At 38.7% G+C, this 227369-nt stretch overlaps 3 protein-coding genes, 1 long non-coding RNA gene and 1 pseudogene across 8 annotated transcripts; 2 read left to right on the plus strand and 3 right to left on the minus strand.

The window, feature by feature from the left end:
- Positions 1 to 50696: 50696 nt before the first annotated feature.
- pitpnc1a (phosphatidylinositol transfer protein cytoplasmic 1a) lies at positions 50697 to 161764 on the plus strand. The gene is made up of 9 exons (XM_028455423.1): positions 50697 to 51294; positions 102040 to 102188; positions 120805 to 120893; positions 122048 to 122055; positions 131058 to 131129; positions 143668 to 143763; positions 152782 to 152937; positions 155359 to 155422; positions 160144 to 161764. Exons 1-9 carry the CDS (start codon positions 51247 to 51249, stop codon positions 160452 to 160454), a joined length of 993 nt encoding a protein of 330 aa, XP_028311224.1. The 5' UTR covers positions 50697 to 51246; the 3' UTR covers positions 160455 to 161764.
- Positions 161765 to 166769: 5005 nt separating this feature from the next.
- rln3a (relaxin 3a) lies at positions 166770 to 168110 on the minus strand. The gene is made up of 2 exons (XM_028455731.1): positions 167861 to 168110; positions 166770 to 167157 (listed from the first exon to the last, which is right to left on the minus strand). Exons 1-2 carry the CDS (start codon positions 168018 to 168020, stop codon positions 166874 to 166876), a joined length of 444 nt encoding a protein of 147 aa, XP_028311532.1. The 5' UTR covers positions 168021 to 168110; the 3' UTR covers positions 166770 to 166873.
- Positions 168111 to 174983: 6873 nt separating this feature from the next.
- On the plus strand, positions 174984 to 210854 carry rfx1a (regulatory factor X, 1a (influences HLA class II expression)). Of its 5 annotated transcripts, none has more exons than XM_028455842.1 (18): positions 174984 to 175155; positions 180210 to 180587; positions 182162 to 182271; positions 184302 to 184397; positions 184900 to 184997; positions 189253 to 189691; positions 191607 to 191788; positions 193836 to 193955; positions 194106 to 194239; positions 194466 to 194584; positions 196373 to 196479; positions 196551 to 196702; positions 196925 to 197022; positions 199133 to 199282; positions 201221 to 201429; positions 209717 to 209870; positions 209957 to 210002; positions 210083 to 210854. In XM_028455842.1, the coding sequence occupies exons 2-18, from the start codon at positions 180230 to 180232 to the stop codon at positions 210241 to 210243; spliced, it is 2733 nt and encodes a 910-aa protein (XP_028311643.1). In that variant the 5' UTR covers positions 174984 to 175155; positions 180210 to 180229; the 3' UTR covers positions 210244 to 210854. The 5 variants fall into 5 exon arrangements, with proteins under 5 accessions (XP_028311643.1, XP_028311644.1, XP_028311645.1 ...); XM_028455843.1 differs by having other exon boundaries at positions 210086 to 210854; XM_028455844.1 differs by having other exon boundaries at positions 191613 to 191788.
- An 11476-nt stretch (positions 210855 to 222330) lies between these two features.
- Positions 222331 to 225745, minus strand: LOC114468220 (putative nuclease HARBI1; annotated as a pseudogene).
- A 536-nt stretch (positions 225746 to 226281) lies between these two features.
- Positions 226282 to 227069, minus strand: LOC114468904 (uncharacterized). Its single transcript, XR_003674689.1, has 3 exons — positions 226649 to 227069; positions 226515 to 226556; positions 226282 to 226448 (listed from the first exon to the last, which is right to left on the minus strand). It is a non-coding gene; the product is annotated as an uncharacterized LOC114468904 (long non-coding RNA).
- Between the last annotated feature and the right edge of the window lie 300 nt (positions 227070 to 227369).

Consider the following 227369-nt stretch of genomic DNA (forward strand, 5'->3'; position numbering starts at 1 on the left):
ACATAACCATTTTTTTTGCAGTTTTCAGTAAAATGTTTAATTAGATAAATAGATTTTTGTTGGGATTTTCTTTTTTTTTGCCAGATGAGGACAGTGATTTGCTTGACAACATTTTTGTTTTAGTTTATTTCTGGTATTCCCAATGATATCAGAAGAAAAAAACACTTCTATCCACACGTCTCCACGATTTCATATCCCACAATGCAATGTGCATTACATTGTCAGGGGTACTGGAGAGGAGGGTCCGCCAGATAGTTAAACCTCAGATTCAGGAGGAGCAATGTGGTTTTCGTCCTGGCCGTGGAACTGTGGACCAGCTCTACACCCTCAGCAGGGTCATACAGGGTCGTTCCCTGTATGACCGGAGTCAGAGTCTGGTCCGCATTGCCGGCAGTAAATCGAAATTGTTTCCGGTGAGGGTTGGACTCCGTCAGGGCTGCCCTTTGTCACCGATTCTGTTCATAACTTTTATGGACAGAATTTCTAGGCGCAGTCAGGGCGTTGAGGGGGTCCGGTTCGGGGGCCTCAGTATTGCATCACTGCTTTTTGCAGATGATTTGGTCCTGTTGGCTCCAACATACCGTGACCTTCAACTCTCACTGGATCGCAGCCGAGTGTGAAGCGGCCGGAATGAGAATCAGCACCTCCAAATCCAAGTCCATGGTTCTCGACCGGAAAAAGGTGGAGTGCCTTCTCCGGGTTGGAGATGAGGTTCTGCCCCAGGTGGAGGAGTTCAAGTACCTCGGGGTCTTGTTCACGAGTGAGGGAAGGATGGAGCGAGAGATCGACAGGCGGATTGGTGCGGCTTCTGCAGTGATGCAGAGTCTGCACCAGTCCGTCATTGTAAAGAGGGAGCTGAGCCAAAAAGCAAAGCTCTCGATTTACAGGTCGGTCTACGTTCCAACCCTCACCTATGGTCATGAACTTTGGGTCATGACCGAAAGAACAAGATCACGGGTACAAGCGGCCGAAATGAGTTTCCTCCGTAGGGTGGCTGGGCTCTCCCTTAGAGATAGGGTGAGAAGCTCAGTCATTCGGGAGGGGCTCAAAGTAGAGTCGCTGCTCCTCCGCATCGAGAAGAGCCAGATGAGGTGGCTCGGGCACCTAATTAGGATGCACCCTGAACGCCTCCCTAGTGAGGCGTTCAGGGCACGTCCCTCCGGAAGGAGGCCCCTGGGGAAGACCCAGGACACCCTGGAGAGACTATGTTTCTCGGCTGGCCTGGGAACGTCTCGGGGTCCCCCCGTAAGAGCTGTAGGAAGTGGTCGGGGAGAGGGAAGTCTGCCCCTCCCCTGCCTGCTGCCCCCGCGACCCGGAAATGGCTAAGCGTGAGAAGATGGATGGATGGATGGGTGCAGATGAAAACAAACTTTCAAGCTGCAATTACAACCTTTTTTCTTTCTTTTTGGTGTAAATCATGTGAAATTAATTGATCTATGAGGCATACACTATAGTTTTATCTAATAAAATGATCAGGTGAAGCAGCGTTAACATTGGGTGTAAACATGTTCTTCTTTCTAACCATTTCCTGGCTACACTGATGCTGCATTTGAAGCTGTAATGTTTAAAGTTAAAGTAACACATTACAAGTACTGATGAGTGATAAGCTGCCTCATGCTTCCACCCAGGTGTGGCCCATTCCCAATCAAGTCTCCCTCACTATTTAGCTGAGTGTTTGGACACAGAATGATGGCTGGATCATTGTCAATGTTACCCTCCTCGTGTCCTGCTGCGTTTTGCATCCTGCTCCTTGGTTTCCTTATCCCTCCTTTCGATGTTTTTGTTATTAAAATGGACTCAAATTTTAAACGTTATGCCTGCCTGATTCTCTCTCTGTGCTTGGGTCCTCATACTCGATTCTGACCTGTGACAGAATGAACCTGCAATCATTCTGTGTCCAAACACTCAAGTAAATAGTGAGGGATGCCAGATTGGAAACAAGACACACCTGGGTGGAAACATGAGGCAACTAATCACTCACAATCCAAACACACCAGCAAGAATACCTGGGAACACAAAGACTGCGTCTGAATAGTCCCTCCTATCTCCTTTCCTATCCACTGTTCCTTCACCCCCAGAAGTGTTTAAGTGGCGGCCATGATAAAGAACATCCGAGTTCTCTTTAAGCTCAGGAAAAGAGGCTCAATGCTTCCTTTTTTACTGACCCACAATTCCTTGCGGCAACGACATTTAAAGGGACACGCACCCCCAAGCACTGACAAGTAATGGCGATCATGTAAGTTACCAATGCAATAATATGTCTTGAACAACTTTAAATAAATAATGAAACTAAACAGAACCAACAAAGACTTAGGGTGTACTCACAATGGCAACCAGGGCCGTTCCTAACCAGTTCTGTGCATGTGTGAAACCATGGGGGACCATTTTCTGGCCTGCGTAGGTGTGAGCTGCACTGCAGGGGGGGGTAACGGTAAGCCAAACAGCATGCCAGACTGGCACGAAGGGCCGCGCAGGTGCACACACCCAACTCAACTCTACCCGCACACAAAACGTGATGACATTGGTACCGCACGAGGCTTTACGGGACAAACATCCACATTCACAATAATAGTGGTGTCAGAAGAGGACAACGTGACTGTCAGGACTTCTCTTTGCTCAGCCGACAGCGAGACAGTAACAGAGTGTAGCAGCTCATCATCAGGGGACCTTTTACTGCTGCAAATGTATATAAAATGTATATAATTTCCATATTTTTTGGTTTATATGGGTTAATATACCAGTAATGTGTTTATGCATGTTTATACCCTCAAAAGTACCTTGGAATTTGAACAAACCCCTCATCATCACGTTTCTGCAGAAGGAGACCCTCCGCTGCACCTCAGCACTTTATCAACTCACTAATTTCACAATTTAAATACACTATTTCTACCTTTGTTTTTCTGTTTGCATGTCATTTGCTTTGTATTTAATAAAATGGTTTCTCCAACAGTTGGTTAAATCTACACATTTATACTGTATATAATGCACATGCAGGATGATGTGTAACAATAATCAGTAAAATAAGCTGTAAACATTTTTTAGAACTAAATATAAGGTTATGCTGTGAACAGAAAGAAAGAAAGACGAGCCAGATAATTCTAAACTTTAGAATATAATACAATCATAACTTTTAATCATAAATATGATTCCTCAAAATAACAACCTTTGATATCTTTGTCACAATTTCTATACTTCCAGTAAATAATTTGCAAATTTAAAAAAAGTTAACTGATGATGACATCAAGATCTCAATGTCACCATCAGTTAACTTTTTTATGAGTTGGAAATTATTCACTGGAAGCTTCTCTGGTTGCGTGTGCAGTGGTTGTTGTTGTTGTTATTATTATTGTATGAAGCCAACATTACTGCAGCCCTGCACATCATTGTTGTCCTGTTAAAGTCTCTTTATACAAAGACATAAAAACAATCAGAAATTAGTGATGACTCAAGTAAATCACCTTTATTATGCATTATAACAATATGTCCTTGAAACATATCATATAAACCTTCGTTAAGTCTCAAAATTATTGAAACAATTAAAAACATCTCCTAGAAAATTAAATTACAGAACATTAAATAATCATTTAGTATACATTTCAATAAATAAGTGCATCCCATGGTCCCATGTTGACTCTGAGCTTTATTCTGTCTGTTGTCTGTAGAAGTGATGGGTCTAGACCAGATGATGGAAACTAGGGTCAGCTCATGGTTTTAATGTCCAGGGAGGGGCGTGTCCACTCTGCATGGACTTAAAGAAGAAGAAATAAAAGAGTTAGATATTGTCATGTTCATCAAAAGGAAAACTGAAAGTGATGGAGATAAATATGCTCAGATGAACTTTCTACGCTGCCTTTGGACGTAAACGCGCTATGCTAAATGCTATTCGTAAGTTCACAGTGCATTAGTGAATTGATCCCATGTGACCGCTGCTGCAACGTTCTTTAGCTAGTGGGTGGGATAACACTACAGTCAGAATGACAGCGCTAGAGACGATAGAGAAATTTTTTTTTGAGGAAAAACAACAGTTTTTAAAAGATGGGAGACCAACACCTGAGTTACCAGAGCTTCAGCAAAGGTAAGGTCAGAACATGTTTCATACTTTCCACAGTGAATGGAACAAAAGGAAGGATTGACTTTGTGGATGCTCCTCACTGAGGCTGGTCCGAGTTGTTGTTTGCTTTTTCTCCATGTTTCTGTGTTTCCAACACAAACAACGGATGTGCTGCCGTGTCATGAGATATATCTTGTTGGGAGAGTATGGGGTCTATATAAAATAATTGTTCATGTTTCTTTAATGGTGTTTTATGATGTTGATTTTGTTAGATGGCTAAATGCTTGTTCATGTGGATCTTGTTGGGTTTTTTCTTTCTTATTATTAATTCTATATTTGATAAGCGCATTGAGATGACTTTGTTGTAAATTGCTTTATACAAATAAAGTTGATTTGAATTGAATTAACACTTGACAGCAGAAACATGAAATTGTCATTGGTGGCCTCGATTTGGAACGTGCCTACCCAACCCTAGTGGTCATGGCACATTACTGGTAAAGTGCAACTTCTTATCTTCCATAAACTGGTGGAATTTCTCAGATAGAGCAAATATGAGCAGAGTTAGTCATTTAAATTAACATGTTGCGTTCAGGGGACCTGGGAAACCCAGTCTGTTCCTACAATCCAGCCGTGTAAAGAGCATGTGTCTGGGTAAATCTTGACGTATAGTTACCCTACGCAACAGAAGATATGAAATTAACAGCATTGAGCAAGCACTGTCAACAACAAACCCAGTCGCTTAATGGTGACGTAATACCATATGTATGTCATATGTAGAGCTGGTGATCGCGTTCGTTCTACTGTGCCAGAAAAGGGACAGGGAGGAGGGGATTCCCGCTGTGAGCTTGGAACGGCCCGAGCTGGCAGAATGAGTACACCCTTAGAGAACAGAAAGACAACCACAAGGGCTACAGACAAGTAAAATTAAACAGAACCTGACAGTAGCTATGCTTAGGGCCTGATAATATTTTTTATTTTGAATCCAAAATAAATGAAGTTGCATTTGTGCAAGATTTGGTCTCTTCCTTTTTAAGTTTATAAATGAGATGTTTACTGTATGCAAGGGAACTGTGGCAAGATTTATTACCAGAAATAATTATGGGGGATGAAAGTAACTGATAACTTTTACTTTGAGTACTATTTAATTGAGCTACTTTTTACTTGTACTTGAGTTTATGCATGACTTACTTGATTGAAATTGTACTATAATAGTACAAGTACAAGTAACAGTACTTCTACTTGAGTAGAATATATCACTTTACACCTCTGGGCTTAACAATTGGGATTGTTTACTCTCTCATTTATATTATAATTTAAAAAATAGCTTATTGTTGGAAAAAAAAATGTACATTAATTCTCTGTTACTATGGTAACCACTAATTCTAATTGAAATCACATGCAGTGACTTTAATTACATTATAGACAATATTTTAAAAATGGGGGGGTAAAAACCTAAAGCATATAAATAAATTGGGTAATTGAAAATAGCAAGAGCAAATCTGTAGGTTTTTTTTTTTGACAGAGGAAAAACTGAAATGCCTATAATTATTCATCAAGTTAAAAAAAAACCCTCAATCATTTGTAGAGTGAGGAGGAAGAAAAGGTCAGACAATTGTTGCACAAAACACACACGCACAGGCAAAGGAAATGTTGTTGTGAATGATAAGCATGGGGGCGTAGAACAGCTCAGCCCTTGTGCAAAAAAGAGAATGAGCCCTGTGGATAGGTTTTACTTTTCTGTTGTGTAAGAGAATAAAAATGGCAGGGAGAGAAAAGTCAGTATGTGACAATGCCTGCTCTGGGTAATCACACAGATGACAATAAATTTGGAAGTGTTGTCAGGAGAAATAACAGTATGAGAAGATCTTTTTTTCTGGTTCTGTGTTGGGTTGTTAGCTGGAGGATGTGAACATTGTTCGTAGGAGTGAATATGGCTGGAATTGTTTGTCTGACTGTGAACCTGCCAGGGGTGAACACTGCCTTATCTACCTCATTATAATCCAGTAGAGGCACCTACTGTTTCCTATCCTACAACTCCAAACTTGTTTCTTTAGTTCAGTCAAGCACATTAACGTTTCAGAAAGACAAAGACATGTACTAAAACAAATGACAAAGTATAGGTGTTAGAGCCCTCAAGTACTTCATCACTTTTAAGCAATTTGGACAATCTTTTGCATAAACTTTGTACAGCTTCTAACCAGTAGGCATGCACTGTAGCTGTTCCCACTCAACGTACTTGAAGCCAAAATACAGCGCTTAGGGGCGCTTCCATTTTGCAAATTTGATGTCATTTGGTGCCAGAGTCTGCACAATAGGGTCCAGCGGGAGAGTTGTCAATTATGGCCAAATCAGTATGTGTTTGAAGGTTGGATGTAAAAGAGGTGTACATACTCTGTACTCTGTCATGTTATATTTGCCGGTGCAAAATGTGGGTGCAATTTTCCTGGTTCAATTCTATGGAACATGTGCATGGTAAATGTGTTTGTATTTTTCTGTAATGTATGTTTTTTGGAGTCATGTGTATTGGTGTATCTTTCTGTTGTGTTTTTGTGCATTTTTTTTTGTATAATATTGTTTTTTGTTGCCTTTGTAGTGTGATTCTGGAGTCATTTTGTGTATTTTTTGTGTAAATATTTAGTTTTGTGTATTTTGAGCCATTTTCATATTTTTGTTATATTTTTCTGTAATGTATGGTTTTTGGAGTCATCATTGTGTGTATTTTTTTGTTTTAGTTGTTTTTGGTTGCCTTTGTAGTGTGACTCTGGAGTCATTTCGTGTACTTTTTTATAAATATTGTTTAGTTTTTAGTTACTTAATTTTACTCATTTAGTATATATTTTTTTATTATAAATAAATACCATGTGTGTGTGTTTTTTTTTTTTTAGAGGAAGTGGACTCCGTGACTTAAAGAAAGTTGGGATCACGAGATAATTTTAAATAACCATGAAATATTAACTTGTAAAATAAATAACGAAATAATAACTTTTATTAGTACAAAAACGTTTAATATTGACTTTTCTTTTAACCCAAACAAACAGTGACGTCATGAACCCGGAACCGGAAGTAGAGCGCTCAATATCGCGCTCATTATTGAGAGGGCCGTAATCTTAAAATTAACGTTTTGAACGTTTTGCTACACCAATTACTGTAAAATAACACTTGGGGTATTTGGAACCCGTTGACTAAGTTTCAGGTCGAACTTGTACCGCGTCAGGGAGAAATTTGCTCCACACACACACAGACCTTTTTTGATTTTAAGGATAGATACAGCCTGTGACCTGGTTGACAGATACCACAGCACACCACTTTAAGAGAAAGTTTCCAAAACCTGTAACCTGACTCTTGCCTTCTCCCTTCACAAAACTCCTCTTCCTTCTACATAACAATAGAAACTTTTAGACAGTTGGCCATATTTACATGGGGGCTTTAATTCCTCTTTAATTCAGAATAAAAGTTCAATTATCTTTAAACTGACCTCGTAAACACTTAATTCTTAATACAAGTGTCATTCCAAATTAAACTTAAATCCGTATTACGTGGCTGTTTTACTCCAATTTCGATTCCAAGTTAAATAATGAATCTTCCTTGTAAACACTTAAATCCACTTTAAGTTAGTTCCGGTTGTTCTGCGCATGCTCATTCTCTTGTCCTGTCGCGATGAATGAAGTGTGCATTAACTTGGGTTCGGGAGCAGAACCACACCCTCAATCACCTGATTCATCTACTTATACGCAGTTGTCCTCCCCAACTTCGTTTGGGTTGAACACTTCAAGAAAGACAACCTAACAACACGCTTAGCACACCATCTACAAGAAGGCCAAAAACGCTAAAGCAACTTACCATGGAAGCAGAGCTCAGTTTCCACGACTGATGGCAGGAATATTCCAAACCGGGGATAATCCAGTCTTTATCCTTCAGTTAGAGTCCAGTCCAGCAGCATTGTAAAGAAGCATACGATCAGTGGTGAAAATCCTAGGCCCGCGCCACATCCTTGTTGCCTCTCCGAATGAGATCTCCCCGACTCCAGGGACATCTCGGGTTTCATCTCCACCACGGCAAACTTCAGCCAACAGCAGCTCCTGCATCCAGCTTTATCCAGTCCATGGTCGCACACGCAATGCAGTTCAAAGCTTCAATACATGGAGCCATGTCTCTAATGACATGTCCAGCTATCAGTCACAGCATCAGAAGTCAGACCGTCGCACGCCTCCGTCGAGCGCTCCAATCCAAGGGCAGCCCATTCCACCATAAAGACAGCAAGGCAACGTCGTTTCATCTCTTCATTTCCAGCAGCGCCTCCGCCGCGGTCGAGAGCCCAGCATTTTATGGTTCCCCGCCAGAGCCGATCGAAGCAAGCAACATCACACGCAGCACCGTAGAAGCTCCACCCCCATCTGTCACAGCGGCTCCCTTTAAAGGTCGCATTACCCCCAGTGCAAATTTCTCCCAAGCTATCACAGCTTGCTTCTTCCCTGTGTTCACAAACTGCATAAAATCCCCATGCACGTGTCCCTTCTTCCCATCACTCATTGCTCTACCTTTCCTTCAGCCACTCGCAGCAACACGGTTCCTGCTCCCTCCTCTTCTCAAATAGCCAACACTGCTCCTACCCCCAACCAGGGGGCTTTAACGCAAATTGTCTACCCTCAACCTACTTCCTAATTTCCTCCAGACCTATCACTACTCTACCCTTCTCTCCCCACCCCTTCCCTTCCCCAACACGCAAACACGATTTCTCAATGTGTCGTATCACAGCTTGCTTCTTTCCATCATCCATCCCTCTACCCTTCCTTCAGCCACTCACGACAAAACAGCTCCCGTTCCTACCCTCAACCTATTCCCTCACTTCCTGCAGACTTATCCTGATAACCCCCCCAATCCCCATCCCCACTCCGTCCCCAACATTTTACTAAAGTGCCAATTACATGCTTGCCACAGCAGCACCACCATCCAGCCTGCATCATCCATCCTCCGCTCTTCTCCTGTCTCCCCCGCTTTACGCAAACAAATCCTACGTAGGCTCAGCACAATTACTTCACCCTTTATTCATCGACATTACTCAGCCCACAGAAATGCAGTTCAAATTTGGTCCTTTGCAACTCTGCCAACCTCTCCCCTTCAAAACTAAAGAATTAACATTACCTGAATTTGCACCTTCATTCTCACTCTACCGCGATATAATCTGTTCAGTCTATACCAATTGCAGGTCAGAATTAGACAACTACCTGTCCATCCTTCATGACACGGCTTTACGTTCAGCACCTCCACCTCCATTAATCCCAAGACCTCTAGCACAGCACCTCAGAACACCTATCAAGGTAAAGGCCCTTGACACAGCTTTAAAAAATAATCCAGACTTGTTCACTTCCTACTCAATGGCTTCACTCAGGGTTTTCATTCAGGCATTGACTTTCTTCCAGAATTCCCTCACATTTGCCAAAATCTCCAGTCCGCCTCACAACAGACGCCACCATAGACAAACTCTTAGCTAAAGAGGTTAAAGATGGGTTCATGATATGCCCGTTTAACAATCCTTTTTCATTATTTCGCATTAGCCCCATAGGCGTGGCCACATGAAAATATTCCGGTAAAAAGAGGCTAACCATAGACCTTTTTCCCCCCACATGGCTCATACATATCCAGCATCAACAGCACCATTCCCCATCCTGATTTCTCAATGCATTACACAACCATAGATCATGCCATCACTCTCACCCGATTAGCAGGTCAAGGAGCTTGGCTCTCCAAAGCAGACAGTACAAGTGCTTTCGAAGTCCTACCCATCCATCCAGACTTCTGGCCTTTTTTCTGGGTTCAGTGGAAAGGAGCGTTTTAACTCTGTGCGTCTCATTTTTGGTTGCAGAAGCAGTCCAAAATCTTCAATTCACTCTCAGAAGCCCTTTGCTGGATTCTAATGAACAATTACAAACTCCCAAGTATAGTCCATCTGCTGGACAAATCCTCGTCATTCCACCACTCTCCCCTCCAAAATTTTGCCTTACCATGCTCGTAAATCTCGACTCCAAATCCCACGCTGTTTTCACCATTGCAGCCTTTCTTTGGGGGCACGAATGGTCAAGGAAGTCCATCCTCATACACTCCTATAACAGCAGTGGTAGGAATCATTCAGAAAGGTAGATCTCATTTCCCAGCTATCACGCAGTTCATGCAACGACGCTTGCCGGTCCTGCTCAGACCCAGTTCATTCTCAAAGCAGCTCACATTCCCGGTCATCACAACATTCTTGACCCCAGAACCAGATCATCATCCTATTCCAGTCCCACCATTTTCAGACACAATATTTAACTAACTCCTCAGCTAGCCAGCCTCACCATCACTTCGCAAAAGCAATCCTCAATATGCTTCAAGGCCTATGACACCACATATCAGATACTTCTTCCCTCCTTGGAGGTCATGTTCATTTGCAATTTTATCACCCACGCCAGCTTCTTCAGCTTCCTCAGGTGTTGTGAATTCGCCCCCACTTCACCTGCTTCAATGCTTACCACCATTCAAAGCCATCGGTATCACCATCCATACTCCCAACGCTCTAATATAAATGCTTCATGGCAGTAGAACAGACCAGCTCGGATGCTTCCTCCCACATTTACGTCTTCCACCTCAACTCATACCTCATTTGCTACAAACCTGTGGTTAATTACATTGACTGCAGATACTCAGAACATGCACTACCTAACCAGTCACTTTTCCACAACGAAATGGGAAAAATTGGCCCACGAGTGTCAAAAACACCTACAACTTCATCGCATCTCAGGCTTTACCTCAGATCATTACTTAACCAACTCATGTTGTATCCCAGACTGAACCATACAGGTACCAGGATGTTTACAGGCCTATTGCTCCTACATCTGTAATAACCTCCAGGACAAGCGCATCTTCATCAGTTTAATATTCCTTATTCTTTGGGGGCTGATGTGCAGCTTGGACGGAGAATGCCCGAGACGGAACCCCAACTCCCACCAACTCCCAAATTCTTTAAATTGCACTGAATAATTCATATACCATTTTGTGGTGATGTGGTTCTTGCCGGTGAATGTGCATATTCCGCGCTGACAAACACATTACAGGGTGGCAAGATGTAGCAAGCGTTGGACTTGAGCGGAGACAATTTACTTAATAAGTGCCTTAGTATTTCTATCCACTCTTTTCATTATCTCTACATTTAAGTGTTAAAGCTAATAGAAGGAGGTTTCTCAAATAGAGACACCACTTTGGCTAAAACAGTAGTACAACAAAAATAAAGCTCACAATAACAAAAGCTCCACCTTTGAGTTTTATGAGGAGGTGGACGAAGTCCTCAGTGGACGTCCATTGTTGAATGTTGACTACAATGAAATTGTGATGGGATTTGAGGAGTCCCGCACAACGATAATGTGCGACAACGTACTGTGACAACCTGCAAAATGCCTTTGCAGCATCAGTCACTTATTTTTCTCGTTTTTTTTCCCACACCACCGGTTCACTCCCCTGTTCAGCCTCTTACTCTGACCTCACACTAACGCCCATCTCTGTCTCCTCGCCTATTCGCTTATCCCCGGTTCCTCCGCTGGGCAAGCCTCCTGCCTGCGGTAGTTAAATGGCATACCTCAGAGAGCCGTGGAGGAGCAGCATCGGTTTCTGGGTCGGAGCGGAGCGTGTCCGTGGAGACTGCATACCGGATTGTTCGAGGCCCTCACCAGTTGCGTCCTTACTGGAGGAAGTCCATCCACTCACGGTGCCAGTCATTGCCGCAAATAGTTTTTAGAGCTGGAAACAGTCAGCCGCAGACCCAGACATTACCGCTTCCTGGTAGCTGCAAAGCGTCGGTGACGTCAGACGCACACCGCACGTACACGTCTGACCAGACACTGGACTGTCCGTGAGTTTCTTTTGTTTTGTGTTTCCTTTATTTCATATATTATTATTTACTGCTGTTATGATATTGAAGGAAGTATGTTAAAATAATATTGAATATGTTTATTCTAGCCTGCTTTGTGCAGTCAACTCACACTTCCGCCTGCCGTCTGTGTGACGTCATTGACTTTTTTTGCAGTACGTAAAAATGTTATGTTTAATATTTTTATATCTCATGTTGAAAGAAAGAATATGATTTCAAACACAGTTCTGTTTATTTAGATACGCTGTGGAGCAAGGAAATTGGGGGAGTGAGAACTTCTGACTCCTCTGGACCTTTGTGGATGTATTTGAGTTGTAGCTGTATGATGTGTTTTGGAGAGCAAAGGACTCACTCACATGTCTGTGTGTATATTTATTTGGTGTGAACAACTTCAATATACTTGTAAAGAATTACATTTCCTGAGTGTGTTGTTTTTTTTCAGTCTATATGTCATATGTAACAGGGTGTATGTCTAGGAGCATATGTCCTAGTGAGGTTTGACATTTTAAAGGAAACTCATCGACTGTACAGACAAAACAAAATTCATACTAATACAAATATCCTATACGTCAGGAGGGAAACCTGGCTGGCACCCATAAAAACAGAACCTAACATTCATAGCAACAATAACCATTCACAAACTGCCAAACCGTCACAGTACCAGGTAAGCTAACACCTCTTTTTTGTTCAAACTGTGCTTTTAACTTTACTATACCTACTCTCACTACTACATCTAGTACAACTGTCACTACAACTACCATTCTATTACTGTTATTAGCCCAGTGTTTGTGGGTGATACTAAACCCCGGAAAAATACCAAAGACATACTGGAGACAGTAATGGTGGCCCTGTACCGCGTGTGTACGTACGTGCATTAATCAATGTAGCTAAGATGAATGTTGATGAACATGTCCATTATTCCCTGTTTTTCAGATGAAAGGGGCTCTACGCTGGAGGGTTCATCTCATCGAGCAGCTAGGATGATGATTGGAGGGATAAACTATTCACCCAGGGCTTCATCCACCCTTCTCACTAGCCAGGATGGTGGTGATAAAAGATTTGATCATAAAACAGGTCTATTTATGCTTACTGCATCATCATGAAACACCTTACAGACTTCTTTGCTCCCTGACCAGGTTGTTGGTGACAGATATGGTCTTATTTATGACAGACCTGGTACATCTCTGGTTGGTGATCAGCTTATGGGATCAATGGATGCTGCAGCTGTTGAGCCCATGGGAATTTACAAACAGTTAGTGTTATTCTCATTTGTGTAAACTAATGTTTTGTATCAGAAAGAAGATGCCCAAACCCAAATCAGGGTATGAACCGGCTCTGTGATTGTGTTCGAAGGAGCAGATGGCAATGCTCCATCATATCCTGGAAAGGCAGAATTGGTGGAGTGAGGAAACAGATGCTCCAACAGCAATATGAGAATCTGATGAGTAGGCTCCTCAAGCAAAATGCCAAATCTATCGAGAGACTTGTTGGGTTCATGTTTGAAGGCCTCAGGTTTCATTGCCTACCTCACAGGCAGGTCCACTGCCCCCTCAATGCAATGCATTCTCCCAAGCAAACTATCCAGACCCACTCCATCACCAACAACCCCAGTCTTTGTCTCTTTTCACAAGAAATGACTCATCAGAAAGGCACTCAGATCCCACTCTATACACAACAGTAGTGCTACCAAGTATGCACAAGGACTTGAACTTTCTTATTTTTGTGTTTCGTAATTTGACAATTACTTTTGTTTTTTGTGATATTTACTTTCACAAGTGCCTGTATGTGCTCATCCTCAATATTGCACTTAATAAAAAAGGTGCAAACTCTAATTTAATTTTTTTATTAGAACTTTGTGCGATTTGTAATGGTTTTTCTAATCAATCATACTTTTTTTGCTGAAGGTTTATATCACAACTAACATGCACAATCAATGCCACGTTTACCTAAGAGTTTTAATTCAGAATAAAAAAGACCCCTGCTGGGGAAAGCACAAAGGAAAGTCTCCTGTGGACTCAGACATGAGTGTGGTTTCTTACAAGTTAACAAACATCCTTTAAAACTGGGAATACAGATTTTCAATGCAAAGTTGAAATGTGTCCCTCCTGCATGTTTTAATTCAGTTTCATTCGCAGGCATCAATCTAGAAAAACAGAATTACATGATTAATAAGGTTTATTTAGGTAGTTCAAAGGTGGTCATAATTCAGTATCAGTCGGTAATGTTTGAAGTACCTATTATGTTTAATGTCAAACTGACCAGAAAAATCTTGATTTGACTGGAGAATTAAGAAGATGTTGAAATATAACTCAAAGAAGTTCCTTCACACACCCACACGAATCATTGACCAGAGCAAGACCACCCAAATCTATCTGATTGGCCGCTGTAAAAATGTACAACCAATGGCAACGTTTAAACCTGCATAAATCATGACATCCCCCCCGAGTAAAAAAGGCAGCGCAAAGCCTAATCTTTGGATTTTGTTTGGGTGCGGGTTGCCTGATACCCCATTGCAATGCTTTCACTAATTTTCTTTATATATTCTTTGTAACATCACAGTGTTTTGTTTATTAGACTTTAACTTACATCTTGCGCGCTCCAGAGAAAAGCCTACCAATGCTGGTAAAAGACCAGTCCAAAACCAGTTTTAAAACTCAGCTGTGAAGCATGACGGTCCGAAACAGCTGTGACACCTGTGGTGAAGCCCACTGGCCCAGAACCTGCCACATAGTACCCACTCTGCAGTACCGGAGCAGCGCATCCACTAAAAAGATGAGCACAAGCCCTCATTTACATCAGAACACGAGCTACTCTGGAACTCCAAATTCTAATCTGTATATAAAGTAAATACAGTCACATAACTTTAAATGCTTAATTGCTTACACATACTCTGTCAGGTTCTGTTAGTTTTGTTGTTATATAGATATATATAGATTAGCTCCCTCATGTTTCCATGCAGGTGTGGCCCGTTTCCAATCAGACCTCCACTATTTAGCTGAGTGCTTGAACACTGAATGTTTGCCGGATCATTGTCAATGTTACACTCCTCGTGTGCTGCTGTGTGTTTTGTTTCCTGCTCCCTGCTTTCTTTGTGCTGCCCTTTTGGTTTTTTGAGTTTGGAATAAACATGAACTCGTTCCAAGAACGCTACTCCTGCATTCTTCCACCATCTCTCTCTGCATTTGGTCCACACCGTGACACTCACATCCTCATGTAGGGGAGACAAGGAGTCATTCAGCATGTGAGTTCTTATCAAACTGTCTACTTTCCGATAACGTACCATATTATATTGCATGAATCACAGATAAATAGTAAAAGTATGAACATTTACTAAACAAGTTAAACCTACTTACGCAAAGTGCTACGCTCACTAAGCTAAGGATAAATGCTTGAGTCTATAGAAATTCAAAAGAGAAACTTAGAAGAAAGAAATTAAACTCCACAGAGCATATTATCATGATGTGTGAGGGATAACTGAGATCAGTGTGGAGCTGAGAACTATGTGACTGTAAGTACTTTAGGCATAATTGGAATTTGAGATGCAGAGTGTACCTCGAGTTTTGATGAAGGAGTCTGTGGTCCGTCTCTTTGGAATGTGCGGTTGTGGACCATGGAGTGCATCCGAAGTGTCCAGTTCTAGACTTGGTTGACCTTTAGCTGGTTTCACGGCTGGTTGCGCTGCTCGTGCTGAGCGAGCAGGTTTCAACTGGTTCTGGCTCATGAGAGGTATGATGGGCCTGGTCAGCATATGCATGCTTTGTTCTTGTGTTGGCTCCAGTTGCTCGGCTCAGCAGCAGTGGGAACCGGAGGTTTTTCTCTGGAGCGCGCAAAGTTTCGTCTAACAAAACAAAACACTGATGTTACAAAAAAATATAAAAGTTAGGAAGACATCAATACATCGTGATGGGGTGACTCAGCAACCCACGCCTATCAAAATCTAAAGATTTGAATTTTGCGCTCGGTCTTATAGTGGTGACGACATACTGTATTCGGGTTTAAGCAGTTATCATTGGATAACGTTTTTGTGGCAGCCAATCAGATTGCTTTGGGTGATTTGTGGGTGGGTGTGTTCTATAAGTGGATGAAAAAACTATAATAAATTTTAATATAACTCAGAACACAGCTAGATTATAACCTTCAAAGAAAGATGAGAGCAGAGATCATATTTTTCTGGTCAGTTTGACACTGCACGATATACTGCTTGCAATGTTACTGGGAGATAATCATTAAGAACACTTAAACTAACTTTACTGTATGTAACTTTATTTTAAGAATGTCCTGGTTTCCTGTGAATTAAAGAGTTAATGACACAGCGTAGGACAAATACATTTCAATTTGTATCGAAAATCTGTCCACTTTTAAAATGTGTTCATTGTTAATTCTGGAGAAAAGCAGGGTGTCTGCCTTAGTTATTGAAAAATCGGAGCACCTGTAGTCAAACAGGTGCTGCGATATCTGACAAGTCAGTCTCCTTCACTCATACTGACCGCATGATAGAAGCTCACAAACAGTATTATGTACTCAAGCATTATACTTAGTGAGCGTAGTGCTCTGTAGTGTAGTTTGTGTAAATATTCACTTGTCGATAAATGAATGTTTGAACTTAACTATTTGTCTGTGGTTCAGGTATCAATGTTTTGCTATATGTTTTGCTATAGAAAAGTAGACAAGAATTCACACCCTGAGATATGAATTATTAATAAGTTCTAAACAGCGTTATTCTTCTTCTGCAGATGTGGCACCCTAATACACATCTTAACGCATAGTAAAACGTACTAAACCCTCTACAATCCTCATACTCATTGTAAAATTTTCAATAAAGTTAACACAATAATATATACAGACCTAATTTTAGCCATACTGCAAATGTGTGTTGTTTTTGCACACTGGTGAGCAATGTTTTGTTGTGAGGCTTTTATTATTGACAGCACATCTAGTCACTGCATACATAGACTAAATGATACAGGGCAATATATTTATTCACTTGTTTGGTAAAAGCTCCATCAATCAGTCCAGTGACTCACTCTTGAACAACGTGGGAAGAGAATACAGAAGGGCAGTCAAAGCTGCTTTTTTTTTAACCATATATCTTAATTTCTCTGAATTACTGTAAGAACTTGGATATTGCTATTGCCAAGATTTGTCATCACCATGGTGACATTTAGGCGAGAGATAGGATTGTTGTGAGACAAATTGCACTACAGAGCTGGATAAACAAAAGATCGCAGTGACCAGTAAGAACAGACAGGTGATTTCTGGACTCCACTGAAGGATGTTGTTGGTTTATATGCAGCAGATATTGGTCATTTACTGTTTTTTTACTGTTGCAGGTAATGTAGAATCACACTTCTCTTGTTCATGTACAGAGGTGTACAGAGTACTGGTATAGCCTACTCAAGTAGAAGTACTGTTATTTGATTGAAATTGTACAAGTAAGTCATACATAAAAGATTCAAGTACAAGTAAAAAGTAGCAAAATTAAATAGTTATATTATACCAGTACAAGATGGCGGCGCAGATGGTTGCCTCGGTACTGCGCCCTCTCGTAGTAGTTGCGTTTTTCTTTTTTTTGTAGTTTCTTGCTCCCCTTCTCTGGTCTCTTTCACCAGAGAAGAACTAATGAACGTAGGACAGTCCTCTGCTGATCTTTTTTCACCGGTTCTCATTGAACCCGAAAATTATGCAGAGTTTCTCACTGGAGGAGCAGCAGCTCTCTATGGAATTTGCAGGAGACGCCGCAGACGCAGACGGGGTAAACGAGCAGGCGCACTCGTCAAACTGAGGCAGCGGGGATTAGGCACTGTGCTTCCATCTATTCACCTGGCGAATGTCCGCTCTCTGGCAAATAAAATGGATGAACTGCTGCTCCTAAACACTAGAAACTCAGACTTTTGCAGATCCGCCGCCCTGTGTTTTACTGAAACCTGGCTCAGTGAACTCATCCCGGACAGCTCTCTACATCTACCGGACTCTCAGCTCCTCAGAGCGGACCGCGTGAAAGAGCTCTCTGGGAAGACGAGGGGAGGCGGAATATGCTTTTACATTAACCAAGGTTGGTGTACAGATGTCACAGTGTTGAAGCAGACGTGTAGCCCTAATCTGGAGAGTTTTTTCGTAAACTGTAACTGTTTTATTCTCCGCGGGAGTTCTCCTCGTTTGTCATGGTCGGTGTTTACATCCCACCTCAGGCTTGCGTAACAGAGGCGTTACAGCACCTGGCAGACCAGATAGCAGACGTGGAGAAAAAACATCCTGACTCTTTGCTTATCATGCTCAGGGATTTTAACAGGGCAAATCTAACCCACGAACTCCCTAAATACAGACAGCATATAAAGTGCCCCACCAGGGAGGCTAGCACACTGGACCACTGCTACACTGCAATAAAGGATTAATATCACTCTGTTCCCCATGCAGCTTTGGAGCTCTCTGATCACTATCTGATTCACCTCATCCCGACCTACAGGCATAAGTTTAAATCTGCTAAACCTGTAGTAAGGACTGTAAAGAGGTGGACAGAGTCAAAGCAGGAGTTACAGGACTGCTTTGACTGCACTGATTGGAGTGTTTTTGAAGCTGCAACAGACAACCTAGATGAACTGACCGACACTGTGACATCTTACATCAGCTTCTGTGAGAACATGTGTGTGCAGACCAAGACTTTCTGCACATACAACAACAACAAACCCTGGTTCACACCTCAACTTAGGATGCTGCGTCAGGCTAAGGTGGAAGCCTACACGAGTGGGGACTGGGTCCTGTTTAAGCAGGCTAAGTACACACTAACCAAGGAGATCAGAGTAGCCAAGAGGTGCTACACAAAGCTTCTCAGACAAAGACCCTTCAGAAGTGTGGAAAGGCGTGCGTGAGGTTACCAACTACAGGAAACCCTCCCCCCACCCTGCAGGTAACAAAAGACTGGCTGAAGACCCGAATAGCTTTTACTGCAGGTTTTCACACCCACCCCCCAGCTCATTAGCATCAGCCCATCACCTGGACTCTCCCCTTCCTGCTCCCCCCACTTCCCCCCCCACCTCACCCTCTAACCCCCCACCTGCCCTGAAGATCAATAAAAGAGATGTGTGCCAGCTATTCAAGAAACAAAAGATCAAAAAGGCTCCAGGACCAGACGGAGTGTCTCCCTCCTGCCTGAAAGCCTGTGCTGAGCAGCTGGCCCCCATCTTCACACGGATCTTCAATACATCACTGGCGCTGTGTGTAGTACCATCCTGCTTCAAAAGCTCCAGCATCATCCCAGTCCCAAAGAAACCTGCCATCACAGGACTCAATGACTATCGACCCATTGCCCTGACGTCCGTAGTCATGAAGTCCTTTGAGAGGCTGGTATTGAGCCACCTGAAGGACATCACAAGACCCCTGCTGGACCCCCTGCAGTTTGCCTATCGGGCAAACAGGTCTGTCGAGGATGCAGTCAACATGGGACTGAACTACATCCTGCATCACCTCGACTCCCCAGGGACCAACGCTAGGATCCTGTTTGTGGATTTCAGCTCTGCATTCAACACCATCATCCCGGACATCCTTCACCAGAAACTCACCCAGCTCACAGTGCCGGCCTCCACCTGTCAGTGGATCACCAACTTCCTGTCTGACAGGAAGCAGCAAGTAAGGCTGGGAAGCATCACATCCAGCACCTGGTCACTCAGCACTGGCGCCACCCAGGGGTGTGTTCTCTCCCCTCTTCTATTCTCCCTCTACACCAATGACTGCACCTCAGGGGACCCCTCTGTGAAACTCCTGAAGTTTGCAGACGACACCACCGTCATCGGTCTCATCAGGGATGGGGACGAGTCTGCCTTCAGACGGGAGGTGGAACAGCTGGCTCTCTGGTGCAGTCAGAACCATCTGGAACTGAACCCGCTCAAGACTGTGGAGATGACAGTGGACTTCAGGAGAGATCCCCCCCCACTCACCCCCCTTACCATTCTGAATAGCAAAGTGGCTACCGTGGACTCCTTCAGGTTCCTGGGATCCACAATCTCACAGGACCTGAAGTGGACCTCCCACATAGACACAACCAGGAAAAAGGCACAGCAGAGGATGTACTTCCTGCGTCAGCTGAGGAAGTTCAACCTGCCCCAGGAGCTGCTGATCATGTTCTACACCTCCATCATTCAGTCTGTTCTGTTCTGTGCACCTCCATCACACCCTGCACACAATCTGTTTAAACTCCTCCCCTCCGGCAGACGCTACAGATCACTGTACGCCAAAACTACCCACCATAAAAACAGTTTCTTCCCCCAGGCTGTCACTCTGATCAACTCTAAACAGTCAGAGTGTCAGACCTGTTTCTGTTACTGTGAAATAACCATGGAACTAAACATAACAACCCTGGCTCAACCTGTCACTGAGAATGTTGATGGACATAATATTTTCATTTAAATGTTCACCTGCACTACTCATCAATGCACTACTGCACTATTATCTTATTATTATTGTATTTTTATTTTATTTCATTATTATTATTATTATTATTATTATTATTAATATCTTGTTATTTTATTTAGTTTGCACATATTAGTCTAACTACTCTTTATATTTATGTTTATACTTCTTTTTTATTTATTTTTATTTATTCTAGTTGATTGTTATTATTTAGTGTTTACACTATCAGAGAGAGCACAGTTCACCAAGACAAATTCCTCGTGTGTATTCAATACATTACTTGGTCAATAAAGTTGATTCTGATACTATATACATATATACATATATATACACATATACATATATACACACACATATATACATATATACACACACATATATATATATATATATATAGTAAGTAATAACCACGGTTCCCTTGCATACAGTAAACATCTCATGTATAAACTTGAGACTAAATCTTACACAATTAGACTTTATTTTTTATTGACTTTGTTTTACACAGACATCTGTATAAAATAAAGGGTTTGTCAAAATGTACAACAAAAGAAAATCCACACACACCAATTATTTCAATTAAAAATTTAAAAAAATGATCAGGCTCTAAGTATTGCTACATTTATAAACTAAAACTGAGAAAACAATCATTCAGTGCTGTTTTGGGGCAGTGCATTGCTTTGAACTAAAACATCAGGTCCATACGTAGTGCTATAAGTTAGCACATCAAAAACAGTAAGAACACTTTTTTGAGCAATACGATTATTGAACACCGAACTTGTTGAATTTTCTCTCCTTCAGATGATATTTATCTAGTGGCTTTGTTCATTTGTCAATCATTAACTTACTCATTTTTTCTCGTCTGAACCCTGTCATCTTGTCCAGTGTGGATTGGAGACAGTAGTCACAGCATGTTGCAGCTAGCTCTACGCTGAACCTTTTTCAGACATGAAAAAAAAAAATCCAATCATTATGTATAATTTTCAGTGTTGGGAACGTTACTTTAAAAAAGTAATTAGTTATGGTTACTCACTACTAAAAGTAACTGCGTTAGTAAATAAATTACTCTAGAATAAAAGTAACTCATTACCAAGGAAAGTAACTATTTGCGTTACTGTTAAAAAAAAAAAAAAAAGTTGCTCCATGTCAAATAATTCACATTTTTTAGATGCGCTTATCGGTGCTTCATTAAATTTGAGTTGCTTACAACGGATGTCGACAAAGTCTTCTCTCTTGGATATAATGAACACTTCACATGTACGTTCTTGCCTTTGACCACAATTAATTTAAAGTAGTGTTTGTATCGTCACCTTAAAAATGACAACTTTTTATCAGACTGCTCCACGTTCACCATCTCTGCTAATTCGTCCAATCTGTTGTGTGTGTCGCGTGTGCTGGCACGTCACCTTAGCCAATCATAATCGCTCACCTTGTTTTTAACCCGCCTCCTCTTGCTGGCACATGTGTAAAAACACTGGCTCTGATTGGCTACCATGAAACATGACGTCGCCTTAGCCAATCATAATCGCTCACCTTGTTTTTAACCCACCTCCTCATTACAGCTGATTCAGAAGCCGGGGATGTTTTTGGATAACATTTTATTCAATCAATATATGTAACGCACCGCATTTAACGTTCAGTAACGATAACGGCGTTGTAACGACGTAAAAAGTAATTAGTTAAATTACCCCGTTACTGATAAACAAACGCCGTTACATAACGCGGTTACTTTAAACGCCGTTATTCCAAACACTGATAATTTTTTGATTCATCTGAAATTTCCAACCCGCTTCCTTCTCAGGGTGGCGGGGGTCTGCTGGTGCCCATCTCCAGCTGATCTTTGGCTGCACAATGCAAGACAACACACACAGACCCATTCACTCCTGTGGACAATTTAGGGACTCCAATCAACCCAAGTCTTTCATGTCCAAAGTAAACTCTATAACTAATGGTAGCTTCCCTCCAAATTACTTGCAAGTTCTATTTTCCAGAGTAAAAAAGAGCTTTTATTTTTACAATGAAAGCTGCAGTATGTAGAATCATGCAACATACTGTTTATAGAACCAACCATGCTCCCCCCTCCCCTCCCTGTTTCGAAACCTATCGTCCCTTACCGGTATCCTAATGAACACGCACAAATGTAGAGCGTTTAGTGACTTTTTCCTTAAGAGAGACTAGTGGGAAATGTAGGGACTTTATATTGTGTTATTGGAAAGTTTTCTGATGTTTTAGAGACATGAAAGCACGTATAACTTGCTTCTTGATCCCAGCTGCAGAGCAGACAAACAGACACTCCATGTCCAGACTGTAAATGAATTGCGCAATGTGCATGTTCTCTCCACCTTTTAATATTATTGTCTTAGTTTTGTGGGTATACTGTACCAGGGACTCTTGAAATAAAAAACTATCTGCGCTGTTTTATTTGCAAAAAAAAGGTGCTTTCTTTTTTTCCTGTATTAATCACAACACTCTAAAGTGGCAGCCTTATTTTTGGATTCTCTCGGGAAACAGTTTTTGACAAAGTTCTGGTGTTGTGTTAATTTATCTTCCTCTAGGCCTGCAACTTGAATTTGTTTCTCTTTTCCTACAACAATCCACAACCATGCCTCCTGTTCTGTGTTAGATTCAACATCCTGAAACACTTGTGGCCATTTGATGTCTTTTTCTGCTCAGGCCGTTATTACATGCTTGAACCCCTAACAATATTTAACAAGATGAGTTTACAAACTGAAACAGACAAACACATATGGCATGAAAGAGGGTTATTGCACATCTTTTGAAGCTATGCATGTGTGACTAACACGTATCTGATTTCCACACATTTTTACCAAATTGCATTGAAGGCAAACGATGTGCAACAAATCAGACCTTTTCCGTTCTGTCATGCCGTGTTATTGCGTTAATGCATGAAGGTGTGAAGAAAAGAAGTGTTCTGTCGATATACAGGCGTATTTCCAACAGATCCATGAGAAGACAAGCGTGACTCTCGGAGAGACAGTGATATTTGCTCAGGTCTGGAAAGCTCTTTGAATTTTCATTTCCATCCATTACATCTTTATTTGGTTACAAGTCCTGACAGGCATATTTGACCCTGTGTGCAATGCCCAGGCTGATTTCCATTCAATTCCAAGAGTTCCTCCAGGCAACGAGACGCCTACATTATTAATCTGCCTGCATTTGTGGCTGATTCAGGTGAGTGAGCCTGGCTATCAAAGACAACAAACCCAATGATGGGTTGCTTTAGCACACCCCTCCACCATCACCACCACCACAGCTGCACACCAAGCAAACATTACCGCAGAGACGATGCAGAGGGAGCTTACTGAGGCTTATCACAGAATTTCCTGATCTGTGATTGACAAGGATTTAGAATATATCACTTCCTAAGGACTAAAATGTAATTGTAAAGTGATTACACTAGAAGGTTTAGCCTGACGGGAAAATAAAACACAATGCAATTAAGCAGCACCAAAAACCACAATGCAAGTATAATACCAAGATCAACATTATGATACGATTTGCATACATACAACCGCAATATATGTCAAATCATGGGCCGAGGCCTAAATTAGGTATGTGGACCCATTTTTCAGTGTGAGTCACAATCAAGAGTAAGACTTATTTTTAAAGGCATGCATTTATATAGCATGAAATCTTTTGTTTCCTTATTAAACTATACATTTTGATATTGTTTTTTTCAGTGATATTCTATATCACTACACATTTAAAAAAAAATTGTCAATTTATATATTAGCCTGTGCAGCCTAATATTTTCCTCATTTTAGGTTTTTGTCTTCAGCTTTTACAGACACAAGGCAGGGTACAGCCTGGACAGGACACACACACACACACACAGGACACACACACACAGGACACACACACACACACACAGTAAAGCTAAACCCATATCATTTCAACATAAAATGTGAAATGATAATATACATACATTTTAAAAGTAAATATTGTAATGGAGAAAAAATGTCTGAAAACCTTAGATTTTACGGCATTATTTAGGCAAAACTACATCTTATGGGGTTGTGCACATTAGAATTTACAGTATAAATCTGTTGATTGCTAAGCAAACAAAAACCTTCATTTTTACAGAAGCAAAATGTTAAAAATAGGGTCCACTGTAAAAATACAACCAGTAAATACTATTTAAAAAAGGCAAATATCAGCAGCTTAAGACAATAACATTTATGTTTTTTTTATTCAGATACTGATATGCACATTCATAGTTTGTTCTGCAGTATATCTTTGTTAACCTTTTCATAAAGAAAAATCAACAGCAAAAGTATGTTTAAAATAAAGTTTAAGGTTTCTGAATAAAATTGATTTAAAACATCGTTTTTTAATTATTATTTAAAAACAACTTTATGTTCTGTTATTTCTCACGCTATATTATCAGACCACCTTAAAGGGGACATATCATGCTAAATCCACTTGTTTAGCCCTTAAATGCATTTTGATGTATATTTAGAGTGTTTAGAAGTACAGAAAAGTTCAAATTAGTCTCTTCAGGTGCTCCGTTGATATCTTTAAATTCTGTTTTGCTCATATTTTTCAATCTGTTTCGATTTTTCTATTCTCTATTACATTTTTTGAACAATAACGTATTTGCAGCGGAACTGCTAAATTAGGACATCGACTCCAGGTCCAACACTTCGAGCAATCCGCCATTTTTATTTCTCGCTTTTATTTTGTAGTCCAAGCTCAAGGATGCCGAAGTTACGAGAGGATAAGTCAAAATGTTTGGTTGTTGGATGTAGTAACCCACACGCTTCATTATAACGTCTCCCAGCATCAGAACCTTTTCAAAGTGCCTGGTTGAGTTTTATTTTTCACAGAAATGTACCCACATCTGTGGGTAAGGTCATTTTTGTGTGCGTGAAGCACTTCAAGGATGACTGCTTCAGCAACCTCCACCAGTATAAAGAAGGATTTGCCGAAAGACTTTGTCTGATTGAGGGTTCAATTCCTTCTAGCTTTGGAGACGACGAACAGAGCACTTCGGTAAGCTGTAAATAACGCTAAAAGGTGTGATGATAAGACGTCCCTGTCATTGTTTTGTTAGCATTAGCACCGTCTTCATATGTTAGCGCTGTGTGCTCGCTTCATTTTCATCTTTCTCCGCCCGGGTCCGACTCTGTGTGAATAAACATTTTCTGCACCGCTAGATAATAGTATCACTTCTATCAAACTACAAAAATGGCCGAACAGGGTGGAGTTAAACCAAGTGTCACCTCTGCAACCTGGAGAGGGGGCGGGGTATGAAGTGTCTCATTTGCATTTAAAGAGACCGCACCAAAACAAGTTGCTCTCAGAAGCACATCAGAAAAGGGGTAGAAAAGGGGTGGAGCTATAATAATGAGGAATTCAGACCCAAGCATTGCAGTTCTGCTTTATATAGACCACAACTGTATGATTTATATGTAAAAAGGATTTAAAGGCATGATATGTCTCCTTTAAAGTGTTTTAATTTCAAGTTAGATGGGTCCTCTCAGTTTAAGGTACACTCCAATACAGTAGGTGGCGGTAGTGCACCTGAAGAACACGTCATCTGACAAAGACCAATAGCGTGGCTCGCTGCTGAGACGTGTACAGACCGCTTTTTTTACCTGGACACCTGTTGACCTCGCTAACGGATGCAGTTTTAGATTCGTAACAGTGCCATTTTAGCTGCTTGGACCACAGCATCTTTGGACTTTTTAGACATCTCGGCAGCTTTAAATTAACTTGTGAGGTGAGTACATGTGACTTCAAATGATCTCTGTTATGAAAACCCACCAGCATAGGGTTTTCATAACAGTTGAGTTAGCATTACTGTGGCGAGGAAAGCATTGCCCGTGATTAACTTCTGTGTTTGATGTGCTTAATTTGTTAGGGATGAATTACCAAAGTTGAAGACATGTTGACCTGTAATTTATGTGGTAAATTAGTTCAGTCATCAAGGGCCTACGTGCTTCATGGCAAACTGCATCGGAATGAAGCCCGTTTATTTAGGTGTAATGAAGCTGACTGCAAGCAGACATGTACCAAGTATGGCACGTTTAAGGCATTTCTTTGTCTGTGACCGCAGGGGGCGACAGTTCCAACCACTGTGGTTTTCAGCGGACTTATAGTAGAGAAGAAGAGCGCTACGTCAACTGCGTAAACGTCTCTGTAGCAATTAAAGAGCCATTATTCCTATGTTTACTCCCCGCTCCGGTGGGTGACTTCAATGCAGACTGAATAAATATTACAAACGGTTGAAAATCAATGGACCCTGTCCTTCTTACAGTTAATTGTTGTCTCTCTTAAAAGGGGTATACATATATATATACATATATATAAATATATTTTAAATAACCGCTTTACGTCATAATTTCATTAAGGACAAAATAAAAATGTAGCATTAGTTTGGTCACATGGGGGAGCGTTTGTCATAAGTATTCGGCCCCTTGGAGGATTTTCTCTTTTACTGCTTTAATAAATACATGAAGGTATAATAGTTTTTTTTGTTTTGTTTTTTACACTAATAAATATTTGAAATGACTGTTTAATATCAAGACAAAAACAGGTTTCTACAGTGATGTCAATTAAACAAAATAGTTTGTATCAATCAGTCTTGCATATGTGCACACTTGAATATTTCACCATTCACCATCTTAAAATTCAGCCACTACAGAACATTTACCTGGTTGTTTTTTAGCCATCCTGTGGATGTTGCAGTATGCTTGGGACCATTGTCCTGCTGAAAAAAAAAATAATTGATGGTCTGCTAAAAACTAGTTTTCTTGCAGACTGAATAATAGCAAGCTGCTTATTTGTGACTTTATTGTAATAAAAAAAAAAAAAAAAAAAAAATCCTATGTTTTTGTTTTGTTTTGTTTTTTACAAACGTCTATTACTCCATTATACAGACATTGAAAATACCAGAGCTATAAGCTTAAAATCCTTTCTGAGAAAATGACAGGTCACACATTTTTTTTAGCCTGAAAAAAAAGTGACCTCACAATAACTAAATATAGGAAGATGCAAATAATAAAACTTGTTTTTGGATGCGTCTAACCCTAAGCTTTTGTTAAGTTCAAATTGTGGTCATACTTTAGTTTTTTAATAAAAACACTCAAAGAAGTAAACAAATTACACTTATGATTATCATGAGCAGAACTTCAACAGTAAATAAAATCACATATTGATGATTTTTTTTGTACATTTTAACTAAAAACAATGCTTTCAAACGAACAAAGAACAATGCTTTCAAGAAAATAAATAAAACTATGAATGGACATGAGCTTTTGATACATTCTTATGCCTTTTTACTAACAAACAATGCTTTCAAACAAAAAAAAACAATGCTTTCAAGAAAATAAACGTATAAACATAATTTGCATAATGACAAAATAGAGTAAAGATACTGTTAATGTAAAGTATTCATAATGACAGCAATAGAAAAAAATTAACTATTTACATTAAATATAACATTAAATATTTACATTCTGCACTTGACAACACCTCACGCCAGCAGCTTAGTCCAAGTGTGTACAAGCTTTACACTTGAAAGTCTGTGTACCTCCTCTCACACTGAATCTGTAACACAGGAAAAGTTTGGTAGGCCATAATTCAAAGTAGCTGAACAACAGCTTTACTGCATCTTAGCCTGCAAGCTAGTTTGGTTTGAATTTTACAATGGCCACGTTTACACGAGAGCTTTAATTCTCTTTAAACTTACCTTGTAAACACCTAGTTGTGAATAAAAATGACCACCCAAAATCATAATAAAGCAATCCAAGATGGCCGTCCAAAGCAAGCAGGACTTGAGCTGAGAGTATTTATGAAGTTGAATTGAATATCAATCAATCAATCTTTATTTGTATAGCGCCAAATCATAACCAATGGTATCTTAAGGCACTTTACAGTAGAGCAGTCTTAAGGACGGACTCTTCATTTTATGGATACACACATATGCATATATACGTATATACACATACATATGTATCCCACACCCAACATGAATTCAGGCAAATAAACATGTTTCCATGTAAACTTAAATTTGTAAATTTTATTTCCATGTAAACACGAACTTAAATCCCGAAATAAGAAACATCTAAATGAGGCCAATGTTGCAGAGTATATTGGCTGATCTTAAAGTGCATGGATGTCTAACCCTTTCTTTCCAAAGCCAGTCGTGCTTTTCAAGCAAAGCAGGACTTTGCCCCCCGCCACCCCTGTTGCAGTTAACACAACACAAGTTAACACAAAACCAAACAATCGGCCCCCTAAGGTGTCACACTTGCACAGTAGGAGCTCAAAGGAGCTGGTAGCTCCTTTCAGTATTATATCACTTTCATCATATGTATCAAAGAAAATAACATAATTAGAATTTTCTTCATATTACTGAAATCCTTATGTTATGATGTTTGTTGAGGATAAAAACTCATAATTTCGAGAGATTCAATTTATAGTTTGATTGACATTTACTGTACCTTCCGGAGATGTCGAGCAAACATGTACAAAACCTTTTTCACAAACAATAATGAATTCCCATTTTTGTAAACTTCAGTTTTTAATGTGGTTGCAGTTTTCTAACTTCATTATAATCATAACTTTGGTGGATGAGTTTGAGTGAAAGAATAATTTCAAATCTATTTCATCAAGGCAATGTTGCAATTACAAGAACTTACCCAATCAATTACTTTTGTTAGTGTATTTGTTTCAGTCTCAGACTCTCCACAACTGTGGCACAGCCTGCTGAGGTCATTTGATCGAGACAAAATATGAATTTTCAGATACAAAAATAAACATTGTTGCGATAAAAACAGCAAAACAGAAACACAATTAATATTAGGAAGAAGAAAACAAATTTGTGATCATTTGGTTTCTAAGAAGGGTTGAAAGGGACTGAAGGGTAAAAATAAAATAAAAATGTTTTCAATATTCTTTTGATATTTATTTGAAAATATTTTTGAAATTATTATTCAACAGTGCCCTTTTCAATGCAGGTATGTCAAACACCAAAATTACATATATTAACAGATAAGACCAGTTTATAAGGCGCCCCCATGTGACCAAACTAACTTTCATTCTGTCAATGAAATCATGACGTAAAACGGTTATTTAAAAAAAAATGTTTATATACAAATAATATACACACCCCTTTTAAGAGAAACAACAATTAACTGTAAAAAGGACAGGGTCCATTGATTTTCAACCGTTTGTAATATTTATTCAGTCTGCATTGAAGTCACCCACCGGTGCGGGGAGTAAACATAGAAGTAATGGCTCTTTTATTGCTACGGAGACGTTTATGCGGTTGACGTAGCGCTCTTCTTCTCTACTATAAGTCCGCGAAAAAACCACAGTGGTTGGAACTGTCGCCCCCTGCGGTCACAGATTTTGTCACTACAGCGGTAGTTACTGCGTTTACATTTGCAATGGTGGTGTGTGAACGTCAGTGTCAAGACTAAAGAGTTAATAGCTCATCTGAAGAGCCATATTATGGAAGGACATGTGGTCACTTGTCCAGTAAAAAGATGCACAATTACCTTTAGAGTTAAATCATCTTTTACCGCCCATATGTCACATAAACAGATCATTTTCAGACTGCAGCCTTGGGGATTTATAAAGTCTGCAAATTTCAGGTCATAAGTAAAAGAAAAAATGAAATTAATTTTCCTCTTTGTTTACAACAGTACTGTTTTTTTTTTTGTGTGAACAGCATCAGAAGAGAGTGACAGGTGAAACAGTGTCAGGACAATGGCAGGAAAAACATGCTGAAGATGGAATAAAATCTTGGCTGGAAATATTTGGTATGTGCAATATTTTACCATTTTGACTATTTGGAAGGCCGAACTCTTAATGTGATTGTGTATTTAGTCATTTGATTGTAATATGCAGTCTGTGCATTATAGGCTCTGGTTACATCCATGAATTCATCCATGAATTCATCCATGAATTCTGGAGAATTCATGGATGAGTTTGCTGAACTGCTGTCAGTTGTATGCACTGAATACAACTTTTTAATAATAACAGGTGACTTAAATATTCATGTAGACAATAACATGGACAATACTGCCAAAGAACTGTATGCTTTAATGGACACTTTTGGTCTTACACAACATGTGACTGGTCCGACACACACTCAAGGTCACACTTTGGATCTGGTTATCTCTAAAGGTGTTGATATCTCTGCTGTTGATGTAAGAGACTTAGCTCTATCTGATCATTTCTGTGTCTTTTTTGACCTAGAGACTGTAACATCTGTCCCCCCTAGTTATGTGTGTTTAAAGAAAAGGTACATAAATGAGAACACAAGTGCACAGTTTATGGAAGCCATAGCAATGACACCAACATTGAGTGCTGAGACAGTTGATGATCTTCTGGATGAGTATAATAGAAACGTCTGTAATGTCATAGATGTGGTGGCTCCAATCAAAACTAAGAGAAAACCAAACACACAGAAAACACCTTGGAGGAGGACTGAGATAATGCAGAATTTGAAATCTGACTGTAGAAGAGCTGAGCGTAAATGGAGATCAACAAAACTCCAAATTCATCTAGAACTATACAAAAGTCTGCGAAAATTCAACGATGGCTTGTTCAAAGCAAGGCAGCAATACTTTTCTGAAATTATTGCCAAAAATGTCAACAACTCTCGCACGTTGTTTTCTGTAATTGAAAAGCTCACAACCCCCCCAGATCAGATAGCCCCTGAATTACTGTCAGCTGGAAAATGCAATGAATTTGCTGTATATTTCAATGAAAAAATACAATCAATAAGGTCAAACATCAAAACAAACCAGCAAAATCACAAAAAGCTTGAACAGCTTCAACCACTGAGGGATGAGTCAACTACAATGTTAGAGTTTATTACAGTGAACCCAAAAACAATAGAGGAGACTGTTCAGCAGCTGAATCCATCAACGTGTTGCCTTGACACAATACCCTCAAACTTCTTTAAAACTGTTGTAAAGTCAATTGTCACTGATTTGTGTCAGATAATTAACTGCTCATTCCAATCAGGCACCGTACCAAAATCCCTGAAAGTAGCTGCTGTGAAACCGCTGTTAAAAAAGAGAACACTGGATGCCTCTATACTGGCTAACTATAGACCAATCAGCAACCTTCCATTCATGGCCAAGATCATTGAGAAGGTGGTCTTCAACCAACTGAGTCAATTCTTAACATTCAACAAAATATTTGATAAATTTCAGTCAGGTTTTCGTTCTCATCACAGCACTGAAACTGCTCTGATCAAAGTGATCAATGACATAAGGTTGAACACTGATTCTGGAAAAGTATCTGTTCTCATTCTATTGGATGAGAGTGCTGCATTTGACACTGTAGATCATACAATTTTGTTGCACAGATTGCAAACATGGGTTGGACTAAATGGAAAAGTAATGCAATGGTTTAAGTCATACTTGGAGGAGCGAAGCTATTTTGTAAGCATTGGAAACTTTGAATCTGACAGATTACCAATGTCCTGTGGGGTTCCTCAGGGATCTGTTCTTGGACCCCTTCTGTTTAACCTTTACATGCTTCCTTTAGGACAAATTTTACAGAACTGTAAGGTTGATTATCAGAGCTATGCAGATGACACACAACTATATCTATCACTGAACCCAGATGACCATGGTCCCATTGAGGTGTTGTGTGACTGTTTAGAAAAAGTAAACTGCTGGATGAGTGAAAACTTCCTTCAACTAAACCATGACAAGACGGAGGTGATTGTCTTTGGTAACAAGGAAAAGAGGACAGCTGTCAGCAATTATCTTGAGTCTCGATCTTTAAAAGCTAAAGACCAAGTCAAAAACCTTGGTGTTCTGATTGCTGAATGTAAGATCTGAGTCAGTCAGATCAAATCTATCACAAAAACAGCCTTCTACCACCTAAAGAACATCTCCAGAGTGAAAGGTTTAATGGCTCAGAAAGATCAGGAGAAACTGGTCCATGCTTTTATCTCCAGCAGACTGGACTATTGTAATGGTCTTCTGAGAGGAATCCCCCAAAAGAGCATCAAACAGCTACAGCTGGTTCAGAACGCTGCAGCTCGGGTCTTAACCAGAACAAAGAGGTCAGAGCACATTATTCCGGTTTTAAAGTCTTTACACTGGCTCCCAGTCAGCCTCAGAATAGACTTTAAAGTTCTGCTGCTGGTGTATAAATCTGTGAATGGGTTTGGTCCAGAATACATCAGTGACATGTTAGTCAGGTATGAACCCAGCAGGTCTCTCAGATCAATGGACACAGATCAGATAGTGGAGCCCAGAGTTCACAGTAAACATGGTGATGCTGCTTTTAGTTGTTATGCTGCAAAGAAGTGGAACAAACTGCCAGCGGAGCTGAAGTCAGCATCCAATGTGAACATTTTTAAATCAAAGTTAAAGGCACTTTTTTTCTCTACTGCATATGATTGAGAGAGAGATTTTTTGTCATGTTGTTGATGTAATGATGATTTTACTGATGATTTTAATTGATTTTACTGATGATTTTAAATGTTCTTATTGATTTAAATGTTCTTATTGATTTTAAACAATTGAATCAGAATCAGAATCAGAAATGTTTTATTTGCCATGTACAGTTTTGAGGACAGTACAAGGAATTTGACTTGGTGGTTGGTGCACAAAAACAAGCAACAAAAAGAAATAAAAGAAATAAAAACAAAACAACAAAGAACAATGAACAACCCAGCAACAATAATAATAATAATAATGATAAATATAAAGGATGAGGGATAAATAAAGAATAGATAGAGAATAAAGGATAAATAGGATAAATATAAATATATATATACAGTGCAGCAGATATCAAGCTGGTGGAGGTGGTGATCGGGTGGGGAGGGGGGGGGGGGGGGGGGGGGTGTCAGTGGGTGACTTGGGGTGTGTTCATGTGGATGGTGGCAGAGGGAAAGAAGCTGTTTTTGTGTCTGGAGGTTCTGGTCCTGATGGACCGAAACCTCCTACCAGAAGGGAGAGATTGATTGAAACAGTTTATGACCGGGGTGGGAGGGGTCGGCCACAATCTTTCCTGCACGCCTCAAAATCCTGGAGGCGTACAGGTCCTGGAGGGAGGGCAGATTGCAGCCGATGACCTTCTCTGCAGAGTGGATGATACGCTGCAGTCTGGCCTTGTCCTTGGCCGTAGCTGCAGCGTACCAAATGGTGATGGAGGAGCAGAGGATGGACTGGATGATGGAGCTGTAGAAGTTCACCATCATCTTTGTTGGCAGACTGAACTTCTTCAGCTGCCGCAGAAAGTACATCCTCTGCTGAGCTTTTTTGATAAGGGAGCTGATGTTCAGCTCCCACTTGAGGTCCTGAGTGATGATGGTCCCCAGGAAGCAGAAGTACTCTACAGAGCTCACTGTAGAGTCTCCCAGGGTGAGGGGGGTGAGGGGGGCTGGGTTCTTCCTGAAGTCTGCTATCATCTCCACTGTCTTTAAAGCATTGAGCTCCAGGTTGTTCTGGCTGCACCAGGACACCAGCCGGTCTGTCTCCCACCTGTAGACAGACTCGTCTCCATCAGCGATGAGACCGATGATGGTCGTGTCGTCTGCAAACAAATGTTTTATCATGTAAAGCACATTGCGTTGCCTTGAGTATGAAATGCGCTATATAAATAAATTTGCCTTGCCTTGCCTTAAACTGCTGTATTTTTCAATAAATTCACAGGCTGCAAAGATTTTTGCTCATTTATCTAAAATCAAAATTATGTATACATTAGAAATCTATTCTTAGCAACCTTGTCTTCACCATTTTCTAGCTTGGTTGTGTGCCCCCAAAAATCTAGAATTTGGTCACTGCCAAAGTAAAATAAAGAAAAACATTTGAACTATTCATTTTATACATTCAAGGTTATTTTATTTGTAGCAGTAGGTAGATTTTTGTTTTACCCTAAATCAAATTGTTGAAAAACATTCAGCTAGAATTACCACAACCAACTAATGTATCTTTGGTGAAATGTTTTATTATAATACATTTAAGGCATGCACATTATTTAAATGAACTTATAGGAAGGAAAAAACAAAAAAAAAAAACATTTAAGTAGTTTGGATAAACCTCAGCCCAAAGCAAGCAACTACTTATGTCATTGTATAAAGCTTAACGTCTAAATAATGATACTTGAGAAGTATCTTGTTTACTTGGTGTCGTTCTGACCCCAAGTTACTTCACTGATAATGTGTGTTATTGCATCTGCAAGATGTATCTTTCACCAACTTTACTAAGCATGCTTGAAAATGAAAAAAAAAAAATTACATAAGCTGCTTTCAAAGTAAAAACTTTTATTGCCATTACTCTGTAGTGACCCTCGGTTCATCATGTTTTTAGCTAAATTCAAATAAAGAATAGAAAAATGCATTGAAAAGTAGCTCCTCATGGGCATATGATGATATCACATCAAGAATCTTCCTAGGATATAAATCTGGTGCCCATGCACTACACCAGGGATTAACCACCCACAGAGTACCTCCCTGAATCCCCCCCATCCCCTCGATTTTTTTTGCCAACCATTCACCCATCACAAGGGTAAACATCATACATTTACAAAGGAGGAAATTATTCTAAGTCTCTTTAATACGGATGCGGTTTCCACAGAATTTCATCACAAAGTCCAAATTATTCCCAGCTATATGTAGTATATACTTGTAATCAATAGTCACCCCTTTCATCCTTAAAAAAGCTTTGAAACTAAGATTTTTGAAAATCCTGCAATTACTTTGAATTGCCCTTAGGTCACTGGTACCTGCTCACCTTCCACACATGACATTTATTTCATTTCTATTTTACATCAGAAGGTCTCAGGAGATCACTCTTTCAAAGGGGAAGTGGCCACGCAGAAGTACTTAAAGGGTTTGGACAAAATGTTAACCAAAGATTGACCTCGTCCCATCGAAAATTCAATGTAATTTTGGAAACGATCCAGATCAATATACAGAGTCTTACAGTTTGAGAAATCATTATCTTCAGTCTTATCAAAAATATTATGTCGGGTTGGTTCCTCAGTTAATCCACTGCATTTTAATCAGATCAGGATTGCGTGTTTCATCACAATATTTTACAATGTACCATAATCGGGTAATGATCCAGATAACTGCCAATATCTGACAAAGAGGAGATTTGACGATTGGCAAAGGTTTACACTCTGAGTGGTCATGTTGTTTCAAATAATAGACAAATAATTAATATAGATAGACCCGAGAAATATTGTGTGGGGATAAAGTGGATTAAATATTCACACATTTATAGACTTAACAAACCCATCCAGACTAAGAATACCCCAAGAACAGGACTACAGAAAACCAACTGAAGGTGTTGACTCTGGTAGCACTAAACAAGCCTGCACTATAGTGCAAGGCCCTCCTTATAGACTCATCTAGTTACTGGCAGGTGGAGGTGATGAACCCAGGTGCATTCAATGGCTCCTGATTACTGAGTATTTGTGTGTGACGGTCTATGGCTTAAGATTTCCTCCAGGCCGTAACAACCATTACACAGTGAAAACAGAGTGAGTCGACCTAGAGAAAACACTGTTTTATCCTCCAAGAGAACATGTAAGGTGATACTGCTGACATACAAACTTCTTTAGCAAGCTTTAAGCTGAAAACATCAACAGAAACATATTGTTGTTAAAGTTTCTCACCTATACCTTAACCCAGTGGTTAAAACAACTATAGAGCATAATGATGGAATAAACGAGTGATAACACACATTTTAAAGAATCTCATTCTGTAAATAGGTGGAAAGAAACAGTATTTAGTACAGTGGTTAGCAACCTTTTTTGGACCCCATTTTGATATCAAGAATTTCTGGTGACCCCAAAAAACCTTTTTTTTTTCTTCTAGAATTAGTTTTTGATCATGTTTGAACTCAGATATAATTATTCTACTGCATTTTAGTTTAAAGCTCTAGTTTGTAGAATCCTCTCTCTGCTACATTCTGAAACAGAGACTTAGTAGTAAGTAAATAAGTAATGTTTATTTCTATAGAACCTTTCACACACAGAGATCACAAAGTGCTTTACTTATCAGCTCATTCACACTCACATTCGCACACCAATGGGACAGAGCTGCCATGCAAGGCACCAGTCAACCACTGTGAGCGACTTGGGGTTCAGTGCCTTGCCCAAGGACACTTCAACACATAGACTGGTATAGACCTCTCAATCAGAGGACGACCCCTCTACCACCTGAGCCACGGTCGCTCCACTTAGCCTCCCTTACTGGTATACTTTTTTCTCCATAGAGATTAGTAACAAATGTATGAACTTTATATTGTGTTATTGGTGATTTTTTTATGTTTTAGAGACTCTGACAAGAATGCCTGTATCATTCTGTAGTTACTGTCCTGTCAGCTCCTCTCCCCCACAAGTGCACACACAGTTGTCTGTGAGCTCAGGGCAGAGTGACAACCATCACTCCACATCCAGAATGTAAAATGAATTCACCTTAGATAAGCTTCTGTTAGGTTTACACGCGATTTATCCCGTCTGTTCTCAATCTCCCTCTGAAATCAGTGTGTGGGGCAGAAATTAAATAGTCACGGAGATCCGCTGGGATGCAAATTGGTCCGTTCCTCCTCAGTGTTTGTGACTTTAAACTGTTACTTCTCCACCTTGGTCTGCCTTTTTCTGCGTCATTTGCTGTGTAACCGTTGTGCCTAACGCCGCGACGAAGACTTCTGCTGGAACGTCCACCATTGCATGTGGTACCCGAATGTCCCTGACTTCAATCGAGCAGCCAAAACAGCCCATGGAGCACACGTGTTTGTAGAAAGATCTCTGATTGGTTGACATCCAACATCACACTCCTAGATTTATAAACTTAATTTACAGGCCCAGGAGAAGGAGAATAGATTCACTCTCCACTCAGAACACTTTGGATTACAATATGCTCAAAGATAATTTTGGATTTTTGACCAAATGACGGCAAAAAAACCTTACATACTGCAGCATTAATGCATACATTTATATTTCACAAAGTGAAAGTATAAAATTACAGTTGTTTAAGATTGTGCTATTTTTTAAAAAAAGAAAAATGTTTGAAAAATTTCAAAAATCTATTTTACTTTTTCAGAAATTTTTGGCAACCCCAATTAAACTCCAGGTAATCCCACACAGGGTCCCAGCCCCAAGGTTGAAAAACACTGATTTAGGGGCTCCTGAATAGATTTATTTCTATAGTTTTTTTTTTTTTTTTTTTTTTTTAATAATTTCCGATCATCTCACGCCTGGTGTGGAACAAAGACATATTTATTAATTTCCCACTCTCTCTCTCTAGTACCCCCTGTAGAGCCATTGTGTACCCCTCGGGGTACGCGTACCACCATTTGAGAAACCTGCCTTAACCCTTGTGCTAAGTTTAAAAAAAGGGACATTTGCCATCCACCAATATTGCACAAAGTATAATACAAATTAAAACCAGGTTAGGATTAGTAAATATTTTAGTTTATTTTAGCAGTGGGCAAATGTCTTAGAATCTGGAATTACAGGTGAAACATTTTGAAGAGAAACCTGTGAATTTTTTAATCTCCACTCTTTTTGTTCTTTATTATTATAAATAAGAGGAAAACCTCAAAAAGCTAACAAACAAAAAGCTGCAATGTATCATTCACGTGAAAACTTTTTTTGCACCTCCTTCCTAACATGGATTGGCTGATGTGTAGCGAACAGTGTCTCCATAGTGACATGAGAGCAGCAGTTTGGCTCTGAGAAAGGAGATAATCAGCAGCTGCAACACAATGCACAGGCACACACACATGCTTGAGAACTTGGTGTGCACCAGAAAGAAAATTAAAACCCTCACATGCGCTTACTATGCGCACACAGCTTCAACCGTTCAGCATTTTTCAAGTATCTCACCTTTTTGACTGTAAGGGAGCAGTTTGTCATTAAGAAATACAACCTGAGCCCCAAAATGAAAAAAAAAAAAAGATGCCACTGCAATATCACTCCCACTGGCAATAAGTTCAGATTTCCTTATACATAATGCAAGAAGCAATCTTCTCTGAATGAAACGTGCATGACTTCTTGATGGGTGTCTGTCCCACTTCAATTCTACTTTCTTGATGGTGTTTCTTTGATTGATTGAATTAATTTTATTTCAAACATAAACACACAGGGTATCTACCACAATAAAAAAAATATATAATAATAATGAAATAAATGAAATAAAATTAACAAAGCAAAGAGTGAACAAATGGTTACAAAATCCTGCTCGTGAAGCATGTACTTGTCCGAAAAGGAGTAGGAGGAAGTATAAACTCATATGATCCTACCTCTTGTAATATCTAGTACTATATTATTTCCACTATAAATATATATATATATACATAATTCATTGATATATATCTATATAGTTATACAATTAATGTAATCCAAGACCATTATACATTCATCTGTCCACACATACACAAGTATATACACACCTATTTACAATTTTATGCATCGAAAAGATAAACTTTATGTATTTATGTTTAAATTGGTTTAAATTCAGACATTTTTTAAAATTTTATTTCAACACACGTACTGCTTACTGACACACAAAAGCTTTTTGTTTTTTGTTGTCCGTGCGGACAGTGATCAAAAGTTAATTTTGTCTCTTACGTTATTAGTCTCAGCTTTTTCAATAAATAGTTTCTGAATATTTTTAGGGAGAAGTTTTTCCTGACTTCTAGTCACGAAGCCATACCAATTCTTACATGTTTGGTTTATGACCAACTCCGAAAGCTCAGAATAAAATGTCTGCGTATCCATGGAAACAGTGTTGACATTGAGTCATTAACCGTAAAGGTTGCATCTGCAAGATTGATAAGATGAGCGAGAATGTGTCGACAGGAGTACATTTGTTAGAAATGATTTTAAGTAAATGATTTTAAAACAAATCCCTGATATAGTTCTGTTGTAACTTGGAACCACAGTACAACTTGGTTTGGGTAAACTACTGTGAACCTTTGACAATGCAGAGCTATGGAAAATACTTACCAGGCGGAGCTGCTTTAAGGGGCCAGTTTAACTCTAAAAGCACATCTATAGACACATGAAGACTACTCAAAGGGCCATCAGCATCATCAGGAGCCATTTTCACTACGTGTGAATCTCTGAGGTGTAAAAAAAAACAGAGCTGAGTACATCACCCTCTGAGATATCCAAAGTTCATGGCATAATTATTTCACACCCTTTAAAGGGGACATATCATGGTTTAAAATCCTTCCTTTTTACATATAAATCATACAGTTGTGGTCTATATAAAGCGGAACTGCAATGCTTGGGTCTGAATTCCTCATTATTATAGCTCCACCCCTTTTCTGCCCCTTTTCTGATGTGCTTCTAAGAGCAACTCGTTTTGGTGCGGTCTCTTTAAATGCAAATGAGACACTCCATACCCCGCCCCCTCTAGAAGAGATACGGCTATGTAGCGGCGCATAAACTTTTTATTCAGAGGTTATTTACAAAATGTCAACAACGGAAGACTTGTCCATCCAGCCTTACGTGTTCGAGCCAGAGTTGGACCCAGCGGAGCGAGATGAAAATGAAGATGATGAACCTGCAGAACCCTAACAAGTCTTTTCAAAGACAAAAACGGCAAAATGAAATGACTAATGAAAACTTTAGACTTAAATTAAATCACGTAGGCCATATCATCAAGGATCTAAAACGAGCACACAGCGCTAACATATGAAGACGGTGAAACTGCTAATACTAACAAAACAATGACAGGGACGTCTTATCATCACACTTTTTAGCGTTATTTACAGCTTACCGAAGTGCTCTGTTCATCGTCTCCAAAGATAGAAGGAATTGAACCCTCAATCAGACAAAGTCTTTCGGCAAATCCTTCTTTATACTGGTGGAGGTTGCTGAAGCAGTCATCCTGGAAGTGCTTCACACACACAAAAATGACCTTACCCACAGATGTGGGTACACTTCTGTGAAAAATAAAACTCAACCAGGCACTTTGAAAAGGTTCTGATGCTGGGAGACGTTGTAATGAAGCGTGTGGGTTACTACATCCAACAACCAAACATTTTGACTTGTCCTCTCGTAACTTCGGCATCCTTGAGCTTGGACTACAAAATAAAAGCGAGAAATAAAAATGGCGGATTGCTCTAAGTGTTGGATCTAGAGTTGATGTACTAATTTGGCAGTTCCGCTGCAAATGCTGTGATGTCATTGTTCAAAAAACGTAATAGAGAATAGAAAAATTGAAACAGATTGAAAAATATGAGCAAAACAGAATATAAAGATATCTACGGAGCACCTGAAGAGACTAATTTGATTTTTTCTGTACTTCTATGCACTCTAAATATACAACAAAATGCATTGAAGGGCTAAAAAAGTGGAATTAGCATGATATGTCCCCTTTAACTGCTTCATCACCCAGCCCCTCATTCACTCTGCAGGGGTCAATGGAGAAACTCTAGTATCCAGAATATTCCTTAACCCCTAAGGTTGATCTGTCATCTCATCTATTGTTGTGTTCCCATGGAAACAGTCAATAGAAATCATATAAATAAATAAAGCATGTGCAAAAAAAAATTAAATATACGAGAAAATGTTTCTACCGTGCCACGCTGACAGGTAATCCTGCACCCTGACTGGACATAGAAAAAGAAGGAAAGACTTTTGACTTATACAATAACTTTGTTTATGAAACACGTTCATACATTTTCACAGACTGGCTTCAAATACATGTTACATAATGTATAATTTACACAGACACACGATGCACTTATAAACTCACAAATTGATCTAAAGATTTAGCACCAAGGAGCTATGCTCGTCCAATGAACACAGCACACCTCTGACAGCCCACACATTTACGAAACCAGCCAAATTACAAGTCAAGTTAAAAAAATCAGTGTTCCACCCGTAGAACGTACAGCCACCAAACCCTTTGTTTGTTTGTTTTTATTTCATTCAATATATATATATATATATATATAGAAAAACCAGAATATTAGAAACAGCTGGCAGAATAGAAACACCCTGTGATGTATAATCATGTTGATTTCATGGACGATTTAATTTTCTTCAATTTCCTTTTGTCTCTTAAAACTTTTTTCGCAGAAGTTACATGTTTTCGTAGACGTTAACGCTTTTTTTCATCTACTATATCTGTTCCCAAATCCTAATGAAGTGCAGCCATCGTTCGCACAAACTTATTAACATCAGGGAAATATTTACTAATGCCAAAAGAACCATCCAAAAAGTCATTAACTTCATTCAAAGAATAAAGATCTAAATTCTGAGAGCATGTCAGCAATAGACACACAGTCAGAGTCAACTTCCTCCTCTGTGTCCATTTCAGCCCCCTGACTAAAATCAGGAGCAGGCAACTGTTTTTTCACCATATGTGCTTCTTCAGTATCAACCTGTCTTACAGCTTCCCCCGCTCTGTTCTATTTGTCCCTACCACAATCACATCATCATAATAAAGCGTATGAGACATAATGTCAGAAATATTTCAGTATTTTGTGATTTCAAAACATAACCTAAATGTATATCATCATTTATTAAAAGAAGGTGTTGCTTTTTATGTTAGTAACATGTATGAGACTTAACTCAGAGATAAATACATATTAACTTGTTCCCATTCCCAAACAGCTCTACAGCCTTCACCTCTGAATACAAAGCCAACTGAGAAGCCCATGGAAAACCAGTGTTTGTCTCCCAGGACCAATGCTCCCACTGCTCCCACAGCTCACACTCTATAGCACTGGACTGTGCTAGATTGTCTCTGCTGAACAAGCTCAGAAAGCCACTACATCTTTCTACAGCAACAGTACATGGACGAGGCTGAGTGGTTGGAATAGTGACAGCAAAGGCCACTTAATAATGCTGAACAGCAAGAAGCAAGAATGCTGAGTCTCCTAGCAACAGTGTGCCAACGCCATATTTTTCAGCTGGAGTTGTGTGTGTGTGTGTGTGTGTGTGTGTGTGTGTGTGTGTGTGTGTGTGTGTGTGTGTGTGTGTGTGTGTGTGTGTGTGTGTGTGTGTGTGCGTGTGTCCCAGTGTGCCCAGTACAAGACAAAGTCTTGTCAGTAGTGTTAGCATTTCAAACCATGGCAGACGCCGCAAGACATTTGACGTTAACCTAACCACTAAAAACAAAGCCCAAAACCATGTGGGCAGACCTGCTAATAGTGTATCATGTTTTCCTGCAGTCTGTGCCTTCTCCTTGCACTTCTCTCTCTTTTCTGTTTCAGGTGTTTTGATGCTGGAGCTGACAGTTCCTGATCAATGGTTCACGTCTCAACTAATCTGGGACACTCGGATGGTCTATCCTTCTATCCTATTCTGTTGGTCCTTCTGTCCACTAACCCAACCAGTCCAAGCAGATGGATGCCACCTCTGAACCTGGTTCTAACGGAGAATTCTTCCGATAAAGAAAAAAAAAAGTTTTTTCTTCCCACTGTCAATAAATGCTTGTTCATGTGGATCTTGTTGGGTTCTTTCTTTCTTACTATGGACTATATTTTGTTCAGCGCACTGAGACGACTTTGTTGTAATGTGTGTTGTATAAATAAAGTTGAAGTCTGTGTGTGTGTGTGTGTGCACGCGCTTCTCTACCCAATTGTTTAGGATGTCATCAGTTGGACAAACAAAGCAGCTTCACATATTGTCATATTATTTTATTTTAGATCCAATTAGAGATGATAGATAGTGTGTGTTCATTCAGTCGATGGAGTCTACAGTGCACGTGACATTAGTTTATTTTGTGTGAGAGCCAGTGTGCACGTCAAAAAGGAAACACACGTGCACTCTCCAACAGCCACATCCAGTTAGAGGAAATTAAAAGACTAACACTCCAGTTCAGACCTTCCATCATCTTTCCATCTATCCATCCATCATCTATCATCCATTCTTTACAACATCCATCATCTATCCACCCTTTCTTTACAACATCCATCCATCATCTATCCATTCATTATTTACATCATCCACCCATCATTTATCCATCCATCATTCATCCATCATCTATCCTTTATATCATCCATCCATCACCTATCCATTCATTCTTTACAACATCCATCCATCATCTTTCCATCCATTCTTTTCATCATCCACCCATCATCTATCTATCCATTCTTTACAACATCCATCCATCTATCCTTTTTATCATCCATCCATCAACTATCATCTATTCTTTATAACATCCATCCATCATCTATCCATCCATCTTTTATATCATCAATCCATCATCTACCATCCATTCTTTACATCATCCATCCATCCTTTAGATCATCCATCCATCATCTATCATCCATCCTTTATATCATCCATCCATCATCTACCATCCATTCTTTGTCATTCATCCAACCATCCATCCATCTCTATCATATCCACCATCCATCATCTATCTATCTGTCCTTCATATCATACATCCATCCAACCATACATCCATCTCTATTATATCATCCAGATGTTCTGCCCAGATGACATGGCACTAACAGGTCTTTAAGATACACAGGAGCTTGATCATGTAGAACCTTGTATGCTAACAGGAGGATTTTAAACTCTATTCTCGATTTTACAGGAAGCCAATGAAGGGAAGCCAATACTGGAGAAATATGCTCTCTCCTGTTAGTACCTGTTAGTATTCTACCTGCAGCATTCTGAATTAACTGGATACTTTTTAGTTAGTTACTGGGACATGCTGACAGTAGGGAGTTACAATAATCTAGTCTCGATGTAACAAATGGATGGATTAGTTTTTCAACATCACTCTGGGCCAAGATATTCCTGATTTTAGAGATATTACGGAGTTGGTAGAAGGCTGTCCTTGAAATTTTCTTAATATGAGAGTTAAAAGATAAGTAAGTATCAAAGATAATGCTTATTTCTCTCCGAGGTGTTTTTTAGGACGAAATAAAATCACTTCGGTTTTTAATTCTGGTTAAGAAGGAGAAAGTTATGACTCATCCAAGATGTGATGTCTTTAAGACAAGCCTGGAGTTTTAATAAATGATGAGTTTCAGCTGATTTCATTGGCAAATAAAGCTGTGTATCATCGGCATAGCAATGGATATTTATGTTATGTTCTCTGATAATGTTACCTAGTGGAAGCATATATAATGTAAAGAGTATTGGTCTTAAAACTGCACCTTGTGGAACTCCATGATTAAGTCTGGCGTGTGCTGAGGAGAGATTATTAACATGAACAAAGAGGGTTCTGTCTAATAAGTTCAATTTAAACCAACCAGCGCTGTTTCTTTTATCTCAAAAACACTTTCCAGTCTCTGCAGCAATAAATGATGATCCACTGTTTTTAAGGCTGCACTGAGATCTAAGAGCACTAGAAATGAGACCAACCCTCTGTCGGAGGCTAAAAGGAGATCATTGGTTACTTTTACTAAGGCAGTCTCTGTGCTGTGATGGGCTCTAAAGCCAGACTGAAAGCTCTCATATGAATTATTCCTATATAGATGATCACATAGTTGACCTGAAATTAGTTTGTCAAGAATTTTGGAAACAAAAGGGAGATTGGATATTGATCTATAATTGAACAAGTCACTTGGATCAATGGTAGGTTTTTTAAGGAGAGGTTTGATTACAATGGTTTTAAAGGTATAACCTGTTACTAGAGATGTGTTAATCCAGTTCACCATATTAGTGCTAATTAGTGGAAACACATCTTTAAATAGTGGAGTTGGGATCCAAAAGACAGGTTGTTGGTTTAGAAGCACTAACTATTGAGGTCAGTTCTGATAGTAAAACTTTGTGAATAAAATCTACATGTTGGAGATATTTCAGGAGCTGCTTTGTTTAAGAAATTATTGAGCACTCTTGCGGGGGTGACAATAGCTTTGTTTCTAATTGTTAGAATTCAAAGGTTAACAAAAAATGATCTAAAACAATAGGATTTTGAGGATATATTTAATGTCAGGTGGTGAATATCTAATGCATATGTTAGAACAAGGTCCAGGGCATGATTATGGTTTGTTTACTATTTGTGTAAAGCCGACTGAATCTAATAGTGAGGTAAATAATTTATTTAGGTTGTTGTTTTCATCATCAACATGAATGTTAAAGTCACCTACTATGATAGCTTTATCAGTGCTCAACGACAGATCAGTGAGAAAATCAGAGAATTCAGAAAGAAACTCTAAAAATGGACCAGGAGGACGATAAACTATAACCATTAAGATGGGATTATAAATCAATTTATTTTATTGCAATAACAAAACATACATTGCTGTTTCATAATGATTGCACTTGTAGTGTTTACCTTTGACAGCATGTGCAGACAAGTTAAAAAAAAAAGATGGGTTTTTGTATTTTATATTTTAGATTACACATTTCAAGAGAAAGGCTTTCGAATGAATAATGGTTAAGTTTGGTTTTTGGGGTGACTGATAAGCTAGAGTGAAAAACTGCTTCCACTCCCGCTCCCCAACCGCCCTCATGGGGAATATGGTGGTTATCATAGCTGGGAGGGCTGGCTTCATTAAGAGCAACAAAATCTTCATTTTTGAGCCAGGTCTCCGTGAAGCATAATAAACCTAATTGATGGTCAGTTATAAAATCATTCACTAAGAGAGATTTAGATTAAATGAATCGTGAATCGTGTCCGTATACATGGTGAGTAGTTCATCTTCCTTTTTAAGCTTGTTAGAGAGGGGACGAATCTCTTCTCGTAGTTTGGTCATTTCTTTGTTGGCGTTTAATTGACCCACTTCATACCAGCTGTAATGGAATCCAATACCCAGAGTTTCCCATCGCGGGGTATGTTGACCCAGAGTTTATGGATAGACTCTGAGTTTGTTAACCCTCCTTTATGGAATACCCCTCTGGTAGGTCAATCAACCCTGAGTATGTAAACCTTAGGTTATTTACGTGCACACTCGCGATAAAAAGCCATCATCAATGGATTGAAGATTACTCGAGCTGCCATGGCAACCACCCAGAAAATAGTGATTTATTCACCGTAATGGGTGAAATATGCCGGTGTTTGAGGAATATGAGCCTGTTCTAAAGGTGTGTTCAGTCTTCAGTGACTATAGTGGCTTAAATCACCCATAATTAGTCACACTTTTTGGTCGCTTCATCACTTTATTGCTTCAGTAACGTGACGAGCGTTGAATAATATGAATAAAATGTGGCAGCAGCATAAGATGGCTGCATGAAGAGCCCTCCTGTTACACTGGATATAAAGACAGTAGGGATGTAACGATTAATCGTGAGGCAGTTAAAAATCGATTCATAGGTATCACGATTGACATCGATACTTTGAAAATTAAATCGCAGTACTTTTTTTAAACAGCAGAGGGCGCTCTATATTTATCCCTTCTCTTGTCCGGCAGTGTACCGGCGGGCGGAATCTGCTACTATTTTCTTTTTGGCCGCCTTCTACTCTTACATGTTGATGTTACATGTTAATAAATTATTCCTTGCCCCTTTAGCACCGAAAGAATATCTGTAATATTACGTGAATATCTGTAAAAGTCACGTTTTTCTATTAGCTCTGTCCGCTAGCATAGCATCTCTTCTTCACTGCTACATTAGCTGCATGCCAACCGACCACTGGGTTACCAGCGCCCTCTGCTGGTCCAAACAAATATCTGACGTAAATCAGTGCAATGACGGTTTTTTTTCTTTTAAAGTCCAATTGTTAAGGCACAAAATACATTTTCAGTTGCACTTAAAAGAAAAAAGAACTATTATGCAGTTTTGTATTGTTTACTATCGAACCAGAATTGAAATTAATAAGCTTCTTCTTCATTTGTATTATTCCTTTATTTATTTCATTCAAGATTTATTTTTAGTTAAATTGCATTGTTTTGAATTGTTTATCAAGGGACTCTTTTGACAATTAAAAATAAAAGGAAAATAATACAGTATTTTCTATTTTTTTCCCCAAAAAAAGAAAGGAATATTTTTCAGTCATCATTTGTCTACAGTCCCATTTTGTAAAATAAATCATGAGAGAATCGTATCGTGAACCCAGTATCGTGAATCGAATCGTATCGGGAGTTGAGTGAATCGTTACATCCCTAAAAGACAGTGACTGCCGCTTGATATCGAATCAATTATATTGATTTTTAAAGGGGACATATCATGCTAAATCCACTTTTTTAGCCCTTAAATGCATTTTGATGTATATTTAGATTGTTTAGAAGCACAAAAAAGTTCAAATTAATCTCTTCAGGTGCTCCGTTAATATCTTTATATTCTGTTTTGGTCATATTTTTCAATCTGTTTCGATTTTTCGATTCTCTATTACGTTTTTTGAACGATAACGTCAGCGGAACTGCCAAATTAGTACATGGACTCCAGGCCCAACACTTCGAGCAAGCCGCCATTTTTATTTCTCGCTTTTATTTTGTAGTCCAAGCTCCAGGATGCAGAAGTTACGAGAGGAGAAATCAAAATGTTTGGTTGTTGGATGTAGTAACCCACACGCTTCATTACACCGTCTCCCAGCATCAGAACCTTTTCAAAGTGCCTGGTTGAGTTTTTTTTTTTTTATGGAAATGTACCCACATCTGTGGGTAAGGTCATTTTTGTGTGCACGAAGCACTTCAAGGATGACTGCTTCAGCAACCTCCGCCAGTTTAAAGAAGGATTTGCCGAAAGACTTTGTCTGATTGAGGGTTCAATTCCTTCTATCTTTGGAGACGACAAACAGAGCACTTTGGTAAGCTGTAAATAACGCTAAAAAGTGTGATGATAAGACGTCCCTGTCATTGTTTTGTTAGCATTAGCAGTTGCACCGTCTTCATATGTTAGCGCTGTGTGCTCGTTTTAGATCCTTGATGATATGGCCTACGTGATTTAATTTAAGTCTAAAGTTTTCATTAGTCATTTCATTTTGCCGTTTTTGTCTCAGAAAAGACTGTATTAAAATGCATTTCGTGACGTTAGCTTGGCGCTAGCGTTAGCTCGGTGCTTGTGTTTGTTCACTTGTTAGGGTTCTGCAGGTTCATCATCTTCATTTTCATCTCGCTCCGCTGGGTCCGACTCTGGCTCAAACATGTAAGGCTGGATGGACAAGTCTTCTGTTGTTGACATTTTGTAAATAACATGTGAATAAACTTTTTCTGCGCCGCTACATAGCCGTATCTCTTCTATCAAACTACAAAAATGGCCGAGCAGGGTGGGGTTGAACCTGGAGAGGGGGCGGGGTATGAAGTGTCTCATTTGCATTTAAAGAGGCCACACCAAAACGAGTTGCTCTCAGAAGCACATCAGAAAAGGGGTAGAAAAGGGGCCTGTGGAGCTACAATAATGAGGAATTCAGACCCAAGCATTGCAGTTCCGCTTTATATAGACCACAACTGTATGATTTATATCTAAAAAGGAAGGATTTAAAACCATGATTTGTCCCCTTTAATGTAATTTTGTCGCCAGAGTCATCTCGACGTCCTAAAAAATGTCCTAAAAAAAAAACATTGAAGCAGGACGCAAACCCACGACCCATCGTTCCCAAGAGCAGCGTCACAATTCACTGCACCATTGATGTGAACACGTCTGTGGTGTGTGATGTTACTAATGTGTTTCAGAGAAGAGTGTTAAGGTTCATTAAAGTGTTCAGAAACGAAGAAGAAAAAAAGAAGAAACACGTTCATGAGTAAACGACTTCATAAAAATCACTTAATAGTTGCTGAGGTGTAAAATAATTAGTTAGTTATCTGGGACTGAACTACATGATGCTTGATTTAATTAATAATGTTTTCCGACATGTTTGTTTGTTGTTTTACTGGGATTAAAATCAATCCACCCACACAATTAAACATTTAATGGGTTTTAACGTTGTAAAATGCATTTTATGTTGGGATGTACAAATTGAAAGAAAACGCTCTAGTGACATCTTCTGGAATAATGTGGTATTACATCTCTGTTTTTTTGCATTATGTTTCACAACCACAGTTTTGATTCTTTTAGATAGATAGACAGATAGACAGACAGATAGATGGATAGATGGATGGATGGATGGATGGACGGACGGACGGATGGACGGACGGATGGACGGACGGACGGATGGATAGACGGATGGACAGATGGATAGATGGATGGACAGATGGATAGACAGATGGATAGACAGATAGATAGATAGATGACAGATAGATAGATAGATAGATAGATAGATAGATGACAGATAGATAGATAGATAGATAGATGATAGATAGATAGATAGATAGATAGATAGATAGATAGATAGATAGATAGATAGATAGATAGATAGATAGATAGATGGATCTAGACTCATTATATCAGTTATGAAATATTGGCAAATAAGTAAATCATCTGGGGTCAGTTGTTCAAAGGGTTAAATATTGAAGATGGTTTGTTCAAAACTAAAATTGGATTCTGAAATCAGATTAGATCACATAATCCAATCTTGGTCTAAATCCAGATCAAACCCTCGATTTGTGTTGTTCAAAACTTTTTAGTAGGATTTGGATTATTAAAGACATTTATAAATCTGGATTATTCTGATCCCAGTAGTGTTCTGAGTTGATTTCAGGAACACAATGTGATTTAAATTAAACAAATAGATTGCATTTATCATGCAGTAGATATACATTTATTTATTGATATTTTTCAACTCATTATCTGAGCATACAGTTGAATTTTCAAACTAGTTCACACTACACGCCAGTGAAGTAGAATTCTTTTTTTAAAGCCTCTTCAAAGCTGTCAAAATCAAACAATATTCAATTCCAACTTTCATTTGAAACTTGATGTTTACAGAAACAGCCAAAAATCATTATTCTAACATACTTTCTGATAATAGCGTCCACTCTCCCAGTGAGAGAAAGTCAGATGTATGTCTTCATTCCTATGAAGAAAAAGACTGAATGTGATTATTTTATTTTATTTATTTATTTATTTATTTATTTATTTATTTATTTATTTATTTATTTATTTATTTAATGCGTTTCAAAGTTGAAATTTTTGGTTTGAATTTGAAGCAAATGTATATAGTATATTTGCTTTTTTCCCCCACTTCTTTTTTATGGGGAAGATTTGGTCTGAAGATATTATGTTATTTAAGGTATTTCTATTTATTCATTTTCGTTTCTTCTAATAATCACCATTTCTACCACACACATTTTTTAGACACACAGTAGCATTCAGTGTAATATATAGTCTAATTTAGAGCACTCGTCCAAATTAAAAGGTTCTCTTAAAAGGTTTGGATCTGGATCAGACTGAACCAATCCATTTTTATTTTGAAAAACTGGGACACAATTAAGACAAATTACGTGATCCTGGATAATGAAAAAAAAAAAAAGAATTAAAAAAGGATTAGACAATCCAGTTTTGAACAGCTGAGCCCAATAGCTAAATCTGGTATTTTACTGTGAAGGTGCAATCCTGCAGCTTCCGACTGGTCCTCAGTGTGTCCTGCGTTCTGGTAGCTTTACGCAGCTGATCCGCACGTCCGCGCATCTCCACGCGCTGCAGACTGCAGGAGGACAGACAGCTGAGCCACAGACATACAGACACATGTGAAGGACAGAACCACAGACTGACCACGGGCTGTTTGTTACCCACAGGGTCTCCTTAGACCATCCAACTAGTGACTGGACTCTGTGTTCTGAGCTCGCGTTCAGCTGCGGGTTCTGTTGGAACCTACTTGTTCTGGACTTTGTGTGTTCTCCTCACACTTTTTTTAAACTCCTCTCAGGTGATTGTGATGCACATGTGTAAGTGTGGGATAAGTTTAATGAAGTGATTTTTTGGATGCGCTGCAGGGACCGTCTGTTCCCTTGTTCTTGGATCCACGTACGCATAGAACAGCAGGACATATAGGACTCAGTAATGGAGGAGTGAAGCAGTATCTGCACATTGTGGACCTTCCTGATCCTGATCCTGATCCAGTGACACAGAGACACTCGTTTCAACATCATCGTCCCCAGGATTGAAGATTAACACCACACACACCATCCTCCACCATTACGCACGGACTATGTTGATAAAGGAGTACCGCATCTGTATGCCTCTGACCGTGGAGGAGGTGAGTGAAGTTGATGATACACTTTGTGTCTAAGGAGAAGCAAGTCCTCGGGTTTAATGGAGGTTTCACATTAGAAGACAATCTTTTGAAGTTGCAAAGATGAGCTTTGACTGGTGGATGCTTTAATGCAGCAGAGCTGCAGCAGATGATTCTGCAGATGTATTAACCACCAGGTGGAGCTGTTGTTTCCTCGTTATCTGATGCCAATTGTGAAGTTGCGCATGCGAAAATAAACCGCAACTTTTCGCAACATTTAGCAACAAACCATGTTTAAAAAAACGTGTGATTTTTTTTTGTTTTGTTTTTGTTTACTTTACTTTTGACCAGATTTACAGCAATATTTGTGATATTTACATTTTTTGTAGAAATATAATGTCATCGTTAAATCTAAATGCTAAATCTACATTTTCAATGTAAATTTAAATGTAAATGTTAAAATATTAATGTAAAATCTAAATGTCACAGGTGAAACTAAATATTTAGCTAATATGCAATTTCATATTGATGCAAATGAGCGCTATGCAGTCTATTCAGACGAAGTGATTGCGCTCCACATTTAGATTTAACATTTAACATTTAATATTTAAATTTAACATTTAGATTTAGATTTAATATTTACTTTTAGATTGAATATTTAACATTTACATTTAAATTGACATTATATTTTTTACGAGGAAGGTACTGGGAAATATCACAAATTTCTCAAACATCATTGTAAATCTGGTCAAAAGTAACACAAAATAAATTCACATACATTTTTTAAACGTGGTTCGTTGCTAAATGTTGTGAAAAGTTGTGGTTTATTTTAGCAACTTTACAGTCGGCGCCCCATAGCCTTCAGCTCAATGGAAATGTGACTGGTTTAGGAGAGCAAGGACAAACTCTTTGCATTGTTTGTTTTGATGCTAAACTTAGTACCAAGCTTTGTGTGTGTGTGTGTGTGTGTGTGTGTGTGTGTGTGTGTGTGTGTGTGTGTGTGTGAAATGTCAGCCATAGAATGCTGATAAATGAGAGGCAGGTTTCATCCTCATTGTACCGCCATAACGTTTTTTTTAATTAATTTTTGAAATTTCAACAGTAGGTGACACTGTGTCTACAGTCAGTTATTTTTATTGGTATGTGTTAATTGTCGTAAATTGTTAATTTGTGTGAAGTTTCAGATCATTAAGACTATGGACAGCAAAGATATTGCTGTACATCAGTGTTTCTCAAATGGGTGTACGTGTAACCCGAGGGGTACGTGATGGCACTACAGGGGATACCTGAGAGAGAGAGAAATTAGAAAATTAACAAACAAAAGCATTAGAAATATGGGGTTAAGCTTATTTTTATTTAAAAATGATAATCATAATCTATCTCTAAAAGCAAGGAACGTCTGTGTGTGTGTGTGTGTGTGTGTGTGTGTGTGTGTGTGTGTGTGTGTGTGTGTGTGTGTGTGTGTGTGTGTGTGTGTGGAGCTAATGTCTCCCCAACGCCGTGCCTGTTCGACCTGAAACTTAGCCGACGGCTTCCAAATACCCTGAGTGTGTGTACCTGTTATTTTGGAGTAATTTGGTCATTTCCAAATGTTTATTTTAATTTTATTTCACTTCTGGACGGCCCCGAAAGGACACATATTCAGCTTTTGACCTCAGGGTGTGAGGGGGCGCTAGCGCACCATCTTTATCTATTTCACTGCACCCGAGCAAGAGTCACGTGTGCGGCCAGAGCCAATCGCTGCACACACAGCCAAGCAGACATAGACTGTAAACACACGAGTGAGAGAGAGGGAGACAGTTTATACGGAGAGGGGGGAGGAGCGTCTGAGCAGCACTGACATACTAGCAAAGCTCTTAAGTCTCACTTATTAGGCCTGATGTTAGTCACTGATGTTCATGTGTGTGAGCCACGGCAGACTCCACTTCCTCCTGTGCCATGCTATCGTTAGCGTCTCAGACACGGGAGCTCTCTGAATAAATGATTTGAAACCGTCAGCCACTGGTGAGTCTTTTGCAGACACGTTTCCCATTGTTTAAACCATATAACTGTCCGTATAATCAATAACGCGCTATTTCACTCGAGTCAGTATTGACCTCAACCTGTTCAATACTCCATCTGGAAAACTGCAGATTCTCTGTGGTGCCGTGCATGGAAGCTAAGCTCTGACCACTCGGTTCGAAGGTAAACAATGATTTTTGTTTTAAAAAAAGGCAGCCGAATAGTAGATAATAATTTAATTTACTTACTCACTCATGTAGTTTGGAGCTTTACGTTTAGTTTTGCGCAGTTTGGTTGTTTTTCTGATTGGCGCTACAATCACTATGGAGTTTGGTTATCAGCGTCTCAAACATTTCACGGAACACACACACACGGTATTTAATTATGTATAATAAAAAATATACTAAATGAGTAAAATAAAACACAAAAAATGCACAAAAAGACAATTGAAAGATAAAAAAAATACACATGATTCCAATATAAAAATTACTCAAATACACAAAACTAATTATTTATACAAAAAGATAACACAAAAGATAACAGAAATGCAAACAACTACACTAAAAAAGATACAAAATGATTCCAGAATCACACTACTTAAGGCAACAAAAAACAAGAATTATACAAAAAATGCACAAATGACATAAAACAAAAAACTAAACAATATTTTTACAGGAAGTACACAACGACAACAGAAATGCACAAAAATATACAAAAAGGCTCCAAAAACACACAAAATGATTCCAAAATCATATTACAGAAAAATACACCAAACGACAACAACAACATGAAAATGACTCAAAATACACTAAACTAAATATTTATACAAAAAATACACTAAAATGACAACAGAAATGCATGAAAATACAACGAGACGAAAATACACAAATTTATTCCAGAATCACTACAATGACATTTTAGAAATGATGACATCATCACTGTGGATTGAGCCTTTGTCACGCGGCTCAGTTGGCCGGGTTCGAGGCAGCCTGTGGTCGCACCAGAGCCTATCAATCTGTGGGCAGAGGGTGGACAGTGTCAGCCGGGGGCAGCCTGTCCCAGGTGGAGGCACTGCGGCAGCCCGGGGTGCCATCCGCATGTGTGCATGTGTTTTATTCAGAAGTAAATGTGCCCTGAAGCATACAAATCTAAAAGGACGCAGTAAACCCACTATCCAAACCTCCCAGGGACGCACCTCATTTTTCCCATGAAAAATGACACATTGTGAAACACAGCTTATGTTTAAAATCACAGTAACGAGCAAAAGAAACCTAGCCGTCAGCGGACCCCTTTACGCATTAACTCAGCAAAGACATGATCCCCTTGTGTACATGCTAGTTTAGCCGCTACAACAACAACTAGCCAGTTAACTAGCTGCATAATACTCCACAAACATATCTGTATCATTTTATTTTTCTCAACAGACTTTGCACTGTGTTAATTAAGTTACATTTTTGTGCTTTATGTTTCATAGTGATTGACTTCATTTGATTTAGTTGATGTTCAGACAAGAAGATTCTGGTCTTATTTTGGTGACAGTTTATTTTTTGACTCTGTCATGGTGATAAAATTTGTGTTAAAATCAGCACTTTTATTGATCATTTATTTTTGTACAACAGACACCATTTTGTTTTCATTTGAATTTTAGTCATTTATTTTGGTGCTCTTTTATGTTGCTACAAAAGTGCAATATAACCTGCCACTGTGACAGTTGTGCAATAAACTTTTCAGATTTAGAATTCTATTTGTTTAATTTCAGATACATTTTGAACATACATGAATATATCTGCTAATTATAGACATATCATACCACCATTAAGAGAGTTTAACACTACAATTTAAGAAATAGAAGAATATAAGAAATACATTTTTTTATTGGGGACCCATTGAATTTCCCATGGACCCACTCAAATCACCACCTGTGGGTCCCGGGACTCACTACATTGAAAACCTATCAACATCACTGAGTGTTTATAAGGTCAGTTTAAAGAGAATTTAACTTTAATTATGAATTAAAGAAAAAATAAAGCTCCAATGTAAACCATCCATACTTAACCTCCCACCTTTCTATAGCAAGACAGTTCCTACGGGCACTGCACTAGTAATGATGAGGTAAATGATCTTGATTAGAATTTGAACTGAAAATACAAAGGTCAGTCTTGATCCCACACCAGGCAGGAAATGACCGGAAATGATAAACTGTAGAAATATATTCTATTTTATTCAAAAGGCACGAAGTACACTTTTAATGGTAAGATACTTATTGTGGTATTGTAGGAAAGCTTTTACAGGAAGGCTCACAGTTAGCAACATTGCTAACAATAACAAGAATGATGAGCATTGAAAAAATGTCTGTTCACCATTTTGACAGTATTTATTGTCATACTTTTACATTCATGACATTATAAACTAAATATTGCCTACTAACACAAACAGATTCTTTAGCTAAAGTGCAAAAATTGCAGTTACAGTAATTAAATATTTTAAATCTCTATTTTCTTCCAGAATAGTCTTTTTGTTGGTTTAGTTATCTTACCACGGATTTAAAACGTAAGCTTAACCACAGGTGTAAGGAAAGGTTATGGTTGATGATAGTTATTGCACAATGTGATTTATTTTTAGGGTGACATATTATCATGATTTTATTTGGCGTCAATGTGTTTTATCATTAATACCCTCTGTAAGAAAGAACAATTCAATATTTTAACATTTTCTTATAGCTATAGAGAGCCATTGCAAAAGAGTCAAAGAGCCACGTGAGGCTCCAGAGCCACAGGTTGCGACCCCTGTCCTAGAGAAAGATGAACAAGTCAACATTTGAGGTTAGGACGAGAAGTAACCTTGTTGTCAACATGTATTTATTTATTTAACATAGACAATGCAATTTAACGTAGATCAAAATAAGTGTGCAGCTGATGTGATGCACATAAATGTTTAAAGCTAGTGCTAGTTTTCAGTTTCTGTCCCTGGTTGGGCCTTTCTATACTGCAGTGGAGTACAGTCAATACAATAAAACTCACTCACCCGCAATACAAAGATTTGAAAACATTCTGTATCACACACACACACACACACACACACACACACACACACACACACACACACACACACACACACACAAGCTGTTTAAAATGTATTTTAGGTTTTGTTTAAAGGGGACATATCATGGTTTTAAATCCGTCCTTTTTACATATAAATCATACAGTTGTGGTCTATATAAAGCGGAACTGCAATGCTTGGGTCTGAATTCCTCATTATTATAGCTCCACCCCTTTTCTGCCCCTTTTCTGATGTGCTTCTAAGAGCAACTCGTTTTGGTGCGGTCTCTTTAAATGCAAATGAGACACTCCATACCCCGCCCCCTCTTCAGGTGACACTCGGTTCAACTCCACCCTGCTCGGCCATTTTTGTAGTTTGATAGAAGAGATACGGCTATGTAGCGGTGCATAAACTTTTTTTTCAGAGGTTATTTACAAAATGTCAACAACGGAATACTTGTCCATCCAGCTTTACATGTTCGAGCCAGAGTCGGACCCGGCGGAGCGAGATGAAGATGATGACCCTGCAGAACCCTAACAAGTGAGCTAACACAAGCACCGAGCTAACGCTAGCGCCAAGCTAACTTCACGAAATGCATTTTAATACAGTCTTTTCAAAGACAAAAACGGCAAAATGAAATGACTAATGAAAACTTTAGACTTAAATTAAATCACGTAGGCCATATCATCAAGGATCTAAAACGAGCACACAGCGCTAACATATGAAGACGGTGCAACTGCTAATACTAACAAAACAATGACAGGGACGTCTTATCATCACACTTTTTAGCGTTATTTACAGCTTACTGAAGTGCTCTGTTCATCATCTCCAAAGATAGAAGGAATTGAACCCTCAATCAGACAAAGTCTTTCGGCAAATCCTTCTTTATACTGGCAGAGGTTGCTGAAGCAGTCATCCTTGAAGTGCTTCGCGCACACAATAATGACCTTACCCACAGATGTGGGTACATTTCCGTGAAAAATAAAACTCAACCAGGCACTTTGAAAAGGTTCTGATGCTGGGAGACGTTGTAATGAAGCGTGTGGGTTACTACATCCAACAACCAAACATTTTGACTTATCCTCTCGTAACTTCTGCATTCTTGAGCTTGGACTAAAATAAAAGCGAGAAATAAAAATGGCGGATTGCTCGAAGTGTTGGACCTGGAGTCGATGTCCTAATTTGGCAGTTCCGCTGCAAATACTGTGATGTAATAGTTCAAAAAACATAATAGAGAATAGAAAAATCGAAACAGATTGAAAAATATGAGTAAAATAGAATATAAAGATATCTACGGAGCCCCTGAAGAGATTAATTTGATTTTTTCTGTACTTCTAAGCACTCTAAATATACAACAAAATGCATTTAAGGTCTAAAAAAGTGGATTTAGCATGATAAGTCCCCTTTAAGCCAAAACTATTGCAACCACACATCCTCAGTAAAGTAAAACTAACCTGCCTGACGACGGCCAAATCCCACAACAACAACAACAGATATACGGGTGTAACTACGCAGCGTCTCTTGTTAGTTCTTGAGCTGTTTTGAGGAAGCTTGGTTGTAAATGTTTCTTTTAGAATTTTTTGACCAGACTGAATTGTTTGTTTGACCCAATCCTTGAACTTTTCGGGGATGTCGGGTTGTTTCGTGCCTTCTCATGTTGCTCGTATTTCCAGATGAGTAGCGCACGGTACACTAGCAGTGTTTACAAATTGTCCACCTTTTCCCCTTTATGGTTTGTTAATGAAGTGAAACCAAAATGTTTCCACTCCACTGACTTGTAGGTGCTGCATAATGCACAAGTTCTTCAAACTCCTTCGTTTCTACGTTGCTTTGCTGCTGCCTCCATCCACCATGTTTCCTTCCCCTCTGACCTCGCACTGTCACACGCCATTGGATTAACTACATGTAACCTATGACGCCGCCGCAGTGCATTACGGTACTTGTAGTTTACTCTGAAAATGTCTGCTACAGTCAACCAAAAAACATAATTATAAGCGCAACAGCTCATTATTTTATACCGTGACATAACCACGACGATATCGAGGCACTTTTAATACCGCGGTATTGCGATGTTGTCAATACATAACATTCCTAGTGTTATCACTTATTCATTCTATTATTATGCTCTATAGTTGTTTTTTCCTAGTATTTTGAGCAAAATGTTGTAGTCAGACAGAGGGTACTTGGATTCAGAAATAAGAGAAAAAAAACCCCAAAAGTTTGAAAACCACTGCTGCACATGGTTTATATTTACTGTTTCAGGGGCTAAAATAGCAATGTTGACCAGAGTTGAAGGCTTGCCACGCCCACACTGTGTGAGATATATAAATAATTTCAAGACTTATTGACTTCTCATCAGTCCTTTAGTGATGTGCACACGTTTCAGGCCTCTGTGATGATTCCTCTTGGAGCTAGAGGCTTAAGTGTGAGGCCCTTAAATTGAATTAAAAATTAATTTTAATAAAAATTAGCAAACTTTCTGTTGGTTTTAGAATATGGCTTCAGTAGACTTTTTTTGTGTATCTTAATGGATTTTATAAGCCTGTAAATTTTGGGATGTCTACTGCAAATGTGCATGAGTGACTGCTTATTTAAAAAGTTTAAGGGGGCGCTACAGATCCAAATTTGGAAAAAATAATTATAAAAATTTGATACTTTAATATACATGGTGGCATGTTTTGTCACTTGCAAAAATGTCAAACAATTGAGACATTCTGTTTTTTGGCTAATGGCGCTCTGCCACAGGACAAAAGGACAACAAAAATACACTTTGACAAACATGTACAGAATGACAGAAAATTATACAAAATAACTCAAAAGACATAAAATGACAACAAAGATACTCCAAATAACACAGAATAATAGCAAAATGTACAAAATAACTCAAAGAATTTACAAAAGGACAAAATAAAAACCACAAAACCCATTGTTTATTAATGCTCGGATTGAACATTATTCTAAACGCTGCCATGAATGTTAATAATGTGGCCCTTGAATCAGAGAATCACAATTTTGTGGCCCCTCCTGTAATAGAAGTTGCCCATGTCTGAACTATACATTCTCACAAATACACACACAACCTAACACATTTATTTATTTAGTACATTCATGCATGCAGGAGATTTCGAGGAACACCCAGGACACGCTGGAGGGACTTTGTCTCTCGGCTGGCCTGGGAACACCGAGGGATCCCCTCGGAGGAGCTGGAAGAAGTGGCTGGGGAGAGGGAAGTCTGGGCTTCCCTGCTAGGAATGCTGCCCCCGCGACCTGGCAACGGATAAGCGGAGAAGGATGGATGGATGCATTAACCAAATATTGCTCTTTAAATTAGATCCTAATAAGTTTATGATGATATTAAATAACCATTTTGTCAAGCCAAACCTGATGGATAGAAAACATGTCAATATTTATTATTTTCAAGAGTGTTTCATTGGGTATTTTTTATTACTGTAAATATCAGATAGAAAAAAATCCTACATGTGATATATTTTGTACTGAGGTCTGTCTTCCAAACATTCCACCTATAGTTTCTCTTGATCTCACACAACAGATGTTCCACCTAAAGGGTTTTATTGAGCCTGGCTGTAATGTGTATGATGTGACCTGTGCTGCCAAGTGAGTCTCTACTACACTTCTGAATGATTGTGTCTCCATAGTGCTGACATGTCTACATGGTGATTCAATCAGCCATGAAGAAATCACACTCTGAGGTTGAGTGAAAGAAAATACCTGGAGTTGTCTGCGCTTTGGTCTATTATTATAGCTCTATATCACCCACACTGGGGTCTATTGGTCCTCACTCAGAGCCTTATGTAGTTTTTGTTGGTTTTGTGTTTGTGGTTACCAGGGCAATTTTTAAACACGTCCAGTCAAGAAAGTAATTGGTTTTTCTGCATTACATCACTTCTTTTGATGTTGAGCAACCTGTGGTTGTCATGGCAATGAAGTGGACCAGCCTCATGTGATGATCGCTCACTGATTATTTTACATTTTCCTGACAGCTCCAGAAGGTTAAAACATCCTTGTTCAAAGTTGAGGACCGGACATCATTAGGTCTTTGTAAACTTAGTTGCTCTTCTGGTAATTGCAATTTAAGTTTAGTCTACCACAGAGGTCGGCAACTTCAGACACACATTTAAAATGAAGATAAAACTGCATATACATATTTTTTTTTACCTTTATGCTGTATATAAACAAACTATAGTGTGTTGCGTTTATGAAATCAATAAACTGCTACAGAGCAAACAAACTTGCATTTGTGCATTTAACAAAAATAATTTGAACTCTGAAAAAAAGACACTGGGTTGAAGATTATCTTTAAATAAAATACTAAATGTCCATTTGAGTCCTCCTTGTATTTAAAGGGTCCATGTTAAGCTAAATCAACTTGTTTGTGTTTTAAACATGATAAAAGTACTATTAGGGCTTCATACACAAAAAGTGTTTTTTCATTGATTCCCTCAATCGTTAGTTAGAGGGTGATTTGCTCCTTTCTTACTGCAGGGTGAGCCCAAACACCCCAAACATGACACGCATTCCCACTTTGATGATGAATTTGCACTGAGCAGGAGAAGCCGCGCCTCCAGGAAGCTCTCTGCCATGATTGACATGTAAACAGACACGCCCATGAAGGTGAGCATTTCAGCATCCTTCACGCAGTGCTATGTATGTATTTTTTACAGTCTGTGTATGTACCGGCGAACGCCCTGCCCCCACGCTCTGTCTCGTGTTTATAACGCAACAAGAGCTCGGCTACGGAGTAGGTGGGAGGAGGACCAGGAAGTGAGTGTTACGTCTATAGACACGCCCACTCATGAATATGCATAACTAGGACACAAAACAGCCTGTTTGTGTAGTTGCTCAGAAAGTGACTTTGGAAAACAGGCAAGTTTGGGAAAATAAACCTCAAATACTTTGTTTTTGGAGTTCTTTGAACAAATGGAGATGGGTGAAAAATAGCATGACATGGGACCTTTAAGATCAAAAAGCCGAATTTCATTTTCATAGTTCTGCTTTCGGCACTCTTTGCAGAGAGGGGCAAAGTCTGTGAATAGATGTTCTGAAATCTTAATGAATGATTTTTTTTATATATTCTCCAATTGTGATCGGCTTTCCGTGCCTTCTTATTTACTGAGTGGCTACAAAACTAGCACTAGTTAAGTTTGCAGACTTCATCCATATCTTGAAATGATTTTTGCTCAGATCAACCCTCCGCATCAGTTCTGAAACGGCTTTGTTTCTCTCATCTCCAGGACAATTTTTGAGCAAAGGCTGCATGTTTATTCTGGAAATGTACTTGCCACATTTGACTTCTTGTTGTTTGCTAATTTCTCATTATATATTAAGCACACTGTACTGGTAAAGCAGTCTCACCAGCAGTGAAAGCCAATTCATCTGCCCATGTAACAATAAACATTCTGTTCATACCTGTCAAGTTTTTGATTTGAAAATAAGGGACATTTTTTGGTGCCTGCTCCAAGTCGTCCCACCCCCCCAACCAGCTCCAGTATCCCTTATATTTTAAGACACGTGTACAATAAATCTAACATACCCACTTGTCAACCACTTACTAAAAACAATTATGTGATTAGAATCTGGTAGGTCGACCTTTGTTGAGTTTGAAATGCTGTGAACATTCCTACTAGAGCTGGGCAATATGAACCAAAACTCATATCTCAATATATTTTCTCAAAATACTGATATATGATATAAATCTAGATAATTTTATCAAATAAAGTCTGACTAGAAAGATAATTCTGGGTTAAATTTGCTGATACAAAATGATACACAGGGACATTTATTAACAAACAGCTGATCAATATGTGACACTTTTGGCTTTTTCACCTGTAAGGGACAGCACGTGTGAGTGAGTTCTGTAGTGTAGCTTGTTATGAGGAAGAGCTGGATTAAGTCGCACTCATTAATTCATCTAACTGAGCCTGAGCTTTACGAGTATTTTAATACAAAATAAGCTATACATAAATATCGCGCATTTTGATATATATATATATATATATAAAAAAAAAAATATATATATATATATATATACATATATATATCGATATGCGCGATATTGTAGTTTTCTATATCGCCAAAATAGAAAACTCAATATTATAAAACAGCCTAAATTAAAACATAAATGTGTATATGAAGCACATGTGTTTATTTGATATACTTGCAGTTTATATACAAGTCAACACATTGGAATTTCACGTTGCTTGTCTTTAAGTTAGACATTTACATTTTATTTTACTACATATTTTCTTATAATTTCTGATGCTCACTCATGTGGTTCTCTGCTATTCACTAATGACTTATTAGACACATTTGTTGCAGACTTTACATTTTTTTAACACTTTTTGTAAGGAGTATATTTGTGGCGTTTGTGATTGGCTGATTTTTCATGGTGACTGACATGATTCCTTCCACTGTGGGAGAGACGCTAAAATCTCAGTTTCTAATTTTACAGAACGTGTAACGCGTGTCACAGATTGGAGATTGTGATGCATATTTTATTTATTTAGATTTGATCTGATACTGAATAAAATGAAATAAAATACATTTAATTATTGACTTATTTACTGTATTTTCCAAAACCAGGGTGTCATAGCTCAGTGGTTCAACCCTGTGCTCCTTAAATCGCTTAGTGTAAATTTGTGGGTTCAAACAACCTAAGGGGACTTTTCTTAAAGGAGTCAAAGCTCCTTCATGAGTGTGGCCAGGGTATTCCCCAAAAGGTGATTTAATGAGGTTTAGGTTATATGGAAAGTGTTCAAGTCCTACCCTATATAGATTCCTCTTCAAGTTAAAGTCTAAATCGCCTTTAATGAATAAATGCACACACATAATCTTTTTTTTGTCCATAAAGCCACACAGCAGAGGGATGAAAGAGCCACACGTGACTCCAGAGCCATGGGTTGTAAACTGCTGGTCTACCATTACAATGACACGCTGCTATTATAATGGTCATCAATACACTCCTCTATGCTGTTTCTGTGCCTCACATGCACATACGTTGGCTTTCTTTCATCCTCTGCAGTAACTTTACAGACAAGCAGGAATAACCATTATCATATCAGTCCATTCAATGTGTGTGTATATGCTCATAACAGTTTATTTTTATTAAAGGACTGCCTTTAGAAGGTCAAGGTTCTTAGCGCTAGCTACTGCTCATCAAAGAGATTATGCTAAGTCTACATAAGAGGCTAAATATGATTCATGTGTAGAGGATGTGGTATTTATTGCCGGTGATTCAGTCACTTAACCTTTACAATGCAACCCATCACATGAATGCACTCTAGATAATAGGTAACTACTACTTCGTGTAAGAAATGTCTTTGGAGTCATTTATAACAACTTGTAGCCTTCAAACACACTTAATATCCCTAAATATGTGGGCATCACCATTTTGGAGATTTCAACCATCTACGTCAGGCTAACTCTTCGTGTTTCTGCTCACATAGAATGTTTATGTCTATATCTCCTCCTTACCAAGAATACACCACGTATGGCTGCTTGGGTGTTGGTAGAGATGTGAATCTTTGGGTGTCTCACTATTCGATTCGATTACGATTCTTAGGGTCAAGATTCGATTCAAAATCGATTCTCGTTTAAACCGATTCTCGATTCAAAAATTGATAAAATGCATAGTGTGTTAGGCAAATATGGCATCAAAACAGTTTGTATAAGATAATTTTAAATGAAAGGATTATGATGTTATCACACAAAGGCAAAATTAAGACAAAAGGTAACATTTATTTATGCTAAACAAATAAAAAAAAACACACACACTCCCTGTGCTGTCTATGTAATACATTGTAAGTTGGGGTCGCAGTTGTTTCCTGTTGGGATTGTGTGATAGATTGTAAAGGTCTGGGTGAGTTTGTGTGTTTTGACCTACCACTATTGCCGTAGTTGTCGGAAGTTGCCATCTTGAAAGCCAATGGCCTACTGGTCTCTACTAACTAAGTTCTTGTATTTTCGGCTTGAAAAAAACATATCCTTGTGAATATGTTTACGTGTACTGTTTGATAACACTGCTAAGACTGTGTTTGTGAAAGTTAAGCATAAACGGTGTGTTATATAAATCAGCGCAGATCACGGTAAATGTTAGCATGAGCATATACATGGGTTTTCTCATAGATGTTAGCACGAAGCTAGCTGACTTTTTGTATAGTGGTATTTTCTATTTATGAGAACACTAATATGTATTTGTATGTTGAGTTTACAGTGTTACCTGAGTAAAGACTCTAAGCGGATCTTCTGATTCAGAGTTGTTCTTGAGGAAAATTAACAAAAACAAAACGATTTTTGAGGTTCATGAATCTATTAAGAATTGTGGATGTTTAGAATCGCGTTTCTTATGTGAATCGATTTTTTTCCCCACCCTAATGTGTTGGTGCACATTATTTTGTCTTTTTTTTCGCACCATCCACCAAGTCACATTCCCCGTATTGTTTTTAAAAACTGTACTTGGCCAATAAAACTTTTCTGATTCTGATTCTATGGTGAAGTAGACATTTAATACAACAGTTTAGGCTTAGCTATTACGTGTACTCCAGTTGCTTAATATGTTGGACAGATTTAGTCATTGCGCTTTCCAGGAAACGAGAAACAGACTCTCAAAAATGGTGCTGGGCACGCGCGTTGGATGACAGCATCTTGTATGTATCCAGCTGAACAAAGAAGACACCATTAACGCAACCATGGGAACCATTGGATGCCTTTAACGTTATACAACCAATTGTACTGTTCCTTGTACAATCACTAGTCATTGAGTTCAAGTACTAAATTACCATCATTATTAATATTAACTTTTTGATGCTTTACCAACACTGATTGCCTCCTCCAATTATTTGTGATTGGATTGCAGATATTATAGCAAATTACTAGCACTTTCCCTGTAGGATAATTAGCAAACACCTATTATAATAGAATTTGAAGGAAGTTTGTTTAATGTATATGGCCTCCAGTTTTCCATTTCAGGGTATACCCATTTCCATTTAATCTGCTTTCCATAATTTGATGTAGTTACTGTAATATTAAACATTACAAAATCATGACAAAAATGCTTAATCTTGCAAGATTTCGTAGCCTAGAATTTCACGCAATTGTCCACCATTTAATCTATTCTAAACACTTGCAACTAATTTATCACCCTTTTAATGGGGTAAAATATAGTGAAAATGCATGATATTATGGTAAAACATGTAGATGGGGGATAACGTTCCATGTAATATACTGTAGCTGTGTCCGTTTTAGAATTTTTGTATGTGAATTTGGCTCTTCCTTTTTTTTTTGCAATTTACAACATACAAATAACTTACAACTGTAACAGAATAAAAAACAAAAATAAACCGAAAACAATAATTAAACAAAGGTTTTTTTTTTTTTTACCAAATATGATAAATTGTTGTGATTACAATATTATAAATAAAACCTTTTGTGGGGTGGTTAGATTTCCATTGTCTCTAGCACTGAGGGTAGCCACAGGTCCTCAGATTCTTTCATTTTGTTCTGTACCTTGCTGTTACTTTGTCCATATTCAACACATCTTTCTTTCAGTCCCACCATTGCTTTGCACAGGTGGGTTGTGGTTCAAGCCAGCAAACTGTAAACTTTTTTTTTTGCTATTGTTAGTAGCATTTTAATAATTTTCTTTCTCTTTATTGGGACATTTTTTGGGATAATACCCAGTAAAAACAATTGTACATCTAAATCAATTTTTACATTAGTAATTTTTTCTATCTGTTTTTTAATGTTTTTCTAGTATTCTGTAAGTTTAGGGCAGTCCCAGAATATATGTATATAGTTTCCTACATGGCCACAACTCCTCCAGCACTTGTCAGACGTTTTACTATATTTTGAAATATGCAACGGTACCAGAAAATATTGCATTTTTGCTTTCCATTCAAACTCTTTCCATATAATACGACTAAACATTTTATGTCCTTCATCTGAAATTATATTTATTTTTGTTTCCCATTTATACTTAATACTCATATAGGGCTGGGCAAAAAAAAAAAATCGATTTTTATTTTGCAAATTTGAGTTTTTTTTTTTTTTTTTTTTGCGTTCCAATGTGAGCTAGCCCCCTCTTTGTTTACATGTGTTTACCCTATGAGTAGGCTATATGTATGCCACAGGCATGTTCATTTTTTTATTTGCACTATGAGATGCTGAGTTAAGAGTTTATTATTTTTTTAATTGTAATGTTATGTTATAAAATATGTAGTTGTCTGATTTCTTAATCAGAAAATATGAGCTACTGTAAAGTAGCTGTTGCACTTTTGCATAAACCTGGGTTAAAACTTGAAATTGTTGAATGACAGAACCTTTTACTTTTTAATTTGGGATTGTTCTATCTATTTTACCTCTTGAGGACAATCACAGTAGTAAAGTTGCACTTTTGACAATATATCTGATGTCTGCAGTCATCGTGAATCGAATCGTATCGGGAGTTGAGTGAATCGTTACATCCCTATTTATGATTCTTAAATGTGCTGCCCAATAACATATTTTCATATTAAGCAAATTCAGACCTCCTTTTTTTGGAGCACTGTAATAGTGTATATTTTACTCTTGGCTTTTCATTTCCCCAAATAAGTTTTAAGATCATTTTGTCAATTCTTTTAAATGTTGTTTTTGCGAGCTGGATGGATAGGGATTGGAACAAAATTAACAACCTTGGCAAAACATTAATCTGTATTATGTCTATACTTTTACTACTTCTCTTCTGATCACAGTGGGTTAAAGAAAAACTATTAACCAAGCCATTTGCTGAACCATACAGTAAAAAATAATTTAAAGTATGAAAATGGATTTATGTCCATTGAAACCATCAACAACACCATTTCATATGCCTACGCTTTGCATCTAGTAAGAGTATTGTTACACGTCAAACCTAAAAAAATTGAAGACTTGTGATGTGATACCAAAGTCAGAGATCGAAGGTAGTTTTTGATAGTTTTATTTATATTTTATGCATGGCTTTGGCATTATTCTTCAATGAATAACACCACGCCTTCTGCAACACACCTGCCAGTTTCAAAGTAAGCCAACAGTGTTTATGTTTGTAGGACCAGGAAAGTTTTTATCACCCAACCTTCCTTCTCCCACCCCGCCCAGTTTTCCCCTATTGTCCTGAACCTTGCTTACTGTCAACGTCGTATCTAAACAGGCGTGAACAATAGTGTCTGAGAATAGAACATTGTAAATGTGAAGGCAGAATTATGGGACGGGTGCCTTGTGAAAACGCAGCATGGGAGGGGAGCAGCTGGACATATCGGGGGTATAATGTGACAATAGATCAGTAGACATTGTGCACAGTGTTGATGGGCTGCACGTTTGATCAGGCTGTTTGGATGCTAATGAGAAATGATAAGCATCCGTTATTTACAAATCATGCTGACTTGCACACGGAGGAAGCTTAGAATAAGACAATATACATGCAATAAATGAATCTATTTTGTACAGTCAACATGAAAGACATGAGGGGATGGTGTAACAAAGGAAGAGAGGGTTTTACTAAGTATTCTATATTTAAGTATTTATGGTGTCCTTTTACTTGACAGCTTGACTTCAAGTCAAGGCCAGAAGGGATACCATTTCAGGTTGTGTGTCGTACATTGTTTCTTGAGGCATCGTTGAAACTCTTTGATACATTATACACATTAGTTTTATATCTACACATAGGTGGAGTTTGAGATTCTAGCCAGGGGGGGCAAAAGAAAAATAGAATTAAATATATAGACCGTCTCGAGATTTGCGCCAACCACAATGTGTGTAACATATACAATAATACAAAAGTTATTGGTAACATAATTAACTAGAAGAGCACTCGGAGAGCGCAGACCTCCGCCATGCAGCTCAAGTTCAGTTAACACATTCCAGTCATGGTGACATGGTAAATACTTGTCAACATTAAGTTGTGTTACCATGACTACCTGTCAACATGAGCTGTTGACTCTTAGAACCTATGACATCATCAACAAGAAGTTCAGTCCAGTAGTGCAATTTGTATTTACATATATGGCAATATAATATATATATAAAGTATAATATATATTCTATATTAAACCACAATGTTTGTTTTAGTTGTGAGCTGGTTGGAGAGGGAGGAGCTCACATTCTAGGAGGCGTGTTAGGTGACGTCACCTACCAACGTGGGCAAAATCCATCAGTCCTGTTTAAAGCTGACTTTATACAAAATGTGGAATAACAAGGGGAGAGGAAACCATTATAAAGTGATTTTATTCATCATACCTCCCCTTTAATGCTCTTTAGTTTTTTTTTTTTTTTGTAATGCATGTTTTGTTTTATTTTAAGGGCTATTATGAATGAAAAACTTTGTTGTGCTTTTTATGAAAAGCAAAGACTACTGGAATATTAAAAAATGTCAGAATATTCAATAAACATTCTAAAAATGTATTCTAGGCTATTTATGCACTATTAAAAAAAATAGTGAAAAACTTAACTAAACTTGGTATTTGGCCAAGCGTGTATATTTTTTTTTTCTTTTGGTAGCCAGAAGATCACCAAAATTTCATCACCTGTTCCTTGTACAATTTTTTGAATTGCCTGAAAATTTCATCCAAATTTGTTCATAACTTTTAGACTTACCTTGCTAAAACACTGACAGACAGAGAGACAAATGTTTCTGCACTTTGCGCTTGGTGGAGTTAATAATTTGCATTGACACATAGTCCACCATCCCGAATACGGGTCAAATGCATGTTCTCACTCATTCAGATTCATAATACTTTATTTGTCCCTGAGTGTCAATTCAGTGCGCATTCTAAATGCTTCTCAAATACAGCAGCATATCACAAGTAACATATACCGTTTAAAAGCTTAGAATCTAATGTTTTTAACCATATAAACCATTCTAAGGCACAATTATCACAGCAAACACAGTCAATTATTTTGTCAAACTTGGGGAAAAAAACTGCAACATAAACAAGCCAGCACTTCTCACCTCTAAAGCGATGCCATGTCTTACTGAATACACAGACAATGAAAAAATCCAATGAATCCCAGCATTTAGTCCTAAACACAGTAAAACTCCTGAAAAAAAAAAAAAAAAAAAAATATATATATATATATATATATATATATATATATATATAAAACGTCCTATTTACAAGAAAAAAGCTGATTCTTCTTAATTTTTAATCTCTGTGAGGCTGACCGTGTCATTAAAAATCCTCTTTTTTAGATTAAGGTTGTAAATTCATGATCAAATCAGGCTGGTGGTCGCTTTTGGCTTTTTTTTTTTTTGCTGCAGTACCATACATGAACTGCTGGGTGCAGTGTCGCTTCACCATTTACATTGTGAGGAAGAATTGCGTTAAAGAAGAAGAAACAAGTCGCATGACTCGAGCGCATATGTCGCAAAGAACAACAAATTAATTAATATATATTTTGTACAGTCATTGTGTTTTATGGCACTTAAAATATTTGTCTATTATGTACATTGTATTAAGAATTGTATTTTTTTAAATTAATTTGGGAAAACTGTAATGAAAACATTTCACCGTGCATATGTATCTACGTCATTATTGTAAAATCAAATGATCCATACTTTTATTGAACTTGTTTCACTTTGATTTAGCCCAATGTATTACTAGAATTTCCTGTAAATTTAGTCCGATGTCCACACTGGTCCGTACAGCGTTTTGGTAACAAATGCACGTTCAACTAATCCAAACATTATCCTGACCATATGAAATCCAGCCAATTGGCTGATTTGACCGACGAGCTGCATAATTATCCAGTGACCCTTTGAAGGGCCCTTAAATGGTAGCTAGGAGACGTTAGTGTCCCCTCTCATTGGGACAAACCAAATCAGGCTCCTCAAGTTGGCCATCAACACAATGCAATTAAAGTCCCTTCATTATAGCTCTGCATGTGCCATTAACCTATACACAGACGCTCTGTGGGTACTAAATCAGTGAAGCAGAACATCAAAGCGTATCTTAAACCCAAAGAGGCCCCATTCTGCGTAAACTATGAAGTGTACCAATTTAAAGAGGGACTAGTGTTTTGATCATAAAATTTACACATGCAAGTGTGTCGTCTATGCTCATTTGCATTAAGTGTTTGTGCACACAGATAGACACAATGCCTAATGCTCACAGGTACAAGTGTCCCTGGTTGCTATAGAAACCCTAGCAGCTCCAAACTGGTTATAAATCTCTATGATGTGTAAGTGGCTTTCTGGGTGTATACAGTAAATGTATGTCATTCAAGGTTAAACATGTAAATATTAACTTTTGTTACTTGTATGCAGGGTTGGGGTCAATTACATGTTTTAATTACAATTATGTTTTCAATTATCTATGTTCAATTACAACTCAATTATAGTTACGGTGACCAACATTTTTTCCCTATTACTAAATGTTTTAGCAAACCCACCCAGACGTCAACACATCACCCCAGCATGCCTGTCATGAACCAAATCTTATATCTCAATATATTTTCTCAAAATGGGAATATATGATGTAAATCTTGATAATATTATTTCAAATAAAGTCTGACTAGAAAGACAATTCTGGGTTAAATTTGCTGATACAAAATGCTACACAGGCTAATTTATTACCAAACAGCTGCACAATATGTGCCACTTTTGGCTTTTTCTCCTGTAAGGGACAGCACGTGTGAGTGAGTTCTGTAGTGTAGCTTGTTATGGGGAAGGTCTTGGTTAGAACGCACTCAGAAATCCATCTAACTGAGTTTTACATTCTGTTCTGAGAAGTAAAAGCAGCGACTCCTATAACTAGTATTTTGATACAAAATAAGCTATAATATACATATATATACTCTATATATATATATATATACTGTATATATATATATATATATATATTGATATATGCAATATTGTAATTTGCTTTATTGCCAAAATAGAAAACTCGATACATCTTGAATCTCGATATATTGCATAGCTCTAATTCCTAAATGATAAAACAGCCTAAATAAAAACATAAATGTGTATATGAAGCACGTGTTTATTTAATATACTTACAGTTTATATACAAGTCAACACGTTGCATATTTACTGTTAATTTCACGTTGCTTGTCTTTAAATTAGACATTTACTGTTATTTTCATTATATATTTTCTTATAATTTCTCATGCTCACTCATGTGGTTCTCTGGTATTCACTAATGACTTATTAGACACGTTTGTTGCAGAATTTACATCCTTTAATTTGTGGCGCTTGTGATTGGCTGATTTTTCATGCTGACTTACGTGGTTCTTTCCGCTGTAGACGCTTACTAATCTAACAGAACGTGCTGATCTTTAGGAAGGTAAACTCTTTGTCCCATTTTCCAATATTTCATTGTTGTTTACATAATTGTTTATGTAAATGTTCTTTTATTCTCATTTTGTCTGATTTTACTGTAAAGCACTTTGGTCACCTTGAGTGTTGTAAAGGGCTCTATAAATAAATGTTGATTGACTGATTGATTGATTGATTGATTGATTGACTGATTGATTGACTGATTGATTGATTGATTGATTGATTGATTGATTGATTGATTGATTGATTGATTATTAAAATTACAATTCTTATTTTACCCTAAACCTAAAGTTCAAATTCAATTAATCACAGTTACTTGGCCTTTGTTAAATAACCCTAGAAAATGTAGCGTTCCTCTTGTGTTAGCTTTCTGTTAGCATCTCTTATGATAACAGGTCAGTTTTGACCCATGTCTTAAATCTGCTGTAAAACACACGTAAAAATTATTATCATCTATTTTTTTTATTTTTTTTTTATTTCTTGTTTACCTTGTTAGGCTTCTTAATCAATTAAAATATTGGTTTTAATGTTTTTGGTGTGTCTGAGCCATTTTTTCTGTCAGTATATCCCTCAATTTTGATTTCTTTAAAAATTATAAAATGATCCGTAAAAGAACTACGTATGTGTAAGCCATAGAACAGTAATATGGTTCCACAGGTTTGATTTCAATTAAATTATAATTGACAGTTGTATTTTTAAGTTCCACGCAAATTACAATTACAAAGTAAATTACCTGAGCTCAATTAAAATTCAGTTATGATTACAACAGCAACATATCTTTTTTAATTATGGTTACAATTATAATTATGCCGTTATTGTAATCAATTATGCAATTGCAATTATATTTGACCCCAACTCTGCTTGCATGCACTACCAAATGGGTTTAAACTGGGAAATTACATAGAAATACATGTTCTAAAGTGTTTTTGACCCTGTTAGGATTATATATTGAAATGTGTTGGTACAACCTGGCAAACAGATGTTCAAAGTGGACCACCCACCTTGTGGTTTAAAGTTTGGAGCCAGTGCACCAGAAGGTGTGAAAGTGTCTGTGTGAGTGTGGTTGTCCTTAGTGTATACCTTTGTTCAATGACCATGATGAAATGAGTCAAGCTTTAAATGTGGCTGGTTTTTCTGAAAAGACAGTTCTGATGCTACCAGTGGGCTAACATATGCCACCCAGTAATTATATTGGCCCCCTGAGGTGCCACCTGACACTGTTGGCTGTGCAGTTTTATAATAGCCATGTATTAGTGCAATGAACTAAACGTAATGTACAAAAATGAGGAAAGTTTTAAAGGAAGCGGTTGGGCAACTGCCATACCAACACATCTGGACACACCTCCTGGCAAGAAAGTAGGTCGTCTGATTTTCCACGATTACGAAAAATATTACGTAGATTATGGAATTAGCTTCCTAAAGCAAACCTTACTATAAGACACGTTTTGGCAGAATATTAGGCATTTTCACCAAATATTTCCCCATAAACAAGTAATGATAAGTATAGAATCCTCCGGAGCTAATGCATCATATACACTTTTAAATGCACCTCATACATTCACTAAACACACACATTCACACAGGGGTTAGGGAAGTACCTCTCCATGAAAGGGGGGGGTATTATATAAAATCGACTTTTTCTAGATTTGTATTATGTTACTATGTCATTCCCTCATTACAAACATGCCTGGAGTGTTGCCTTGACTCATTCATGTATGTTTGAGCTGCATCCATTTTAAGTGTAGCTACACCTGAGTCCTCCTAGGAACGCCCCCACCTCCTAGAGACACCTCGCACCTTTCGCCACCAGCCGAGTTACTGCCCACCGCTCCACAGCAGAGCCCCTCCCCCTCCTATGTTCTCTTCCTTAGTTCAACCCACAGCACCTGCCTCTGCAGATTTAGCTTTTCATTTACTTATTTTAAATACTTTTGTAAGAAACCCATGGCTTATGTTGTTTGTACTCATTAACATAAAAAAAATGTAAAACAGCTGCTGTCACAGCAAACAGCTGAGAGATAACTGCGTGTCGATCGGTCTACTCTGCTCACCATAGTAGCTGTCTGCACTCCTGAGCTGATTAAGCAGAGGTTCAATAACCAGCACATTGAGCATCCCAGACAGAGGGCAGCCTTGCCTGATGCCCCTCCACACTTGCACAGATTGAATCAGCCCTCCCCCCACTTTGAGAAGCACTGTAGCCCCTGCATACAGAGTTCCAATCAATGAACAAAATGAACAAATGAAAGCACAAATACATTGGGACTGTGCAGTCGGGCGTGGGCAATGGGCCTTTGGGGGGCGTCAGGGGGTGTTGCTGGGTGCTCGCTTCAAGGGGTCTCTCTGGGTTGTGTCGTCCTTGAGGGGTGTCTTTCCTCTTCTGGGTGCTGGCCTAGTCTCCTGGCGGTCTTGGGTGCGGTCTCCGTTGTGATTGAGTTCATGACATTTTACGCAATTTGAGGGTACTGTTCTGTTCTGCACTTCTAAGGATTAACTTTAAAAAATCCCTTTTTAGCATATTTGGGATGATTCAGGGATATTAATTCATCAGTAATTATATCCAAAGAATGACACCTTTAAATCTGGACTTCAGACTTTTCATTGTCGTCTAAACACACATGCATTAGAATGATTGTAGATTCTACAGGTAAGAATCTGTGTGTACATGTGGTTGTGAGATTTCGGCCAAAGAGTGTCAAACTCCTATCCGCCACTCAATTATAAGAGAAAGCCTGTTGTTACTTCAAACTCTGCCATCTATACTATAATTCAAGCGAGGTCTGTGTGGATGTGTGTGTGTGGAGCAAATATCTCCCCGACGCGGTGCCAGTTCGACCTGAAACTCGGTCAACGGGTTCAAAATACCCCGAGTGTGTGTATCTGTTATTTTGGAGTAATTTTGGAGTAATTTGGTCATTTCAAAATGTTTATTTTAAGTTTATTTCACTTCTGGACGGCAGCTTTTGACCGCAGAGTGTGAGGGGGCGCTAGCGCACCATATGTTGAGAGACGACTTCCAGCATTCATCTTGATCACAGTTGAGTCGACTTCCGGTATCCTTTTTGATGGCGAAACAGATGAACGGTGATGAACTGCGACACATTTTTTTAAAAAAAATCTAATAGTAATTTGGTGTAGCAAAACGGTCAAAACGTTAATTTTATAATTATGGCTCCCTCGGTAAGAGCGCAGTGTTGAGCGCGCTAATTCCGGTTCCATGACGTCACCGTGTCGCAGTTTGGGTTAAAAAAAAAAAAGTCAATATTAAAAACTTTTTTGTACCGCTAAAAGTCATTTAAGTTAATATTTCATGGTTATTTAATATTATTCCCGTGATTCCAAACTTCCTTTAAATCTCTGGTCACGAACTCACTTCCTCCTTCGTCTCCACGACTGTGGACGGAGGCTGTGCTGACAAACATTCAGCGGATGTAACGTTTTTGTGAGCGGATGGGTCCACAACACGGCTCCACTATGGTTATTGTTTGTGGACGTACTATTCTGGTAAGTAAACAGGCATGTTTATCCGTGAACACAGCATTATAAACGCTCATATTTTCACCACATAAGCAAAACAAAAGCCCGTGAGGCTTTTACTTCGGAGCAGAGCATCACACGCTGGAGAAGTCAAGTCTGTTTTAGCAGAAAAACATACAAAGTCCGTGTTAACATGCACATAGTTCTTCTGTCGGCAGTTAAGAAAGCTAAGCTAAGCTAAAGCTTATCACATGGTACTCGAGGTAATACACCTCGACTCTGCTGCATCCAAAGAAGGAGAGATGAATGATGTGACTACATATTCGTCTTTCTTATTATTGTTTTATCTTATAGTTACTGGTATTCTCATTGTATTATTGCTATTACCTCATTTATTTATATTGTTTATTTTTATTATTGTATTATAGTTACTGGATTCTCATTATAGTATTTTGTTAGTGCTATTATTATTATTTTATAATTGTACTGCTACTCTTATTATTGTTCTTGCTATTTTATATTCCTTATTAATGTTTTATCTTATAGTTATTGGTATTATCATGTAATGATATCATTGCTATTACCTAATTTAATATTTATTATTTTATTGTAGCTATTTCTACTATTAATATTATATCTCTATCTAATTGTACTACTACTTTATTATTGTTATTGCTATTCTTATATTCTTATTATTTTATAAACATTACTATTACTAATTTCACTATTAATATTATATCTCTATCTAATTGTACTACTACTTTATTATTGATATTGCTATTCTTATATTCTCATTTATTATTTTTTACAACCATTACTATTACTACTTTCACTATTAATATTATATCTCTATCTAATTGTACTTTTACTGTATTGTTGTTATTGTTATTCTTAAATTATTCTTTTTGTATTATTTTATCTTATAGTTACTGGTATTCTCATTGTATTATTATTAATATTGCTATTTCCTTATTATTTTATGTTTATTATTGTTTTTATTATTGTATTACAGTTACTGGATTCTCTTTGTTATTTTGTTATTGCCATTATTATTATTATCTAATTGTACTACTACTGTATTAACGTTATTGGCATTATTATAATGACCATTATATTTTTGAACTCCTTTTTATTATTAATATTTTACATTATAGTTACTGGTATTCTTATTGTATTATTAGCATTGCTATATTATCATCATATTACCACATCATTATTTAATATTTTTTATTATTGTTTTTTATCGTATTATTGTTACTAGATTCTTATTATATTACTTTGTTATTGCTATTATTATTATTATTATTATTATTATTATTATTGTTACTATTTTCGCTAATGCTATTTTTCGTATATTATCATCAGGGCTCTACACAAACTTATCCAGTGGTGGCACTGGTGTGATCAACTTTCTCTGTACAGCATAGCCATGCGTGCTGTGAATAGTTGACTTAACTGGCGTACTGTAGTTTTGTATGAAGTAAAGATTGACCGTGACTCAAGATATATTTTCAAAATGTTTTAGCGTCAATGTTAAGTATTTCTGTCACAAGCAGTGGCTGAAGTAATAATAATAATAATAATAATAATAATGGGTCCACAACACGGCTCCACTATGATTGTTTGTTCTGCGCAAGGTTGAGTTTTTCTTGTATTACTCTATGTGCTAAGAAAGATGCTAGCAGCTACAATGTAAACACACACACACACACTGAAGGACGCTCGTGCACTACACTGGGATGAAAATACTGAACTCACACAGAGCAGTTTAGAGAGTTGGTGTTGCAAAACGTTTTTTTTTGTGGTACTTCTGTGTAAATGGACTGAATGGTAAATGGACTTGATTTATATAGCGCTTTATCACCACACTGAAGCAGTCTCAAAGCGCTTTACATATCAGCTCATTCACCCAATCACTCTCACATTCACACACCAGTGGGACAGGACTGCCATGCAAGGCGCTAGTCGACCACTGGGAGCAACTTAGGGTTCAGTGTCTTGCCCAAGGACACTTCGACACATAGTCAGGTACTGGGATCGAACCCCCAACCTCTCAATCAGAAGACGACCCACTACCACCTGAGCCACGGTGTGTCTCTTAACAACCTGCGACGGATTATGTGCAAGACGCATGTGAGAGATAACACACAGAGGAGATGGATGGAGAGACACACACACACACACACACAGTATTTATAATAAAACTATACTAAATGAGTAAAATAAAACAAAAAAAAAAACAATATTTATACAAAAACACCAAATGACTCCAGAATCACACTAGAATGGCAACAAAAAACAATAACTATACACAAAAAGGCAACTGAAAAATTAAAAAAAACGCGATGGTGACATTAAACCAGGAAAATTGCACCCACATTTTGCACCTGCAAATATACCCCTTATGCTCCCACATGAATGCATACTTTTGACGGGCACTGTACTAGTTTAAGTAAACAAGCATTCAGTGTTTGTCGAATATCTGCTGTGTTTCATCCTAAACCTGAAGTGAACTCAATTCTCTAGAGTTATGACACAAAGAGTGGATGTCCTGTTTGTCTGAATCAGTTAGTAAATGTCACCTATTCATAGCTGGTGCTGCAGATAAAAGAGCATGGCTCAGATAAAAGAGCATTGCTCTGTCTGCTTGTGAGTAACAAATCAAAGAGAGCAGCACATTGTTTAAGGACAGCAGCATTATGTGAGTCATTGTTGTTTTAAAAAGAATACAAAAATTTTGACATTTGTTGTAACAAGGCTTTCCATCACCCAGGACTTTGACATTGGTCACGTTTACGTGTGAGCTTTAATTCTTCTTTAAAGCAGAATATAAGTTAATTCCTCTTTAAGCTGACCTTGTAAACACTTAATCCCTAATGCTAATTTAATTCCAAATTAAATTTAAATTCAAAGTAGGTGGCTGGTTTATTCTGATTTTAATTTCAAATTAAATAATTCCTCTTTCTTGTAAACACTTAACTTGCTTAATTCCGCTTTAAGTTAATTACGGTCGTTCTGCGATTGCGCGACTGTGACGACATAATCCAAGATGGCGGAGGCCCGGACCAGAGCCTACACTATTTATTAAGATTTATTTATGAAAAAAGGGGATGGACGGAGGCTTAAACATGCACACATTCACTCAGACATAGGGATGGGAATCAAAAACCGGTTCTTTCTGAGAACCAGTTCCCAGTAATCCAATTCCTAGGAATCGTTTGTTTGCTTGTATTTCAATTCCACTTATCGGTTCCTCTTAGTCACAAATACGTAACAATAATCTCCTTAAGGCCCTCTATATTGTGTTGATACTAGCACCAAGTGAAGCTCCTTCCACCATATACTGTAGTTGTTTGCTGTCCACTGCGGAGAATCCACCTCCTCCACCCTCAGCTGTGCTGTCCTCCATGCTGTGTTTGTAACGTCTCTGTTACTCACTTCGGGGTTCTGTACACTCACGCTAAAGTTGCTTTTTACACTGACTTTTCTTTCGAAAACAACAAACTTCCACAAATACACACACCTCGTCGCCAGTTTATGTCTCATAACAAGTAATCAGACACGGGAGACGGACTGGTACTGATTATTGTCTTTTGCGTATATTATTATCCAGTGAAAACAATCTATACCTTGTGGATTAAAAGAGAGCTGATATCCCTGCAGATAATAAAGAGTTAAAGCAAACAAATCCATTTGTATTATTTAATTCCCTCACCCAATGAGAATCGATAAGAGAATCGGTAAATCGATAAGCAGTATCAATATTGGAATCGGAATCGCTAAATTCTTATCAATTCCCATCCCTGCACGAACACGTGGACTGATTAATCACGGAGATCAGCAAACAGAACAGCTTCATCGGACGGGTGATACTAAGACCCGGAGACGGAGTAAATGCGTCCCCGTATTGCTGCACAGCATGCAATTCGGAATAACAAATTCCGAATTAAAAAACATCATGTAACCGTGGCCATTGTTTGGAATCTACTTATGTTCGAACATTTAAACAAACATTTAGGCAATTTTGTGGTAAAGAAAACATCATAAATGAGCAGACATGAAGCAGTGAGGAGGGGCAGGCGTGTGCGGATGTTTGTAGAACCTCACATGAAAGACCAGGTTTTAACATGAAAGTTATGGCTTTACCAGCTCAGGGAACACATACATGTACATAAGGCTCTGTGACTCACTGAGGAGAAGTGAGTCAGGGAGTCACTGACTCACTTCACCTTCACTTGTTCACTCTGCTGCTTTTTACTGTTGGAATACATATCCACACAGTACGGTTTGAGTTATAGCCAGTGTTGGTCAAGTTACGTGGAAATAGTAATTAGTTTGTGATTAGTGATTACCCCTCCAAGGAGATAATCCAGTTACTTTACTGATTACTTATTTCCCAAAGTAATGAGGTACTTTAATTACTTTACTTTATATAATTATGGTAATTAAAAAAAAAGTGATGCACAAAATATTAAACAGTAGACCTTTCAACCTAATTCTATTCTTTTTGCATGTTCCACATTAAAAAATGAATCAAATGAAACAGTCTTTTTTTAAATCTCGTTTTATTTAAAAAAAAAAAATTGAACACTATGGACATTACATCAAGCAAAAATGAAATTAAATGCAACAGTTTCTGACTTGAAGAAAGTTGTTGAACATTTAAACTTGTTCAGTGCACATTCCACCAAATTTTAATAAAACAAAACAACTCTTTATTCTATTAACTTATATTTCTGACATTCTCTGTGGCAGCTTTTTAACAAACAATATGTGAACAGTTTAGAGAGAAAAATAAAAGCTTTAAACAAGAATAAAGATAAATACTAACCAACATTTTTTTATATCTTGTTTTTAAAATGGGACTACTTTACTGTTTTAGAGCCTGTCTTTCTCCATCTTGAAATCACATGATTGATGATGTCACACGGCCCCACTGCCTGTAAGCATCCCATTGTTCTCTATTGGAGTGAAGCATTCAGCTTGCTTTATAGATCATTTAATAGCTTTTTAGATCATTCAGTAGATTTTTAGATCAAAATGCCAATTTATGCTGCTTTTGGTTGCTCTAAATAATCAGGAAAAGTTAAAGATACCGATGTAAACCACTTTTGTTTACCGAAAGAGGATAAAAACAGATGCGACCCATACATTAACTCATGACCGCATGGGGCAATAGTTAACTTAAAACTTTGCTGTTTGGTCGTAGACAGTGAGAAGAAGAGCTCTCCTAAGGGATTTTTACTCTAAATCATGGACTGCTGAAAAACTCCCACCCATAAGGATTTCTATTCAGGATTTGTGCGTCTTCAGAAGTTAATGAAACGAATATGGTGCAAAATATAGTGTTTTGTTAGGCATAGATCTTCTCATAAGGACATTTCAAAGATTTTAAGTCACATTTGTAAAAATAGTGGAGGATCCCTTTAATGAAGCCTTAATCATGTGTTCGCCCCCTAGTGGTTGGCTGACTACTGGGGTTGAGAAAGTGCCTGATGAGATATGCAGTAAAGACTGAATTTTAAATGTAAAAATCAGGTTAATTTAATGGTGGCAACCAAAATCGTGATCGCGATTAAAATGTGAATATTGTGCAATCCTAGCTTAACATAATAAAACACTTAGCACTTCTACTTACTAGCCAAATGAATGATAATTGTTTATGGTAAACAAGTCAATCATACACAGTATTAGTGTGCTATTGGAAACTCTCATGTCCACAAAGCATGCTGACGAATCAGCGACTGAGAAAAATAAATTGTGGCCTGTGGAAAAATGTGTTTGTAATGGTTATTATTATTAAATATTGTCAGCGTACTTTATGGCTTTGGAAAATGCCTCTGGGTAATTTTCTGTGACGGACATTTTTCAGTTGTTCAGGGCTTTTGATCTAATGGGATATTTTTGAATTAGCCACAGGCTGCCCCGTTTGTATTTCTTCCAAAGAAATCTGTCATGTTGTAAAGTAGCACACATTTATTCTCTCTTTCATAAGTGGGGAACAGTGAATAAAAGAAATTATTAGTTTTAAACATTGTTAATTTTGTTTGAATATTATTGTGTCTTTCTCACAATAACCCATTGTGCCGTTGGGGCTTCGTCAGATACTATAGGAACTTAGAAGACAAACTCACATGTTATATGCTTTTATTTACAAGTTCAATGTCTTCTACCTTGTCAAACAAATGCATGCATACACACACTTCGTACACACTGCATGAGTCACAGCCTTTTGCTGGGACACACATACTGAAGGAAAGAGTACATCATATATTATACATATACTGTGTGTGTATTGTTGTGGCGGTTTTTGAATAGAATGAGACAGAGTCAAGTTGTAGGGTTACTGGTCAGATGCGGACACAGGGTTTATTTGGTCAGAGGGTTTTTGAGGCAGACCGGTCTTGGATTCAGAGGGTTGTGTGTCCCAATAAATCTGCAGTTGTTCTGTGCTCTCAGGGTTTTGTATGCTGCTGATAGTGCTAAGCATAACAATGACAGAGTCTCCAAGAAGAGACCTTGGCAAATGTACAATGGTATTTGGACTGCTTAGGGCAGTGGGACCAGAACCAGGCGAGATTCTGTAGTCACATATTATGTATCTTCTCTGTGTTTTATTATTAATATTATTATTGATCTGTGGCTCTCTTGTTTGAAGAGTGCTGACTTTAATGATGCTAAATGTTACAGACACCCGAACTAGTGCATCCAAAAGGAAGTGCAGACTGTTGAACATCTTTAAAATACTTTGCCTACATACTCCTCATTACTTTACACAGACCTGACTTTTAGCACAGCCAGAATATTGAAGAAGATTAATAAGTATAGCCACACTTTTTGTCAGTGTAAACTGTTTTAATGCGCATAAAGTGGTAACAGTGTGCATCTAACACAAAAGCTTATTCACTAAAAATAATTAAAGACTTCTAAACAAAACTTAAATGAGCAAAATAAATCCCACAAAAAATTTACCATTTTGCTGTGCACAATTGAAGCAGCTTTAAAAATCTACAATATCAGCTCTCATAACACTTGTGGAATTAGGGATTTTAAATAAAAGGTGGATGGATAAAAAAGAACACAATGAATTATTAAATCATGCCACGGACTGTAAGAGCAGAAGCAAATGTGCAGCTACTGATCATCATTGCTGTGTTCACTTTCAAGTTATTGTGTAAGAAAATTAGCTGGTCAATATGCTTCCACTTCAGTGGGCTCTGCTGTGCAGTTACACAGCAGTTTGTGTTTCAAGACAGGTCGGGTGGGAGGCCGAAATTGCCGCTGACCCCTTGCACCAACTTGTTGGCCGTCCCTGCGTAGGGGTGCACTGAGGACAGTCCGTGCCAAAGGCGAGGGGGCTCCGTGCCCGCTGTAGAGCGGAGAGGGCGCAGAGAGGTAAACAGGTCAACATCCCCCGGAAGCGGGGGGGTTGAAAGCAAGGTGGTGCCTTCACCGCCGGGCCCTTCCAGGCCACGGGGTCGGTCGCAGTGCTTCGCCGTGGAGGACATGCGCCCAACGAGGACGCATGTCTCATTAATCTCCTGCTCAGTAACTGTAGCTAAAGAGTTAGCTTCTCCTGGTCCATTCCTTCAGTTGTCTGGGCAGAATGCACGACCTTCACTTATGTTTCGTGAGCAGCGGCCGTCTTCCTGTCATTTATTTATTATGAAAGATAGTCGAATTTAAACATTTATGAATTGTTATCGAATGGTCATATGTTGAATCGCAATTAAGCTAATTATCGTTGTATTGGCACACTTCATCCACGGTTTGAGAAAGTCACAGGAGTGACGTCAGAGAGACTGCTGATGGCTTCCAAGCCTGTACGGGGCTACGCCTCCTGGTGAGTCTGTTCAAGGCATTAAGGAGAAATGTGTGAGAAATTGTTTATTTATTCACAAATCCTGCCCTATGCTCCTTTAAGCATATCTATATTATAAGGAAGTAGGTACTTATAAAATAAAAGGTAGGGTATGCAACGGAAAAAAATAAAACCCTACTACCCAATAATAAGCCTTTAACCAGTACTTGAGGATCTCTGCTTTAGATTGTAGTGTGAGGGGTAATTCTCACACCACTTTCACAATGACAAAGGGGTAAAATCATACAAATAATGTGTTTTCAGTCTCCAAACTTTGGTTTGTACCTGATCAAAACCGAGATCGCGCTTCTTCAAAATAACTCCCTTTCCTAGTTGTTGCCACACTTCACCACAATTTCAGTTCATCCCACATGCTGTTTATCCATGAAGTGCAAAGATATCCTCTCCATTGAAGTTTCAACATATATTTTACACCATGGGGGCTAGTGCAGGATTGCACTGAGAAAATCACAGCACATTTAATGGAGTTGCTCTTTGATTTCACGCAAGGCCAAACTACGATCATTCAAACTCATACTTTATAACTTATAATTTCATTGTGCAGCGTGTGCTTTCAAATCTCAGCAGGGCTGTAAGTGGCACACTGTGCTTTTTCTATCTATGCATAATGAATGCAATCGGAATTTCAAGTCGAACCAAAACACTCCAGACTGTAGCAGAGGGGACAAAAGGCTTATATAACAGGCAGGGAGGGCTGTTTATCAAACTACTGAATGATCTCTGCTAGAGAACAGACTGGTAGTTGCTTGAGGCACTTGGTTGCACAACACTGGAGATTCAGATTGACTGCGAATGTGTTGATCTTGGAAATGATTTTCATTATGTCACAGCCTGCAGTGCATTAGTGCAGGAGCTCCACAGTTTAATCAATCAAATATCGGTGGTACTGCTGATCACCCAGCATGCACCTGTGGAGCCTCCATCCTCTGCATTCATCTTCCTGTCATTCTGCTTCCTCTCGTTTATATTTCATGTTGAAAAACAGTCATGTTTAACGCTTGCTAGTGAGACGGTGTTATATCAGTTGGCTTCCACATTCCTCACTGTGTCTCAATAGTAAAAGGCAAAAGAGATAAACACACTCATTCATATTTTCAGGAGAGGTTGAAATATCAATTTCCCAATTTAATTACAGGCCTTCTCATTTTCAGTTGAATATGCATGTCCCTGAGTTAATTGGTCCTGATTACCAGTTTCCTTGCAAAACTATTTAATTTTATTAGACACCATTAGACACATTAGTCACCCAGAGCTGGATTCAACTCCACTGCATTCTATATAATATCTCATTTATGTAAATTCTCTGAAGCATGAAAAATGTAACATTTGATTTTATTAACCCTATTTAGCATGTTTGGTGTGATTTCAGGAAGTTTAATAGCCAGTAAAGTCATCTAAACAGGAAAAGATGATGAAACGAAAACCAAACAAGTTTAACATTAAAAGTTTAACATGACACAGACATGCCGAGGGATTTCACTGTAGAAATAGGCTGTGTGTTTGAAAATACCACGTTGAAGATCTGTCAAGCTGGTTAACAGTTAACCTGGTTAACAGTCTCTCGGTTGCACCGAAATTCCGGCCCCAAAAGTACATTTAGCTTTTTCATCGAAACAGGATGTTGTGAAAATGCGAGCATCGCTGTCTTAAAAAGATTGCACTTCTTGTAGTGTTGACCTTTGACAGCACGTGCAGACAAAGTAGAGAGAAAAGAAAGGTAAAAATGCGAGCAAACACCGAGGTCAGCACCTGCGCTCGGCTGTGACTTTAATGCACTTTGTGTTTCAATGAGAGAACATATTTAATTTGACTCTCAGCAGCCCAGTCAATTACAGGCCTGCTCAATATTATTTAATGTATACGTGGGGTCAAGCTAAACATTTTATTTTTTAAATTGTATTATTTAGTTGTTGGAATGTGCTAAATACATATTTTCTTATTTTTAATTGATTTATTCTTTGAAGCATTAATATTAATTTATACAAATGCAATGTTATAATTTTAGTGAGGTTAGTACACATTCAGTAAGCACTTGGTTTAAAAAATGCATCCCTAGTTAAGATCCAGTCGCTGTTGCACTGATTGATTGGCTTGAACCACTTTGGCTGTGCCACCGTGCACTGGGACACTGTTTCCTAACTCCTAGCTATAGCTACTCGGGGTGTAAATCACCAGCTTCATCACGATACGATATGATAAGATGACGATATGTTTGGATGACAATATGATGTTTGGCGATATCACTACGTCTGTCTCGATATGATTTCGATTCGATTTGATTCACAAGCCTGCGATCGATATGATGTGATATCATATGCCCATCTCACACATCCAATTACATGTATATCAAAAACCCAAAAACCACTGAAATATGATTTGACCATTTTAGATAGCAGGCATTAAATAAACAGTATAAACACCATTCTGTAACATTTGACAAAGTGTTAGACTTTGAATTGTGAGAGTGATAAAAAGTATCTAGTAGTTTTATTTAAATTACTACGGTGCAATACATTTTTAATAATACAAAAATATGGCTTTAAAAACAGTTGATTTCACTGTAACAAACTATAACCAGATGGGGAAAAAAGTGTCACAGGCATGTTATCATTAATAATATTAATATTATTTTAACATTGACATGTTAATGATGCCACACTGGTATTTAACTTAGTATAAAAACATATTTTAAGGGGCGTATGATGAATTTGTGTAAAACGGAATAACCAAAGAACGAAGGGTACACGAATAATAATGCCACATATATGATTTTGATACATTTTTTTTCTTCTTTAATATTAAATAAATATCTTAAGTGGACTTCCAGACACTTGCTATTCAGTAGTCCTGTTTATTTACATGAACAGACGCCGTTTGTTGTGGGGAGTTAGTATAAATCAACCCATTTAAGAGCACTGACTGAATACTGAAAGTATCAGATCTCAGTTTGTGTGTCTGTGCACTCACGTGCATGCTAAACTCCTAGCAAAACAACCTCTTTCAACCCAATTCTTATCGTCTTAAAATCAGCATCACTACTATAGCGCTGCGCTTTCGTTATTATTTAATTTCCTGATATATAGTTCGTCATTTTTACGTCTTTCCTCGCTTGGCTTTTTCTCCTTGACTCCTCACTTTGCCGAGCAACAATGTAAACAACGCCGTTGTTCCGTGCCGCTCTCAGGTTACTTCCGCGGTCTTCTTCATTGGTGTTTAATAGCGGTTGGCTCCATATTAAGGAATAGTGCATAGTGCCGTGTACAAATTGGAATTTTTTCACCAATCCAAGTTGTTTGGCGCCACCATGACAGCCTGTTTAATCCAGAGTAATTAAACTTCCCACAAGTTTCCATGTGTGTGAAAATAAATAAGACTGCATCAAAGCTACACATCAAAAACACAGCGGCAGTAACACAACATAAAGCAACCGAATTACAGTACTTCATTAAAAAAGTCAAGTGTAGAGAACTACGGTAGTTACTGACAATAGTAATGGCTTTACAGTAGTGTGTTACTTTGCTTTACTTTACTTTTTATCAATAACCAACAAACATATCAACAGTTTAGTTTTTATTGAACTTTGAGATTTTTCAGTGATTATACAATATTCTACTGAGTTATGAAAGTTATGGTAAGATATTCCAACAAACTTTTGCAAACTATCACTGCGAGGTTTTTGGAGCATATGATCGTCACATATTGGTTCCATCAAACTGCATTCCTTATGGTCATTACCCATAGTAAGAATAAAAATAAGAATACAGGTGAAAGGAGAAAGAAGAGATATTCATGAATGAATATTGGCTTTTAAATGTTGAATAAGGAAGTGCATAAAAGACAGTAAGTGATGGTTGAAACAAGTTAGCTATGAGTCCTGTCATCTTTCAACTCATCTTCTGTCTGTCTTTATACTGAGGCTCTTATTCCTCTTCATTATCTCAACCTTTTTTGACACCGTACCTGTAAACCACTTCTTTCAGTTCTTCACTCTCCTCTTTCCCTCCTGCATATAAAACGTTCCTCCGGTTGGCCGCGCAATGTTCTTTCAAGCAGGGGGTGAAGATGATGCAGGGCAGAGTGAGCAGAAGTGAGTGATCCCGATGTTACGCAACCTGTGGTCCCGTGAACTTAGACACTACAGAGATGCAGGAGGAGTCAAATGCAGGAGAGAAAACCAGCAAGAAAATACCGATAATAGTAGGAGAGTGCTCTCCCACCTGGTGATTTAGTTGCTCCTGAATAGATTGATTTCTATAGTTTTCATCGTTTAGACTGACACTTTATTTGTATATTTTCCATGCTTTATAACTTGTGTAAGTGCCATTGTGTACCCCTAGGGGTACATGTATCCCCATTTGAAAAACACTGCTTTAGGGCGTTCTGAACATTAAATCAAATGTTAACTTTGCATAAGTTGGGATGAACTTGTTGTTTGGGCATAAAGTTTAGGGGTACCTTTGAATCATATTTGGAATCGATACGTTTCCCAATCCATTTTCACGTTTAACATTTTAGTCATATGCAGCATCTGTGTACCAATTAAACATACAAATGAGTAACCAAATTAAAACTGGGCTTCTGCTCATTCCAATGAATACAATACATTCATCACATGTTAATGAGCTATTTATGATAATGTCAATTAAAAACATATAATGTTAAACATATCCGATGATCCAAATGTATACAATGGGTCTGGTCATAATTTAGCTAATAAGTCTTGTGAGGCATTTTTTAATCAAAGAATATTGTTTGCAAGAGATTCAGAGGAAGCACATATTTCACTTGAAACAATGTTTTCTATATGTTACATCTATAGCAATCCAACAATGTTCAAGATACCAAATTAAAGCTGGGCTTCTGCTCGTTCCAATGACTGCAATAAAAATATGATTTGATTTTTTTATTATATGTTAATAAGCTATTTATAATGATACATCTTGTATTATCGCTGCCAAATATAAAAAAATATTTTTAATTTTCTATTTCTGTGAAGTCCATATTTCAGGTTACTATATATTACCAGAAACTGTGTGTAATCACGAAGTTGTAACAGATTAAGTAATGTTTTACAAAATATGACCAGAATTGACACTTATTATATTTGTTTTCATCTGTCTGTCTGTCTGTCTGTCTGTCTGTTTTTGCGTGTGCTCGTGTGCGTGCGTGTGTGTGTGTTCCTCAAATATCTCAGCCTCAGACTGCTATGACACTTTCAACATGGCTGCTGCTTGGTTCAAAGGTGTGCAATGTCGGATTTTTTCGACTGCAATGATACTGTTAATAAATTATTTCATATATTTGTCCACCAGAGGCACCACAGTCACGTGCGCACTAGAGCCAATCACAGCACACCGTAACCACGTGCGCATCAGAGCCAATCGCTGGAGAGCCCACCCCCACGCTCCGCATAAACGCACGTGAGAATTCACCTCATAGAGGGACCACAAGCGCATGCCCGCTCGCTACGGGTTTTATGCACCCGGTTGTTGTTTTCACACGTGTGCCAAGCTGTATGTTCTTGCATGATGCGACATGCATGATGATTGCATTACTCCCATTTTATGAATATTACATATCGTTAATCATTTACCGTCCTTGCTAAAAGCCAAAATATATGAAAACACAATAATTATCACTCTACACGTTTCATAACAAACCTAAATTTCCCTGACGCCCCACCTTCAAACACAACCTCGATTAACCAACAATGAAAAAGCTACTTAACCTCCCACTTTTCTTTAGCAATAAATACTTCCTACAAGTACTGCACTAGTATATAGAAAACATAGTATCAATCTATGTTTCCTTTGAATCTCTTGCAAACAATGTTCTTTGATTAAAAAATACCTCACAAGACTTATTAGTATGCACCCATTGTACACATTTGGATCATCAGAAATGTTTAACATTCTGTTTTTTTAATTTACATGATCATAAATATCTCATTAACATGTAATAAAAATGTATTGTATTCATTGGAATGAGCAGAAGCGCAACTTTAATTTGGTTTCCCATTTGTGTGTTTTATTGTTACACAGGTGCTGCATATGACTAAAATGTTAAACGTGAAAATGGATCTGGAAACGTATCGATTCCAAATATGTTTCAAAGGTACCCCTAAACTCTATGCCAAAACAACAAGTTCATCCCAACTTATACAAAGTTAACATTTGATTTCATGTTTAGAACACCCTAAAGAAGAGATGGGCAACTTCTATCAGACCTTTTTGTCTTTTTGAATTTATTTTGTCTATTTTCTTGTCAATTGGTGACTTTTTCTTGCCTTTTTTGTGTTGTTGTTACATTTTTGGTGTTATTATTGTTGTCTTTTTGTGCATCTTTCTATCATTTTGAGCAATTTTGTTGGCATTTTATGTGTCTTTGAAGTCCTTTTATATGTGTTGTTGTTTTTGTAGTCATTTTATGTTTAAGTGGTTGTTAAGTGTGGCTTTGTTATTATTTTGTTGACATTCTGTGCATTTTACTGTTGTTTTCTGTTTTTCTGGAGTTTGTGTGTTATGTTGGACTTTGTTTAACTTCCAACTTCCTGAATTACAATCTTATTTTGAGGGCCACTCGGAATTAGACCCCCATGTGGCCCCCAGACCGCCAGTTGCCTATGTCGTCCTTAAAATATCAGAAAAATGTGGTGTTGGAGGTTTGTGGTGTAGGAGCATGGATAGCTATTGTGGCCCATGGCCTATTACTCCTAAAGGTCCAACTCTTGAGGGTCAAATAAGTAATTTTGTGTAATGATCACTGAACACATTTGTATGTAGGGCTGGGCGATATATCGAATATACTCGATATATCGCAGCTTCTAGTCTGTGCGGTGTTGAAAATGACCATACTGTTAAACTCGCGGACTTTTTTTTTTTTTTTTTTTTTTTTTTTTTTTTTTTTTTTTTTTTTTTTTTTTGAAATGTCATCTTAATGACAACATGCACAAAAGGGCACTATTTGTTTTAAAATATTGTAGTGGCATTATGTACAAAAAGTGCACTTTAATTTTGTGTTTTGAAATGCCATGTGAGTTGCATCCTGCACTAATGTCTTGTTTTGAAATGTCTCTGTGACAATTTTGCACAGAACGTGCACTTTCTGTTGACAATTTTATGTTTGAGCCACTCACTGTTTAATAAATACAGTTATGTCAACTTTGACTTAGTTGTGATATCCCCTTTTTTGCATGAAAGTTTAAAATTGGCATATATTAATGCAGTATGATCAAGAATGTTTTAATGTAGACATATAGAATCATCATACTGGTGTGATTTTGTGCATCAAAGTGTTAATTCAAGGGTAATGCAAAATATCGAGATATATATCGTGTATCGTGACATGGCCTAAAAATATCGCGGTATTTATAAAAGGCCATATCGCCCAGCCCTATTTGTATGCAGAACAACTTCTTTGGTAATTTGAAGCCGTTTTTCCTGAAAATGACTGAGATTATCTCCGTTTGCCTCTCTTTCTTACGTGGCGGCTGCAGGATTAGGATAGGGAGCTGACGGAGCTGTTCAGAACTTAATGCATTCAGTAGTTCTTGCATTGCTTCCATGCACTGAGTGCTATCCAAGGAGCCAATGTCATCACTTCTGTGAGTGAATTTATCAAACCTCTTACAGAGAGGTTTACGTTCACCTTCAAACTGAGCTGAATCAGCACCATTACATGTCCTCACTTTTCACAGCAGCACCGAGAGTCTGCAGAGGCAGCGCAATAACTCAAGTATGATAGATTGTGAAGAAAAATACAGTCAATGTTAATGAAATTGAGCTGAGAAATAATAGAATATTTAAGTTCAATCGTTGTGCCCTTTCAAATACATTGTGTTCACTTATTCACACCTGACAATATCAATAAATAAAATAAGCAGTGTTTGCTTGTCTGACCAAAGGGAACCACATTCACTTTTTATGTGCAAAATGATGGAAATGTTCTGGTTTCCCACTGATCCTGAACATGTTACATTGCCGCAGTGCTTCTCAAAGTGTGTGGCGCACCCCCCAAATCCCCCCTCCCCCCTGGCGGGGAATGCAGATATGACAGGTGGGGCGCGACAAACAGGAGGACATTTTTAATTTCATGCCAATTTTGTTTAAAACCTTTCTTCAATGATAATAAAGATCATTAACACTAAACAAAACGCCTACACACAAAGAAAGTAATGACTAAAGTGCAAAAATAATGATTGAAGTTGGCATGTGAAAGGAACTTTTATCAGCTGACTATTTAATTTCCTTTTGGGTTTTCTTGAGCTTTTTGGCACAGATTGAAAACAATGCCCCATTATTTCCTGTATTTTTGACTGCTGCACTTTTACTTTTATTTTCCCTCTCCCTTCCTGCCGCAGAGAAGCTCGTCCACGCCTTTGTCTCCTCCAGGCTGGACTATTGTAACGCACTCCTCATCGGGATCCCTGCCAGGAGCCTCCAAAAGCTCCAGTATGTGCAGAACAGTGCTGCCAGGGTCCTGATGAGGGTGCGGAAACACGAGCACATCACCCCCATCCTCCGTACACTGCACTGGCTCCCCATTCAGTCCCGCATAGAATATAAGATCCTCCTGCACACCCATCACTGTCTGCCCGGTGCAGCCCCCACTTACAATGGGCGACAGGGCCTTTGAAGCCGCTGCCCCCCGCCTGTGGAATGCCCCTCCCAGGCCACCTCAGGGCCCCGCAAACGGTGGACATTTTTAAGAAAAAACTTAAATATCACCTTTTACAGAAACTTATTTTAACAGTTAATGCCTCTTTTAGTCCTGTCTTTTAATATATGTTGTGTTTTATTTATTTATTTATTTTAATCCTTTAGCACTTTGAGATTTGGTATTAAAGTGCATTACAAATAAAATTTCTTATTATTATTATTATTGCATGTTTTTGATGCAGGTGATTAGTTGAAATATGATGTCACTTGTTCCCTATTTGTTCATTAAATTTGATAATGTGTTATTTGTCAGGTTTATTTGGGGGGCAGTGGGCATAGGTGGGGCTTGCAAGTTTACCTTTGTTCAAGGTTCAAAAAAGTTTGACAACCACTGCATTACCGTAACTTTGCCAATATTTGCCCTATCAAAAAAAAAATTCAGAAAGCTAAGATGTTGCCCTTTACAGCCAATATGGTGTCATTATGATCATTTTATTCACTCAGAATTCCACTGAAGAAGCCACTTTGTTTGATGAGAGCTTTGTACATGTGTTAGTGAGAAAAGACAGCATGAAGGACTGAATCAGAGCCAATTACAATTGATTTTAATGTAAAGTGACAGTATAGGAAGACCCTCCCAGATAATAAATATATATATACCAATCTGGCTGTATTCTGTCTACTATATTGTATATTTCTGTTTCAAGGTATATTCTTTTTTTGAACGAAAGTGTTTATTCATATTTTAAGCTTTACAAATTATCATCACTCATGTCACAGCATTTATAAAGCTGTAGTGCTGTATCATTTTAGCAAATAAACAAAACAAACTATTGCCTAAATAATGTGGTAATATAAAAAAATATTAATAATCTTCTTAATTGTGGTGATGAAGTATGGTCAATGCACTTGTACAAAAATCAAGCATTGGTATGATGGGTCCAAAATATTTATGTCAGGCCAAAAAAGGTAATAGTTGGGTTCCACCTTTTCTTGAATAAGTCCATAGTCAAATTGAGGCTTGCTGTTATGTTTTCCATAGTGTACACTTTTATGAGTCTCTCTTACCATTGACCCACTGTAGGGGGCAACGGTTTCCACCAAGACACTGTAATCATCTCCTTATTTAAATAAGCCAGCGGGTCACTTTCAATGTAAGCGTGCAAAATATTTGAACTTTCATTCAAGGCATATTTAAGTAAATGTCAAGTATTTTTTGAGTATGGCCAGATCAGGCAAAGTGCCTTTGTTTCTGGAAATCAAAATATGGTCACGTAGTTTAGCTTAGCATTTAGCCTAGTGTACAGCTTAGTTTGTCACTACAATCATGCTCCACTTCCATTAAAGGCACACCGCAGACTTTTTGTGACCTAAAGAGTTGACCCATATGAGTTATTTTTAATGATTCCTCAGGCCAATATACAACACTTGACAGTATCTCTGAGCGGGGCTTCCCTCTTGAAATACGACTATGTAAGTTTGGAGAGATGGACCATCTTTGGCCAGGTCATGTGACCTGGAGAATGCATCACTTTACGGCAGTCACGTGACCACAGGCTCGGATAAACTCATTGGGCTAAAAGGCTTTTGCTTGTCATGGCCGAGGCAAGCAAAAAGTTTAAAACTGCTTCTGAGGAGGCTAAAGACCCGGCTGCCTTCCGCCCAGTGCCGGACCCCGCCCGTCCCCCGTCCGCCCCCACTGCTGTGCCAACCCCCGGCAAAGGGGGCAGACGATGGTGACTAGTCCAGGGAGTAGGGGGGGAGTGCCACCGATGTGGCGAGGAGGGCCGAGTGCTGAGCGGTGGCTGCTCCTCCAGTCGCAGCACGAGCCCAGCTCTGCTTTGCACACTAGCACGACCGACCCAGCCCTTAGAGCCAATCCTTATCCCCCAGTTACATTTCAACTACTGTCTGCATACACAATCAAAAGACAAGGGAGGCTGGCGCCCGACTGACTGACTGTTGATTTTTGCGAAAGTGTTGCGGCGCTTGTGGCCACGAGGGGGCGCTTGATGTGAAAGTTACAGGTCTAGCACCCCTAGTGGCCAAAAGTTACACAGTGTGCCTTTAAAGTACTCATCTTTAACGTTGTGTCTGGAACACTGATTCAGTCCCGCATAAAGTACAAGATCCTCCTGCACACCCATCATTGTCTGCATGGTGCGGCCCCCACTTACCTCACTGAACTGCTCATATCACACACCTCAAACAGGACCCGATCAGGCCAACAGCACCGTCTGGTCACGCCTAGGACACGGCTCAAAACAATGGGCGACAGGGCCTTTGATGCCCCTGCTCCCCGCCTGTGGAACTCCCTCCCAGACCATCTCAGGGCCCCGCAGATAGATGGTGGACACATTTAAAAAAAGACTTAAAACCCACCTTTTTACACAAGCTTATTTTAACAGCTAATGCATTACAAATTAAATGTATTTTTTTTAAAAAGATCTTAGCCTTTAGCTTAGTTTAGCTTAATGGAATGAGAATGACAGCACTATTGAATTAAGCAAGTGTTTCTATGGTTACTTTAACTGTAGCTTTACTCGTACGGCACATGAATGCATGTCATTTACTGAATGTATTTATGATTTTTATTTTTTTGAAGTAAACAGTATTTGTTCAATCGCTCGCATCTTCTTTTTAAGGCTGGAAAAATCCATAAGCAGATATTAGATAAAACTAGATACATATGTTTTAAAAAGATATCCAACATTGCACTGAAACTGCAAAGCTAACTTTCAATCGATTCGGCATATATATATGATCTGAAATATTTGAGACATTTTTGAATGAAAATAATTATATATATGTTCTTTTTATTGGTTTTGCACTTCTGTAAACATAATAATGTTTTTAATACAAAGAGGGATATTTAGACACGTTTAGACATTTCTGCATATATGGCACAAGTTACCAACTCCTCACTATCAGTAACATGCACACAAGCACAGACACGATCTTAGATGGACATAGAGAGAAACACAGAGGCTATTTATTTCAATAGGAACAGCCATTAATCCAAGAATACTGAACGCCCACAGAAGTAATTACAACGTCTCTGGTTGAATTTTAATTACATCTTACCACTCTGTCTCCTTGTGCGTATGTGTGTGTGTGTGTGTGTGTGTGTGTGTGTGTGTGTGTGTGTGTGTGTGTGTGTGTGTGTGTGTGTGTGTGTGTGTGTGTGTGTGTGTGTCGGTAACACACTCCCTGCCAGTAGAGCAGTGACCACAGTTCTCTGCCACCTGCTGTTGTACCGAAACAGAAAATCAGAGAAACAGAAAGAGACTCAAACAGCAGATTTTCAAATCAAGCAACAACGTTTTTTGAACTATAAGTTTTGCAAATTTAAATACTTCTCCGAATGGTTAGTATGTATTTTATGATTTCTCCGGTGGGCTTGTCACACTTTGTAACTTTGTACTGGTCCAAGTTTTGTTTAATGAGCAATTTGTATTAAATTAATAGTAATTTTCTAAAATATATTTGTTGTAGGATGAGTTATCTTCAGGCTACCCTTTTTTTATGCATCTTACATCTGTCGATAACCAGAATGTGTCCTAGCCTTGTACCTTATCTATCTTTATTGATGTAGTTTGGTCCTAAGGTGCATCAGCTCTCTACTTATATCAAAGTATGCTATTTTCTCATCCATAAGGACCCTCGGCAAAGGTGGACATGTCGTCTTTAATACATATATATATATATATATATATATATTTATTAACTCATTCAGTGCCAGCCATTTTCAGATTTTCTACCCCCCTCAGTGGCAGCCGTTTTTGAGCATTTTGACTGATTTTAAAGACCCACAGAATATTTTCTACTTTGACTGTCTGAAATCTGAAAGATTGAAGCCTCTTATTTCATCAAAAAAAAAAAAAAATTGTTTCTGACTCGTTTCGTTCTTTTGTAATCAGCCGTTGAATAGACCAAGTTTTACACATATCTTCAGTTTCAGAGCAAAAAGAGAAAAAAGCCTTTTTCTAAAAAAAAAAACCCTGTCAGTGACTTTAAAGCTATTTTTTTGCTTTAGTGACAACGCTAACATTTTAACATTGTTTACTTTTATAAAACAAAAAAAAAAAAAAACTGAGACCGGGCTTTTGATTGCAAAATTATTATTTATCTACCTTGGTCAGAGTTGAATGGATTTCTTACTGTATTTTGCCGTTCCTCCAAGTTTCTCTCCCGTCAGTCTGCACACACGCAACTTCCTCTTCCTCCCAGACATACAGAGTGTCACTGTGTTCCCCGTTTTTTTTATATTGTTTTATCTCACCATCATAGCTCTGCTGAGCATGGATGAACTCTCATCCAAAGGTGCGCTGCTACCTCCTCTGTGTCACCTATTATTTTGCTATCTGGCTCACAGGCTGGGGGTATTTTGTACCCTCCTCCCCCCTCCTCCTGACACGCAGAGATGACCCTATTAGTTGATGGTTTTATCTCACGATTGCAACATTATCAATAATCCACTCAGGTCCACACATGTTCTGTGTTAGTATGTGGAGCTGTGAGCTGCTGGATACGTCACAATATCACTCTGTAGTGCCATAATGTCACTCGTTCCTGCTTCTTCCTCCTTTGCTGGGTAGCATCAGTGGCTGATCTCTCATTTAAAGATGGTAGTAATCCCCGTGAACAAACGCAAATGACGAGTTATCTCGTCAATGGCACTGAGTGAGTTAAGGGTGTGTATTGCCTGGCATCTGGTGATACGATTCGTATCCCGATACATAGGTCACGATACGATACAATATATCCCGATATTAAAGTACAAGGTGATTATTGCAATTTTTTTTTTTAAGAAACAACTAATCTGTAAATGTATGAAATATATTTTATTGGCATATTTAACACTCAAAACATTGGCTTTAACAAGCCATGCGTCAACAACTTAAAATAAAAAAATAACATACAATCTGCCTGTGGCTTTTAAACCAACTTTGACTTTAGTGCAACTTAACTGAGGTATATGCCTAGAACAACAAATAAATTTATTTTTTGATTTTATTGAAAAAACACAAGCTGGTCAACATGCTCAGGCTCACTTCTTTGTGCTGTTACAATGTTTCCTGCAGTGGAAAATACTTTCCTTGTTAAATAAAGGTAAAAAAAAATAATAATAATTCATATGGATGCATTTTGAATCGATCCGAGAATTAATTAATTAATTAATTAAGAACAACAAACATTGAATAAAATGGAGGTAAGACATAAAAATTATCGAATGTGGGGAAACAATTTTTTTTAAAAGAGTGCAGTTCTAAAAAGTAGATCAATTATGATAAACACCCTAAAATGGAGATAACCCGTTCACACAAATACTGTTCAAAGACACAAGCTTGCTTGTAAGATAATATCTCATTATTTAGTTTTTTAATCTATCAAAATTGTTTTATCAAATTTAAGCTGCTGTTCACTTACATTTGCTGGCTTTTGAAACCACGGCCAAAATCCCAGCAAAACAAACACTAAGTCAACTTCATCATTAATCCCTGTTGTTATATGCTATTTAATATTATCATTTTAAAGAAATTAATGTAATGGGTAAAAATAGGTTATGACAGGATTTTTATGACCCTTTCAGTTAAAATGACAGACAACGCAAACGTTTCATGCAACTTATGCCTCACATGCTTGTGGCTGAACAGGAATTAACAAAATCTAATAATGTGAGTTAAATGTTTAATGTACTTGACTTATATAATAAATTCTAAGTATTATGAATGGTGTAACAATTTGTTTTAGCAACGATTTGATTAGCATCATGATTCGTTTTTGCCGATTCGATTAAAGGGCGATATTGGTTATTTTTGATTCAATTTCAATCCAAAATGATTCAGGGACTTGTAATCGATTTACTAATAATTCCTGGATATTGTACAGTACAGTTGAAGTTTCATAGATTCCTGATGTTTCTTGTAAGGGAATAGTCTATAAATTATATCAAAAATAATGTGCAACCAAGATCTGTTCAGGTTAAATGAACAGTCGTTAAACCTGATACTTTTTGTTTTAACATAATGTTATCATAAGGCTTTCTGCAGAGCTAATGCTGACGAGCTAACGCTACATGTGCTACATCTGCTGCAGTGAACGCTGTCAGGAGGACCTGGTGGTGAACGGTGGACACAGTGAGCGACTCCTTTAGAATATCTATTAGGGATGTCCCGATCCAATATTGATATCAGATATTGGTCCGATATCAGCCAGAAAACGAATACCGGATTTTATCGGACTGCATCTAAAATATCCGATATAAGCACTCTGATAAGTTTTTGTTGTTTTTGTTCCCGCCCTCAGTTGTTCCCACCATACACTGACAGCAAAAAATCACTGAAATGAACTTGAATTGTTGATTATTGTTCTCTGTTTGAGTAACATCACTTGATCAAGCCTTTTATAACATTCCACACTACAAAATAAGTCATAAAAGTAGGTATGATCATATCAGATCGACATTGGTGTCGGCCAATAGCAAGGCTGCAATATCGGTATCAGAAGTGAAAAAGTTGTCCTCCCTAATATCTCTGTCTGTGTTAAAGCCAAAGTGTTTCCACACTGGACCCAAAGATGCTCCAATCCATTTCTCCATTGCCGACTTCTCCATTTGTTTCCTGCTGGTGTGCGCCGCATGGCGTCACAGTAACGTCTTTAAAATTAAAAGTGCCTTTAAAACACATCCATATAAAGTCTGCTGTTTTAATCCAATGTGTTATTTTCTTATATCGATACAATCTATTGCTTACGTTTTAAAACTGTTTTAGATCAATTATTGTCATCAGGAAGGCCAACTGGCCGAGCACAGATTGATGATTCATTGATCTAATGGAATGAATCGTGATACCCTAAATGTTTTATGTTCCTGGGATGAGGAAAAAACTTGCTGTGTAGGCAGCGTTAAGAGAAAATTTGGACCATTTTGTAAATTGAGCATTTGATTGATGTCCTGATGTTGTTAGAATATTAGTAGACTATTGTGTTTGTGTGTAACTACAGGTGTCTGTCACACCTTGTCTGTGACTTGTGGAAAAACAAAGGCAGGCTCAGACAGCTGTGTTTTCACACTGTCATCAACGTTACCGCTAGGAATACTCTGCTACAGCTTGTTGCTCTCATTCCATGGTCAGAGGATTGAAAAATGTTGCTTTGTGATTTAATAATATTTACTCTGTTTGTTATTATATTGTCCACTCCTCAGGATGTTTTTTCCTACCTTTTTTTCCACAGTTTTGTTTTGTTATCTTATACCTTGGGTCATCACAAGTTAAAAACGACCAACCCCAACTCGGCCGATGTAATTGTGAATACTAAGGTACTGCAGCTATATAAATGCTCATGTAACCCTAACATTTTGTATAGTGTATCATGACATATAGGGGAAACTGGCATAATAAAGATTATGGGGATTATTGCCTTTTTGCTGAAAAAAATATCACCCTCATTATATCCCAAAAGACAAAAATATGTCCTGACAAATTGCCAACAAAAGTGATAATTTTTAGGCATTTTATTATACATATTACTGCCTCAAATATACATGAAAAACTTCCCAAGTTTATAAGCTTTTATTTAAAGCTGCTATCCGGAGTTTCTGAGAGGACGTCTCGATGTCCCGCCCTAAACAGCCTCACTTCCTCCCACTGCCTCTCCCAATCCAGAAGCCACGCCTCTACTTTTATGTACGTGCATCGTGGAACATAACAAGGTCACATTAATAAAGATCTATGGGTTGTGTAAGAGAAAAAAATCATGTTTACCTGTTTGCTGTTGTGATGTCGGCCTTGTTTCCGTGAACAGTTACACATTCACTTTGATTAACAGTCTCAAAAACAGGAAGTCGAAGCCTATTGGCTGGGCACACTCGGCGATCGTTTCCATTTGTATGGGGGTCTATTGGACAAAGGAGGGACTTATATACATTAATGTATATGAATGACAACCGGCAGTAGACCATAGTAAAAGACTAGATAGGTATTCATTTAACATAGATTTCTCAGAAACTCCAGATATCAGCTTTAAGTCCAGACCTTTACTTCTAGAGGATGACAGCTGCTGTGACCAAAGATCTCCATTGTACCTCAAATCGGAGAAAACTGAACTTTCAAGCATTACCATTCCATGTGGGATCAAACATACATTTTTACATATGAACAAAATCTTAATCAATTTGAGACTTGACTTATGTACTGCTATACTGCAGTATATGAAGTGAATTAAATTAAAAGTGAGTAATGTTATGCCTCTGGGTGGACTGGAGTCCCAGCCTGAGGAGGGGACCTGCCTCCCAGCCTACATTGTTACTAGTGACTTGATGCGTCACCAGTCAGCTTCCCCTTTTCCATTAGCTTAACACAGCTATCCTTAGAGGACCAAGTGTGCCTCTGTGTGTGTTTGTTGGCGTGTGTGTGTGTGTGTACTGACCCCCTGGCATTCCAGCTGAGCTCCATAAGTCATCATCAAGGCCGTATCGGTTTTCCCGGGTCAGAAATAGACAACTAGCAGTCAGAAGTGTCTGTCCTGGAGCATTCCCTCTCCAACCCTTGTCATTTTACTAATGTGTGGAAAATATTTGCCGAGTGACAGCCCAGTCATGTCTGTTAAGGCGAACCAAGAGTGACACTGTGACTGGGCCAAGTGGGTCAAACAAGAATAGTAAAAGATTTGGTCTGCTGACTGACATGTCACAAGGGACTGATGGACATGGTCCCCGAGCTGTGTGTGCTATTGGTTACTATTGTTGCACTGCTTGGTCGTACCAGTGTCGCTATGCTGAGTTTGTCTACTAGTTTTACACAAGCATTACTGCCCTCAATCATTTATTTATTCACTCACTCTTCCATAATTGTGTAGAGAAGTGGTTCCCAAACTTTTCACAGACCCCTACCCCAGACATTTAACCTGAAGCCATGTACCCCCTACTCCTGCACACTTAAAAAACATCATGTAATGTCATGTACAATGTAGCCCTACAGTGAAGTTTGTCTCTGGATTTGGTGCTTGAAGTTTTATACAAAAGGCTGAGAGTATGCTGTCATTAGGCTCAGGTGGTAGAGGGTTGTCTTCTGATCGAGAGGTTGGGGGTTCGATCCCAGTACCTGACTATGTGTCGAAGTGTCCTTGGGCAAGACACTGAACCCTAAGTTGCTCCCAATGGTCGACTAGCGCCTTGCATGGCAGTCCTGTCCCACTGGTGTGTGAATGTGAGAGTGATCGGGTGAATGAGCTGATATGTAAAGCGCTTTGGGACTGCTTCAGTGTGGTGATAAAGCATGAATAAGGTGTCATTAAATCATTTTTCTACATTGCCCCCCCCCCGGCCCCCCGTACCCCACTTCCTCCCATGTAGTGGCAGCAGGAGGGGCAAGCGAGGTGCCTCTAAAAGGCAGACCCCCTAGTGGCTGGCTGCAATAACCATCCCCTCCCCCGCCCGCTTCCCACGTGCGATGTCCTTGAATTTTGTTGTGATTGTGTTTTTGGTGCCTGTATGTCCTGAGAAGTTTTTTCCTAGTTCTACACCGTGACCCCTCTTAAGGAACATAGTTTGGATCCTGCCTTTTTTCCCTCTCCTTTCCTCCTGTTTTCCACTTTTTATTTAAGATACAGGGCGCTGCCTTAGCGGCAACCCACAGTACTCCTGCTCCTGTACTCCCATGTTATTTGTGATTATTTTTTCATGTTTCTTGGACGGGATGTAACTGGAACTGAATTGCCCCTCGGAAATAAATAAAGTGATGTGAATCTGAAGGCTGAAGGTCATTAAGTGTTGTTCGCTAAATTATGACACCTTTGGGGCACTGTTGGCATTTTTTGCATTAGGTGAAGGGATCCAGTGGGGTTAGAGGTTAGTGTGCTGAAAAACACTTAATGACAGCCTTCATGACACCTTATTGATGCTATTGACAGATGTCTAGTCATAATAAAGACAGCGTAATATCAGCCTTATGTATAAAACTTCAAGTAAAGTGTTGCCCTGAATTTTACTTATCCTGTTGAGGAATAATATATAATAAAAAGAACAACAATATCTAAGCACACAATAAAACATATTCAGAATTATAACTTTTATTTAATTCATTAGTCTACTGCCATTTTCAGTGATAAACCAATCAAACATTTGCTGAAAATCCACTTTCACACAAGTACGTGATAGCAAAGGGCATCAAGCACGTTTGGCTTGTGCAAAGCAATGCAAATCCATATTTTAATTTTTTTGATGAGATTGGTTGTCTTTACCCACTAGAAGGCAGTCTGACAGAGGCCAATGTTTCATTTGTGGCAATGCATGGAGGCGCCTGACTGCTGCTCTATTTATATCCTTGTTTCCATTGTTGTCAATGGTGTAAAGAAATGTATACAAATCTCTCCAATGTTCATCTGTGTTTTTGTCTCCTGTGTTTTAGTATCAGATAGGTCAGCTGTACATGATCAGCAAACACAGTCATGAACAGAGTGAACGTGGCGAAGGTGTGGAAGTGGTGCAGAACGAGCCTTACGACGACCCGGAGCATGGATCAGGCCAGTTAACAGAGAAACGAATCTACCTCAACAAGTGAGTTTCTTTGGTTTGGTTGGTCTTTCTCTATTTTTCAATGTTCTCCGGGCGGCCTTGACACTCTACATGCTTGGTTTGAACACAACTGTGCACTGTTTTCACATGACCTCAAGGTCCGATCTGGTTAGATCTCAGAAGATAAGCAGGTCTGGGTCTGGTCAGTAGGTGGAATGGAGACCACTTAGAATTCCAGGTGCCACAGTGGGGGACAGTCACTCCAGTGGTATCTGTCATTGTGTCCTTGGGCAAGACACTTCACCCACATTGCCTAGTATGAATATAGTGTGTGAATGAGTGTTGGCGGTGGTCGGAGGGGCCGATGGCGCACTATGGCAGCCTCGCTTCCATCAGTCTGCCCCAGGACAGCTGTGGCTACATCGTAGCATACCACCACTAAGTGTGGGGTGAAAAAATAATGCCTTAATTCTGTAAAGCGCTTTGGTTGTCTAAAGCACTATATAAAATCCAATGCATTATTATTATTATAGTTGGTCTGCGCTGTGATATATGGCTAAATCACGTTTGTACCAGCCTTGTCTTTGTATGAAGGAGGACCCAGCCCACTGCTTATTTTTTTAGATACACATGTAATGCTATGGTAATTGAGATGTGTTACACTGTAGTTGTGTGGTTAATGCTACCCAATGAGATGGCGCAGGGGGCTCTGTGTCCAATGAAGGAGGATCCGGCGGGAGGTGTTAAAAGGCAGCAGGTAATTGGACTGGGAGAAAGAAAAAGAGACTGTCACCTGTTGATCAGGGTGGAGACGCACACTGTTGATCGTCTGCTCCGACACTGACGGGAAAGAAAACGTCACCTGTTGCTCCGTGTGGGGATGCACACCGTGGGTTGTCTGCATCCATGCTGACGCGGCGGGCCGCGGCTGTTGAGCTGTGTCGGGACGCGCACGGCAGGGCGCCTGATGATCGTCTGACGTGCTGATCCGAGGCTGGACGCACGCCGCAGCTCTCCAGGTCACCCACTGACGTTGCTGAACCAGCACCAGGACACACGTCACTGAACCAGCACCAGTATGCACACCATGGAGCCAACACCAGGACGCCAACCAGCCTCAGGAGAGGAGCTCACCTTGCCTTTACTCACCTATGACCATGAGGTGTTTGTGAGTAATCAAAGTGCACCACCGTATGGGCCCCAACCAATAATACAGAGAAGAAAAAAAAACCTTTAATACCCAAGCGCTTGGTGGGGATTGATTTATTTTCTTGATTATATGAACAGTTGAAAAAAACCCTGAATGATATTGTTACCTCGTAAAAAGGACACTTTGAGGTTCCCCCAGAGAAAAAATAAATGTTTTATTTGTTCTGAGCTATAATTCTGTCTCGGGCCTGGTTTATGAGGTAAACAGAGAACGAGCTAATTCACCACACTAAGCTAATACTCAAACTACTGGTTATTTGTGTAACTTATATTTAAACTAAGGATTACACACAGAAATGAAGAGACACACAGACATAGAGAGACATAGGTTGTGTTCACAATCACATACTAATGTACTTATCATACTAAGTCTTGTTTTGTGTTTCTCTAAACAAATGGAGTAAGTCTGAAAGAAGGCACTGGGAGGGACTGTTTCTTCTTGGATGACGCTGTTACCTGTTGGTCACCCTGCTTCACACAATGATATCACTGGGTGATGGAGCCACAGGTGTGAAGTCATGTTGGAAGTGTTTCCATTTAAATAGGCGAGATGAGTGAAACTATGTTTACAGACACTCATTTTTTATTCCTCGTTTTCTCTTCCTTTTCATTAGACTGGACTATGAAATAAAATGTTTCCACACTGCTGACTTTAAAGACTGTGATGTTCCCTCAAGCCATAGTTGCTCCTCGCAGCTAATCATGCTAAAAGCTAACAATATTGTTGTCAGCGTCACCAAACTTTAGCGCATTGTGATTGGTTTATTACTCACGTAGCGGGGTTTCTTAGTCCCTGCGCGCTGACTCACAGGCAAACAGGCAAAGCCATTTGAGATAAAAACAATGCACGGCGCCTACACGCCAAATTGTAAAAACTGTGGTTTACAAGTCAGTATTGAATCGTGGATGCCGTACCAAACGGTTCAATATATTATTGAGAATTGTTGCATGGCTAGTATGTAGTGCATTCAAATTAGATAGTATGGAAAGAGTGAGTACGCGAGAAATACCCTGATGAATCCGTGTACCCTTCACTCTTTGTTTATTTCGTTTCAAAACCAAATTAAAAAATAGAAAAAACTGGGTTTTTTTGTTTTGTTTTATTCATTCAAAACCAGAAACAGGAAATGGAAAAATCAAAAACCAAACAAGCAACATTTTTTTTGTTTTAAAATTAAATCTTGTTCTGTTTGTGTGATATTTGGATATTTACGGGGAAACTAAGACGAGAGCCTCATGTTTTAATCTCACCACACAGAGGGGACTGACAGACGGACTTTTACTTTGCTACGTTTGATGAAAAATGATCTTGTACCATGTTGTCCACCTCACACTGATGTCAGAGGTGTAATTGATGCTGGAAGTACAAATCTGTGAATATCTGCCAACTTTACCAAACAGTGTTAAGATCCAAATAGTATCCAGATAATCTGGTGACTGGGCAGACTTTAGCTTCCGGTCCAGACATAAAAAGAAGCAACGCATAAGTCACGTTACTGGTGAATTCAAATGTTATTAGTACATAAATAAATCAAAACCAAAAAAATGGATGTTACGTAAAACATGCTCACGATATGTGGAACCAGAGGTAGTGTAATGAATCTACTGGTGTTCCTTGTTTTTTGTGATCAACTTTCGTGTGTGTTGACGGCTGCTGTTAGTGGTATTTATAGCGTTCAAATTAAACATTTTACTGCCCTCAAAAAAGCTGTAATTGTTTTTGCAAAAGTATCAAATGGTAGAAGTTGTAACATCTATTGTTCCTCACACCAGCCTCACAGTCCCTAGTCAGTCACCAGGATATTTGGATACTATTTGGACAGTAACACCGTGAAACAAAACATAAACAGCTTTTTACGAACTAAAACATCCACAGACTGAATGAAAACAGGACCAGACAACTGCTGAAATAAATCCTTAACAGTCCTATTGTGTGTGGAGACCTGATCCAGGACCTGTGGAGGGAAACCAGGTGCAGTTCTTGCTCTAATTCCCGTCACACAAACAGAACAAGTATTATTTTGACTACTACTCAACCTCCCCATGAGCGAAACGTATAATGATCATGGGACCAGTGTTTGGAATAACGGCATTTAAAATATCGGCGTTAAGTAACGGCGTTTTTTTTTTCAGTAACTTGGGTAATCTAACTAATTGCTTTTTACGTCGTCACAACACCGTTATCGTTACTGAACGTTAAATGTGGTGCGTTACATGCATTGATTGAATAAACTGTTATCTGAAAGCTTCCCCGGCTTCTTACTCAGCTGTAGTGAGGAGGTGGGTTAAAAACAAGGTGAGCGATTATGATTGGCTAAGACGGCGTGCCAGCACGCACACACACACACATGCGCGACACACACATGCGCGACACACACATGCGCGACACACACACACAGCAGATTTGATGAAGCAGCAGAGATGGTGAGCGTGGAGCAGTCTGATGAAAAGTTGTTATTTTTAAGGTGAAGATAACAAACACTACTTTAAAATAATTGTGGTCAAAGGCAAGAACGTACATGTGAAGTGTTCATTATATCCAGGAGTGAAGACTTTGTCCACATTCGTTGTAAGCAACTGGAATTTAATGAAGCACCTCACGACACATGCATCTAAAAAATCTGAATTCTTTAACATACAGCAACTTTTTTTTTTTTTTTTTTTTTAACAGTAACGCAAATAGTTACTTATCTTGGTAATGAGTTACTTTTATTATAGAGTAATTCAGTTACTAACTCAGTTACTTTTTGGAACAAGTAGTGAGTAACTATAACTAATTACTTTTTTAAAGTAACGTTCCCAACACTGCCTGGAACTGACTTCAAGCTAAAAGTCAAACATCCCCTTTTCAAAACAAAATAATCTCTTCTTGTCTTCCATTAGTTTTTTAAAAATAGGACTCTTGTTTTGAAGTTAGCCGAAAGATTTTTCAGTAGCACAATGACGGGTCTCCGAAAATCTCTGAAATGTGTTTCCAAGAGTTTTATGGATTAAATGAGCACATGTTGATATTTTACTTGGTCACTTTCTCAATGTATGTTTTTTGGAGTCATTATGTATATTTTTGTTTATTTCTGTTGTGTTTTGTACATTTTAATAATTATTGTTTTTTGTTGCCATTGTAGTGTGATTTTGTATCTTTTTTTAATGTAGTTTTGTGCATTTCTGTTGTCATTTTGTGTAATTTTTGTGTATATATTTAGTTTTGTGTATTTTGAGTCATTTTCATATTTTAGTTGTTGTTTGGTGTATTTTTCTGTAATATATGTTATGTGTGTTTTGGCGCCTGTTTGTATATTATTGTGCATTTCTGTTGTCGTTTTTTGTGTGCTTTTTGTATAAATATTGTTTGTTTTTTTGTTTTATTCTACTCATTTAGTATATTTTCATTATAAATGCATTATGTGTAACATAGTTAATAATTTATCTCCAACCGTTCCCAGTTTTTTAGCAGAAAGCTTGTTTTTGCCATTGCAGAAACTACTTGATCCAGACAGCTGGGATGCAGCTCGTCGTGATACGATCGCCTTTTGTGGTGCTTGCATAAATCAGTTTATTAAGCTCTCTAAAGAGACGTGATGAAGAGGAGACAATGTGTCTCAGCGCACACTGACAGCTTTCTCTGAAATCTTTGTGTTCACATTTATTAGTCACTGTGAGATGTCTGCGCATCTGTAAGCTCTAACGCTGAAATACTGTACAAACAGTCACTCTTAAGAAAGGATGACTTTATGTCATTTTAGGACTTTAAGTAACTGATAGAGCTGGATGATATATCAAGATTAATCCAGTTATATATATATATAAAGTACAAATGAAGAAGAAGCCTATTAATTTGGGGCTCTATTCTACCGTCTGTACTTAAGCGCTTTTTTGCTCGCCTGCAGTTACGCGCTTCTCTCCTATGCGTATTCTCCGGTCCAGGCTGCTGACACGCCCATCACGTGTAAGGTAGACCAAAAGATTATTGCAGTGTGACTGAATCTCTTTCCTTGATTATCATCATCATCATCATCATCGCTGTAAAGCGTAACCGAGTTAGATGCGCTGGAGATATGAGGAAATAACACGCATCCTGCTTTAATACAGAGGGATGTTTGCAGTGAAACAGAACTATTGGCTTCCATAATACGCAGTTTTAAATATAAATTGTTTAAAGCGACCTGAGCTGAGCCTCATTAAAATATGTGTGGGAACAGTTTGTGGTTCATCCTCATTTGCATAAGGCAGCTTGTTTCACTCTGTAGTGGATCAAACTGTGACTTTACGTTGGACATAGTGTGAAAATAGTTGAATCACTGTGACCAACGTAGACAGAAGTCTGCGTCTGTCAGAGTTTTAATTAATCCCGCAGCAGCAGCAGCTGAGTGATGCACGAGTCCGTGTGGCTTCAAATGTAACTAAGTCCATATTTCTAGTGTAATATAATGTTTCACCTTATCGAGGCGCTGCACTTATTCCAGGGTTAGAAATGCGTAAGAGGAAAAGGACTTACAGACACCGGAGAATGCGCGTAAAGCCAGATTTGAATGGGAACACCCACATTTCAGGACTTCTCCACCCACAGTGTGTAACTGGGATGAAGACACGCAGCGATTGACTTAAGTACAGGGGGAGAATAGCACGCAGCCAAAAACAGCACTGCTGCGTGGGTTTTTGGACTTGCGCACATGGGAGAATAGAGCCCTTAAATTCTGGCTCTACGGTAAACAATGAAAAACTGCATAATAGTTTGTTTTCTTTTTAAAAGTGCAACTGAAAATGTATTTTGTGCCATAACAAATCCCATATCAAAGAAATAATATGAATAAACAAACTATGGCTTTCATTCTCTCTCCCTTTCCTCTCTGTGCCTCTCTTACCTTGGATTTAACATGTTCTTTCTTTTTCACTTCTTTCATTTTGTCTTGGGGAAGCCAAAATGCTTCCACACTTCTGATTTAAAACACGGTGGTGTGTCCTGATTTTCAAATTTTAAATAGATGGTGCCCTTTGCTGTTAAAAAAATATTTATATATATATATATATATATATATATATATATATATATATATATATATATAATTGCCTCACAAATTGAGCTTTACATCCCTAATATATATTATATCTTGTTATGTTTTAAAATACTTGTTTTAGGAGTTTCTGCTTTCATTACTTCTCAGAACAACATAAAAATCATAGTTTGATTGATCAATGAGTGCATCCTAACCCAGACCTTCCCCTGAACAAGCCACACTACAGAACTCACTCACACGTGCTGTCCCTTAGAGAAGAAAAAGCCAAAAGTGGCACCTATAATGCAGCATTGTTAATAAATGTGCCTGTGTGACATTTGGAACATCAAATTTAACCCAGAATTGTGTTTCTTTTAAGACTTAATTTGAAATAAAATGATCAAGATTTATATCGTATATTGCTATTTTTAGAAAAAAAATATTGATTTATGAGTTTTGGGCCATATTGCCTAGCCCTAGTTATAGATTTGCAATTTCACTGCTGTTATGCTGTTATGAATGGTGCTCTTTCCAATTTTCTCTCTTCTCTATGTGCTGTATCTTCTTATGACTGATAAGCTTGAAATTGAGTGCTTAATTTTCCTCTTTGTTAATTGAAACTGTGTATTTATAATTTGCTTGTTGCGCGACCCCCCGTCTCACCTTATGTAAATGTTTTTTTTTTTTGTTCCTGCTCCTGTAAAAAAAAAATAATAGTACATAGCAAAAGCAAATGAATCATCATAACTGAGTGCATTCATAAAGTGTATCTAGTTGACAGCATGGCAGAGGTTTTCATTGACCCTTGATATTGACCCAGTAATGAAAGATGAGATAAATGACTTCAGTGTGTCAGTGGAGTAAACTGGTGCTTAAATCTAATAGAGGGACGGATTCATTAGGCTCAGTTGGTGATTTTAATTCATTCCACTATTCTGCATGGTCAGTTAGGTCCACAATATACAAATCAGTCAAACCATTGTCAATAGCACTCATTTGCACATTCAGTCAACGTTTGTTAAAGTAATGCGGGAGGTAGAAATCCTTCACTGACATACATAAATGAAACAAATGTGAACATAAATGACAATTAATCCCAGTGGTGTTCAAACAGGGTGACATCATCCAATCTGCCTGAGTATGAGGATGCTGGAAGAAGCTTTATTCACTGTCAAGAAGCATCATTTATTACTAACTGAAAATGAAAAATAATAAAGAATGTGTGTGTTTGTATGTCATGTTTGGAGTTTTTCAAACTGCATGTAAGTGTTTTATGTATGAAATGAAATTAACTATTTTGTGAATTATATATACTTGTGCAGTGCCCGTAGGAAGTATGTATTACTGTAGAAAAATGGGAGGTTCAGTAGTTTTTTCATGGATGGCCAAATGAGGTTATTGTGTTTGAAAGTGGGACGTGCCTTTTGCTTTTTTAGCCATTGGGAAAAAGAAAAAACAGTAATGCAACAGCATGATTTTTGAAGGTCTTTTGAAGGATGAATCTGGTTAGATTTCTGTTTTAATGATAATTAAAGGGTATGTATGGTCGAATATTTTAAAAAGTATGAATTTGTTATCCATCATGGTTATGCATTGGTGTTAAACACAAACCTTTACTATGTTTAAACAAACATGTTAAGTTTTGAATTATTTGTTTTAAGACAGAAATTGGTAAGATAGATAGAGAATGACATCTGTTATTGCGTAAAAGCGTGAGATTATTTAATTATAATCCATGGGATTATAAACAGACAGCGCTCTGATCAGTTTCACTTTATTACATCACAGACTTGTTCCCGTTCAGGTAGTCCTCCTCAATTTATCACACACACACTGGATGAAAGCTCATTGTTTCACTGTAGTATGTTCCTGCTGATGGTGACAGTGTCACTATCGAGTATTTATGAATGAATGAATGACTTCATCCGTCCATGATACATAGAGCTAACAGTAGATCAGTCCATCAGATATAAATCTATATCTTTCCGAAAGGATGATATCAGTAAATAAAATGATTGCATTTATCCATTAATAATCTTTCACCAACCAGGATCTAATAACAATGGGCAGCTCATTTTACAAGAGAACTGATTGGTCAGGAGGTGGGGCTTTAGTACTTGTTCAAATCTAATAAAATAAACTAGTAGGGAATTAAATTATTAGGTTTGGAGACGGATGTTGCACTCATGGTGCAAAAACAAACTGACGTTTTTTTCAGCATTAAAATAACTTTTAAAAAGAAGAGAAAACATCTAAAATAAGATTAATCAGAGGCTTTGGCTCTGTATTAATAATAATAACAATCAAACTTGTGCTGTTTCCCTGTTTTTGGTCCCACATGAGCACACAACCATTGAGGGTTTGCAAAGATGAACTGATCTGCCATCAGGGCCACTTTAAGCTGAGGGAGAGAGAGAGAGGTTAATATTAAATATTAATATTTTTACCTTAAAGGTCCCATATCATGCATTTATTCTAAGAACTCCAACACACAGTATTTGAGGTTTATTTTCCCAAACTCACCTGTTTTCCAGAGGTTTAGCCTCTGAAAAGTCACTTTCTGACCAACAGGCTGTTTGCTGCCTGCTTATGCATATTCATGAGTGGGCGTGTCTATACACTGACTTGCCTGCGAAGCTCCTGCATGACTCACTCTGAGGCAGATCAGTGATCACCAAAGCGATTTTCTCTTGCTATCCACACACTGTTATTATTTTCAGCCAAAAATCTGCACATTACAGTAAAACACATGGATATTTAAGCGGCTTATGTGTGAGTCCGTCTCCACTCTGTGTGTTTATCCAGCAGCAGCAGCTTCAAACACTCACCAGAGTGTTAAGCTGTTAATTCACTTTCTTCTCCTCCGCATTATTATTAAATACAGGAATAGTGCCTTTAAGGTGATAATCATTTGTTATCGTCACATTGGGTCACAAACACGTCAGATCAAGTCAAAAGAGATACAAATTCTATTCCTTGGGAGCCTACGCTGCATTGTTCACCGTGGAGGTGCTGCACCAGCAGCAGGCACTTTCTGGAGGGGATAGTTTATAATGCTAGTGACGTCACTAGCATTATGAACCGCTCGTTTTTTCAGAAGAGGGCAGAGAAGCAGCTCAGAGAGCAGGATTATTGAGGATTTCTCAGAGATGCAGGAAGGAAGCCCAATAATACTAGAAGGCATCACTCAGGATGCAAAGAGATGTACTTGGAGAAAAACTTAAACTACAGGAAATAAGGACAAAATAATCCATTTACAGTAGATCCTAAATTAGTGTTTGTCAGTGGATTAGATCCAGGGTTTTCAACCTTGGGGTCAGGACCCCATTTATAATTGTGAGACACTGGGAGCATGTCTTTAGGAAACTACAAATGTTTTTTTAACAACTTCAGCCCATTTTTGCTTATTTTTACCTTTTTTCTCCAACTACAGAAAACTTGCCATGTTTCAACCTATTTTTTTTTTTTTTCACTTTTTCTTGCCACATTTTTGCTACTCCCATTTCAATGCCTTTCCTGCACATTTTTTCCACTTTCAATAATTTTCAGCACTTATAAACCCTTTTCACCACTTTTCCAACCTAATATTGCATATGTTATTGTCACTTTTAACCTTTTTTTCACCATATTTAATGATTATTAATTTTTGGCAATTTAACCACATTCATGATTTGTCATGCCCATTATTTGCTAGTTTAAACTATTTTTACCTACTAATATTTCCAATATTGACACTTTGAACCCTTTTTACCATTTTTTTTGTCCGTTTTTGGTCACTCTAATTTGCATTTGGTTTTTAAAAACCCCTTTCACCACCATTTCCACCATTTTTTGTCACTTTTAACCCATTTTATGTCCGATTAAAATGAGGATGTACATCTTTAAGATGACTATATATACTATGGGCCAAATAATAATAAACCTCCTGGATAACAGTGGATATTATTCAGATGAATAAACAAATGTGTTTACCACAGATTCATAGAACAATGGACCATCATTTTGCTGACTTTATGGATGGGCCCAAAAATGACTTCTTCACTGTTCATGCCTGTGTTCAACCACCTTCAGCTACAGTGGGGGTCCCCGCTCTCTGGAACCTTTATTTTGAGTGTCGTGGGCTGGAAAGGTTGAGAACCATTGGATTAGATAACAAACTGCTCCCAGGCAATCAGATGTCCATCGTTCATTCTAAAAATGGCACAATGAGCTCAGACAGAAGTGGAGCTCATGGAGAAGAATACTACAAGCAGGGAGTGAAAGCTCTATGGTCAGAAGTGACAGCCAAGAGACCCTTTGGGAAATGTGAAGTGTCTTTGAATAACTCAGAAGAGTAAGGTGTTGAGCTCTGAGCCGTGTGTGTGTGTGTGTGTGTGCTGACAAAGATGAGGTCAGACTAAGTGATGGGTAATTTAAGCAGTCTCAGTTCTACACTGAGGCTGCCTCTGTCCTCCCACGAACCACCTGTTACCACGTTGGAGCTACAGTGTATTCGTGCAGTGCTGCGTTCGTTTACCTTACTTTATAGGAACCCAAGCTCGCTACCGTGTGTGTGTCTGTGTGTGTGTGTGTGTGCTTCTTCCTGTCTGTTTAAACGTGTTTGCATACGTTCCCAAGAGTTTCTTGGTTGGCTTCAGGGTTGGGGTCAATTGTAATTGGCAATTATGATGTAATTATGATTGTAATTGAAAATATGTAATTGACTTTCAGGTGAACAATAATAATTGTGTAATTTTAATTGTAAATGGAAATGACTTTGGTCACCATATTCATAATTGAGTTGTAATTGAACATTGAAGTCGGAATTGTAACACAAAAAATGTAATTGACCCCACCTTAACCCTGGTTGGCTTTCTTTGTTGTAATCCATCTTCTGTATTTACCAGGATAAGCAGGTTTTAAGGTTAAAATGTGTCAGCACTGGATAAATATAAGGAACAAACATAGCATCATTCATGATGGTTAAGGTCGGGATTTGTTAGTAAATCGTTCCCACTAATACCACTGCACATGTATGTGCATGTGTGCATGTGAGCAGGCTGATGTGTCTGGACGCTGAGCTCGTTTTTTGACAGTTCATTGGAGAAGGACCCCAGGGACTCCTGTAACTCATCCACTATGCACACTGATTTACACATTCATTCACATCTCAAGTGAAAAGATGGTCAACTATTGGCGTTAGGATCAAGTCAGTAACTGGCCACAGGAGAATTACTCTGACCGAAGTAATTAGGTGGAATTTATTCACAGCTATCTCAAATATATCAGAAAAAAAAGCTTCAAAAGTAAATCGTGCACTTTTCACCTGCAAATTTACACAACTTTGATATCAGCAGCTTAACATTTACCAAGTGTCTGACCTCAACCAATGATTGGATGTCTAAAAGGACGCTCTGTTATGTGGGTGCAGCTGTCAGCATTAACTCATTCAGTGCCAGCCATTTTCAGATTTTCTACCCCCCTCAGTGCCAGCCGTTTTTTAGCATTTTGACTGATTTTTAAAGACCCACAGAATATTTTCTACTATGACTATGTGAAATCTGACATCGGATTCTGAAAGATACTTTCATCAAAAAAAAAAAAAAAAAATTGTTTCTGGCTCGTTTCGTTCTTTTGTAATCAGCCGTTGAATAAAGCAAGTTTTACACAAATCTTCAGTTTCAGAGCAAAAAGCTTAGAAAAAAGCCTTTTTGTAAAAAAAAAAAAAAAAAAAAAAAACCTTTCATTGACTTTAAAGCTATTTTTTTTTTTTTTGCTTTAGTAACAACTCTAGTATCTAAACATTGTTTCCTTATATAAAACAAAAAAAAAAATTGTTAGTTGTTATTGTTATTTATCTATTTATGTCGGAGTTGAATGGATTTCTTACTGTATTTTGGCGTTCCACCAACTTTCTCTCCCGTCAGTCTGCACACACACAACTTCCTCTTCCTCCTGGACATGCAGTGTCACTGCGTTCCCTGTTTTTTTTAATGGTTTTTTCTCACCATTTCCACACTATCCATGAGTTCCACACCTGCTCTGGTGGAGTGTGCTGCTGGGTACGTCAACTCTGTACGTTGCGCCATTTCCCCCCCCCCACCCCCACCACCTCCTCCCGACACGCAGCGATGACCTGTTTGGCCCGGTTAGTTGATGGTTTCATCTCACGATCGCAACATTATCAATAATCCACTCAGGTCCACACATGTTCTGTGTTAGTATGTGGTGCTGTGAGCTGCTGGATACGTCACAATATCAGTCTCACTGAGTGAGTTCAAGGAACCAGAAGCACTAAGCATGGGAGTTTGCCCTTGGGTCCTTCTTCTTTTGAAGGGGACCCAAAGTGCAGAGATCAAGCAGACGTTGCACAAGGATGAGGTTCCTGATGATTGCCCAAATTTAATGATGTTACAAATAAAAGTACAACCAAGGGACTGATTAAACTAACACTCACACCGTGGTGAGAATAATAAGCAGCATTTACGCAAGGCAAAGCTTTCAGGATAGGGACGAGTTACCCAAAAAACACATTCATTCCATTAGCAGTACTAGACTAACACACACAAAATACAATATTTTAGCGCGAGTTGGGCCGATTATTGCGTCTCATTTCATCTTCTATACCTGCTTATCCTCAGTGTACACACTGTGGCAGGAGATTCTGGAGCCTATCCCAGCAGAAATAGGGCGTAAGGCAGTATAACTTAATCTAATTAAAGTTTCTTATTTTAGTTTATTAGTGTTCTGCTCCTTTGACTTGAATCATCTTTTTGGTAATACAACAATGTGCGTTCATGTACATTATATATCCAGGGTTGTATACATTTCATATATCGCCCAATATATTGGCTTTTTAAGCAATTAATTTTGGCATCGGCGTTGGACCCAATGATCCCATATTAAAGGGTACATATCATGCTAAATCCACTTTTTTAGCCCTTAAATGCATTTTGTTGTATATTTAGAGTGCTTAGAAGTACAGAAAAAATCAAATTAATCTCTTCAGGTGCTCCGTAGATATCTTTATATTCTGTTTTGCTCATATTTTTCATTCTGTTTCGATTTTTCTATTCTCTATTACGTTTTTTGAACTATTACATCACAGTATTTGCAGCGGAACTGCCAAATTAGTACATCTACTCCAGGTCCAACACTTCGAGCAATCCGCCATTTTTATTTCTCGCTTTTATTTTGTAGTCCAAGCTCAAGGATGCAGAAGTTACAAGAGGATAAGTCAAAATGTTTGGTTGTTGGATGGAGTAACCCACACGCTTCATTACACCGTCTCCCAGCATCAGAACCTTTTCAAAGTGCCTGGTTGAGTTTTATTTTTTATGGAAATGTACCCACATCTGTGGGTAAGGTCATTTTTGTGTGCTCGAAGCACTTCAAGGATGACTGCTTCAGCAACCTCCACCAGTATAAAGAAGGATTTGCCGAAAGACTTTGTCTGATTGAGGGTTCAATTCCTTCTATCTTTGGAGACGACGAACAGAGCACTTCGGTAAGCTGTAAATAACACTAAAAAGTGTGATGATAAGACGTCCCTGTCATTGTTTTGTTAGCATTAGCAGTTGCACCGTCTTCATATGTTAGCGCTGTGTGCTCCTTTTAGATCCTTGATGATATGGCCTACGTGATTTAATTTAAGTCTAAAGTTTTCATTAGTCATTTCATTTTGCCGTTTTTGTCTTTGAAAAGACTGTATTAAAATGCATTTCGTGACGTTAGCTTGGCGCTAGCGTTAGCTCGGTGCTTGTGTTAGCTCACTTGTTAGGGTTCTGCAGGTTCATCATCTTCATTTTCATCTCGCTCCGCCGGGTCCGACTCTGGCTCGAACATGTAAGGATGGATGGACAAGTCTTCTGTTGTTGACATTTTGTAAATAACCTCTGAATAAAAAGTTTATGCGCCGCTACATAGCCGTATCTCTTCTATCAAACTACAAAAATGGCCGAGCAGGGTGGAGTTGAACCGAGTGTCACCTGAAGAGGGGGCGGGATATGGAGTGTCTCATTTGCATTTAAAGAGACCGCACCAAAACGAGTTGTTCTCAGAAGCTCATCAGAAAAGGGGTAGAAAAGGGGTCTGTGGAGCTATAATAATGAGGAATTCAGACACAAGCATTGCAGTTCCGCTTTATATAGACCACAACTGTATGATTTATATGTAAAAAGGAAGGATTTAAAACCATGATATGTCCCCTTTAAGGCTTTAATAGTCGACTAGTCATCGATTATTGAAAAGATGAATCGACTAATTGGATGACAATCGTACAATTATTTGCTCTATGTTGCTACAATCTTTTAAATTTGGCTTGGGGCAAATTACAATGAATAAAAACAATAAATAAAACAATTCCCAACTTAAAGTGTAAACAGGTTCCTTACAAACACAAAATAAATTGAATACATCATCACTAGAATGTGCTTCAGTAATAGCATTTACACATTAAAAAGGCTACAATAGCTGCTGACTCACGGAGCTATTCTTCATGGGCTGGTATTTTATACCACATATTAGCACATATGGGTCACTCTGTTAGTTTTATTGAATGCAATTAATTTATTTTTTAAAAAGCGATGCAGACCAAGCACTTGCAAAACACAGATATAAATGTGAGCTTGAAAACCATTTAATTTAGTCCCTGAACAGCAGCTGTGTCGCCTACAAGAGAGCTGGAGATCAGGTTGCTGAAGCAGGCAACCCTGGAACTACATGAAGCCTCCATCAGCAGAGCAACGAGATATTACCCGGTTCTGTGGTGTCGGAAAACCCGCTGTGGCTTACAGTCCGTATTCACAGGTGCACAGGGGAGGTGTTGCACGTGCGTTGCACATACACACCCTTCTGTGTCTGTCCCTGAAATGGCCACATACACACGTACACACACACAGACGCTAACAGCAGACGCTGCCCCCGCTTTCAGAGCCTGACGACTCCGGGAAAAGGCCAGTTCTCAGCCGCTGCAACCGAGCGACATTATTACTTCAAAACACCTACACACAAAGAAAGTGATACTGACAACCTACAAATGTAGCAGAAATGAAAAGAGCATGAAATTATTAGACTGCATTAGATTTGTACCGTTAACAAAAGTGCAAAAATAATGATTTATGTCTGCATGTATTTCACATGGAGTGAAACAACAAACAGACCCATCCGCCCACAGACCATATGTCTTTTTTTTGGTTTGGTCTGGTGTGAAGCAAATGAAGAAGTGTCTAAAAAATAAAATAAGTTAATAAATAAAATCTGTTCTGTCACATTCTGTGTGTTTGCTTTGTGTTTTGAACGTGTTTGTGCATATTGTATATGTGAGAGTGTGTGCATAGTGAGGATGTGTTTGTATGTACTGTATGTGTGTAAGACATTTAAAGAGGAGGGCAGGTCAGAGTGGAGAAATAAATATATAAACTATTAAGTAAATAAGGGTTAAATGTTAACTGTGTATCCTTTGCATTGCGTTTCTGGATTTGTACATGATTTATGACTGGAACTGAATTATTTTATTTTGTATTTTTATTGTGTTTATCTTGTTTCCTGCTGTTTCTCAGTTGAAACCCTTTGTAATCTGTTTCAGCATTTTGCATGCTGTTTTGTTTCTGTGTATTTTGGAATTGTGTGCATGGGGTAAGGCATCAAAAGGTTAGTCATTATTTATAGATATTCATTTTGCTTTTTTTTTTTTGTGATGTAAAGCCTTGGTTTTATTGACTCAATGAAAACAAAAACAGATTGTAGAATTTTTCACTGCTGTACTGTTTCATTTGTTTTTTTATGCAGGCGATTAGTTTAATTTCGTTTTTCATTTTTAATGAAATTTAACTTTTTACCTGTTAATTCAATAAATTAGAAAAAGTGTTATTTGTCAGGTTTATTTGGGGGGCGATGGGCGCAGGTGGGGCTTTAAAGTTCACCTTCGTTCAGAGTGGGGAATGGGCTATATGTATGCACGCTTCACTTCCGCGTTTGAGTGAAGACCGTGAAAGAACTTCCGGCTCTAAACCCTACCGTATTATGACAAATTACTATAGTTTTCATATTAATCTCACACAACCTAACAACAGCATTAAATAGCAGAGGACATCTTATACATTTGCATAAGCTAATAACTGTTTTTCCCATTTATTCAGAGTTGCGCCTCTTGTTTTATGTTTAGCTAGGCGCTAATGTTACTTTAATAGCTACAGCTATGTTTTGATAGCATTTCTTACCTTGTATTAATCCTAATGTCCTCATCTGAAGCAGAAAACTGTTCCAAACCAAACTTGTTCCTGATCCATCTCCTTAGCAACCGTAGCAGTGGAGGCTCCACCAGCACAGTGCACTTCAATCTCCACTCAACTCTCTACTGAACAGAATGAAGGTCCCTATATACAAGTGCACCACTAATTGGCACGTACCAAGCATGGGGTGACATTTAATTTCCATATCGAAAGTACAACATAAACATTTACACAAACAATTCTTAACAGACATCATCACAAACAATAACCGTGTATTAATATCATTAACCTTATTCACATCCCCTAAATGATTAAAATACATATTTACATTGATGTACAAACATCAAGCTCCCCTGTTCCTAGTCTCTTCTTGGTCTCTCCCACCTGGAACTATAAAAAGATGTCCAAAGCCCCTGGGGAATTAAATCTACTTAAGTAAAAGTACTGTTACTTTGATTCAATTTTACTTAAAAGTAAAGTTACTGGTGTAAAAATCTACTCGAGTAAAAGTAAAACATCGCTCACTTAAAATGTACTCAGAGTAAACATTACTTTGTGACGTTTACTCTGAGTACTCTCCCATGCAATAAAAAAATAAAAAGATTGGAGCAGCCGTAAACTCCAGAAAACATGGGCATTTTGATTATTGCAGATTCTCAAGTTTCCTGCTCTCATCAGAATTTAGCGCTCTAGCTTTGTCGCGATGCAGCAATGTTAGTGACGTCACATGAATCAACAGAGCAGGTCATAGACATATACACACTGATCGTAATAACAGCTCTAGGGTACGGTAAATAGGACAAATGGAGCAAACTCCCGTCCGCGTTCGGGATTTATTTCACTCTGTAACTTAATCTATTTCCAATGTAACAAAGTATTGTTACTTGAAACAAAATTTACTGAAGTAACAGTAAAATTACAGATTTTAAAAAGTACTCAAAAAAGTAGAAGTACACTAAAAAGCTACTCAATTACAGTAACGAGAGTAAATGTAAGTTACTTTCCACCCCTGCACAACAGGAAAGAGGAAGAGAGCATGCACAGGTGAGCTTTGTTGAAGTTCACACCTTAATCACACCCAGAAATACAGAAAATATTTAATTGTTTTATCTTTCATGTCACTGCTAATTTATTAATTATACTAAAATGTATTTTCTGTTTGTATCACTATGAATCCTGAAATCCTGTGGCCTAAACTATGTGCTTCACCACCTGTCTTCAGGATTAAATGACAACTTAAACAAATTAAATAAATCAATACAACAAAATGTTTTCTTAATTTAAGTAAGCACTGCCAATCTGTTATCAAAATTTACCCTTTTTAAATTATAACAGTCCATAAGTAACGTCACCTCGTCGTTACATCCGCCCGGACCTTCTCTATATCAGTCCAATGTCCAATGCACCCGGCTCAGCAGACGAGCAGTAGTCATGGTCAGGACATGGTACATCCATTTCATCCTCAGGGTCTTCAGAGGGAAAGTCTAGTCACTCTCTTCGCCCCCAAACACCAGGACAAGGTGCATGAAGGGAATAATTATTCCATTGAAAGAACAGAGGACAGCTCCACCGACGCCCTAGTGCATTTGATCGCTCCTTCATGTCAGGGTTAGGGTTTTTCTCTCCGGATGTTAATGATCCACTTTTTTGCAGCTCATCCTCTTGTGGGAAAGTAAAAAAACTCAAAGTAGAACTACATCTTGCTGAAGCTGTACACCTAGGAACGCAACAGTGGTATCTTGATGTGCTATCTCCTCTTGTTTGGAAGGTAAACTTCCTGCTTTTGGATGTTATTGTGTAGAAACACAACCACACAAACAAGGACAATGAAATAAAACTGTGAAAAACACGTTTCAAAAGTGTGACGGCTCACTTCTCCACTGTTTTGACTGTCCGACAGCGTTAACAGGTAATACTTCATCGGTCTTATTTTCAACCAGAAATACGTCACATCTCACTGTGCATATAGCCCATAACCAAAAACGTTTGAGAACCACTGCTCTAGTATATACTTAACAGATCCCCAGACTGTTAATCTACATGTTTGCCTTGTTTCTACAATGAGCTGGTGAAGTCACATTCTTTAAGGCTTTAATAAAGGCTGTAAAGGGCATTAAGCATCTATGTAAGGTATTATTGAAGCACTAAAAAAGAAGTTTACTTTCAGTCACCATGTTGTTGTGGGGCTTTTATTCTCTATAGAGTTGTACTGATGATTCTGTTCTTTGTTTTTCATCGTTTCAGCAAGTTGCCCAGCTGGGCGAGAGCTGTAGTTCCTCGAATCTTCTATGTAACCGAAAAGGCTTGGAACTATTACCCCTACACAATCACAGGTAAAGTTGTAACTCTATGTGCTTATCCACACTAAGAGTAGTTGTTTTATACAATAATTTACTGATTCAAAATAATAAACCATCTTTTCAAGCTATTGTAAATACAGTACTTCCATTATATTTGTAATTTCTACATAAGCAACCGACTATTTATATATCAACACTGACCTGTTCACCAGTGCTGACAGTTAATAATTTAAATAACATTGGGGTAAAATACAAAAACATAAGAAACCAACTCTATTATCATCTTCACAAAAAGCAAAACACAGGCTAAATATGCAACATGAAAACACCTTTTCTGCACCCTGTGAAAAAGAAAAGGAGGCATTAACTCACTGCACCAGACAATGATAATGGACAGAATCTTGAACAATAAAATGATGGGTCATCATTTGCATTTAAATGCACTATTTATGTCTTGTACCAGTGTCTGAGGTTTGTATGATAAAAAAAATACACACAAATGGTGCCCATCATCAGCAGCTGTGTGCTGCTGGGATTTCACCCTGTAGGCTATTTTGTGTACCTGACTGTTTAATTTGCTTTTTTTTTTTTTTTAAATCATCATTGTGTAAGGAATGATCCTTCTCAGCAATAGTCTACACTGGGATTTTGGATTTATTTCAGTGTTTCTGTAGGTTTTTTTCCCACCTTCTGTGTGTTTTCTAGTTATTTTCTCTTTATTTAATCTATTTTTGTTGTTTTATTTGTGTATATATATATATATATATATATATATATATATACAGTTTTTTCTCTATTTTTTATTTATTTTTGTTATGATGTATGTTTGTCTCTTTTGTCATACAGTTCATAGAAAATTACCATTGCTTATTTTATTTTACTTTTTACTTTCCTCTGTTCCTTCCTTCCAGCCTCTCACACACACACAAACACACACACACACACAGTGTGTAGATTTTATCATGAGTGTTTTATCGATGCAATGTAATATGTTGTCTTGCATGTTGCAAAATTGCACAAAGAGGATTTTAATGTGTAAAAGTAAAGGTCATATTTCTTCATTTTGAGTTCATAATTTTCTTTTTCTAACCTTTTGCTTCTCCATTCTCTCCTATCCCTCATCATCGTCCCTTTATTCACCACTTACGGACTCCCGTTCATTACAACTTGGCTAATGGTTCGCTCAGAATACACGGTAAGTACTTGTTGCTTTAAAGCAATTATTTGATCCAACAGCAGGCTTACAAATCATTTCTTGTATTGTTCAAAGTCTAGACTGTAAAAAGAATAGACGGGACAATCTCCCCGGTACAGCTGACTGGCTGCAGTATAGGTCATAAACCCCGCCTCCTCAATGTTAACAGATGGGATGTGGGTCAAACTGTAAAGTTAAAATACTTGTCACATAATTTATTTCCAAACCTAAACTCTGCTGTGATCATTAGTTATTATCACCCTACATTGTGTTAAAATGCTCATTTTTCTGTGAAGTTTGTTTTAAATAAGTTATTTGAGGTTGAAAAACAGGATTTTACGTCATATTTCATGATGATTGGCAGCCACGGATCTTGTGTAGCTCTCTTAGGGCTCTATTCTCCCATCTGGACACACCCACCGCGCATAAGGAGCCAAAAACCGTGTAGTCTATGAATGAAGGCGGGCTGAAGGGAAGGAGGAGGTGATGTCATTTTTTTTGGGCTGTCTAGAAATCACGGAACGTGGAGTTTTCCCAACGCTTGTAAATATCATTGAAATCCATGAAAATGATAAAGTTCACTTTTAATTTGTAACGTCTTTGTTGATAAACAGTGTAACAGGTTGATTTGATGAGATTATTGATCAGATTATTGTAGTGTGACTGAGGATCGGCCACATTCTGTCCGAGTCACAGGTAAAATCTCTCTCCTTGATCATCATCATCATCATCTGTCATTAATGTTTCACTTGTTTTTAACTTTACTCTTGTAGTGGATCAAACTGTGGCTTTACATTGTACACAGTGTTAAAATAGTTTAATCAGTCTGACGTTTGTCAGAGTCTGTAACGAGCTGCAGCACACATACACACACACGCACACACGCACACACGCACACACACACACACACACACACACACACACACACACAGCTGATAGCCTCTGCGACGCACGGGTAAAGTAAAATGAAATGTAACACATTTTGTCCCATCTAGAACTGGTAAATGTGAACATATTAGTAACGCTAATGGTCAATCCTTTGGCGTGCTTGTGTGACTCCTCCCACCCTGGATAGATTCTTTCCTGGACTATCTTCTGCAATATTATGAGTTCGTATTATGAGTCCATATTTCTAGTGCAATATAATGTTTCACCTTATGGGGGCGCTGTACTTATTCCAGGTCCAGAAGCGCGTGACTTACGCATACCAGAGAATGCGCGTGAAGACCCACATTTCAGGGCTGCTCCACCCACAGTGTATAACTGGCATGAAGGCCCGCTGTGCAGCTTTTTGGACTTACGCGGATGGGAGAATAGAGCACTTTTTGAATAGCAGTTACGTCAGGAAGGAAAGCCAAGACGCCATTTAACTAGATATTTGAGTTGAAATATATGGTGGTTTTGTACTAACCTTTATGATCTGAACAAGAATTTCCAGATGGGAAAGATACTTATGTTCGTGGCGTAGCTGGGCTGCATAAGTCATCAGGGCACTACGCTAAATGGGTGGGGCGTATTACCAGGGCACCTCCCACCAGACCCTACTGTGCAGACTCTGGCGCCAAATGAGGTCAAATTTGCAAGATGGAAGCGCCTTCAAGAACGTTGAGTGGAAACAGCTACAGTGCATACTCACTGGTTTAAAGTAGATGTCAGATAAGGACAGAAGACCCACGTTCTTTCAAACAAATCCACTTTATATTCTGCTGTAGTCTGCTGTGGGACTGTGTGGAAATACTGTATCACCAAATGCACCAACACCTGACGCAGAATCCTGGTCTGCTTTAGTCAAAGGTAGATTTGAGTTTTCCAAGTAAATCCGTAATTGTTATTAAATAAGCCTTTAAGGAAACCTTTCTTGTGGTGTAACCTTATCTATTATGAATGTCCTTTAAAGATATTTAGCTACACTCACTTGTAATTTTTACAAGAAGCTCAGGCTTGTGTTTTTATCTCGTTTTTTAAACAATAAACCTACAGCCAGACACATTTACTGACACCAGGGTCATTTCATGTCATACACTAAGTCTCAAAAAATTCTGAACTTGTTACCAATTGTTCTGTATTTATTCAATAGGTACACTGTCAATGCTTATCTTGATTGGATGAATAATTTTTGAGATATGGCCAATTTAGTGAGTTTAATACAGCTCCAGCTACTCTCTCAGAATATACAAAATTATCTGCTATACATCCTATCTGGTGGACATGCCAGCTCATCATTTTTGGAAAAAAGTTTTTGGGGTTTGGGGCTAGAACATGTTTGGACCTGTCTAAGCTCCCTGTAATTTGATCATCGTAGAGCTATGTACATAGACTGTTCACATATCTAATGATTAGTCACATATACAGCATTGGTTCTTGGGGGACAGTCTCTTGAAATATGAAAAAACGGCTTTTTTTTTTTACTACTTTCAATGAAAATAGTAAAAAAAAAAAAAAAAAAAAAAAAGGTTTTGTACATCACATAGAAAATTGAAATTTGTTTCCTATGTGATGTAGTTCCTGAGATATTGGAAGCTGAAAATGGAAGAAAAATAAGGACCTACTAAAATCGACACGTACCCCCCTCACTACATCTCAAAAGGTATTCATCCAGTCACACTAAAATTTACAATGTGTCTATTGAATAATGAGGGAACAAATGGTTAAAATTTTCTTTTGAGACCGAAGTGCATGGGATGTCCTGAAAATTGTTGAAATGACATGGATTGACCCACCTGCAGTAATAAGTAATAAAGTAATAAAATTTGACTTTTTTTAATCTTTATACAAGGTATTGTTGGGAAACAGGTTCAGGTCTCCGATTTTATTATTAAATCTCAGGTTACAAAACAGAATTGGAAAACTATCCAAGCTCTTGTCTTAGTTTTTCAAGTTTTCATACAGTACATAGGTTTTTTTCATACTATAAAGGTGTAAAATTGTAATTTTGATCTCCTGCAATGGCGTCAACCTCCGCTCCGTTTTCAGTAACACTGGGGGGATTTTCTGTTGTTTTTTTCCATTTTTAATCAGTACCGTTGTAATAATTGTTGCACACTTGGACACAAAAGGGACTTCCAAGCATGCAAGGGTTGTTTTTGCTCTCTTTTTAATCTGAATAACCCAGAAACACATACTGTACATAAGCCTCACAGTCTATTTAATACAGGCAATCTGCTCAGATAACCCTGTCTTTACCTGAGGATCCAAAGGACCCCTGCTTCCACATGCTGCCTGTCCAATATAAACAGTGCTTCAACCAGACGTAGTGTGTAGCGCACCTGAAGCTGCTCGTGATGTCTACAACTTCCTTTTTTTTTTTTTATAACTTACAACGGATCATTCTACATACACTCGCATCGTGTTCGGGCTTAAAGAGACATCAGGTTTGGGCCGTGTTCTCTTGGGTCTTCTTTTTTTGCCAGATTAAAGCTCTACTGTGTGCATTCTTTGCGTGTGTGTATGCGCACGCGTGTCCTCCGTGCCGGTGTATGTGTGTGCACGCGCATCCTCTACATGCGTGTTTGTTCCAATATTGTTGCAGATCCCACATAATACCTCATTTAAATTTGAAAAGCACGTCTTGGAACCAGTCTTTTAAATAAAACTAGTGCAGTGTCCGTAGGAAGATAGAAAAGTGGGAGGTTCAGTAGCTTTTTCAAGAATGACCAAATGAGGTTGTGTTTGAAGGTGGGACATCAGGGACATTTAGGTTTGTTGTGAAATGTGTAGAGTGAAAACTATTGTGTTTCCATATATTTAAATGAATAAATTGGGAAAAAGCAATGCACCAGCATGAAGTTATGCCTGGAGAAACACTTTGAGACACTCACGTTTAAAAATGGGAGTTTTAACTCCTCTTTAATTCAGAATAAAAGTGGAAGTGGGGGTGGGCTCTCCAGTGATTGGCTCTGCAGCGCACGTGGCTACGGCGTGCAGCGATGGGCTCTGGCACACACGTGACTTGCTCCAGTGGACAATTTGATGAAATAATTCATTAACGTACTATTGCAGTCCAAACAAATCCGGCGTTGCACACGTTTGAACCAAAAGGCAGCCATAATGAAAGTTTCAGCTCTGTCTGTCCCTAAACTGCAGATATATTTGAGTCACACAGACACACATACACACACACACACATACACACACACACACACAGACAGGCAGACAGAGATTCTTTGCTTTATAGATAGATGTTATTTCTTGTCTATAGTGTGTGTGTGTGTGTGTGTGTGTGTGTGTTTATTAGTGGAGGACCTATACCAAGCATTATTAACTCTATAACCACATTCATCATCACTTTGACCAACTGAACAAATTACTTTTAGCTTTAAAGTAAGGCTGGAACAAAGATTAAAAAAAATAACAATAAAAACCCCCAACTTTAGCTTTACTAAATTTGACCCTCGGAGAGTTATACATTTCCAAATTGTCCACGTCAGTGGCACTCGCACGCCATGCGATCCCCCTATGCTATGAAAAATTCCTGGTGAGAGCCCTGACAAACAGAGATATTTCAAAATTTGAAAACTACGATATCTTTAAAAACCTCCGCTTACATCTGTCTCTTAAGTAATGGTTTCACATCATTGAAGTGGACTGAGTGAATTTTCTTCAAATTCTTACAAGCATCGTATTGTCAAGCAAAGCTGTGGGAAGAAAAGCCTCTAAGGAGAAGCCCAAGACCTCTTATAGTGCACGTAATCTGAAATCCAATTCTTTACCTTCAGGTCAGATCTCTGATTCAGCAAATACCTGCATCCACACTGCCCTCGGCTTCTTGTCGATAGCAGCAAATCATTATTGCTGTCCTCTGGGACATTAGCTGGACAAGCTCAATGACACGCCCCCCACCTACAGAAACATACACATTGTACTTACATACAATTGTAAGTAGATTTGTATCTGGCTGGTGCGTGTGTTGCTTGCTGCTCCTGTGCTGCATTGACTGCGCTCTGCGCCATCAGCTGGGGAAAGATAGGCAACTGCATGCACCAAGGGAATTGGTGAATTTTCAAAATAAGATACCTATATCACACTTCTTCTTTCTTTGCTGACTGGCAACAAAATCGGCTGTGTTGTAACTTGTAAATGTCACACTAACGTACTACTCATACTAATTATGACGTTAAAATGAGTATATAGTGCATTTACATTAGATAGTATGGAAAGATTGAGTACGCAAGAAATTCCCATATGTATACTACAGTATATTGGTACATTTTTGAGGTAAGCACGGTGGGCACACTAGTCATACATACTCAACCACCCCATGATGCATTACGAGCGGAACCTAAAATCAAGCTATTCCCTTTTTAAAATAAAAGCATCATCTTCCATTAGTCTTTAGCACTTTTGTAATTAGGGCTTCAATTCAACTTTATTTATATAGCGCAAATTACAACAAAGTCATCTCAGCGCACTTAACAAAATATAAAGTTCATAGTAAGAAAGAAAGAACCTAACAAGATCCACATGAGCAAGCATTTAGTGACAGTTCATAGGAGGAAATATTCAGCTGAACCAGGTTCAGAGGTGGCATCCTTCCGCTTTGACTGGTTGGGTTAGTGGACAGAAAGGAGAACAGAATAGGTAAGAAGGATAGACCATCCGAGTGTTCCAGACTAGTTGAGCCGTGAACCATTGATCAGGAACTGTCAGCTCCAGCATCAAGACACCTGAAACAGAAAAGAGAGCCCTCGGAAGGTGAGGAATAGGCACAGACTGCAGTACCAATGTGGCACCGGTTTCGACGTAAATAGTAGTAACCAGACTGAATAAGAACGAACATTTCGGTGCCACATTTTGGTTCCCCCGCCACCCCCTCGGTTGTTGATCGTGACATCAGTGCCGCTACTCAGCAGATTCAGCACACCCGTTGCTTATAACTGATAGCGAAAGGATAAAAGAACACATGGAGTTCACTTAAAAGCCTAACAGTGCACCTGGAACTAAGCACATCAACAACAGCAGCAGCCAGTGTCAGCCCCCCCGGACAAATTGAAGTGAGTCCCACTCCCAGCGCTGTTAGTGTGGCGCACAACATCACAGATGATGACAGCAGCCTTTCCTCTTAGCAAACACCGTTGCTGTTCAACGTGTGACAACAACGTCCGCTGACTTTCTGTTTAATGTTAAACTCATAACAAGTCCTGTTTGTAGACAAAATGTTGAACTTGAGCTTTAACACCAGATTTAAAAGGTCCAGTTTTGCATTTACACAGGAATGCAACAGATTGGTTAGCTCAGGGGTTTATTGAAACCTGCGGCTCAGGAGCCACATGTGGCTCTTTGACTCTTTTGCAATGGCTCCCTATAGCTTTGAAAAATATATTGACATAAAGCGTTACTTTTTTTTTTTTACAAAGGCTATTAATGATTATTGACAAATAAAATCATGATAGTGATATTCATCTCCAGTATTATATAGTTTATATATTATTTTATTGGATTTTTTGTTTATTTATTATTTCCATATGTTGCTTGTATATATATTATTTAAGGTAATACTGTATTCAATTTGGCCCTGAAAATAAAAGGGTATTGTATTTTGACAAACTGTATGCGGTTTAATGTTTTTTAAAAGTACCAGTTTAAGCACCGGAACGATTTAAAAAATACTGAGTCGGCACCGGTATCGGATAAAACCCAATCGATACCCAACCCCAGTGTTGACCATTATGTGTAATGGTCAGTGATTGTCACCATTACAAATGGGACCATGTCCACTTCAGGTTACTGCTATTATACGGTATATGCTTTAGCATATAAGTAGGTTTTCGAGTCTAGCCTTAAAGGTGGAGAAAGTAGCAGCCTCCCGTACTGAGACTGGGAGTCGGTTACAAAGGGGAGGAGCCTGGTAGCTGAATGCTCTGCCTCCTGTTCTACTTCTAGACACTTTAGGAACTTCCAGAAGACCAACAAACTGAGAACAGAGTGTTCTGCCCAGACGATAGAGCACTAACAGACATGAGCTTTGTTAGCCTACAAAGCTCATGTATAGCTTTGTAGGCTAACAGGAGGATTTTAAACTTGATTCTAGATTTTACAGGAGGCCAATGAAGGGAAGCCAATACTGGAGAAATATGCTCTCTCCTGTTAGTACCTTTTAATATTCTGGCTGCAGCATTCTGAATTAACTGGATACTTTTTAGTGAGTTACTGGGACATCCTGACAATATGGAGTTACAATAATCTAGTCTAGATGTAACAAATGCATTGATTAGTTTTTCAGCATCACTTTGGGTCAAGATATTCCTGATTTTAGAGATATTACAGAGGTGGAAGAAGGCTGTCCTTGTGATTTGCTTGATATGAGAGTTAAAGGATAAGTCAGTATCAAAGATAACACCTAAGTTTTTTGCTGTGGTTCTGGTTGACAGAGTAATGCCATCCAGAGATATTATTTGCTCTGATAATTTATCTCTGAGGTGTTTTGGACCAAACAAATAAAAATACATTATATATAAATCACTTTGGTTTAATTCTGGTTAAGAAAAAGAAGGTTACGGCTCATCCAGGATGTGATGTCTTTAAGACAAGCCTGGAGTTTTAATAACTGATGAGTTTCATCTGATTTTAGTGACAAATAAAGCTGTGTATCATCTGCATATTCCGCATGGCAATGGAAAAGGTATATTATGTTCTCTGATAATGTTACCTAGTGGAAGCATATATATAATGTTAAGAGTATTGGTCCCAAAATTGAACCTTGTGGAACTCCATGATTAACTCTGGCGTGACTTGAGGAGAGATTATTAACATGAACAAAGCGGGGTCTGTCTAATAAGTAGGATTTCAACCAACCCAGCGCAGTTTCTTTAATCCCAAAAACGCTTTTCAGGCTCTGCAGTAGTAGATGATGATCCACTGTATCAAAGGCTGCACCTTCTGTCTGAGGTTAAGAGGAGATCATTGGTTACTTTTACTAAGGCAGTCTCTGTGCTGTGATGGGCTCTAAAGCGTATAAACTGTTCCTATGTAGGTGATCACATAGTTGACCTGCAATGACTTTTTCAAGAATTTTGGAAACAAAAGGGAGATTGGATATTGGCCTATAATTGGACAAGTCACTTGGATCAAGGGTAGGTTTTTTTAAGGATAGGTTTGATTACAACGGTTTTAAAGGGATTGAATCTAAAATTGTAATTGGAGAAAAATGTATTTGTAATTGAACATCGATAATTGAAGACGTAATTGTAATTTTAAAATGTAATTGACCCCAACCCAGGTAGACTGAAATGCTTTTGAGTTCGTCATGAAACCAGACTAAAACAGGGAATTTAACAACCTCCTCTATTAGCTAGTATCAGGCTAGTGAAGCCGCACTCAATAAGATGAAAGAGCATGAAATCCACTTTGGCAGATAGTTTTGAAATTTTCAAACAGGCATTGATGGACTGCAGAGTTTTTCGGTCCATCTATTTTTGATGTTTTCATACTCTCTTTCTGTCACTTATAACGTCCTCCATCACATCTGTTGAACACCTGTCACCGGTCAGACTTCAAAGCTTGCTCACACCATCCATGAACACACTTCCTGTGCTCTGCTTTTAAGACACAAAATCTGTGTGCGACAGGTTTGCATAATAATTCATCATTTTCACACCAAAAACAGTAATGGGCATTGATCCAATCTGCTCTACCCTGCTGCGGCACACACACACACACACATACACACACACACACACACACACACACACACACACACACAAACACGCACACACACCTTATGTAACCAGGAGTTTGTAAGGCGTTTGGTTGTGTAATAATTCAAAGTGTTGTGTTTTGATCCAATCAAAGGAGTCAGCGGGGCGTGTGGTTGTAAAGGCTTTATGATGCGCTCGTAAATCCACAGAGTCGGAGAGAAGCCATCACGACTCGTCTGTTTTAACATCTTAGTACTCAGTTAGTGGAACACACAGTTAGACACATGTCGTCTGCTTTGATGTGATCTGGTTCCAATGACATAATGTTGTGTTTATGTCTGACTGTCTGCTCTTATCTGTGTCCTCCAGTGCTCCTTTCTGCCCAAGTTCTCCATCCATATAGAGACCAAATACGAGGACAACAACGGTTGCAATGATAACGTGAGTAAAACATAATGGATTTATTTGTTTTTCTCTTTATCTGTTTGATGCCTCAGCTTCTTACCTGTCAATAAATATTTGAAATGTTCTGGCATCACCACCCCAACCAAGCTCCAGAATCCCTTATATTTTAAGACAGGTGCACAAGAAATCTAAAATGTTAACTTGTCAACCTCTTACTAAATGCAATTAGGTGATTAGAGTATGGTAGGCATACCTTTGTTGACATTGAAATGCTGTGAATATTCTTACATTATAATAAAACAGCCTAAATGAAAACATAAATGGGTATATGAAGCACAATTTTTTATTTAACTAGTACAGTGCCCGTCGGAAGTATGCATTCATGTGGGAGCTTAAGAGTTCATTATGGCCAAATGAGAATGTGTTTGAAGGTTAGATGTACAAAGAGGTGCACATACTTTGTAGTGTTATGAAGGTGTATATTTGTGGGTGCAAAATAAAATATCGTGTGATTTCCCTGTTTTAATTCTATGAGACATGAACATGATATATAGATAAAGGTTGCACCAATGTTTGCTGGACTTAGGGAAATGAATAATAAATGTACCAGAGCATCCCATCTTTAGACCCTACCTCAGCAATGAAAAACACAAAATCCAGTGTGAAAATTAATTACACACAAACATGTCATGTACATCCAACATACGACCACAGAGAAGAGACACAGAAAATTGGTGGGTTTTACAGTAAAGGTGCGCCTCTCCATTTATCCAGGCTTGGGACTGGTACACAGGATCACACTGAGTGAGTCCTTTTGTGGCTGGATTCCCACCACCACACCATGTTAGAGGTTAGTTTGTTAGTTGTTTGTGTGTTAGTTCTAAGCAGTAATAGTACGTAGTATCAGTGTGCGTGCCGCTCAGACGCTCCTCCCCCTCATGTCTTGTTTGGTCTAATTTGTGTTTATTTCAAAATCAAAAATGTTTTTAAGCGTAATTACTAAAGAAGTTAAAAATATTGGAAGCACACTCTCAGATTCTGTGTAGTATGAGGGTTAAGAGAACTGTAAGCCGGGTCAGAAATGGGAGCCTGTTTGGGCTTCACCACAACTGGGTTTGTATGGACCTCCAACTGCTTCCAGCCTCCCCCAACTACTGAGTGAGCATGAGAGAGTGGTTTACTGAGTCAGTACTTCAGTATATACAACATTGCTTAGAAAGTGTCACTTTTTCTTAGTTTCTTCGTCTAGACCAAGTATACGAAGTTTGTTTGATCTTCTAACTCTGCTGGCGGCAACATAAAATTGTCCATGGCTGAAGAAATCTCTTGTGCTGAAAACACCAACACGCTGCAAAGATTGACCCTGTGACTTATTCACAGTCATGGCAAAGCATGGTCTCACTGGAAATTGTTTGCGTCTTAAGGTGAATGGGAAGATATTGTCAGATGGTATGAGTGAGCGTCCAGCATTTACACCAATTACAGATTTTGTAACTAAGAGGTGTGGCAGGATTTCTTCAATAATGTATCTTGAGCCATTACAATGTCCATTTTGTTGGTCAAAGTTTCGCAGTAGCATGATCACCATTCCAACTTTTAAAGAAATGCGATGAGGCATTCCAGAAGGGCAGAGTGTGTTTAAAAACTCAGTTGGGTACATATGATTACCCTCAGAATCTGCTGTATCAACGCTGTTGCAAACGTGTTCTTCTCCTGAAAAGATCTTGGTCATGTACTCATTTACTGTGTCGACCTCAGAGTTAGTTGGGCATAATATGACACGTTCACATAGCCACGTTGGACAGGAAATGTTGGCCAGCATGTCTTTATACGCCCAATTTACAATGTCTTTTAGCTTGTCACCAGAAATTGTCAGTGTGTCGTTGAGTTTAATTGTGAATTCACCTTCCTCTGGAACTATTGGAATTTTTGCCTCGCCAAGGTTTAAAAGGAATTTGGCAATGTTTTCTTCAGCTTGTTGATGTTCTGTAGCTTGAGAGATTCTCATCTTTATTGTTAGACTGAGAGTTTCAACATTTTTCCATAGGTATGAGCTCTTGCAACACCGTCCTATGATCTTGGTTCGGCTATCGTGTGGTACAACGGTCAGTATATGCCTCCAGTCTCCACCAAAGACCATTGTGATGCCACCAAACGGTTTGTCGGATCTACGAAGCCACCGAAATGTACGGTCTGCTGCTTCTAATGCATGGCGATCCATTATCGTTACTTCATCCACAACCATGAGATGTGCCATCCTAATGAGTGTGGCAGTGTTGTCATGTTCGCTGACAGCGCAAGCGGATTTATCAGTGAGAATGAGAGGACATTTTGTTCTACTGTGAAAGGTTGTGCCTTTTGGCAGTAAGGTTGCTGCGATGCCACTCGCGGCTGTTGCAAGAGCCACTTTGCCTTTTGCACAGACTTTGTTCAGGATGTGGCACAATACAAAGGTTTTTCCTGTCCCACCACTTGCATCAAGCGTGATCATCTTTCCAAGTCCCTGTTCCACGCTCTCTATCACAGTTTTGACAACACTTTGCTGCTCGAGATTAAGTGTGTTTTCTGTTTGAGTAATTTGAGCGTGAAGTTCCTCCATGTTGTGCTCTGTCTCGTGCTGGATGATGTGGGGAGTCTGATTTTGATCATGAAGTGGATTAGGCTCAGGGAGTCCAAAGTTTCCACTCAGTGTGAAACCATGTCTTTCAATATGGTCCTTGAGGTCGAGTAGGACTTGATTCAGAATGAGCATGGTGGCAAATGCTTCACGTAGTGCTGGGCCAAAGGTCACATTTGCTGCTTCCTCCATAACAGAATCCACTTCCTGGTCATTGTCAACAATGCCATGTGCAATGCAGGCAGCCAGATAGGTGTCCATGACCACATCTCCAACTTTACGGAGGTCTCTGAAGGAAGTAGGTCCTCGGATACGGTATAAAAGGATGCGGAGATAGAACAGTTCAGCAGTGTGTGGGTTGAAGGCAATCATTGGAATGCGTCCAACGGTGTCGGCCATGCGATAATCGTGGGAACTTAGTCTTTTTTTTTCACAATTGAAATGTCTTACCTGTGTATGTGAAGTGTTGAAATACATCTGGGTACACAATGTGTCGCATGTGTGGATGTAGAAACATTGCTTTAAAATCTTCTTTCCGTTCTCCAAAATGTAGCTTCCACAGCCCATTTGTTGTTGGGGAGCAAGGCTGGATCTTCAGTCCATGGATATTTGTGGATATGATGCAGGCTCATCCTCCTTGACATACAGTAGGTTAGGCCTTCTTTTATTATTTCCAACTCTCGTTCCTCTGCCAAAGTCATCTCCTTTCCTCCTGGTTGACAATTGCCACAGCGACATCCTCCACATTTGGGTTCACAGCCTGCCTCGATGCTATCCCACTTCCACCAATGTAGGAACTCACGACCAGTAGCAGATGTAGTTGTCACTGCAGCAGTATTTTTGTCCAGGTCTGATCCCATGGTCAGGGGCACCGGTTCACAAACTACTTCACTGTACTTTATTGCTGCCGTTCTCATTGACTTTGCAAAGTGCGTTTTGGATCCACTGGCTGTAACCTCTATGTCCTCAAACAGGTCTGGATGTGCTCCACCTACTGTTTTTCTAAGTGGGCTTTCCCACAACACCCTATCTCCAATGACTTTAAGTCTTTGAGAGGCAAGCCTTCCCTCCCTGTGGCTTATGAGAAGCTCTACTTTTTCAGGCCTCTTTAGTTCTTCCAGTTCGTCCTCTGGGAAAAACAGCCTCAGCTTTTCTGGAGTAATGTTTCTATGCACCCGGGCAATTTCATTAAGACCGTAACAAATGAGATCATGGGCACGCTCTGTTCCCCTGGGAGTCTTAACACGGACTTTGAGGTGGTAGCGTTTGGTATTGACATTCATGGCCATGCCTCCCACACCTTGCACGATCAGGGTTACTATCTAACCTCGTAGCTTCAGTCTACTTGCAGCCTTGTGAGTAATGTAATTCGTGTCGGAAGCAAGATCAATTAGTGTTCCAATTTTCTGGCCAGCATTTGCAGTTACGTCAAGTAACATCATGATGACAGATAGCTCCTTTGGGCTGTTTAGCAACTTTGAACTGTCCCTGATGATTATTTTTGTAGCTCTAGCTTTGTTGCTGTTTGTAAATGCTCTTTTGCACTTTTCTGCAAGCTCTGGCATCAGCTGGGACAAAAACTTCTCCTGTTCTTCAGTAAACTTGCCTTTTTCGCTCCTGATTTTTGTTTCTTTAGGTGCTCCTCCAAGCTCTCCCCTTGGGCAGAGTAAGTAATGATGATCTCTTTTGCAGTCTTCTTTTCTGCAAAGGTAATTGGTTGTGCAGTAATCATCATCCCTATGACACTCAAGGCATATTTTACAGGCTTTAAGGTTTCTTAAAACTGTTCTCTTCTCGTGCAGGTCTGTCCTTTTAAATTTCCTGCAGAAGAAGATTTTTCCCGGGTGTCGTTCATCACCACACACAATACAAGAAGCTGTTGTACTTTCACTTTTTGTGGCTTTTGAGAAGGCATGTTTGTTTTCAAAATTCCACTCTTGCCAGTTTGGCTTGTCTGTAACTTTTAGCTGTTCAAGCCTTTCCAAGATGTCCTCCTGATTTCTCAGGTGTGCAAGAAGCTTGTCAAAATGATTCTCTGCCGTAACGTTGTTACTCTGGTCTACCATGCACATCAACCAGTGTCTTTTTACAAAGTCTGGTAATTTGCTCTCTATCGATTTTATGACGAGTGGGTTGTTCCTTTCACCAGAGTTTCCCAGGTCTGGTAAATCTGTCAGAGCTTTTTTCACAACCTGGATTGGTTCAATCACCTTGCGTGGATGGCTCCCTCTTACAGGTAGGAGTCTATTGAGCTCTTCAAGGATTTCAATGACAATGCTTGATTTGTTCCCGTATCTGCTCTCGAAGACTCTGAAAACATCTTCTGCAGTGTTGTAGGATGACAGTCTGAGCCCCTTTGAGATGTTTCTGTCTATGCTCTCTAAAAGTTGTATCTTTTTTACTTCTACAGATCCAGAAGGCTCACCCTGTCTCTGTAGGTTTTCCCAGTTTCTTTTCCACCTGTGGAACTCTCTTTTGCAGCCACTGAAGATGGGGAAACTCGTCACTTTAATCCTTACGGGTTGAGATACTGGTGATGGGGCCCCTCTTAGAAAGCCCTCTGCTGAAGCTTCTCCAGCGAGTGTTTCTTCTGCAATCCAGCGTGCTGTTACAAACTCTGCTTTTCTGAGTTGAAGTCTGTTATTATTTGCTTTGAGGGCGGTTATTCTGTCATCGAGGTCCTTCTTCATCTCAATGGGTGTCCACCTTTCCCACGCTTGCATTGTATTTGCAATTTCGTCCATATATCCCGCGAGGAGCTTCAAATGCACTTCGTAGCCCTCTAAATTTGTTCCGACAACACTTACATCCCCAGTCTCGTTACAACTTCTCTCCGCATTCAAGATTGCCAACATCAGCTCGCCTTCCCCATATCTTGACCACAGGTTTAAACGGACAATTTCTTGTACTTCTCTAAACTTTGCCTCACTTTCATTTGAGGTCTTTTCAATGTCTCTAGGTGCTCACTGAGTTTTATTTCTTCATCTTCTTCAGACTCTTGAAACTCAAGCAATAGCCCGTCTCTATAATCATCATTTGCTTCAAGAATCTTGTTAAAACAGTCTTTGAGTTTGATAAACTCCTCTTTCAGCTCTGCTTCAACCATGTGGTCTGCCCCTTTACAGATACGGTTGGCCTGCCTGGTAAAGCTGCTCTTCAGAAGGGTTCTTTCTGTCTTTAGCTGTTTTACAGTCTTCTCCATCTTTACGTCAGCAGTTCTTTGGTCTTTAGAGGTACTTGATCATCGCCTCCCCAAGCTGCTGCCGTCGGTTAACAACTGTCAAGTTTGTATGTGTTTGTAACACCACTGCCCAACTTGAAGGGCCAGAAGGAAGACAGAGGACGCTGAGAACAACTCTGTGCTTGGTTGACAGTTTATTTTAACTGTTCCTTGGTTAAGCAGGTTAAGCAGGTTGTTAACCTGGACAAAGGAAGAAGAGGGAAAGTTAAAATCAAAGCATAATTAACAATTTTCTCATGCTGGGATTTTATATCTGCATTTAAATTAAAGAATCTAAATTTACCAGACTGTTATTTTTAGTTAACTTGATCCATTTTCCTGATTTAAACTAAATGCTTTTGTAATATTAAACAGTATGCTCAAATTATACTCACCTAATAAACAAATACACAACTAAAAATCAAACCTAAAATGTACGTAATTTATAAATAGTTATTATAAATCCTGAGTTTGAAATTTATTTAAACTTGGAAATACTTGTATTCTCAATTACATTTTCCTCAAATTGCATTGCATTTATTTATTTAATGTATTTAGTTAAATTAATTAAATTGTAAACACACATTTTACTAAGTGTTAAGTATTAATATCCATCACTTTAAACCAACTATTATAATTTTCAACTTATGACATCACCTGGAACTTTTTCTTTATCTTTAACTAAAGACTTACTTTTAATAATTTTTACTTTAGTTATTTAACCAAATAGTCCTTTTATTACCTTAAACACTACTCAAATCAAATTTTTCTAATAAGAAAGGATGACGTCTCACTGATTAGACCATCCCATCTGCTGCGCAGTTAGTGCATTGCACACGCCTGCCTGTCTAACACGCGCTGACCGTCTGTCAAACTCATGCCTTCCCCGAGCATTTTATCCTTAACTCACATTAACCAATGATTAACATACCGGTGGCGTCTCTGCTCCTCTCTCATACACTGCACTCTCGTGTCAGCTGGATGGCTCTGCTCGCGCTGTGCGCCCTGCTGCTCTGAGGTGATGTCCTCTGCTCATTACGCAGTGTCTCCAACTGATCCAACCCGACCTGATGGTGCACCGCCCTTTTAAGGCCGTGCCCCATGCAACTAGACAGCCCACCAAGAGAAAATTATTTACTTAAAAGAAAGAAGATGGGAAGGAAATTTTTTATTCTTTTTTGGATGGTTTGGACTTCACAAGTAATACGGAAGAGAGTGTGGAAATGTGTGTGATGTGTTTGTTTGTGTGCTGACAAATGGATGGATGGATGGATGGATGGATAGATAGATATTTGTGTGTGCTGCCTGATGGAGCGCTGGGTTTTGAGTGTGTGTGCATGCCTGTTGCCCTGACGACAGGCAGTGTGTGTAATTGCTGTGTGTTGGTGCTGAGCTGTCACTGCATGGATTTGCTTCGTTCCTCAGACAAAGGTCTTCTCTGCCTTTTTTTGCTGGCTCCGTCATGATATAAGTCTGAGCAGTATGTCTTGCCGGAGGCAGGGAAAGTTGCAAGTGTTGTTTTCTGGCCAGAGAGAGCAGGGGGGGTGAAAGACCCCTCAATCACCCCATTAACACTTGTATTACCCTCACAGGGACTATGAGAAGGATTTATTAGGGTGAAAAAGTTACTTAGTTCTACTTTAAATGCAAATAACACATTGCGTGTGTAGCTTTACATATATGACAATAAAGTATAAAGTATATTCTATATTAAACTGCCGTGTTTGTTTTACCTGAGCTCACAGAGGGTGGAAACACATTTTTTTCAACTTTGGCCGTCTGCATGAGGCTAAAGGAATGTATATCACTGTAGCAAAACCATTATAAAGTAAATTTTTCATAATGCTGCTGGTATATCAGTAGCATGGTGCCTCGCGTGGCTAGGGGAGAGGGGGTGCACATGCACTGCAGCTCTGCCCAAAAGGTGTTGTAATGACGTGACTCGAGCCGTTATCACAGTTTTACAGGCTTTAATGCAGGTCGTAGTAACACGCCAAAAATAAGCAAACACACAAACAACGGTCTTACACCATCATACACTCACCACTTAAACCCGCCCATTCCCCAGCCTCCCAGCCAATCAACACTCAGAACGCATGTAAACAAAGACACACATTGGCAGAGAAAGCTGTACGTATCCATGATGCTTTCTCGGCCATGGGAAATCTCAGCATCAGTTAACCAGTAAATACACACAAGTAGAACATATCCAGAACATAGAACCCAGTCCGTTACAGTATGCAGACCAGACCGGGAGGCCCGTGCGTGGAGCACAGACCTGACTGAAGCACCAATCATATTTGTTCCCTGAGCTCCAGCAGTAAGTGAGGAATGAGCAAAATCAGCAAATAATATTCAGTGAATGTGAACGCTGAAAAGCTAAACACAACACAACGCTGTCAATATCCTGTCCCACTTCTAGCAGAAATCACTTTAGAAATGATACCACAACAATATAAAAGTGTTTTTGTGTTTGTTAAAAGATAATATTAATGTAATAGAGATTAAAAAAAAAAAAATCTTGAAGCCCAACCTGACCCTAACCTGACTCTCGGTTTAGGTATAATCTGATAAAAGACAAAAAAGTGTACAAATTAAACTATTTATTTAGCATTTAACATTTCTTAGTGCAGGGGTGATTATAGTGTGTGTGTGTGTGTGTGTCCCTTTAACTGCGAATGAATTGTCGCTCCACCAGTGATAGAGTGTGTGTGACCGGAGCAGATCGATTATAAGCTGTATGCCGGGAGTGCATCGCTCCACTGTATATCACTCCACTGTATATCACTCCACTGTATATCACTCCACTGTATATCGCTTCACTGTATGTTTCGCACATAAGTTTTCACGTTTGTGCACAGATGCAAGTGAAATAAATCCATGTCACATAAAGCACGTCTGGTGCATGCTCACGTAGCTACTCAATCTCTTCAGCGATTAGCTCTGGCCGCACATGTGACTCTAGCTCGCCACTGTGATTGGCTCTGGCACACACCGGAGTAGAGCTGTGTAGTGATTGGCTCTGGGCGCACACGTGACTTTAGTGGCTCTGCTTTGCTCGAGGTAGACAATTTTATGAAATTATTCATTAAATGGACTATTACAGTCAAAACGAATCTGATGTTGCACTGCTTTGAACCAAGTTGCAGGCATGTTTAAAATATGAGCAATGTCTGTCCCTGAACACCAGAGATATTTGAGCCACAGACACACACACACAGACAGACAGAGATTCCTTGTTTTTATAGAGAGATGACAATACAGTATAATGTACATTCTATAATAAACCGCAGTGTTTGTTGTACCTGTGAGGTCGTTTAAGAGGGAGGAGCCAGAATTGTCAGGAGGAGTTTCCGCGATGTGACGTCACATGGCGACAGAAATCCAACTCGCCGGTTTAAAGCTGAGTTTTTACAAAATGTGGATTAACAAAGGAGTGAGGAAACAGAACTTTTTCAACTTTGACCGTATCACCGTAGCAAAACCATTATAAAGTGACTTTTTTCATAATACTGTCCCTTTAAAACTTTTTTTACTTGATTTTATTTTGTGAACTTTTTAATTTTATATCACCGTTTTTATCATTTCCTAGTCACTGTGTTTTTGGTACTAAAAATATTTGTATATTATGTACATTATAGTAAGAAATTTAATTTTTTTGATTGATTTTGGGAAAACTTTTTATCACTGGGGGGGCATATTGTGCTTATTGTGTTGTGTAATCAGTTCAGCCAGTCTGGTGACAAGTGTGGAAAAATTGAAGCGGGTGACACAGCACTAAGCTTAGGTATGATGGTGGTGCCTATGAACAGAGGGGAGGAGTGAGTGGTTATACCTAAAACTGGTATTTGTGATCAACGTGTCTAAGGTTAATCCAAGTATGAGCTTGTCACACATGACTATGACCAATGTTTGTGCAAAAACCACTTCTGCAAACCAAGGCGCCGCCCCAGGCTCGAAGGTGCAGCCAGGCCGGCAGCAACAACAGGAGCTAAGGAGCCCCAGGGCACCACCCCACAACCAAGCAGGCCCCTAGACACTCTAGAGACCCCAGGGCCAACACAGCCAGGAGAGACCCCGCGAATCAAGCACCCAGCAACACCCCCCCAACGCCCTCCAAAGGCCGACTGCCCCGCCACGTCCGAACGCATCACCCAAGCCATCAACAGAGGTCCCCACCCGTCAGGTCTAAATGTGTGAACCCACCCACCACCCTGTTATGGTACCTCTCCATCCCCCAATGGAGAAGCCCTTGCCCGGCCCCTGTGTGAATGTGTGTGTTTAGTGAATGTATGAGGTGTAATTAAAAGAAAGGGAATGGGGGAGCAGCTCCCCACCCAACCTTCGTGTATATACAGTACAAAACAAGTCATTTAAAACTGGAGTTCTCAACTGGTCGCACCCTGGGACCCACATTTTTCCAAAGATCATTGAATTGTGACCCCACTTTTTTAGAATTCAACCAACCAATTTTTGTTTTTTAAAAAATAGCTTTTGGGAACACACATTATCATCTTTTTTAAAACATAAATGTATACATTTTCCTGTGCAACATGCATTTCACAGCATGCCTCTCAAAATAAGTTTCTTTCAAAAGAAAAAAACAAGTCCAACGTGAAGCACACATATTATTTATCTTTTATCAGCTTTCTGCGACCCACCCAGTACAGGTCTGTGACCCACTTTTGGGTCCGAACCCCCCAGTTGAGAATATCTTATTTAAAACATTCACTTAGATCAAAGTCAAATTTACAAATAATGTAATTTTAAAATATATATATATATATATATATAATTACAAATAAAATGCATATATTTTCATTGAATTATAATAATCAATAATAATAATAATAATAATAATAAAACATATAATAATTAAGCAAATTAATGTTATAAGGTCTATTTAGTATTAAATATCCAAGCCCCTGTGCTTTTTTTAATAAATTAATTTACTCACTGTTCTTTGTGAGCTTTCTTGCTGGCACAGGATTTCTACATTTTTGTTTGTTTTTTTTTTTTTGGTTGAACGATGATAGAACTGAAATAACAAACCTGTATGGGCATGAGATGTAAACAAAACGACAACAAAATGAACCATCCCCAGCATCAGTAATGATTCATTCTTATAAAAAGAATGCAGAGGAGGGCTTGGCAGAACCAAGGCTCGAAGTGTGGAACTTGTTGTTTCTGCTCGGTTTGTTCATATTCCTTTGTTGTTGTTGTTTTGTTAGAAAATAGCTCTTTTGTACACCGAAGACATGGCAAAGCTTTAGAGTTATGTAAGCAGTGTTGGGGCTGGTTTTTTTTTTAGCAAAAAAGAGAAGACACAAATGATTGGATTGGACTGAATTAACAATGTTACTATTTTATGATGGTGTCAAAACAAGGAGAACAACGACAGTAGAAGGAATGTTTGTCCTTTTCATGTCTCCCACCTGTTACATCTCATCATTATGAAATGATGAAAAGAATTTTTCAGTCTGACTTTAAAGGGGCAGCAATACGTTCAATAAAATAATTTACGTCGGATTTGCTTCGGGCTCGAGCCTACAATTTAAGTTAATGGGTCGGGTTGGGTTGGGCCTTACGCTTGTGGGTTCCGGGTCAGGTCGTGCTGGATTTTTTGGGCCCGATCTAGCCTTTAGTACTGAGTATGTACACCTCTTTGTACATCCAACCTTAAAACACAATCATTTGGCTATGTTGTTAGAACAAATGGAGATGGGTGAAAAATAGCATAATACAGGACCTTTAAAAGACCGCACCAGCCGATGACATTTAACATCCCCCCCCCCCAGAATAACAAAAACAAGATTCCTCAAATCCTATCTTCTACTGAAGTGTTTGCTTCCTGTTCCACACTCAATAAAAACCACTAAGGACTGTTGTTCAAATCTCTTAACACATATAATAGCTCCATGCAGCGTAAATCCACTGTTCAAGCACAGTATACAAATGTGCACCATTAAATATACTATATACAAGTAGGTAGAAGCACATGAACATTGGTATAAGAGAAGTCAAAGGTTTCCTGTCATCTGCAGCAACATGAAAAGGTACCTCTAGTTTTTCCATATGATTTCACCACAGTTTGAAGCCCTTTTGAAAGCTCTTTCAGAACCACTTAACACTTTTGGCAGTAAGGGCATGTCTGATAGTTATGCAAGACACTGCTTTAATCCATGGTGCTGAAAGCAAAAGGCGACAGCATCACCTAGTGGCCATGGTGGAGAGTTGCAAACATCTTTTGATGGGTTTTTTTAACAAACGTTTTGAATAAATTGTACATGAGAGTTAAAGTGCACATTACATTTTTTTCATTTCTAATTGTGTTCAATTACTCTGCAGTTACTTAAAACCATGTACACCTGACAGAAAAGAAAAATGTATTTAATGTTATCTTCATTTTACAGTGTAGTTGGTAGATGGCTCACTATACTATATTTGTATTTATCTAAATTATATTTGTATATTAATACATTTGTGTAATATTTTCCTTGAGGTGTGCACTTACATTTAATCAGTATTTAATTAACAGTCTTTTATTTAATTATGTAGATTTTATTTTCTTTATTCTTTTTTTTCTATTTTTTCTATCTTATTTTCATTCGAAATATTTGTAGACCTTCTCTCTAAAAAAAAGAAAGAAAGAAAATTCCCTTTGGATGAATAAAGTATATCTGATTCTTATTCTGATAATTATGAATACATATTTGAATGTATTGTCTGTCTGTCAGATCTTTGGCAGCGAGCCCAGAGATGAAGAAACAGAGGTGTGTCTGGTAGACATCGCCTACGATGAAATTCCTGAGCGCCACTACAAGGAGGCAGAGGTAAGCAGAGGATGCTGGGTAGATTAGAGTCCAAACATGTCACAGAGACTTTAAATCTGTGCTGTTTGTTTATTGACCACAAAAAAAAATGTATGAATATTTTATTCATGTTCAAATGTGAAAAAAAACACAAAACGGTTTATAATGGTTTCTAAAACCTAATATAACGTAAAGCACTGAAAAGGTATGATTTGCATCATTTTGAATTTAAATTATCTGTTTGGTTTTTTTTTTATCTTTTTCTACTTAATTGTACATATACAATATACAGTCATGGATTAAGGTATTGGCACCCCTGGATTTTTTTGAGGAAACACACAATTTATCCCAGAAATAGTTGCAATTACAAATGTGTTTGGTACACACGTTTTTTTTTTTTTTTAATGTTTTTTTATGTGCATTGAAATATAATGTTCATCCACCAGGGTTGGAGTCAATTATAATTGTAATCGATAATTAATTACAATTATGACATTATTCGAACAGTTATTGTATATTATAGTATCTACCTATAAAAGCAAGGGAGGTCTAGGTCTGTGTGTGTGTGTGTGTGTATGTGGAGCAAATATCTCCCCGACACGGTGCGAGTTCGACCTGAAACTCGGTCAACGGGTTCCAAATACCCCGAGTGTGTGCATCTGTTATTTTAGAGTAATTTGGTCATTTCGAAATGTTTATTTTAATTTTATTTCACTTCTGGACGGCCCCGAAATGAAACCTATTCAACTTTTGACCTCAGGGTGTGAGGGGGCGCTAGCACACCATCTATATCTATTTCACTGCACAGCTCACTTCCGGTGCGTGCATGAGCTCCCGTGGACTTCTCTTTTCTCTTTTGAGGAAAAATACTTTTTTACTGTTCTTTATTTGGTGATGACATTTCGAAACGTTTATATTCATGTTAGTTTGACCGTTCGCTATTTAGACCAGACAGACTTCACCCGGAAGTTACTGACGGCAATGGCTGCTGTGTTGAAAGCTGCACATTTCTCAGCAACGCGCGTGTCTGAGAGAGAACCAACGGAGGAGATTTGTGTCCAAGGTAGAGACTCTCACACACACACACATACACTGATCAGGTGCGCTTCACTGTCGATCACCGTCTACGTTTGTAACGTACCACAATTTAGTCCGGTTACAGTCTGTGTCACTACACCCGTCCATTGGGTGGTATTGACTGTAGTGTTGAGTCAGATCAGTAAACGGTGCTACATAGTGAAGAGCGCCTGATGATTACTGCAGCTTTACTCACGACACACCTGCCACTACACCTAACTACTGAAAATAGATACGTTTAGTGAAAGTTAGGCAGGCGCACACACACTAAACGACAACAAAAAATATGAAAATGGCTCAAAATACACAAAACTAAATATTTATACAAAAATTACACAAAAGACAACACAGAAAAATACACCAAACGACAACAAAAACATGAAAATGACTCATACACTATACACTAAACTAAATACTTATAATCCCATATGAATGCATACTTCTGACGGGCACTGTACATTACAGGGGGAAAAAAACACCAAACGAATAAAAATGAGTTTTTAAAAAAAAAAGCACATTTATCATGGGCATGTCTCATAGAATTAAACCAGGGAAATTGCACATGCTATTTTACTTTGCACCTGCAAATATACCCCTTTATAATGCTACAGAGTATGTTGTTATTACAGTATGCCCATAATTGACAACTCTTTTTAAGCTCCCACTATATGAATACATACTTCTGACGGGCACTGTACTCGACTTAAAAAAAACATGCATTTACAGAAAAATACAACAAAAATATGAAAATGGCTCAAAATACACAAAACTAAATATTTATACAAAAAATACACAAAATTACTCCTAAATCACACTACAATAGCAACAAAAACAATAATTATACAAAAATACACATGGCTCCTAAAAAACATACATTACAAAAAATTTAAATAAAAAACAGCAAACATTTATGCACAAAAAGACAACAGAAAGATACACAAATACATGTGACTCCAAAAAACATACGTTACAGAAAAATACACCATACAAAAAAATATAACAGTGATGAAGTTATGCACATGTCCCATAGAATTAAACCAGGAAAATTGCACCCACATTTTGCACCCGCAAATATACCCCTTATGCTCCCACATGAATACATACATCCGACGGGCACTGTACTAGTTATTTAAATGAAAACATGGGGAACCATGTTATAGTTCGATGGCTCACACATGTGTACTTATTAAAATGAAAGAAAACGGCTCAGACGCCCACACCTGAAATAACATTACCAATATTTTAAAGGTGCGGTCTGTAACTCTTATAAAAGTGACTTTTTGTCATATTTGCTAAAGTTGCCACTATGTAAGGACAGCGTTACATTAAACTTGTAGTTTGTGTGGAAAAAACAGACTAATTGAGTCCCCCCTGCTGCTCTTGCTGCCTTTGGCAGAATGCACCATGACCAAGTAAAAAGAATCAATCAGAGCCAGGATTGTGTTTGATGGGCTGTCTGACAGCTGTTGCTTAAAGTCCCCACCCCTTTCCCGGTGCTAGAGCGCCATCTTTTTTACAGTGTATGGTCTGGAGTAGTAGAACATGGAATTGGTGACTTTTGTGCTTGAAAGGTATTTACTTCTGCTTGATTTACATTATGTTTGATTTGTAATTGTTACACTAGAAATCTGTAGTGCATGTGTTGTTTGTGTGTGTGCAGCAGCCTCCGTGTGGGCTGCTGTAAGTGACAGAGTTGTTGCTGCTGCTGCTGCTGAGGTGTGTGTACATTGAGAGAGAAGCGCTGCACTAGTATGCTTTTAACAGTGCATCTTATTTTACTGTGATGTTGCTGTCAGACTAACGTTAGCTTGTTAGCTCCTCTGAGGGAGGGACTTTGGAAAGTTTGGAGGCAGGGCAAGAGAGCAGCAGGTAGGGAGGGGGACAGAGGGATCTGAGAGTTGTGGACTGCACCTTTAATGGATAAGGAAGCCTAACAAGGTAACCAAGAGATGAGAAACAAATTGGATGATGGCTAATATTATTTATGGTATTTTACAATCGTTATCATAATAGATGTTAACACAAGAGAAAGGTGACGATTTACACGAATACACCTTTTTGTGTGATGTCAGCACTTGACCGAGCAACGTGAGCCGCCATTTTAAGAGGGGTATGCTTTTGCTTGACAACCGCCATTGACTGCTGACAACACGGTGGAGATTTTGCAGTCTGGCAGATTTTTACCGTAGAATGCCAAAATCCTGCGTAGTATTTGGCTGGCATAACCATGCCTGGCTGAACGAAAAGATGTCATTTTACAGAATACCTACAGAAAAAGGTCAGAAACGGAAATTATGGATCCAAGCACTGAGGCAAACGAATGACGACGGAACTACATGGAGCCCAAAATCAAAGGGGTCGTATGTTTGCAGTAGACATTTCATTAATGTCTGGTGGGCCGGGTGGGCCGAGAAAAAGAAAGGGGGAATAATTTACATACCTGTCAAGTATCCCGTTTTGGCTGGGAAACTCCCGTATTTGACCCCTTCTTTCCCTCTATCATCCCGTATTAGTATTTTCCCATAAATATCCCACATTTTAATGTTATAATAATTAAAAGATAAATAAATAAAAACATTCCTCTGCCTTACTAAGCTGAACGCTGTCACTAGCCTCGCGAGAACAGCCACCTGAAATGGCCTGAGTGGCAGTTCTCGCAAGATTAGTGCCGACAGCAGCAACAAATCAGGAAACAACTCAGAAGAGAGGCAAAAAAAACAAAGAAGTCTTGGAAACCAACCAATCTTCATATCGGTGCTTGGCCTTTGGCTCTAATCTGCTGAAATATTTGTAAGACATTGAGTAAAACCTTTGTGTTGACTGCGGTAAATAGTGTAAATAGTGGTTGTCAAGCAAAAGTTTACCCCTCTTAAAATGGCGACGCGTGTTGCTTGGTCAAATGTTCGTGAAAAGGTGCATTGAGTTGTAATTTAAGACGTGATGGTAATTGTAAAAATAAAACCATTCTAACTATCCTGCATTGCATTCTTTCCTCAATTGTTTTCTTCCGTCAACGTCCAGGGAGATTAGCCCTAGTTCTATGATATATAAACTTCTTGATGATATTATACACAGTGGACAAAGGAACTTGAACATCTCTGGTGATGGTCTGTTAACCTTGAGATTGTTCATATTTTTCCACAGTTATGCTTCTGAAATCCTCAGACACTTCTCAGCTCATCTTTCTCTTTTTCACACACAGCCACACACAACACAGAGGTTGAGTCAACTTTTACACATTAACGTTAACTAGCTGCAGTGTGATTTCGACATTGCCAGCACCTGTTACTAGATAAGTTTAAATGAGCATCACATGCACATGCTTGAAATAAAATGATTCGCCCACAGTTTTAAAAAGGGTGAATTAAAATTATTAAAATTTTAGCTTTTTTCTTCTGCCTTCTGCATATAAGGGAAATAAACATGGGTGTACCAAAAACATTTGTAATTCCCACTCTTTCTGGGAGAAATGGTGTAAATTCTGGAAAAGTTTCACGGGTGCCAATCAGGGTTGTGGTCAATTACATTTTTTAATTGCAATTACATCTTCAGTTACCATGTTCAATTAACTCGGTTACAAATATGGTGACGCGTGTATTTTCTAATTAGAATTCAAATTACAGCTATTTGCCCCCTAAAAGTCAATTACAATTACATTCTCAATTACAATTAATCACAATTACTAAGCCTTTAATGAATAAGCCCATAAAACGTAACCGTCCTCTTGTCTTTCTGTTAGCGTCTGTTATGATAACGGGTCGGTTTGATGCATCTCTTGAACCAGTGGGCGTGCACTGTAGCTGTTCCCACTCAACGTTCTCGAAGCCAAAATACGGTGCTTAGAGGCGCTTCCATCTTGCAAATTTGACGTCATTTGGAGCCAGAGTTTGCACAGTAGGGTCCAGCGAGAGGAGCCCTGGTAACATGCCCCGCCCATTTAACGTACTGCCCTGATGAGTTACAAAAGCACAGCTACGCCAAGAATATAAGTATCTTTTTTGTCTGGAAATTCTACCAATGTCTTGTTCAGATGATAGAGGTTAGTACAAAACCATCTAGTTAAATGACATCTCGGCTTTCCTTCACGATGTAACTGCTATTCACAAAGAGAGCTACGCAAGATCCATGGCAGTCAATCATCATCATATATGACGTAACATCCCGTTTTTCAACCTCAAATAACTTATTTAAAACAAACTTCACAGAAATATGAGTATTTGAACACAATGTAGGATCACTAATGATCACTGCAGAGTTTAGTATTTTAACTTTACAGTTTGACCTAAATCCCATCTGTTATCATTGAGGAGGTGGGGCTTATGACTTATACTGCAGCCAGTCAGCAGGGGGAGCTCTAACAATGAAAGCTTCACTCCATCGGGGAGCTTGTCCTGTCTGTTTTTTTTATAGTCTTAAAAAAGCTGTAAAATACACAAAAAATATTATCTGTCATCTTATTTGTTTTTATCTCTTGGTTACCTTGTTAGGCTTCCTAATCAATGAAAATATTGGTATTAATAATATTGGTTTGGGCCTCTGAGCCTTTTTTCTGTCACTATACCCCTAGATTTATGTTATTTTAAAAATAGTAAAATGATCTTGAAGAGAAGTGACAGGTAGTGGGAAAAGTTGATCTGAAACATATTTTAATAATTGTTGACTACACTATGTATCTTTAAGGCATACAACTGTACATGGTTCCACAGTTTTGTGTTCAATTGAAGTGTAATTGACCATTTTTAAATCTAATTTCCATGAGAATTGCAATTACAAAGTCAATTATCTCAACTCAATTACAAATCAGTTATGATTACAACCGCGCAACAGTATTTTTTCAATCACAATTACAATTATAATTATGTCATATGACATGGTTACAATGATAATTGACCCCAACGCTGGTGCCAATACTTTTCTCCATGACTGTATATATTCCTTTTCATTTTTAACCAACTCCATTCCTGGAGATATGAATAGAAATGGAAGGTAAAAGCAGTACATAGAGATGTGTGTGTGTGATTTTTAAAAAAAAAAGAAAATATGAACAAGAAGAGGCGATAGAGTGAGGTCAGCACTTGAGAAAAAAAGAGAAGACCACCAGATGTCGCCTGTCGCCTTAGAATGACTGACAATAGTGTTTCATTATTTACACACACACACACACACACATCCATCCTAATAATAGTTCAGCATAGCGCAGCCTTTCTCAAAGACTGGTCTGCGGACCACTGAACGGTCATCTAGCAACCCCTAGTGGTCCCTCAGTTTATATAATTTTTAAACTAGTATCAGATTTGTAAATGTTTTAAATGTTTAAAGTTGTTCCACCAAAGACAACTGATTCCAAGTGATTATGAAAATATAAAATAAATAATAACATATTAATTTGTTATATACTGTTGGATCAGTGAACAGATCTATTGATTTTAGATATTTGTAGACTGAGGTGGTCTGGTCTTTTATTAGTAAAGTGTTCCTTGGTCTGAAAAAGTTTGAGAAACACTGGTGTAGAGCACAGCACAGTAGTCAAAAAACAAAGTCATGCTTAAATTTAAAACTTGACAAATATGTATTGAATTTTTTCAAGGATTTTTTTCTTTGTCATCATGTGCATAGCATGTACATAATGAAATAACGTTTCCAAGTACCTCATTAAGCCCTTAAGAGTAAAAGTATAATAGTATAAAACACGAAAAATAGAAAAAACAAAACATCAGTAATATCAATAGAATATACATAAAAAATATACAAAATATAATACAACAATATACAAAACTATAGAACAGCAGCATTTAAAAGAAATGCAATAAAGATGAATATTTGTCCAATTGTCATTAAAGTTTAAAGTCATCTGTTAAGGTTGAGACAACATATCGTGCAAGATGCAAGATATTGTTATATTAACCCTCCTATTATCCTTGGGGTCATTTTGACACCATTCAATGTTAATCATTTAAAATGAATAGTTGACTCTTTTTTTTTTTTTTTTTTTTTTTTGCTTCATATTCCATGCTATTTCCTAATTTGATGGCTTCAATTGATTAAGCATAAAATGATCATGATATTTTGTCAACACGCTGAACACATATTGCACATATTGGTGTTATTTTTAGGGTCAATTTGACCCCCAAGCTATTTAAGCGGTGTCACACTTGTCTGTCTGTGAGTGAGCCCTGAATTTGAGTCAGAATTAGAGTGTTGACCCCCGAGCTGACACAATCCCTTCCAAACATCAATAAATATGTTTCAGTCTGTGAGAGTCGTGAATGAGCACCCCAAATTAGAACAGATTTAGATTCAAGATTTTCAAGATGCACCACCTCAACCAATAGGGTTCATACTCTAGTGGTCATTAATGTTGTCAGTGAATTTGAGAAGATTTGGATAAAAGAATACACAAAAAAGGACTGTTCAGAACAACTCAAGAATGTTTGACCAGAGAGACTTGTAAACCCATGTAAATTTGCGATGGTAAAACAGGGGACGGGACCCAGATAAGCAAACTGCTTCTCTCGTCTCCTTTTTCGGCATGTACAAAAAAAAAATTAAAAAAAAAAAAGTGAATGTATCCATGTCGGAAATAAACTGAATAAATAAATAAAATGAATAAAAAAGCTATTCAAGATAGATTAATTCTGATTTAAAAGTTTGTCCTGATGGTGGCGCTAGAGAACAGGTCAAGGTTTCATTATCAAGGACTTATTTATGCATTCAATAAATAAACAAAGTGCCTGAAACAAAAACTTGGTCAACAATTGTCTGAAAATATTTTTCTGCAGGCAAATACCCATAGGGGTCAGATTGACCCCTATGGGTATTTGTGTTAGTAATATTTGAAGATAATAGGAGGGTTAAAATGTCTTTTCAACTGCAGGAGACATAGTCAATGTCCAAAGATCTCAATTGCTGTAAGAAAATATTGACATGTTAATATTATTTAAAAAGAACATGACAATATCTTCAATCTGGGCTGTGTGGACTGTTCTAATTTGATGTTTTATATATACTAGTACAGTGCTCGTCAGAAGTATGTATTCATCGGTCAAACAAACATGAAAATAAATGTTTTTAAATGACCAAATAAGTCTAAAATGACACACGCACACAAGCGGGCTGTGTGCAAGCTGTTCATAAGAGAAATTTACATTTTTTGCCGTTCTCTTTCACAGTTGAACGGTCCCGTCCGTTCAGTATAAACAGCGAACGGTCAAACAAACATGAAAATAAACATTTTGAAATCACGAAATAAGTCCAAGATGACGTATGCACACACTCGGGCTATGTGGAAGCTGTTCATAAAGTTTCAGGTCGAACAAACTCCACGTAAGGAAGAAATTTGCTCCACAAACACACACATGCAGACCTTTCTTGCATTATAGATAGAACATAGATAGATAGATGCACTAAAAATTAAAAAAAAAAAGTTAATGCACGGATAGGAATATTTTTCAAAAAATGTCATGATGATAACATGATTTAAATTCCATTTTAGAATGACATGAATCGTCACCTATTTTTGCACTTTAAATAGGAAAAAAATATTTATTTATTTTTATAAGTTTTCTACCCCAACTAAGTATGTAAGTTAGTCAAATGAAAGGAAAATGTAGCAGATTTAGTGAACAGACAAATGTTGGCGGCCTCCTCCACCTCCACTACAAGTGCTCTCCCAGCGGGAAAGGAGAGAGTTGTGAATCAACCCCCGCACACCGTGCTGTCGCCATCGAGACTTGTGACCTTGAGACAAATGTGCACTGCAGCATGAGTCAGTGGGGAACTGTTAGAAATACACAGCAAACTTGGTGACTAGACCGACTTTACGCAAGACTTTAACAAGAAGCAGTCGACACGCTCAGGGAAGAAAGAATGTGTGAAACTAACCAGTGAGTTGTATTTAAATGTGGTGATGACTGAAGACATGCAAGGCTGATTCTTTGTTTTCATTGGTGTATATCTTTGTAGGACCTTCGCTATTTTCAGTCCAAGAAGACGAAGCGAGGGCTTCTGCAGGAGGGATGGCTGGACACACAGGATCCCATCATGTGCTCCTACAAACTGGTCACAGTCAAATTTGAAGTGTGGGGTCTGCAAACACGAGTGGAGCAGTTTGTGCACAAGGTCAGGATGAAGAAACTCACACAGATGCATACCTGCACCTAAAGTTTCCCAATATGTCCAGAAATGTCAGGAAATACACAGAGATTGGATGAATAGAACCATGTTTATAACTCTGGTGACCAACATGTGGCTCATGGGCCAAAGCTGGCATCTTGGATGCATCAGTCAGGTCTTTAAAGGTCCTATATCATGCTATATTAAGTGCTTCCAAAATCAACTACAGCCACTAATGGGTAATATTTTACATTTTGCAAAATAAAATACAAATTTATGAAGAAATATGACTTATTTTCTTTCATCCCGGAAGTTGAAACGCACGGTTTCTCTGTGTGCCGCCCATAACGTAGCCCTAGAGCCTCGGCAGCATGGGCAACAGACACGCCCACCAAACTTTGTAAACAGTTCCAGAGAATGTATTTCAAATATAAAGACAAAGAAGTGAGTATGGCTAACATTTAGCTAGAGGTTTATTTTACTTATGGCTGTGGCCGCTCCATCAGTGGATGGTGGCAGAGGGAAAGAAGCTGTTTTTGAGGTTCTGGTCCTGATGGACCGAAACCTCCTTCCAGAGGGCAGATTGCAGCCGATGACCTTTTCTGCTGAGTGGATGATACGCTCTAGTCTGGCCTTGTCCTTAGCCATAGCTGCAGCGTACCAGATGGTGATGGAGGAGCAGAGGATGGACTGGATGATGGAGCTGTAGAATTTCACCATCATCTTTGTTGGCAGACTGAACTTCTTCAGCTGCCGCAGGAAGTACATCCTCTGCTGAGCTTTTTTGATGAGGTCCTGGGTGATGATGGTCCCAAGGGAGCAGAAGTACTCCACAGAGCTCACTGTAGAGTCTCCCAGGGTGAGGGGGGTGAGGGGGGCCGGGTTCTTCCTGAAGTCTGCTATCATCTCCATTGTCTTTAAAGCGTTGAGCTCCAGGTTGTTCTGGCTGCACCAGGACACCAGCCGGTCTGTCTCCCACCTGTACTCAGACTCGTCTCCATCAGATATGAGACCGATGATGGTCGTGTCGTCTGCAAACTTCAGGAGTTTGACCGACTGGTGAGAGGAGGTGCAGATGTTGGTGTACAGGGAGAAGAGCAGAGGAGAAAGAACACAGCCCTGAGGAGATCCAGTGCTGATGGTCCGGGGAGCAGAGATGGTTTTTCCCAGCTTCACGTGCTGCTTCCTGTCAGACAGGAAGTCTGTGATCCACCTGCAGGTGGAGTCTGGCACATTCAGCTGGGAAAGCTTGTCCTGAAGGAGAGCTGGGATTATTGTGTTGAAAGCAGAGCTGAAGTCCACAAACAGGATCCTGGCGTAGGAGCCTGGGGAGTCCAGGTGCTGGAGGGAATGGACAATGACCATCCAAACAGATGTTTTTCGGCTGCTCACATTACTTTAGTCTAGCACCAGAGAGAATGTTCACTGTGGAGGGGCGGCACCAGCAGCAGGCACTTCCTGGAGGGGGCGGTTCAGAATGCTAGTGACATCACTAGCATTCTGAACCGCTCGTTTTTCAGAAGAGGGCAGAGAAGCAGCTCGGAGGCAGGATTATTGAGGATTTCTCATAGATGCAGGAAGAAAGCCCAATAATACTTTGGGGGTGTTTTTTTTTTTATTTATCAGGAATTAACATTCTGACAAGGTTTAAAACTCAAAAAAGTTGATTTGCATGATATAGGACCTTTAATACATAAAAATGTGTAAAATTACTTTACTAATAAATGGGTCAGTTTTTTTCATACCTACTGTTGCTGACTATTGGAGTAACATCACTTCATCAAGACTTTGCTAACATTCCACACTACAAAATAAGTTTTTTTCTTTTTATGATTCATGCTGATATCGAATCAATATTGGTATCGGCCGATACACAAGGCTGCAATATTGTTATATCGGAAATTAAAAAGTTGCATTGGGACATCCCTAGTAAACATCTCATGTTTAAACTTGAAAAGAAAGAGACCAAATCTTGCACAATGAACTTCATTTCTTTTCCTCAAAGGCATCTGTGTGAAATAAAATAACGTAAAACAATTAAATCCAAAAATAAAAAAGAAGCCCCGACCTGAACTAAATAAAGTGTCTGGGCGTTAATCAGAAACAGCACGACTAAGAACATACTGTATGGATTATGTTCAATTCTGTGCCTTAGTTTATGACGAGACCATGAAACAGAAATTATAAAAATAATCACAAAAAATAATTATTAACTCAGTAACGTTTGGGTGTAGAAAGTTACTGAATTACTTATTGTAAAGCATACTTATGTTGACTGATTTAGAAATATATTCAAAAAAGTACAAGTACCCGTAAAAGCAACTCAATGACAGTAACGTGAGTACTTGCAATCTGTTACTGCATCTGTTTTCTTCTTTCTTAGCTTTTTGGGCCCTTTCTTTTTTCTTACTCTTCACTTTTGTGCAGGTGATTCGTGACGTTCTGCTTCTTGGACACAGGCAGGCGTTTGCCTGGGTGGACGAGTGGATCGGTATGTTCACTTTCTACCTCAACATTTCATACTGACTTCATGCTACAGGGCAAATTTCTGACATTTGATATCATTTGTTTGTATGACATGAGTTAAAATCAAGTGACTTAAAAAAAAGCTGTGTTATGGCAATTATTATATTCATCATCATATCGTCAAATGTATGTTCATGTGTACAATTTGTCATGTTTTAATACATGATGACTCCATTACTCTTTACACTTTTGAACAGCTGAATCATGATTAAACAGTACAGATCGTACTCAGTGCAACACAGCCAAGGCCAGAGTCTCTGCTCACATGCAGATACACACACACACTATCAAGGAGATAAGAGTGGCGCCACATCTTCCTCATAACATATACGTCTTCATCATCCTCAAATCTTTCCACTATTGGGCATCTGACTCTCCCCTCCTCCTTACCCCAGAGTGGAACTTTGCTGTTATCTATATAAAAAGCTTAAGCTTTGAAACTGTTAGTCAGAGCGTTGGAACGGGTCTTGAACGGGTTTCGCATTTTTGCTTTGCCACCAGCCTTTGTTTTTCATTCTTTCAGGATGGAAGCTTCTTCTTTACTCCTTTTTATTTTATCTTATAATAAATCTTTTTTATAAAACCATCAATGCTCCGACTGGACTCCATCATTCAACCAGAGCAATAAATCATGTCTCCAAATGAGGTCAACCGCAAATTTTGCCGTAACAGCTGTTTCAGTTAATACAATTTATAATGTTTTAATCCCAGTTAGTTACTGTTTTGCCTTCAGGTCAGTAGGTGGCAGTAACGCACAAATAACTCGTCAAGGCCTTGTTTGATTTGAGGCCACGAAGATGTTGGTTTTTTGTTTTACACTAAAATTGAAAAATCATAAAACAGTGATGGGAGGGCTGGTGATGGTCACAACCATGTAATAAAATTATTGAATTTCTATCACTGCAATAATAAAACATGCTTAGTTGTCTTGAAAAGATTGCCCTTCATGTACTGTTGACCTTTGGTGGTATGTGCAGACAAGGTAAAAAAAAAAAAACTGTGGTGTATTTAAAATGTAGTTCAACTACCTGTTTTTTAGTTCACATTACAAAATATATGAAACTGCTTATTAAGGGTTGGACGATATGTCGTGTGACAAGACTCAAAATGTATCACTGAGGCTACGAGTGGTATTACAATGGAGGGAGTCAGATTAAAAATAATCTACACGATCTACTACACATTGTTTGATATTCCCATTGAGTTGGAAAAAGTCATACCCCGAATCAAATAAAAGCATGGTTAGTTTTCCAACAAATGGTTTTATGTGTGTGTGTTTTTTTTACCTATTTTTAAATAATATTGTATCGTTATCACGAACCAATCATCCATCAATCGCAATGTGAACTCGGTGTATTGTTCCATCCCTAATATTTAATGAGCAACTTAAAGTAATTGATGATTGATGTTCTTATTGTCTTCACCAGGGCCGGATTTAGGTCACTCTGTGCCCTAGGCAAGAGTGGACTTTGACCCCCCCTACCATGAATAAATAAGAATAGATAAAGTTTTGTTTTTTTTCAAGTCTATACACAGTGTGTACACATTATTATTTCTTTTAAATATCATGACAAAACAATGCAATTCTGCAACACAAAAAAATACAACCTATTTTCAAATTTACAATACACCTACAGGTGTAGCGCAATTGTGTCGAGGGAACAATAACAACAATGTTGCAAAATCCAAAAGCAATGCAAAACAACACAATAAAAATTTTAAATAAGATATAAAAGTTTCAGTACAAGGACATTTCTACTTACCTGTTTGGTTTTACTAGTCAGTAACACAAATCTTAAAACCATAGAACACAATGTGCAAACGACACATTAGAATTATATAGAATAGAACAAGAATTAAAATAAAATAAATGTATATATGGGCATAAGATTAGCAGGTACAGTTACAGATTTTTAATATTAAATTAAGAAAAAACATGTACAGTGATTGTAAACAGTGTGTTTTGCGTTTATTATACCTTTTTAAATTTTTTTTAAAAATGAAAAAAAAATTGTGGGGTGCAATTTGGCGCCCCTCCAGCAGATAGCGCCCTAAGCGGCCACCTGTGTTGCCTGTCGGGAAGGCCGGCCCTGGTCTTCACGCACTGAAATAGACACACTTGCATCCAGGTTCAGATACTCAGACAAACTTTATGGTTTCCCCATTGGGCAAGATTTATTATTTATCTATTCTGATCAGAGTAACAAAAGATGGCAAACCAACAATGAGCAAATACCATAACAGCAAGAGACCAACACCAACCTGCATATTTTACATTTAAAAATATATTTTCTATTCATCTAATACCTAGGTTCCCAAAATTTCAGAGGTTCAGAGGTGGCAGCCATCTGCGTAGACTGGTTGGGGTTAGTGGACAGAAGGACCAACAGAACAGGATAGAGAGATAGAACATCAGAGTGTCTCAGACTAGTTGAGCCGTGAACCACAGATCAGTAACTGCCATCATCAGCTTCACGACACCTGAAACAGAGAAGACAGAGAAGGACTAGGAGAAGGCACTGACTGCAGAAAAACATGATACATTATTATCAGGTCAGCCTGTCTTGGCCTTGGGCCTCACTCCCAGTGGCCTAGTCAGCACTTATTATAAAGGTGATGAATCTCTTTCCATTTATTAGTAAGCTAACAGCGACTCCAAGGTCTGTAAATGCGACCGTTTACAGACGAGCCCATGTCCGCTCTATTGGTTAGGTTATGTTATGATTCAGTCCTGTTTATGCAGACTGTAAATCATAACCAGCTACATCACAATTATAATCTCTTCCATGTCCGCTCTGGCAATCAGATTGTTATGATTCCTCAACAGGATAGGTAAAATTCAGAGACAAATTTTGGTCAAGCTTTGCTTGAAGATATATATATTAAGCTGACATTATGCTGTCATTAGCATGAATAAGGTGTCATGAAGGCTGTCATTAAGTTTCGTTCGCTAAATTGTGACACCTTTCACTAAATTATGACACCTTTTGAGCATCTTTTGGGTTATGTGGAGGGATCTAGTGGGGTTAGGGTAACAAACAACATGAATGACAGCCTTCATGACACCTTATCAATGCTAATGACAGGTTTCATGTCATAATAATGACAGTGTAATGTCAGCCGTATGTATAAAACTTCAAGTAAAATGTTACCCAAATTTCACTGTAGGGCTACATTGTATATGACATTATATTATTATGTTTTTTAAGCATGCAGGAGTAGGGCAGGGATCCAGTGGATCCTTAAAAAGTCTTACAAGTCATTAAATTCATGAATCTAAAAATACGGCCTTAATTGTCATTAAAATGGCTTAAATCAATGTTTAAAAAGTCTTAAATTTTAACACATAAGTATTGTAATAAGTCTCACATTTCAAAAGAAATGGGAACATTCGTTTTTTTATTAATATATAATTTACCTTAACATTGTTCAATCTCGACAGCAGAACCAACTACAAAGCAGCGGGACTCTGTGCGCAACATGCTTGTAGCTACTTTCAACAACATGTAAATTTAACGAAAATATCCTGTCCAACAGCGATTTTTCCTATTGGCTTTGTTTTTTGGTTTTTTGTAATTTTGTTGTTTTATAGATTTTTTGCTGTTTGTGTAGTCATCTTGTGTGTTTTGAGTGATTTTGATTATTTTAGTCTGTTGTTTGTGTATTGTACTGGAATTTTGTGTATTTTTGTGTGTTTACTTTGGGGGCCGCCAGTTGCATGTCTGCACTACACACCGGGAGAGAAAAAAAATTACCCTAACCCTATGTTATTGATATGGCTTTTTTACTCCTCAATTATGTTTACTGTGAAGTTGGTCTTAAAATAAATTTCAAATGGCAATAAAAAGTCTTAAAGGGATCCTCCACTATTTTTACAAATCTGGCCTAAAACCTTTGAAATGTCCTTATTAGAAGATCTATGCCAAACAAAACTCATTATTTTGCACCATATTCATTTTATTAACTTTTAAAAAAAAAGGACTACTTCACCCTGTGCGCCACCATGTTGAAATGACGTCATTGGTGACGTGATTAGTCCATTGAGTTCTATAGGAGGTGAAGCATTCAGAATAATTTAGGAGCTTTTTCAGTCAAAATGACAACTTGTGTTGCTTTGGGTTGCTCTAAAAATCAGTAAAAGTAAAAAAAAAAAAAGTTGATGTAAACCTCTTTTGTTTACTGGGAGATGATAAATTAAAACCGTGACCCAAAGCAGCACAAGTTGTCTTTTTGAATGAAAACGCCGCTAAATGACCCTGTATACCTCCTATAGAACTCAATGGGATAACAGGGGCTAACCATGATTTCAAGTTGGCGGCGCACACGTAATTCCACTTTTAAAAGTTAATAAAATGAATATGGTGCAAAATAATGCCTTTTGTTAGGCATAGATCTTCTAATAAGGACAGTTCAAAGGTTTTAGGCCAGATTTGTAAAAACAGTGGAAGATCCCTTTAAAAAGTCGTGAATTTATTTTGACTGAGCTGTAGGAATCCTGGTGAGGGGTACATGCTTCACGTTAAATGTCTAAAGGGGTACGGAACTGTAAAGAGTTTGAGAACCACTGATCTAAGTTTAAAAAAAAAAAAAAAAAATTGAAACTCAATGTTCAATGTTGTCTTTGTAGTTTTTACACACCACAGCGGCAAATAATTCAAGTCACATGATTGATGTGAATGTTCACAGATATGACCATGGAGGAGGTGAGAGAGTACGAGCGTGCCACCCAGGAAGCCACCAACCTGAAGATTGGCCCCTTCCCCCCCTCCATCTCCATCTCAGAGACCCCTCTGTCCTCCAGCAACCGCGGCGGACCCAGCAGTGCCCCCTCCACCCCCCTCTCCACCGAAGCCCCTGATTTCCTGTCAGTGCCAAAGGAGCGACCCAGGAAGAAGTCAGCCCCAGAAACGTTGACCCTGCCTGACCCGGGCCGCAGGGACTCTCTCTTCAAACTGCCCAGCTTCTTCTCCTGGAACTCCAGTCCTCAGCCAGAATGAGACGCTGATCAACCCCTGAGCTCTGAATCCGTGGACGTTTGCCCGTCCAACGTATCCCACAATAACAGTGAAGGAAACCTTCCCCTGTCCTGGTGATCCCAGTTCCTCAGCTGACACAACGCCAGCCCTCAGCCTGCCTCCTCAGGCAGGACCAGGTCCGTGTCAAGCCCTGCAAGGTCCCAGTGACAGTCCCATACTCCTTATTCTAACTACATCACTACTATTCCTACCAAGTGAGTGTAGCATACATTCATCATTCAGACTTTTATTACATCTAACGTCACTTGTTTATTTGTTTGTTTATGTTTTTTTAATCCAAACTCAGGATGTGTTGGTGAGAAATGTAAAGCGAGTCACTGTCACTGGTTTGGTTTAACGGAGCGTGTGGTTTGGTTTCTATGGTTGGGCCTGTTTGAGTATTCTGGTTCTCACAGTCGAGTCGGGTCAGGCCTAGGGCTGGGCGATATGGACCAAAACTCATATCTCCATATTTTTTCTCCAAATAGCGATACATGATTTTTTAATTAAAATAAAGTCTGACAAGAGAGAGAATTCTAGGTTAAATTCTATAGTGTGGCTTGATTAGATGAAGGTCTGGGTTAGGATGCACTCAGTGATCATCCAACTGTGCTTTTCATGATGTTCTGAGAAGTAGCAAAAGCAGCGACTCCCAAAATGAGTATTTTAATACAAAATAAGTTATAAAATTAGAATATATAACGTTATAGGCGATATTGTATTTTTCAATATTGCCAAAATAGAAATCTCAATATATTGCCCAGCCCTAGTCAGGTGTGTATTATTGTAAATAGTGTATGAACAGCAGTACTTTGGTCAGTTGTTTGTAATCCAGGTATAAATTGTGTAGATCCAGTGAATTAACTGTCAGCGAATGTCTCTCATGTAATTTTCCTCCACAGGACTTTGACGTGAAGAAGTAAGAATCAGTTTCACAGTTTGTAATTTACCGTAAAGACGGATTTACAAATGTTTGTGCTGTAAAGGATTTTATTGTCATCATCTTCACTTGTTATTAATGCTGTGTTTTACAGGCTATTGTTTTTGCTGCTATGACGCTAATGTTTGTATTCAGTAAGTTCAACATTGGTGGATCAGTATCTGTGGGAGTTCTTTGTAAATAGAAAGACAGTAAATGTGCCCACATTGTGTAAATGTGAGATAGAGAGAAAAGCAAAGAGCTGTAAAAAAAAAATACATTTATGTTTAGATGTGGGGTCAGTCTGAATGTATGTGAAAGTATTTTATCTGCTTGTTTATGTTGATTATGAATAAATTGACATTTCAATTTGTTTTGTGTTGCTTGATTTCTGAATTAGAACATTCAACTTTAGACATGTTAGAACCCGATACGTGTCAAGACCTGAATTGTAAAAAAAAAAAAAAATGTTTTAATAAAACCAGAAATGTAATAACCGGTCAATAATACTGAGCCCAGCACTGAAATACTTTTTACCTTTTTATATATATATATATATTGTATATGAAGTTACCAAAATGTCAAGGTTTTCCAAAAGGCTTTAAAAATTGTTATATTTGCATTTCCTGAAAAAAATGCAAGTGAGGATGCAGGTGCTGGACCGCGTCACATTGCATTAGCTTAGCATTAGCTAGCATTATTATTAACTAGCATTAGCATTCATTTAATTTTAGCATTAGCTAGTATTAACATTAGCATGAACTGGCATTAGCCTAATTTTAGCATTAGCCAAATTTCATAATGCCAAATTTAGGCTAATGCTAGCTCATGCTAAATTTAAATGAATGCTAATGCTAGTTAACACTAATGCTACTGTTAAAGTCTTTAACATTAGCATTAGTAAACCTCAAAGTGCTACAGTAGCTTTAGTATTAACACAAACTTAGCATTAACAGCAATAGCATTGATCTAACATTAGGACTAACCTAATATTAGCATTTACCTAACATTAGCCTAGCAAAAACATCAACGTAGCATTAGCTTAGCATCAGCAACCGTCCATTAAGTTAGCATTAGCATTAACCTAGTATTAGCACTGATGTAGCATTAGCCAAGCGATAGCATTAACCTAGCATTAACATTAGCCTATGAATAGCATTAACCCCTAGCATTAGCGCTAACAGCATTAGCCAAGTGATAGCATTAACCTAGCATTAGCTAAGCATTGACCTAGCAACAGCTTAACATCAACAATAAGGTTGAAATGTGTTGAACGTATTAGCTGAGCAAGTTAAAGGTTGAATGATTTGTAATTTGTGTTGTATGAATAGGATTGGAGCTGAAAAGTCAATAAAGTTTCACAAAAAAAATAACTAAAAAAGTTTAAAAGTTACAAATTATAAAAGCACACGCATAAATCTCATAAACTTTCTGAACGTTTTGACAGCTTAATTGTCAAAATCGGACAAACGTGTAGGAAGAGTTAATGCAGACGGAATGCTTGATGTCATGTTTGATGCCAACTTTCAAAAACATGTAAATTGTCCGTCAGTCTGCCCCAGGGCAGTTGTGGCTGCAATAGTAGTTTACCACCACTAAGTGTGGAGTGAAAGAATAATCCCTTAATTCTGTAAAGTGACTTTGAGTGTCCAAAAAAGCACTCTCTAAAGTTGATGTACTATTATTATTATTTATTATTATTATTAAATTCAAATGTAATCAAATGTAAATTCAACAAAAATTTGCTGTCCAACAAAGATTTTTCTTAATGTGTGTGTTTTTTTTTTTTTTTTGGAATTTTGTTGTTTTATATATTTCTAACTATTTTTGTAGTCATCTTGGTTCTTTTTCCTGTTATATTTAGTCTTCTCATTAAGCTTTCTGTGCAAAACGTAGATGTACTTCCATTATCCAAAAATGCGTATGTTTGTAGCACTGTATCTCCTTTTTGGCTTTTTACTTGTACTGGTACAATGGAGAAGATGCAATTTTCAACACCGGCCCCAATATACCCACATGTATGAGGTGAGAGAACAGCAGTGCCCGCAGTTGGTTTCTCATTCATTTCAAAAAGTTCAAGTTTCTTTTCTTTGTACTTTTGTTCAATGTGAAGTATTTCTGGATGATTTTGCTTGCACACATCACACGTCAATCGACTCTTGCAGTCTTTGCTCATGTGTCCTATTTTCAAACACCCAAAACAGATTCCCTTTCCCTTTAGGAAGTCTATTTTTTCTCTGTGAATTTTCTTCTTCATCTGTGGACACTGCACCAATGTGTGACCACTCCTATTACAACACAAACAATATTGATATTTGGGGTTTGATACATTTCTTTCCTTTCCATTTGTTGTCACATTTTCTTGTTCTTGTGGTTCTATAGGTGTTGCCGTTGTTGCAAAACTGCTTCCTCTTGGTCCTGACTTTCCTCTTGGTTTAAATGAAGTTGAGCTTTTCACGGTTACAACTGGCTTAGGATCCTGGATGTTTCCAAAAAGTGGATCTGACAGTACCTTCACTTCTCTCTCTATGAAGTCTACCAGGTCAGAAAATGTAGCTCGGTGTCCATGCTGGTCTTGTAGTTAACATGCTCTATTCCTCACTTGTCTCTCAGCTTATAAGGCAGTTTCAGAAGTATGGTCTTCCTATTGGAAACAACATTCATTTCTTCCATATAGGTGAGATGTGTCATTGCGTTACAACAACCTCTGAGAAACAATGAGAATGCTTGTAATGTTTTTAAATCCTCCGATTTGATTGCTGACCAGGCAAATGCTTTGTCCATATATGCAGTGGCGATTTTATATTAATTCCCAAAATGTTCTTTGAGAAGATGTTTTGCTCTTTGATAGCCTTGAGCTGGAGGCATATGTTGGCAGCTGTGGACTAAGTCTTTTGCATTCCCCTTTGTGTATTGTCCTAGGAAATGCAAGCAATCACTGTGGTCTTGAGTCTTTTGTTCCACTCCTCTCTCAAATGCCCTGATAAAAGTTTCGTACAGCAGAGGATCTCCATCATAAACAGGGATATCTCTTGATGGCAGGGTCGAAGAGAGATTTTGCTGAACCAGAAGAGCGGTAATGTCATTTTGTCTCTGAATTATGTCACAGATATCACTTTGGTTATAAGGATTAAATACAGGCGGTGTATTGTGAACATACGTTTGTAAACCTTCTTGCCTATAAGTCTGTTCTTCATGCCTGTTTTGGGTTACATGCGTCCCATCCGGAGCTTTAATTGATGGTCCATGAGTTGTTCGTTTTGGTTTAACTGGTTGTTGCTGGGTGAAAAAATCAGCTTCCTTCCACATATCCTGTCCTTGTTGCACTTGATCAGGAAAATGTTCACTTGCAGGTGCTTTCAACTTCGCTGATCCTTCCTTATGAGCAGTTGCCTTTTTCAAATATGAGTTCATCCCATCAGATACTCTAGAACCGTCTCTCCCATTTAATACATTGATTTTTGCATTGGTTGCTGCCAGCTCAGTCTCTATTTCCAGTTGTTCCTTTTTTCTTTTCAATTGCTCCTCTAGGCCTTCAAGTTCATGCCTTTTCCTCAAAGCAGCAGCTCGTTCCATGAGTGCAGCCTTTTCTGCCTGAGCTTTAATACAGGCAGATGAAGTTGAAGATACACGTGATGAAATTGAAGATACATGCGATGAAGAACTAGACTTGTGGTTTGATTTAGCTTTTGAGGCGTTTGACACACTGTCATCAGGTTCAATAATATCTGAGTTTACCTCATCTTGTTGTGTGGCAATTAAACCTTCAGCAGTGGTGTGTGGTTTCTGTCCAACTTCAGATAACCACATTTTTACATCTTGTATGAAGCCATCATATATTTCCATTTTGTGTTTTGCTTTTCACATTAATTTTCAGGCAGTGGTAAATTCATCAGTGACTCATGCTTTTCTTTGGCTTCATAACAGAGTTTTATTAATTCTTCCAAGTTGTTTTTGACGACAGTTGCATTTTTATTTAATTTCATGAGCTCTTTCAGCATTTCTATGGACTTTTTAGCTTGTTTACATTTTAAGTTTCTTGACTTCTGACATGTTTCAACAAACAAAATCATGCCCTTTGCAGTGGGTCTGATAACTCGTTTTCCTTCTTGGGATCCTTATCAATGTCGCCATCTTGTGGCTGAACGTCGGAATTGACAGCAGACATTTGTGACTGAAAACCCCTGCCTTGATGATGCAATGTTTCAAACAGCTGATGTGTTGCACGATTGTAGCTTTCAGTTAGCTGACTCCACCATAGCTGCTGTCCAATGCAACACTTCCTTTAGCTTATCCAATAAAGCTTAATGATAGCACGTACCCAGTCTTTTGTGCTCCGGTGGTTTCCAATCTTCCAGTTAATTGTGTGTAGGGCAGGTGTCCTTTTAAGTTGATTGTGCATGGACGCCAGGCATGTGAAACAAAACAATCGCATGTCAACAGCTCATTCTTCTTATTTCTTTGAATTGTTACAAGTTTCACTCATAGAGCGTAGTTCTCACTTAATTGTAATGGCAATTTTCCAGATTTTGTTCCACTGTTCCAATGATTGCCATTATCACACAGGTAGGAGTGAAGTCTTACGCAGATGCAATCAATGATGTTCCAGCCGTTACTGTAGTTGAGTTGGGTTTATTTGTAATGTTTGATAAGTCAAACGGAGAACAACACACACTTTTCCAGCTGTTTGTCTGAGTGCTGAGTTTCACCATGAAAGCCTGTCTGGTGAGAACTGTATGTGCTCCCCCTGCCTGTTACACCCCTTCCTGTCACCTATGCCCTTATATACACACACCCCAGTGCCCTTTGGTTTCCCTAGTGGAAACTAATATATAAGACATATCCACAACTAAATATCATGCCAACAATAAACACAAAATGGCTCCTGCATTGTTAATAAGATAATACTATTTTCCCATCTTGATTGTTTGATGGGTTTACTAAAGTTGGCTAAAATTTACTAAGATAATCTGGTATTTGGAGGGGTATTTTACTCCTTCACTTTGAAAATTTTACAGTATGAATAAGTCTCAACAATGGCCCTGTCTCCACATGACTGTTCTTCAATGTTCATGTCTGTGTTCAACCACCTTCAAGTACAGTGGGGGTCCCTGGTCTCTGGAACCTTTATTTTGGGGGTCGCGGGCTGAAAAGTTTAAGAAACTACTTCTTTAGACAATAAAGAATTTTTAAATTGATTTTACGAAACATTTTATTCCATTTGTGTGTGTGTGTGTGTGTGTGTGTGTGTGTGTGTGTGTGTTCACCAAAAAAGTGAAGACAATCCCTTTCATATCTTTAACAGAACTTACAGAGAGTCATACAACACATAAACATGACACTGCTTTACTGAAACACATTGTTCAAAAACTCCCCCTCCTAGATAAATGAGTGTGTAGGTTTTCGTTGGTGCAGATGTGCATATTTAGATTGTTTACGGTGTTGTTGACAGTGGGTGCGCTGCTACGGTGCTCAGAGACCCTCAGCAGAGGGAACTGATCTCACCCTTGCTGCAGCCCCACTTACAGCAGGCATTGGACAAGCCCACCACCACATCCCGGCCTTTACGGTCAGCTTTGCGTAGAGCCTCCAGGATCTCTTCAGTGACGAAGGAGCGAGCTGGCCTACTGAACACACCCCCACGCTCATCTCTAGATGCAAAAGTCAGATCTCTGTTTCTTTGTAGTACACTCTCCAACACAAGGTCTGGACGCTGGAGCTCAGAGGAATCCTCTGGATTGGAGTTGAATGGTTCCTCTGAATACCCTGAAAAGCAAAAATGATCATAGTATTGTTTATTATGTTTTTTTTTTAAGAAGTTCAGTCAATTTAAGCAATTATTGGTCAACAGAATCACAACTCAGAAGTTTTATTTTACAAATTAAAACACAATAATAGTTGTAATAAGTGTCAGAGATGAACATAATGGATTACACGTACTCACGTTAGTGTAATGGAGTTGCTTTCATGGGTACTTGTACTTTTTTGAGTATATTTCTAAATCAGTAATTTTACTTGTACTTAAGTACGTTTTAAGAGAATGAAAGTAACTCATTATATTTCTACACCCAACTGTTTCTGAGTAAGTTATTATTTTTTTGTGATTATATTTTTATTTCTGTTTTATGGTCTCACATTGAACATAATCCATATATTCTTAGTCATACCATTTCTGATCAACATCCAGGCACTTTCTATGGTTCAAGTTGTGGTTTCTACCTATTATGTTGTTACTGACATGGCACATTTAGCACAAGAGTGGATGGACGGAGACATAAACATGCAGCCTTTCACACGGACTTATTATTACACACACGGACCTCTCATTAAATAAAATACAAATACAGAAAGAGTTCTGAAAACCCCTAAGTTTTATTCCTCATCTTTTTATGAAAAACGTTCTACTAAAATATTATCATCACAGTTGATTCGTTTTCTGTATATATATGTATATATGTGTGTGGCCTACCTCCACCAGTGAGCGATCGTTTCCATCTTGAACCTCCACAGGTGAAAATGACAGCCCGGATGAACTCACGGCCACAGAGCTTAACCCCGTACGCTGGGTCATCCATTGGCTGAACCACAGCAACAAACAAAAACGCAGCCAGGATTACAGCTTTCCACATTGCACCTAAAAAGAAATCAAACCAAGAAGAGTCTGACAATGTGGGATGCACTCTCTTTAATTCCCCCTGAGCTCTTGGAGTCCCTGTTTCAATGAGGTATGGCTTTAATGGTCAACCCACACTGGGTTTATAAAGGTGTTGGGAGCCATGCAAGGGAAGTAGACTGTGCACGTAGGCTTCCAGGAGATGGACAGATTTGTATGGGAGATACTGGGAGAGACCTTTATGGAGACAAAAAGCAGACCAAAGGTGGAATAATTAATGGATGTGTTAGAGGCCTTTGTGATTTATTCGTGTGTTGGCCTGAAGCACGTTTGTCACTTTTAGTGATACGTCACTGAAGTATTTGAAGCCCATTCCTGACAGTATATATATATATATATAAAGTAGGAAAAGCAAAATACATATATATTTTTTGAAATATAAGTCATAATTATGAGATACTGTCTCGTAATTATGGCTTAGGTCAGTCACTAATAATAAAGGTTGTGTACAAGCTGTTTTTGAAATACTGATTTTCACTGGAAATGTGTAGGCGTTTTCGATCCCCACGCGAGTATGAAAGTGAACTTTATGCAGCTAATCTGTACTCAGAGGTGTAAAGAGTACTGATTTATTCTACACAAGTAGAAGTACTGTTACTTGATTTAAATTGTACTCAAGTACAAGTACAAGTAAGTCATACATAAAATACTCAAGTACAAGTAAAAAGTAGATAAATTACATAATACTCAAAGTAAAAGTTATAATCGTTACTTTCACCTCCATGTATACTTTTGGTAATAAATCTTGCCACGGTTCCCTTGCATATAGTAAACATCTCATGTAGAAACTTAAAAAGGAAGAGACCAAATCTTGCACAATTGGAACTTCATTAATTTTTCACAAAGGCATCTGTATAAAATAAAATGTTTGTCAAAATGTACAATTCTTTAAATACATAATTGAATAACATCAATGAATGAAATTCAAAATAAATAAAATGATCAGGCTCTAAGTATTGCTACTCATAATTATGAGATAGTATCTCATAATTATGACTTAGTATCTCCTCATAATTATGATGTAGAAATGTATTTCCTTAAATGATGACATCTGTAGAAGGAGATAATCTGAAATCACGGCTCACACAGTGTTAGTTAGTTCTAATAACCTTATTCATTATAATCCAGTGATCCCAACCTTATTTTATCTCTTGTTAACATCTAATCTGTTGTATTTTCATTGTGGGGTGAAACACTACATGTTTTTTTGGTTCTCCAGATCAGAGGCCACGTGTGTATTTGTCTCTTTAAGTTTCCCCATACAGGTTTATATAGTGGGTTCAAGATGGAGAAGGTGTGGAAGAAGAAGAGGTAGAATGTCACCACCTATTGTGGAGAAGCTCAGCCATTGATCCCATCTACAATGACTCAATAGTCGTCTCAGGGGGGCTGGATGAGTAGAAATTAGCAGAATCACTGAAGGTTTGGACACCACCATCTAAGGTAAACGGGATGAATTGTGTTTGAAAATGGAAAACTTGAATAGTGGTGGGTTTATATCCCACCACTAAGGGAGGATTAGGAGTCTTACGACAGCCTGAGGAGGCTTGTAAATCTACTATGGGACATAACATGCCCTAGAAGTTCATTTCAGAATAAAAGATATGAGATCATCATATGATAAAGTCATACATGCAGGAAGAAGTTTATCATTTTGAACATATCAGTGTTGTTTAATTAAAAGAAGGTTAATATTTTAGAAAATGATCAGTTATTGCAGTTAATTAAAGATAATATTTACTGCTGATTTAAACAAGACAAATTATATACAACATTATTCATTTATTACTTTTTATCATTCAGGGGTCTTTTGTATCTGTGTGTCTGATTTGTTGGATGAGTGTATAAGGGTTGTTTAATGTAGACTAAGTTTCTTAATGTTGTCCTTGTGATGGTTATTGTCTTTCTGTTTGTTTTTGTGACGTTAACAAGATAGAAAAAAAGGAAAATACTCTCAGACAGAAAAATAGATAATTAGGAGATATGATGATGCCAGCATAAAAAAAGATTCATGGGTTAAACAGAAATAGATTAAATCAAGACCCAGTTAACTATAAATAGCTAGAGGATCAAAATGAAAAAAATAAATAAGAGATGTTTGTGCATGTCTGGAAAAGGGAGAGCTACTTTTATGAGTTAACGGTTAATTTTGTCTGAAAACAGTTTAATTATGAGCAAACTAAGTTTAAATGGTTGTGACATTTAATAGAAAACAGCAAAAGGCAGAATTAAAAATACTATTGGAACAGATAACCATCTGAACACAGTCAAAGATGATGTCATCACTTCTTAATAAAAATTCTAGAATAAATGACTGTAACGCAACTAGATAATAGATAAAATGACAAGAAAAGATTAATTTAATTGTTGAAAATAACAATCTGCCTAAGTTTGAAAAGTTCCACTGTTAAACTCTGAATAAATAGATTAGGGAAAGTGTGTTTTTATTTGTTGTCTGGGTTGATGTTGTATGAATGTGATGGAATATTTTTGGAGTCATCAGTCCAGATGCCAAAGTTCAAAGGTTAGAAGTTCTACCATTGAATAATGTATCTATACAGTTAGATCAGATTAATTTAGGAGAGTAATATTAGAGTATGACAAATCAGATCTGACATTGTAAAAATATGAATTGAAAATACAACAGATTAGATGTTAACAAGAGATAAAATAGAGCACTAGTGACAAATCTGCGTGGTGCTAGCCAAAACGGGGCCTTAAAACAACTGTAAACAGAGCTAAATCATTTTTTTCTTTTTTTATTTTATTGGAAATATGTTATATATTTTTATAACAAGGTGTTATTAGCATTTGTCTGTCGTCAGAGGCTCATTTAATTATAATATTATAATTTTTTTTCATTGTGGGACAGATATATGTTTTCTTAATCAAAAGAAGTCTCTTAACTTCTCTGATTAAAGCTCATTTTGTCTCTTGTTACATTATCTCTTATGTTATATATATATATATATATATATATATATATATATATATATACTCATAGACAATACGCAGGCCATACAAACATTTTCAACATTGATTCTACACTAACACAACACACAAAATAGACAAAGACGTGCAAATACAACTTGACCGGCAACTGTATAAGTTTCCTTATTGACACACAAAAACAGCGCTTTAATTCATCTCGTCGACTCATTCATTTTTATTTTTTTTTATTTATTTATTTTTCGCAATTTTTTTAAATTGATCAAAAGTTTTGATTTTGCCAAACTTCCAATGAATAATCATTTAATCACCTTATTCATCATTGCTCAATCTTATTCTCATCTTCTTTAGGTACTTTTTCTTTTAAATCTTTTTCACTTTATTTTATCTAATTTCATCTCTTCATTTTCCTTATTTCAAATTCAGACTATTTCACAAGGCAACTTTGATGAAGTAACTAACATGTCTCATGTCTTAAAACCATTAAAGAGGTTTTGGGCCCTCACTCTGCATGACTTGCGTGGTAGAATAGTTTACTAAGCTAAGTTCTGCCATACTAACATTACTCTTATTTTCACTTCAACACATTTCTCTTTTTTATCTTTAATCTTTTTATTTCACTCTTTCTCTTTTATATATATACTGTACAGGTTGTCTCCTAATATGTATATATATATATATATATATATATACACCTCATACTTTTCCTAGTTTGTTGTTGTTTTATTTACTGACGGGAATGGGCTTACATACTGAAGCTTCTTTGTTGAATTTTTCTATAAAAGGCGATGATATATAGCAATCTAAAATACAGGCAAATAACAAATGTGACAGAATAAAATGCATCTTGTGTGCTTAATAAATACATAAATACATTTGCATGCACACACATAGAGTAGAACTGTTGTCAGATGTTGTCAGCAAGAAGCAGATGTTGTCAGCAAAAAATTTTCTTTTTTTCAATTCAAAATGCAAACAATTACCGTAAATATCCAATGCAACAAATGCATGTATGTTAAAAAAAAATGTGTCTAAGTTGTCACTTATAAGAGCTAAACACCTCACTCAGTTATGTGGTTCGAAAAATATGATTGGTAAAAACAATTTTAATTTTCTAACAACAGCAGTTGATTGTGTTCTCTATAATCTTTTTGCTCAAATATTAATTTGAGAATAAGACTGGACTGGACCAATGGCATTTTCAAAGACAGATAACATAGAAATAGTTTTATGAGTCAGACAAAAAAATAAAACATGTTTATCTGTGTAGCCACACAGTCAAAGGTTACTCATTTAGGACGTTACAATGAGGAGGATGAATGAGTCATTATTATGGAGATAAAAGGCGCAGAATGGCCTTTAAGGGGGCGTTCACCTTGACACCTAATAACACACTGTCAGGGAGGTGAACTGTGAAGGTCATGATGACAACAGTCACAAAATGCTTATACCTAAACACAATTTTAGTGAATATCTCTCGTGTGTGTAAATATATACGTACTGTATGTATATATTAGTGATATATAAAATAAGGGCAATGACAATAATCACATTAATATTTTTAAGAAAGTGTCCATTTGTACAGTTGCCATTTGAACAACCCCCGGTGCTATTGGTGCATGTACCAAAGTACACGTACGTAGCATCTTAGGTTTAGGTTTAGGGTTAGGTTATAACCCAATATCGCAACAATTCTTAGGGTTAAGGTTAGTCACGTGACCTAAACTGGCCAAATAGGGGCGCTGCGTACGGATAGAATTTTGGTATATTGATGCGGCAACCGTACGCATAGCCACTGCCTTTTTTAAACAGAGACATTTTTTTTAATAATAGTAATATTGGTTTTAAATTCATATAGATTAGTACACATTTGGAGTTATTCAAACGTTTCCATAACATTACATTATCAGAATCAGAATAAGAATTGTTTTTTTATTGCCAAGTACATTTACATTTACGAGGAATTTGTCTTGGTGTATTGGTAGGAAATAAAAACAAAGCTAAAATAACAAGTACTAAAATAAAATAAAATATGAGAAGCAATTACCTATATATAAACTAAAATTTAAACACAAAACGTACAAAGGGAGCATAAAAGAAATTAAATTTAAAGTCCAGTCAGCATTAATGTAATGCATATTGAGCAGTTCCAGTTTTCACATTCCTGTGATGTTTTCTGACTGTAGGGGCTGATGAGAGTTTCATTATTATTTGGAAATGCTGAATGAAATTAGAATTAAGGCATTATTTTTTCATTCTACACTTAGTGGTGGTAAGCTACTATTGTAGCCACAGCTGCCCTGGGGCAGACTGATGAAAGCGAGGCTGCCGTAGTGTGCCATTGGTCCCTCTGACCACCACCAACACTCACACTCTACATTCATACTAGGCAATGGTCACGGTCACATGATGTTTTTTTTAATTCGGAATTAAGATGTAGTTATTCTGAATTAAAACATTCGGAATTAAAGTGTTCTGCTTTGTGTTTACATGGTAATAGTAATTCCCAAACGGAGGTTTACATGGAAAACAGGTTTATTTGCCTTTAGATAATTCTGCTTTAGGTCTGGAGGTTTGGAAGGCTCTGATTGGTCAGGGTGCAAACGTGATTTATCACGTCTATCAGGAAAAACACACAACAAACCTTTTATTGTCGGCTATAACACAGAACACCACACATGAGAACTGTTTTCACTTTTATCTTGATTGTGGTTTTGAAGCAACAGCTCGACAGTAACTCACAGTTTCAGTTTGAAGGAAGTTTTTGTGTGGAAGGAGAATCTAGTCACCTCTAAAAAGTCCAATAAAACTCTGGAAAACTATCACCAGGAATAAACATTATCTCCCTGGTAAAGATAGTAGCTGTAACAACATGTAAAATGATAAACTGATGATATTACAGCCAGTGAATGCAGTACTGGGACACATTTACTACACCTCTGAGTCCTAGTGCCAGCCGTGTGGTGAAGCCTGTTCCGTTTACCGAGGTCCGTGTGTGTTTAATAAGTCTGTGTGTGTCCGTGTGAAAGTTTGCATGTTTATGCCTCCGTTCATCCACTCTTTTCATTATATCCATGTCTTTTAAGGCTCTTATTAAATAGTCTAGGTTGGAGTCTGGGCCGCCGCCGTCTTGGATTATGCCGTCACCAGCACGTCATCGCTGCAAGTCATACAAGTGCAAAACTATCCGAATTAACTTAAAGAGGTTTTAACCAAGTGTAAAGTGTTTACAAGAAAGAGGAATGGTCTAATTTGGAATTAAAAATGGAATAAACCAGCCACCTAATTTGCAATTAACTTTAATTTCGAAATAAATTAGCATTAGGAATTATGTGTTTACAAGGTCAGGTTAAAGAGGAATTAACTTTTATTCCACTTCAAAAATGAATTTAGGCTCTCGTGTAAACGTGGCCAATGTGAGTGAAGTGCCTTGCCCAAGGACACAATGACAGATACCACTAGGGTGACTACCACCCCCCTGTGGCACCTGAAATTCTCAGTGGTCTCCATCCAACTAATAACCAGGCCCAGACCTGCTTAACTCCCAAGATCTAACAAGATCGGGCAATGGTATGACCTATCTTGACGTTTCAACTTTATTCTCAACATTTTGACTTCATTCTTGATTTGTCTAACCCTCTTCCCTAGTTTTTTTTTTTTTTTTTTTTTCAAGGACCCCCAAGCCATGGATTGAGGTCCCCTGAGGGTCCTCCGACCCCAGTTTGAGAACCACCACTCATGGTTAATTTATTTCAATTTCAATTCAATTCAACTTTATTTATATAGCGCAAATTACAACAAAAGTCATCTTGAAGCGCTATCAAAATGTAATGATGAATAGTACCCCATAACAAATCAAAAAGATTGTTACAAGTGGGCGTAGAACGCTTTGTAACAAAATGTATGTGCTACTAGCCCTTTAAGACCATTTTCCAGCTTTGAACCAATCAGAGGACAGATAGGTGCAGGAAGGGAGCGGGTGGGTAGCAACAGTTGCCCTGGTGAGGACGAAGCGCCATAGCCACGGTAGCCCTGGCGACAAGAACCCAGCAACGGGGATCAACAACAACAACAACTGAATCCGCCATAAACATTATAAGAAGATATTAACCCGTGGGGGAAACTCCTACGTGGATTCAGAGGTGAAGCTGTTCACATGTTCCACATATTATTGTTCTACAGTGCTGCTATGCTTCTATTCAATTGTGCATTTTCCCTGCTTGTTTCACTGTCCACATCAGGCTGCTCTCTCTCTCTCTCTCTCTCAGTCTCTCTCTCTGTCTCTCTCTCAGTCAGTCTCTCTCTCTCTTTTTAAACCGTGCTTAGTTAGCTTTATGCTAAACGGTAGAGTGCGTTTCTTGGACGCGTTGTACTCGCTGCACATTAACATTGCTCTGCCATGACGACGCAGGCACGGATGCATAGTCAAGCAGGCCGTTGTTATGGCGATGTCAAATGCAAAATGTACAAAATGGCGGTTGTTGTAGATACCAGTCAGGCGTTCTATGAGCGTTGCCTACGGCACAACACCGGGGTTTGGTCACGACACCGCCGCTCTTTGTAATAAACGTGTGATATTATACGTAACGGCCCGTTTCTGTACGATAAGGGCACACATTATGTGTGAAGGAGCAATATATCGCTTAGTAATTCACATTAACCGGCTCTATGCACATAAACGTTTATTTCTATCAAACAGGTAAACAAGGCGGGTAAATAAAACCCATATCGTAACGTTTTTAAATTAAATGGCAAGGTATTAACACCCACAGCTTAAAGGAAGTGTCTGGTATTAATAAGGGGAAGTTAAGGTGGCCATTTAACGTGAAAGGGGCGTGGTCACGGAGGGCGTTAAACTCGTTTTTTTACTCAGGAGTAGAGCTGCACAATTAATCGAATTTTAATCGTGATTCCGATTTTGGTTGTCACAATTAAATTATCCTGTTTGTAGGCAATATTTACTTTTAAAATACAGGCTCTGCACTCTGTATTAGTGTAATTATTTTATATTTTGATAGCACTTCGAGATGACTATTGTTGTAATTTGCGCTATATAAATAAAATGAATTATTAAGTGAGCCTTTGGTACATTTTAGATTTTTCTGCTAATATTTTTAAATAATTAAAAAAAAAATTATAATTAAATTTTAAAGTCAACATTTGCACTGCAAACTGTACACATATTGTGTGTTAAAAAAGTAGTGCAATAAATGCACAGATATTTATGATAAATAATTGTGATTATAATCATGATTACAATATTGATCAAAATAATCATGATTATTATTTTGGCCATAATTGTGCAGCCCTACTCAGGGGGCCAAATACAAGATCTTAGGCTTTCTATACTGAGATAAAAAGGCCTGTGTTAACATTATTGTGCCCCAGTTTGCACTTTAATTTTTATTGTGTAATATTTATATAGGCTACGTTCAGATGTAAATATTGTCCTTTTTCTTTTTTCTCATTTTCTTGTTTATGCTTGTGCCTTATAATTACCCCTCGGGCACAAATAAAGTTTTATGTACCTGAATCTGAATAGTAGACATATAAATTATATGTAGAGTAGGCCAGTGTTTCTCAAATGCGGGTACGTGTATTCCTAGGGGTACGCGATTGCAAGAAGGGGTATTTGAGAGAGAAAGAATGGAAAATGAACAAATGAAAGCAGTAAAATATGTGGGTTTTTTTATGTTTATTTTAAGTTAAAATTGAAAACACAAGGGTCAGTCTTGGTCCAACACCAGGTGGGAAATTATTAAAAACTCTAAAAGTAAATCCATTCACGAGATACTAAATACTGTTTCATTCTACTTGTTTACAAAATAAGATTCTTTAAAATGTGCATTAGGGTTAGGACAAAGGGCGTTCTTGGAATCAGAAATAAGAGAATGGGGGTACTAGAGCCTAAACAGTTTGAGAACCACCGCAGTAGGCTATGTAAGGCAGGGGTGTCACTGAAACCAAATTTGGCCCCCTTGCCTTGAGTTTGAATCATGATGTGCGGCGTCTACTATACCCAATGACAAAATCAATCATCTTTATCGTCAATTTTTCAACATACGTATGCTGGACATACAAAAAAAATCTAAGCCACGGTGTAAGATTTTAAATTATATACAGAATATAAAGGATCAAAATAAAATTACAGGTTTTCCAAAAATGTTCAGATACTGTGCAAGATGTACATTTAAAAAAAAAAACAACAGCAGCAACAGCACCAAATGTGCATGGACTTTTATTAACCACAAGTAAATGACTATATCCAAGCAATAAATAAACCTGAAAGAGGTTCACTTCAAAACTCATTGATTTTGTGAGCAAACTTTTGTTTAGTTTAGAGTAATTTTATGGGAAATGGCAAGATAAAAAAAAATAAAATAAAGTTATTTTCACAATTTGTGGAGGTCAATCAGTGATATGGGCATGGGAAGAATAAAAAAACCTGGCAAATATTGTGTAGTTTCATTGAATTTTTAAATTTGGTTGGACTGAGATATCTACAACTGAATTATTTGGTCATTTACATCATAATTTGTGTTTTTTTTGTCATTGTTGCCTGTTCTTGCGGGCCACATGGGATCCTAAAGGGCCAGATTTGGCCCTCGGACTTTGGGTTTGACACAGGTGGCATAGAGCAAGTATGATAGTAGTATAGAGGTCTGTGCTGACTTTAATCACTGAACACTCCACGTTGTTTTCTAACAAAGAAAATGTTCATCAAGAATTATCAGGTATTATTATATGAACAATTCACATTTGTCTATTAACACTTCATAATTGCACTATAGCTGTGTTATAGACGTTACTAAAAGTATTACCTGTACATTCTATTCTGAATTTTAATCCAGCCACACATTTGATTATGAACCAGGATAGAATGCCGCGTTATGCTTGAAGGCCATTTTTGTGACATAACAGAGATACGAACTCTCAAAAACACTTTCGGCAGTGGCTATCCGTATGGTTGCCGTATCAATATACCAACATTCTATCCATACGCAGCGCCCCTATTTGGCCAGTTTAGGTCGCGTGACTAAGACTAAACCTTACCCTAAACCTAACCCTAACCCTAAAAATTGTTGCAATATTAGGCTATAACCTAACCCTAACTCTAATCCTAAGATGCTACGTACGTGTTCTTTGGTAACCGTACCAATAGCACCGGGGGTTGTCCGTACGACAACTGTACAAATAGACACTTTCAAAACTTTATGACCTTTATGTCCCCTCTTAATCTTAAGGAATATTTTTACTGGTGGCTATACTTCACTGGTCATTACCAATGGTTGCATTCAGTTTTAGATTTCAGAATTATATATTCATTATGATAGTTAATACATATTATAGAAATGTGCAATACTGTATTATTATAAAAAAGCTCAATTCTATCTTGAATCCCCTGGCCAACCAATGCAGACATATAAAACATTATTTACACTACAGCAAAAGAAAACTGTTATTGTTACTTCTGACACTTTATCCTCAGTTTGGTTTTCCCCTTCCCTGCAGCAAAGACAATGCATATTTGTAAAAAGCCTTTGTAGCTCATCTTGAAAGTCATGAATTCAATAGGCTGCGTGCATTTTCAGCCACTTTATCAGTAAATGACAACATGAATTGCTATGAGGGGTTTCCCCTCAAATGTAGGCACAATGGTGTAGAATACGAGAAAGGCCAGGGCCATTGTGGTCATGTTACAGGTAATGAGAAACCCAAAATGAATGCTCCTTTCAACAGACCTAAACCGCAATTTTCACATCAGTTTCGCCTCCAATGAGTCAGCCACAGAAATCTTAAACATAGCGAAGGTGAAGTAATTTTGCTACAAAAAGAACAACATTATAGATCTGAGTTTGGGATCGTCACAAACTGCTGCAAGTGACTATTTTACCTCTGGACACTAATGTCCAGATTTGTGTGGCAACATTATTTATTTTGATATTATTTTGATATTAGTAACAAGCAACTGCTTCAGTGTTGCTTGGCATTGTTGAAGGAACAAGAGAGAAGTGGATTTCTCAAGACTATTAAATAAAAATGTGATTGATTAATTTAGGAGTTGTATTTAATGTTATGCTACTCTCCTTTTCATTGACATCAGCATTGTAGTTTATTACATTTTTCAAAATTAATGTATAGGGTCATTCCATGTAATTTTAGGACAAATTCTGAAATTTTTACCATGTGATGTTGCTTAATAACATTTTTAGTTTGCAATTTCAGCTCTCAATATCTCAAAAATTACACAACATAGGAAACTGAAATTTGGTATAGTAATACAGCTCCACCCTCAATCTTAGAATATACAAAAATATCTGCTATACATTGTATCTGGTGGACATGCTAGCTCCTCAAAACTAGAAAAAAGTTTGTCAGGGTTTCAGGTTTGCATATGCCTACGCCTGATAGGATGTACAGCGGATATTTTTCTTATATTATTGTATTACTACAACAAATTTCAGTTTCCTATCCAGAGGTGAAAGTAACAGATTACAAATACTCACGTTACTGTAATTGAGTTGTTTTTGTGGATACTTGTACTTTCTTGAGTATATTTCAAAATCAGTAATTTAACTTGTACTTCAGTACGTTTTAAAAGAAGTAAAGTATTTCATTACATTTCTACACCCAACAGTTACTGAGTAAATTATTATTTTTTTGTTTTAAAATAATCAACGGACATTGTGAAACTACAAAAAATGAAATGACCAGACAACAATCAAATGAATAATGAAACGTAGGGGATGAAAGTAACTAGTAACTTTTACTTTGAGTACTATTTAATTGAGCTACTTTTTTTCTTGTACTTGAGTATTTTATGTATTACTTGTATTTGTACTTGAGTACAAATTGAATCAATTAACAGTACTTCTACTTGAGTAGGCTATGTCAGCACTCTTTACACCTCTGTTTCTATGTGGTGTATTTCCTGAGATATTAGGAGCTGAAAATGGAAGTAAAATACAGACAAGCAAAAATCAACACATACCACCCTCACTAAATTGGTCATATCTTAAATACAGTGTGCATATTGAATAATCATGGAACAATTGGTAAAAATGTCTTAATTTTGTGTGGGCCATTTGTGAAATGACATGGAATGCCCCTATACAAATGTCATATTTGTCCTTGGTTAAAGCTGAGTTCAGATGTTTTCCTGCTTTTACAAGCATTCCTCTTCTTCTCTTTGCAGTGTGTTTCCCTCTGTATGTAATGGCCACCTCGAGCTACGTAGGTGAGATCCAGCAGGCGGCCCAAACCCAGGCAGCTGTGGTCACCGTCACACCTGGTCCTCCTGACACCACATCTGCACCTTCAACAACGTCTCAGTATTTGGCTGAGATTCAAACCACTGTTGCAACGGCCACTGTTGTCACCCCTACCGGCCAAACCGCTACCACTGAAGCAGCCACCATCAGCCCACAGAAACCAGTAACTGGCAGCCAGACCCCATCCACAGTGGTGACACAGCCTGCTCAGACACAGTATGTGACGGCAGAGATACAGAGCTCCCCCACAGAATCTGGAAATGCTCAAAGTACTCCTCAGTACATCGTAGTCACTGTCACAGGTAAAGCCTGAATTTTATATTCAAATATCAACTACTTCTTCCAACTAATTGAAGGGTATTAATTTAGATCGTTAAAGGGATCCTCAACTGTTTTTTTACAAATGTGGCCTAAAATCTTTAAAATGTGCTTACTAGAAAATTTAAGCCTAACAAAATGCATTATTTTGTACCACATTTGTTTTATCAACTTTTAAAAATGGGACTACTTTACTTTTTTTGAGCCTGTGCACCGCCATGATGAAATGACGTCAATGATGACGTGAATCGTCCCTTTTAGTCTCTTGAGTTCTATAGGAGGTGAAGCGTTCAGGATCATTTAACAGATTTTTCAGTCAAAATGGCAACTTGTGGTGCTTTCTGTTCCTCTAAAAATCAGTCAAAGTTAAAAAAAGTCAATGTAAACCTCCTTTGTTTACTGAAATTTGTGACCACAGGGGCAACAGTTCCAACTCCAACTGCTCATTAATGCCGACCCAAGTTGAGTTGAATGTGGTGTTCTAGTCAGAAATGGTTGAAGGTATGGTTTAATGGTTTAAGTCCCGATATTTTGCTCTTCTTCTTCATGTCGTCTACGAAACAGCAGAGTTGGAACTGTCGCCACCTGCGGTCACAGATTTTTTCTGGTCATGGATTTTTTTTATCAAATTTCAGTAAACAACAGAGGTTTACATTGCTTTTTTTTATTTTTTAATTTTACTGATTTTTAGAGCATCCCAATGCAGCACAAGATGTCATTTTGACTGAAAAAACTGCTAAATGATGCTGAATGCTTTATTTCTATAGAACTCAATGGACTAAAAGGGGCTAATCACGTCACCTTTGATGTCATTTCAATATGGCGGTGCACAGGCTTAAAAGTAGTCCCATTTTTAAAAGTTGATAAAACTAATATGGTGCAAAATATTGTGTTTTATTAGGCATAAATCTTCTAATAAGGACATTTCAAAGGTTTTAGGCCACATTTGTAAAAACAGTGAAGGATCCCTTTAAATATCTAAGTACATACTGTATGTTGCAAAATGGAAGAACTTGTAGAATGTAATGTGAGAACTTGTACAAAAAATCCACATGCGTGAAATGTATTTCAAGTCACAAATGATGGGAAACATTGTGAACTTGTAAAGTTAAAATTGAAACCCAAAGAAAACATTTGCACAGATTGGAGAAGTTGTAACCACAGAGTTGTGGTTGTAAAGGATAATAGGCACAAGCAATAATAATAATAAAAAACCATGTGAGTAAATGTCAGATTACAACTTTGGAGATTTTTTATACACAAGCTCACATTCTACAAGCACTCTTATTTTGCAACATATCTACCTTCATAGTTAAAGGGTAAAACATGTACATTTGTGAAATTTTTCAAAAATATTCGGCCACTTCATTGCAATATTGTTTGCTTCCTATCTTTTTGTTCAGTTACTGTATTTATCAAAGCTTTTATATTTCAATGAGCAATATAGTTTTAAACTCTTGATGAAGCACAGATTGAGCAACTTATATTTTGGTGCTGTGCTGCCATTGGAACATCCCTTTTTTTGAAGGCTGACAAATGTTTTCTTTGCACCTCACAGAAGGTTCGCTTCACTCCAATGACAGCGTTTCTGACTCCAGTCCCCCTCCAGCTGTGGTGCAGACAGGGGTTCCCACACAGGTGGTTCAGCAAGTGCAAATGGCTCAGCAGGTGATATGTTAATGCACACTCACGCTTTAAGAACTTTTTTTTGAGCTTTCTTGATTCCGTTTTTCAATTATAATTATGTGTATAATTTGTCATGTTCAATTAAAACTCAGTTTTGATGACAATGACCGGCATTTTTTCTCATTACAATTGAAATTTTAAAAAATTACCCTGAAAGCCAATTAAAATTACGTTCTCAATTGCTAAAGTTCAATTACAATTATCATAAATACTGAGCCTTTATTAAATAACCCTATAAAACGTATCCTTCCTCTTGTGTTAGCTTTCTGTTAGCATCTCTTATGATTACAGGTCAGTTTTGACCAGGGGTGGACTGATAAAAATTCAGTTCTGGCATTTTCTATCCAGACCAGCCCACTACATTATCAGAGACACCACGGTGAAGCCGTTATTAAGTCAGTGATGCTCAACATGTGGCTCTTTATGTCTTAATTTTAATGATTATTCCCCCAGAAAACCTTAAAATAGGGACATTTTAACCCCTTTTTACCGACTGTATTTCCACCTTCCACCTTCCTTTGTCCCGTTTTTGCCCCCTGTCAAAAATTTCCGACACTTTTTTTTGGACTTTACCTTATGCAAATAAATCAGAATCAGAATCATGAAGGATTTTATTCACCAGGTACAGAACAGAACAGTGCAAGGAATTGAACTTGGTAGTTGCAGTGGAAAGAACACACATAAACACACTGTGGCTGCCGTTTCTGGCGCCATCATGTTAAGATGAGAAGTGGGATAAGAACAATGGATAAGAAGAAGAGGTTAAAAAAAAGCAAAAACCAAACTAGGCCCGTGTAGGCACCCTTTTTTCCTTATTTTTGTCAATTTTTGAAAGTTCTTTTTGACGTTTTAATCCAATTTTTGTCCTTTCTTAAATTTTATTTGGCCACTTTTCATCCAAATAAGCTAACTTTTGCCCAATAAATACCACTTCTTTCCTTTTTACCCTACATTTTGCCTTCATTTGTTTCACATTTTGCCCTTTTTCACTATTGATTGCCACATTTTGCCCATTTAAGTTACCCTTTGCCATTACATATCACCTGGTTCCTCTTTATTTGCCCATTTTTTGGCCACTCTTGACTGCTTTTGGCCCATTGTAGTCACTTTACACTCTTTTCTTGCAACGCTTATGCCACTTTTGGACCCTTTTTGGCCACCTGTTACCATGTCTTCCTCCAATCGCTCTTCAAAAAAAAAGAGTAAAAAACGTTGCGCACCGGAACGACCCACTTCGGATCGACAGCCCACCGGGACAATGACCGGTATGCCAGATGCTCACTCCACTCCTGGTTTTGACCCATGTATTAAATCAGCTGTAAAATACACAAAAAATATTATCTATCATCCAATTTGTTTTTCATCTCTTCGTTACCTTGTTAGGTTTCCTAAAAAGGAATAATATTGGTATCAATATTTTAGGTGTGGACATCTGAGCCTTTTTTCTATCGGTTTAGTCCCCCATTTTTATTAAATGATAAAATGGTTCTCAAGAGAACTGACAGGTAGTGGGAAAACATGATATGAAACATATTTTAATAATTGTTAACTACAGTGGGGGCAAAAAAGTTTTTGGCAGCCACCGAATGTGCAAGTAGTCCCACTTAGAAAGATGAGAGAGGTCTGTAATTTTCGTCATAGATACACTTCAACTGTGGGAGACAGAATGTGAAAAAAAAAATCCAAGAAATCACATTGTATGGTTTTTAAAGAATTTATTTGTAAATTCTTCCATAAAATAATTATTTGGCACATATAAACAAGCAAGAATTCTGGCTGTAGAACTGTAACATGGTTCCACAGGTTTGCATTTAAGTTGTAAATAACAGTTTTTATAGAACTTACAATTACAATTCTATTACAATTACAACAGCAACAGATGTTTTTCAATTACAATTACAAATATAATGATGTCATGATTGTAATTAATGATCAATTACGCAATTACAATTATAATGGACCCCAACCCTGCTTGGAAATGTCCTGTGCTGAATATATATTTGTCCCAACAGAGGTCTGTGGTGCAGGCCACCTCTCAGATAGCCAAAATTGAGCCTGGCACACAGCTGAGTGTGACTAGTCTTCAGCCGGTTCACATCCCCCCAGAGGTAAGGCAATCATCTACGTCACACTATCAATAAGAGTATTTGGCTTCAACTATATCCTACAAAAGGCGTTAATAACCTCAAAGGCAAGGTTTTAGTGTATTGTGGTAAAATCATTGCCTTTTAGCAATGGATTTGCTGCTAGAGGAGCCACATCAGGAGACAGGTTAGCCAAACAGCCAAGCCTTGGCATCAGGGAAGGACCAAACACAAGTCTCAAGAGAACCCTTCCCCTTTAACCTGAACCGTCAGTCTTACTTCATGCCAGATGAGACAAGGACAGGAAGCCATCCAGTAGACAGCTCAGAGCCTATACCAGTCCATACAGTATATACCAGTGCCAGGAATGCATGTCTGACTGGGGCTTTATGCATGAGGAAACACAGAAACTGGCATTAAGAAACGTGTGTAGTTTTTGTTTTGTTTTTTTAGGAAAAAAGCATTTCAAAATAAAATTGTTTTAAATGTTGGACCCAAATTGATTGGCTTATTTGTGCTTGTGTAGGTCCAGCAGCAGCTCACATCTGTGCCAGTGCAACATGTGTATACCAATCAAGTCCAGTATGTGGAAGGAGGAGACACCAGCTACACTACCAGCACCATGTTAGAGCCTTTCTCCACTCCTACAAGCACATAGCAACAGTTTGTCTACAACAGCCAGAGGTGTAAACAGTACTGATATATGATCCTACTCAAGTAGAAGTACTGTTACTTGATTGAAATTGTACTCAAGTAGAAGTGCAAGTAAGTCATTCATAAAATACTCAAGTACAAGAAAAAAAAGTAGCTCAATTAAATAGTACTCAAAGTAAAAGTTATTAGTTACTTTCACCCCCGGGGTTTAAACATCTCATGTATAAACAAGTAATCTTGCAAAATTGGAACTTAATTTGTTTTCAATAAAGGCATCTGTATAAAATAAATGGTTTGTCAAAATGTACAACTTTTTTTCAAAATAAATTAACACTAATAAATTCAATTCAAAATTTAAAAAAAATGATCAGGCTCTAAGTATAGCTACATTTATGAACTCTAAAACAGTGCCATGTCAAATGTGCCATGTGGATAACAACATAATAGGTAGAAATGGCACAACTAAAAACATATGGAATATGTTTAATGTGCCTTGAACGTAAGATCCTGCGGCCAATTACAGAACACTCAGATGGGATACCTGCTTCCCCTTCGCCCAGCTGCTTTGGATTATTAATCACGCGTTCCATTGCAAATAAGGCATTTTCCTTAAATGAACTATTTCCCAGGAAAAACCTGCAATTTCTCTTCCTTGTCGAGACGTGGCAAAGGGAGGGAGAATTCATTCATCTAAACGCATTGTGTCCAGCTGGCTGCTCAGCTGTTGGCACGCCCCGCCCCTCTCGCCGCGGTGATGGTCTGGCCACTGTATACAGTGATGCGTTCACATGTAGAGTGATGAGCACAGAGAACTTTAGCACTTTTGAGTCACACATGATGCAATTCGGTTCTGAAAGATCGTTTTTTTGTGTTTTAATTTATCGCCCCCCTGGTCCTACTGGTGCATTCTTATCTGATTTTACTGTCTTTTTATCATCTGTCATAAGAATGGATAAGGTTTTAATTCTGGGGGATTTTAATCTACACATTGATAATGATGCTTCTACCGCAGCAGCGGACCTTTTATCTATGACAGAATCTTTTAACTTCATTCAACATGTCTCAGGCTCCACCCACTTGAAAGGTCATACTTTGGACCTGATCTTTTCACTTGGTCTGAAGATGGAAAACGTGAATGTTGAGGACGTTTACCTAAGCGATCATAGTGGTGTGTTCTTTGACATGGGAGTCCATCCCGAGCCCCGCCCTCTACCCGTTAAAGTAGAGAGGAGGATCATCACAGAGACAACAGCAGATAGATTCTGTGACAGTTTTGACCCCTCTGTTTTTAATGGCTTCACTGAAATTGATGAACTCCTGTATTGTTTTAACAAGCACTGTACTATCCTGGATCAAATGGCGCCTTTTAAATCTAATACTGCGTCCCGTCAACAGTATTGTCCTTGGATTAACGACAAGATTGTGAATCTACGGAGATCATGTCGTAAAATCGAGCGCCTGTGGCACTCCTCCAGGCTCGAGGTCCATAGACTCCATCTAAGGGAACTTGTTGCCTCCTTAAACAATCTATTAGAGGAGGCTAGATCAAGTTACTTTCATCAGCTGATAGCCTCAAATAAGAGAAATCCTAAAGTGCTCTTTGACACAATTAGTTCTATTGTCTCACCTGCCGCTACCGCTGTCTCTGCACAGTCCAGGGATGGATGCAATGACTTTCTGAACTTTTTTATTGACAAGGTTAGGAAAATAAAAGAGAATATTGCTTCTCCTCCTTTCTGCATTCAAGTCTGTGTTGACCCTCCTCTTCATAGTTGGTCTTCTTTTAAGTCAGTCTCCCAAGTGGATGTCCTATCGACCATAAAAAGCATGAAAGTATCTTCTTGTCGTCTAGATGTCATCCCTGATAGACTTTTTATTAATGTTTTGGAATCAATCGGCCCATTGATCACTAAAATGTTTAACATTTCTTTTGCTGCTGGTGTATTCCCGTGTTCTCTTAAACATGCTGTTGTGGAACCTAAATTGAAAAAACCTGCTTGGACCCAACAGAACTTCAGAACTTTAGGCCAATTTCAAAGATCCCGTTCCTGGCTAAAGTTTTAGAAAAGTTAGCCTGTAATCAGCTCACATCATTTTTGGAGGCTAACAACATTTTTGACACATTCCAGTCTGGTTTCAGAAAGTTCCATTCTACTGAAACAGCACTGCTGAAAGTGTCCAGCGACATCATGATGGCTGCCGACTCTGGTAAATGTTCGGTTTTAGTCCTGTTAGACCTCTCGTCTGCGTTCGACACGGTCGATCACGGAATCTTGTTTAAGCGATTGCGGGATGTGGTCGGCATGTCAGGCCCTGTGTTAGAGTGGTTTAGATCTTACCTGACTGGTAGAACGTTCTCTGTGTCCTCTAACAATATGATGTCATGTTTTGTTGTATATTTAGAGTGCTTAGAAGTACAGAAAAAATCTAATTAGTCTCTTCAGGTGCTCCGTAGATATCTTTATATTCTGTTTTGCTCATATTTTTCAATCTGTTTCGATTTTTCTATTCTCTATTACGTTTTTTGAACTATTGCATCACAGTATTTGCAGCGGAACTGCCAAATTAGTACATCAACTCCAGGTCCAACACTTCGAGCAATCCGCCATTTTTATTTCTCGCTTTTATTTTGTAGTCCAAGCTCAAGGATGCCGAAGTTACGAGAGGATCTCTCACAAACTGCCTATCCAAAATAAAGCAATGGCTAAGTGAAAATAGCCTCCAGCTGAACTCCTGTAAAACAGAATCCCTAGTCGTTCCTCCGGACAGTATTGTGCCTCTCATTAAGCAGCACCTTGGCGCCCTAAGTAGCTCTGTAAAAGGTAGTCTGAGGAACCTTGGAGTAACTTTTGATGAAGGGATGTCCCTAGAACGGCATTTTAAACAGCTTATTAGGAACTGTTTTTTCCATCTGAGAAACATCTCTAAGCTGAGACGCATGGTCTCTCATCATGAGCTTGATATGATTGTGCATGCGTTTTTTTCCTCACGATTAGACTACTGTAACAGCCTGTTTACATGCCTTAGTAAAAAGGACTTGGCTCGCCTCCAAGTAGTCCAAAACTCTGCTGCACGGCTCCTGACCCGCACCCACAAGTCAGCCCATATTACTCCTATTTTAAAATCTCTAAATTGGCTCCCTGTCATATACAGGATTAATTTTAAAATCCTGGTACTGACATTCAGGGCTCTCCATGGTCAGGCGCCTGGATACATTAAAGGCCTGATCCAGCCCTACGTCTCCAATAGGAGCCTGAGGTCCTCTTCTCAGAACCTGCTGATGGTCCCCTGCACTCGCTTTAAAACTCGAGGAGATCAATCGTTTAAAGCGGTAGCTCCTCGCCTTTGGAATCAACTTCCACACACTCTGCGCATGCTGGACTCTGTGGATGTTTTTAAAAATCAACTAAAGACATACTTTTTTAGGGAGGCTTTCTAGCCACACTTCCGTATCTGTCCAATGTAGGCTTTGTATGGACCCTTTTATTTCTTGCTTTCTACGGACACTGCACTGTACTGGCATATGTCCTCTGTTACTGTTATTGTTTTAAACTGTAAAATGTGAAGCACTTTGCGACCCTGGTCTGCGAAAAGCGCTATATAAATAAATTTTACTTACTTATATAGAGACCATGAAACCAACATTAAAAAATGACAAAAAAATAATAATTTACTCAGTAATGTTTGGGTGTAGAAATGTAATGAATTACTGTACTTCTTTTAATATGTACTTAAATAGAAGTAAAATTACTGATTTACAAATATACTCAAAAAAGTACCCATAAAAGCAGCTCATTTAAAATAACTTACTTGTAGTCCTATACTTTCACCTCTGATAATTATTACAACTATTATTGTGTTTAGTTTGTAAAATAAAACTTCTTCAGGTCATTGATCACAAATGGCATGACTAAGAATAAATGGATTATGTTCAATGTGCCTTCATAAACGGAGGTCAGCAGTTTATGAAGAGACCATGAAACAGAAATTTTAAAATAATCACCAAAAATAATAATTTACTCAGTTACGGTTGGGAGTAGAACTGTAATTAATTACTTTACTTCTTTTGAAACATACTTAAGTACAAGTAAAATTACTGATTTAAAAATATACTAAAAAAGGTACAAATATCCATTAAAGCAGCTGAATTACAGTAATGTGAGTACTTGTAATGCATTACTTTCACCTCTGTGTTCTGACATATATTTATGTCTCTTTCATTCAGCCGTTCCAGCGCCTTTCCTTACACTGACACCCCCCTCTACACCCAAACCACTGCAGCCCAGTATTATGAAGGTCAGCCAGCCTCAGTGTCCCAGGCATCCACCCCCGGCACACCTCTGACCGTCTCCGTGACCGCCGGCACCACAGGTGGTGTGTCTATGTTTGTGACACAACCCACCACTGCAGCAGGGGGAGGGGCTACAGTCACCACAAGCGGTACGACTAACGGTGCCGGGGAGGGCGCAGGCACCAATGGTGGCACAGCGGGAAGCTATGTGATCCAGGGGGGATACATGCTGGGCAGCAGCAGCAGCAGCGGCAGCAGCAGTGGGGGGGCGGCTGCCAGCAGTCAAAGCTACTCACACACGGCCCGCGCCTCCCCAGCCACTGTGAGTATTACAGAGGGCGAGGAGGGTAGCGTGCCGTCGGCAGACAAGAAGGTATGCAGAGATGCCAAGTGCAGGAGTTTTTATCTCATGTCGTCCTCATTCACACAACCCTTGGATGGCCCACACCGATGATGTCATTGTTATGTTGTTGGAAAGCACAATTTAAAAAAAAAATGAACTACATAATTTTTTAATCAGACAATGAGTTGATTTCAGACTTGTTTACGATAAAACTTGGTCAGTGTGACAGCATTCAACAATTGCGGTGCCACAGCGCCTGCTTTTCTAGCTATGCCACTAACGGTAACTGTTCTGCAGAACCATTTTTGTTCAGGGGTTACATTCTCAAAAGAAGCCTCAATCTTGAGGTAGAAAATGGGCTCAAATAGTTATTACTAAGAAGTTATGTTTTTTGGTAATACATAAGGCTGACATTACGCAGTCATTATCTGTCATTAGCAAGAATAAGGTGTCATAAAGGCTGTCAATAAGCGTGACTAAACTATGACACCTTTGGAGCTATGTTGACATTTTGTGGGTTAGGTGGAGGGATCTAGTGGGGCTAGGATTAGGGGTTTCGTAAGGTTATGATAGGGAACTAGAGGTTAGGCATGGCCAACAGGACGTCCTTACTATCAAAGGAAACCTTCTGTTCAACTTTTCAACTTTCAACATTATTTGTATAGCACAAATTACATCAAAGTCATCTCAATGCGCTTATCAAAATATAACATTCATAATAAGAAAGAAAAAACCCAACAAGATCCACATGAACAAGCAATTAACGACAGTGGGAAGAAACAACTCCCTTTTAACAGGAAGAAATCTCAGGCAGAACCAGGGCAGACAGAAAAGGACGAGGAGAAGGCACTGACTGCCGAAAAACATGATACAGTATTATCAAGTCAGCCTGCCTTGGCCTTGGGCCTCACTTCCAGTGGCCTAGTCAACACTGATTATAAAGGTGACGAATCTCTTCCTGTTTACTGGTAAACTAACAGCGACTCCAAGGTCTGTAAATGCGACCATTCACAGACGAGCCCATGTCCGCTCTAGCGGTTATGTTATGTTACTATTCTTTTTAACATTCTCTTAATAAGTGTATACGCATTTTCATTTAAAACCAAATTGAAACTTAAAAGGTTAGAAAATAAAATTAAAATAAAGAGGTTAGACACCCTAAACTAATTTTGAATTAAAAAGGGCTCAGACAAGGAACCCCAGGAACGGTGATGTGCCTTGGTTGTCGGAAATCCTGTAAAACGTGTTTAAGAGCAAACTTCCAGGATTCATAAAGGAAATTCCAAAATTAATTAGGTTAAGTTTTAGGGGTTAGGTATGGTTAGCGTTAGGTGGGCTTAGAGGCGAGGGTTAGGGTTAAGGTTAGGGTAACAAAGGCTTATGGGTTAGGGTAACGAACAACACTTAATAACAGCTTCATGACACCTTATTCACGCTAATGTACGGTAACATGTCATAATAATGACAGTGTAATGTCAGCTTTTATGTGAGAAACTTCAAGCAAAGTGTTACCCATTTTTCTAACTGTGATTTCCTCCTGCACGAAAACAAACCATGACCTCATCGTTTTCATGTCATTGCAGTGCATGTTATTAAGAGCCTCTTTAATCTGCCTGAAATGCTACATTACTATAATATTCATCCCAATGAATCCCATATGATGATTATGATAACTGAAATGCAGACATCTCATCAGTATTACAGGTCATTGATTCATTGCATACCAATGTTGTATGCCACGGCACGCAAACAAATAAACTCGTGTTCATTCTTGAATGACTAACAGGCTGTAAATGGATGGATTTGTGTGTTTGTGTAGTTTATTAATAATGTATGTGCAGCATGTACCGAATAACCGATCCTACATTGTTGTCAGTCTTTTTCTGTACGTGTTGGCTTTGCTAACTGCTCCAGTTGTGTTCTTACTTTGTTGCCTACGTGTCAGGTACAGTGGTTGCTGGACAACTATGAGACAGCTGAAGGAGTGAGTCTGCCCCGTTCCACCCTTTACTGCCACTACCTGCTGCACTGCCAGGAGCAGAAACTGGAGCCTGTGAACGCTGCATCTTTTGGGAAGCTCATTAGATCCGTCTTCATGGGGCTACGCACCCGACGCCTTGGGACACGGTGGGTTACGTTACCAGCTTCTAGCATTCTGGACTTACCCATTCTCTAAACTTACCGTAATACAGGGTTTTTCAACCTTGGTGTCGTGACCCTATGTGGGGCCGCCTGGAATTGATTGATTGATTGATTGTTTATTTCGAGTTCAAAGTACATTACATATACGCATGACTCTTTTTGAATTAACATACTTTCATATATACATAAACTCGAAAAGGAGTAAGAGGAAGTAATTACTTGTAAATTCCCACCCCTGTAATTGTCATAAATCATATCAGTGGATGCTTCCTTTCACAAAACAGTTAACATAACAGATTAACAGTTTACATGCAAGAAACATACATATGCATATACATATAATTATATATACACATAGAAATATACAAAATCATATGCTACCAACAATGGTAATTATTTAGTAATTTATTGTCAAGCTCTTATATGTAACAGTTTTAAATCTTTTTTATATATATTCCTGTCATTCTTATACTAAGAACACCTCCGACATTGTTCACCCAGATACATCCTTTGCCTTTATAGTCTACATATATATTTTTATTTATTTATATTTATTTATATATTTTAGATTGAAATGGGGTCATCTGAAATATCTAGTAATTGATGAAAAATTACTGATTAAAATTATATTTTTTATTTGTTTATTATTATTATTATTATTATTATTATTATTATTATTATTATTATTTTAAATAATAATACATTATTATTATTTACCTCACACAATCTGAAACAAACGTATTCTATACTTCCACTTTCTCAAATATAAGTAGTTGCAGTATAAAAATATCTGAGCTGCCACACTCTGTGGACTAATCCAGGCGACTCTGGATTTGTAACACAATATAACAAACATGATCAAAAACCAATTCTAGAGAAAAAATGTCTCTGGGGTTGCCAGAAATGTGTTACATAAAAATGGGGACACGAGCCGTAAAAGGTTTGGAACCAGTGCCGCAATGTATTTAAACATTTTTTTTTTTTACATTCAGAAGCAGAATGTACTGTTTAAAACAGAAAAGCTAGCATTTATCATCTAAAAATCATTACGGATTGATGCATTCGTGACTATACACTTACTGACTCATACCTACACTGTTAGTAACAGCCATAATGGAGCCACTGTTTAAAAACCTCTGCCAAACAGATTTTGACCAAATTTTAACCAAAGATAAATCTTACGAGATGGAAAATTCCAATTAATTTTGGAGGGGATCTGGATCAATATACTGATTCTGGATAAGTTTGACCCTAACCCTACCTAAACCTAACCCTTAACTAGCAAGTATCTTGAGTCTCGATCTTTAAAAGCTAAAGACCAAGTCAAAAACCTTGTTCTGATTGAGTCAGATCTTACATTCAGCAGTCAGATCAAATCTATCACAAAAACAGCTTCTACCACCTAAAGAACATCTCCAGAGTGAAAGGTTTAATGGCTCAGAAAGATCAGGAGAAACTGGTCCATGCTTTTATCTCCAGCAGACTGGACTATTGTAATGGTCTTCTGACAGGAATCCCCCAAAAGAGCATCAAACAGCTACAGCTGGTTCAGAACGCTGCAGCTCGGGTCTTAACCAGAACAAAGAGATCAGAACACATTACTCCAGTTTTAAAGTCTTTACACTGGCTCCCAGTCAGCCTCAGAATAGACTTTAAAGTTCTGCTGCTGTTGTATAAATCTGTGAATGGGTTTGGTCCAGAATACATCAGTGAGATGTTAGTCAGGTATGAACCCAGCAGGTCTCTCAGATCTATGGACACAGATCAGATAGTGGAGCCCAGAGTTCACAGTAAACATGGTGATGCTGCTTTTAGTTGTTATGCTGCAAAGAAGTGGAACAAACATTTTTCAATCCAAGTTAATGGCACTCTTTTTGATTTGATTTGATTTTAATGTTGTTATGGATTTATAAACTGTATTTTTTTCTGTTGCACTTTTTAATCATGTAAAGTTCATTGAGTTGCCTTGTGTATGAAATGTGTTATACAAATACATTTGCCTTGCCTAAAACAACCTTCTGTGTTCCTGTAGGGGTAACTCTAAGTACCACTATTATGGGCTGAGAATCAAAGCAGGCTCATCTCTTCTCCGTCTGATGGAGGACCAGCAGCATTTGGCAATGAGGCAACAGCCTTTTTCACAAAAACAAAGGTACTCACATGCAAACTCAAGCTCACTGTGGCAAGTTTTCTTTACATACCCAAAGCATCATGGCTCCAAACATCAAGTTTCATTTTTGCTTTAATACTGTATTTATAAGGTGAATGTCTGATGTACATTATTCACTCTATTTCCCACCAGGTTGAAGCCTGTGCATAAAGTAGAAGGGATGACCAATGGGACGGTGGCAGGAGCCAGCCAGCAGCAGCAACAGCAGCAGGGCTCAGGCAATGTGGACATAAGCACCCAGGTGCAGCAGTACCAACAGTTTTTAGGTAAGTTTAGTGAAGAGAGAACAGATAACTATAAAGCAGTTAAAGAACTTTGATCAATGATTCAAAGAATATAGGATTTATATTAATAATCTGCATTATGTTTTAAAATGACATTTAGTTGTGGAATAATCATCAGATCCCATGACAATATTAACTATTATTCATAGACAATGATGATTTAAATACAGTATGATTTTTCTAATATTTTCCTAATTTGCGTATTCAGATGCATCCAGAGCTCTCCCAGAGTTCCCAGAAATCGACCTTCAGGGGAAATCTTTACCAGACGGGATTGAGCTCGAGCACATAAAGAGCTTTCAGCTCCTGTACAGAGAACACTGTGAGGTAACAGACTTTTCATTCAATTCTCTTCTCCTTTTATTCTTCTTGGGCTCTATTCTCCCACGTGTGTAAGTCAGGAAAGCCTTGCAGTGGCGCTGTTTCTGCCTGCACACTTTTCTCCCCCCGTACTTACGTCAGTCACTGCGCGCTTTCATCCCAGTTACGCACTCTGGGTGGAGTGGCCCTGAAATGTGGGCGTTCCCAGTCATATCTGACTTGGACAGAAAAAAGCGGCCGATCCTCACACTGCAATAATCTGATCAATAATCTGATCAAATCAACCTATTACACTGTTCTTCAACGAGGGCCTTTCAAATTAAAAGTGTGCATTTATCATTTTCATTGATTTCAATGATATTTACAAGTGTTGGAGAGAAACATGTAAAAAATGCTTAAGTTCAGACTTTGTTTCTTAACAAGTGTTACTCAGATAATAGCTCATCTATCTATTAAAGCAAGGGATCTCTGTCTGTCTGTGTGTCTGTCTGTCTGTCTGTCTGCCTGTCTGTGCCCCAAATATCTCTGGTGTTCAGAGACAGACAGAGCTCATACTTGCAACATAGCTTTAGCTTGGTTCAAAGCTGTGCGAAATGACTCCAAAAAACATACATTACGAAAAATCGTGCGTGTGGCGCTACAGAAACACATAGGGGTATCTCGATCTGATGTTGATATCTGATATTGGCCAGAAAACGAATATCATTTTTTATCGGACTGCATCTAATATCTTTGATATAAGTGCTCTGATAAGGTTTTTTTGTTTTTGTCCCCACCCTCAGTTGTTCCCACCATATACTGACAGTAAAAATTATCTGAAGTGAACTTGAATTGTTGACTATTATTCTATGTTTGAGTAACATCACTTGATCAAGCCTTTTCTAACATTCCACACTATGAAATAAGTAATACAAGTACGTATGATTCGTATATCATATCAGATCAATATCGGTATTGACCAATACTCAAGGCTGCAATATTGGTATCGTATCGGAAATGCAAAAGTTGTATCGGGACATCCCTAGAAACACACACACACACACACACACACACACACACACACACACACACACACAAGGTATTTTTAATAAAAATATAATAATGAGTAAAATAAAACGAAACCCTAATCAATATTTATACAAAAAGTACACAAAACGACAACAACAAAAATGCACAAAAATATACAAAATGACTCCAGAAACACACAAAATGACCACATAAATCAACAAACTAACTGTAAATATACACAAAAAGGCTCCAAAAACACACAAAATGACTCCAAAAAGCATACATTACTGAAAAATACACCAAACGACAACAAAAAAAATATGAAAATGAATCAAAAAACACAAAACTAAGTATTTATACAAAAAATGCACAAAAAGACAACAGAAAGATGCAAAAATATACATGACTCCAAAAAACATACATTACAGAAAAATACACCAAATTACAAAAATATAAAAATGAATTAAAAAAAAACAACAAACACATTTTTCATGCACATGTCCCAAAGAATTAAACCATGGAAATCACACACACTATTTTACTTTGCACCCACAAATATACATCTTTATTACACTACAGAGTGCAGAGTATGTACACCTCTTTGTACATCCAACCTTCAAACACATACTCATTTGGCCATAATTGACAACTCTACTTAAGCTCCCACTATATGAATACATACTTCCGTAGGGCACTGTACTAGTTATTATAAAAAATAAAATAAATGTTTAGGATTTTTTTTTTCAATTGCTATGTCTAATTTTTTGGTGTTTTCCTCCCCTCCAGGCCATACTTGATGTAATGGTCAATCTGCAGTTCACCCTGGTGGAGACTCTGTGGAAGACCTTCTGGAGGTTTAGCCAAAGTCAGGCCGGAGATGCCACGCTGGCTGTGTGAGTGTCAAAATCAACTACTGACTATTAGATTGTTTCTACACTGACTGGGTTTTTCTTTGCCTCGGCAGCCACGATGAGTCAGAGAAACGTTTACCTAAATCCTGTCTGGTGTTGCTGTGCAAGTATGAGCCAGTTCTGCGCTGGAGCCGGGACTGTGACAACAGTCTGTACCAGGGCCTGGTGGAGATCCTCATCCCTGATGTCCTCAGACCCATCCCCAGTAAGGCTTAACATTGAAATGATAAATAACCACAATGAGTGTCATTTGATTATTTTTTTTAAACTAGGTATTAAATATATTTCAACTACACAGATTTAAGATCAATGAATTAATCTCCCCTTCAAATTCAGTCAATTCCAGTGTGTGATTGGTATTTTTTTCTGAAACTACTAACATGAAAAATGTTCCCATAATAAGATTATGTCTCTCTGCTTTTTCAAGGTGCCTTAACTCAAGCCATTCGAAACTTTGCCAAAAGCCTGGAAAGCTGGCTGTCCAACGCCATGATGAACATTCCAGAGGAAATGGTCCGCATCAAGGTACAACTCAGCTTTAGTAGGACACATAGAATGGAAAAACAAGTTTTTATTTCACACTATAAACTCTTATTATTAGATGTTCGTGAGTCGTTCTGTTTTATATTTTTATGAAAGAAATGCTTGAGTTAATGCTGCATGAAGTTTTTTAAATTAAAAAAAATTAGTAAATTAAAATATTTTCATGGATAGAATGTGACAAACAACTAATGGCACTAATTACTTAAATCCTGCAAATTAATTCAAGAAAGATAGACTATTCTTGAGAGATTCTGTCTTCAAAAGCTTTGTATCAACACAATAATTGATATATAAATAAATTCAAAATAATAGACAGTAAGTATTTTTTTTTTTAGTTTATTAAGGTTATTTTCCAAGATCTTGTAAAAAAAAATGCTTATGTTTAAGTTACACTAGTGGTTTTTTTGGCACTTTAAAGATTTATTTTTGTTTTTATTGGATTTTTCAGGGTGTTCTATTTTATTTGATTTATTTTTTATTTAAAGGGGACATATCATGCTAAATCCACTTTTTTAGCCCATAAATGCCTTTTGTTGTATATTTAGAGTGTTTAGAAGTACAGAAAAGTTCAAATTAGTCTCTTCAGGTGCTGCGTTGATATCTTTAAATTCTGTTCAAATTCTGGTCATATTTTGCAATCTGTTTTGATTTTTCTATTCTCTATTACGTTTTTTGAACAATGTCACAGTATTTGCAGCGGAACTGCCAAATTAGGACATCGACTCCAGGCCCAACACTTCGAGCAATCCGCCATTTTTATTTCTCGCTTTTATTTTGTAGTCCAAGCTCAAGGATGCCGAAGTTACGAGAGGATAAGTCAAAATGTTCGGTTGTTGGATGTAGTAACCCACACGCTTCATTACACCGTCTCCCAGCATTTTTTTTTTTATGGAAATGTACCCACATCTGTGGGTAAGGTCATTTTTGTGTGCGCGAAGCACTTCAAGCAACCTCTGCCAGTATAAAGAAGGATTTACCGAAAGACTTTGTCTGATCGAGGGGTCAATTCCTTCTACCTTTGGAGACGATAAACAGAGCACTTCGGTAAGCTGTAAATAACGCTAAAAAGTGTGATGATAAGACGTCCCTGTCATTGTTTTGTTAGCATTAGCAGTTGCTTAGCAGTTGCACCGTCTTCAGACTTCATATGTTAGCGCTGTGTGCTTGTTTTAGATCCTTGATGATATGGCCTACGTGATTTAATTTAAGTCTAAAGTTTTCATTAGTCATTTCATTTTGCCATTTTTGTCTTTGAAAAGACTGTATTAAAATGCATTTCGGGACGTTAGCTTGGCGCTAGCATTAGCTCGGTGCTTGTGTTAGCTCACTTGTTAGGGTTCTGCAGGTTCATCATCTTCATTTTCATCTCACTCCGCTGGGTCCGACTCTGGCTCGAACATGTAAGGCTGGATGGACAAGTCTTCTGTTGTTGACATTGTGTAAATAACCTCTGAATAAAAAGTTTATGCACCGCTACATAGCCGTATCTCTTCTATCAAACTACAAAAATGGCCAAGCAGGGTGGAGTTGAACCGAGTGTCACCTCTGCAACCTGGAGAGGGGGCGGGGTATGAAGTGTCTCATTTGCATTTAAAGAGGCCCCACCAAAAACGAGTTGCTCTCAGAAGCACATCAGAAAAGGGGTAGAAATGGGGCCTGTGGAGCTATAATAATGAGGAATTCAGACCCAAGCATTGCAGTTCCGCTTTAGATAGACCACAACTGTATGATTTATATGTAAAAAGGAAGGATTTAAAACCATGATATGTCCCGTTTAAGTGCAAAATATTCTTATGTTTAAAGTTAAAATGTAACCCATTGGTCAATAATTAATAGGTCAGTTTTTCCCATACCTGCTTGTGCTGATTATTAGTCTCTGTTTAAGCAATATCACTTGAAGAAGCCTTTTCTAACAATGCACATAAAAAAATCAGTCAAAAAAAAAAGCATGTATATTCCTTGCTGATATCGGATCAGATTGAGAAACAACAATATTGATATCATATTGGAAGTGAAAAGGTTCCCATTGGAAAGGGGAAGTTCACAGTAGTGCTTTTAATACATTGATATTTGCCTCCATGTCCTCCATCAGGTGACGTCAGCCAATGCTTTCGCTCAAACATTGCGACGCTACACCAGTCTGAATCATCTCGCTCAGGCAGCTCGAGCCGTTCTGCAGAACACGGCTCAAATCAACCAAATGCTCTCAGACCTCAACCGTGTGGATTTTGCTAATGTGCAGGTCAGTCAACACCTCTGAATGCTGTACTTTGCAATATTCATGTGGAATAGGAGGGATTTATTTGTTGATTGGAATGTAAGTCAGCTTTCATGCAACATTTATTAACATACGGTAGCTGGAGAGGTCATTGAGTTTTTGTGCGATAGGCAGAGATGTAAAGAGTACTGATATATCCTACTCAAGTAGAAGTACTGTTACTTGATTGAAATTGTACTCAAGTACAAGTAAAAGTAAGTCATACATAAAACAATCAAAAACAAGTAAAAAGTAGATCAATTAAATAGTACTCAAAGTAAAAGTTACTAGTTACTTTCAACGCCCACGTTTATTTTTGGTAATAAATCTTGCCACTGTTCCCTTGCATACAGTAAACATCTCATGTATTAACAAGTAATCTTGCAAAATTGGAACTTAATGTATTTTCAACAAAAGCATCTGTATAAAATAAAAGATTTGCCAACATGTACAATTATTTTTTTTGAATAAAATAACACCAATAAAATAAATTCAAAATAAAAAATTTATCACGTTCTAAGTATAGCTACATTAATGAACTCTAAAACAGTGCCATGCCAAATGTGCCATGTGGTTAACAACATAATAGGTAGAAACCACAACCTGAACCCAAGAAAGTGGTAAAATAACCTCCATTCAATGCTGTTTTGGCACGGTGTATTACGGTTTAATGTGATTGGTCGGCTATGATGTGATCAATCAATCAATCTTTATTTATATAGCGCAAATTATAACAAAAGTCTTAGGACAATCAAAATATAAAATTCATAAAAATAAGAAAAAATCCAACACGATCCTCATGAACAAGCATTTAACGACAGTGGGAAGAAACAACTCCCTTTTAACAGGAAGAAATCTCCAGCAGAACCAGGTTCAGAGGTGGCAGCCATCTGCGTAGACTGGTTGGGGTTAGTGGACAGAAGGACCAACAGAACAGGATAGAGAGATAGAACATCAGAGTGTCCCAGACTAGTTGAGCTGTGAACCACAGATCAGTAACTGCCATCATCAGCTTCACGACACCTGAAACAGAGAAGACAGAGAGGGGCGAGGAGAAGGCACTGACTGCAGAAAAACATGAGACAGTATTATCAAGTCAGCCTGTCTTGGCCTTGGGCCTCACTCCTAGTGGCCTAGTCAACACTTATTATAAAGGTGACGAATCTCTTCCTGTTTATTGGTAAACTAACAGTGACTCCAAGGTCTGTAAATGCGACCGTTCACAGACAAGCCCATGTCCGCTGTGGTTACGTTATGTTATGATTCAGTCCTGTTTATGCAGACTGTAAATCATAACCAACTACATCACAATTTGAATCCCTTCCCATTTATTAAGCCAATAATGTGACTGTTTAAGACACATTTGATTGCTGTCTGGTCATTTAATTTTATTGTAGTTTCATAATGTCCGTTGGTCATTTTAAAACAAAAAAATATATAATTTACTCATTATCACTCATGGTGTAGAAATGTAACAAATTACTTTTCTTCTTTTAAAATGTACAAGTACCCATAAAAGCAACTATTACTTTACTTTCACCTCTGGCAATAGTTTATTTGTATGTGCTTCTTTGTTCTTTTGTACGACAAGAAATATTTTTGTAAAACGTCGAAACATAGTTGCAGATGTATTGTAGCATTGGTGAGGAGGGACTAATTATTTTTAGTTTAAAAAAATATATTGTTGACTTTTTTTTGTTTCTTTGACTCTTTTAAAAATCATGTTATAGCTTTGTTTATTTCTTTCTGCTGTGCATACCGAATGTGACATGTGGCATGACCCCTACTTTATACTTTAGAATACATTTCATATAAATACGTTAAGTTGGCAGAAGATAAGGCTTTTAGCCCACAGCCTTAGTAAGCGCTTTGGAGAACAGCTTCTGTTCTCGACTGGTGTGACATTTTCTCTTCTCTTTGCAGGAACAAGCCTCGTGGGTTTGCAGATGTGAAGACCGCGTGGTCCAGCGACTCGAGCAGGACTTTAAGCTGACTCTCCAGCAGCAGAACTCTCTGGAGCAGTGGGCCTCATGGCTTGATGGGGTGGTCTCACAAGTGCTGAAGCCCTACCAACACAGCCCCAGCTTTTCTAAGGCTGCCAAGCTCTTTCTGCTAAAGTGGTCCTTTTACAGGTAGGGCTGAACACTAGTGGTGTAAAAAAAAAAATCGATTTCACGATATATCGCGATTTTTTTGGGTGCCGATTTTTTTTTTGGCGCTAGACCCGTAACTTTCACGCAAGCGCTACTCGTGGCCACAAGCGCTGCAGCACTGTCACAAAAATTAACAAACAGTCAGTCGGGCCAGCCTCCCTTTTGTCATTTGATTGTGTATGTAGACAGTAGTTGGCCTGCAACTTCGGGATAAGGATTGGCTCTAAGGGCTGGGGTGCAAAGCGGGGCTGGGCTCATGCCGCGGCTGCAGTCTATGGGCTGGAGAAGCAGCCGCCTCCGTCGCCCTCCTCTGCCCTCTGACACTCCCTTACTACTCCCTGGCCTTGCCACAGTCATCGGGCCTCTTCGCCGAGGGTCAGCGCAGTGGCCGGAATCAGGGCAGACGGGCGATCCCGCGCACGCCGGAAAATCCAGCCCGACCCGACCCGGGCCCGCGGACATAAAGCCCGACCCGACCCATTAATTTAATTTGTAGGCCCGAGCCCGAAGCAAACCTGACGTAAATGATTATTTTATTGAACGTATTACAGCCGGTAGATGGGTAGCGCGGTGCTTCGCGAAGCAAGGGGGAAGAGTGGGGGGGTGCGCACACACTCACCGCAGCCGAAAAGGTGTTGTAATGACGTGACTCGAGCCGTTATCACAGTTTTACAGGCTTTAATGGAGGTCGTAGTAACACGCCATAAATAAACAATCAAACTTACAAAGAACCGTCTTACACCGTCATACACTCTCACTACCGTGGGAACACAATTGTTCACTCTTTTCCCGCTTATGCCCGCCCATTCCCCAGCCTCCCAGCCAATCAACACACAGAACACATGTAAACAAAGACACACATTGGCAGAGAAAGTGGCACGTAACCATGATGCCTTCATGGCCATGGGAAATCTCAGCATCAGGTAACCACTTAATACACACAAGTGGAACATATCCAGAACATAGAACCCAGTCCGTTACAGTATGCAGACCAGACTGGGCGGCCCGTGCGAGGAGCACAGACCTGACTGAAACACCAATCATATTTGTTCCCTGAGCTCCAGCAGTAAGTGAGGAATGAGCAAAATCAGCAAATAATATTCAGTGAATGTGAACGCTGAACAACTAAACGCAACACAACGCTGTCAATATCCCGCCCCACTACTAGCAGAAATCACTTTAGAAATGATACCACAACAATATCGAAATGTTTTTGTGTTCATTAAAAAATAATGTTAATGTAATAGAGATTAGGGAAAAAAATAAAAAATTCAAAAAAAAATTAAAAATGAAGCCCGAGCCCAGCCCGACAGCTGAGCGGGAAAATGAGGCCCGAACTCGGGTTGGGCTTGGGCTCGGACCAAGAACTCTATTCCACACCTCCACTTGGGTGTTTTGACTCAACATTTACAACATATACAGCAACTTGATTTTTCATCTCTACGTTTAATATTGATATTAACTGGATAGAATATTGCAATATATTGTGATATCATATTGTGACCCAAGTATCGTGATATGTATCGTATTGCAACATCCTTGCCAATACTCACCCATGCTGAACACCAGTATTTGGACTAACTGGTAGAGAGAGGGGTGCAGGGGCGTGAAATGGTGTGTTTTGCTGTGCTGTCAGAATCTGTTCCTCCATCACATTTTCAATTACAAAATATGTTGACATTGGCATTTTCTATGAGTGTGGTTAGAAGTCACGGGAAAATGTGGTTGAAAGTGTCTGGGAAAATGCATTTCCTCAAACCAGAATGCATTAGGCGGTGTCCCATAGACACATAGAAACCTTGTTAAACAGTCAAAGCAATACACATCCTAATGTGTTATATGTTAATGGTAGTTAAATTTGGCAATATTTCATTAAACTATGGTGATGAATATGTTGTATAAAGCAAGCCCTGTTTGCCAATCATTCATGTAGTTGGTGTAAAATTGATACTGTAATTATAAAAGTACAGGATCTGTCCTACATGTATAGTCAAACACTGGCATTGTTGACAATGAAATCAAAGTAGTTGGTTGCCTTATATTCTTCTTCTTTCTTTTTTTTAGTTAAAGTGTAAATACACAATAAAATCTGCTGAATACATATATGATTAGGTATGAAGTAATGTAGCTTTATGATCCTAGTCCCACTCTTCACATTTTAGTCAAAGTATTTAAATGAAGATCAGTGACGTCACTATCCTCCACTGTTGGCCCCGCCCCTTCTGTAAAGGATGAGAGGAGGGACTAGGTTTCCTCCTCTCACAGCCCTCAGTGAGCATTGATTGACAGCTCCATGTTGAACTGTGCAGCACTGTGGGGGTGGGGCTACTATGACTGGGTGTGTCTTAACTACTCTAGGAGCCACTCCCACAATTAAGGCATTTTGTTAATTTCCTCCTCGTGGCAGCCAGCAAAAGCCTGTGGGTGTACTTACACTTAAAAGAGTAGAGCTGGGTATCATGTCCAATTTAATGAATCGATTAGATTCCGATTAAGGTTTTTAATTGATTGTTCATGATTCGATTATCCATTGATCTTTCAAATTTTATTTGGATATTAATAAGATGTTCCAAACTTCTAACTTAAGCTAACCGACATATGCACTGAATGCTCACAGTACCGTAGTTTGACATTGCTAATGCCAGCCTATAGCAACTACTTGGGTTAGAGCGGTGGTTCCCAACCTTTTTTGGATCGTGATCCCATTTTGATATAACAAATTTTTGGAGACTATAGAGACATTACATTTTCTTCGTAGAATTATGTTTGTTGTTGCCAGGATTAGTGCACAAAGTTTTAGATTGTGCGTGGTGTCATAATTTGAGAAAGAATAATAATTAAAACATTTTATGAATACATTTTTAATCAGTATTTTTATTTAGTAAGTGTCTATTTGCAGTGTTGTGCCAGTTCATACTTAAACAGAACTAGCTCAAAGTTCAGTTCACACAGATAATAATGAACTAGTTCATGTTCATAGTTAATTTTTTAAAGAAATGAACTAAGTTCACATTTCTAAAAATGAACTAGTTCACGTTCATTTGTTTGTTTTTTTAAATAAGCCACTATCTTACTCAATAGAATGTCTTTACCATCCATCACCAGCTGCAAATCACTGCCTATTCAAAACTAATCAAAATTATTGTACCAATAAAGCATCAGAGACAAGTGACAACTATTAGCCTATAGCCAGGAGAGAAAAAATATTGAGATAAGGAATATATTTACCCCTTAAATAATGTGTGATCAGGAAAATATGTAGAACTTGGAAAATGCAAGGTGCAGTCAAGCTATACTGTATGTTCAGTGAAACCTTTATTTAGCCAGCATGAACCAAATTACCCAGGACTTCAAAAACATGAAAGGTACATTCAGGTTCATGGGAAAAAGATCTGTCCACTGACAAAAATCCCGCATATTCTGAACGGCAGTAACTATGTAAACCAGACAAAATTAGTGATGTACTGTAATGTAAATTTAGCTTGGGCTTACTCTGCTCAATGTGCAATACTCAACAAACACATTTTCACACCCTCAAAAGGAAATAAACAGTGTTTAAAGAATGAAAATGCCATTTACATTAATTTATAATAGTAAAAAAAAAATCTTCCTGATCATATTTGTCTAAAGAAAATGAACAGCTAGCAGCTGAACAACCTAACTTAAGATGAGCTAACCCTGCTCATTGTGAAATACTGGACCAACACATTCTAGCATCCTCAAAAAACAGTAAACAGTAAGTAAACAATGACAATATCATTTACATTCTTCAACTTTTTTTTTCACTCTTCCAGACTTAATTTGTCCAAATAAATTGAATAGCTTTGAAAACTGAAAATTATACAGCATAGAGCTCAAATAAACAACAGCCTTCGATTTCAGATGCTGGATTTATCTGTGGGAGTCAGAGGCTTCAAAGTGCAATAGTCAAGCAGCATAACTTACTGAAAGTAAACATTTGGTGAAAAAAAAAAAAGAGGTTGACTCCTGAGATTTTGTCAGGCTGGAACACCTTTACAAGATGTCCCACTCTCATAGCACAACAAAAGAGTTACAGTGGAAATTACTAGTCCAATACATCAAGAAGGTAAACTTCTTTAAGCTTTCTGTTTGCATTCAAGAGCAGTTGCTTCTCAAAGTTTTCATCACCAAGCCTGTTTCTCCTGGGCCTGAATATTTGGCCTCCGATACTGAAAAGTCTCTCCACTGAAGCGCTTGAGGGGAGTGCAGTGTTATATTTAAGGAAGAGCTTTTTGAGCCTGGGCAGCAGCATGTACTCTGCAAAGCCATCTGTGGTTGGTGCATCCAAGTAAGTGTCTGCTTCACTTTTTTTGAGATTCTGAGGGTTTTGGTTAAACCTGAAGAAGGAAGCTGTTGTGTCTTTGTCAGCATCACCACTAGGCTGAGGCTGATCAGGGTTTTGTGTTTCTGAGTCATCTGAGTTGCAAGTTAGAAGTTCTCGTTTCAGCATAACTCTGTAAAACAGCCGTTTTTCCTCATCCTCCACCCAGCTGAGCTTGAATATTGGCAGCAGCATGGCTGACAATATGTGTTCCTTCTTCTCAAGCATGACTTCAACCCTTGTTTTCAGGGACTGCAGGATGTTCAGTATGAGTGGACGGCATGTAACCAGACCTTGCGCAGCAGTGGGCTTTGTGCTCTCCTCCAGCAGGCCATTCATATCATTTTGTAGTTGTACAATGGTTGGAGCCAAATACCCGAGGAAGATGTTTTTCTCTCCCTGCAGGATGTTCAGTGCAGATGCTAGGGGCCTCATTACATCCACAAACTTGTGTATGAAGCCGATTTCCTCTGCAGAGAACCGCCTAAAGCCAAACTCATCACAGACAGCATGCAGGATAAGGTTGTCATATGCAGCAGTGACATTATCAGTACCTTCATTGTTATCTGCCTTGGGAGTTAACGTCGCTATGTGAGACAGTCGCTTCATAGCAAGATACAAAGAGTTCCACCGTGTATCATTTGGGAACACAAAACCGATCCCAAGCTTTCCCTCAACAAAATCTGATGTTTTGGGGCTTCTTTTAATCCGGTTCCACAGAGCAGATGCCTTAGCAAAAACGGCCCTTGACAATATTTTGTACTGTTTATCAGTTACCTTCTCTGTGTCTTTGGCAACAAGATTTAAGGTGAGCCATGCACCTTCTGTGAGGGGGAAGACGGGGGTCTTCCAATGCTGAGAGAGGCTCAGGTTCCATGTCATCCTCTTCATCTAAGCTCTTACAAGCAGCAGCAGGAGGCGAGGTAGATCCTGGATCATTTTCATTTTCAGTTGCTCCATTATCACTGTCAACATCTGGATCTGGATCTTCATCAGCAGCGGGAAAATCTTCTGCAAAACAGTTGAATGCTTTCACAAAATTAGCAGCATTGTCTGTCACAGTGCACACAATCTTGTTTTGGATTCTGAACTCTTTATGCACTTCCGACAATGCTTTGGCGAGAACATCATGTGTGTGTGCTCCTCGAACACGACGGCATGCAAGTACTGCAGAGCTTCTCTGAGAGATATTATTTTTGTTGAGCCAATGAACAGTAATGCCTAAAAACGCTTTATTCACTGCAGTCCAGCAATCTGCTGTTGTACATACGGCATCAACTTCAGAGAGTTCATTCTTTAAGTCAGAAATATTCTCCTGGAATGCATTGTTCAGTAGTTTCTGTACCTGCTTTCTTGAAGGCACATGCCTGGATGGCTGCAAACCTGTCACTAATTTGATGAAGGATGGCTTCTCGACCTTGCTCAAAGGCTGCAGATCTCCCACAATGTAATCCAATACAAGCTTGTCCACTTGTTGCTGAGAAACGAAGGAAACAGCAGGTCCTTTACTAAATAAAGTGAGCTTAACTTGGGTGGGTGTGCTCGGCGGCGGCGGTCCTCTCTTCGTTAATGATTTCTTGCGTTCATCATTCAGTCGCAGATATTTGGCAAGATAGCTCGGATGCTTTAACTCGATGTGGCGCTTCAAATTTGAGCTCGATGTGGCTGACGTACGTACTTGTTTGTTTAGTCCCGGTGGGCACAGTTTGCACAAAAATGTAAGGTTTTTTCCGTCTGAGTCTTCATTTGTTTGTACATAAAACTCTGCCAAGTGCTGTTCAAAACTGGCTTCAGTAGCAGCTAAGTCTGTATCACGTGAACTAGTACTAGCACTCGCCATGCTGGACCGCTATCAAAGTGTTTGCCGTAAACAGTGTCGTAAAACCTGACTTCAAATGAGCGTGAACGTGAACTGCGCATGCGCTCAGTCCTGGCAGACGGAACGCCGCTCTCGCTCACGTTCATTGTTTGAAAAGTGATTCGTTCAGTTCAACGTTCACCGAAAATATGAACGTGTTCAGTGAACGTCGTTCATTGAACGCGTTCACGCACAACACTGTCTATTTGTACGATTGCTGTATGGACAACCCCCAGTGCTATTGGTACGTTTACCAAAGTACACGTATGTAGCGTCTTAGGGTTAGGTTATAACCAGTGTTGTGCTAGTTACTGAAAAAAAATAACTCGTTACCGTTACTTCATTAACAACGTAACTCAGATACTATTTTGATTACTTACACCAAAAAGTAATGCGTAGCTGGAAAAAGTAACTTTTGTGTTCTGATACACACGGTGTGTATAATGTTTTGGACCCAGACGCACGACACAGAGACAGTTAACAGTGAACAAGTGATTTAATTTACAAGTGAGGTGAATGTGCAGAGTGAAGTCCCAAACATGTGAGGTGAGTGTGGAGCAGAAGAGTAGCAGGCAGGCAGGTGGTGAGTATCGCTGAACGCTGGCGAGCTGGAGAATAAGGAGACACGAGGAGGTGAGAACAAAAACCATGGGGAAGAATACTTTCACTGAGAGCCGAGATCTGTGGGTACGATACCACTGGGGTAGATAATGATCCGGCACTGAGTGGAGTTAGAGTCTGGTCTTCATGCACTGGACGTTGATGAGCTGATGAGGAAAACCTGGCTGCCACACCTGCCGCTGATTACAGGAAACCCTCAGAGGAGGACACACCGGAGGAGCAGACAGAAACAAACACACACAAGTGGGAGGGCACTGCACAGAACTAACCATAACATTTTGAGTTACTTAGAATTAAAGAATGTATTATTTATTTTGGGTCATTTGTGTCCATACAGCTTCATAATAGTGCTGTAATAATATAATAATCCACTGTTGATCAACTGCTATAAAACAACCATAAATGACATGCATATAAAGCACAAAACAGCTGCTCCAAAATTAGAACAGTAATTTTTCAGCCTTAGCACAGTAATGTAAAGTAAGCTGTGCATATTCCAGGTGCACATTCTGCTGTTGAAAATGCTTATAAAAATAAATGTGGAAAAACTAATTCACAGCATTTTTCTCAGCTACACAATGCTAAACATATCAGGCTAACGAGCTGCTGTTAGCAGGGACTCAGCAGCAACAACATACCGTGCAATAGTTTGGCTGACCTGTCCCTGGATAACAGGCACAGTCCGTTAAAATCCAGCCGCAGCGTTAGCTTAGCTTCACCAAGCTAAACTAAAAATAATGCGCGTATTTCCACTCTGAGAAGCTCGTCCTGCTCTCGCATTGACTCGCCATGATTGGGGCACGTGATGTAAACAGAAACACGCTGATAATGCTTCTTTTTCTACTGTTTTACTGTGTTTGGCACGGCAACCCGCAAAAATATGTAGCTCCACTGTAAACAGGAAGTACACTGCTGCTAGCAAAGTAACGGACAAACGCACCATATTGTAACGGTAACAGCGTTATTTCTTTAGAAACATATTGCGTTACAGTACTAGTTACTGTCAAAAGTGACGTTGGGTAACGCGTTACCGCACAACACTGGTTATAACCCAATATCGCAACCATTTTTAGGGTTAGAGTTAGGGTTAGGGTAAGGTTTAGTCTTAGTCACGCGAACTAAACTGGCCAATGACTGACCTATCACATGACCTAAACTGGCCAAATAGGGGCACTGCATACAGATAGAATGTTGGTATATTGATACGGCAACCGTACGGATAGCCACTGCCTTTATTTATTATTATCAATGACTAGAATTTTTAGGGGACCCCATTTGAATTCCCGGAAACCCCCATGAGGTCACGACCCCAAGGCTGAAAAACACTGGGTTAGAGTGGGGGGGAAAAATCGATTACAGCACCTATGAATCGATTTTGGGAAACTTCAATGAATTTGATTACTCAGCTCTATTAAAGAAAGACATATTTCTGATTCTATTTGTAGCTCCATGGTAATTCGAGACTTGACCCTGAGAAGTGCAGCCAGTTTTGGATCTTTTCACCTCATACGCCTGCTGTACGATGAATACATGTACTACCTTATAGAGCACAGAGTCGCTCAGGCCAAAGGAGAGACCCCCATTGCAGTTATGGGAGAGGTATCAACACAACACACTCACTCCAAAAATAAGTAAACAAATGTATGTTTATTCATGCTTTTAACCCAAGTCTCTGGTGCTGCCAGTTTGCCAGTTTAGGCAGAGGTCTGAACCAGCTGGACCCCGACAAAGGTTTGTGTGGTTTGTCCTGTTTTTTACTCAAATATCATTTTTTATTTTAGTCGTTTGTAAATAATCTCTATCAATCATAGAAGAAGAGGAGGAAGAGGAGGAGGAGAGTGATGAGGAAGGCCAGGAGCTGTCTCTCCCTGCAGATGGAGCTGTGCTGGGGGAGGAGTCGCTGGAGCCGCCAGCTAAACTGGCTCGAACGGACCAGAGAGTGCTCTTCTCCACTGGGTCAGCTGATAACTAACCACTAATGTATCAGTGTGGATATAAGACCCATTCCACACACACACGTGCACATATAAATGTAAAAAGATCACCAAAAAAATACATGTATATAGATACAGGTGTGTGTGGACATTCTGCATACTGTGTGGATAAAGTGTGCTGCCCATTTATGAAAAGCACACTGTGTAACTGCTGCTGTGTGTCTGCGTGTGCGTGAGTGCGTGTTCAGTTTCTACACCCTCAACCTTCAAAAAATGGTTACTGCCATAGCAAAGTGGACTTTGAATGATCTTTGTGTGTGTGCGTGCGCGCCCGCCCGTCTGTGTTCTACTCTGTTGAAAGGTGAATGTGGAGCCGAAATTGTAACTGATCGAGATGACTTATATGATTTTGAATTCTGGATTATTGAAGGGTTAAAATAGAAGTTGTCATGTCTGAAAGCTGCACCGTCGTTGCTTTTCCCAGCTCGTGTTTGTGTGGTTGTGTGATCGTGGTGCTCTGTAGATATTTTCTGAAGAGTTCAATTTTATTTATTTATTTTTATCCATTTAGGAGACATACAGTCCCCTCCAAAAGTATTGGAACAGCAAGGTCAATTCCTTTGTTTTTGTTGTATACTGAAGACATTTGGGTTTCAGATCAAAACATGAATATGAAACAAAAGTTTAAAATTCCAGCTTTTATTTCATGGTATTTACATCTAGATGTGTAAAACAACTCAGGACAGAGCACCTTTTGTTTGAACCCACCCACTTTTCAAGTGAGCAAAATTATTGGAACGTGACTGTTTCTAGTTGCACAGGTGTTGCCTTTTAGATTGATTGCCTAAACATTCAATCGTTCTTGATTTTGGCTTTGGGTTTCACCTATGAAAACTGTATTTGCTGTTAAGCAAACATGAAGACCAGAGAGATGTCTATGGGAGAAAAACAGACAATTTTGAAGCTGAGAGAAGAGGGAAAATTGATCAGAGCTATTGCACAAATATTTAGCATAGCCAATACAACAATTTGGAATGTCCTGAAAAAGAAAGAAACTACTAGTGTACTGAGCAACAGACATGGAACAGGTCGGCCAAGTTTATCAACAGCAGTTGATGACAGAAACACCCAAAGACAACAGTCAGTGACATCACTACCAACCTCCACAGGGCAGGGGTGAAGGTATCACAATCTCATGATGGTAGCAGCAGAATGAATTCTGAAGTCTACAAAACCATTTTGTCTGATAATTTACAGAAAAATGCATCCAAACTCATCAGGAGAAGCTTCATCATGTAACAAGACAATGACCCAAAACACACTGCCAACACAACAAAGGACTTCATCAGGGGGGAAAAGTGGAAGGTCTTAGACTGGCCAAGTCAATCACCAGACCTTAACCCAATAGAGAATCATGCATTTTACCTCCTGAAGAGGAGACTGAAGGGAGAAACCCCCCAGAAACAAACAAGAACTGAAAGGCTGCAGTAAAGGCCTGGAAAAGCATTTCAAATGAAGAATGCAACAGTCTGGAGAAGTCAATGGGTCACAGGCTTGTTGCAGTTATTGCAAGTAAGGGTTATACCACCAAATATTACATGTTATTCACTTTAAGTTATTTTAATAATGTCTGTTCCAATGCTTTTGCTCAGGTGAAAAGTGAGTGGGTTCAAACAAAAGGTGCTCTGTCCTGAGTTGTTTAACACATCTAGATGTAAATAAAATAAAATAAAAGCTGGAATTTTAAACTTTTGTCTCATATTCATGTTTTGATCTGAAACTCAAATGTCTTCAGTATACAGCACAACAAAAACAAAGGAATTGACCTTGCCAATCCCATACTTTTGGAGGGGACTGTACAAAAAATGTCAGTTTTTTGTTTTGTTTTTTTTTTTTGTCACCTTTTTCACAAATGTTCTTTCTTTTTGTGAGTGCCTGTTGCAGCTGATACACACATACACACACACACTTGTAAAAATTGAAACTACAGCTGTAGAATAGGGACTCCTGTTGGTTGCTGCAAGTTGAAAAAAAAATCCTCTTTTCCTAAAAATCTTTTTCTATTTTCTTTGTGTCTTATTTGTGCTTCAATCCCATGCATTGAAGTCGTTCCCTTGTGACCTCACGCTTGCTTTGCTGTGATCCTGTCTTTGCCTTATTTTAATATCCTTTCCGTGTGTGTTGCCAAACCAGTTTTCTTTGATCCTGTTGTCTTAAACCTCTTTGTTTTAGGGAGGAATGTGCCTAAGTAAGAACAGTGATTTTTCTTATTATTATTCTACTGTATATTTATCCACTATTTTGAATTTCGTTGTCACTAAGTGAACCTCTTGTGCCGTGTATGGTGCCGTGTTGTCACACTTTGTAAGCAACTGTTGTGCAGTATTGATTTGTGATTGCACATTTAGTTATCAATCCTAACTTTCATCTGATTACCTTTTTTAAAAAAAAACAAAAAATAACAACAACAAACAACGCTGCCTCTTTGCACATGTTGACTATTGTCTTTAAAAGAGCTTTCTGAAGGTGTTTGTGTTTTCTTTGAGTTTGTAAGTGTGTATTTATGGTTAAAGTGGAGGTGTTGGGTTAGTAATCTGCACAGTCCTTCACTTTAGAGTCATCCTTCTTTTTTTCCACTACGTTCCCATCTGCCAATGGCTTTGTTTCGCTTTTTACATCCATATTCCTGAAAACTGTGGGCCTATGCTATGAATCTAGATAATTATATCCTGGATTAATCTTTATTAGTGAGCTTCAACTAACCAGTATTCCCTGTTGGAGAGAAGCTGTCTTACGACGGTCGATCACAATGCGCTAATTCAGTGTTTTCACCCTCTGTACGTGCGCTTTCACATAAAAGGGGTGGAGATTGCAGCGTCTGACCAATCAATGGGGAACCTGGCAGAGCGACCGTCTTTATAATGGAAGAAAGGCTGATCATCTTAAACAAATATAATGAATTTAAATCCATGATGACAGTGAAGTGCAACAGTGTTAGTGCAGCATGCACCAGGAGGCAGAGCTTTTATACTCACTCAGATCTGATCCACTTCATAACTTGGTCCCGACAAGGTTTGGTAGTGCTTAAGTTTAAAATGATGAATAATTAAAATCCATAATTCAGACCAAAAACAACACTGTTGTTACAGAAAAGGCAGAAATGAGATAACACAGACAGGAAGCTGCTGACACTGGTAATAAGTGAAAGCATGAGATTATTTATGATATTAATTCATTGGATGATAAACGGCCAGCGCTCAGTTTCATTTTATTACAGCACACGTTTTTCTGATGAAGTAGACCTATTTATCACACACACTGGGATGAGAGCACTTTGTTTCACAGTCTGTAGTATGTTCCTGCTGATGCGGCCAGCGTCACTATAGTGTGAATGAAAGAATGAATTAATGATTTCACCCGTCCGCGCATACAAAGACACAGGCTTCATCAGCTGACTTTAGATTAGTCCATCAGATATAAATCTATACCTTTCCTCAAAAATGTAATCGGTTAATGAAAGGATTGCATCAACGTCTAAATAATCTCTCTCCTGTCAGCTGTCAGATCAGATCCACACAGTGACGTGTTCACACGTCACCTTTTATTGGACAGCTCGCTTTCTAAGAGAACTGATTGGTCAGGAGGCGGAACTTTAGCACTCACTCAGACCAGGCTAGTCGTTCAGCATAAGTTACCATGAAGATTTAGCTCCGTAAGATGTTAGCAAGGTTTGTAGTCCAGCACACACTGATTAAATCCTGGAAATAGCCCGATAAGAGGTAATCTTGCTTCGTAACATAGGCCCTGTGGGTCAAGATTCATCAGTGTATTCATGTCATGATGGAGTTTTTCAACTTCCTACAAAGTTTAACCTGTTGCAAAGTTTTGAAAACAAACTGGAACATCATCTATGACATGCTTCCACAGCTGAGCACATATCACTCCTGTTTTTAGAAAACATACAGCAGAGTGGACATCGTTTACCCAGTAGTAAAGTGAGTCATCATTTTATAGTGCATTGTCTCCTATGTACAAAACAAATGTTGGACATTAATAGTGCGTTATGGATTTGGTCTGCTGTAAGTATGACTGTGCCTTTGGAGTTGGTAGAATGCAATTCAAGATGTTTTTAATTTCAAGAAAATAAATTAAAATACTTTTTGGGGGGAATTGCACAATTCTTTTGCTTCCTGTGTTTTTATTTACTTAAACCTCAGACGTCATTATCATCAAGTCTCACATTGTGACAATTAGGCAAGAAAGACTGATTTGTTGTTCTCCTAAAGCCTAGGTCCCCAAAGTGGGGTACGGGTACCTCCAGGGGTACACAAATTGTCACAGGGGTCTGTGAATAGAAATTGAAAACAGCATGACAACATTGGAAACTTTGTCAGACGATCCTCTAGTGGAAACAATCTCATCAAAAAAAGTGCAAATATGGCAAGAGCAACATTGCTTTGCATTAGCCCTTTGCCACCATCTAGACCCCTACTTGTGCAAAAGTGGAGAGAAAAACAGAAAAGGACTTTGCGTGAAGAAGAATTAAATGCTTGGTAGATTTATTTTTCAAAAAGAAGAAAAAAACAGATTCTCACTAAAGATGTCAGTAGGCTAATTAATAAAATAAATCAAGTGATCATTCTGAATCAGTTATTTTCTTGTGTGCTTACAGATTATTAATGTTTTTGGTAACACTTTATTTAAAGTTTCATCAATAAATGCTGATATTACGCTGTTATTATTATGACATGACACCTGTCATTAACATGAATAAGGTGTTATGAAGGCTGCCATTAAGTGTCGTTCGTTATCCTAACCCTAACCTTAATCTTAGGTTAACCTAATCATAACCTTAACCCTGGCCTAACCTTAACCTCAACCTTAACCCTGGCATAACCTGAACCTTACCCCTAACCTTACTGCCTCATCCACCCCCGCCACATCGACCCCCGCACGGTATGATAAAACTCCAGTGACATGCGTTGTGACCTCTGCTGCTGTGAACTGAATAAATTTCAAAATAAACCACTAACACTTTCAGTTTAGATTCATGAAACTATACGTCATCTTAGCTGTGTGTGAAAATAGGAAGAGAGTAGTCATGATACATGTAAGGACATGAACAAGAAGCATCACACATTCTCTTTGACAGTTAGAGACTGAAAACAGAATTCTAACCACTTCCCAGATAGATTTTCTCGCCCACATCTAACACGTCCACCCGGCCCACATTTGGCATGGAATGACGGCACACAGATGTCCCCATGCCTGTTTACCAGAACTCAGCCACAACCGAGCCATCAGAAAGCCAGATGTCAGCCAAGAAAAGGCCAAATAAACTAGCACTGGCCATGTGGGCCACTGTGTGTGGTTATTCTGGCCCACATCTGGCGTACACTCAGTGTTTTTGGTCTGGCCCATATACTGTGTGTAATGATGGCACTATAATGGCCCACACCCGTTTGCCAGATCTGGGCCACAATGCATCTCGTATTGCCATAGCAATACGAGATGTCCACCACAAACCGACCAAATATACCAGCACTCACCCAAATGTGGGCCACAATATATTTTTATTCTGGTCTGTGCCAAAGACACAAAGCATCTGAATGAAGATGAAACATATATGACTAGTGCACTTATCAGTGTGATCATTATGACCACTGGTAGGTGACGTGAAGAACTTTAATTATCAAAAGACATAAAAATTTATCTGGAATATTGTTCCTTTCAGTGGCGTACACAGACATTTTGGGGGCAGGTCCTCAGTGAAAAATAAGGGCACTTAATGCCAATGCAAATTTCACGGTGGAACAAGGGGGAAAACAAGCAAATAAAACAAATTTCACTCAATGTGAGTTGGAGGTATTAATTGTTGAGGTGGACACACGCAGGAGCGTAATCTGGTGACACAGTGAACATTACGAATGAAAAAAAAAGAAAGGCAGATTGCGTTGTGTTGCCTCATCAGACTGTGACATATGGGGTGCCAAGTGTAAAAATTTAGTATAATAGTTTTTGCTAACACATTTTCATTATTTATCTCACTTTTCTCATATTTAGCACATACACCCAAAAAATACTGAAATACAGTAACTTGAGGTAATCTATTTGCTTCTTTTCACCTCTGATAATAAGCAGAAAAGATTCAGATATGAGCTGTATTCAGGATATCTTGAAGTTTTCAAATTCAGTATCTAGAACATGGTCATTCTGATCATTGTGATGACTTTAATTATTGACAACTTATCAATTACTGATTAATCTTTGCAGCTCTTCCAACCAGACAGCCCCCAAGCACTTTTCAGTTCCAGTCACAACCCTTAGCCTCGGCATCTTGTGCTGGACCTCCTCCTCCACGTCCAGCCAGGATGTTCACAAGGTATATATGTAACAACATTTTTTGTTTTTGTTTTTGAAAAGATCATAATAATGAAAAAAAACTGTAAATGGTTATGTTGCATCTCTCAACCAATGATTACTGAGAAATGTCCCCATCATGCAGCTGGGAGTTTAAATCCCTATTGGGCGCATGATGTCGCCATGGATGTCGCTAGCGCGATGCCCTCCCCCGCCCCCCCTTCCCCCTTTGGCTCACTTGGGGGACCGAGTGGACCGGTGTGCGGCGTGTGACGAAGGTGGGGTGGGGCCTTGCCCATGCGGGGGCCCCCCCTTGAGTTGTGCTGGGTGGGTGTGTGGAGGCGCGGCCTGTGGTTCTTGCCCTGGCGGATCTGCGTCGGGGGTGGTTGGTCTGCTGGTTGGGTGCGCCGGGCCCTGTTGGCGCTACCAGGGCGGGGGTGGGTCTTTGGTTGGGGCGCGTTCTCCTGCCGTCCGCCCGGGAACTGGATGCCGTTTGGTTTGGCGCCGCGCTGCCTTTGGCGGGGTGGGGCGGGTGGCCTGGGGCCCACCATCCTCCGGGCTGTGCTGGCATCGGAGGGGGGTGTCTCGTGTCGGTCGTGTGGTCGGGGGATGGCCTCTGTGGGGAGGGGGGGGCTCTGCTGGTGGCACTTGGTGTGGGTTGGCGGGACCTGGCTGGGGGTGCTTAGGTTCGCCCGTTTGTCAGTTGGTGGGTGGCGGGATGGCCCTGCTTGGGCGGGCCCGGGGGGCCTGTCTCGCCGGTGTGGGGGGTGGGCGCGCTGGGGGGTTCTGGCATCTGTATCGGGGTTGGGGCGGGGTTGCTTGGCGCTTCGAGATGATGCTGTTTGCTGGGGGCGGCGCTAGCTGTTCCGGTGGTTGCGGTTGTTGTCGGCTGCCTGGTAGGTCTGTCCTGCTATCTGCAGAATGGTGGGTGGGTCCGGGGCGCCCATAGTTGGGGACTGCTGTTCCGCACTGGGTGGGTGCCGTTGGGGTGTCTCCTTCCTGCGGTGGTGACCGTCGGTCGCTCGCGCGTCAGTGGGTGGCATTGCCCTGTGGCTTGCGCTGTCCGGTGGGCGGCGGGGCCTGGGCTGCTGTCCTTGCTCCGTCTGGGACTGTGCGGTCCTGCTTGACTCCCCGGGGGGCTTCGCCCAGGGTCTCGCCCTTAGGGATTCCTGGTCCCGGGGGGGTACTCTTGGGGGCCGGCGGGCTTGGCCGGCTGGCTTGGCCATTCCTGGCGGGGGTCTTCCGGGGTGGGTGGTGCGGGCCGCGCTCTTGCATACCAGTGGGTGCGACGTGGGGTGGCCCCTGCTTGGGCGGTCCCCAAAGTACCGCCTCTATATATATTTATTTATATACAGTATTAGGCTATAAACTATAACTTCATATAAATTATTATTTAAAATTCTCACCAAATATATTTTTTGTGCTCAAAAGTGCCCTGATCGCTCGGGAATGAGTGACCATTTTCCAAGAAAGAACTGCACTGGTTGTGCATTTGGGAGTGTTTGCATGAAGCGTTTGTGCTGCGAATAAAAGCGCTGCATGTCTGTCCTGTCTCTATGACAACAGTCTAATTGCGGCTGTATGACCGACTTTGCTCCGTTACTTATTACTGTATGCATTTATTCAAGATCCTTTTTTCTCTGATCAGACATGGAGGAAACACAATGTGACAAGACAAGATACAAAAATCTATCAAAAATAGTAATAATGTCATATTTTGAAAAGAGCACAGTGACATCAACAGTGCGAGAGCTGGGCAGTATGACCAAAAATTTATATCAGGGTATTTTTAAAATTTCATACGGTTTCCCGACATATGATGGTAATTTTTTTTTTATTTTTTTGTGAATAATCAGGTGTGTAGGAGGTCATGTCTATGACAGATCCCACGGCACACTTCTTGACCACTTTCAAACAGAGACAAAGAGCTGAGAACAGGAACTTACGACTGTTTGTCCTTCCCCCGCTGTGAAGCGCATGGCAGAATCTTTCCCTTTGTGTTGTACTGTTCCCCTAACAATGAAACATCCTAAAAGGACACAAATTTTTGATAAAAGTTTGAAATGTCTTTTTCTATACTGCCACTAACTTTCTTCATTCACAGGAAATCAAGGACATGCTTAGAATAAGATCATATAATTGTTTTTACAGTAAAAGTGTTTCTCAGGAATATCTCTCATTAACTTTGCATGAAGTATATCATGTTTGGTGCCAGAATAACCGGGAAAATATGATCTCTGCTTTCATTTTGTTTTGAAAGTTTTAATCTAACTAGTTTCTGAGTTATAGTCATATTTCTTGTCCCAAAGAGTTTCTCATTCATTCATCTCTTATCACACATACATGATAGCCACAGCCCACAAGAACATCCAAAGCAATCTAATTGGCTCCCGAAAACACGTCGGCCAATAGAATCGCTTAGACCGCAATAAAACCGAAGCGCAAAATTCAAATCATTGGATTTTGGTGCTGGCCGCTAAGATGCCCACTGCAGTGTTATGTACGTCTTCTTTAATATTTTATTTTCTTTGTAACAAAGTGTTTTCTTTCATTAGACCTTTTAAACAAGCTTGCGCGCACCAGAGATAAAACGTCCTGTTCCAACTGAAGATGCTGAACCAAGAACCAAGAACCAAGAACCAAGAAACACGCCTGAAGGAGCTGAAAACTGAACTACAAGAACAAAGCCTGCACACGCTGAATAAAGGCCAGACAGGCCTAACACAGGTCAGAACCAGTGGAAACCTGCTGACTGAACGAGCTGTGAAACGTGCTAAACAAAGAACAGAACCGACCAGCCTAACACAGGCCAGAACCAAGTCCAGGAAAGGACCCTTTCGGACACACTCCAGCGGTCCAGAGCCACGCTTTGCTCCTTCAGACTCCTCTCGCCAGTCCACTCTGCCACAAGAGAAGGACCACCGACCACGGACCAATCAGAACCGAGATACTCTGGATCTCAAATTCTAATCGGGCCTAAAATAATTGCAGCCACATGTTCCATACTGATCTTAAAGCTCACACACACACACACATGCACACACACGCACACACACACACACACACTGAAATCATGCTACTTTTCTTTCCTTCTTTCTTTCTTTCTCTACTAAGCTTTTACCTTTAAAGTGTATATACATTTATCCTTAGTTTAGTGAGCATAGTACTCTTTTAGCTTTATTGTGTTAGTAGGTTTTAACTTGTTTTGATTAATAAATGTTTATACTTTGAGAAGTTGTCTGTGGTTTATGAAAATATTACAATCATAAGGTTTATTATATGGAGAGTAGATAGTCTTGATAAGAGTTCACAACCCTGGAGGACAAGGTATTATTTACTAATTAAGTGATCTGAAAAACTAACTCGATTTCAGATGGCACCTCTTGGCAAATTACTGTAATATTAATAATAATTAATATTATAAATCTTATCACTCCTTGTCCAAGCTCATCCCCCTACAGGTGTTCACAGCATTTTCTACTGGTTGAGAGAGGAATTATTGCAGTAGATTGACTTAGGATGGTCTATTTTACTGTCACAATGAGTGAATATTGTAGAATAAGTAAATAACAATATAGCAATATACAAATATACAAAAACAAAACTGAAAATTCTACAAAGTAACACCAAAAATAGACATAAATGACACCAAAAACTCAAAACCACAACAAATATACACGGAATGACTAAAAAAAAGAATAATTTAGAAAATGACAAAAAAAAATGCACACAAAGTAAAACAAAAATATGGCAAATATACACATATTAAGTAAAAACACACAAAAACGAACTAAAAAACACACAAGATTTACAATAAGACAACAAAATTACCCAAAATATCTAAAAAAACACACTAATCAACAGCAAAAACACATATTTACAAAAAACAAACAAAATAAGTAAACATAAATTACACGAAAAAGACATAAACACAACACTCCAAATGCCCATAAAATGACCAAATCAATAAAATGACTGAAAAAAGACACTAAAAACAACAAAATGTATATATTTTAAACTTTTAATTATTATTTTATTATAGAATATATTATCCATCCATCCATCCATCCATCTTCTTCCGCTTTATCCGGGGCCGGGTCGCGGAGGCAGCAGTCTCAGCAGAGATGCCCAGACCTCCCGATCCACGCACACCTCCTCCAGCCGTTCTGGGGGGACCCCGAGGCGACACCAGGCCAGCTCAGAGACATAGTCCCTCCAGCGTGTCCTGGGCCACCCACAAGGCCTCTCCCCAATAGGACATGCCTGAAACACCTCCCGAGGGAGGCGACCAGGAGACATCCGAAACAGATGCCTGAGCCTCCTCAGCTGGCTCCTTTCGACATGAAGGAGCAGCGACTCTACTCTGAGATCCTCCCGGGTGACTGAGCTTCTCACCCTATCTCGAAGGGTGCGCCCAGCCACCCTGCGAAGGAAACTCATTTCGGCCGCCTGTATCCGAGATCTTGTCCTTTCGGTCATTACCCAAATCTCATGACCATAGGTGAGGGTAGGAATATAGATCGATTGGTTAATTGAGAGCTTTGCCCCCCGACTCAGCTCCCTCTTCACCACAACAGTCCGATACAGCGACCGCATCACTGCTGACGCCGCACCGATCCATCTATCAATCTCACGCTCCATCCTACCCTCACTCGTGAACAAGACCCCGAGCTACTTGAACTCCTCCACTTGAGGCAAGGACTTTCCATCAACCCAGAGAAGGGATGCCACCTTTTTCCGGTGGAGAACCATGGCCTCAGATTTGGAGGTGCTGATCCTCATCCCGGCCGCTTCACACTCGGCTGCAAACCGCCCCAGTGCACGCTGAAGGTCCTGATTTGAGGAAGCCAACAGAACAATATCATCTGCAAACAGCAGACTCCCTCCGGTCCCTGGCTGTCCATAAAAGTAATGAACAGAACCGGTGACAAAGGGCAGCCCTGGCGGAGACCAACATGCACTGGAAACAGGTCTGACTTACTGCCGGCAATGCGAACCAGGCTCCTGCTGCGGTCATACAGGGAACGGACAGCCCTTAGTAAAGGGCCCCGGACCCCATACTCCCGCAGAACCCCCCACAGGGCACCACGAGGGACACGGTCGAACGCCTTCTCCAGATCCACAAAGCACATGTGAACTGGTTGGGCAAATTCCCACAAACCCTCGAGCACCCGATGAAGGGTATAGAGCTGGTCCAGTGTGCCGCGACCGGGACGAAAACCGCATTGTTCCTCCTGAATCCGAGGTTTGACTATGGGCCGGATCCTCCTCTCCAGCACCCTGGAGTAGACCTTGGCGGGGAGGCTGAGGAGTGTGATCCTTCTGTAGTTGGAGCACACCCTCCGATCCCCCTTCCTAAAGAGAGGGACCACCACCCCGGTCTGCCAATCCAGAGGCACTGTCCCCAACTGCCGCACGATGTTGCAGAGACGTGTCAACCAAGACAGTCCTACAACATCCAGAGACTTAAGGTACTCAGGACGAATTTCATCCACCCCCGGAGCCATGCCCCCGAGGAGCTTTTCAACCACCTCGGTGACTTCAGCCCGGGTGATGGGTGAGTCCGCCACTGAGTCCTCAGCCTCTGCTTCCTCATCAGAAAACGTGGCAGTGGGATTGAGGAGACCCTCGAAGTACTCCTTCTACCGCCCGACAACATCCCCAGTTGAGGTCAGCAGCTCCCCCCCTGCACTGTAAACAGTGTTGGTGAAGCACTGCTTCCCCCTCCTGAGGCGCCGAACGGATTGCCAGAATCTCTTCGAGGCCTACCAATAGTCCTCCTCCATGGCTTCTCCGAACTCCTCCCAGACCCGAGTTTTTGCCTCTGCGACCACGCGGGCTGCAGCACGCTTGGCCTGCCGATACCTCTCGGCTGCCTCCGGAGTCCTACCCGCCAAAAAGGCCAGGTAGGTCTCCTTCTTCAGCTTGATGGCATCCCTTACTTCCACCACCGGGTTCGGGGATTGCCGCCGCAACAGGCACCAGAGACTTCACGGCCACAGCTGCGAACGGCCACATCGACAATGGAGGAGGAGAACATGGTCCACAAATCACACGTGACTCATGATGTACTTTTTTTTTTTTTCTTTAAATAAAGGAAGGAAAAAATTTCAAACACACTACACATTATTAAATGTGTAGTGTGTTTGAAATTACAGTTAGGAACAGGTGGACAAATACACAAGTACCTTATAAGCTGCACATGCTGGCTTTTTCTTGTCCAACAAAGGGCTTTTGTCCCTGAATGTGCTTCAGCAAACCAAACATTTCCCATGTGCAATTACAACTACACATAGAAACATCTTGCAATGTCATTCTAAGTCTAACAACAATTTGTTTTCTGATGTTATTAGACAGGAACACATTATGGAAGGAGGATGATGGTTGGCTATCTAGCAAGCAAGGGAGTGCACGCCTCACAACAACATGTTGCAGCAGCACTTAGATCTGTTCACCCTCCATACCATGAGGTGCGACGTCAAGTAAGTTTGCACAAAAGTTCATATTTGTTTTTAACTTTGCATAAAATTGATGATGACAATCTGACCTCCTGTGGTGTATTCCTACTTGTTATCCTTCATCATATTGCATTTTCTCACAGCATTAAATGTCTTAAAAGATTGTGTAACCTGCATGTCTAACAGTAATAGCTATCAATAACAGGTTTAATATCCAAAATGTTTAAGGTATCACAGAATCACTTTTAAAAAATAAGGTAAATTTTTCTATGTGTTTCCATGATTTGTGTAACAGAGCAAGTCAGTGCATTCTTTGGGTTTTTCAGAGTTACCATGTTTTGTAAATGCCTTGTGGAGACAAAACAGCAATGAATTACTATTAAAAAAAATTTTACTCATAAATATATTTGAGTATTTTTCAATTCAGGTACTACAGTATTTTAACACAAATCAAAGTTGGACATAGAAACTTTTATTTTTTATCTTTCCAAAACTGTTTTTTTATTTATTTATTTATTTTTAGAACAAAACACACTTAACATACATTAAAAAACAACACAATGCCCATTTTGAAGAAACAGCACTTTTATTTTTCACAGACTTGACTTGAACTTGTGAACATCTCTATCTCAGGGTCAAAGGTAAACGTTTTGATGATGACAAACAGCCTCAGAGCAGGGGCCTGTTGCATAAAAGTAGGATAAGGGATTAAGCCAGGATATGTCTTTTATCCTGGATCAACATATCCGTGATCCGGTTGCATAAAAGTAGGATAGGGGAGAGTGCGATATGTGACATAAGTTACCATGGAGACTTATTCTGTGGAGCTAGCCTGCTCCAGACCAGGCTAAGTTCCAGGATCTGTTTAATCTTATCCCTTATCTCAGTCAGCAGTCACCACAAATGGACACCAATATTCATTCCACTGCCCACTACACATTATCACATTTAACAAGGCCCGCTGTCATTATTTAAAAATGTGTGATCATTCATTGCAATCATTTTAGATAAATGATTTTGCTATTATTAAATAATTTAGTATATATATATATATATATATATATATATATATATATATATATATATATATATATATAAATACACATCCCATTAAAACATAAATACATGGCAAAGAGTAACATGATGTTCCTTTATTGAATAACGATGAATCAAAGCAAGTAAACCATCAGCACCTTTCAAAACATGCTCTACAAGATAGAAAGCACATAGTTAAAGCATAGTGTATAACAACAATAAATACACATTCTCAGAGGTCTATATAATACACCCTGCATGTCTACACACTGAAATAGCTGCAGGACAAATCCATATTTAACAAATGAACAGAAATGGCAGGCCTGTATACACAGAGTATACAACACAATAGGCCAAATCAATAAAACACAACATAAATTCCTCTGCAATTCCAGGCAATATGTAACTTAAAAGTACAAAATAGATCTTAACTGAAATAATTCAACACATATTGGTCTCTGACCAGTCGACCACTGTCATCATCTGGAAAGATGGCCGGATTGTCTCAGTCAATGTCTGTTGGCACTGTGTGAGCCCTCTCCTTCCTTAGGCAGGCCACATTGTGTCAATGTCACATGCCCTGTCTGGGCTGACTCTCAGGTGGTGCAGACACTGGAACCGTTTCTTCAGGAGGCCAAAGGTCATTTCAATACGTGCCCTTGTTCTGCATGGGCATTGTTGTAGGCCTGCTGTCTTTCCTGTGGGTCTGTGAATGGTGTTAGGCAAAAGGGCTCGCAGGCATAACCTCTGTCCCCCAGCAGTACACCAGAAAATTGCCCTTTGAATACAAAATGTAATAATTACAATCTTATAGAGTGACATGTTTGACACAGCCATGATGTTAAAAGTGGTTATTTATAGAGGATGTGGCTTACCTTGTGACAGGCGCTGATAGATGCCAGAGGACCTAGAGACATTGGAGTCATGGACTGAGCCAGGCCACTTTGCCACATTACTAATCAGGCAGTCAGCATTGCAGACCATGTGAAAAAATAAGATGTTGAACATAAGCCAATCAATGCACGTCACAAGGAGTGCTCATTAATTGAAAATATCAAAAAGTCACATTTACCTGAGTATTAATGCTGTGAAAGGATTTCCTGTTAATAAAATCTCCCTCATGGGCACCTGAGGGAGGTTTTATTTTTAAGTGGGTGCAGTCAGTCGTGCCAATGACATTGGGGAAACCTGTAAAACAGTGAGCATCCTACTATGACTGTTAACACTTGTCATGTAATTTGTAATGTCTTTTACCTGCAATCCCATAAAAATCCTCCTTGATGTGCCGGAGTCTTCTGTGGCCAGGGAAGGACATGAAGACACCTAGCAACGACTTAATGGCCACATACACACTGCGCACGGTGCGGCAAATTGTGACCTTGTTCAAATTTTCTGCATCCTCCACAAAGTACAGAAAGCCTCCACTTGCAAAAAAGTGTAGGGCCACACACACCATTTGTGTAACACTCAGAGCAGGGTTGCGTGCTGTTTGTTGTCATAGCCTTGGACCCAGCAGTGTGCAGAGGTACCAGATTCTATCTGCTGAAAATCTATACCTTTCATACAGGTAGTCGTCAGTGAAGGCCAATGGGTCTGACCTGTCCCTGAAGACTGTCTCCTGCCTGAAGGCTCTCCTGAGCGTGAGTGCTTCCTCATCAATTATCTCTTCCAGAAACGGGCACGCCATTGTTAGAGCAGGAAGGAACACATGATTTTGGGCCTTCTTATAGGCCATTGGATCGCTTGACATCACGAGGAACACCTTTGCAGCCTCACAAGCTACAAATGGTTATTTAATCATGATACCTACTACCTTAAAGAATGATTCAAATGTTCCCTCCAACCTTCCAACTACTCAATTTGTGTCATAAAGTGTTTTGATATGTCTGGGGAAATTGCATTTCAGGTACATTATGTGCATTTCTTCTAGTCTTAATAATACAGTTGATCATTATTGTGTGACTTCCAACCAATCATAGCACTTAGGTAGGATGGCAGATGGCAATTCCACAGTCTGATTTAATGGCAAGTCTCATCTCTACAGTAACCCTAACTGTACATACATTAAACAAGCAAACACCAAAATGTCATGTCAACTTTTATTTACTGTTGTTCATCTTCTCGTAGCTGGGGAGGAAAGGAGAATAAATACATAATGATAAACACATTGTTTGTGTTACAGTCAACATACAGTGTGCATTGAAGGCATAACTCACCTCCCGCTCAAGTTTTTTTATTTCAAGATTTATTTTTCGAAGTGTCCTCCTTTTAATCTCAGAGTCCACTGAGAGGTCTGCCATCTGTCTATTTTTATAGTTAATGTTGACCTCTGATAGTTGAATTTCCCTCTTTAGATGTGTTGCATAGAGCTGTCTGATGACCTGTGAGCTCTGTGAACACATGACAATTAGCACAACGGGAATTTTGCATGAGAATATCCTTCCATTAATACTCACTATTTTGCCAAGCTGGCTTTTACCCTGTACATCATCTGGGTCCTGTTACAGAAATGACATTTTGTGTGAGCACCACATGACGACTTTTCATCATTATAGACTGAATGAGTACTTCCACAAGTTTTACATGATACCTCAAGCCTTCTTGAATCAATAGAGACATTCTCCTCATCAAAGTTATCATCAGCGTTATCATCTTCTGCTGCTCCTCCTCCTCCTCCTCCTCCTCCTCCTGCTGCTGCTGCTGATGCTGCTGCTGATCTTTAACCTTTTCATACGCTTCCAAAAGTATATCCTTCTTTGACGGGAAGAAGTATGCGGCTCTGGTTGTCATTGTGAATCAGTGAATCTGTGATCGATGGCGGGGGTCTATTTAAGGAGCCAGGTGCGCACACTTATCCAGGATTGCTTTCAGCTGGCTTGATGAATTCGCGTCTTCTCATCCTGGATTAGTGTTTATGCAACCGAATAAGCCTGGACGCTCTTGTTTTGGATTCAGTGAGCCAGGCTTAATCATTCATCCTGGATGTCTAAATCCTACTTGTATAAATCCGGCTCCAGGAATTCACTGGCTGGGTAACAATCATTTCCAGCCATGACCACCATTCTGTAAATACAAACATCCATTAGTCACCCTCTCACTCACTCATCTACGGTGGCTGGGAAGTGTCAGGTGAATGCATTTACAGAAACGAACACAAATGCAAACAGGTCACAACACGAATGCAAACCGGTCACAACGGAAGTGTTTCCGGCCGGACCGGTATTACAGTCGGACAGTCGGACGGGTATTATGATATGATAGCCTGATATGAAAAATATAAGAGTATCCTAATCAACTTTCACTTACTTTCA

The sequence above is a fragment of the Gouania willdenowi genome, chromosome 8, assembly GCF_900634775.1.
Source record: "Gouania willdenowi chromosome 8, fGouWil2.1, whole genome shotgun sequence".
In the NCBI taxonomy this organism is placed as follows: Eukaryota; Metazoa; Chordata; class Actinopteri; order Blenniiformes; family Gobiesocidae; genus Gouania; species Gouania willdenowi.

What these genes read in the sequence shown, in the direction of transcription:
- pitpnc1a (XM_028455423.1), top strand. Translation starts at nt 51,247, where the DNA reads ATGTTGATAAAGGAGTACCGCATCTGTATGCCTCTGACCGTGGAGGAG. An exon ending in TGCCTCTGACCGTGGAGGAG is followed by an intron (nt 51,295 to 102,039) that starts GTGAGTGAAGTT and finishes CCTGTGTTTTAG; the next exon opens with TATCAGATAGGTCAGCTGTA. An exon ending in CTGGGTGGACGAGTGGATCG is followed by an intron (nt 155,423 to 160,143) that starts GTATGTTCACTT and finishes GAATGTTCACAG; the next exon opens with ATATGACCATGGAGGAGGTG.
- rln3a (XM_028455731.1), bottom strand. Translation starts at nt 168,020, where the DNA reads ATGTGGAAAGCTGTAATCCTGGCTGCGTTTTTGTTTGTTGCTGTGGTT. An exon ending in ACGATCGCTCACTGGTGGAG is followed by an intron (nt 167,158 to 167,860) that starts GTAGGCCACACA and finishes TTTGCTTTTCAG; the next exon opens with GGTATTCAGAGGAACCATTC.
- rfx1a (XM_028455842.1), top strand. Translation starts at nt 180,230, where the DNA reads ATGGCCACCTCGAGCTACGTAGGTGAGATCCAGCAGGCGGCCCAAACC. An exon ending in CATCGTAGTCACTGTCACAG is followed by an intron (nt 180,588 to 182,161) that starts GTAAAGCCTGAA and finishes TGCACCTCACAG; the next exon opens with AAGGTTCGCTTCACTCCAAT. An exon ending in CCTTTTTCACAAAAACAAAG is followed by an intron (nt 193,956 to 194,105) that starts GTACTCACATGC and finishes ATTTCCCACCAG; the next exon opens with GTTGAAGCCTGTGCATAAAG.